We start from the raw sequence: 288,358 nt of genomic DNA, 5'->3' as shown, positions 1-288,358 counted from the left end.
TTTCCAGATAAAATAACGGCACAGCTAGGCAGTTCTGCTCGCTTTTGCAAAGCACAGTCCCTATTTATTTTAGGGCAATAGTAACACAAAGTGGACAACGGACACATATAAATACAGACACAAGTTCACTTGTTTCTCTGTGTTTACCCCCCACACTCATTTTCATTTAGTTTTTAAATCACCATATGGCTTTGTTCTATAGGCTGTTTGAACCAGAGCAAACAAGCACATATAATTTCCACCATTGGGCAAGATATTTGGACCATGCTATAGGAAGATAGGGAATCCGGTATTAATTGCCATCCCCGACTCCCCTCCCAGTCATTTAAAAAAACACAAGCTGTCTGTTACACTCCAATAATGAGATGAGTCTTTACCAAATGTTTCATGCACCAATCTAATACACCACAGTGTAATAGACTTTGACATCTTCTTGCTTCTGTGGCTTTATGAAGGCTAGATTTACACTAATTTGCAATTAAAGGAAGGCCAACTTTATGCCAAATGTACACTTTTGAAACCCAGTCATGTCAGTTCTACAGCTGTTCAAATAAAGTTAAATATCCCTAATAATTGAAAAAGTGTTTTAAAAATATTCTAATGGTGAAATGTCTTCACTGTAGGCTTGGGACTAGTTAGACTATAAATGAGTTAATTAGTAAATTCCTTGTAACAGATAAGTGAAGCTGTGCAGTGGATCACATAGATCATACACATGAAGCAAAACATAAAAAGCATCAGGACTCACGGGTTGAGTAATCCAGGGTAGAAACCGTTGCTAATGGGATACCCGGATTTTCATAACTTCAGCCAGCCCTTCACTCTTCTGGAAAACAGGGACAATAGCTTTGTGAAGGGGTACCTACGACAGAGGAATGATTTGTGTTTGTTGAATGCACGAACAAACTCTGTGTTCAAAAGCAAATGCAAATGTATATTGTACACAGTGGGGAAAAAAAGAGCCAAAGTCTTCTGCCAGTCAGACGCTATCCCTGCCTGTATTAGGGTCCAGCAGCAGTCTAGTGCTACGTCACTTGTAATACAGCTTTCACAAAAAGAAGTCCTGGAGTACTTCTGATACAAAGCCCAACTTGTGGCTAGAGGGATCGGGGTCCTGATCAGTGAGAGGGTCTTGCTCTGGAGGGAGAGCCAGCGTTTGCTGTCCCTGCTCAAACCTGCCAGAAATAAGTCAATGTTTCCTCCCATGCACAGTCCGACAGAGGTACCCAGTTTTCATGGAGTCTCGTGTTTTGGAGTACAGCTGTTCTTTGCCTGGACAGTTTTTTGGAGTATAGATGCTCAGTATTTTTCTGCAGATAACTGTGCCAGAAATCATTAAGACATGTTTTAATATCAGGCTGGACATATTGACTCTTTCAGACCAAACACTGAATTGTTAAGAAATTTTTATCTGCATGTAAACATGGAGTAATATGATGCCCTCCACCTATAAACCCACAGCTGAGGCACCTGGATGAAGGGCAGCTGCCCTTGGTAGCCAGAGGACAGAAATGAGGCTCTGAGTTATTTAGCTCCCTGAATAGCCTAGTGCCATATGGGTGTTAGATAAACATCAGCCAAAATTTGGGATGCCGTAGATGTAGAAGAGCATTGCACAAGCATGCTGGGAGGAGGAAAAAAAGATGAAAAGGGAAGGGGAAAGGGGAAAGGGGAAAGGGGAAAGGGGAAAGGAAAGGAAAGGAAAGGGGAAAGGAAAGGGGAAAGGAAAGGGGAAGGGAAAGGGAAAGGGAAAGGGGAAGGGAAAGGGAAAGGGAAAGGGGAAGGGGAAGGGGAAGGGGAAGGGGAAGGGGAAGGGGAAGGGGAAGGGGAAGGGAAAGGGGAAGGGGAAGGGAAAGGGAAAGGGAAAGGGAAAGGGAAAGGGAAAGGGAAAGGGAAAGGGAAAGGGAAAGGGAAAGGGGAAGGGGAAGGGGAAGGGGAAGGGGAAGGGGAAGGGGAAGGGGAAGGGAAAGGGGAAGGGAAAGGGGAAAGGAAAGGGGAAGGGAAAGGGGAAGGGAAAGGAAAGGAAAAAGAAAAGGAAAAGGAAAAGGAAAAGGAAAAGGAAAAGGAAAAGGAAAAGGAAAAGGAAAAGGAAAAGGAAAAGGAAAAGGAAAAGGAAAAGGAGAAAAATCCTGAGGCAGTCCACACAATGTTTCTTTCCTGATGGTTAAGTTTGTCCTTACAGGAGTTCATCTTTCTGCCAAATGTTTCTGAAAACCTAAAGACTGCTGGTCATGAGCATCTGATCATTCAGTAAGAAAGGCATGAAAACACTGCTGGCAGTGAAGAGAGGTAGGCAATGACTAAAAGAAAAGCCAGTTTGCAGGCTTTCCAATCAGTCTTTCATACTTCATCAATCATCTGCTGAGAAAGCATTTGAGAGAGAGGGAGACTTTACGTGCCTTTTGCCCTCTAATCCACTACTCAAATCCAGTATTGACATGAGCTGCTGCCAAGGTAAGTGTGCACAATAGTTCATTAAAGAAGAAATCAACCTGTATGGCTTCCTTCTGGCACCAGTCCCCTGCAAAGGAACGGCTGCAAGGCACCTTCTATGAGCTAGAAAGATGCAAATGGTAAATAATCCTGGCTTCAAGAAAATAGTAAAGAAACCTACACCATGAGCACTTTGTGACCAATTCTACCCTGTGCAGAACCTTGCATGCCAGGTGTGAGCACTGTCCCTTCCCACCAGCAACACACAGCAACAGCGGGTTGCAGTTGATATATTTGTTCTGTTAACTAAGTACATGTCTGGAGTAAGCTCTTGCTCCATCATTTATGGAAAGAAATATAATGCATCAAATTCATTTCCAGCATGACTGAACTGATACCAGCCAAGTTATACCAGGATATGCCACTCTGTGTATTCAGTTTTGCACATGAGATATCTTAGCAACTCCAATGGGACCATGTATATAAACAGAATGGGATGTAAGGGAACACAAAGAAAACGTCATTTCCAATAACGGTTCATTTGTCCTGAAGCAGAAAAGAATGGCACAGCTTTGCTTACTCTCTTAGAAGCAAGAAACAGCTTTGACAACCAGTCTGAGAGTTCATAATAATAATACGTACAGTATCTCAAACAATTTGACATTTTCTTTAGTGCCCCAAATGTGTCTATAGTTTAGGAATAAGCTATGTGTAAGCTTAAAAGCCCCCCAAAGCTAAACATAAAAGTCTAGAAAGGTAAGCTCATGTAGCCTTCCAAGACAGAATCTGAAGGTCAAGAAAAGCAAGATGCTGCTGCAACTTCTGAAAGCGACTGAGGTTCCCACATAACACAGAAATTAAATAGGGACATTTAAACAGATTAATTTAGTATTTCTAAGCCAAGTGTGTTACCGGGTCAGAATTTAGCATACTTCTTATTTTCTTCTGTTGATGGCTTTCAAATCTGTACCTCAGAAGTGTGCTAAAAAGACAGACAATATTTTTTGACACCAGGACAAAGGCCTCCATCAGCAGTCATCAAGGAAAACCCCTGACAAGGTGCATGCTGCAGGCTGTGGCATGTTTTATGCTGTGGAACGTTCCTGAAAGGTTAAATCTTCTCAGGCTCTAATGTGCACAGAGGAGCACTATCTGCAGAGGTAATTTACATCATAACACAACCTCAGGTAGATTGCTCACCCACAGAAATGTACACAGGTTCAAAAGCCTTCAAAGATCAGGACCCAGTTCAGAGGGGTTTTTTTTGTTTGATTACTCACTGAAATGCTAATGCTTGTAAAGAGAGTCTAACTCCTGTGTAACTATGCACCCTTCCCCTCCTGCTTCTCTGCCCCTCGCTCCCACCACCTTTCCACAGTTTACAGTAATTCTGATAACAGCAACAGCTAATTTTGTCACAAGTAATTAGCCCTTGCAGAACAAACAGAGAAGGCTGACCCTGAAATAATAATCACTCTTTCTAGCCTTTCTTTTTTCACTGCATGCTGTGTTCAATGTGTAAGCATAGATTTTCCCCTCACTCATTTCTTTAATGCTTTAGCCTCATAATGCTGTTTAAATGTTGATGCATGTGAAGAGTCTTCATTGCAGAACTCTTTATTGCCTTTCAGTTCAAATGAGACATTTATTTAACTATACCTATGCAGTGAAATGGTTCTTGCTCCCATTCAGTCAGTGCCACAACCCAAGACCTGGAATAGTAAGTGCAGAATAAGGCTTTATATTTTAATTTTGTCTGTAAAAGGTGCGTGAATGTCATGCCTTAGCATAACTTGAATGGCCCTAAGACACAGAGGCTATTTGTCAAACTTCTTGAAATTGTGAGGACTACAGCAAGAGAAACACTTAAAGAGGCATCAGAGGTATTTATTATAAGAGCCAAGGAGTGCTTCTATGTCCCTGAGTTTGATAGGTAAAATCTGCCTTCAAAAAAGTTCCAGAAGAGTCGTTAACCATATTTTGGGCATTGTCATTTTCTTTAAGAATAGAAGTTTTTGGAACTGACTACATCAGAGAAAAGAGATTTCATGCAATTTAGTATGAGTTTTTCAGGTTTTTCCAGCTCAAACAAGCTTATATACCTTTACCAGTAAGAAGGGAAGGAAAGTGGGAAAAGACTCTTCAGGAGCAAGATCACCACTGAGTCCTGCAGCACCACCCTGAGGTTTAGTCAGTCCCCCTCTAACTTAGGTCATCTACAAATACAACAGAAGAAACTGTTCAAGCCTCAAAGGGAGGCACCTGAGGGGTGCTTGGAGCCAGCTGGGAACCACTGAGGGCCAAAAACCGCCTCAGTGAACAACTCAGCAGGAAATGTCTCATACATAGACATGTGTTTTGCTGTGCTAACACAGCTTTGCTAGAGGAGGGAAAGGCCTCAGCACTCACCCGTCCACCCTCCCTAACCTGCCTTCTGTACTTAGAGCAGGGCTGCAGCCACCCCAGTGCAAGTGACCCCTCTTCTGCTCGACAAGATTTAGTTGATCCATTCGTGTCTTAAGAGTGAAGGCAGCTGCAGTAGTTCAAATCAAAAGTCCATATAGCCTTGTCTATATCTCCAACACTGGCCAAAAGCCATTACCTAGAGAAGACTATAGAGACTGGCCACGAGACATTCCCTGAGCGCTCTCTTATGCACCATAAGTGGTTCAGGAATTTCTTGAGCTAGACATATTTCTAGGTATTTAGATCTTCATTGTGTCTTACTGATGTCTGTGTGCCTTGTTGGCATTCCTCCCTTGTCTCAATGAAAGAAGAGGTCTCCCTGAAGGCAGGTTAGCATATCTGTGCTGACCAACTTCACTCATTCTTCAAAGGCTGAAATAAGAAAGCAGAACAAGTGCCCTGTTTATCAAATACCACTCTCGCTTTGCTCCTGTTCAAAAAACAGCTTCCAGGATGCTCTAAAATGGGGTAAAACCCCCTCCCCTACATCAAAAGAAGAACTCAAGTGAAGGGTAAACAGTTCCTAAGTGAAATGGTTTGTCTGGAAAGGCAAACGCGGTGCCACGTTGGATCAAGACAACCATCATAGGGTGGGGGTCGCAGGAAGGGAAATGCTGGTGTGAGTGGGAATGGCTGCTAGCCTTGAGGTAGCAAGCAGTTCTGGGAAGAAATAAGTTTGAAGTTCAGCTGTTCATTGCTTACCACATGAGTACTGAAAGGCTGTGCCAAAATGAGCCAGAGGAAAGGACACAGTACATGGAGTAGAGCTCTTCAGCTTGGAAATAAATTAGCTCATGGTCTTAATAAGCAGTCTGGGGAAAGTGAACAAGGGACTGTATTCAATTTCATAATATATCACAATGAAAGTTGTAGATGGAAACTGGGGAAATTATCAGGTGGTAGGTTTAAAAAGAGACATACGGAACTGCTCTTTCACACATGTATACATAAGCTGTGAAACTCACTGATCTGAGACACTTCTGATGCCAAGAATAAAACTGGGGTAAAAATAAAATGCTTAAACAAATAAAAAATAGGTTCAACAAGGGGTCTTAAACACATGACAAAAATACATGAAGTCCATGAACCACAGACTGCTAGAAGGTAGGACAAGATCAGTGAAAATATCAAACTGTGCTCCCTCACTTCTCGTAAGTTTTTCTTAAACTTCTGCCACTAGCCATTATGGAGAGAAGAGTCTGAGTAAGATGAACTTTCAGACTGACCCTGAATTGCTGTTCTCATTCCCCAAATTCAATAGAGTTTTTCAGCAACCACTTGTAAGAGCATTTGCTTCTGCTGTCACTGTTCTAATGGAGTGTGCCAAGATGTATGGAAATTAATTATCCTTTTTTATTTCTGGAATGTAGGCTGTGGGGATCTGACATTTAATGCATCAAATGCTCTGCATACGTTCTGTATCTGGTAAGTGCACTTCTCACAACTTCATCAACAAGTTATGGTTCACAGTCCTGATATGATTATAACATTAATTCCTACTGTCAGAGTGTGTTTACTGCACCAGCTTCATGAAGATGGCTCAGAGCCACTGAGTGCAGAGAAGTTCTGGTTCCTCTAATCAGTGACAAACCACAATCTAAACTCGGAGGAAAAAGTCCTACTTTTTCACTATCTCACATGTCAAGGGAAAAAATAACACATTCCTCTGAAACGACTGCGTTTAAGAAATCCTCCATCAGGATTTAATAATGGAAGATGATAATATCTTTATCTTTCTGTTGTGTTTTGGTTCCAAATCATTTGACAAATATTATCTGGCAGGCTGGCCAGATGGGGGAAAGTTGTATTTCTCTGTAGGCCAAGCTCTTTGCAATTCAAAGTGCATTCGTTCTTCTTAGGGCACATTTTTGTTCTGTCCTCATCCCCTGCCACTTCAGTGCCCCTCAGCCACTCCCCACTGTGACCCCCAGGCCCTGCATCACACATGTCCCTTTCTGCCCTGGTCCTCACCTCTTCTCTTACTATCTGCCTGTGAACATGGTCTTACCTCATCCCCCACCACCCTGCCCCTGGCTGGGTTGCGTTTCCCCCTGCCCCATGCTTGGGCCACCCCTTCCACACAAGGCCAGCAGGAGAAATGGGGCAGAGCAGAGGTCAAATGTTCAGGCCAGGAGGTTGAGGACATCATTCAGCACTAGCCTCTGATACAATGAAGTCAACTGCAGTGTGTTGCACATGGGTTTGGGTTGCAGAAAGGACCAGACACATTGCAAGACATCGCCCCCTCTGTCTCTGTCAACTATGGAAAATGCCTACCGTAACCACACCAGCCCAGTGTGTCCCCTAAGCCTGGGTTGGACACTTGAATTTGACCACATATCAGAGGTTTCGTATTGTTCCTCCTCCCTCCCTATTTCATGAGCTTTGTATACCATTGCTCTGCCTCCCCTTCCTTTCGGGACATCCTCCAATTCTCTTCCTTTCTTTGCTGATGGCTCTGTAGACCCCACTTTCTCCTAGCAGAATTATTTTTCTTTTCCCCACTGAGAGGGCTTGCTATGCATGTTATGATATATTATTCAATAGACCTTAGATGAGATGGGAGTAGTGATCCAACAGTGTTAACTGGGGTAGCTTCCCACCTCTTCTGTGTTTTTTCTAAACTCCAAAAAAACCTCAGGAGAGTCTTGAAGCAGTGTGTGTGCTAAGAGGTTTAATGTCTTTCCTTTTCTTCATTTAGTGGTTTATCACCCCCAACAGTTCTAGTTCTGTCCCTGAGCACCCAGATTGTCCCTGGAAATCCTGGGGTTAATCAGATGCAACATTTAAAGCACATCACCACCACCGTGCCTCACAGGCTGGGCCACTTCACCCTAACGAGCCCTCACTGGGGTGCTCCCAGAAGCAAGGTGCAATGAAAGTCCAATGGAATTAAGTCACTGCTCTATGGGGGCCCTCATCAAAGATGGGAACACAACCTAAAATGACTTTTCTTCCAGGGCTGTGTTCAGCTAATGCCACCTGCTCCAGCTATTTTCAAAAGCTGGGCCATTTGCTGATGAAATAGCTACAGACATTTTGTGCACATTTCATATTTATCAGCAGGTTGCTAACAATGCAGAAATGAGCAGAACAGCAATTTGTAGCTGTGCTCTGATACTGCAGCCCTCCTCTTTTTGATTTATGTTCTTTTTTTCTGTATGGATCTATCTTAATGACACTCATTTATTGACAAAGTCTGCCTTTTACAGACTTGGAATTATTTAGAGGTCAAAAGAATAATTCTTTTAATAATACAGTTTCTGCTTCCTCAGCAATAGTATTTATGAAACCATCTTTCATTTGCTAGGTTATTTCCCTATCTTTAGAATAGCCCATTTCCCTTTCGCTGTTAGGCATATTTTAGCGGAAGCAAATGGATTATTCCCTCATCACACCTGATCGTTTCACTTGACCTGATCTCTGAAAATAACAAAGTGATGAGCAAGAAGCCACTTAGAGTTTAACTGATAATCCTTGCTGGAATGTCATTTTTACCTGTTTGGGAGAGGGAATGGCTTAGGCAGTTTAGGTAAACCCTCCACAAGCCCTTGAAGACACATGGAGTGTGCCCATACTGTGGTAAATGTTCCAATCTCAGCACGGACACCTGGGCTGCCTGTCCCCAGAGCTTCGTGTTACCAAGGCTGGTTGCACCCACACTTGAAGAAAGTTCATTTCAAGCTAACTTATACCATTTTGTTCCAACATACAATACAGCTATGACCCAGAAGCATCAAGGTGAAAGCTACCACATGCATGAGAAATAGCAGAAATTTTGTATTAAAACACACCTTTTGTATTCCATAGGGAAATCCACTTTTCCTTCATTTCAATCAGTTCAAGGTTTCGTCTAGTCACTGGGCAGTCCTGGCTGTGGGGCAAGCCCCACGGGATGATAAATCCTGTGCCCAAACGGCACGGCTCAAGGTGAGTTCAGCTGCTGATGCTGACCCATTGTGCTGGCTCCAGCCGAGGGCTTCACCCGCTGGGCTGCCTCTTCCCCTCTCCTGTCTGTCCGGATCATGGACTCTTTGCATGAACACCCCATCTTCTATGTGTTCACACTTGCAGGAGCTTGAGCTAGGAGACCTTAGACCTAGATTTTATAGCAGCTAATGCCATACAAAAAATATTGTCATATAAATAATAGTATGACTGAGTAATAACAAACACTATATCACACTAAAAAGAATAGGCCTAATGCTAGCAGAATAAAGGGAGGAAGGATTCTAAGGAAAAAGAAAGTCTAAAAAAATGCCAAGAGCCTCTATAAAGTCTAATATCCCAAAAAGACAGAACTAGCCATCGTGCATACAGCAAACAAGCCACCTTTGAAAACAGCATTTTTATTCCCAACTTTGGACTAAAAAAACCTCTCTCAAGCTATAGGCTAGAATAGCTAAATTCGTAATATTTTTCTAAGATCCTCATGGTTTCTACACAAAGATTGTTATTCCACCTGGAAGAATTTAATTTATCAAATGGTAATGCCCTTTTCCATCCCTGTTTCAAGCTTATTATACCAGAAGATAAGCTTATACCAGCAGACTCCATCTTTCAATATATGAGCTGCTTAAAATTAAAGCTTTTGCAAAACGTATGCTTTAAAATAATCTGGATTCTTCTTTCGGCACATGTAGTGGGTTGTAATTTTTCAGTAAAAAATGTTTTTAGAAAAGATACAACAAAACAATAGTAGTAGTTATGCTCTCCCACTCCAGTCCCAACCCAAACCAAAAATTTGTTTTCATCAAAATTTCCCCTTCCCTTGTTTTTTTTGTTTTGTTTTTTTTTTTCCCCAAGGAAAATGAAAAAAGGAAGAATGAAGAAATAAGGAAAAGTTGTAGTTGAAGTTTCCACTTGAAAACTTATGATAAACATACTTGTGAAACAGTGATACAATAAAACTATATTTCTTTTTGAACTTGAAGAATGACTGATCGCCATTAAAAAGTTACAGCTTTTCTTTCCCCATTCTTTACTCTAACAACAATAATTTTTAACTACCAGAGAGTCCAAAAAAAGTCTGATGCAAGATCAAAACAGACTGTAACCTCTCCAGTTAGCCACACAGTTTTATGCTCATGGCACCATGGCACTATTCATACCTGATTATTTTTGCTTTTGTGTCAGGGCGCAGTGCCAGCAGGGCTGCTCAAGGAGGGGAGCTGAGCCAGGGTGACGGCATCATGGGGTGCTGCCTCCTGGGGTCAGAGCCGGGTGGGCAGAGCTGGGGGGTGACAACTTCAGTGACAGCTTCAACACAGCTGGGGCTGAACCAGGTCCAAGGTCTGGCCAGACTCCAGCTGGGAGCAGCAGGAGGTGGGGCTGGGGTTGGACCCTCCAGCAGTGTGGCCCAGTGTCCGTCCAGGAGGGAGAGCCCGAGACCAGGCTGGAGGCAAGCTGCTCACAGTGAGGGTTTAACATAGGGCAGTGCAGGATGGGGCACCCTGACCTGAGCTGAGCAGGATCCTCTGGCCCATGGTGGGAGTGGAAGAGGGGTCTCCAGTGAGGCTGCCTGGGGCCACCATGACCTAATTAGTGCCTGCAGGGTGCCAGACATCTCACCCAAGATGGTGAGATGATGTTATGATCCAGCTCATTAACATGACTCATAGTGCTTACTTTTGTTGTTTTTGCCAAAGAAAACTTGGGGAAAAAATCCAAACCACCTCCATATTTCCCACAAAATGCAAAGCTTGGGCACAGAGAAAAATGTGGACTCCCCAGGGTTTCAGGAAATTAAGACCAGGATTTAGGTTTAGGCCTATTTCTCTTTATCTGTTGACTTTTCTTGAAGAGCTGTCCTGAGTTAGGGGGAAAAAAAAAAACCACCCCAAGAAACTCTCTGAAGTTACTTAACCTTGATCTGAAATCAGATCTAGTCATGCTCTCTCTAATTTTTCTCCTCCAGTCTCTGAAAACCCCTTCCTTCCCTCTTAACATGAAACAGTCTAATAAAGGCATTGTTCGCTGATTCTTTCTTTTCCCCTGTTAAACTCCACCACTTCACACCTGCCACCTTCTGACTGAATGGCCCTTCTTAGCCTACAAGTTAGAAAAGGAATCAGGGAAAGAAAAGGACGAGAGGGGGGATGGATCGCAAGCATTGCAGTCATGCTAATGCAGCATGGAGCACAATCAGGGGCTGCCAGGGAAGGGCTGATTAATAACAAGAGGAATATAAGTCTTAATTTCACAGACACACATTATTTCTTGCACAGATTTGAAATTTAGGGCTCAGGACTGTAGGCAGCGGTTAAAGGAGCAGAACAACCTGTAAAGCAGGCAGAGGTTATAACTAGTTATTGACAGCACAATCATAATATGCCATTATAAAGCAACTGAACACAGTCATAAAAACTCATCCATCACGTACCCAAGGCCACAGACCCTGTGTTAGGATTATATTGAAGGTGAGATATGATGATGCCACAGTGTTTCCAATTTTTATTGATATCCTGGCCTTGAGGATTAAGAGGTGTCAGAACTCATCTGTGTATTCAGAGGAAGACAATGATATCCCCTGCTCTATCTCAGTTGTACTTAACAGCTTACTTGGCCTGCGGTGCAGGTGAAAATGAGAAAAGCAAAGGAATGGCACATCAGAGTATCGGCAGCCCAAATAAGACCAGGCAGTTCAGAGTCATCCTCCAGAGCACGGACCAGAACGCCAATTATTAACTACATGGCAGTACAGTATGACCTCAATTCACAGTAGTACTGCACATGGGCGTAACAAAAGCTGGCCTTGATCCGCAGAGTTTGAAATACAAATGTTAGAGGACAAACAACAGGTGAACATAAAAGAGATGGTGAAGTGCAATACAGCAGTAAGATAGCATGGACCTAAACGCTAACTAAAGCAGGATATTTGCTGCTCACGGGATTCCTGAGCATCACAAGCATCAAAACAAGTTTTAAGCAAGTTCTTAAATGGGGCTGACAAAAGCAGTTGTTCTGAAAGAAGTTACTCTGGTCTAGACAATGTATCTCTGCTACTAAACGTTACCTCCAAGTACGGCTATACTCATTTCATTTTTGGTATTCCTCACTTCTAGGTTACATCTAGTACTATCTGCAGCACTCAAAGGCTCATTCTCTGCTGTCATTCACTAGACTATACTTCCAAAAAGCCAGGGAGGTCGGAGCCCACATTTATACATTACCCATTCTCTCCAGAAACCACAACTGTTGCATGCCCTTCTCAGAGAAATCAAACCACAGGTTTAAATTACTTGCCAACAGCCATTAGCAGGACCAAGCACTGATCTATGAGTCCTGCCCACCAGCTCAGAGTTAAAATAATTTGACCACACTCAGTCTTGGAGGCTGGGGCTCAGTAATTATTTGCTGCTTGTAATAACTCCAAGCCTCGTGCTTCTTTCCACATTATCATAGTCCACGTGGGCAGAGTGAGCTGCGACACTTTTCTCAGGGCTCTCATTGCTGGATAGGCTCGGGTAACACAACTCATTAGTTTTTGTCTGATGTCAGAGCTGATGAATGCCTTTTCCTCTTGAAAAATTGTAACGAGCAGAGAAAGCACAACAACATAAATCTACAGCAGTGACAGTGACTGTGGCCAGAATCAGGAACAGCTCACGCTTAACCAAAGTCTGAATGAGCGTTTGGGATTGTTCCTCTGAAACTCACTGCCCAGTACTGGTGGAGATCTGCACACTTCCCAGCTCCCATCACCATCTTCTGGTTACCCAATGAGATTAAAAATAACCTTATTGACTCCAAAGACCTCTCAGTGTCAGCAAAAAGAAAAAAAAGCAGCAAGTTTAACTGTGCATTGGGACATTAATTTTAAAAAGACTACTTCAAAGGCATGCAAGCATATTGCATGACCCAGAGCAGTCAGTTTTCTTCTGTTCTTTGAGGAAATTGCTAACCCAATTTCAATCCTGCAGATAAAAGTATTTTATGGTTCCAAAAAGTCTCGCTTTCAAGTAGGGTTTAAGCACAATCATGGGAAAGTCTGCATCTTATGTTTGTGACCGCCAAACTCAGTCAGTGCCTGTTTCGTCTCTGAGTTTGGAACACAAAAATAAAAAAAAGCAAGCAAAATTATTTAATCTTGTCAGTAACTTTCTTGTTAATTTCAAAATGGAGGGTGAATAAAGATAATCCCCAACAAAACAAGTGGACAGAAAAGTCTAGCACAGGGACGAGGAAGGCAGTTTCTGGCTAGAAAGCTGACTGCTGAGGCAACATTTCTCTAACTTTTCTAATATGAAACAGCCTTCTCACAATAACTGTCTAGTGTGCAGTACATGAACTGCTGTGTTACGCTTTGGCAGTTTTTGAGGCCAGGTTGCTGTTGTAAGAAATCCACAGGCAGATCTGGGGAAGAGCAGAGAATATAAACTAATTTATTTCTTTTCCCCGTGAGGTTTTTGGAGTGTTGCCCAGCCCCTGAGCTGGGACAGGGTCTGCCACATCTCAGGGGCACGGGCACCCATCCTCCTCCTCGGAGCTGTTTGTTCCAGGAGGGAAGGTCAATTTTAGAGCCACAGGGACAAGCACGTTCTGGCATAGATGATTTTCCCCTCTTTTTGCGGTCTAGAGCTGGCTTTAACCTGTCAGCAAAATGGTTTGTGAGCTGGGGCATATCCTGAGAACTGTGAGAGGGCATAATTGTGGGGAAAAACCAAATGCAGAGCAACCCTAGAGGGAGCAAGGGGTCATTAAAGCCTTGGGCCATGGTCCTAGCCTAGATTATTTTGTCCTCTGCTCTTGGATAAAGTAAAGCCAAAACTATTCATCCACTTGTGAAAAAGAAGTCCCTAAGGAAAGCTTCCTGGGAAGCTGTGGAACAGAGGACAGTGCTGTATAAGCTGCTTTAGCAATCCCAGGGCTTTGCTTGTGTTTGCCACCTCCTTGGTGCAAGAAGTGTGAGGCTCCATAGCTGTCAGCCTCTTGGGAGAACCACACAGTGCCTGCCAAGTCATTAGGGATTCTCATTACTTGCATAATGTTGTGTAGGATTGTAATGTAACCTATTCACTGAGCATCCTGACAGGTGATACAGGATTATAGCAGAAATTTAAAGAGGTGAAAGCCAAGCAGCTGTCCTTGTCACCAATGCATCAGTATTTCTATGACAGGTTAGTGGAGGATTCAGAAGGAACCACTTTGCCTTTAAACCCTTTCCCTTCAAACAAGTGCCAGCTCTGTTTACAAAATTACACACCGCTGCCTAAAGCAGTCTGTACAATTCTGCCGCAATCCCTTTATTAACTGGTGTCTCTCATTAGCCACTGCTGATTCATGGCTTTGTGCTGACAAAATAAAATGATCGCAGCAATGTTGATCATCATATTCAGAGTTTTGCTGAGATGGCCACATTGGAGATATTGGCTCCCATCAATACCTCTAAATTTCAATAGCACAGACTGCAAAGGAGCTCCCTGAAAACAGACTGTTGTTACTATAGATTACTAGCTGAAATTAATACCGTTTTTGCCTGGCAGTCAGACTCGCAATGCTTCCTAGGAACTCTCACATACACATTTGTGGATCTGACAATTACACCACCCATACCATATTTCAATATTTTTCCTGAAGCTTTGTGAGCAAATCAGCTGATGCCAGCCTGAAGCCCTTCTTCCAACTTGTCTCACCTCTGAAAAGGCTGAAATACCCTTTAAAGCCAAAGAAAGTACATCCCTGGCTCCAGTCTGCCCAGAGCAAACATCTGGGATGCTCTTTTTGAATCCACACTTTAGAGCTCATCTGCACTGATGGAAGTATTTTGCTTTTCAAGTTTCCCTATTACAACAGGACGAACGTTGCCAAATGGGGAGCTTTATTTCCCATGGGGAATTCTCAGGCAAACCGTCCAGGTTTGCTTTGTTCCTTGTAAGTGACTGGGTGTCCTGGGGCTACTGGTGAGCAGCCACCACTGCTGCCATACCCAGGCAGGGCAGCCCTGGGGGGGAGCACAGGCCACCCTTCCCAGTTCCAAATGGCTCTGTGGCAGAGAGATCCAGCCTGTGCTCTGCTAGTTCTCCTTTTCTGGTGCTTTTCCTCCTTCGTGGATTCCCATTGAAAATATACCAAAACAGAGGTATCTATAGCCCTGCTTTTCGTACCATGCTTCCGGAACCACCAGCACACAATTAGAAAACTTCTAGTCCCCTTCTCCTTGGGATGATGCTGCTGTACACCACACACCTTAATCCTAGGCCAGGTCTTTTCTTTCACTCAAAACAAGCCTCTTCACCAGACTCTCCCCCTTCTGTAAAATGCACACCCCCATTTTCCCATCGCCACACCAGCATAGATAGTAGCACCTTCCCAGTGCTTGCCCTCTGCCTGGAGGCTGACATCCCAGGGTTGACTGACTGACTGCATCCTGTGCCACCCATGAATATAGCAGGGTGCTAGTGCTTGCAGGTGAGAGCAATTATTCACTTTATTCTCCCCATTTACCTCAATTCCCTCGTCTGTAAAACATAGATAACATTTCTCTAGCTCACAGGAGACGATGATCATATTATTTATAACCAGATTCACATTCAGACTACGCAGCTATAAACACCTAGCGATATTACATAAATGTCATTATTGTAACTATTCACGAGAACGTGGGAGGATTTGTGTAGGGGCACAAACAGGGACTTTCAGCGGAGGAGGAATGCATTTCTATTCTGCATGGATCTGAACAAAATATATATGGCAAAAATTAATCCTGGCATGCCTTTTTTAGTTCCCTCCTGCCAACTACTGCAAGAAATTATTCCTGTTGGAAAGTTTAACATTTGAATCTGTCTCTGATTTGAATGAGAGACAGAAACAAGGTAGTGAGGAAGGCTTCTCTGGTATTTGCCACTTCTTGTTTCTAAAGTCTGCTTTAGCTTACAATAGGCAAACAGGCAGATTCCACACCCCACCCCCACCCACCCCCACTTCAGAAATCCCCTTCAATCCCTGTAAAACAGCAGTGGTGATTGGTGAAGGTTTGAATCATGGACAGACACCTGTCCCCAGTCTCAGGGCTTTCAGAGCTGCTCAGCCAGAGCCGGGTCAGTAGACACACCAGGTTGTGCCCAATTGACTCCAAAGGTTTTCTGCAGAGATTCCAGAAAGACAGGAGTTTCTCTATTGGATCAAACCAATGGGGCATGCAGTCCAGGAGCCTGTTTCAATGGCGGACAATACCAGATGCTTCAGAGGTTAGATGCCATTCAAGCCCCAGCGACTTCTTTGTACAATAAATTTGAATGGTGTGGAATTATATTGCAACACGCTGAGAAGAAAATTGAAGATATGGAAATTGTATTTTGTGACTGAAATGCAATTCAGACCAAAGATATTACTAACTAGAGGGCCGTGAGAAATGGTCTGAAGGTCTGGAAAAGCAGAGTTGTGAAATCCTGTGCGGTAGTGTAGCCATCTAGTGATCATTTTGAGAAGTCTCTCTTTTTCTTGGGGAAATGTGATGCAGCACATTGAAAGACAGGGAAGATTATGCTGTTTGAAATGAAGAACTAACAGGGAAGATCTGAGAGTAACAAGAAGCTGTATGTGTGGGGTAACATTTACAAACCTGGAAAACAAGATTACAAGAGGTTGGTGATGCTGAAGGATCAAAAGGTTTCTCTGCAGCATGCCTGCCACCTGCAAGAATATTTGCACAGTACAAGAAATCAAAAAAACATCACTAGAGAATGGAGAGCTCACATGCCAAAAGATATTCAGAAGTGCTTGCAAATTGCAAGTGAGCATCTGAAGGGTGAGACTCGCTCAGTAGGACCAAAATTCTCCACCTGGTTGCTCACAGGATGCTTATTCAATCTCAGCTGAAGAAAAAAAAAAACCAACCAGAAACAAACACCTTTTTCCTGGATCTCAGGTGGAAGTTGTTGGGATTTTTGGATGGAAAAAAAGGAGAGATTCCCCAAGTGCAAACTCTCCCAAAGTATCAGGAGAAAGGACTGTATGTTTGACAGATGCAGCATGGGTAATCACCATATTGATGCATTTATGTCTAGGCAAAGCATGGCGTAAATCAGTAGCATGCTGCTGAAACCAAAAGCGCCGCCCCACTTTACACCACATGAGGAAGCAGAAAATGGCAAGGTGAGCTTTACTGCAAGTCCAGAACTAAGAACTGAGAACACTAAACCAGAACCAAGGTGAAATGGTCCCATGCCTTGGCTTTGGCCATGGCCTGCACGTTACCCCACCACAGCTTTCCTCTGAGCTATGTTCTGTCCCCTCCAGATCTCTGGTATCTGGACATTAGTTTAAGCCCTGAAGTGCAAGGCTTGAGAAAGCTGTCCGTCCCTCAACATTTTTAACAATGGTCGTTATGACCACCCCAGGTATTCTTGTTAGGCAGCCATAAGGATATCAGGAGAATGTAGTGCAAGCTACAGTAATTAGCATAATATAATTCAAACACACAGACTTAATAAAATATTTCAGTATCAACCTGTGGCAATCTGCTCCAGTTTAATTATAAGCAGGCAGAGAAAGAAAGTATTTTCTTTTTTCAATAGAGTTCCCCCTCCTTTGTCTTATCATTCATACTTCACGAAACAGGGAAAACAGAAGTGCTATTCTGTCTTATATCTGAGTCATTCTTTATTATATTGTACTTTTAATAAATACCTTTTTATTTACCTTCTTCCTAAGGGACATGCAGACCCTGTCCCATTTGTGGCACTTCCCCTGCACCCCAGGACAGCATAATCGTCATTTCTTCCCTTGCTCTGCACTTTAGCTAACATACAGACCAAACTTCTGTGGGGCTTAACATCACCAGTTACACTGGTGCTATACTGGGTACACTACTGCTATACCAGACGTCTCCCTTTTGAGGAAGGATCACAAGTCATCTGTAGGTTATGAGGACACTGAGGTCTAGCTGCAGCTCTGATTTTTCCTGGCTTATTCCTAAACTACTCTAGGGTCAGGCCATATATAACAAAAGCACCGAAGTGACAATAATTGTGTAGTTTCCACTGCACAGTCACAATGTTCAGAAGATAGCTACACCCATGGCGGTCTCCACAACTCAGCTGGTTGTTGCAGCCTTTCTCTTTCTGTCCTGTCTCTAGTTCTCATGATCTAGTAGAGTCTTTGTGATGGAAACCTCCTCAGCAGGTTGCGACAGGTGTTGAAACTCCTGCCAGTTTGTCAGGGGGGTTTGGACTTTTCGGCTAGTCTGTAGAAGCAGAGAAATCTGGGCCCAGACTTAGAAAAGAGGAGAAAAGTAGGTATTAGAGACAGAGTCTGGAGATAAAAAGAATAATTTTATGTACAGTCATACAGGCTTACTTAGAATTAGAGATAGGGATTGTATTTATCCACTGCCGAGCAATAAAGCTGCTAGCGATGTTAAACCGAAGATTAATTTCCATCCTCCTCCTCTGCCCAAGAGTTACATTAAATATCTGGAGCAGAAATATGAACTGACAAAAGAAAAACAATACCTGAGTATAATTCAAGGTTTAAGATGATCCTTTACTTTTCCTTTTTAAATGCCTCCTGCTTCCTCAGAATCTTCCCAGAAACGTTCCTGTTCACGAACTTACACAAACTGTCTCGCTGGTCCCACACATGGCACTAGAAATAGGGAACAGGCCTCTTAGTTTTCTCAATACATATTCAAAGGCAGTTTTCAGCAAGAAGATCTCAACAGGGGCCAGTGGGTTATCTACCGTGTGTCTTCTTCACAGTTGCTATCTCTTAGGAAGCAGCCCCTAATCCTGTAAGTGTGAGCTAAATTCTCCACTTCTGGATGAATGACCTTGAATCTGGCTGCATCAAAAAGGATTTTGCTCAGAAAAGTCTAACTTTATCAAGTAATTCAGTTCAGTCTGTAGAACTAAACTGTCATTATTATTTTTCACCTTTATGTCATCAACAAACTTTATTAGCAATGATTTTCTACATTCTTCCAAAAGACAGGGGGAAGACAAAAGGAATTGAGCAAAGAAGAGCTCCCTGGGGGACCCTTGTGGGATATGTTTCTTCTGCAAGATGATTCCCCATTTGCAATTACTGTTTGAGATTTATCAGTGAGCACTTTTAATCCATTTAAAGTGCCCTACATTTAGTTTACCCACTGCTAACCTTTAATTAGAATCTTCCATGGCACCAAGTCTGACACCTGAGAGAAGTACATCACATGAACATTTACCATCATGAAACAAATTTGTAATCCCATTAAAAAGCTGTCTAATTCCACAAGGCATTTTTTCCACAAAACAATATTGAAGGACATCAGCTGTCTTCCTGTTTCTCTTTGCTTCTAATTATGTCTCTCTGGTTTTCTTGAAACAAATTTAATGCTAGGCAAATCAGCCTTTAGGTACCTGTGGTTTCAAAGTACCTTTTTAAAAAAATGGTATAATCTTATACAACCCTGATGCCTCTCTAGTGCATGTATATGTGCACACCCGCCCTCCACTGATATGTCCTTCACAGTTTGCTCACAACAAATAGGTGCTCTTCTTGGCTAAATCTTTTCTGAATTCCTGGGTGTGAGCTTTTTGGTCATGTAAATTTTAAGATGTTCAATGGCTCTCTAGAACTTTCATTACCTGCTTTCAGAACAGAATTTCACTATCACTGTGACTTCCAAATTCATGATAAAGCACCTTTCCTTATCCGTAATGAATATTCATTTAACAGTTCAGGTTTTTTCTGCAGTAGTACCAATTGTACTAAGTAATGAACCTATGTTTTCTTAAGGGATGACTTTCATTTCAGTATCTGAATACTTATTGTCCTCAACCTCCTTGGCATATGTACATAGAAATGTTAATTACTCTGCACCAGTTTTGACTGAGGTGGCTGTATATAATCCAGACAATTCCAAAACTGAAGTAAAAATCAAAGTCAAAGTCAAAATGTACATGTTTCTTTTCAGCCCTCACAGGTTTTTTTGCATTACATTTAAAATACCTTATATTCTACTTATTTTCATGTCAAAGCACTGTATGCACTCGAGATATTTTGCTAACATCTCCACAGATATTATGCCATCCTAGCAGGAAAATTAAGTGTACCTTTGTTATTTTATGGTGAGCAGCAAATTTATTTATTTGATTTGACTCACTCATGGGAAATATTGTTCATGGAGGATATGCTCTAAGCATTAATTCTACTAAAATAACCATAAAGAACATCTAACACATGGCCCTGTAAATAGTTGGAAGTAAATATTCATAGGATCATGTCATTAGTCTAGCTAACCTGACAGCTGGGCTTGACTGTCATGCCATCCCCAGATGCCCACCCTTCCCTACCCCCTGAAATCCCAACTTTACTCCCCAGACACACCTGCCTTGGACCCAGCAACTCTCCTGAGCTGTCAGGAACAGATTTGGCCTCAGCTCTAGGTCCCACATATGCCACTTTGCACAGGATGCCTGGAACAACCTCTTGGCTGGCAGAGGCAGAGGCAGGAACTTCCCCAGCAGCAAGCCCTCTGCTCACTGTTGCCGTCTTTCTACCTTTCACACTTTTACCCCTGTGCATCTTCATTTTACTGCCCACAAAAGCAGGCAAGGCAGGCTAACCTCCAGAGGTGTCTCAGCTCATCTGATTCACAGTGACAGAGGACACTATTAAGATTGACCTTAAACACTGGCATGTATAACCCCAAGTTATAAGAGGATATGTGTGGGTATCCAACACCCCAGAGAGGAGAAGTGGAAACACAAGAAGATGCAGAAGTGCAATGCAAGATGAAGCCACTAAAACCATGATGAACCAACACGGCACAGCCACAGGGAGATCTGATGAGCAGCCCAGCATAACTGGCAATGCACTGATACTACTTTTTGGGTTAACACTTTGGCTATGGGCAGCACTTTTTCTCCTCAGAGTGCGCTAGGGTATGAAAGGCAACAGAGACCGTTATTGACAACAAAAAACTCAGAGAGAATGCTTAGATGTGGAAGGTTGGCAAATGCTAATAATAAATAACCACTTCCAGTGAGGACCACTTCTTCCACTACTTTCTGCACCCTCTAAGGGACATTTTACAGGCTGGGGAGCTGAAGGTTAAGTTTGTGTATTTCCCAACCTGCTAGCAGATCCCACTGCCTTCAAAGGTCACTCAGGGAAATTCAGGTAACAAACTCCTGGTTACCAGTTTCTCAGCTGAGCCACACTTTGCTGGTGAAAAATGATGCACTCTGGTCACCAAACTCATTTGTCAGTGGTGAGTGACTCAAGGTAAAGTTTGTCATGGGCACAACTCTCCCTTTTCATCTCCAGCTTCTAGGCAGAAGTATTAATCTCTTCTCTCTTCCCTTAAGTGCTTCAAGCCCTTTTCTCAGCTAATACCTCTGTCTTGCCAGAGTCGGACATGAAAATCCAAATGGTGCCAGACAGCACTTCTTTGATACTCCCACTACAATGACAGCTCAAAAAAACCAGTCAGATCTGTTACATTGACCAGGATCATATCAGTCACTGATTTTATCTATTTATGGTATTCCTTGTCTTGAGCTGCAATATATACAGTCCTGGGGAACCAGTATTCAAATTTTTGTTCCTGTATTGGCTACTAGAAATGGTCCTGAATGGCAAAGTCAGATATAGACCTGCCAGCTCCCCTGCAGTTGGAGGGGTTTGGTTTCCAGGTTCTGGTTTAGGCATCTGTCTACATAGGAGACTAAACCCAGCAGGTTGTTAACAGCCACTCTGCTTTCTATATAATACACAGAAACCCTCCGCATTGCCCCCGCCCCAAAGTGAGAATGAAAAAATCCATGTGATAATTTATCTACACTGCCAGAAAACTCTCTACAAACACACACCACAAATAGCCAAGTGAAGCAAAGACACAAAGAGAGAGAACTTAACAACAACAGAGAAACCCATGTGCAGCTTATTTAGTACAGTCTACATTCCTGTTTCCCTCTGCAGCTCAAACCAATGCACCAACACCTTGGTCTGCCCATATTTCCTCCTGAAGAGTGCTTGCTTTTACAAAAAAGAAACCTTTCTTCTCTCTTCTTCCTCTCTTCCATTGCATTCGTCTTTCGCTTGATTTTCTGTGCACTCATCTGCACTCACTTCTTTCCCTGATTTGCCTTTTCTAAAAAATGTCATCGTTTGAGTTTACCCATATCTCTTAATCTAACCCATCTATCAATAGTTTCTGAGCCACCTCTTCAACCTATGCAGCTGGGGATTTTAGCCAGGCTTTTATCATTTTTATGTGCACTGCTGCCACCCGCTGTCACAAGGTCACCCTTGGAAATGATACTATGCCTCAGTGGGTACTTTTTCACCTAATAAAATATACAGCACACTGTATATCAATCATAGCGTCTGGGGACCAAATACTGAACAGTCAAAGAGGGTTAAATGCTTCCCTCCGGATCAATTTTTGACTGCATAGCAAGGATAACCTCTTTGCCAATAAGAGAGACAGAAAGTCCAGCATTAGACTATGGGGAGCCTCTCCAGTCATTTTGGAAGCACAGTCTCTCTTTGCTTTCACACATTCAAAAAATCAAACTCAGTGATGTTATGAACAAGGTGTGTGACAGACCCATCAATCTGAGCAAATTTCACCACCACCACTCAGGGGCTATTTGGTCCATCAGCACCCCTTGCATAGGGGACAGGATTTGGACGGACCCCTGCAGGGTTTGGAGCAGATGCTCACTGAGCTCAGGAGGAAAAATTCATGAGACAGCCCATGCTCGGGAAGTGCTCAGCATTTTGGAGCTCCTGCTACACAACCCTGGAGTTGGCCCGTTTTTCTTAAGCAAACAAGAAACAGCTATGGGCAAACTTGCATTAGCCACTCTGTCGCTTGCAGAAACTCCCTGGACACAGAAAAGGTACATGATAGATGTACAGTCAGGTTTTCTGGTGACCTCCTCTTCCCCTAAATTAACACCTGTCTCTCCTTTTCTTTCTTTTTGGCTGTAATGCAGCTCTAAAAGCCATTAAGACAGAAAATAAAGAATGCCAGGAAGCTGTACCTCCCAATTTATATAAATCACAGTGATATAAAATCTTTTAGAGTGATAGAATTAAAACAAAAAGTCCACATCTGTGCAGCACCTTTGGTTCAAACTCAAGGCAAGGGCCACACCAGCAGGAGAAGACAAGAACGGAGCTTTTGCTGCCACCACTCATGGCATCATGTCACAGCTTACATCAGCATCAGAACCAGGCAAACCTGGTAATGCAGTGCATGGGTGCATTGGGTGAACAGGTAGAAGCCCAGCCCAGGCATCCTACAATGCTCACCCATTGCTGGGCAACACCTGTGCTAACTGAGCACACACTGGACTCAAGCCACCTTTTCAGCCTCAGCTCTGGACACGTAGCCCAAATGCTGGCCTTGGGTGGTAGGGACTGTGCTTGCCTGTATGTGCCCAGTCCTGCTCAGCACCTACCCCGACCATCCCATCCCTTCACCTACACCGCTAAGTCGAGAGCAGCTAGGAGTCCACCTACAAAACTTTATTTTCTCTCCTTAGCTGTCACCTTGCCTCCCCTATTACTTCCCTACTCCAGGAAAGTAATGAGCTCCCTGCCTCCAGAGCCAGCAGAATTCATTTACCCCTCTCCCAGCAGGACCAGTGCCTGCTAACAGCATGAGATGTTTCTCACAGGCACTGCCAGGCAGTTCCATGCTGCTTTAAATGAAACACTTCCATTAATGCTACAGGTGGGTTTCTGCTACAAAGTTAGCCTCTGGATCTGAACGTGACTCAAATCTGGGAGGCTTTAAAAAAAAATAAATCACTGCCTTAAGCTCTGTCAGTTCTGGGCAAAATTGCCATCCTTGAGGATGGCAAAATTCAATCCCGCATGTGTATATCCACTAGATCCCCTCTTCCCTGCTCAGCCCCAGCAATAGCTTGTCATGGTGCTTAGCCAAAACTTACATACCTCCAGCACTGCTGGCTAGCGGGGAGGAGAAAGGGAGGATGATCAGCCCTTCCCTGCAGCTGGCAGAAGAGGCCACACAGCAGAGCAGCAGGTGGGAGGGCAGGGGATGAGGGCTGGAGACTGATGAGCTCCTGCTTGTCACACTTCCCATCCAGCAGCCTCTGCATCCCAGGGGATGAATGGCCAGGACTGTTGTGGGGGAAAACCGAGGCCCACCTCACTTCCTGGATCTTCCTTCCACCAACAGAAGCCACAGGCAGAAAACATCCAGGGGTTGGAGATGTTGTTCTTCCTCAGGTTGCTCTTAGTCTGGATCAGAACAAGAAGGAGGTTCAAGTCCAGGAGGAAAACTGACCAAGCAGCAATTTTTTATCTCATCTGAGGTACTAATAACAAGGGTTTAAACAAGAAAAGGAATTTCAATGTGCTGAAAAGAAGTTAACGCTAGTGCTTTCTACAACTACCTGAAAGGAGGGTGTAATGAGGTGGGGGTCAGTCTCTTCTCCCAAGTAACAAGCAATAGGATGAGAGGAAATGGCCTCAAGCTCCACCAGGGGAGGTTTAGGTTGTGTATTTAGGAAATATTACTTCACTGAAAGGGTTGTCAGGCATTGGAACAGGCTGCCCAGGGAAGTGGTTGAGTCACCATCCCTGGGGGTATTTAGAAGACATGTATATAGACCATGTCACTTAGGGCCATGGTTCAGTAGTGAACTGGCAGTGTTAGGTTTACGGTTGGACTCAATGATCTTAAAGATCTTTTCCAACCTATAGGATTCTGTGGGTATTCTGTGTGTAATAACCTAACCTACTGGTCAGACACAGCAGGGGTCAGTTCCAGGAAACAGCACCATTTTGCGTGTTTCCGGCACAAAACACAAATCATGACAAAAGTAAGAAAGCAAAAAAAGTCAGATTTTTAGCCAGGCACTCAAGTAAACAAGTCAGCATAATGCTTCAAATTCACCTCATGCAGGCATAAATTCACTTTTAAGGGCAGGGTTAGATGATTCCCATCTTACCACTGTTCCCCTCCAAATAATTAATTGAGTTTATTCAGTGGATTTTCTATGAAAGACTTAGATGTATAAACTCTTCAGGGTAGGGAACACAGCTAAACTGGCAAACAGCATGTAAATCCACAGCTTTTATTAATACAAATAAGTAATTTGTCCCTCTTCCCCCCAGATCTCACAAGACACAGACTAAAGAAGTGGCACAGGACAAAGAAAGTCACCTCGCTGAAATTTTATTGGTCTGTACTGAGCACTGCTGACTGATAACTTCAGCCTCTTATGCCAGCCATCAGTCTCATTTCAGTGAGCAGCTCTCCTCTGGCACCAGCACTGTGGCTCCACATCCCCAAGCTGCAGCTCTCTTTGCTTTCTCTCCTGTGACCTGAAATTGGAGGGACTGAGACCTTAAATCAGCATCTCCCTGTTTTTCAGTCTGGCACCAAATCTTATCCTGTCTTCCTCTTCATCATGTCACTTAAAGTGACCCCAGAGATTGACTTATCCAGGCATTAACCAATGCAAAAACACAGAGGGAAAGAGGCTGGGACCAGTAGACCATGGTGAGATTTGCATTGTGTCTTTGTCTCCAAGGGCAGGAGAAACCACTGTGGACTGCATGTAGATTAAACATTTACTAGTAATAAAACTGTTTTTTAAATCTCGTCTTTCTCCTTCCCATACTGGCCCCTAGGAGCACTTATGAAGTGAAAGCAAAGATGCCTGGACAACACCGAACCTGGCTTTGGGTCTGCCAGACTAGAGGAGGGGACCTGAGCCAGGTTTCACAGCTTTTCAGGGGGGTGACATTACCAGCACAGTTCTGGGCATGCAGCGGTAAGTTTTCCTCATTTTCTCCTGCTGGAATTGATATAATTTCCATAAAGACTAAAACATTCAATGAGCCAGATCAGTTGTCATCTGGTGAGGGCACTTGGCTCAGAGGAGAAACCCTTATGTTCCAGACTTCATTCCAATAAACATTAAACTGCTTTATAGATACTGGAAAGCATTAACAGGAGAGATGGCATTTCTCCATCCCAGGATACTGCCTGATTCATGGTGTTTGCTAGGGCAGTCTCCAGGGACATGAGGGTCCAAATGACCTCCCATGGAAGATGTGGTTAAACTGGGTTCTCCAAGTCCCAGAGGTGGTAACTTCACGTTCAGTTGTATGGGCTAAGAGGCAACCATAATCCACAACACCAAGACATGTGCCTAAACCCAGCATTTGTTGCATTTGCCTAGCTTTTGCCAAAGAATAGAAATAAAATTAAGTTTTCTTCTTTTCTCCCAATGCACAACCGAGTTTTCAGTTCAACAGGAGTACAAAAAATCATTGTCATTCTGGATTGGATCAAACTGCTTTTTACTTTCTCCCCTCCCCGCCCTGAGGTAAAAGCCTCACAATTCACTCAGGAGAGGAAATGTTTCCTGCAGGTGTTTCCAGCATCCTCAACAGTTTTTCTAAAGATGCAATGTAGAATATGGTGTACTGTGGATGCTTTGCAAACCAGACAAGGTTTCTCAACAAACCAGACAGAAGAATAGCTTTTGGTGAAGATATTTTCACAGGAACATGTTAGTTCATGTTAAGTTTGACAGAGAGGAAAGAGTGGTGTGGGGGCCTTTAACTACCTCAGTTTATTTAGACAGTATTTAAATACATCATGTTGACTTCATTATGTTATTGGGTTACATTCTGCCTGCTGTCACATTTTAAAATTTTACATACCCATTTTATAAAATATTATGCTATGTAATATTTTGACATGGCCAAAAAAGAAGAAAAAAAAATGAAGCAACCTGAGATGACCAGAACTCATGAGTATTTCCAAACTGTATTTTCTTTAATTTACATTCTACAGAAACAGTTACAGCTTTCTGCTTTTCTCCCCAGTTTGAAAGAGAAGAATTTTTGAACTATTTCCCATGGGGTAGGATTGCTATACTCCATAATGATCTAATAGGAGTGTGGCACTAATGCTCTTCACCTTGCGGATTATGATATGCTTTAACTGCTGGGGCAACAGGGAATGCTCTCAGGGCAGACCAATGGCCAGGAACAACGCCTGCGGACAAGGCAGAGCAAATGTAGATCTACACCCTCTGACAAGAAGATGCGCCTCTGGACAGTCGGAAATTGTCTCCATGAATTCCTATGCTGGCTGCTGGCCCCAGGGCAAAGTGCGGCCTCATGCTCTAGCAGCTTCCTGCACCCCACGGGAGCAACACCTGCAAACAGCTCTCCCCAGTGCCCGCCCTCCCATGCAAATGGAAGCCCACACCGTTCACATGAAAGAGGAAGCCTCGCTATAAGGCATATTTTAAAATGGAGTCTTATGATGGGGCGATCTTCTGGTTCATATTTCGTTATCCCCCAATAAATGCCAAACCCCAACAAGTTTCAACAAATTCAGTGGCAGCCTTGGCTCTAGACCCTTTTACCCTTGCTGTGCAGTTATACTTTCTCCCTCCCCAAAAAGCTGGGACCCCATGCTATGGTATCACTGAATGCAGCCTAAATGCTTTTCCAGGGCTTGCTTTTTAAAGCACATTAACTTCTTGTCCAGCACTTGGCTTCCAGCAGAGGTTCCTCTTGAAGACCAGCCTGGGATCTTCTGGGTTCTGCCTTCAGGCACCAGGAGCTTCCTGACCCCATTTTCAAAAAAATTCCACTACTATGTTGACATGTGGCAGGAGCATCCCCAAATTTGACATTATTTTCAGCTAAGGCACAGGAATAGGTGCTCAGAAAACCTCCTCACCCCAAATAAGAGGCAGAATATCTGTGCAGATGAGGGAACCCTATCTCCTGGGCCATCTAATCCCCAGAGGGGTCAGATAGTTTACAGAGAAGCTCTGGAGCCTCTGTCTCCTCTCAGCCACCTGCACCCACTGCCACTCCTGCCCAGCTGCTCCTTGATTTCTAGGCAGATGTTATTTCAATATGAAATCTACCACAACTGATTTTATGTGGATTAGCAGGATGGTGGGTTGTTCCGCTTTGCTTTTTTTCCTAAGAACAGACTTAGTCTCTAAAATGACCTGCAAATGGCAATGATAATGACAATGTACATAGGGAGTAGTAACACATGTTATTTTCTATGCCCAACAATGAGACATGAACTGAGAATGCAGCTGTATTTGCCTCAAATTTATATTCTTTTCAACTTTCTTCTTGACCACTACTCTGATTATGCTTGTGAAAACACATAACCAAGCACATGAGTTGATGCCCAAAAGGCTGGGATAGAATCTGGGAAAGGTGATAGTGTGCAACTGAGAGATCTATCAGAGCAAGAAGGGGTCTAAATGGGGGTGGGTGGGGGTGATGTCAAAATTAAAAAAGGGGGGAAGGCAAAAAAGGAAATGGCTAGGAAAGAAAAGCCCCATCACTTTAAGTGGCCAGCAAACACAGCAAGGGGAAAACAATCAAACATGAGAGGGGATTCATGGAGAGTTTGAAGTTTTAAAATATTCACCGAGAAAAAAAACACTTCTAATTTTATAAGGTGAGACAGGGATTGCTTTCTACCTAAACTGGAGAAGTGGTATGCAAATGGCTTCCAGTTTCATCTAAAAATTAATTTTATGTCCCTATTTACATTTTCATTATTTATGGAGTTTTTCTGATAATCCCTCCTGGTGGGAAGATGACCACAGTCCCACATCTATTTACCTTTGTTTACAGCTGGGAACACAGCCATGGATTTGTTCTGCTTCAGTAAGAAGACAGTCTGATTTGATTATTGCTTTCTAACATACAAAAAGGTTGATGCTAAGAGTCTCACTTAGGAAAGAAATTATGGAAAGCTGGTTTTAGCAAGTTATGGGAAAGGTGGAGACAAGAATGCTAAGGGCCAAGATAGCTCTTTCATCCCATGGTCCCCAGGCTGCCATCGCTGAGCTTGGTCAGCCAAGGTGAGACCAGGGCTGGCACAGTTGCTCTGAGCAAGTCTCCAGGTCTCACCACTACAAAAAAGTTTGCCCTGATTTCAGCAGAGGCAATACCAGCACATGCCACTCAACTCTCTCTGTGGTGTCATGCTGCCTGTGGGGATGTTGTAGAAGTAGGGAGGCAGGTAAGGCTCTTCCTTGGTGTATCCAAAAAAGTTATGGGTGAGACTGTTCAGTGCAGAGAGTCTGGCATGGGCAGGTGTAGGCAACCTCTGATGGGAGGCTGTTCTGTTTGTCTTTGTCCTTAAATACAAGTCTCTTCTCTAAATTATTCAGTCACATGTCCTTGTTCGCTCAGGCCTGTTTCTGTCATCCTGATTTGTGTGGGGTGGTTTCTGCTCCTGAAGGAAGCCCAGTGGCACATCCAGGAATGACCTCAAACTGGAGCTGAGAAATTACACTGGGATTTCTTTAGCTTTAAGAAAATCATATGGTATTTCTTAAGATGTCTGAGAAGCGATGCAGCCTTTCCGGTGAAGGCTGCTTTGAATAATCAGGAGAGAGAAGAGACAAATTCTAAGCACTCCCAGTTCAGCCATCATCTGCTACACTCTTACACTGCCAGGACAAGTGATAGAGCAAAACCTGCTACTGGTTTCTGACAAACTCACAGGACTTTTCATAAAAGCTCCTGATTATGTTGAGAAGCAGAGGCACTGATCCACATCCCACAGCTAGGGTTGACAGACACTCCTCTGCTCCCCCTCCTCCTTGCCCTACCCACCTTCCACCCAGCCATGTTTTCACTGCAGACCCCTGTGGAGGTCATGCACGTAATAGCAATTTACCTGTGGATGAAACGCTGCACCAGGAAAGGACAGGTACCACCAGACCAGAGCAATTCAGAAATATCAAAGCTTGGTTCAGCTGTAATGGTAAATTTTCTGATGACCAGGTGGCTACAGCTAATTTGCTTTATTGTTGTTTATCTTTGCATGATACAAGACTAATTTTACACGGATCACAATGACACTCTTTTTATAGAAGAGTGTGATATTTACAACTCGAATGTAATGATGCACTAGAGAGGACAGAGGCTGTGAGAGGTGGAGACACAGGAGGTGGTGTAGAGGAGCGCAGGCACGGGGTGATAACGTAAGGGGCACAGGCTGGCCCTGGATATCTCCCAGTTATGAACAAATCACCATTGGCCAGTTAAAGAAATGCAGGCCTGGACGTGGATAAAACCGGTTCTAGGGGTTAGGGAAGAGAAGACACAGCATCTAAAATACGTGAAAGGCAGCATAAACAGTAAATTTTGATGTAATGTGGAGCTGCAGACAATGCAAAAAAAAACAGGGTCTAAAAGGATGTTAGAATCAAAATGACAGATTAAATGTGGGGAAAGAGAAAGAAGGAAGGAAAGAGGAGTGAGGAAGAAGAAACCATCAGCACCATGTTCCTCCCAGCAAAGGACTCCAGATGCCAATGACTGGCCCTGACACCCCACCACACCCAGGCTGAAGCTACTGACCTTGGGCCCAGAGGACAGTGGAAGATTTAGCATAACACAGAGGAAAAAAGTGTAGAAACTAAGAAGGTATGTAAACAACAACTTTAACCATATTACTCTTATTACTGAGACTTTCTCTGTATAGGACTATTCCTTCTTTTTCTGTAACCAGATCAGCACTAATAATAATTCTTGCATTAGACTGTTCAGATTTCAATTACTATAATAATAAACTCTTGGCTTTATCTACAAGGTGTGTTTGCTTTTCATCCACAAAAATTATTTGAGTGTAACAAGAGGGAGTGAGAATCACATCCTAGACTTGGTCCTCACAGGGAGGGAAGGTAGCTGAGAAAGACAGAATTGAATACATGGTGGTAATACACTATTAAAGACACAGAAAATGCAACTGGTCCTACATCACAAATGACTGGGGAGTATTTGAGGGGAAATACCACATATGCTTGTCCTTCACGATTGCCTAGTCATCCACCTGAGGCCATTGCCTGAGGTCGTCACAGGAGATGGGGCTCCTTGCACCTTTGGCCTGATGTAGGACATCCACCCTTACGTTGTATGCAACACCTTAAGCAGACTGCAAAGTATTGTTATCTCATCTCACTGAGATGAAGTGAGAGAAATAAAGCCACACAGCAAATCTGTGGTAAACTAGGATTACAGATGTCCTGTCCAGGACCCAGGTTATCCTTCCTCTCTCAATGGAGCACACAAAATGGATTTCAGGAGAGTCTCCAGAAACACACAAGCTCAGGAGGCACCAAAATCTGTAATGAGAGTGTGCCAAGCATCACTCTTGGAGCAATCCCACTGCAGTTTTTTTTGCTCGAAGGTATTTACCAGCCCCATGTTTTCACACACCAGTTGCTGCTGCTCCTTCAAGCAGTTAGTCACTTGTCTGCTCTCCAAATACCATTTAATACTGACTCATTCCCAAGGTGATTCAATTAAGAAGTCAGAGAAACAGCCACATTGCTCACAAGGCAGTAAAGAATTTCTTTTACATACAGTTTGCCATGTGTTGTTCTCTCCTGTATGTAAAGGGAATAATAGGATGCAGTAAACTGCGCTAGGCAATAAACATCTGTTACAATTATTTAAATGCCTCAGATTGGCTTCATTGTTTAATTGCCTGCAAAGAAAACCATTTAATGCCCTTATATATTCTTTCCCTGCCAGAAACACTATCCTTTAACCATAAGATAAAACATTTTAAAACACAAACATTTCTTACAATCCTGCATTATAACTGCCATGCTGTAAAATATAGCCTGGCCTCAGGTTTCCTGTATTCAGCATCACTCCCTCCTGCAGATGCACGCAACTCCGTGGCCTCAAAAAGTACAGTAGTGGGGTGGTCAGCATTGCTTTCTCATCACCTCTTACTCTCTGCAAGAGTAAAAGAGAAATCATGTATCGTTGTAATAAACCACAGCTGGACAAAGGCCATGCATACAGAGAAAACTACACAAAATAAAGAAAAAAAAACAAACACCCAATTCAAGTGGGATTAAACGGGAAAATCCACCAACAAAAAAATCAATCCTGTCAACTCAGTGCTGACTCGATAGGTTTCATGCTCAGCAAACGTGCTCCAGTGAATTCCCTGGGTATCACAGAGGCTTCAAAAACAGGGTGAGGAGAGCAGGGCTGGCAACCAAAGTGTCAGCTACAAAACTGCCAGCTGTCATTTATGCTGCAGCCTGCTCCAGGGGCTGTGCATGTCCAAAGGCAGGGGAGGGGATCCTGGTCACTGGTGTTGGATAAACCTGGGACAAACCCATGATGTCGGCCCGTGTGTGCTGTCCCTGAGAGCAGAGGTGACAACAAGAGAAATGGGGGTAGAGAGGAGATGAGTGTCAGGATGAGGTCATAATTTTGTTTATGGAGCTGTGTCTGTTTCAAAGATGTGTGTTTTTAATGTGTTGTTAAGCTTATGTTATGGAAGTTATTACCGTGCCACTACATATACAACTACATCTGAAAAGCCACCTATTAAAGCAGAAATTCAGTGACTAAGAAATATCAGAGCTAAAACCACCCACACAGCTTCCTTACTTCAGCTTCAAGTTAAAATACAGCCTTTAATTACATGATTGTAGACTATATATTTATTCAAAGCCCTTGTCTTCCTCAGTGAGTGGCTAAATATTTCTATTTATTTTTACCCTGCTACTAGAATATGCATCCCTTATCCTTATTTACTTCACATCATCCAAAGCCCACCTCAAACAAAATTGGTGTTTTCTTCCCAGCTGTTCCCACTGCAGCATCTTACACTCCACAAATACTAGAGGATTCCTTACAGTTTGTTTAGGATACCTAGGAATTACTTTCCTCTTTTTATCAACAGAGGACCAAGAGATGGGGAAACTTAAGTATAAGCCTATTAAAAGCATCTGCAATTTTTTAAATAACAAGGCCGAGACCCTCATTTTCAAGAGTACTGAGGTTCCTTATAGCTCATCATCTAGACAAAGCTCCCACCAACTGCCTCTGCAGTCAGCTCCTCTCTAAAAAAAAAATCCCCTTTGCCTTACCTTGGACACTCAGAAAATGAGAATCATGCACTTTGTGGTCAACTTCTCAGTTTAAGGGATAGAAACCAAGTTTGTGGCTGAGCAAGATACAGAACTTAGCTCTCCACAAAGGCATTGAGCCTCCCCTCTAAGACTGTTTTATGACTTTCTGCAGTATCCTGCCTCATTCGTTATGCATTTCCAGACTTCTCCAGCAAGCAAAGCCAGAGTCCTCCAGACAACAAATGCCTTCACTACACAGTCCTGCTCTGTTTCATTAGTTTCTTCTGCTGTTCTCTTGGGCACCTACTGAGGCAGCCATCTGCAGAAAAAATAACAGAACATGATATCTTAATTAAAGTCTACATTACTATGCATACAAAGGACCAAGTTACAGTTATATTATATATTATATTGCTCTGTCCTAACTCCCAGGAGTTAGTATTTGAGCCCAAAACATTTTTCCCATCCTGGTTTGTGCACAGGTAGGAGATCCTCAGGCTTTTAAAAAGACAGAAAACCATGAGCCTGCCTACACAGAAACTTACTGGCATGTACATGGCCCCTTGCCTGCATGAAGCTGCTCTGCACAGAAAGGATTTTGTACCGAAGCTGAGAGGATACCTCTGCCACTTGACAGTGAGTCTATTATGTGGTATACAACTATAAGGAAATCACCCATACACAGAATTTGGCAGTGGATTTGAGATGCATTTGCTGTCAAGCACAAGTCTAGGCAATAAATGCCTCCCATATTCAGGAAAGAAGGCATATGCTTATGTACATGTGCAAATATATGTAAATATATGCAATGCTAATTTTTAAGTGCATTAAAAAACCGCAGTGGTTGGCAGCACGGCTGCAACTTAGATTATTAGATGATTAACCACGTGGCCCTGGTGCTGCTGTGACCTTCTCCCCAGATTCAGCACTGTTGTAACTCTCGCTACTCTTCACATACATGGCTCCAATCCCTGCAGAAGATCTCTTCCTTGGCCATCAACCTGTTGACTTCCTTTGTCAGGACCACTTAATGGGAGAGGGCAGCTATCTGGAATATGTAGAGGGGAAAGCTGGTGAAAAAAAAATATCCTGATTTGCTTGACTTTTCTAACAACTTTTAACCCTGAATAAATTAACTAGAAAACAAACAAACAGAACAATTCATATTTTTTCAAAAAGAAAAAGCAATTAAGTACCCAAACTGTTTTGCAAGCAGAACTAATGAAACATTCTTTCCTGTGGATTTCTGACATTTCCCATAAACTTTCTGCTCCTCCTAGGTGCAATAACTCCTACTGCCTACTCTCATTTGCCTTTGATAGCAACAAGAAAGGGAAACATCTGTGGCAGCCAATCTGAAAACACTTGTAAGCAGGTGGGCCAGCCAACATGCACACTGAGGCACTGCCAATTGCTGACAAATTGATTCAGGAATTTCTGACACCTTCTCGTCTTTTTCTCATTGGCTCCCCCTAGACCATCAACAGGGACCTTCATTTTTGGGGACTTTTATGTCCCATTCAAATAAGACTGAAACCAGCCAGCAGAAAGGACAGTTGGTCAAGGACACGTATCACATAAACCTTGGGAGAACTGGCCAGGCAAGTTCCCAGAACCATTCCTTTGGTTCAACACTCTATGTGGGTACCCCCATGGCTTAGTTGGGGAGGTGCTGATATTGCAAATATTAATGCCACATTACATTAATAAACCTAGGTTAATTCCCTTGTCTTCTCTCCTATAAGCTTAGCTCAGTACAGCATGCTTGAAAGCGAAAACCCATAATTCTGGATTTGTGCTGTAATTGGAATGCGCATTTAAGATAACAGACCTTTTTCAGTGAGCCAGTCCTCAAATATTTTGGATGGACTTGGCACAGGCCATTTTACGGTGCCACACTTAAATATGCACAAAGGACATAGCATCACTGTCTAGTCTGACTGCCTTTGCATCTCTCCTAGGCATCAGGATTTACTTCTTTGCTTAATGGACCTCATGCTTTTTATCCCATCCCTAAGAAGTCTTGGGCTTTCAAGGGCAACAGACTAAAACAGTCTCCCTGTGCATTGCAGGACCTTGGCTGCCATGCAGGAACCATAATCAGAGCTTGTCTGCTGGTGCAATCAATACCCCAAAAGCACACATTAGAGACAGATCCAAATCAGAGGGAAAATAACTTGTCAACCAAAGCAAACTCTGTGAAAGCTACTGCTTTCGAAAACACAGAGGAACTGCTGCTGTGCTCCCCATCTGGTAGAAACAATGAATCAATAGATATTCAATTTGCCCTGAAAAAGGAAAGAGAAAGGTTTCCAGCATGAACATATCTATTATTTCATCAGCTATTCTGTTTGCACATTTCAGATGGAAACTTGGCCAGAGCAGTCTGAGTACTGTCAGTTTTGCTAGAGTGCATTTAGGCACAAAAAAAAACCAAACCAAAAACCCCAACAAAACAACAAAATAACCCACCACTGACAAAGCAGGATCCTAGTCAGCTAATTAAATCAGGTTGCCATGTTTAGAATAGCTGCAGCCCCCAAAATGAGCAAAACCTCATTCAGACAGACAGAGGCTTTAGACCAAATGTTGTTTTTCTTTCCCATCTGTTATAAATAAAACCTGCAGAATGGCATGCCAGTTTATCCAAGTCCATCCCACTGGAATATTAATCAGTGCATTGTATTTTATATTTATCTGCCTATAAACATTGCTTAATATTTTGCCTGCCTTTGTGCATTTTTGGCTGTTGGAAGAACTCTGACTCTGCACTCTCACTGCCTTCTTGCAAAAATTACCTTTGCTACTACTAAATAAACAGAATTTTGTAGCTTTTAAGCAATATAGTCTCTGTTCCTAGACGGAATACAATTGCAGTTTCATGGATGTGGTTAAACTGACCATGAAGAGAGGGAAAGAAGGGTAAAAGCAAAAGAAAGCAAGCCACATCATACTGTGAAAATAACAAAATAGCTTTGTCTAGATAGTCATGGGGAGAAAAGACGGGGAGAAAAGATGGGGAGAAAAGACGGGGAGAAAAGACGGGGAGAAAAGACGGGGAGAAAAGACGGGGAGAAAAGACGGGGAGAAAAGACGGGGAGAAAAGACGGGGAGAAAAGACAGCAGGGTGCACCCCGCTGGAAGACAAAAGAAATAGGAATTCAGGAATGATGTGGAGAAGGAAAATATGGGGCATTTAAGGAAAGGGACTTGATTACTCATAAAGCAGCAACAGAAGAAAGATGAAGAGAAAAGCTAGGGACAGCGGAGTGTCAACACACAGAGGTTGAAGTGAGCTTGAATGTTGGGTAGCAGCAGGGGTCTTTGATGGTGCCAGAGGTGGCCAAAGCATTGAGGAAAGACCAGTGTTTTGGCCAATAAATGCCAGCTAAGCAAGAAACACAGGGGCTGGATTAATACAAACTAGAACAAGTGGTGGTGTGAGCAGCACGGGAGACAGAGAGAGAGTCAGACTGCAGAAACTTGGGAGGAAAATCAAAACATCTCAGTGAGGTTCAGTGACGGGTATAGAATGAGGACCCATTTATGTTCAGCATGACTGCAATCTCAGCAATGGGAAGAGCAGTAGATTTATCAGTAGCCATGGGGAGAGATGTCAGAGAAATGTGGAGACACTGAATTATACCATGTTCAGCCTGCTCCATGAAGTACTGCTGGAGATGAAAAGAAATGGCGGGAGAGGACAAAGAAGAGAGGGATTCAGGCCAGAGAGATGGCTACAGATGAAGTATTGACAAGATGGGCTTCACACAGAATCTTCACCAGATTAGCACTAACCCACAGAAGGCTGCTTTGCTTCAAAACGCAGCACCTCCATCTGAGGAGTCCGGCTTACTTGCCAGTTTTCCCACTACATGATCACCTCCTCTAAGGTCTTTTTAATAAATGTACTAATGGTCGTATCAAGAGAGCAAACTACAGTTACAATAAGGACCAAATAGCCCATTTGCCTGCTTTGCACACCTCCAAAACCCATGCGCTAGAATTTCATATTTACACTATCGTACCATTCTGGGTCATATGCCATCCATAGAAAATTCACGAGGTAAAAGCAAACTAATAACCTTCATTGAATTTTAATGAGAGTCAGTCATCTTACCTGAGCTCTTATTTCCTCAGTCAGGCATGGGCTGTCAAACACTCAAAGCTGACCTGAAGCCTGTGTTACACCTGTAAGTCTTCAATCACAAGCATAAGATTCCCCACACTTCCTCATCATGCTCCTAAAACATTCATCATGTAGATTAAAGAGGTGGCTGGGTTAGAATTTAGATTAGAAGGAACAGAGAGACATAAAGTCAATAAAAAAAAAAAAAAAAAAAGAAGAAGAAATCACAGCCTGGCAACAGGAAAGGAAAAGGAAAGTCATGGAATCAAACTTTTGGAAATGTTTATGGTTCCTCATACATTAACAAATTTAGGAGGCCAAGTTTCATTGTAAATCCGTGGGAGCTGGTCCCTCTAGATCATGATGTCCCTCAGTGATGCCATTTACCCTGCTCAGAGAAACGGCACCCATCTGTCGAAATCCACAGCGACTGGCAAGGGGCCTCCCTTAACAGCGAGAACCTGCCAGCAGGAATGCGTGCTGTGGGCATCCATCGCCAGCCTGGCTGCTGCTGGCACATAAGCCTCCAGAGGTGACTTCTGAGAGGGGCTGTGAAAAGTACTTAAGGAAAACCAGTGGGTTTAAACAGAAGCCTGCACATCCTGTGCAAAATGTGTGGGCTCTGCAAACTGAGGAAGATGGTGAAGCACTGCTGCAGGTCAGTTTGGTGCTTTTGACCTGGCCCAGTTAGGGGTAAAGTCCTCCTGCATGACTTGGGGGGCAGAAGACCAGCATCCGAAGGATGAGCAGGGCAGCCAAGCCAGGCCCCTACGCCAAGCCTCTCCCTTTTCCACCCTTGTAGGGCAGGAGGGGAGGAAAGGAGGGCTAATCTCCACTGACAAACAACCAGGACCATGCTAGTGTCCTGCTGCCGAGGGATGACCACGTCCCTTCTGGAGCTCCCCAAGGAGGCATCGGGATACTGCCGCTGTTGGCACAGTGTGCTGCCATGCTGGAAAACCTGGACCCAGCACACTCTCCCTAGGAGGAAGATCCAGCTTTGGCCAAGAGGTACTTCCTGGGTGAGTTTGGGGTTTTTTGTATACAGATAAGTGCTGAACTAGAGCCACATGAAGGCAGACTAACTTCCCCAGGGCTCAGCAGCCACCAGTGCTGGTGGAGCTCACTGCTGACCCCACACAGCCCAGGGGTCCCCAGCTGCCTGGAGCCATGCAGGCACATGGTATTTCATATAGCAGCCTTCCTATTCCCATCAATACCAACAAGAATGTATTTTAGAAGCCCACTTCAAACAAGTATAACTTTCAAGCTTCCTATGACAAGAAACCTTTCATGAAAAAGTGTCTGTCCACGAGAGACAGGAGCAAAAGTCTGCACAGATCTCCCTCCTTCCTGTTCCTCCACCCTCCCCAGGAGGAAGGAGGGACAAAGAGCCAGGGGTTTTCATAGCCAGCTGAAAAGACATTTGGTGACCCCTGGGTTAAAGACAAAGTAACATTTGCCCAGCTCAGCCCAGACTTGTATCAGAAGCAGAGCACCAGCAGTTTTAATAAAAAGCACTAGATGGGAGTAAAACATCGAGCAAAGTCTGCTTGAGGAACAGCAGGAAGGTTTTTCCAGACAGTGCAAGTGAGCAGGTGATGCTGTGAAGATGTGCCTTACTCTGATGCAGCTCCAGAGTAGCCTAAGTTAACTTAAATGGGTCTGGAAATGCTGCAATAAAGCTCAGTGCATGGACAAATAAGCAGAACTTCCTTGACATAATGCAGAGAGTTGGCCATCTGTCCAACACAGAGTTGCTGTAATTAGAAGGAAATAGAAGGGCTACTTCACAGACAAAACATTTTCCTTTCTTAGGTAAGTGTCTAGGTGATGGTGGGTGGTGCTGGTTCCAAAATGCAGGTGGTATCTATCATTTAACTGGCAGTGGAAATTGCTGACCAGAAGTCACACACCTGGGCCAGGAGGCTATAAACTTGGCAACATGGGATTTTTGTAGGTTATACTTTAAAATAAAAATGGCATTTACAGAACAGAGAGGTGTTTACATGCTTGCAGAATATTAGCGATGCAGCCTTCTCCTCTTCCTCTGATCCCATTACCAGGAGAGAACAGTGCTTTCTCTACCTTTTAGAAATGACTGACTGAATTATTTTTTTTAATGAACCCTCTCAAATCCCACCTGCTCAGAAGAGGATGACCTCATCTCCCAGATATGTAAATGGTGTTTGCAAGACTCCCCCTCTCTTTCCCCCTTCCTTTCTGCTGGCTTTCAGGAGGAAGCTGTGTTTCCCCAGTGCACACAGCCATTCTGAGCATACGAGAGCATATCGCATACCATAGTCATCACTACATTCAAAATAATGCACCCAGGCTGAACACAACAAGTGCTGACAGGGAGACATTATTTCTGCTTTGATAATATTTTCCCCTTTAAAAAAAAATTTAAGGCTGTTGATGAGAAATACCCAGGACATGGATGCTCTTATCTAAGCACTGAAGTCAATGAGGAATGAAACCTCACAACTTGCCCAAACGCTGTGCAGTTCATGACCCATTAGGATAAGGCAAAATGTCCTCTGGGTATTTCAGCTTCCTCACCCTTTTTCCTCACCAGTTCAGCACAGAAAGTCTCTTCCCTGGGGTGCAAGGTTAAGTAGGACCATCATTAACTCTCCAGATGAACCTCCCCCAATGAAATGCTCCTAGGTCCCACCAGCACGATGTGCAGCGTTGTTCCACCACTTTGGAAACAGCCAGCCCCACCATTGCTTCCAGAGAGGAATCACAACAGCAGGGTTACAAGTTTCATTCATAACTGACCCTAGATGGGTTAGTTATAAACCATCTCAGAGGAAAAGGAAAACCGACTCTCTGGCCCATCACCCACATTTCACATCCTTGTGGGCAAAAAGCAAGGCTAACAATGGGAGGTACCTACAAAAAGTCAACAGAAAAGTAGGTTGCAGAACACTGTTGCGATCCCACCATGCACCAAGTCCCACACAGACCCAGACTAAGACCCCTTGGGGCCCACTTTCAGTCCTGCCTTAGGAAGACCCCAGCTTCAAGGGAGGTGAGGGACAATGCCCATCCATGGCCGAGTCAGGAAAAGGTTTTAGCAGGAATAAGCCAAGGCACAGGATTGGTGCTGTCACTGACAGTTTGGAACCGTTACATGGTGCGGGCAGGGTGGAAGGGGGAAGGTCTCCAGCTGGCACAATGAAATGTGTCAGATTGCACCTCAAGAAAGGGCACAACACAAAGCTGCCTCCACACGTTCATCCCCAGGTGCCTGGAGCCATGTGGGTGCCAACGTCTGTGTCCCAGGGTGATCTGTGCTGTTGGGAGTATCAAGGTCATGGAGAATTATTCCTCCTTCCCTACCTGCTATCTTTGCTGCTGCTTGCCCCTCTCTCCCCCAGCACATTCCCATCTTTTCCTCTCCTGTGCTGACATCTCTCTTCCCTGCTTGCACCTTGTCTCCTTCCCTGTTTATCCTCTATAACATCAGCCTTGGGTTGGCCTGGCAGTGCCATCATCCCTGGAGAGGGCACCACACCACACTCTAGCACAGCAGGTCAGCAAATTACTAGATCAGCGCTTGCCTCCAGCTCCACGCCTGCGGCACCAACGGCACCTCTGCTGAAACAAAAGCAAATCAAAGCTGTTTCAAGTGAAAGCCAGCAGCTGCTTAACCAACAGTTCCTATACTGTTTGATAACAGAGACCACTTCCAACACCAGCCGAAGGACAATTTTGCTGCAAAGGTTTTCCTACTCTCACAAGTAAGAAAGAGACACATCAAGTAATCTGTCATTGAGAGGCAATATTGGACTAAGGGGCATGTGGGATAGGGGGCAGGGATATAGCAATCTCTCACAGGAGACAGAATTAAAAACACCATAATTAAATAAACCTTCAACATCAAAATGACATATGTCAAACAGGGCCAGTATGTTTTTATTAGATCAGGTCCATCCTTTCCCAAAGAAATGGGCCGGTAGGTATTCCATTCTGTCTGTTTACTCAAAGTTCAATTGTCTTCTGCCAGTATTAAATATTTATTTAATTTCTCTGTGCATAAATGATATGACATACTAGCACAAAACGGTGACAGTAAAAGCTAAATCCATTAACTGATGCTTTGCGGGGAGAGGGAAAATGGTACCATGTATCTTGCATTATCATATAACATAGGAAAGAGAGAGGAAATGGCCTTCTCCAAAGCATGCAATTTGACAGTTCTTAGCAGTCTTATCTTGCGCAGAGATTAGAGCCAGGCAAATAAATTAAAAGCAGTGTAATCAATGAATGCATTCCTTTTTCCTGTTTGCGAAGAGGGGAGGGTAACACCAGGCAGTCAGGTTAATGAATGCATTCACAGGCCAGAATTACTAAATAAGTATTTGTGCACATACACATACCGAGCTATTGATTGCACATAACCCTATTTGCAAAGAAAACTCCTCTGAATAGTCTGCAGTTCTGATTAGATGTTAGACCTGTGGGGACCGCAATTAAAAATATCTGTACCAGCCTAACTTACCAATATATTGATTTAACTGCACCAGCATAAAAATCTCTTTGCTGTAGGATATTGAACCTGCATTACAGGTTAGCGCTTGCATCATTACATCAGGTCAGCTGACCACAGACATCATTGTCCTGCCTGCAATCCACCTGGATGACCCATCTTCATGGATCACTTGAGGCCCTAGCTAAAAATCACAAGAAGATTGGTCTCAGCTGCAATGTCAAATATTGCGAGCAAAAATCATTAAAAATGACAGGGAAAAGAGCTAATAGGTGGAAATAGGGGTACAACCCAGGGAAAGGTCCTGTCTGAAGAGTTGCTGGCACGTCTGTAAATGAATTATATTTTACAGCTTTAGCACAATTCTTTATTGAGGAATCCAGAGCAAGGTGAAGTATGGTTATCATGAACTTGGGTTTAGTGCAAACTTTGTCCCAAAAATAAGGTGATGGGAAGCATTTCTGGATCAGAGACTCAGGGCTGAGACCTTAAAGTTTGCACCATTCCAGGCTTTCGCAGGGGCAGGTACTAGAGTATTTTCTCATCAAGAAGCTCAGAGTAGCACACAGAGCTACCTCACCCTCTGAGCACCCTGTACGCAGGGGTGCTTAAGGGTCAGATTGCTCCAGCAGCGAAGTCAGTACCCATCCCAAAAATGCACACGTTAACCCAGATAGCTGGCAGACAGATTTATTGTCATAGCTGAACTATCTGACCAGGCTAGTCTGTGTGCCTATCCCCTGGGGAGTGCAGATTATCTCCACTTTAATCTCCTCTCCCCTTTCCCTAACCTGCAGACTGCTACCTGCAAACATATCCTGTTTGCTCTAGCCTTAAACTGTCAGCTATTCACATCAGGGCTCTACTTTTTATTTGCTCGCAAAGCCCCTGGCACATTTTGGCACCACATAAATAAATGGAGCATCCGCTCAATTTACTCCTCCTTGTAGGCTGCAGCTCCCTCCAGTTACCTCTTTGTTTGGGAATAATGGCTCTTCTCATACCTTGGATACAGTCAATCCTCTCTTAATATTTCGCGTGTATCTGCAAGTTCACTTCATCTCTGCGTCCTGGGACCCTTCCAGCTATTTTCAGTGTCTTTCTATGGGTGTTCATAGGCATGTCTTTCCTGTAGCAAGGTGCCCTGTGTAACAGAGTGGCATCTGACCCAGCTGGTACTGGAAAGAAGCAGATTTTATCATAGAATCATAGAACAGTTTTGGTTGGAAGGGACCTTTAGAGGTCATCCAGTCCAACCCCCCTGCAGTGAGCAGGGACATCTTCAACTAGATCAGGTTGCTCAGAGCCCTGTCCAGCCTGACCTTGAATGTTTCTAGGGATGAGGCATCTACCACCTCTCTGGGTAACCTGTGCCAGTGTTTCACCACACTCATTGCAAAAACTTCTTCCTTATTTCTAGTCTAAATCTGGACTCTTTTAGATTAAAACCATTATCCCTTGTCCTGTCGCAACAGGCCCTGCTAAAAAGTTAGTCCCCATCTTTCCTATAGTCCCCCTTTAAGTACTGGAAGGCCACAACAAGTTCTCCCCACAGCCTTCTCTTCTCCAGGCTGAACAACCCCAACTCTCTCAGCCTGTCCTCTTAAGGGAGATGTTCCATCCCTCGGATCATTTTTGTGGCCCTCCTCTGGACCCACTCCGACAGTTCCATGCCCTTCTTGTGCTGAGGGCTCCAGAGCTGGATGCAGCACTGCAGGTGGGGTATCACCAGAGCAGAGGGGCAGAATTGCCTCCCTCGAACTGCTGGCCACATTTCTTTTGATGCAGCCCGGGACACAGTTGGCCTTCTGGGCTGCAAGCGCACGTGTCGGTTCATGTCCAGCTTTTCACCCACCAGTACCCCCAAGTCCTCCTCCACAGGGCTGCTCTCAATCCCTTCATCCCCCAGCCTGTATTGATACTGGGGGTTGCCCCAACCCAGGTGCAGGGCCTTGCCCTTGGCCATGTTGAACCTCGTGATGTTCACATGGGTCCTCTTCTCCAGCTTGTCCAGGTCTCTTTGGATGGAATCCTGTCCCTCAGGCATGTCAGCCACACAACTCAGCTTGGTGTCATCTGCAAACTTGCTGTGGGTGCACTTGATCCCACTGTCTCTGTCATTGATGAAGATATTAAGCAGTATTAGTTCCAGTACAGACCCTTGAGGGACACCACTCGTCACCAGCCTCCATACAGATATTGAGCCATTGACCACTACCCTCTGGATGCAACCATCCAACCAGTTTCTTATCCACCGAACAGTCCACCCATCAAATCCATATCTCTCCAGTTTAGAGAGAAGGATGCTGTGGGGGACCATGCCAAAGGCCTTACAGACATCCAGAGAGATGATATCTGTAGCTCTTCCCTTGCCGACTGATGTAGTCACTCCGTCATAGAAGGCTACTAGGTTGGTCAGGCAGGACTTGCCCTTGATGAAGCCGTGCTGGCTGCCTCGAATGACCTCCCTGTCCCCCATGTGCCTTAGCATAGCTTCTAGGAGGATCTGTTCCATGGTCTTCCCAGACACAGAGGTGAGGCTGATGGGATGGTAGCTCCCAAGGTTGTTCTTTCTACCCTTTTGAAAGATGGGCATAATATTTCCCCTTTTCCAGTCCCCAGGCACTTTGCCCGACTGCCATGACTTTTCAGATATCATGGAGAGTGGCTTGGCAACTACAACAGCCAATTCCCTCAGGACTCTGCGATGCATCTCATCAGGTCCCATAGACTTGGGTATGTTCAGGTTCCTCAGGTGGTCACAATCCTGATCTTCTCTTATAGTGGGAGGGACTTTGCTCCCCCAGTCCCTGTCTTGTGGTCCCTCAACTCGAGAGGTGTGGGAAAAGAGGTTGCCCATGAAGACTGAGGCAAAGAAGTTGAGTACCTCAGCCTTCTCCTTGTCAGTTGTTACCAGTTTGCCAGTTTTCAGACTACCATAAAAGAGCAGAGGGCAGGAGGAGATATCACAACAGTAATAGAAGCCTATTTCTTTCCTTCCCAGGGCTCCACTGCACAAGATGGTGCACAAACTGCAAAAAGTTCCCCCCTCCACCCCCTGTTTGCAGGTTTACTTCTCTAAGACACCTGCTGCACCCACCATCAGCACCTCACTGCTCCCCATTGCCCGTCAGTGCAGACCACCCCCTGCTACTCCCAAATCAGGCTTCTCACCCTCCTCCACAGGTAAAACCCACAACCCCAAGCTCCCACCACCACCACACCTGGTGTTTCAACAAGAATATGAAGTAGTTGAATTAATTGCCAGGGCTGTGTGAAACTTCAGACGACAAATACAAACTCTGCTCTTTGGTTTGTAATAGCATATAACATGTTGCTAGAAGAAGCCATTACAGTAGCACTTAACACTGACCAGTTTCTGCCCCAAGCAGATATGATGCTACAAGAACAAAGCCATCAGGAACAGTTTGGTCATGCATATTTTTTTGGATTTTTTTCACTTTGCATTGCAGTTAAGCCTAGCTGAAAACTACTTTATCCTAATACAAGCTTTATCGAACATTATGGTGCCGTCAAGGATTACTTGTTATTGTTTGCCAAGCTCTCAATTGTATTGCCACACAGCCAGCTAAGAAAACGTCCCAGTGAAGGGTAATATTTGATGGTATGGTATTGTGCAACATAATGGGGAAAATACACCCCACAGTGCTTTTTCAAATGAATTCATAATGTTGTTGGTGGTTTTTTTTTTTTGGGGGGGTGGGGGTGGGAGGGGCAGAATGCAGGGATAAAGTAAAAAGGAAACAAAAAACACACCACAGCATGCAAACTCCTCCATTCAATCCACTCTGAAGCAGCAAGAACAGCTCATATTTGTATGAGTTGGAAAGCTACTGAATTCAGAATAGCATCAGCACTGTCATTTAAGTTAAACACGGAGCAGATATTTTAGTTTGATTTTTCCCCTTGCACCTCAGGTCAGCCAAAAAGCATCTGTCCCTGCAAGGAAAAGCAGCAGTGATTAGCGATATGCTAGAGAGACTGGGCAAAACTTTGGTTATCCGTTCACAGACAAAGCTGTGCTCTAGGAAGAAAAGCTTTATAATACCATTAGACCTTTACTAGAGCAGGCAGTCTTTGATTAATAAGGTCTCATCTAAACAAATGTTAACTATTAGATCCATTAATAATTGAGACCAAAGATAAAAGCACAAATACAGCTGGAGTCTGCCTCTGTGAGCTCCTTAAGTGAGGGGAAAAAAAAAAAACCAATGGAGAATTTTGTGGCTGAAGGAGATATGAGACCTGCTCAGATATAGAGGCGATATGAGACCTGCTCCCACCCAGACTCAAAAGCCAATACTCATTCTCTGTAGCAGGAATAAGAATAGGCCACAAATAATCTGCATTTCTTCATGCTTCCTTCTGAGCGGGAGAGAGGGCTGGGAGAAACACGTAGTGCCCAAAACCTTCTGCTAAGATGATGCATGAAGCTGGCTGTTAATGCTGACCTGCCCCACAGCTTTCTTTATGCAGTACTAGCTTCCCTGAATAAATTATGTCTCTGGGTCTTTCACACCTGAATTTATTCTTCAGCATGCTTTGGCTGGGCTTCTCTCTTTGGGAGCAAAGCACCCACAGTGATGGCAGCCCAAATCACCGCCCATAACCTCTCCACCCTCCCTCTGTGCTGGAGAGACATGTGGTGGGGTGCAGGGACCCCTGCCCTGCTCCCCTCTGACATGGCAGCTGGGAATTACTGCCTGGGCTCAACCAAGCAAAGTGGTGTACCAGCCTTGCTTTGAGGCTATAGAGATACACTGGCTACTACATAAACTAACACCAACACCTGAGAACAGAGCCTCACCTGGTTGTGGTCCCATGCTTCCACGTGCATTTTATGGTAACTGTGCCCCGACGCAGCCGGATGGGGGGATGGCCTTTAGAGATGATGGTTCACTGACTGGAAACAGCACCAAACACACACATAAAATCAAATACACATTCCAAGGCAGAATTAGGAGATATCAGACAGAAATCTTAAAACCTTACTATAGGACCTAATTTTCTAGAATTAGCAGCAAGAGAGTGGATTTACTATTTTTTCTTCTTTTGAAGCTGGCAAGGCCTTCCAGCTCTGTAATGAAGACATGGAGGTGGGGGAACAACTCAAGAGGACTTAGTGTTTTGTTGTTTAGATTCAACGCTCCAGGGCAGGATCTTTCTTATGCTTACTGCATATGAAGCATTATTTTAAGAAACAAGCTGGGAAATTTTTATCAAAATCACTGCAGTTTATGGATAAAAATTGGCATATTTGTTTCATCAGGCCCTTAAAAATATTTGCCTGAAGAGTTCGCTATAAAATCACGTAAACATCATGACAGATGTGTAAAAATGTTTAGACTGTTACTAATATACGATGTATATTACTAACATATAGATATTTTAGATATCAGTATTTATAGAAAAATAGTATTATATATTATATTATAATCAATATAAAATATAAGATATCTATAAAATATATCTATTTCTGACAACTCACTATTTTACTGCAGTGCCTTGAGATACCTTTTCCTCAGTATAGCCCCAGCAACTAAATCAAGCAAAACCCCTATTACCCTGGTTTTTTTAAGTTCCTGGTTGTAGCAGATCTGAGATGAGAAGGAACACCGTGAGGCTACTGAGAAATTCTGTCTAATTGAAATCAGACCCCTTTTCATAACAGGAAGTTGTTATCATCTGCTTTCACGAGAAAGGAGGATTTTTCACCTGAGTAAACCTCAAAGCAAATCTGGTCCTGGTCCTCCTCTCCTACCCAAACACACAGTGGGCTCAGTGGTCCCTGTGGTCCTTATGTTCCTACATGCAATGGGTGTTTTCTCAGTGTTTCTAGACAAAGGCTCGCACTAAATTAAAGAGATAGGGAACCTGCAGGTCATCCAAAGGGCAATACACCTGCAAGTGCTAAGGAGAACGTCAAGGGGCCCAGAGGACCTGATCCGGTGTTCTCTCTGGCTGTGAAAGGTAATGGTGAGGGAGAAGAGAGTGATGAGGTGCTTTCAGAACTTATTTCCAGAGAAGAATGGTAGGCAAGGAATTTAGAGGAAAAGAAGTGACTATTAGTAAACAAGAGTTGAAATGGTGGTCAACAGTCCTGACATTTTAAAATACATTTCAAATTTTAGAGAAAAAAAAACAACAACATTTGAACTGGAAAATCATTACCAGCAGCTGGAGAGCTCTGTGACACAGACAGTCAAGTCCACAGGTCACCAGCAAACAGCACGCAGAAGAAATTCAAGCCTACCTATGAGCCCTGTCAGGATACCAGGAGCATTTCCCCATGCTGGCATGGCTGTTACTTTCCAGGGAGAGGACCCGAGCCACTGCACTCATTTCCTCATCAGTTATTTTCTTGGAACTCAAAGTATTTCTTCCTTTTCTTTTTCCTTCCCCAACAGAAAAGCATGTGATGTTACTTAATGTGACAAGCCAGCTTTCCCATCATTTTAATTTCTTTCAGGGAGAAGCACCCCACACAGAAATACACAATGCTACACAATAGCGTGCCAAAGGGTCTAAGTGGGGAGCGGGGAACTCTTTCAGAGTGTGGCTAAGAGGGTGACATGTAATGCATTTTTTTCATAATTTTCTTTTATTTCCTCCCTCTTTGCAAGGCTTCCAGTCAAGTGACATTTTGTTAGATATTCACATCATTTCCCAATTATAGCTTTTCTAAAATTCTTATGAATAGCTGAATAATTCCTGGCGTGGCTTTGTTACAGCTCATTTCACTGCATTAACTTCCACTACCTCCCCTCTTCAGAGGCTGAACCTGGAGATATAGTCCAAACCTCCCTGTCTTGCATCCCTCCCGCTCCACTTTTTCTGTTACCAAAGCAGGTCTCTCTTATCTCAACTTCCATTTTTCAACTTTGTTATCATGACCCTGTATAACATAATTCGCCCAGCATATGATAACTAGAAGAAAGGCTAAAGCGTACCCTAGTGATACAATTGCCCCAGCAGTTCAGCACTACTTACCCGAGGCATTCCTGAGCGGGCAGGGTACTTGTGAACAAGAAGGATCAAGAGCAATAACATGACTCTCGTGTTCAAGACTCTCCAGCACACTTTCACTGTTGAAGGAGAGCAGTGAATTCGGGGTCGGATATTCAGAAGCAATAAAAAAAGGACCAATTCAATTTTTTATGCCTTTGAAAAGATGGATGCTCATTGAATCTCTCTCCTACAAATATTTGTACTCACTGGCAATTTTACAGATACAACAAAGCCCACTGAACACCACTGACAGTCCTCTCTCAGGTTACACTATTCACATGAGGATGTTTTTTTCCCCCGGGCAGAGCAATGTAGAGTTTGCTAGCCTAGAGGCCATCCTAAATGGACGTTGCGGTCCTGGCTCTGCAGACCAAGTGCTTATCAGTCTGGTTTCTCTCCCCTCCTTCCCCCCACTGTGCAAAAGCAGAGCGGAAAACAACAGGCTCATGGAGAAGCTCGTGATCGTTAGTGAGTTCGCTCACAGTTATACACACTGCTCACGGGTTTTTGTGGTAGCCAGCCACAAAGTCTGAAGGATTTTTCAAACATGAAGACCAATTTTGCATGCCATGACAGCATTGATGCTCAACAGGGCAGGAGAGGAGCTTTGTGAAATACCTGAGGTTTATTTATGATAGCTTAACACCTAGAAAGAGACTGAAGAAACAGAGATGGCTATTATCTCTACACGTAGTCCCTCCATCTTACCTCATTAAAAAGGGACACCAGGAAAGAGCCTCCCAGGATGTTGTCCCTCACGGCCTCACTTCTGCAGACCCCCTGGTCCCTGCTGACATCCAAAAAGCAGTAACACTTGTGTTAACAAGAGAAGAAACCTAGTGCAGAGCATGCACGACAGCCCCGATTTTCAGCTACCTGGTCATTAATTCACACCCCTGGATTCAAGCCTGTTCCCCAGCCCACCTGTGAAGACTACAGCAACAAAAAAATCTCACTTTTGTGAGCTGTATCCCTTTATCCCTTCTTTGTGTGGCCATGTGTACTGCTTGTGGATACAGATATTCGCTGAGAAGCAGAGCACAGGTCAGCAGCTCACTGGGGCTAAGTGAGCTAAGCGAGGCTGCCAATGCCTACACTTGAGTGGTTTTTTTCCCTTAAGATATTGCAGGTAGAGCTTATATGGTCACCTTGATCCAGTAGAAAAGGCACCAGGCTGCGGAGTTAGAAGCCTTCAACTGCTGTCTCAGCTATCCCATTGCTGCTATGCAATGATGAGCATTGGAATGATCCTGTACAAACTGGATCCTGCATCTGCAAGCTAGAGTTAACACTAGTTTTTTGAGCCTGCCCTCCCTCGCTATGCTCAGGGAAAAAGTATCTCTACTGAGAACCCGCGTCCCAGCTCACACCTGAGCAGAGAGGTTGACATGTCCTTCCTTCCCCAGCCCAAAAGCTGAGCAAAGATTATCCTGAGGTCACCTTCGCAGCAAGAAGCGTATTTCTGAGAATGTTCCTGACCACAAAGTTCCCACCATGCTTTGTTTCTGCTGCACCGATCCAAGAGCCTATAGATTTCCTGCTCTTAAAATACATTAATGTAATAAAAGTCAGAATTACACAGCCTGGTATTTGTGATTTACAGCCCCAGGCCAAACACAACAAGTAAGAAATAAGAACATCCTGTGGCAACTCAGACAATCCAAGTCTGTTATGCAGGGGATGAACTTTATATCTGCAGTAGAGGAGAAGAGCTATTGTGTCCATTACAGCCAAAACAAAAGTGACAGAGAAACATCTGCAATACTTTCTTTTGATTTTCAAGTGAATAGATCAACATTACTAATGACTGGCCTTGGCAGCTGTTCTGTCTAATTACCAGCTGCGCTCGGACATTATCATCTAATATTAATACCACTGGAAACCCTTATTACATTCAGTTTATCATGATGTCATGTCTGGCTTCTTGTCTTTCGTCTCAGAGTCTGCATGTTTAACCAAGACCAGTATCACTCCCTGCTTCCATACTGAGCTGGCATTTTCAGAGCCTCTCTGCTGAGGATGGCTTTAAGAAAAGCGTAACAGGGCAGCAAGCAATGCACTGTACACATCCAGTCTTTACTATTAGCTTTATTCTGTCCAGAGTCTCATGTTTTTCATATCTACATCAGTATTTAACCTTCATGCATAAGCACAACCCCAGTGACCAGCTAATGAAGCTGATTTTTAATTTTAGTGTGTTCTGACCCAAAGGAAAGTGCTTTTACTGGCACTGACTGAAAGACTTAGGTGAACAACCAGCAGCACTCCAGCACTGCACCTGTAGCTACCAAGAGGACTAACCCAGACACAAGACCTTCGCCTTTCAGGCCTATGTATCAATGGTAGAACCATGCTTTTTTGTTAGCTTCAACAAGCAAAAAAAAAGAATTGACTCTTTGCATTTGAATGAATTACCTTAACAATATTTCTGAAGGGAGACCGAGGAGCAGTCCAATTCAGGAGAAAACCCAGGCTAAGGATTACACTGCACTAAGTATTTGAGGTTCTGCAGTACCAAAACACCAGGAAAAGGTGCATTGGGGTGCTAACTCAGGGTCCACATACACATCTGAGGGCAACGTAGGCTTTGAAAGTCACATTGAGACCACAGAAAACCAAAATATTGGACTGATCTCTAGATTAAACACTTGGCACACAATAGGAGCTTGATTTCTCCTGCTAGCATGCTTCAGCAGTCAGATACCCAGATGAACGCACCTGCAGGGATGAGGGTGAGCCAGGTCTTACCTCTGAGGCTGAAACAGGCCTCCTGTTGGTATCAGCTTCTAGGAAATTGACCCTTTTTTTCACAAAGATGGATATAAACTGTACATTTTCCATAGGCCATTTGGCTTCTTGTCACTGGCTTCCCCCCGCTCCCCCTCAGGCGAGGCCACTGAGGAGATGGGCCTCCGCATCCCTTCAGCCTTGCCACCTTGCTCCCCCCCTTTGCTTCAGAAATCAGGTGCTTCTACCCTGGGGGTACAAAATGCATGCCCCACTCTGTATAAAAGGGCCACATTAGTCACAGAAAGTGCTTCCAGGACTGCTAATGGCAGGAAATGGACCCAGGCACTGATGCTTTGCATGTTAAATATCTTTTACTGCAAGAATCTTCCCTGCTCTTCAATTAAATCATACTCAGAGGAAGTACTGGTCACAAACCTTCTCTGCCATCATCTTAATAGTTGGTAAAACAGTTACTTTGACCCCTTGATGATGTTGCATGACCACAAAAGCAGTGGAAGAGTGGATGCTGTCATCAGGTGCAGTAAGTTGGAAATGGCTGTGCATGCAAGCTTGAAGTTTTCTCACAGACATCTGCTTTGAGGTCCTTAGCACCCACGCACCTCTCAGCTGCCCTCCCTTATGGTCATCTGCAAGAACAGCAGTTGTTATAGTGAAGAGAACCGAACTCAGGAGCCAAGATTATGGTCATGCTGCTAACATATATTAGTCTCCTCTTACTCCAGAGGAGGACAGACTCAAGTCCTGAGCCATCAAACCCAAATTTGGGCACAAGTCTAACACAAATGAAAAAATTGCCTTTTTAGCAGATCATTAGGCATAGTAGCATGCCTGAATCTGAATCAAGTTACCCCAATCTTAAAAATGAATACGTTACAAGTGAACGTTGAAGAATCCTATACCGAGGATCCTTCAAAATCACAATGGACTTACTATATGTGGGACATACCTATGCATACATACAACATGTAGCTGATCAACAACTAGAAGACCTTTTGCCAACTGTTCTCCTGCTGTAATTTTTGCTTTTTTCACTAGCATGGGAAGGGAAGGAAGAAAGAATCTGATTTTTCAGCTAAAGCATTTTTATTTGGTTTTCCTTTTTCTCTTCAGTGCTAGTGGCAAGAAGTAGGATAATTACAGTTTAATAGATTTACTTTTTTTTTTTAGGTGGATTAAGCAATATCAGAGTACACATGCCACAAGCAAGGAACGGCTGAGCACCAGGGCTAAATGAAAATCAAAGAGCGTGTATGCATCTGGATGTTCTTCCTCTAACTGTTTTTTTCCTTGCACAGTAAGTACTAGGATCTGTGTATCATATAAACAACATAGATCATTGGAGTTACTGGAAATGGGGAAGGCAAAAATTAATTGGTATTAAACGTCACATTTGAGCTTTTCTCAGAAATCATAATAATCCCCCAGAAAACAGAAGGTAAGGGATTTCATAACATTTAACTTTATTTTCAGAAGTATGGTACCTAGACAAAAAGATCACTCTCTCGTGGCAAAAGAAAACCAAAACATGAAGCAGTAGCAGCTGGGAAGTTCAACAAACCAAGTAATGATTTGAGTTGGGCAAAACTCAAATGGGCTTGAATAATGCCAAGCAGCTGGGTGCCCAGCCAGCACATGGCAGTAGGATACTCCACCATTTCCCTGCATGCGTAACAGGACACTCCTGACTAGGGCAGTCCAGTTTCTTGCCTTGATTCATTCACTTTCTCTTGTTGGTTGGTGCTCTTCCATGCATCTTTCACAGGATGTGCTTTTTAATGGTAGCACCTGTTGAAGTAGCTTCAGGAGAAAAAAGAAAATCTTTCGCTCCTTCTAAGGAGGTACAATTTTCTTTAAGTTTCTGAGTTAAGCTGTGATGCATGGTGGAGATGATTATTTCTTTTCTTGCAGAGCAAGCAAGAGTGCTAAACATCTCTGCAATTATGTCAGACCCCATCACTGATGTTCTATATTAATTTCAGTCCATCAGGCTTTTTTCAGGTGACCGTCCTATTGCTGTTGGGTGCATTTTCTCAGGACCTGCAAACCTGCACCATTGTGAGATATCTCACAAAAATGCATCACTCCTCAGCTGGATGCTTGCTCCTTTGGGATGCACATGTATGCCACATGTCAAAGCTGTTCTCAGTCCACCTGTGAAGAGGAATTGTTATCTTCTCATTTGAATGTGGAAGCGACACTACGTGAGAACAAAATATGCCAGATGGAGAGGTCAAGACAGCAGTCTCATGTACAGAACTCCAAACCACATCAGCTTTTTTGTCTCCTTTTAGCATATAAGCCCCAGCTGTGTCTCATTTACTGTGGACAGAGGATGCCAGCAGTGAAAAGGGGGAGAAAGATGCCAGGTGGGATCAGCCATTTCACCCCCTCTTCCCTGAGACTGGGTGACCTTGACCAGCAGCCCCAGCAGGTGGCAAGGTCTGAGCCTGGGGAGGGAGAGTAGATCACTCCCTTCCAATTCTGAGGCTCTTACTGACCTCCCTGCCCTGCCCTCCAAACCTGTGGGGTGAAGGAAGCAACTCTCCCCACCCCCAACATTGCAGGCATCTCTTCTGCTGCTATTCACAAAACCAGTCCCCTCTACTAGGCCACCACATGAAACACCAAATGAGATCATGAAAAGCAGCAGTGTGCGTGCAGCACAGCTAAAGGTCACTGCTGCATGTGAATTTACTTTTAAAAATAATTAATTGAGAAACAGCCTGACATTTACCCTGCAAAGGGATTTTTGAAAGTTTGCTTGCTGAAGCCTGATGTTCACAGGCTGCAATGTTTACTGCTGGGGGAGTGGAGTATCATTGTTATGCTAGAGCAAATAAAGAAAATGGATCAAATTCAACTCTGAGTAAAGGGAAAAAAAAAAAAACCACACACACAACCCAAACCCTATAGGCAAACCTTACATTGGATTACCTCAGCTTTTCTCTTTCTCTCTCCTTCGTTTCATGGGACCAGTGAATACCATTAGGGCTGAACAAACATATCCAATGTAAAAAGTAATTTCCGCTTGCACTTAATGTTTTTCCTCAGGGTTGAAGTTTCACACACCTTTTCCTACCTCAGAAATATTTTTATTAATGTTATTTGCAGGACAGAAATGAGAGTCTAAATAATGGTTAAACAGGGTTTTTTTTAGGATATAGAGGAAGAAGGAATAAAAGAAAGGAAATTGTCATATTCTCTTCCTTACAACTTTTAAACTGGCAGCTCACTTGCAAGCCTCTCATCCATCTGTTTCACAGATGGGCTGAGCTGGGTGGCGTAATCAGCATAAGCATCAGTTGTGAGGTCATAAAACCTTTCTTTTTATGCACTTGGCTTCTGCACACCCATGGGCCATCACTTTCCTTCTGACTATACGTGCCCTTTTAAGCCCTAAAAGGAACAGGCAACACACTCATCAGTGATGTTGAACACAATGGTTGCTCACCCAGAAGCCTGTTCCACACAATGTTCATTAAGCATTTTGTCTCCCAGGGAAGCTAAAATGTGAATTTTCATTGTGGGCTTGGACCAGACTCTATGCCATTTTCAAAGTATCTGATACTTGAGCAGAGTTTGTATCAGAGCACCTCATCTCTAACCAACTTCCTGTCCATTGAAAAAAAATATTAAAGAAAAAAAACCACACCCAACACTTTCCTCCGGTCCCACAGCAACTTAGTTTCTTTAGTTGATTCTGGTGTGAACCCTCACCTAATGCAGTTTGGAAATCCACATACCTCCCCCTCTTCTGGACTCTCCTTATCCACATACTTAGTGACAGCCCTGTGGGACTCCAGGAGGCTAGTCAGGTAGGGTTTCCCTTTTAAAAAGCCGTGCTGGCTGCTCCCCACAACCTGTGTTTATATCTACCTGCCCAATGCTCTTATTACTTACTATCAGCTCTATCATCTTACCGATGCTGAGAGTCAGACTCACTGCCCCGTGGTTCCCAGATGCCCTTTAAAGCCTCATTTATAAAGCGTGTTTACAATTAGGGATTTCAACTCTCCTTTAAAGAAATAAGCTCTTTATGTGCAATGATACTGATTTTAAGTTTTGGCAATGAAAATCCAAGTCTAGGGTCTGTATGTTCTTCTAGTCACAGCCAAGCCTGTGATTCTCATTATTACAGCAACTACAAACAAAAGGTTAACTCTTCTTTACATAGTACGTGTCTTGCCTAATCACCTGCTGTTTGTTAAGTAACACACAGTTTAAAGGGAATGCGATACACTAGCACATTGTAGCTCCTGGCATTAGGATGTGTACGTAAAAAAACCCCACATACATCTCCCAAGTCACAATATAAACCAAGCATTCTTCTTTAAACAGTCTACATATTCTAACATATTTGCATAATTAGATTTTGTATGATTTATCACATAAGTCACAGTTACAATCTGCTTTCTGAATACACGTCAATATACATAGCATCATACTGCAGACTGTGTGCAGTGCAGACATACCAAAGCCAGACTTTCCAGCTCTGCTATTGTATAGGTACCAGGGAAAGTAACAAAGATAGCTACTGTGTCAGGGTGGCCCCTGCAGTCACATGAGACCGACTGGATAATTTACCTGATCAGTTTACTGCTAGCTCTAAAATTAATGGTGCAGCCCTAACAGGCCAAGCTTTAGAAGCAGGTAGATAAGCAGATTTATTGCGAGTGCACTTAGGTCAATTATTTTTAAAAACCATTTTAATTTCCTAAAGGTGCTTTGTGAATCTGGGTAATCTTATGGCTGGCAGGCTAGATGTGGCCTAGGACCCCTTGTACATCTTGGCTTTGGATCCCAGCTCTTCTATCTACTGGCCAGGCTTATTTATGCTTGACCTTTGTGACAAATCCAGGTCTGGTACCCAGCCATCAGGGCCGGGGTCCTTTACAGGCCACTTGTTTCTTCAAGCACAGCTGGTGAAGACACACATGGCACATTTCTCAACATCCACTGCTAATATTTTGCAATTCCTTTATCTACACACTTCAACAGCAGAGTTCCTCCTGTTTAAAAACTCTGATCAATCAAGTCAAGGCAAGTTTACTGCTGTGTGTTTCTTACAGCAGGTTCTGCTGGTGTTGTTTTGAACACCAGCTGGCTGCTTTGACCGCATTTCAGCTCAGCAGAACAAAATACAGCGTTCCTGTTCTGGTGCTCTAAACGACTGCACAAACCTTTTCCAGGAGGGAGCCTGTAGGCTCCTTGCAGACAGCTGTGCTGACCGCTGCAGCCAGGCACCCCATGGGAAGCAGCACGTCCCTCTCTCCTTCAGCAGGGAGGATGCAGGAATGTAACCAGAGCAGGTTTCCAAATTCAATGGCTTGCAAAAGGTTGCTAAAGAAACAGAGCTCACTTGTGACTTGAAAAAAGGCTCTGGACTAAACATAGATGAAGAAATGGGAAGGAAACATCAGGCCTTAGGGGTCAGTTTTGAAAACAGTGAAAAGTCAGCAGAGAAGGCTCCCAGGAATCAGTGCTGAGACTCTTTCTACTTAGCATCTTTCTCAGAGGTGGGAGACAACAGTGAAATAGCCATGTTTTTGCATGATATTGAGCTTTTTTTTTTGTATATTAAGGGCAAAGTATTTCAGAAGTAGCTGAACAGATCTGAGTAGCAGAAAGGTGGCAGATGAGCTTCAGTATCGAAGTAAGCAAGGAAATACACCTACGCAAAAGTAGCCTACCTGTGCCTACACAATGTGAAGCTTGGAAGAGGCAGTTACAACTCAGAAAAGAGATCTTAGAGTAATCATTGACAGCTCTTGGAAATTTCTAACTTGGCATACAGGAGCAGAAAGAAAGAAAACGCCAACATATATTGGGCATCATCAGGAAGGGTAACAGGAACAGGCAGAAAGGAACACTTTGCCACCACATAAGAAGTTGACCGCCTCTGTCTTGGAAATGGTCTGTGGCTTGGATCTCCGCATCTCAAGGAGGACATATTGAAAATAAAGAAAGAGAGAAGGAAAACTAAAGTGATTAAGGGCACAGTGCAGTTGCCCAATCAAGGAGAGACGGTAAGAGTCTGGGACTCTTCAACTCGCAACAGATGAAGCCAAGGTTTATCATACTACACAATACCGATATAATGACATAATATCAAAGCTGGCAGCCACACTAAATGCCAAACTGTTGCTTACCAGATCCCCTATTGCAGGAACTAGAGGACACTCAAGAGAAAAGTCACAAGAAAACAACACCTTACATAGAAGGTAATGAACTTCTGGGACTTGCTGCCACAGGAGACCATGGATGTCAATAGTATCAGCAGGTTAAAAAAGGAATTAAATTCACAAACAGTATATAAATGAGGTCTGAACAGACTGGGCAAAGCTGTATTCTGCATAATTTTTATGACTGTGAATGTTGGAGAAGTATGAAGGACATGGACCAACAGAAATGGAAGGGCTTGCATAATCTCCTTAGACAGCACCTCCTGTTGCCATTAAAATCTATGCAAATTTTGCAATCATCTTCAAATGATGCCAATATACCACAGAACCAGCATAAGATCCCTTATATTATGAATGGGACTCACTGGTAACCCAGTGGCTAAAGGTTGTGATAGATTAAAATCTGCTTGGTAACAAGGCTCACTTTCAGGCTCAGAAACTTCAGGACTTCTACAGATTATGCAGTTCCATCACACATGGCGCAGAGTGGACTTCATCAGATCTTAAGCAACATCTGAATGCGAACATTACTACATATTGCTTACCAAAATAAAAATAAATATGTTGTTGACACTCCACAGTGCACTTCATTGTAACTGAATACTGTGGAGCTGCACATTTGTCTGTTGACATCATAAAGACAGACCATCTTGACCTTCAAATTTTAGGACACAGACAGACAAAAATTCATCATTTGGGAAAGAGCCATGAACAAACTGAGATTCCCTGAGCTGCATCAAGGTTTATCTGAGCTTTTTGTTTTCTTGATTTAGAGGATTGTTTGGGAATGTACCTTAAGGACATTCAAGATCAACGTTCACATTTATAAGCATCTGAAGAATATCCTCTAACCTCCCTGCCTTTATACCACATATTTTTAAACAGCAGAAAACCCAGACTACAATTAAAACCCCGCATATTCAGTTCTTCCAGCAAAATGCCAAATCACATTATAGCTTATTCATCTAGTTTGAGTTTAGCCTGTCACAGAATGAACAAAACTGAAGGAAGGAGTCACTTATGATGGCTTACTAAATCTCTCCTATGCCAGTTTTCAGTTGGAAGGGTAATACTAGTCACAGTAAAGAGCCTAAATCATGCCCTGTATGTCAGCTGATAACATCAAAAATAGCACACAAGAGAAACATTTGCCCTTGCAACTACTGGTGAGACAGAAGTCACAGGTTACTGATGGAAAAAGGGATGTCTGGTAGCAAGATGGCACTGAGAAACATTGCAGGTAAAACCTCCAAAAACTTCTTGGTAACCCCCTACCTAAGGGCCAGGGTACATTACACTGCTCACTAAGGCATCTCTGTCTCAGACACTTAGGTAAGCAACTCAGTCTTCTATAATTCAGGTAGGTTCACTGGAAGCTACTGCCTTTGTTTTGTTATTCCAGAGCCCGTGATCATTGCAGGAAGATTTTTAGGTCTAATTTATGTTTGCCAGTCTATAATTTGCCACCAACTTCTGTCAGTAAGTAGATCTGAGAAGAGGCTTCAAGGAATGCACATGAGCATTATATCTCAGGAATGAGAGCTAAAATTATATGCTTAGTCCACTTACAAAGCCTGTTTCCAATTGCAACACAAGTCATCACCCCCATGATTCTGCTAAATTGACTGGTGTGTCCCAGTTAATGACTTACACCACCAAGTCTGTTTAGACTCCTATAGATAAACTTTAGTTTTGAGGGACAGAAATAGTAGTAGTTACTTCTCAGCTGTCTGAAACAGTCATAGGTACCAGGTACACGCAAAATTGTATTGATATTTAGTTCCCGAAGCAGTAACCTTTTACTGAGACACAGACACCTTTTACTCCACATGAACTTGTGACTTCTGAAAAAAAAAAACAAAACACCAAACCCAAACTGTTTGCTTCATTCCAACAAATTTTTTTGCATAAGTTATGTTAATGATTGGCTAAAAACCACCTCACCCTCCTTACCACAATGATGTATTTGTGTGGGAGCAATACCATCATTCCTCTTCAAGGTTCAAATTACACAAACACGCCCTTTACTCAGCAGCCAAGATACTTTCTGAGGAATTTCATAGGAGATAAACAAACAGGTCAAAACAGGCTGCTGCCCAATGCCATTCTAGATAAACCATGGTGTACATACTTACCTAGAAACCTAGACAGAAAGGTTCTGTTTGTATCATCACGGCTTTTGGCTTTTTGATGTGGTTGTGCATTATGGCATCCTGAACACTCCCTGTTTCATAGCCTCACAAGCAGTCAGACTGAGCTGCGACTTTCTACTCTTTTGATGGAAATTTGGATCCATGGGTTTCGTTGGGGGTGACGGGTGGGGGCAAGAGAGTGTGAATTGCTAAATTAAAAAAAGAGTTACATCTGTGGTAACAGACATTTTCCATCCACACACCAAGAGTCTTTTCATCACTTCCTGAACAGATTAGCTCTGATTAACAACTGCTTTTTAGAGGCCTGTGTTTTAATATCGGCTTCTCCCAGCTTTTTGGTTATTCCTCTCCACTTCGTTTACAAAAATATGAGCTCATGCCTGGTGCTCGCTTCTGACCTCTGCTCCCTTTTTGCTCAGACAAGAGATCCCATATGCCTTCATGCCCTTGGAAGTGCCCAGATGAAGGTCAGCTCTGAGGCACATCTTCATCTACCGTGAAACTGAGCAAACTTCAGACTTCATGAAACTTTCTGCCTCTCCATCACACCATACCAGCGCAGTTAGCTGTTATATATTCTTTTAATGGAATTCTGTCCACGTGAGCTCTGTCTCTCCTTCTGATAACTGTATTTCCACAGATACAGCCTGCCCCTTCAGACACCACTTAGAAGATAGGGGCATGAATGGCGAAACATAGTGGATCAAAGGAATAGCCTCTAAGAGAGGAAGGCAGGGAGCAAGGGTGCTGCACACCCACAAGCCAACACTGCTCCTGACTTCAGGAGCTTTTTTGGTTAGGTTTGATTTTGACAACAGGTAATCAGTAGAACACAGATAATGAAAGATGCGCAACATGTCACTGCTCCTCTGATCTCCTGTGCTCTGCCACCACCCACACCCTCTGGAGAAACAGAATCCTTCCAAACCAAGATCTGAACTACTTCAACTGAAAAAAGCTGGAATGCGCTAATCCCACCCATGTATGACAATGGTCACTTTTATCTATAAACATGAGTACAGTATTGGTTGGTACAGATATCCATGTGATGTATGGATATTATATTACTTCCAGTGTGCTGCACAGTACTGGTTCAGAGGACATGAACTTTAATTCTAGTGTATTTAAACAAAACTGAACTCAAAGTATGGCACTATACCTGCTCCTGATATGTCCACCCTTTTTTCTATTCCTACAAGTACTTTTTCCCCGGTTTGTTAAGCTGCTTTTCCCCTTTTATGCATCTTGCCCTCTGAAGGACTTGCCCAAATACTTGGCAGGTTATGCCAACGTGCACTTCCAGTCAAGTGAAGGAACACCCGGGCAGAGTGAAGGATTTGAAAATTGCCGATTAAGGCCTAAGAAAAGAGGACAAAAAGAAAAATGGACAAAGAAATGCCATTTTCCCCTTAACTTCTTATTGCCAACATTCAAAGAACAAAAATAAAATTCATGGAGGCTGTTTCTGGAGGATAAAAGTAAAGAAAATGTGGGGGCTGCATATTTGCTAAACACAAATGCACATTGACAGTCACATACGTTCATACATACAGGCTGCACGAAGCAGATGATGTACATTTCAGACAACCACCTGCTTCACCCACTGACATGTACTGACATGCATATACTGCTGCTTATGGACCTTGATGGAGGCAATGTAATCCAAACTGCGTTTTAATAATACAGCTGCACTTTCAAAAAGTTATTGGTAAATTTGAGTGTTGTTACCATTCAAAACCCCTGCCATATCTGGAGACTTGCATTTAATGTGAAACCAGAGATGATTTTCAACTGAGTTCATTCTCTTCGTGTAAAGGCCAATATGCCTTATCTAGCTAAAAGAAGCTCTTCCTCCAGGAATAGAGATCTGATTTCATTAAGGCTTATGAAAATGTTTAATTGAGGATTCTTCCTCTTTCCACATTCTTGCAATCACACCATGTTGAGGACACCAGGTGATTCTTTCATTTTAATTTTGTCCCCAGTAGCTTTCAAACAACTGCTCCTTGAGGTGGAAGTCTTTCTGCTGGGCCCTGGCAGCAACACCCTAATAATCGCAACGCGACGTAGGACATGTGACCTTGTCTCCGGCACGTAACCAGAAGCAGCAACCACAGCTCCAGGGCTTTGGGACACAATAAGGAGGAAAAGGCCATCAAGGTCCAATGCCTACCTCCAGTAGGCAGCACACCTTCTGAGGTTGTGATATTGATGTAATCAGTCAGGAGAAGCAACAAATGAATTATTTTATTTCAGTTCAAACCAGTAAACATCTGTACTGAAACATGTAGACCGAAAGAACAAACACTAAGCAACTAATACCCAAACCAGCCTGATTTAATGCAAGATTTTGCTATTCTGTTTTTTTAAGGACCATTTAAAATTCTGACAAAGTTATAACACCATTCCTAACTTGGCATTGGTTCCACAGAAACAGAGGAAAGCATTACCAGGTCCAGGAAAGGCAAAGCGTTAAGGCTGCAGGCCATCCCTCTGCCTTCACTCCAGGGTGCTCTCGCCTCCTGGTTCCTTACACCCACCAGCAAATCAATTACAGGGTAGCAGACGCAAATGTCAGACCGTGGAGAAGGAGAGCAAGGGCAGGGTGAAGGGCATCAGAGCAGGGAGGCTCCTTGGGCCCTTTATTGACAGGGACTACCTAGAGAGACTTCCAGGAGATCCATATTTATCCCTTGGTAAGGCAATTAATTTACTGCAAGTTGCACATAAATGAAAATGAAGCTCAGGGAACATAAACATGACTCCAACGCTACAAATAGATCTGTTCATCTATAAAATCCTGTATTATTGCTAGACCCCAGAGGACTTGTCAACTCCCTTCACCTTTTTTTCTCCTCAATACCTCTATTTAAAATACAGGAGCAGGTTTCCTCTCCAAACAGTGATGATCTTTCAGACCTCACCACTGAAACCACACTGTCTTAGCCCAGACTTTGAGAAATGAAGTTCCTGCCTTGTATTCCTCAGGTACAATAGCTGAAAATTTATTAGTCTCTTATCTTCCCTGAAAAAAAAAAAAAAAAAAACAACTTCAATGTATCTGGACAGAAAAAAAATACTATCAAACCTGGTGGATAAATACACTGCTAGAGATAAGGGTATGTGCTGCGCAAGTTTCAGCTGCTGAAAGATATTCATTGATCCGTGAAGCCAACCCAGCCCACAAGCAGAGGGCTGGTTGCTCCCTGGCCTGGCTGCTGCAGTGGTGCCCAGCTGGACTCTGCAGCACCCAGCTGCTGGTCACAGCCAGGCCAGCTAGCCATGGAGGACAGCTGGCTCTTCAAAACGATGCACCTCACTTTGCCAAACACGTAAAATGTCACTGCTCAAATCTAAAGATGAATCAGCTACGCACAGAGCATTGATTAACAGTAAAATAGCAAAATAAATTACAAAAAGATTATGCTTGATCTGCTTGTGTGCACGTGTGGTCACTTGCACGTGTGTGGAACAGCAACCAAACATGAAAGTGCCCATTTAATTAGCACAACGTATACAAGTGGACTAATAAAGACTGCGACTAAATATGTCAAATGCGTTCGGTGAATACACAACAGTTTACCTATTTGGATATACTTCATTTTGCAGGCCATTTATCGACACTCATAACTTACAAGCATACAATTCCCATCAAGAAGTATAGACAGCGATCCCATTTTCTTTTTCTAAATGGAAAACATGGCCCAAGTGACCCTAACCTAATCCCTCCGTAAAATATGCCACCAAAAATACCATATATACACACATTAAAATATTGTTATTATTTGTATGCGTGCATACAGGCATACTTAATATGCACACTGCAGAAGCTTATAGTTAAAAAAAAAAGAACGGGTTCTCTAGCCATATGCCACCATAACTACTCATTCAGCATGCAACAACAGTTTTGGAAGATAAATAGTGTTTCTACCACATTCATAGAACAAACCAATTCCTGTCAGTAAGTAGCAGCTGATCCCCTGCACTTCTAGTGCCCAGAAGCGAAGTGTGAGTCTGCAGGCAGGTGGCTTAGCTGCTACAGGTCTGAGTTGAGGAAGGGGACCGGCAGGCAGAAACACTTTCTGGCACTCAGGTGCCCTGGGAACTGCTCACTGGGCTCTGGAGACGTGTTTCCAAGCACCTTCTGCCCCGTGCAGTTGTCAGACATCAGACCCTAAGAACAAATAATGAAAAGAGTATTGTGGGTTTACACACAGCTGGAGGAATGAAAGAGTTTAATGCCATGGTATTGAATACATAGAGTCCCTCAGAATGGTTATATTTAAGCAGCATTTCACCCTGGATGAAATCAGAATTTGCTAGTAACAATGAAGAGGACCTCATTTGGCAAAGTGATGTAGGTGGTAAGTTTAACAGCTGTCAGATGGGTCAGGCAGAGGAAGGTAATAGGAAGGGTCTGCAATGAGAAGATGAGCGGTTTTGAGTCTGTGGCTGATCCAGGGACAATCTTGACCAGCCTCTGACACCATCATGGCCTGAAAAGAAACCAGACTGCAGTGGGACCCCAAAGCAGCAGCCTGAGAGAGACTACCAGGAAACCTATACTTATCCCTGGATAACTTGACTCACTTTCTTCAGATTGAACAGAACCTAAAATGAAGCTCGGACTGCAATGCTACAGTCAGGACTGTCTGCCTCCAAAATCCTGCCAGAAGTCGTCTTGCTGAGCTTAAAATCAGTCAAGCAAGCTGTGGTGATCTCCACAGGTCAAGACAATATTACCACACAGAGAGGAAAAAAAAATATAGGTATGCAATGGATTGCCTCATTTTTGGCAAGCACGCAGTGGACAGAAATGATCTCCTCAAGCACTGCTAGCTAAGGGGAACTGACAATCTCCATAGCCTGCTGCAAAGCACTCTCAAAAGCAAAGGAGATTAACTTTTGACTGGACTCTGTTACACAGTTACAAGTCAGTTGCCAGAAACAACAGTATTAAATGGAAAAAGAAGTTCCAAGTGCTGAAAATTTGTCAGGGAGTCTGGAGTTTATTGTGAGGAGTGTCCCTGTAAGAGGAAAAAGGAAACTTGACACACTGATAAGTGAACCACCATCACTATTAATGAAGAAGAACATATTTGTAGCAGTGTTTGGAAAACTAGTACCTTTTTTTTACTGGATAAAGTATAGGAATACTTGCTCTGCAAGTACCACTGCAGCAGGGAGGTGGAATTCCAAGCGTTTAATTATATAAACCCCAAAGACTCGATTAAGCCAATGGTAAAATTGCATCTTGCAACGCTTCATCCTCCAAATCTTTCCTCTTAGGGTGACAAATCTGTTAAAAATATTGGGAAGCATAAACAGAAATGACTGGCACCTCAGGAAAGAGCCAGAGCAAACACAAGGCAAGTTTCACATACAGGAACTTTATTAAATAATGAGGCAGCAACTGGTAATGGATGTTGAGCTAAACTGTGTCTAGTACAACTAAATTTAGAGCAGATCGACAATATACCAAGGTTTCTGGTGAACAAATTGTTTTCACATTAAGAAGGGGGTGGTTGCGATGCTGAAAGCTGATATCAGAGGAGATGGATTTTTATGGAGATATGTATACGTGTGTGTGCGTCTGTAAGAGCTAGACAAAACTTCATAGAAAGTGCTCTGATTTTTGATTCTCGGTCCCCCTCCACTTTCCACAGAACAAGCCCACATCTGCTGGAGACATCAGTGATTTCAGACTGCAGTCATCACACCAGCTTGCCACTGCAGAGGAGTGTGTGTTGGTACATGAGAGGTACTGCCATCCCCAGCATTGGGGCAGAAGGATACCAAAAGATGCGGAGGTAAGAACTGCTCCCCTGGAAGGCCTCAGACAACAACCAGAGCAGATTAAACAGGCACCTCAGGTCAGGAGAGTGCTAGAATAAACAGATAAGAATCTTTCAGCTGCAAGACAAGGAAGCCATGCAAAGCAGCTCAGAACTCATATGAACACCTATAGTAAACCCAGGTGCAAGCTCAGGAGCTTGTGTTGTACTGCAGCAGTCTGGAAAGTTGGGATTAGATGAGAAGAGATGGATGCACTATGGGGAGCACCATCCCCAGAAGCCTGCCTACCCCTCTTTCAAAACCCTGAGATAACAATTTTGCTTACACCTTACCTATCTTTGTATTGTACATTTTCTTCCTTATAAGAAGACACAGGAGATAGGGCAAGGGAGGAGAAAAGGGTCAGCCAATGCATCCTGCCTATTAGGAGACAACACTGATATACTCCCCTGCCAAACCCCTCATGCAAAACCATCCGCAGTCTGATGGAAACATTGCCTGACAGAGCTCAGGAGGCTCACAGGGAGCAAACTGCTGGTATCAGCACAATGCAAACAGATGAAAGAAAAGTTCACTGTAAGTGCTGCTCATGAACAAAAGAACAATAATGCAAGTTTATTCAGTAGCTGGAGGTCAGACTTTTACTGAGAAGTTAGCTATTCTGTGAGTGGCTTTTGAGACTAAAACACTCCAAATACTCCCTCAATCCCCCTTTTCTTTTTTAAGCTGGTACTAGATGTATAATATTTGAAAAATAACAGAAACACATCCAAATAAGAACACAGCCATTGCACTCTAGATTATTTCCATATGAAGCCTTAATTTCAAACAGATGATGGTCATTATATGAAGCAAACAAGAGTAAAAAAACAAACCTGAGTAATGGACTCTGAAATCTAATTATTTTAAGCAACCTCCTTAAACAATGGCTAGCACACTAAATCCACATTTTGGCATTTCAGAAAGTGGAAGCACAAGGACCAAAGACTCATGCTTCTCTGCATGGCATCAAACATGCTGAAGGCTGGTGGCTTGGCACGTGCTCTGCTCCTTCCCCCTTGCTATTCCCCTTTGAACTCTGGTATCATCCTAATGCAGTTCAGGAACTTTCTGCAACAGAAGCCTGATCTAACAAACTCTGGTCTGATTCAGTTTCCCCCTGCTTAACTCCTTGGCACATGGTCAGACAATGACATTTATAGCCCAGAGAAACTTCTGGTAGAGCCATTCATCAGGACAGAATTTCTATTGTATCATTGTAGAAAACCAATGTTCTCTTCTGAGGGCTTTATTTAGTCTTTGCTTACAGGTTCAGAGCAGTATTATTGTGGCTAAGTTAAAAGCAGACCATGTTATTTTATTCAAATCTCCTCCTACTCTTCTCTCTCTCTTCAGTGTTCTTGGTTTACTGGAAATAATTGAGAACTTACTTGCCTTCTTCAGCTGAGCAATAAAAAAGACCAAGTCAATTCTAGGCCAGTTCTTGAGGTACAGTAAAATGTAAGCACAGAAAGGAAAACTCCCAGGAATGACCACTATTTTCATCCTGAAAAGCAGGGTGGAAATCACATGAGATTCTGCAAATTTCATATTTAATTTTAGAAAAAAATAGTCTTAGGGTTAAAGTGCAATACTTGAACACAGCCTGATCTTCAGGACTGAAGTTCAGCCCTATGTAGCTAAACAGAAAAGCAAAGAAGCAGGTAACTTTTTTAAAATCATAGGGAAGTTGCAGTGCTTGCAACCCACCATTTATCCCCACCCTTGGGAGTAAAAAAAAAAGAAAAACAAACCACCACAGATAGTTTCAATTTATTTACCCAGACAAGCACAGGAGACTACATTTATCAGCAGTGAAAATTAATAACTGGAGTGACCTCTACTCTTTAAATTAGGGTGCTTTCTGTCTGTCAAAGCAAAATCTGTAAACCAGATTGAAGTAATGGATAATTGTCTTGAGAATTTTAACCACTGTGCTCTGAACCTAAATACAGTGCCAATTACAGGTTGGTTCAACATGGCCAGCTGCGAACAGTTTCAGTGTCATTTAGAAAGTTGTTTGATATGAGCTGGAAAGATTTGCTTTCTCATTCTTTCTGTTTCGGAAAGGGACTGGAGCCGAGTACTTTGGACAGGGGTAATTCCATGCTTACCCCAGCTTTTTAAGCCAGCTATGACAAAGTTTGACAGGACAGCTGGTAATTACCTCTAACCCTACAAGATCCTAAAATTTCAGATCACAGAACTTACAACATTATTAGGCAGAGGAAAGAGGTCTTAATTTCTTTCATATGTTTTTATAGCTGCCTCTGGCCTTGCCCGGTTCTACTCCTAGCAACTGATGCTCCTGGCTTTAACAACAAAAAAGGGGATGCCAAAACTCTGTCCAATACAAACACTTAAAATCTGTTTAAAACAGTTGTTAAATGGATTTCTCTAAGATTTGATCACTTGCTGCTCTGCAAAAGATTTTGCCTGCAATGCCCAGATGTTTTCTGAAAGGTTTTCATTACATAGATTAAAACAAGGCTGCACATCTTGGGAGAAACTCACAATGCAACTCAAAAGCAAGGAAACTGCTAAAGAGACCTCGTTTTAACTGGTGCGGGTTTGCTCTTCACAGGTGCTAAGGTGGACAAAAAACATGCTGATGGGAACAGCCGCCAGCGAGATCACTAGCACCCTTCATAATACCAAACCAAGAAAGCACTTTTTTTCCCCCCACCTTTAAAACATTGTCAAAAGCCAAAATGCTTGCAGGCACTTTATACACCATCTGGAAGCAACGCTGGCATTAACCTATTTTGTCTCTGCCACTAGCTTTAAGCTGTCACTTTGTGGAGGGTTGCACCGTACAGGTAGGTGCAGCAGGAGCCATTTATGACCCAAGCAGCCAAGCGATCCGAGGCAAACGCGGGGTCCCTTGTGGGAGATGGCGAGGATGGTGGAGGCCGGGCAGCCAGCAGCAGCCACGATGCATCAGGGTGGGCGCTGCCTCTAGCTTAGCTGCATCTGCCACAGTGACTTTGTCAAAAATGTAGTCAAATGAAACCACGGATACAGATCTCCCCTCTGAACAGGGCTCTGGCTTTAGATATCGGGGACTTTTACAATGAGGAGGGAAAGCAGAGGGGAGATAATGTCAGAGAGAGATACCCAGTGTAGGGAAGGTTTTGAAATTTCATGGTGTCTTTGGTCTCTGGTTTGAGATCAGAAAGAGAAGGGTGGGTGGTTGCTCTGACTTGGTGAGTTGAAAAGCCACATGAAGCAACTGCCTGTAAACAGCGGGAGGCAGAATTGCAAGGATAATTGCAGCCAAGGAAAGTGCAAAGCAATGGAAGAGCAGCAAGACACCACACCTGCTTATCTCTTGCCCTGCCCCAAGATTAAGCCCCTGATGTAACCACAGAGCTACATTTTTGCCATTCAAGTCAGGGGGTAAGGGGTGAGGCAGGGGAAAGTGAAAACACATGTTGCAATGCCAAGAAAATGGGACCAGACCCAAAAAGAAAAGAGTGAGTTCTTTCAGCAGTCATCACCTTCCAAATACTTTGCCAATTCTTTGCAAAATGATGTGTTGTGTATTCTTCTTTAAGGGTAAACATTTCAAAATATTAACCCATGAAGTGTTCTTTTCTTTTAAAAAATTGCTTTATGTATTATTTTTTTCTTCCCATGAACTAGATACTCATGCTGATAGCCACAGAATCCTGCCTGACTAGACTTCCTGCGCAATTCAGTCGAGACACTTAAGACTAAACAGTTACTTAGATTCTCTGCTTCCCCATACCTGCACCTTCCCTTCCCACAAAAAGGGAATTTAACCGTTGTTTTTTCTTTGTTAAGCAAAGCTTCCTTTTCTTTGAAAATTAAACTGTTCTATGCATGAGAGGAAAAAGGGAGAGGAAGATGAGCATTATTTTTTCAACGAGAAGAGAAGGATGGCTTTTGTGGGCTATCCCTTCTGTAAATGAAAACTGTATCCTGGAATAAGGATTCTTCAGGACAACACTCTTAGTCATATGGTTTAGTTTCAGGTGGTCCTGCAAGGAGCAGGGAGCTGGACTCGATGATCCTTATGGGTCCTTTCCAGCTCAAGATATTCTGTGATTCTGTGAACAGGGCACAGAGCAACTATGATGGCCATTCTGACGCAACCACCACTGTTGTGCTCCAGAGAAAAGTCCCTGTTAACAGAATTCCAGCCCTCGGGCTGGTGTGTTGACCTTTAGAAAGACACACCCCCAGCCTCAGCATGCCCACCTCTTTCAGGACATCCGTAAGTCCCTCCTGTGAAGCCGACACAACAAGTGATGCCATGAGAGTGAAAGAAGTCATGATGAGCAAATCTTTGGAGGGATGTTTCTTCAGTTCACAATGTTTCGTGTTTGTTTCCAGTTGTCATCATGTTTTAATAGACCTCTGCTCTTGTCTCTCAATAACCTGCCTCTGTGCCTACCACAACACTCCGAAGCCCAGATCCCCGGGCTGCGCTCAGCAGCTGCAGCCCAAAGCAGAAGTGCCCCATGCATTTCCGCAGTGGCAACATGCGGAGCTGGCCTTTCTCACTGAGCTGGTAGTTTCTCACGGTGGTGACAGGCATTAGTTATCTGCCCTTAAGAGTCACATGTGAACTCAGTCACCTCTTTCAGAGGAAGGATGTGATGGTTTTACCCCAGTCGGCAACTAAGCACCACACAGCCACCTGCTTATCCTCCCTGTGCCCCCAGTTGGATGGGGGAGAGAATAGTGGAAAAAAAAGTAAAACCTGTGGGTTGAGATAAAGACAGTTTAACTGGACAGCAGAAGAAGATAAATCAGTAGTAATATTAATAATAATAAAAGAATATACAAAACAATTGATGCACAATGCAATTGCTCACCACCTGCTCACTGATGCCCAGCCCATCCCCAAGCCATGATCACTGACCCCTAGCCAACTCTCCCCAGTTTACATACTAAGCATGACATCATATGGTATTGAATAGCCCTTTAGCCAGCTTGGGTCAGCTGTTCCAGCTGTGCCCCTTCCCAGCTTCTTGTGCACCTGGCAGAGCTTGGGAAGCTGAGAAGTCCTTATATAAGCACCACTTAGCAACAACTAAAAATCAGCGTGTTATCAACACTAGTCTCAACCTAAATCCGAAACAGAGCACTATGCCACCTACTAGGAAGAAAAATAACTCTATCCCAGCTGAAACCAGGACAAAGGATCATAAAATAATAGGTTTAAGATTAGCTAAAACTTCTGAAGACATCTCTTTTTCCAGTAGTGATCCAGATATGTTTTTTGGCTCTCCTAAATTAAAAGAAAAATAATTTGTCTTTCCTAGGACTAAGCTATATGGATTTATTGTAAGTTACTTGAACCAACAGAATGACTCCTGGGAAAGCATAACTTGACCCTGTGCTGACCCTAAATGTTTCCCATTTAGAGTGGTTGCATATACAGCAAAAACTGGTTAAGAAAATACACTATCTTGGACTTCAAAAGAAAAAATCCTGCTTTCAGTAAGTAGAGAAGCACTAGAAATTAATCTTTGAGGAATTCAGAGAAGCAACATATTCAATTGTTCATTGAGGTTTTTTTACTATCCCCCTAACTGTGAGAAATTATTAAAACATAGTATGGCCACTAGCAGGGCTGGCTTTTTTTCACCTTTTTTTTTTTACTCCAGCAAGGAACAAGTCTGTTCCAAGTCACATTTACTCCATTACCTTTTAATCCAAACTCCATCATGTAGAATATGAGTTCCTATTCCTTCTCTCCTTGATTATATACAGCTGTATTAAATCTATTTTAGCTAGTTAACATTCCAAGTCCAGGCACATCCTAAAAAACTAAGCTGAAATTTACAGTCATCAAGCTACAGCCACAGGATGCAGGAACAATCACTTCATTAGCCTTTTGCAACAGCTTAGTTTTCAATAAGCTTCATACTCTGAATAATCAAGATAGTCAGAACTCAAGGCTCACTTAATCAGTTTAAAAAAAAATCACACACAAGCTTGCATAGAAGTCAGATTACCTCTAACTGGACTTGTCCCAAGTTGCAGTCTACTTGCACATTTGCATCTTGGTTGTACATATACCACAATTCTTTATTTCTAGTATCCATAACAGGGAAAGTAACTCTTCACTCTTCATATTTGGGGCACAGACATGTTTAGCACCATTTAAGTTCCTTTTCAGCCACTCGACTGATAGCCACAAACTCTAATGACTCTTATGGAAAGGAAAAGGAGGGAGGAAAATGAGCACACACATATGAATTAATTCCAATTGTGGGATTTTAACTATTCTATTATCAAAAGAAAGATGTATGGAGTCATGTACAGCGTTAACATGAAGTGCCCGACACATCGATACCTACTTGTCAGAGAGTTTCTTCTCACAAACAGCAACTTCACGAACACCTCACCACGTTAGCCCTAGGCACTCACATCATCTGCCTGAGAAGTTGCAGGAGGAACACTTGATACACCCCAACTGTAGTGAAGTACTTTGCAAAGGAGGAGGACACTGTGTATACACAGAGGTGGCCATTCTCCTACCTTTGTCAACTAATATTACAGGCAACCTTGGGTGAGCTCGTCTAAAGAGCCTCATACCATCGACAAAGGCAAAACTGGCTGTGGTAATACCACGAAGCACAGCTTTAGTGGTGAACAGTTTAATGAAAAACCTGAGTACCTTTATATCACAATTAAAGTGGATCTCAGAATACTACAGGCAGAAACCTAAGCTGAACTACTGTATCCCAAAAAAGCTCGGGTAAAAGGTTGGTGCAGGGTAGGGGAGTTATCTTTAAGTGCTTTTATCGTCTCTGTATTTCTGGTAGAATTTGTCCTTCTTGCAGACATCTTCACAGACAAGTTCCATCAGGGGACAGGCAGGATTCATCTAACTTCCTTATGGAGCTGTAATATGGAATGTGAACACAGCAAAGGACAGTAAAAAAAAAAAACAAAACACCACACCAAACCCCAAGCCCAAAGATCACAAAACAAAACCAAAACCCTTTACAACATGACATCTGCAAACTGAAGGACAAACCCGTCTCCTCCAGTTCCCACTGCTTTAACCAGCAATATTAAACTCTAAGAACAGCATGCTGAAAAGCATACATAGGCACACACTGTGTAATCTTTTTTGCAAGAGATTAGAATATCTTGCAAGGCAGAAGAGACATACGCTCCTAAAAGAGCTGTCTTGCACCCATGTCCATGATCAAGCACAGGAGAACTGTGAGGCACAGAGCTCTACAGTTCTCCATCAGGTCTGGGACAGCATCACTGAACAGTTTTGAGAGAGCAATAGAGACATTCCCACTATCGCTACAATCCCCACCAAACCACACTGATTATCACCACATCGCCATCATTACTATGAGTCTAGTTCTGTCATCTCTTTGAAAAATAAAAGAAACTTGTACATCAGCCTTTCTGGTCCTGCAGCCAGAATCACATCACTGACAGGATGAGAACAATTAACACGTCTTGTTGATATCCAAGTCAAACACACAATTAACAGCCAGACTCAAATGGACCCATGTCTGGAGGAAAGTCCATTACGCATTTGTCTGATATTCCCTACATGAGATATGGGAACTTGAACCAGTTCAGCCCAAGCAGCAGAATATTCAGAGTACGCAGTAAATGAGCCACAAGCAAATCTGAGGCTCAGTGCACCAACATGTCAGTTGTCAACTGCTTCTACACCAAAGCACAACATTTTGCTGTGTTATGGATACTACACCAGCTGCTTACATGGTGATGCCAGCTGCATGTAACACCCCAGCAGGTACTAATGAAACACCATGCAAAAGGTATCACTTGTCCACTGTTCAGAATAATGTGGCCTCCCCTCCCTTTATGAACCAACAAGCTGGTTCTCTTCTAAGCAAATGCCTCATACAGAAGCACCTTTAACTAGCTATCTAGGCAAAAATGGGGCAGAGGCTCCCACCTTACTGAGTATCAAATCAGTTCAAGCACCAAAAAAGAAAACATTTCAGTCAGTAGTCTGTAACCTTAAAAATGAAACCATCCATCCACCCAGGCTGTTGCAACCAGGTCTGCAATCTTCAGGCACCTGTTGTGGCAGTAAGTGAAGGGAAGGTGGACCCACCTGTCCACAATGTGTTGCACAGTGGCAGCATGGTGGCAGCAGGAGCAGAGGTGCTTGCAGGCAAGGGGCTTCCAACACCAACTACAGAGGAGACCAGGTGTGCTGGAGCATACCAGTAGCTCTAAAATGCCTACACCTGAGCATAGTTGAAGAGTCACCTCCAGTTACTGTCCTCACAAAGCCCCCAAAAAACCCCTTCATAATTCACAAAGTGCTGGAGCGGGGTTGGGGTGGTGGATTTTTGGGAACCTGAAGAAAACAATTTCTTTTTAGTGATGTCAGTGACTACTTAAGATTACCCCTAACGTTTGTCATAAATCTGACAACAGGAATCGAGTTAATGCATTATACTCAAATGGCCTCTTAAGCTTTCATGAGGCTGGAAGACCACTGATCCAACTGGACTGAAGCAACAGGGAAACAAAGCATGTCTTAGGGGACTGACCGTGACACATTCAAGACATCCAGTCTCTGCTAAGTCGTCAGCCAAAAAAAGCACCCCGGACCTTTGGGGCTTGGTTTCTACAAAACCCATGGCTCAGGAGAAGATACAATTTCCTTGAGGATGTGTTTCAGCACTGTAGCACAGAGCCCAAATGCACTTTTCAAGGCAAGAATACAACGCAGAGAAGAGGAGGTGGCGGCATGCAATGCCTCCTAGCAGTCCAGAACCATGAAAAGGAACGAGAACAATGAAGCATTTCATTGCGCCAGGGACCTGACCGAGCAGGCTTGGGATGGCACTGACTACATCTTACGCACCAAACATGACAGGCAGGGCTAAGCATGCCTATAACAGATAATACAGAAGTAAAACAGCCTCTCAAGTGACAGGGTGTACACAACTCCTGCTGTGGGGCTGAACTTCAGTTATAATTGAAGTGGTTTAATGTGCTTTGTCTAAACTACTTCACAGAAATATGCACATATGCACAATCTGTAATTAAATAATTCTTTGCTTTTTTCTTTTAGCAATTCATATTCGAGTTCACAAAAAAATCCCAGGCCAGATCAGAAGAATGATTGGCTTTGACTACAAAGGGTAATTTTTGAGAGCTACTACGTTCAAGCAAGCCATAAATATGGGTAATACAGAGTTGGTTCCTGTGGTTTTCAGCATCTGGGAATGAGAGAGAAGATTTTTGGTTTTGAGATTTGTCTCCAGTTCATTCATCATATTAGTACAGCCACATCTGAATGGAATTACATGTGCAACTTGATCTCAGTGCCTCAAGGATACATTTCTTTTTTCATTTCACGTGGGGAGAGGTTCTTTACCCTGGTAATGGAAATGTCACTTTCAACTCCCAGCACTTTCCTGACTTAAAAGACTACAGGAGAAATTGCTAGTGAAGGGTTCATGGGCATTCAACAAGCCCACACTTACAATATCACGATAATCACCTATAGTAACAGTTGTCATATCCCGAAATCCTAGAATACTTACCGCCAGAGCTGGTCATTTGAGCTGTGGCCGCCGAACCGGCGCGGATCTAAACTACCGCTTTGCTAATCTGATTAGCTACCTGAAAACGTTTTCAGACCAAAAAGATCCATTAGAGACCTGGATACCCTGATTAATCAATTCACATACATCAAAACCATGACAGAAAACAGCAGCTAGAAAATTCTTCCTGTTTTCGCTGAACTTGAAACAAGGTTTCTGCTCTGAAACAATCCAGATCCCTTCATCGTGCAGCCAAGGCAACTACAAAACTTGTTCTCAAATTCTTTGGTCTGAATATTTCCAATGCTGAAGTCGCCGCAGCAATGAAGGCTGGGCTCCTTCCCCACTTCCTGTGGACTGGACACGGACCCAAGAGTTTCTCTTGGACCACATCACAGGATAGGTGCTGCCTTTGCCAAAGTCAAGTTTGTAGGAAAGGCGTATTTCTAGAATTCAGAGGAAGCAGTGGTGAAGTCTCTTAGAACACTGGTTTAACCTCCTTCCTGCTAGTAGTTCACTTTCAGTATATAAACTATACACGGCCAACTGGTTATAGTCCCAGAAACAGGGAAGTGACACAGCAGAGTATCTGAACAGTAAAGATTTATGATCAACTTGGAAATGCACAGCAAAGAGATGAGAGGCAACAGACAAGTTGCAGGAAAGGAAATTCTGATCAGGTATTGGGGGGGCAAATCTTCACTCACCATGAGAGGTGTCAAACACAAACAGGCTGGCCAGAAGTTGCTGTCCTTCAAGATACTGAGAACTTGACTGGACAAGACTCTGAGCAACCTGATCTAACTTTCAAGTCAGGACTGTTTTTGCAGGGGGTTGGACCACGTGGCCTGCAGAGGTCCATTCCAACCCGAGAGGAAAGCAAAAGCGGGAATGTCAAACTTGTGACTGAACCAGTATCGTTAAGTACTGAGAAAGAAGACCAAGTTATTTAAGACAGTAAAATAACCAAAGCTAGGTGTTTAAACAGCATACAAGGAAAGAAAGAAAAAATTTATAAATTCAACTTAACGCAAAATGGAACAGAGAATTACTTCTACAGTCCTGTGTATTAAGCTAAATGTTCAGAAGACTAAAATGCCACTGAGGATCACCTCACAAAAACATTTACTTAATGCACTATTAGAATGCTCAATGGGTAACACAGAAATAACGCGCATCTTGAATAGCAATATATGAACTCATCCGTACCTTAAAACCTATAATCCAATCTTTGAAATAATAATAATAAAAACAAAGACTCTGAGAAAGGTGATAAAAATAAGACAGAACTCCGCAAGAGGTGAGACCAAAAAGCTTTTTTGAAGAATACTAAGCATGAATAATATCAAGGTTATTTGAGAACTCCTAAAGATATCCATCTACTGGAAGAAAGATCATGCTTTTAAAACTGAACAGAAGGAAGTTGTTCTGTGTGTCTCACTAGTTGCTTTGGAGGCAGAGGTAACAACGCCAATAATGACCACTTCAGAGGCAGGTTACTACCTATGCCCTGAACTGATGCTATGGCAATTACTTGGATTACTGTCAGAAGTAGCAGCTTGCTTTGATCTCAGTTCCGTTTTGATACGGACAAGCACCACCTGGCTGACTGGCTCAGCGTGGCGAGGATCAGTTGTCACTGCATGAAATGTACACAGAATGCTACAAATGCATTCTCCAAGATTCAAAGAAGAAAAGCAGTGAGCGGTGTAGTAAGTTATTATCTCGATGTCGTCATTTCTAGTCTCTAGATAACCTACTATTGTACCACTTCTATTTTCTACACTGAAAAAAATTTTAGTTACACAGAAAGTGTTGCTATTCTAAGCACTGGACACCACGTGCACCATCTTCACATAACATCACAACTATGTTTAGTTGATCAATTCTCAATTATCAGAGCGTTTAGGCAAAAACTTGGGAAACATTTGCTTTAAGATAATTTTAAGAAATGTTCTTATAGACCTGAGAGCAAACAGCACTCTGACCTTGTGGCAAGTTTGACGATTGTAACCTGACATACGCCTGTCTGACCCTAAATCTCTAATACTACAATTAAATTCAAATAAAATGCAAGGTGCCTAAAGCTATTAAAATCTAAACAACTATATTTCCCAGCATTTCTTTACTGTATTAACAATTCCTCCATACTTTTAAATGAAAGAAAGCTTTGAGTAGCTATTACTCAGTCAATCTTCTGAAGCATACTTGTGTGTCCTTACTTACCTTGGTGGGAAATATGGCAGAACAAATCTGCCAAGGTTTTGCTCGTCTCTCTAAATGCATTTCATTACCTGAACAAATAGAGAACTAAGAAGCAGTCTGCAGAGTAAGAACTAGAAAGATTCTTATTTTTCTGCTAACTCGTAACATATAGATTCTTTTGCTTACAGTACGTATCTCAGAATAGTTTCATTGCTGTGATATAATGAAAAGCAACTGCTAAGCCCTTTTGAATAGTACTACCATAAAAATAAATCTACTAAAATACTGCATTTCATACTAATAAAACAAACTGGCAGATCAAGACAAAAACGTTCACAGCTGTATGTACATACGGATACCCGTTTTGTAACTTTCAGTATCTAAACACATTGAAGATGACCTAATCAGAGCTGGCACAGCGCCGCTATCCAAAGTTTGTACCACAATACGTAATACACTTGAACTCCGTTAAAAGGCACTGGTGTTTCTCAATAAATGTCTTCACACAGGCAAATGAGAGAGATGGAGAACAGAATACTGTCTTCAGGGCACGCACAGGAAAGTCATGCTAAATCCACTGAATGCGGGACAGAAGGACAAAGAGTATAATGATTCTCTTCAAAATACGACTGCTGATTTTTTTCCCCCCGCTTACCCTGTTTGTATTTGCTATCAACGTCAAATAAGACAGCAGTGGTCTTTTTTTTACCTCCTACATCTGATCTGAACAAAGCAGCTGTAAATGCAGAGGCATAGAAAGCAGAGTGGGATTTCTAGAAATTATTCATATGCCCAATAACACAGGTATGTTACACAGTAAGGAAAACATTTTTTCCCCCCAGATCAGGTTAAATAAAAATAGCTACGGAGGTTCTAAAAATTCCAACCAAAGACACCAGTATGGGAAGACAGATTAGGCGGAACGGAATTAAGTATGCCTGTAACTCTGAAAGGATAGAGTCAAGTAATATTCCTATTCAGATCTGGGACATGCAGGTACTATGCCTGCAAGTGAAGGACCACCACTGGGAGATGACAGCTAAACAGGGTCACTGAGGCAGCTCACTTTCAGCAGGGAGCTCCGACAACAGCCACCACATTTGCTGGTAAGAGAATCTAGAAGAGGACTGTCTGGGCGAAGCTATTCTGTGGCCATGTTTGAAAGGTGCTTAAAACAGAGTACTCAAAACGCACATTACTAGAGGGACAGGCAATCTGTGCAGGAGCCCTGCGCTGCCCACCAAGACAGTGCAACTGCTGAGCACGTGCTGTGGCGAGACGAGCAAGCTAAGCACAGCCCACTGCTAGTCAATCACCACCAGTTACCCCACCACAGGGCTGGCTGAGCTAAAGGGGTTTTTAGCCAAACACCTAGAGGCTGCAGACACTCTCCAGTCTGCTGCTTGCCCTCCCTGTATTCAGCAGGGGAAGAGGGCTACCTTTACAGGTATAGATTGGTAAGGCGTAGGCTAGAAATCAGACTACTACTACATCTTTCTGAAAGTGACAACTTAATATGTGGATTTTCAGTTGTGTGATGCAGTTCTATTTGCCCAACATATTCAAACGACTTGTCAAATTAATAAGGGTCAAAATCATAGTAACACTGAAGCCTGCTTACACGTTTAGTTACATTACAAGCCATGGCACTTAAGTTTTGTTAACGGGATATCACAGCGGTAACCATAAGTGTTAAAAAAGTAATGTGAAAATGTATTCGGTTTTGTGTGTTCAGTGATGTGCCACATGTAATTATGAGATCTGAAACACTCAAGATATTTTAAAAACTTACAATACTTTTACACTGTACTTCTGATGCTCCTGCTTCCAATTCCACAACAGGTTACCCACCTCTGATTTAGAGCCTCTTTATTGACAACGTTTTCAAAGGAATGTATTTTGAGTTTGGGATACTGTTTCTGAACTAATTATAATGCCATTTTACCCACCCCCCACAAAACAGAAGGCTGCAAACAGTATTTCAGTGGGCTAATATACAGGATCAGACAACCACAAACTGTACTTCAGAAACAGCGTAAAAGCAGGAGGGACAACAGAGGGTCTAAGGAGCAAGAAAATGTATCAATTACAAATGATGACACGGTCATCCATCCCCATCCTCTTCACTGACTGTACCAAAGGAATAAATCTTCACTTTTTTTTTTTTTTAAAGTCATTTGGGCACACTTCAGTATCTTTCTGATAAATACACCATACCATTACTTTCATAAATCCACTCTGACCTCGTAAGATTTGCAGGGCTATCCAAAAAGAGGGGTCAATGAAATACAGTTACATATTTAGATGCTATATCTGATATTAATCCCATATCAACTCATCCTATGTATTTTTCAAGTAGCAACATAATACTGCAGTTTTGTTAACACTTCCCCTGCTTTCTGTATGAGAACTCCTGTGTACCGCTGCAGAAATAACAGAGATAACACGGACTAAAGCAACTTGGAATAGCAAATCTAAAATGGCCATAACAGCCAAACATAATTCCACACAACTTTTGCATGAGTCTAGGTTTAATTTGCTTTACAGGACAGTTGGCCAAACAATGACATTTATCATAAAAATATCCTCTCCATTAAGCAAATTTCATTTTTCTTTCCAAAAGAAAATTCAATGTATACTCTGAGCGTTCAGTGGCTTGTTTTCAAGATCAGCCCACACAGATTTTTCTTAACAAAACAAAGCAATTCAGTTTAAAAATGCAGACCAATGTAATGACATAGTCATATTGCTTTTGGCTATGTTAACTTTAAAAACCATGCCAATTTAGCTATTTTTCCTTTAGGTTTTATTAGAAAAAAAGCAGCAGATCAACATTACAATTCAGAGTCTAATCTAAATATGCACTTGACAATGAAGCACATCTGAATATGAAGTGAAAAAGGATTCCAGTAAACCTTCAGTTTTGCTGATCTCCTGCTACTCAAATCATGTATCTTTTCTTCTGGCTTTCTGATGACTGAAACCAAACAAGGAACAAAAGTTTTATTGCTATGAAAACAAAACTGTAGTACAGTAGTATGAGTCTTGGGCACTAAGCATATTCCATCAAGTTAACTTAATTTCAAAGTGTACTTAAATCTTCTGTTTGGCCATGAAAGTCCATAAGCTGACTGACCCAAGTATAAACTGAAATGGCAGGTCTGGGGAAAAAACAGAAGTTAGACAGCATGTTAACCTCCAGTTTTCAGACAGTAATAAAAAGATACAATTCCAACAGCCAAAAAATTAAAATAAAAAAGGAAAAAAGTTGATCTGACATTCAAGAGCTAAGTTTATTCTTATGCTCATTTTGTTTGCACCCAAAATAATTTTAGACCCACCAGAAAAAGAAAAATAGTATTTATGGATTATCACACAATTGAAAAAGGGAAACAATTGCTTTTTGACTTAGTTATTTTCCCCTACTGAGGTATAAAATCTACATATAAATTTGATACTTCACTATAACAAATTGTACTTTTCATAGTTCTGATTTAGTTTCCATTAAACCCTGTTTACTTTTTGTTTTTAAACCACAGAATTCTTATTTCGTGTTACTGAATCCGGTTTCCCGCTCTTTCATTTATTTCTGGATCTATATTTAGTAGTCTGGTTACCACTGCTAACCAGGAAAAAAAATTCTTGGAACTTTCTTCATTACAACAGCACTTTCAGCAGAGGTTACTGATGTGCAAGCAAACTACAACGATATGCAGCTCCTCAGAGAGACTATTTCATTGATTATGTTTCCACTGTCCAAACGTTCTCTAAATTATCTGCCGGAAGAAATTCTTTCGATCTTGTAAACATCAGTGGGCGCAGTTTCACTAGTATGTGTGGTAGTTTCACATCCTTATACAGGAAGGCTGGTTCACAGCTACTGAGAAGCTGCAGGAGTTCTAACAGCTGATGAACTGTGGATTCTGCCGAGCAGAAGTTTCTTCTGTTGCTACTTAACAGCGTAGCCAAAGTATCAGCCGAGGTAGCCCAGTCAATCCTTGCTTTTCTTTAGAACCTCTCAGAATATTTCTGGAAGGGTAACATTGCGGAGCAGCCACTGCTGGGAACGGCTGCCGTTGCAGTCTCTGATGCTGGGTACCTGGCTGTCCTCTTCGGTGGCTTTGTCCAGGCACTGGTTACTGTTCACATGCAACAGGGTTAATTTCTTGAAGACAAAATAAAAAGTTAGTTTTTAAAACAAAAAAATCACCAGGCATAAGCTAACCAAGAAGTTTCTAGTGGCCATTAAAATTCTTCCATACGTAAGTAGGACCTAGACAAGACCCTTTGGTTACTGACTGCAGATCCCAATCCTAAAGAACACTTAAATATGCTATTTGATGTTCTAGATACTAAAAACATTGCTTCCTGAAAACAAGAACTATCTGAACTTTTAAATTATGTTCTTTATCAAGCAATATCCACCATTCTTTAAATAGGACTATACAATTAGGGATCTTTGAGGAGTTTTTAAAAATGTGAGCAAATTCACACACATCTTTTCCAATACCTAATCTTACTTAAGCAATCTTCCATACTCCATCTACCTCGGCACTACTGTCATGGAAAAGAGCTCTTCAGAAGCTGCATTTCCTGCCATCATACTACGGATACTCATCAGTGCATCAACTTGTCTATGGTACTGACTGGCATTACTATTAGTGCTTCTTCTCTCACTCAGCAGCACAACCAGGACACCGGACTGACTGAAACACGGCAGAACAGGCAGGCTTTATGTGCACAACCTGCAAAGGGTAAAAAAAACCCAACCAAAAACCTGAGCACATCAATCTCCTGCACTCATACAGGAGCTGAGGAATGAAGAAGGGAGTTGGAACAGACTTAAGTAGACAAATAACTAATACAAAGTTCTCCCCCCACCTTTTTCTTCCTGGTAGATATTAATGGAAAAGGTCTTCTTACATGCCTTCTGAACAGAGGCAGAAGGAAAAAACGCTACAGAAAAATCACCCAACTATGCGTGCAGGGCTTCTTGTTGTGTATTCTCTAACTTGTTTTTGTGCTTTATTAGCCAGCTTTCAGTAAAGTTCTGAAAACTTCACCTAGATTTCCACTGACAGAATAAAGAGAAAAAACACATACAACCAAACTTATGGCTGAGGATCAGCACAGGGTAAGTCTGTTTTACAGTCTGTGGCAATCATTGCAAGACAGACTATTGCAATTAGGTGTCTAGAGATAGTGTTCTTACTGTTGATAAGGTAGAAAACAAAATAAAAAGCACTTGGTGTTTGGTGAATCAACTGGATGTATTAATGTTACTCATCTAATTTACTTAAGTCAGGTAAGCTAACTACATAAAAACCAAGAATGACTTGGGAACAAGACCCAAATTTAATCTGTACCTTAAACATACCATGATTAGAAATGTAAAATCTTCCTTGTAATTTTGGGATGATAATATTTTTAATTAGAAAAGTAAATTCTTTTAATGTTTTACAACTACAACCTGTAACCTTTTTTCCCTTGTGCAAGATAAGCCACCAGGTCACAAGAGTGTTAGCATTATCTTTTACTGGTCCAGTAATATGGACTGGAAATTACCTGGAATACTTTTCCATTGTTGATCTCATCACACAACACTACACTAGCAGCCTATCTTTCTCCAGTGGATCCAAAAGCACATTGAAAATACTCTTCCAAAAGCTCCCCCAAAACTCACCAGGTAATTAAATCAGTACAGATACCCATTGAGTGACCAGACCATGAATTAATAACAGAGGGAACATAACCCTCACTTTGTTTCCCATTTTGACTGTCAAATAGTGGTCCCACACTGGAATATGTTGCTCTGTAGGCTCATGTAAAAACCCAAGTCATCTCATTTTAATGTCACAAGTCATAAGACTTACCACTGGATCGTATTCCCAAAGCTGATTTCCTTTTAGATGGTGGCACTTGAGCATCGTTACTGGGCCATTAAGTTTGGATACATCTAAACACAAATCATCTGTTCGAATTTCTTTGTTGGCAGTATATGAGAAAACCTAGACAGAAAAAGAATGAGAGGAACTGAAAAAAAGTTCAACGGAGGCAGGTAGAAGGGGGAATGTTTGTGCATTACTTCATTAATATCCACTAAAATTTTTTTCTTTTCCCTTCATCATATATAGAAAGATTACTTTTTTTTAAGGAATAAATATAAACACTATATGAACAAGCTCTTCTGTTAAAATTGACATTTTTTTAACATTTCAGGCTGCTTTCTAAATAGAAACAGAAGGATCCCCAATACAGGCAATCTCTACGTATTGGAAAACAAATAATCAAGAACTATAAGTAGAACAAAAAACCAGATGTTAAATTCCAGAACTGACACCCAGAAAAATGAACATTAAAACAGCATTTCAGGTACAGGCATTTTTTTAAAAGTAACAATGCCCATCAGGAGGTCTAACCAGGAGACTGTTCCAGGGAACCTAACAGGAGGTGAGGTCTAGTCTATAGTGGTCTCCTCCTCCCCTCATTTCATTTTTGACTCGAAAGTTGATCTAAAAACCTATTGCAGTCAGGCCCTGAAAACCTACAGATGACAAGCCACCAGCAAATTTCATGCATTTCCTCTTATATGCATCTTCTTCAATGACAGCTTCCTAAACTTTATAACTTCAGTATATTTTGAAGATAACTACTGAAAGATTGAAGAATTGTCCCGATGACGAGCAGTGTTCCAAATAATTGACTACATTAAGATAATTTTTAATAAAAATTGTTACCTGATTGCCACCCATTCCATGGCAGTTAAAGATTCCAACTTTCTCGTTTTCTTTTCTTGCCATGTTATCCAGACATTGATTTGTCTCCACGTTTCTTATCTGGGAGTGAAAAAGAGCACAAAGGTTGTTATTTTTAGAAGGGAATTAGGTCCAGATCAAACATCACTGAAACCAGTTCTCTCTGCTATACACCACAGGTTGTGTGTACGAAGTGTAAAATATAGGAACTGTACTAAAATGAGAGACCACTGTTTGAGACTCAAACTTCGAAGCAAATGTTCAAGCTACCAGGTTACAGAATCATGTTTGTTTCTTTGCTTTCTTTTGGGGATCTTTCTGTCTTGGGGACTCCTTTTGCTCAAAGACTCAGCTACAACAGAATGGACACAATTGAGTCTCCAGCCTAAAACCTTCAGAAATTTTCAAGTACTGCCCCAGGCACGGGGGGTTTAACTCCCTTTGAAGTCATGGGTAACTCAGTTCAATTTCCTCACTTCTTGAGTTACAGCCTTAACCCCTGTATTGCTATATAGTAAGTGGCATGAGTATCGTCTCCTGATAGTCATGCAGCAGCACAAATGCCTGCTCCAGTTTGTTAAAAGCACTTATTTTAAAAACGAACAATACAAGATCACCCCACAACAGGCTCAATATTTGGCTCAACATGACTTGTAGGGTAGAGCAGGCGCCTACTTATTTAAGACAGCATCATCTGTACTACCACTGCCCAGCAAGTCTTAGGGATCACCCAAATTTGCTGGTCACTGATGAAGGTTCAGGGGCTAAAGTTCAGGGAAGCTCTTTGGCAAAGTCCTTGTTTGACCTGGTTTAGTTTCTAAGCAAAACTCTGCTCATACTCTACATAGAGAACATTATACAGAGTTATTCATAACTATACAGTTCTGAAAGAATATTTCTAAAGCCCTTCTATGTAACATTTAGTAATGTAGTAAAAAAGGGGAAACATTCAAATTACAGTACTGCATATCAAAGTTCAGTTTTCTGCCCCACTGAGAAGCCAGATGTATTATTTTACAGATGACAAGAACACAGGTGCAAGATATTTGAGCCCTGCTGGAGATAACTTTGCACTACTCAGTTCAGAATACAAACAACTTACTGCACAATGTATTTCGCATAGGGTAGATAAAATCTTACCTCTCCCAGAGAAAAGTAATGGCGTGGAATTTGGGAATCAGGATAAACATTCTCCAGGTACCATGAGAAAGGCTTGCACTGGAGCTTGCGTCTTAGACCAAGTCGCGACGATATGTCCCCATAATCAACTTTAGTAACTCCTGTAGAAACAGAAAGTCTGTTTCAGTGGCTGTTAATAAATGTTACATAATTCCCCTTAATACAAAAATCATCAGTATAATACACTGCTTGCACAGAAGACTTTCTCTTTAGGAAGTCATTTCTACGCAAATAAATTATTTTTTTTAATATAGCATTATGCTGTTCATATTCTCAGAGAGGACATCAGTCACTATCTGTGACTTCTTTTTCCAGATAATTATACAGAAGATGGAATCACTACATCTGTACTACACAGGAAAATTTCTTACCTGTGGTGTGTGCAACAATATGAATGCAGTTGCTTACTAAATTATCAGAGGAGAAAGCCTGAAACTGTTATAGTCACTAACACCATTCTATCCCCAATGGCAACTGGGGTGCATATCTATGCAGCTTAACATAGCAGTCTCCTATGGAGCAAGAAGAATTCCATTTTAATTTAATACTGTTAAAGCCAGGTATCATCTGCTGGACCCTTCATCACCTATCTAACTGCACAAAGAAACAGAAAGAAGCCTTCATACAGGGAACTAACCCTTTAATAATTCAGTATTTGTACAATGTAACTGCTGCATTTGCAGGAAGTATGTTCACCATTAGGACTGTTATCAATTTTTTTTGTGGTATTTTGCTTGCCTTTTTTCTCCTTTGCTCCTCATTTACCAAAGTGCTCATTCTTCCTGTATCTTCTCACTCCTTTAGGGTTGTTTTAATTCCTCCTGAAAATTAATTTGTACAAGTCCCATCTGCTGATGGGTTGAGGAAGGTATGCATGATCAGTAGATATTTTAGCCTCACCAGAATTAAGCACTATGGTCATTCATATTACAGTAATATTAACTAAGGGTAGGATAATTTCTAACTTTCAAATATCACGATCTTTTTCTGTTTTCCACACTACACTCTATACCACACAGGCCAAAAGTAACACACTACAAGGAACCCAAACCAAACAAAAACCCAAACCAAAAAGGAACAAAAACAAGTTTTAGCAATTTAAATTCCCCTCACAGACCACAAATATGGCTCAACTGGCCACCATACCACAGACCTCCAACGGCATGCATTTTTCAGAAATCCCTCTAACTTAGAAGACTGTGAATTACCTCTAAAATTGTTGACCTTTTGAAACAGTTTGAGACATTTTTAAGTTGGCATACTGTGTTATTAAATCGACCTGCCAGCAGATGGTGTGTTTCTACTCAATTAAGACAGATAACTGCACAGTTTCAGTTAAATGTTTGTAAATATCAATAAAAACATTAGTAATTTCAATATTCCAGAACGAAAAAACTCTTGCCATGCCTCTAGGCTTTTTTAAATTGTTATTTTAAAAAAACTCGAAAACCTAAAGACTTTTTGACAAAGATTCCAGAGAACTACATTGGTAAGGGAATGAAAGCAAAGGAAAGCTTGTTTTTTGAAGGAAACTTTGCATAGTGTGAACGAAATTTAAAAATCTCTCGGAACAGGATCCCAGAAAACTTCAGCCTGAGCTTTCCAGTCAGAAAAGAAATCCCCAAACCAAAAGACAGAAGACAAACCGAAAACCTCCGAAACACTGCCCTATCTTCACCAAAGCAAATATTTGCTCTGCACCAAAAGGAGCACTCTGATAAAAGATGATGGAGACGACAACCGTACCAACCACAGCTAAGTATGGAGTTCTTCATTTTTCAGTGATGAAAAAGCCGCTGATGGATGAAACAGTTGTCATGCCATCCTCACTACAACCTTACAATGCTCAAAACTCATTCATCAGTTTGCTATGCTGACCTTCAGAAAACAATGCTGTTAAGGCATTGTCACATCACTGAACAGCAATTAGAATTAAAGTCACAATCATACAGAATTAAATGAGAAGTAATACTAATAGCATACAAGCATGCTGTTTCTTAAAGTAGTTTTAAATGTCACCATGTAGAAAGAAAAGTGCCAGCTGGTTTTCCTTCCGTTAAAATGAAATAAGAGGTGTATATTACATTCCATTTAACCTTTTTTAGTCTGAAAGATTTAAAAAAAAAATCCTCTCTGAAGTTAGGTCTGCACAAAACCATACACTGGCACATAGACTACAGTCAGCATTAGGTCAGCGGATAGACTGAATAGCAGAACCGGTAAAGTTGCCTTAGGGGTATCCTCTAACAGGGCTGAATTACTTTGTTTCCTAGGTTTCAGGTACCTTACCTATATTCCTCAAAACTAGCTTGAGAGTTCCTATACATTTGCACTATACGGTGCAGCAGCAGCTTATGGGTAACAGTTGTTTTTGGGGGAAAAAATTGGAAGCAAAGTATAAAGCATATAAAAAAATTAAGTCATTATTTCTTCCACAGACTGGTAAAATTCATATGCACACAAGAGTGACATATACCTTCCAGTTTTTAAAGGTTCAGCAAAAAAAAAATAAAACCAAAAGACAAAACACAAGACAAGAATTTGATCTAATCTTCCTCCCAGGAGACAATTATGCCAGACTACAGGTATGTGCATCATGAGGAAAACAATCATGTCCACTAGTTGTTCTTTCAAATATTTGGGTTTAGTTAATAAAAAAAAAAAAATGTATGCCACCACCCCTTCCCCCCCAGCCCCTGAAATAGTATTTAACAGTATTTGCTACTGTTGTCTTTACTTGACCACACTATGGTGGTTTTCCCCCCAACTTCCCAACCCCAAACCTTAATTATATTAAAAGCCTGGACCTCCCTGATGATTCAAGCTGTCACACAGCTTGCTGTTTACTGTGGGACACTCACATGCTCTTTTCCACACATACGCTTAAAGATGTACTTGAAAATAAATATTGATAAGATACCCCACATCAAATCATCCAATTACACCACCGCCATTTCTTTTGAACAAATGTAAGATTCATCTCAGCACTTGCTTTTGCTGTCACTGTTCTTGAAGTTTGTTATGCAGTACCAAACTACTCTGAGTAGCAATATATAATGGCCCTTGCACCTTTACAAAGACATACATATAATGATGTCTATCAGTAGAATACTGCTTCTTCAGTTTAATTTTCTTTGCCACCTTATATTTAAGCTTCCCATCGGTTGTGTTGCAACAGCTCTGCCATCCTCAAAATTTCAAGAGCTGCAGATTTGCTTGCCAAGCTCAATGTGCGGCAATATATTTATGCTAAACTGCTTTAGGAAAAAAACAAGGAGCATGATGTTTTCATCATGATTATAAATTGCTCAATCATTTTCAAAATCACAGTATGAAACCTGTTTAATCTAAAACTAGCCTTCTGTAAAAATCATAGAACTTGTTTTTATTTAGTATTATGAAACTCAATAATCATTTAAGACCAATTTTAATAGCTACATTATTTGCACTCCCAATTAATGCTAATAGGGAATCACAGAATCACAAGACTACTAGCTGAAAACAAGAACACATGTAATTGCTCAGTACATATTTTTAACATAGCCTTAGCTACATTGTAAAATGTGGACTCAGTCCCTTCTGTCTTCCCTATCAACCATAAATAAAAACGTTATCCATTTCCAGTCTGTGCCTACTGAACCTTGACTTACCATGCTTGGCTAGAGACAAGCGCATGCAGCGATTAGAAAGTAGTCCTACTGATCCAGCTTTCAGGATAACACATCTACACCTGTGCTAGATGGCTCTTGCTCAGGTAATTCTGCACTGCTGTCTTTTCAGGCATTTTGCCTGTGCAGCACTTAGCCCCAGTGCAACTGAAGATACCTTCTGGGGCAAATTTTTGGTCAACAATAAAATTTCCATACAAGCTAGACGAGGCTTTACCCAAGCTCATTGGAGCTGCTTTTCAGGATGCCTTCAGCTCACCAGCTGGGATATGAGAAGCTGCTGAATGACAAGGATGTACACTGGACAAAGAGCAGGAGCATGCATGTCGGTGTTGGAACCCAGACTCGCAGCACAGGGAAACCACACAGTGTGAAAGTATCCATGCTTTACCTTTAGACTAAGGATACCAATAAACTCCACAATTGTCAGTTTATCATTAATTAGTAGTTAGGAGAAGGTTAGGGGGAGTTAGCTGTGGTAAGCCAGCCTGATGCTTCGCAGCTGCTGCTGCAAAAAGGGGCAGCTTTCCCTTGCTCAGCTGTGGATTCACACTGCACCTCCTGTGCTGACACAGGTGATAACCAGTAGAGAGCCAGCCCACAGGGCAAATAATCCTGACAAGTTCAGCAAGTCAAATCACTTGACACATATGAACAACCAACAAGCAAGGGGAGATGAAGCCCTATCACCTGCCATGAAAAGCAAGGCAGTCTCCTCACAGCAAGCTGTTAGACTGACATCGCCATCTCCTGAAGCCTCACCTTGGACAATCCAGTCCTAGTGTTTTAGACTGGAGAAAGTGATGAAAGGCCAGCACTAGAAGTAAAGTGGCAGAGTCCGCAGAACAGAATGACTGGAACTGGGAATTGGACTATTCACTGGCACATACTGTATCTGTTTTCTGAAAGCCTAAGACGAAATGGCCTGGGAAACAGCACCCTGCTGTAACAGATGACTGTGAGGAAAACTGTTGGCTAATGAGAAGAGACTACAGCTAGTGCCATTACTGCCATGGAGAATAGCTGTTGCATGCAATGAGATAGGTTTGATTTTGGCTGAGCAGCAGCTGCTGCAGCACTTTCCTGCCCAACCTCCATCTGTACCTAACTGCTTCCAGGCAGAGAGATGGCTTCTAAAATGCATGAAAGCTTAGAATAGGCAAGTAACAATTTCTACTGGGCTGTACTTAAAGAAAAAAGGATTACAGGCTTACTTTTCAAGAGGGAAGTTTTCCATTTAACTACATTACATCAATAGTAAAACGTCTCTTGAGTTCCTATCATTCAAGTAGTAAAGCCTTTTTTTTCCCCTCCAGACAACACAGATTATATGAAGTGGGAAAGCTACCTGAGAATCTTAGGTTTGCTTTCCTGGACCAATCCCTCTGTGATTCACTATCTTAGGGGAGCAGAAGAGAAAGGATATAAAGGAAGAAACACATTTCTTGTTAGCTATGCTCAGTGATGCCTGTCAGTATATTACCTCCTTCAAAATCCAATTTCCTCATCCATGTCAACTAATGAGAAAAAACTTCAGTGCACAGAGGTTTTCTGCCTGTTTTCCTTGCTCATATGCACCCAGGCTTGTAAACCAGCATCAGCTAAAAAATCCTCACCTCGCTCCTTGCAAGAACTCGTGACGCTGTCACAGTAATATTGAAAGTACACATCATACTAGCAAAGAGTTTCACAGGCTGCTTACTCTGCCAGAGGGTCACTACACCATCATTCTGCAAGTACTGAACATTTAAATTTTTATATTAGAAGGATGCCTTCAAAAGCAGAGTATGGCTAAATGAGCCAATGTAGCAGAGATTCACTGGATTCTTAAGACAACTGATGGCCAGAAGGACTTACTGAAATCTACACTGATGTTATTTGCTGTCAACAGGGAAAATCTGGGTTTGCAACACTCAAGTAAGATTGGAGATACCAGAATAGCAACAGTGAAGTGTTTGTGAACTTCCCAAAATAGTAATCTTTTCTCTTTAATACCTACTGGCTCTCACAACTTATATGGCTTTGCAGGGTGAGGGGCATGAGCAGCGCTAAGTACATTTATGTGTTCATTCTCTAAACAATAGGTGTTATAGCTAAGAATGAACCACAGTACTAACCATTCTCTTCACAGCCCCAGGCAACAAACCAATTTCAGAATGACCCAATTTGTTTAAGTACTATATGATGCCATTCTTGAAACACTTTGAAATTCTAGTATGAAACTTTAGGGCAGTGTCCATACGGATATGGGTACACAAATGAGATCATGTGCCAGTCAGCAGGTGCAGATGCTCTAAGATGAGCTTGGCAAGAACACATCCCTATCCACTGACCGTTCAGGCTATTAGCATACAAACTATGCAGACATGCATCTTTTGAAAGGAAAGGCATTATACAGTGCAGTTATAGATAACAGCTTAAGTTACTTTCACCTTTTCAAAAGTTTTACTGTATTCTATTTTTAATTAAATTCTTTCATTCCTTTTCTCCAACAAAGGAATGCATGCATATTCCAAAATACTGCAAAGCTATGGAAGAAAGTCCTGTCAAAACAACAATCCTACAAAATTCAAACAGTAGAACTCCTTTTGTAGCTTATGGTTACCACATGAAATGGAAGAACTATAGAGATTATATATGAAGTAATAGAGCCTTATCATGGTGTTCAGTAATTTACATTGGTTTTAATCAGGTTATTTTTATAGTTAGGTGTTCCAGCTACTTAGTATATCTTAAAATCTAGCTCGACATGGATGCGTAAGAGCAGTCTTAACCAAAAATTATTCCACCTATTCATATATAACTTTTCTGAATTATGTCTGTGCATGTCATGTTTGAATTCATAATGCTTTGTTAACAACACAAGGCGGTAACCACAAGCCATTAGCTTCTGATTTCACCTAAAAAGCTTTGAGTAGCAAAATCCTCCTTTAAAAAAATTTAAAAAAAAATCCTACAGTCTTGAGTAATGCTTTCTCTTTAAGACAAAATCTGCAGTCATTTGTTCTCTCAAGTATTCTAAAAACCTGTAATCTAAAATTTTATACTGTTCAGATGCACGCTACACTGTTACAGCTTTTAAATTTCAATACTAATGCAGGTTTAATAAGCAAGTCATAAGAAAATACTAGTTTTAAAGATACATCTTTGAAAAAGCAGATGTGGCATATAGAACTTCCACTTAGTGTTTCAAGTCAAATGTCTCTAATGTCTCAAGTATTTAGAGAGGATGTCTACAGCGACCCAAAGCTTGTCTGCTATGTTTGTTTTTTAAACAACATCAAAAATATCCTGTAGTGGAAAGTAATAATTCAGTATTTTCCAGGCTTCCTTTCTTTTCCTGATTCCACCCCCCCCCGCCCTGAATGTTTATGTTTATAGGAAATTTGCTCTCATATTTTATATCCTCTTGTTTTAAGAAACATAATAAATATCATCACAGTCAACTCCAGCACGTTGAGACATATTTGGATGGCTAGTTTTCAGCGCTATGGTTGAGCTTTTTGATGTTCCACTGAGCTTTAATTCTATTGCACAGGAGGCTCATTCTTAAGTTATGTGTGTAGAGAAGAGCAAGACGGAGGAGAAGCAGAGAAGAGCAAGACGGAGGAGAAGCAGAGAAGAGCAAGACGGAGGAGAAGCAGAGAAGAGCAAGACGGAGGAGAAGCAGAGAAGAGCAAGACGGAGGAGAAGCAGAGAAGAGCAAGACGGAGGAGAAGCAGAGAAGAGCAAGACGGAGGAGAAGCAGAGAAGAGCAAGACGGAGGAGAAGCAGAGAAGAGCAAGACGGAGGAGAAGCAGAGAAGAGCAAGACGGAGGAGAAGCAGAGAAGAGCAAGACGGAGGAGAAGCAGAGAAGAGCAAGACGGAGGAGAAGCAGAGAAGAGCAAGACGGAGGAGAAGCAGAGAAGAGCAAGACGGAGGAGAAGCAGAGAAGAGCAAGACGGAGGAGAAGCAGAGAAGAGCAAGACGGAGGAGAAGCAGAGAAGAGCAAGACGGAGGAGAAGCAGAGAAGAGCAAGACGGAGGAGAAGCAGAGAAGAGCAAGACGGAGGAGAAGCAGAGAAGAGCAAGACGGAGGAGAAGCAGAGAAGAGCAAGACGGAGGAGAAGCAGAGAAGAGCAAGACGGAGGAGAAGCAGAGAAGAGCAAGACGGAGGAGAAGCAGAGAAGAGCAAGACGGAGGAGAAGCAGAGAAGAGCAAGACGGAGGAGAAGCAGAGAAGAGCAAGACGGAGGAGAAGCAGAGAAGAGCAAGACGGAGGAGAAGCAGAGAAGAGCAAGACGGAGGAGAAGCAGAGAAGAGCAAGACGGAGGAGAAGCAGAGAAGAGCAAGACGGAGGAGAAGCAGAGAAGAGCAAGACGGAGGAGAAGCAGAGAAGAGCAAGACGGAGGAGAAGCAGAGAAGAGCAAGACGGAGGAGAAGCAGAGAAGAGCAAGACGGAGGAGAAGCAGAGAAGAGCAAGACGGAGGAGAAGCAGAGAAGAGCAAGACGGAGGAGAAGCAGAGAAGAGCAAGACGGAGGAGAAGCAGAGAAGAGCAAGACGGAGGAGAAGCAGAGAAGAGCAAGACGGAGGAGAAGCAGAGAAGAGCAAGACGGAGGAGAAGCAGAGAAGAGCAAGACGGAGGAGAAGCAGAGAAGAGCAAGACGGAGGAGAAGCAGAGAAGAGCAAGACGGAGGAGAAGCAGAGAAGAGCAAGACGGAGGAGAAGCAGAGAAGAGCAAGACGGAGGAGAAGCAGAGAAGAGCAAGACGGAGGAGAAGCAGAGAAGAGCAAGACGGAGGAGAAGCAGAGAAGAGCAAGACGGAGGAGAAGCAGAGAAGAGCAAGACGGAGGAGAAGCAGAGAAGAGCAAGACGGAGGAGAAGCAGAGAAGAGCAAGACGGAGGAGAAGCAGAGAAGAGCAAGACGGAGGAGAAGCAGAGAAGAGCAAGACGGAGGAGAAGCAGAGAAGAGCAAGACGGAGGAGAAGCAGAGAAGAGCAAGACGGAGGAGAAGCAGAGAAGAGCAAGACGGAGGAGAAGCAGAGAAGAGCAAGACGGAGGAGAAGCAGAGAAGAGCAAGACGGAGGAGAAGCAGAGAAGAGCAAGACGGAGGAGAAGCAGAGAAGAGCAAGACGGAGGAGAAGCAGAGAAGAGCAAGACGGAGGAGAAGCAGAGAAGAGCAAGACAGAGGAGAAGCAGAGAAGAGCAAGACGGAGGAGAAGCAGAGAAGAGCAAGACGGAGGAGAAGCAGAGAAGAGCAAGACGGAGGAGAAGCAGAGAAGAGCAAGACTGGTTCGTGGCACATCTCTGGCTAATAAAATTATTTTTCAATTAAGGCATTGCTTTTAGTATATCTTATGTGAATTTTGTCTTAGGAACTTCAAAGCAGTGACTTTTTAAAATAGTAATCTTCTCCAATAATAATAACATTTAAATTCTTAATAGGTATTTCTCATAACCAAAGACCAGCTTACCTGGGGAAATGATGTAAAAAAAGTTTTTGAATTCATCCATCCAGACTTCTGCAAGCCGCCTGTTGTTTTTGTTGATTATCTGCCCTGTACCTCCTGGAAAAGTGTATGGTGTTGCTTTTCTGAACACATGCCCGACATGTGAACAAGTTACAATTTCCAAAGTGCCACCACACTGCCAAATCTGAAAGTGACAGAACAATTACTGCATAGCTTCAAGTTGTTAAAAAGGTTTAAAAATGTTAGTCACTTGCTTCTGTTCAAGTTGGAAAAACAACATTAGTTGCAGTCTAGAACAAATACATACTGCATGGAAGAGAAATGTACGCCTGTTTCTTGCTCAACAGATAAAGATGCTCACAAGCCTGAGTAAGGTAGCATAGGAAAGAGCACATCAGACCTCACAGCAAATAATGCATCAGAGGAGACTACTTTGTAGAACTGGGCAAGCCAATAGCAAAGGAAGGAAAAGGCTCACATGAATCACAGGGAAGTAACAGGTGGTGATCTGTCAGAAGTCCATCATAAAATAGAATCGCCATGCGAAAAAAAAGGAAAAACAACACAAAAACACACTCCCAAACGAAAACACAGCATTCACTTCCCAAGTTTTCTGAAAATACTTTCAATTTTATTTTGGACCTCTAAAAATGGCAGATTCATAAAGCTGAACTGCTTCAGAAGTATCCACCTATATACCCTGAGCTGGTAAGTACAACAAAAGGAAATAGTGCTATTTGGTAGGAATGAAAGTGAGAACAGCGTCAGCACACATGGATGATCCACATCCAAATGAACACATGCAATCATTAAGTTAGAAAACAGCAAGAACTCTACTCCTTTTAAGACACATGGATTTGTTCTTCAGAATGACCATTCCCAATCTTTTAATCACAAGGCTCTGCCAACTATTCACCATGCCCTTTTCACTGACAGATACAGTCTTTGCATATCTCCTTTGGAGGAATTGGACTGGGAGCAAAGTGCTAACTACAACAGAAAAGGACACTGATGCAGGCAGATGTGTATTCTACAGAACTAAAGATGCACTATCCTAAGCACTATCCTGAGCACACTGAAAAGAGGAGTTTTACCTACCCTGAAAGAAATTTCTAAGTTTTCTCCACCCCAAATATCCATTCCAGCGTCGTACGTTCCAATTTCCTGAAAGTAATCTCTGTCTATTGAAAAAAGACCTCCTGCCATTGTAGGCGTCCTGGGGGCAAGGGGAGACAAAAATTAAGCATCAGTCACTATGAAAACATACCTAAATACATTTCACACTTATACTGACAAAATGGATTTTTATTTCCCAAGTTCCTAACATGTTCGTTCTCAGTAGGCTTCCATCCAAATTCAGTTACCATTGATGTACTTGCAATCCCAAAATTCTCCAGAGATAGAACCAGTTAGTGATAGTTCTCCTTACTTTCTCACTTCAAATTGGAGTCTGGATAGAGAAACAGCCCCTAGAAAGCTGCTGCCACTCCTGATAAAAGCCTTCATATACTGATAACTCATAAAAAAGAAACCAGTTTGTTACAGGAAATTTACACTTCCGGCAACTGCTGAAAAAGTTATGAGAGCCCATGAAGTGGCTTGCTCGCTTTCACTACTAGTGCTTCGTATAAGCAAATTGTACAGTCATGGTTACATCCAGATTTCCTTTACAAATTCCTTACTGGTAGAGCAAATAAAACTGCACCAGCTCCTCCTAACTTTAGCACCACCTCCCAGATTTCCATTTTTTTTAGTCAACAAATACACAATAGGTAAATTATATATTAGGCTGGCAATATGACTTTGTAATTCAAGGATACAAATTATTTACACTTTTAGCATAAATGTTTTTCTATCACTAGTCATTTTCCTGAAAAGCTTTGGGCTTTTTCTGAAAGACACGTAAAATACAAGCTAGGTCACAATCTAACTAAAAATTTATGTGGCTTTTTTCCTCCCCTTAAAAGGAAACTGGGGGCAGTGGGGTGGGGGTGGGGAGACATACAATTAGCCATATCCTGAGAAGGCCTCTGGATTTCTTAAGTGAAAAACAAAGACGACTAAAGGCCATATCTTCACTTCATGGTAAGTAAATATTGCCCACTTTTCAGAACAGTAAGGCCAGAAAATATGTTTGCAATTGTTAAAAAGTACACATTACACACAAGTTACCTGTGTTTCTCATTACTTTTGTCATTATAGCTACATGACATGGAAGTATAAATTCATCTCCCATCCATGCCATGAAGATGTTAAGTTTATGTATGTATGCACACACACAAATATATACATGGACATATATGCCAAAAATCAATGCATCTTTTAAAAATATTTTGTTCTTTGTTAGAATAAAAGATAAAAATAAGCTTCAATAAAAACCTGTGCATGAGTATAAAGATTAGTTGAAAGCTAGTAATTCTCCAGTAATTGACAAAAATTTTTCTGAAGTGACAAGCTGTTTGCTGCCTTTATTGCTACCAAAGTTACCAACAACCAATCCATGTAAAAACTTGTCTGGTTGAAGGAACAGCATAGAACAATGATGCTACAACACAATTAAGTACTTACAAGATTAACCTAGAAAGTATATAAGTCAATATCAGATGAACATTTTAACCTATTTACTAGTTTCTCGTTACCTAACAGGAAGGGTTCGATCTCCTTTCCGTCGATCCATCTCTCTCTGAGGAACAGGATACCAACGGAAATTCAACTTCCAGTTGAATCCACCGTAGGTCATGTCGGAACCTGCCATATATTCGAAGGTGTCATCACTAATTACGTCAATGATGGGACACACTACTGTTCTCCTAGAAAAAGGAAAGAACCAAAACCTATGAATTAAAATTGTCAAAAAGCTGTTTGTTGAGTTTTTAAAATTTTGTTTAACACACAGTTTAAATTTTCATAATGCCATCTCGTAACAGCAGTGCTCGATAGATTATTACCATGAAACATATTTGAATTCTGTTTTGCTAATTAGAGTTACTTCTTCTAAAGGAAAAGGTGTTTTTTCCGACAATTTGGCTCTGTTAAATAGTATTTGTGTTATTACCAATAATAAGTGTTCATCCCTCTGCAGATTGAAAACCTGATCACGGCTTTCTCAGTGCTACACAGTGATTGTACACAAAACAAGAGTCTTTCATTTCTAGTTAAGTGGTCAAGGTAACTGGCATGTTTTGAAATTAAAACTTGGTCATTAGCTCTGGGGAAGTATTCTTATACGCCCTCAGGACTAAGAAATGATAGTCACTGTTAACAAAGTATATCTACTGCATCGAAGTCGACAGAAAGAGGCTGCCTTGTCCACTGCTGTGACATTATTAAGACATATACTCAGAGAAAATGAGTCTAGTAATCTCAAAGACACTTAAATAACTGTCCTTAAGCAGGTTTCCTCTCTCGGAAAGCTCTGTAAAAAGATTCAGGGGTTGCAACTGAATTTAAGGGACTGACTTAGTTGAGCCCTTTGCACAAATTGTAACAATTTATGTATGGTAGTCTCACTTAAGAGTGTGTTAATGATAACCTGAAGGTTCGTATTATGTCTTACCACAATTCTGAACAAAGACTTTATTACCTGTAGCTTTTTTATCATGTAACACTATTTTTGTAACGTTAAGTTCTAAAATGATTTTTACCTACAACCATAAGAACAAAACAGAGATCTGTAACACCACACTTAATATCTAGTCTATTTAATATGTTGTTTACTAACAGACTAGCGTGCAACTAGAGTTACTGTTCAGAGGTGTATGAATGTTTTATAAAGCAGACCATTCTCACATTTATTGTGTCGTCCCCCCCCAATACAATTTCCATCACGATATTACAGATAAGTGTTGTACTGATTTACGATAGAAATACAAAGCTATGTTACTGCAGTGTAGATCAGTATGATTCCAGTGACTATTCTAACTTTAGGAAATACATCCCAGAAGACCAAGTCACAGCACAGAATTCCACAATACAAATACATTACAAAATAATGAAATCACAATGAGAACCTGAGAACAGTAAACCTGACAATTCTTCTCACAGTGTTGGTGTTACATGAGATCAGGGCTCCATTTCTTCCTCAAGAATATCTTCCCAAATTCATGAAGGAATGGGTCAGGCTGCAGACGGAAGACCTCTCAACTCCATTCGTGCTCAGATCTCCTGCTATTTAACAAATTATCCCATGCATCCCAATATAAGCTTCATTTTAAACCAAGTTTTACTTTTTAAAAGTTGTACTGAATTAGCTTGTTATCCTTACCCCAATGAGAATTTATCCAGCCCTTCAGAAAGCAGGTATTTGCTTGTAGGCTATATCGTAATACTTGGAACATTTCTTAATAACAAAAAAACCCAACTTGGACCAGTAGATGGATAATTACCTGTCAGCTTTGATCCTTGCCAGCAGAGGTTCAAGCCAGCCTACTGTACATTCACAATGAGCATCTAAGAAGGTGATGACCTGTCCTTTAGAAGCAGCAGCGCCCTTTAATCTGGCTCTAATCAATCCAGAACGCTGTTCCATTCGAATCACATGAACAGGTACTTTTAATTTTTTCACATAATTCTCCAGCGGTCTTTTCAAGAAGTCTGCAAAGAATGATCAAAACCATGGAAGATGTCAGTTACATAGTTCAGCTGGTTTGGTTTTTTTTTTATTAAGAGATCTGAACGAAGAGATGTTTCCTCATTTCTTTCTATCCTCTTCTTACTTTCTCAGCTAGCTTCCTCTGCTGCTTATTCTACACTTCACAATATGCCATTCCACATCTCCGTGTGTTTCTGTTGCTAGAGCAGGAAGTTCTTCCTCCTCTATTTCTTCATTATGGGAAACACAGAAATGAAGAGAGTGTAGAATGCTTACACAGAAACCACACTAGATAGGCAAGTGTTTATTATGGAGTAGATGTGACACTTACTTTCAAAAACATATGCATAAGTGTCTTGGACATAACACTTCTCTACCAAGAAAATACAGAAGATGATCTGACTAACTGAACATAATGAATTACTTCCTACAGGAATGTAACTTACAGATAATTTCTTTACAAGCAGTTTAAAACACGATCAAAACCATTTTCAATTGTGCTTTCTCTAGGTTCTTCTGGCTAATTTTTTCTATTAAATTATCACTATAGCACCCAAACCCAAAAATAAATACAAAATCAGCTATACCTAAATGAATATCTGTAACACCTACAAACCTCATCTTAGCTGAGGGACAGATTATTCAAAATAGAACAGCCATAACTGACTGCCATATGCCTAGAGACTCAGAATTACTTGCATTACAAAGAGCTGCCAAATTAACAAATTCTCCATTGCCAGGCAGAGTTTTTGTCCATCATGAAAAATTAGACTATGATGGATGATGCCAAAGGAAGAACAAAGAATTGAGGGAGAATGCAATTGACAGTCACAGAAACAGACTTCTGCAATATGTTGCAGATTTCAAATCTGTAGAAAAGGCAGAAGAGGCTTATAACACAGCTATGGGATATATTAGATTATACACTCAAAGCACATGGGAGTTGTACTACAACAGCGCAAAGCCTGTAGTAGAATTTAGCATAAGATAGTAAGTACCTCATACAAGAATTAAGCACGACACTGGAGGGGGGATGGGGGGAAGAAAAAGCACGGCATGAACTCTTAGTGGCCACTTTAAAAGCCTCAAGAGGCAGAGATGACCTGAGGGTGATTACCATTCCCTACGGCTGCTCCAGATGAATGAGTTCTAATTGCCTCCTCATTTTTTCCTGCGCACTGTCTGTCACTAAAACCCACAGAAGTTCTGACACATCTTGAAAGCTGAACTGTGCTAAAGGAGCCTAAGAGTTTGATAGATCTCAAATATTTGTCTCCAGAGAAACTCAAAGCATGTTAATTCTTACTTTGCATATTGGCAGAGACTCAAATTAATAAATGTTTATTAGTGCAAACGAAGTGTATGTGTTTGAATATTTTGCAGGCCTTTTGGGGTTGGCTGACTGACTATAGCAAATACAGTGTCATCTCTTCACAGCATAGCTTTCCAAAGCCACTCATTTAAAAGAACTCTTGTCATGGTAATGCCTGTAGTTTTAATGTTTATGGCTTCCATAATATACAGCTTCCATAATATACACAAAGAGAATAAAACAGTGAAGCACGTCTCTCTATGCTAACCATTGTCATGAACAAGTCACACAAATCAACATGTTCCTCTGCACATTTCAGGTGTAGTGTTGATAAGCTTTTAAAGTAGTTCTAACCACTTAAAACTGAATGAACTTGGGCTGTGTGACATGCGCCTCTGAATGCACAGTTACATTAACAGAATGGTTAAATTCTGTCAGTAGAAAGAGAGAAAGACTTCCATAATATAACTGCAGCCAGTCAAGAACTAGCATAGACCAGAAAGTTACATTACCGAAAGTCATGGTTAACACACTGCATATAAAAATCTTAAGTCCTACCTACATCTTCTCTGTGAAGTATTTCAAATTTCAGTTTCTTTTGAAGTATTTTTTTTTTCCTCTAAGGAACAGATTTGTGCAGCGTTTTCACTATGGAGGGAACAGGGTTAAGAACAGTCATCCTCCCATGTTTAACCATGGCCATAAAAATATTTGTATGAACTACCACCTTTCTCAAAACTTCAGAAGGGAGTATTCCCAGAAACAAAACATTGTGCCAGACATTCAGTAACTGTACCCTTAAAATATTCCTAGAATTTCAGCAAAATAAGCAAAAAGATAAAGCTTCATGTCTCATCCCTAGAAAAACACTGAAAATAACTCAGGCATCAAGATTTCTGGTGTTCCTCTGCTACCAGCAGTCAAGGTTAAATGCTCAAATCTAAGCAGTGTATTTTGCCTTCAGAGCACTGTCTCTTAGAACAATACTCATCCCTCACAAACTGCTCCCTTAGTTCAAGTAGCAAAAGTAAAGTTTCAGACTAGTCAACCTTCCAGAAACCGGTAACAGTTTATTGTAAGGTGAGACTTAAAGTCAAGAAAAAAATAATTTGAACAGTCTTTTAATGCATGCAGTACATTCTGGCCTACAAGAAGTGCCAGAATCAAGCTGTAGAGAGGATTTTCTATACAAACCCATTGGTCATATTTATACTAAATCCTATATTAAACACTCAAATGAAAAATTTTATGCATTACAGAGTCAGTTGTTTACAAATGACCCCGGATGACAGCTGAGTAAATTTTTAGCATTGCCTTATACTCTTCAGAGTGAGATTTTAATAATATTTTAAAAACAAAAAAAACCACACAAGTACTGGGAACACTAATAATACATGTCTTTTCAGAGATATAACCTGAGTTTCATTAAACTCTTTCTGCTAGATATTCCTTTCACACTTTTTCCTGTATCAAAGGGGTGCATATTTTTACCTAGGACTATGGAGAGTTTAAAGAGCATCTTCTGTGGCAGTACCAGAAATAAGAAGGCCGAAAAAGCTAATATATTCAGTTCAAGTCAAGTAAGTGCATAAGTAGAAAAATACTTCACCAATTCTGAGTCACATTTACATAAAAAATTAAGTTTCAAGCTTTTTTTAAAAAAATTAAACTACAATAAAAGATTTATCACGTATAAGCATGCAAACAGTTTTAAGAACTGTGAATACTGTTGTAAGACATTATTGGCAGGGATTTAGTTTTGGTTACATTGCTTTGATTTGTGTCGTATAACTAACTTCTGTGAGCGTATTCTATCCTGATGCAATCTGCCTACCACGCTTGGCCATTCAGTGCTGACCTAGTTTTAAGTACTAATCCTGATTTCTCCCGTTAACTTTTTTTAAATAGTTACCAGAGATCACTATTTAAAGCATGCAATTCTGATCAGTAACTAGAGAACAATGTTAGAGATATCTTTGTCCCTCCAACGCTTTTCTTTTCTGTGTAGAAGAGTGCGTGATTTTATGCAAATTCATTCTTCTAAGACCATGACACTAGCAGGTACAAAGTGTGCTTCAGGCAGACTGAATGCTTACTTTATTCCAATTAAATTGAGTCTGATGCTAGCATTCAGAATACTCAGGCTGAACATTTTATTTCTCTGGAAAAGTCTGCCGCTCTAGTTCAACACAAACAGAATGCTTAAGTAGCATATGCTAAACCCTTCAAATTTCAGGCATCATACCCTTCTGTTTTGTTTAATGTAAAACCATGCCTGCTGGAACCATAACAAGTTTTTGGGAAACAAAACAAAAAGAACCTTTCAGTAATTGTTGGAAATAACTACAAGTAAGACTCCCGAGTGATCTGAAATGAAGAGCACAGATTTCAAAACTAAATATTGTAACAGGTTCAATAACACCAGCAAAAAAAGTCTGAAATGCTGTATTTTGCAGCCTGGAATTAAGTTACCTTGCTTTTATTACCTAACCCAAACCTAGAAACAGAGAAGTTATCTATAGAAATCCATGTGCGTTTTTAACTGGACTATAATTCTACATTCTAATAAGGACATAGTTATTTCTATGTTAAAACTGATTTTTTCCAAAACAGAAATTGAAGAGGCAAAACATACGAAATATTATGTCTACATTATTTTAATATTAGAGTGCTCTTTATTTCTAGGTCATATTGAAAGCTGACCTGTCAGAATTAATCATTAGCACTGATTTGCATTAGTGCCAAAGGCTGTTTTGACAAATGAAACAAAGCACACTTGCAATAAACTTTTTCCTGGTAAGAGCCTGTGCACAAAAGCTAACTAAGACAAATGTACTATCTCTGTTCCATTAAGGAAGCATATAGCTCTACAATAACCTAGCATAGGCACTCAGAATCCAAATATCACCTGTGTTAAAAAGAGGATTGTTCCCTGGGAACAACACCAAGAGAGGTGAGCAGTTTTACATGCATTAGAACAAAAAAAAAAAATATGCAATTTTTATATAAGGGTTGAAAAAATTACAAGCGATTGTGGAGTTTTATTACAAACTCCCCACAAGTGAAGACAGTGAAAATTTCGTCTCGTGCCTTTCTAAAAGCAAAAATTAATCACACCTCTCCTCTGATCTGGAACACGTTTATGTGGTAGCCTTGACATTTGCATGCGCATTCCTCCTCTGCTGCCAAAGCGTAATTGTATTTAAGGCCTCTGTCCCTTCTTCCAAACTGCACTGAAATTGGCTGGAGCAGTTAAAGTTAGTATCAGGTAAGAAAGCAAAAGCAAATGAGGTTGCCCGAGAGAGGAAAGGAACACAGGCTGATACAAGTGCAAACACAACCTGAGCGCACGGGCTACGCTCTCCTAAGCTATGCTTAGGAAACCAGGTTGGTCAGAGCTCAGTTAGCTGATGCAATCTTTTAGTCTACTCATCAACTCCACAGCCAGCTGTACTCTAGACCTACGGAGTTTACAATAGGTGAGTTAATATACTCAGGCATCATACACACATACAACCTGAAGAAGAAACTCATACTTTCTACCACAGTAGATATGAGGTGCAAAAATCCACTCCTAAAGTTCTGCAACTACAAAATTCCTGCTAAGCGTCATAATGGTTACTAACTATCATAAAACGTCCTGTTAACCATCATAATCCATGCACCATGATGCTACTTAGACCACATGATCTGAAATGCAGGGTCTGTCTTCATACATTGATCTTGTTTGGACAACAGCCACACATCTTACTCTGAAGTTGGAATTACCATAAGCGGCAGAATATGGATTTTTGAAGCAGTGGAATCAGAAGTATCAAGCAGAGAAGTCAGCATGCTGGGTGTAAAATCCACAACTAAAGCTTGGGAATTCCTGCTGATACAGATAACAGCCTACAGTTGGTGGCTGCCAAGACTTTTCTTCTAGTGGCTGCCAAGACTTTCTAGTGGGCTACTAGCTATTAGTCCTAGTGGCAAACTTTCTATGTAGAAATAAAGGAAAAAAGGGCAATTCCATATAAAGAAACAGAAATGTTTTAGATGAAGAAACACAATACGCTCTCACCTCCATTTACAAACACAAGAAGTAAAAACATCCCTCAAGTTAAAGTATAACTTTCATACCACCAAGGAAGATTAAGCAAGGAACAAGCCAAATATCAACTATTCACCAAAATGAAATATCAAGTACTGTCTAGACTATTGTTTTTACTTCTACTATATTGTAATTTACAAAAAACATGAAAAGAGTAAAATCTAAATAAAGTTACCTTATTTGAAGAAAAAAAAAAAAACAGCTTCAAGTTTTGTCTATGAATTCCATTACACATGGGAAGATCTATTCTGTAGCATGGAGTTTTCATTTGGTGCACTAGTTATTAAGAAGTGGAATCTTTTACAGCATAAACACTGAATTTCAACTTCCCAGGAACTGAATAATCAAAACTAATCCCTCTGAGCACCAAGTTTAATGGCGGTACTGATAGTAAATTTGGACAAGTGTGAGGAAATGAGTTACCTTCGCTGTGATTCAAGTAGTAAATGCCCCCAAAATTTAGGAATGTGTTAAAATTCTAAATGCAAAACATGAAAGCTGTCATAGATAAATCCACTAGCAAACAAACTCTACATTGTCAACAGAAAAGTAAACAGACAGATAAACTTACACTAGTTTTCAGTGCAGAATAACCTACCTGTATTTCAAATTGGTCATTGCTCACTCTACCCTCCCCTGCCCCAGCTACCGTGTTTTGCAGAGGAGTGCAAAGCCTGTAGAAAGTCAGTCTCAATTTTTGAAGTATAAAGAACAGCAAGCTAAGGCATCAGTGTTATCATTACCTCTTTCACTGGCATCATCGACAAGGACTATTTCTTCCAGCATGTGTCGTGGTGACCGGTTTATCACACTATGAACAGTTCGTAGAAGTGTGCTCCAAGCCTCATTGTGAAAAACAATGACAACGCTTGTCGTGGGAAGGTTGTCCACATACACCTTCGTTTTACACCTACAAACAAAAATAAGGCATATATTTGTAAAGGTCAAGCCTTTTCAAGTTCAATTTTGCTGTTTATTTCTGAGTATCAATACTAATATTTATGAAGTATCAATTGTATAGAAAGTATGACAAAGGAGCAAACGGTGCACTGATTTATACCTAAAAACACCTGACATATGTATTCCATCCTACCACTAAAAAAAAAGAGCCTCAATTCAATAAATGATTCTAGAGATGAAAGAGACATCCATACAGCTAACACACATATGATAACAGATTATTTATTTCCACTGTCCCTGTTTTGTGAAGAGTAGCATGTCCAGATGCACTAATCCAAGCCCCTAATTTAGGCCTGCATTCCCTCAGAGGGCAAGGGGGAAACCCTAGTACTGTAATGGGGACAGAATGGAAAGGGAAAAGACAAACAGGGTAAGAAATGGCAAACTTAAACTAGGAAGTAAATACAATAAAAAGCATATATAGAACAAAACCAAATAATAACTAAGAGAGGGAAAGAATTCTGGACACAGTCAATGTTTGCAAAACGCCAAGATTACATGTATGCTACCTATAATACTGGTGAGTTTAGTATATTTCATAATTTAATGTGTTTATATTACACAGAAAGGGTTTTTTTTCCTCCTCATTGAATACATGTTGGAAGTGCCACAAAGGATCAAATTAAGAGAATTATACTCACATTCCAAAGTTAGCATAGAAGACCACAGGTTTAGCTCTCCTAACAGCATATATAGGACATTTATGCAAAGTACAACATACACTTCAAGTAACCCCACATGCAGCCAACATTTTACACTCCGCAATATTATTTTAAAACAAGTGATATTTTCAGTATATCCTAGAAAAATCAATACACTGTACATAAAGTACTTCTAACAATTCTGAAAATACAATTCTGCCCTAAAATAACCATGCGAATTTAAGTGTTCTCTGCACAGATCTGTCCTCCTGCTTATTCAAAAATCACACACAGAAATTTAAATAAGGTTTGTTGGTACTAAATCTTTTAAGAATCAAAGCTAGAGTTGTATGTAGATCTCAAACACAAGCAAAACATTGAAGCAGAAAAAGAAACATTAAATGGAGCTTCATTCCAACAGAAAAAGCTTTTACTAGATCCCACATTGAGTCAATTCACTCTAATGTAATCTGATCTAAATGCTATTAAAATATGCTAACAAGTATTCATGACTATCACATTAACAGCAGTGGCACTGTCCAAGGGTGTGAGTAGTAGTATGTAGTGCATATCTTCTACCCTAAACATACAAAAACAATACTGAAGAAACAACCTGCCAATACAGTATCATGGTGTCAGCATCCATCCCCACTCTTCCCCCCTCCCCCCCCCCTTTAGAAAAACTGGTGACACCAGGAACGTCAGCCAGAACTGGGCTCCCAGCATGAATATTTTATTTGCTGGATAACTTGGTTAGCCAGAGCTCTTCTAAGTGAGAGCAGCTCTCATAACACATAGGAGTTTCAGCTCTGAGGTGGTGACAAAAGCCCAATGTGCACCGAGATCCCAGAAAAGATCACAAAGGTCCAGGTACAACTGAAGTAACATCTGGAAGAGATTTTTTGGAATCATGTTTCATTCCTGAAAATTGAAGCAGTAGCATCAGGTGCTGTCTTCAATATTATACTTATTATACAATTATGGCCAAGTTTAATTATTCACCGCACTGAAGTGAACATCACATCATCTTCAGGGAAAGCAGCCATATATCCCTGTTTTCCAATTTAAGTCACATATAAAAAAACTTGCAAAGCATGCCAACTGATAAAGTTTTCTGTGGTATCACCTGAAAAACGACATACCTTTTAACACAAATGTCATGAATTTCAGATGAAAACTTCAGTCATAGACCAAATAATTTTCCCTCCATGTTTGTCACTTGTTCAGCCTATTTTGCTACTTTAAAAACAAAATTCTCAATGCTTTATTCCTTCTACTGCACTGCTCCCTAGACCAGAAAATAGATGTCTGATTGTAGACCTTGAGCTACAGTAGTAATACAAATCCACCCATTATTCCTCTACTTTTTGGCAGAACATGTGTAAAAAAAGTTGAAAAGCCTGCTAGCAGTTCTCTGTGAAAAGCAACAACAATGTGTTATTCACCAGGAATATCTTGCTGGGGTGGCCACAGGATCTACTATTGTAATACAAAATCTCTCATTTCCAGCCTTTGCCTTTTTAAAATTGTTTTACAGATTTTATTTTACTGAGCTCAAATCAATGAATTGGTATGATAAATGCCAGCCAAGTGATCAGGGACTACCATGTTTATAAACCATTACACTGTCCAAAGTATGAATGTATCAAAACATTTAAGATCCATCTTTGAAAGGGAACTTTTTAGCACTAAGAAGGCGGCATAAAGGCATTTTTTGGGACACCCCTCTCCCTGCAAGGCATTCCCACTGCCCTGTCCTGCAGATGGCCAACATCCTCCTTTCCATAAGGAGACTTGCCTATTCTCACGCTCCAAGATCAACCCTTTCTGGGGTAACAGTTTAAGAGCAACCTTAGACTGGCTTGTTTTCCAGTATGTAAAAGGCTGCCATGGGTAACACAAGGGTGTTTCGTAACAAAACAGGCTTGGAAATTTTTGAATGCTATTCTTGAAGTGTTTGGTGTAAAGTTATTCTGGAAAGATTCATTGATGCAGGCAGGATAAAGGAAAGAATTAATAGTATGATATCTGATTTTTAATACTCCTTTCACCTGCCTCTCTCTCTATACCTGTTAGCTATATTTGTACAAAGTTTTGTGAATACATGCAAATAAAAAGCTCTGTTTTTAATTTTGAAAATACTGACATACATTCCTTCCCCCCAGGAACATATTGCTGCAGAAGATAAGACAAAGTAGAACAGTCGACACCTGTGATTAGAGCATTAGCCTTCTATGTAAGCCTCAAGTTTTATCCTTGCTAACAAACATTTAAATTAATACTTCTTGTCTTTCATTTGAAAGAAAAAATTACCCAAGAAAGGGATTATAACTGAATTTAAAGTACAGCATTAGTTTCAACCAACACTTATGTAACATTAGTAGCAGAATATAACCATGAGGGGTATGACACACAGGGTATGAATTAAGGACAATTTGAATTTTAATTCACTACTAATACATTATGTTCCTGTTGTTGGATCATGCCTCAAACAGTTTTAAAATTGAGTGCATAATATTAGGAAGGCATACCATCTCCAGTAATTTAATGAAGACTCCAAACAGCAGCTGAGAATGTCTACTTCACATGGAATGCATCATCCTTTCCTTAATCTATGGCATTCACCATGCAAACTCTTGGCTAATGTGACTCCATATATTATTTAGATTGTGGAAAGTCCCCAAAAATGTCAGACATTTTAAATGCAAGCACAGACTTACTGCCCTATTACCTAAAGACACAGAAAAAGAATAGGCCAGATTGTTAAAATATGGTCAAGACAAAAAGCCTAATTAGTTTACATTTCTTGATATACACATTCCAATACTCAAAACAGTAATGTTCTTTATTTCATAGCAAGTCTCCCCCTCATACATTGAAATCCCCAACTTCAGCTGTATTAGCCTTGTATTCTTCCCTGATATTTCATTTCTTGCTTTCATGTAATTAGAAAGTAAAATGGCAAATTAATTAGGAAATAAAGTTATCCAAGATCTTTATTGCCCCACCAAAATCAGATTTCAGAAAAAAAAATTAAGTTTACAAGCTTTACTTCTAAGTTTTTTTAACAACGGAGCCACTGGACTATAAAAACATGACTCTGCTCCAACCTCTGTAAGACGCTCATACACATTCTTTGCAGAATTTCTCTTTTTTGCAATTTTGCACCATATATTCAAAATACTTTGGCCTGGTCCCTTATAACTACGTGATTATTCATAGGTCCATATCCCCCCAAGAGCACAAGGCAGTGTAACAGGTCCAAATCCTTCATAACTTAAATTCAAGTTTATCGCACTACATGCAAAGGAAGTAGGACATATCCTAGCATATGTGTATATGACATTGCTAAGTAAGAACAGTGACAGCAAAATAAATACAAGTAGTTGTCCCTAACATCCTGTAGCCTGATTTCAAATGTTTAAATCCACTACAAAAGTTTTTAAAATGGAAGGCCAAAGGCAACCATGAGTCATGTTAATCTTCTCCATTATCGTGACTTTTCTGTGAAGATATTAATTGAATCTTATATAGCAGCTCTGCACCTTTTAGACAGGGAGATGTTTAGAGAAAAATCTCAAGGAACATTTTATTAAATGGATTGTGTATAGCCACCTGAAAACTCCCTGATGCTACTTCAAATGCACCTGAAGAACCTCTGAACAAACTGATTTCCTCTTTTCTCTTTCAGCCCAGGGTACAAATAGTCCACAGGAGACATTACAAAAATAACCTTGAAGAAACATCAAGTAAGGCAATTCTGTCCAAATAAAATTAAGCTATTAAATTTCAGAGTTTAAATGCTGCTTCAGTACAATCTTGCAAGGAAAGATGACAACCCTTCGTCTTGCACTTCCCATGTCAGCACTGCCTACTTCACTTGTGGCAGAACTGGAAACCTCCCTTCTCTCATGCCAGCAAAGGAATGAGAGGAAACCTACTTCACCACTGCAAGGTCAGAAGAAATCTACTAGGTGATCTTACAAGATCCTTCATTTGAATTCATCAGAAGGTGAAATTCTTCTGATATTTATCTGCTCTGCTCAGTGCCCAACTCTGAGATCAACAAGGCTTACCCGCTCTAACCATCAGCACCAGAGACACAGAGGCATTTTATCAAAACTATAAAATTGTAATAATGGATCAATTTGCTTAGAAATTATTCCTAAAACCCAGAGATTGAGTGCTACTTAATCACACTCACATGTGTAGTACTGTCATATCTTGAAAGACAAGTATTTACAGTGTTAGCAGTGATCTGTTTGCATACCCTTCAAAGTAATGTTAAATCGTTTCTGAAAGTAATGTAATAAACCAGAATTTAATATCCTGATAGCTCTTACGTACTTTTGTTTCACAGGTTAAAGAATCACACCCCAAAAAAGCTACAAAGAAAGTAAGGGTCTTACAGGAAATCACTTATACACTACCATAATGTTTATGCAGTGACGCACAATGAGGAAAACCTCATTCATGGGGCAAAACAAAAAAAGTCATTTTTCTAGAGAGATAGCGTCATGTTTACATTCTGCATTAGAAATAGATGCTAAATTTCTAAATACTACAGGGCAGATCTCTGCCTCATCTGATGCTGCCAACAGGTTATTTTCCACAGGGGAGCACTGAGAGGACAACTAACATCGGACTATTTTTTTCAGAACATGAAATTTGCAAAACAAGGCCACTCATGCTTACCTAAACAAAAACAAACAAACAAAAAATCAATAGACTTAGATGATACCTTAGCCATATTTGCTACACCTGATAACAATTTTATTCCCAGATTCCACCAGCCTTTCATAGGAACAAAGCATGACCAATAATCTGCAGTGGCTCAAAAACATTAACAGCAGTAAAACATATACGTGATCCTTGTTTTCTAGCCCAGGGCACACAGCCCAGAGCACTCTGATAAAGGACAGAGACGGAACACAAGCAAAAGCGTCTCCTGTGCACCGAACAGAACAGTTGGGAAATCCTAGTGGAGCTCAGACCGGAGCTCGCGTGTGCAGTATGATAATGCAGTGTCAATGCGTTTTTGAAAGCTGTACTAGCAACATATTGGGGCAGGGGAGAACACATACTTAGTCATCTTACAAATTTAGTATCATCTTTTATCTTGCATGCTACAAAACAATTATAAATAAATGCTGCAGTTATAAATAAACCGCACCCCAGACCTTGAAGTTTGACAATGGAGTAATCTGAGTCTTGCTGAAAATTGCATTAGAGCTGAAGTTTTGAGGAAACGCTACACAGCGCAGCCCCTGTAATAAATCTGTTTACTGATGCAGTACAAACAACATACTCTTCGGTATTAAAAATCTATTGGAACCTCTGAAAGTACCTATATCCTTAGACTTGAAAATGCACGTTTATTTTCTGTTAAGGTTACCAAAATTAATGCCAGATCAACAGAGGAGAAAATCAGAAAGTCTGAACTCTTCTCATGAAACCTCAGGCTTTAACTACTGATATCTGATGAGTATCACTGCAGTGCCATAAAATGTCAGTTCTCCGTTAATACCTGTCTGTTTGCCATAAGTTGTAGCCTGCAATAAAATTAACATAACAAACCTGAGGCACAGCTATGCCCAACACAAAAACTCGTCCCTACTTAAATCATGGATTAAAACAGTTTTGAAATAAGACTCATCACACTGAAGCTGCTGAGACTGACCTACATTTCCATCAGAGGACAACGCCCTGTAACAGGGGTGGCAGAGAAAGTGTCAAAACACTACAGCAAGAACTACCAGCATTCAAGTCAAGTAGTGTTTCTGGTAAACGCTGACTTAGCCTTTCCAGGATGTGAGCAGCAGCCTCATGATATCATTATGAAGAAGGGTGTTAATAAATCTGCTTCTGACATAAAATTTAAGAATATCCCAAGCCCTCAAATTGAAGACAATTGAGTTGGATAAAGATCTAGTTTTCACACAGAAACAGCACAGCTAAAAGCAATACTGTTGAGAAAGATGGAATCGCTGACTGTTGTAACATGCCAAACCACTGTTCACTGCACAGACTTTGCATACAACCACTATTTTAACTTGTGGTCACAGAAAAAGAAAAGCAACACAGATAAGGTTGCAACATAACTTCACGCTGCCCCTGAAGCTGCTTCTTCCAATCAAACCAGATTTAGAAAGAGGTCTTCATTTCTGTAATTCATATCACAAATCCAATTAATCTTTCTGAACAGGTGATTGGAATGCAGGCAAATCCCTTATTTAAAGATTTCCATCCAGCCTGCTTAATGTCTGCCTTCAATAGTATTACATAATTTACCTGACATCAAGAGTATGAAATTTTCCTTTCTTCTGATCTCAAAGATTTGGATATAAGAAAGGTCGCATTATCTCATGAGTCAAGTAGAAATCTTCTTTAGACCCTGGAAACAAAATCCAAAATGGTCCTTAAAACCATTGTGGTTACAGAATTCAAGCAGAATTTCACAAAAATAATCAGCTGCAATTGACAGTTTTCCTTATCCTGAAAGCAATCACAGGAAAGCATCTCTGAGGACAGAATTGTTTTTGCTTCTGTCAAAAGACTGAAATTGAACCTTAAGTTCTTTAGCCAAATTATTTTCCATACTTGACCTATTAGTTTGAATGAAGTTCAGGATACGGCTGCTCATCCAAAGTGGAAGATACTCATAACTGAGAATGAGATTGCCAAGTGCGTGTGTGTATATATATGCCTATATATAAAAAAGTTTAGAGGAAGCAAGCTGATTTTTAAAGTTACTTTTTTCCCCCCTTTAGTCTTTCTCTAGGAAAAAGATTTATAGGTAATTTCTTCCAGCTTACTCTAAGTCAACATGAACAAGAACATCTCCAAATGTTGATTCTACAGTGGGCCAGTAACAAGCTACATGCGCCACAAGCGCCAGGTGAAAAAATATTCTTCCTTGAAACAATTGTAAAGTCTTTAATTCCTCACAGGCTTTCAGACTTCCAGTGTGACATTGCTGAAAGTTACATCGCTGGTCATCAGGTCAGTAGACTTTCTTTATAGATGGCAGGTTTCTAGCTTGTTGAATGAACTTCAAGGTTTCCACCACCTATGCTGACAATCTTGCTCTTTTTTTATCTTGTACATCACTATGACCCGAGCTAAATGGATACCAAAATTTTGCAAAGCATATCACAATTTACAGAGCTACTTACATCCCTATGACCTCATGAGGATTTTAATACATGCTGTCTGTAAGAAAGCTTCTCCCCACCTGATGTTCCACCTCATCTGGTGCAACTGTGGGCTGCTGCCAAAAGCAATAATCCCACTTTTCATCACTACAATTTTGCCCCATCCCCTTCTTTGCACTGCACCTTGTAGTCATACAGCTTGAGTGTGTTGCTTCAGTTTGCTGATTCAAAACAACATAGTTTTTTATTTTTGGTGTGCAATCTTTAATCCAGACAGTGAATGCAAAGGCCACACAATCATCAGATCAGTACAAACTGAAGCAGTAAGAAGAATTCCTTTGGCTGCAGTCCACATTTACACCAGATTACGTGTAGCATGCATACGACCCCCTTAGCTCTTCTCTTGAACTAAAATAATTCAAGAGAGCACACCTTCATAAGACTCACACAGAAGTAAATACTTCAAGTGCTTCCATTGAAAAAACCCATAAAATGTCACACACGAGTTCCAAGAGCATGCTCCTCCATGTGTGCCTTTACTAGTTTTACCATTAACAGGTTTACTCAAACTATCTTCCTCACCCAGGACCTGCGTAAATTTTATGAATGTGTCATCTTATGATTCAACTGTAGTATCTGAAAGTATACAGCAAATCAATTTCTTTTGAGAATTTAAAAATGCAAGTTCTGGTGTAGTCTCGTGTGTATTTCAGGCTTAAAAATCAACACTAGATTTGTAAAGCTCACATATGAATACGAGATTGCAGTCCCATAACTGAAAAGCATTATATTGTATCATATAATTAACAGTGCCTAAATCTAAATATGGTTCTTTCTAAGCAAAGAGATGACAGAATTAGTCACGTGAAGGACTCCAAAAAAATGCCCAGGATAACTGCTATAAACTCCACAACATTCATGTAAGTTAGACTTAGAAGAATGGCTTTAAACCACAGAAGAAAATTGTCTACTTCCTCCTGATTGTGAAAGTAAGCTTGGCAGCAAAAACTGAGCAAGTTTGATTAAGTAATAAAAGCCTTCAACAATAACTCAAACTGACCACATTACTGTACTAATTAAAAATTAAGGTCTTGGTTAGATACCTGCATCTAACTTTTCTATTAAGTGGCTGAAGTCATAGTTCATATTAATTTAGACCCAGTTCACTCAAATATGTAGGGCCATCTGGCTAAAAATTCTGATTATACTGTAACACTATCTATACCACCCAAAGCCCAACATACCTACTTCCTGAATATAGACAGCTTGAGAAAATGACAGTTAAAAGATCCCAAAAGTTATGTAAAACTAGCTGAAGTATAATAAGATGTCTGATAGTATAATTTTGCCAGAATTAAGGGTAAGGAACAAAACAACAGGGAAATTCTTTTATGTCAAGTTCTACAGAACCTGCAGCCTTGAAGAAAGGGTTGCTGACCTATCTCAAAGCTATCCACACTCCCTCCTTGCTGCAGGTTTCCTTGGCATATCAAGCCCTTGCCCATTACCTTTCCAAGGAATTGCAACCTGAAAAATAGGGCATCTCCTAGTGCTGTATCATAAGGTACAGTTGGGACCAGAGCTTACATGAACAACACTATACTATCCCCACTATGCCTCTGTCGTTTCCAGCGTTGACCACTTGTGCCTGGGAGAGTGTTTTAAGATGCTCTTTTCTAGTGTAAATAAGTCAGAATTAGGCTTAAACTCTCACACCAGGGAACCAAACGTCTCCTTAGATGTTTTATATATTCCACATATTATTAAATAATGCCTACAGCCTGGAAAGCTCAACCTTAGAACACAGTACTCATTCTTCATTTTACAAAGCAGCTTCCAAGTCACCTCAAACCGCACTGACAGCAAAACCAAGTCATAAAACACAATCAAATTTCATGCATCTAACTGCACCACTGTCCAGCCTGAATACCAGTCTAAGACACACAGACACAGCTGAACACCTATTTTATTCATTGCCACCTATTTTATTCATTGCCTCCCTTGTCTTCAGCAAAATCAAGGCAAGACTCTAGTGTTCCTAGTCACCCATCTTTTACTCTTTGCTGTCATGTCAAGCCCACAGCTGCATATTTTCTTGACAACTGTGAATCAACTCCCACTCTGATGACTGATTCACAAACCAGAACAAGACGTGCTTACAAGAACTATTCTATTAACAACTTAAAACCAACCTGCTATCCCCAGCTGCTCGCTCCCCAGCAACATCACTCCAGACATGGCACTGTCAGTTAGATCAGTTAGTTACACTAACATACCACAGTCCAGATTCGTGGAAGTATCCAGGCTAAAAGAAAATTTTTTCTGGTTTAGTTTTTTCTGTTAAGCAAATCATTTAGCTGGGACAGCGAGAATAATAAGCAGAATAATGTTCCTGTTTGCAGACACAAAATTACAAGCATTTCAGGCATATGTGAATGATTTTAAAGACATCTATGCGACTCAGTATTTTGTTCCAAATAATAAAAATAAACCTATTAATACAGCTGGGGCACAACTCAGCAGAACACAGTATTCAACTGCTGTAGATGTCTCATACTGAGGAGTTCCCTGAGATGGAGAAGTGCCCAGAAGTTAAAACAGCTCACATTTTTGTTCTCCAAGGAATCAAAAGTTCTTGGCCAAAACATTAACATGATGCCCTGGGTGGGTCATCCGCAGAGATTAACCTAGGAACACCTCAGGGCAGACATGTGAGAACATGTAACCCATGAAGGTATCTCACTGCCTTGAGGACCAAACACGTACACAAACATGCTTGCCTTTGCGCAGGTGACAGAGGGTTTTGGCAGAACCAGAAATTAACGTGAAGGATAATTTAGACTACTTCAAAAGCTGCTCTCCAGCTGTCAGGTTATGCCATCCCCATTAAATACATGTGCCAAATTGGTTCTGGCGTGCTTAATTCTACCAGCTTTTGAATGATTAACCATGAGGGAAAACTTCTACAGACTTCTGTACTTCAGAAGAACTGACATACCAGAGAACTATAGGACTTGAAATAGTCACATCTTCCCCCCGCACCACATTAAAGGAAGCAACCCACAAAACCTGAGAAGAAAATAATTACATGGTTGAACAGCTAAGTGTGCCTTTGAACATATCCGGCTTTTTCAAAACCTTGATTGAAAGTGCTACTGGCAGCTGTGCTGTAAGCACATAGGTGTGGTAAGGAATGATTAGAAATTACCTATTCTCCTTCTCCCCAAACTATTTCCATATTAGCAGAGATATAGATGGAACAAGTTACAACAGAAGCAATTCCACAAACGTAGCAGAAATTGTTTCTGATCATGTGAGTATTTTGACTAATCAGATAAATACTTTCATAAGACACATACAAATTCAGAGCATATTTATAGTTTTCACAATTCTGAAAATGGCTACAGTGTTCTTGGAAAGTAATATTAATCTACACACAGAATTAAGATATCCTTGCATTGTAAACACAGTACTGTTCTCAAATTCACTGGGAAAATGCTAACACACTCCCCAAATTCTTAATTAGTGTGACCTTACAGAGTACATACTGAAAAGGTGACAAGAGAGAGCTTTTCAGGGACCATTTTTTTCTCAAAATCTACTAAAGATGCACACAGCCAATAAATGTTAAAATTGTTGGCAGCAATTTACACACACAGAAAATCCAATTCTGCCCTGAGACCTTACCTAAAATTTTGTCCTAAGATTTTACTTTCCCACACACACTACAGCAACAGTTTTTAAGTCCATACAAATGGAAAAGAGAAACAAATGCAATGTTACTAAATTTATAACGCATATCTTATTGCAAAACACAGTAACTGCAATGCATGGCCAAGTGTGTAACACAAAATTCCTACACCTCAACTTGATTTTAAAATTGTGATTTCATTTGTCTGCAAAAGCTTGAGTGATGCTTAGGTAATATATTTTTTTAATAGTTTGTTAAAATTTCTCTTGCAATTTTTGGTTAATTCGAAGCCTAGACTTCAAAGCCTATGATTAAGTCAACTTTTTAGATACACAAATTTTTTTTATCTTTGTAGTTACACTATAAAAATGGTAGAATATATAAATGCAAGTTTTTCAGTATGAATGCTAGTAAACAGGTGATATTTATTCCATACTTCCAGGGTCATAATGGAAAGTTACTCGTGTTTACCTTCCAAATAACCCACAGTTGTAACTATAATTTCCCCAAAGTTTTGTTAATTGCTTCCATTTGGCTCTTCCAGGAAAAAAAAACCCCAAACAACATCTGTCAGTTTTGGAAAAAAAAATCTGTAACTTTATGATTTGCATTCTTCCACTATACTGAGAAACAGGCAAGTAGTGACCATAAAATCCGACTAATATCTGAAAATTGGTTGAAAATTTACATTAATCCAAACTTATGAAATCATATTTTGAAAAAATATATGTCTCAATTAAGAACACCAGCACTATCAGGAACTCGCACAGTACATAGAATCACAATCACTACAATAGATGAAGGTACCTACAAACCAGCTCTTTATCATTAAAAATTAAAAGCAGTCAAAGCTTCATCTCATTCTTCTAATATCTTCTGAGGTAGGAAATGAAAACAAGTTAATCCAGTAGCTAGGCCTTATGTATAGAGAAGCAACAGCAGAGCTTCTAAAGAAACGGGGTTTCTATAGCATCTGATTCGTGCAAGAGAATGCAGATAATTGAGTAGGAAAATCGTGTTTGATGAGCTTCATTTAGCTTGAGTTCCTTTCATAAACAAGAGGGGTTGGGGGTGGGGGATTCATCAGCTACTCTACCAGAGTAAACCCAGGAGAGTAAAGCAATCTTTGTTTTATTTAAAACAAGGCTACAATTTTCTTTTTAATTACTTATGACTCAAATAGCTCTGAAAGGTTCAATATTTCAGAGGCAAGATCAAAACCAAACCAGATGGATATTAAAAAATATTATAATGCAATCTAAATGAGGCTTTCCACATTTCATGAGGTAAGAAATTTTTATAGTATTTCTTTCTCATCATCAAGTCTTTTCTATTTCATATAACGCAGAATTTCAGTCTGCCTCATTACAAGCAGTACACGAATTTTTCAAATAAGTGATTTTTTCCTGCAATGACAAGTCTTAAGTTAACTTTGTTTTCCTTCAACCAAATTAATTTCTATTCCCCAAACGGGCTTCATACTTGCAATCAGATTCAAAGTTAAACACCACTGAAGAAAACTGGTTTCTGCTGTTTAATATTATTTTACAAGTACGTACAATATATACAGGAAATCCTCCTACTTTTCACTTCAACAGTAATATCTTACAGAACTGAATTCTTGTTTTGGATCACTCTGCATATTCTTTATTTAAGTAGAGTATATTTTTAATACAACTTAAAGCACTTACCCTTCTAACCTGACATCAGGTAAAGATCTGTTGAGTGCAATCATTTCACTTGCCATTAAGTTAAACTGATTTATTTTAAACATTTCTTTCATTTTTTCTTGCTCCTCTTTCGGAATGACCACAGGCTTCCCCATCTCTCCAGGTCCTTCATGTGGTTTTTGTATTGGTTCTGGAACTAAGAATAAATAAAATGTTGGTAACTATTTTTATGCTTGCTTTTGTTTGTTTATATTTTATTTTACACTGTGGGAGTGTTCCTGTTTAGAACAGTTCTAAACACACCAGGTTTAAGTGCTATTCTTCAACACCAAAATTCGTTTGAAAAAAACGGTAAGGGTTTATATCTATCCATCATCATGTCCTAATTGATTTTACTGTTAACATCTGGAACAGGTGGCATTTATAGCCCTTGTTCTTTCACACACAAGCTCTTCAAGAAAAGCTGAATTTTCCTTTACAGGGATTTTAGTAAAGATTAAAGTAAAATTCTAACTTTACATCTATTTCCATATTTTTATTTTGACAGAACAACACTGGCATTTACAGCACCAAAGCCCTCAGTAATAAGCCCAGCTTCAAACTATCTTCAGTTTGCATCTAGGATAGCACTGTGTAATTCAAGCTTATGCCAAGAGCAAATAACCATGTGAAGAATAAAAATAAAGTTTAAAAAAACCAATCCTTCCATCCCTGCTGAAACATTAAGACAAAATATATACTTACTAGTAAGTGAAACATTTTGCTAGTTTGCATTTAGCATTAATTGGTTACAAGCACAATGTGTTTCTTGAGACACTTTCATTTTCAAGTACCTGAAGCAACTGCACTAGTTGCATTAACGCAGTAACATTCATCAGAGAAAAGCCTCCCACCAGAGAGATGCTTTCTTTTTACCAAACTCCCCTGGACTGCAAGTTCACCTATATAATAATAGAAGTTGCCAGCCAGCCACTAAAAATTGATAGAATCAGTATGTCCAAGAGCATCCTGAGCAGCTTCATTTATGTGCTTGTTTTAACTGTGGGCTAAAATGAGCAAACAGTTTGCTTTGCATCTTTGCCTCCTAAAAAAGAAAAGGTTGAACCCATAGCAGAACTTGCTGATTTGCAGTTACATAACCTTTTAAATTAGAATTTGTGCCTTTTGGGAGTAATCAACATAAAATTATGGTATGCAATAAGGCAATTATTTGGGCTTAATTTTATTTATTCAGCTTGGTTTTATCACATAGGCTATCATAACTTTTTATTACGTGTGCAGCAGTTAGTATATAGGTTCACTTGGGCAGAAAATTATTAAGTGACAAGTGTTCAACATACCCAAAATGATTAAACAAAAGCTATCAGAGTAATAGTTATATGCTGAAAAATGTTTAAAAATGATTATTCACCTTCAAGAGTTAATGTCTTATTGTACCATACTTGCTATTTAGAAGAGAAAAGAATTTCCTGTTTCATTTGCGCTTCCAGTTGTTTCTTAACTTTAACTAAACCAGTTAAACCAAATAGCTAAAATAACTGAAACTCATCTTCCACATCTGCAGATACTGCTGTTAGATGCTAGTTTAGCACATCGGTGAGTTGGATCCAGGTGTACAAATTCCACAAATTCATCAGTTGAGTATATATTTGCTAATGAAACTTAAACTACTTGATTACACATTCTACCTAAATAAAGTACTCCCTTTCTCCTGCAGAAAAATCCAGCAACAGCTAACTAGACCCAGAGAAATTTTACAGAACTCACTAAGTGCAAAAACGGGCAAGCTTGGTGTGCAAGAATAGAGACGACTTTCCCATAAGTGTTAACCATCATCTCTCAGGTTTCTGCATTTACAGTAACCCGTTTTTCACAAGAGTATAGTTGTCATATCAACACAAACCAAAAACATTCTCCCAAAATGACTAATACACAAGGTTAAACATTTAGACTACAGTGCTCTTTTGTCAGTTAACTACGAAAAAATATTTCTTTTGAAGGACTGCAGAAGTATGTCATCAGTACCTGTCTAACAGACAGTAATTTAATTTACAAGTACAAGTTTCAGAGCTTAATTAATGACTTGATCATCACCTGATGCAACAGGAAATCTAGTGCTGTTTTCCCAGACATTCCTCATTTGTGTCAGTAAACCATGAGTTTCAAAGATGCCTTGATCTTCATTAAAAGTCAGGAACTCTTTATGGACTACGGACTGCAAATTCCTTTTACCAGGCAATATGCCTGATTAAATACAGATACTTCAAAATCTAAGACCATCTAAAGATAGAAAGAGAGATGGATTCCTCCCTGACATGTCTTTAGGGGCCACAACAACAGTAAACTGACCAAAACACCAAGTCAAATCGCCTTTGGAGGAACCACCACAATTACAAGCAAGCTGTTTTGCAGGAAGGAGTTCAGAGCTTTGCCTCTTACACACACCTCGGCCTTAATAGAAAAAGACTGATTTATGATGAACAGTTCCTATTTTAAAATACAAATTCTCTGGTTTATGTCTTGAATCTGCTTACTCTTCTTCTTAGGAATTCCTTATGCAGATGAGAGTATTCAGAACTGAGTCACAACTTCGATATTCCATCTTTACCAAAGAGCTCAAAATTCAGAACACAAGGCCTTGATTGGCACTTGACAAAAATGACTGGTCCTAGTTTAAATTTGTCTTTGCCCCAAGAAGAGATTGTAAATAGCAAGTAGCTGAGATCACAAGACTCTTGCAAAACCAATCCTAGTCCTGAAAGATTTTTTTTTTCAGGGTTTCTAAAATGCACCTTGAGGGAAAAGAAAGGAAAAAAATTATTTTGTAAGTGTGTTTAGAAACTGCATCGAGTGCCAAAAATGGAAGTTCCTTTGCAGTCATACCTTTAAGAAGCCTGTAACTGGGGATAAGGAAAGACTCATTCGAGCTTCATTTAAGTCAATACCTCAGAGCTGACATACAGGATTCTTACAGAAATAAGACAGAGTTACACACAAAAAAGATCTTTTAGTTAAACCACAGTACTACCCGGGAATTTCTTGTTTACAGGAATGGTCCCTTTTTGTATTGTTGGAGAACTGCTTCAACCCTTTCTTGAAGTCTAGAACTTGTTTATACTTATCAGTAAATTCTAATCCAGGCTGTGAAATCTAAGTTGTAATGCTGAATCCCTCTCTGGAAGCAACAGTGCTCAAATAAATTCCTGTGAATTTCAGGCTTGGAAAAAACTTCTACATAACATGGATGATGCTTACTGAGGTTCAGTGATTTTTCTTTCCAACTCATAACAGCCTTTAAACTTACAGTAACAGCCTTCCATCATCAGCTATTACTCTTTGTGAACTCGACTGATGAACCATCAGTAATTACAAAAAGGGAACCACCACCCAGAAGATGTGCCAATAGAAAGAATAGCCGTGATGGTTTGGGCAAGAGGTATACACCATCCAGGTCAGCTGAGAAGCTCAGAATGGGTGAGACAGCCTCAGAGCTGAGCACTGGAGGGAGCTTCCTCCTGACCTACTACCCCCTCTCTGGGGTCATCATGGTAGGGAGAAGAAAGAGCAGCAGTATCAGCCAGGACAAGCATAGGCTCCCTCCAGCCACCATGGATGGATGCTGGAATCAATGCTGCTATGTGTTTTGATCCCACTTCCCCAGGCTACCTCCTGAAGCTACTACTGTCATCTTCTGCCATGGTGGAGGGGGTGGGCAAAAGCTTAAGCCTACAGCCAAATCATCCCACACAATTAGAGTCACCAGAGGAGAAATAGTATGATCCCAAACTACCCAGACATCATGCCAGGACCCCTTTTCCCAAACACCTCCACTCCAGCTCTCTCACAGCCTGGTAAATACCTGTCCATTTTCCACCTCACTTCTTGTCCCCTCATCTCCACACCCACATCATGTCAACTACCAACCCTCAATCTCTATGCTAGCTGCCACAAAGACTTTTATCCCACTCATCTTACAGTTCCCCATAATCACATACACAGGTTTTTTCTAGATTCACATTCACACTGCCTTACTTTTTTTTATTTTGAGCAATATGTAAGAATATACAGCAGCATATGACAATCCAATATTAGACACCTAAGCTGAAGCTCATGATTTAATGTACTAGTATATTATGCTATCAGTACCAATCAGGAAGATTGCCCAAAGGCAATTTAGACCATGGTTTTAAGTCTCATTCTGAAAAAGAAACTCCCTCCATTTTCTGTACTAAAAACCTAAGGAAAACATCCTTCTAACTTCATGAAAGCCTCAGCTGTCCAAAATTATCCTCAAAATCCTTTCCTCCTGCTGAAACACCTAAAGACTAATTTTTCCAACTAGGCAAGCACAGCCTAAAATAAACTTACAAATTCGTCAGAAAAAACATACTTATATGTCAAGTAGGTTCATTAAATGCCATGGAACTCTTCCACAAATTGCAAAGATAAGCTATATACCAGAGTGACATGGACAAAGAGACTATTAAATTCAGAACACTTACATAATTTATGCTGAACCAAGAAAACAAAATCAATTATGAAAATGAATAGTGGGAAAAAGTGAAGTGAAAAAGCAGATTGGGAAAAGCTTCACAGAAAAAATACCCTCAATGTTATCTGAGGAGATTCTAGGCATTCTGAGTGAGAATAAATCCATTATGAGCTCCAAATCAGTAAACTACTGGAACAAATAAGAATATCTAAAAGCAGGCAAGCAACTAGGTTAAAAGAAAGTGTCAGTGTCAACTATGACCATGGTTTCTAGAAGACACATTTCTGCACATACCTTTACTACAAGTCAGCTATTCAAAAAAACCCAAGGAAAATGTACACAACTATACACAAAGTTTTGTTTGGTTGGTTTGTTTGTTTACAAGCCAATAGGATATTAAAAAGATATCAGGCATTTAAACACAAAGGTTAAAGAAAGGCCAGAATGAAGACTGTACTAAGCTAAGTAAAACTTAGTCATAATACTAATCTTTAAAACCAGCATTTTTCCCTCACCTGAAGGATTTCTTTCAATGACTTTGTGTCAAGTCATCTGAACTTTCAACATCATCAATATATCAAACCAAGGCTGACATATATTGACTTCAATTGCTGCTTGCCAACAGCAAAGAAATCCTGTTAGCAAGACAGCTCTAAAGAAGCCTGGCATAAGTTATCTGCTTAGCATCACGTAAAAACTTTGTGGGAATCCAAAAATGGATCAATTCCTTAACACCATAATATCAGTCATCATCTTATCCTCAAGAAAATTTCCCAACTTCTGAAGACAATAAGAAAAAAAGAGAAAAGATTGAGTTCCTGTACAAGCTGTACTTTCTACATAACCCTCATTCATTTTCTTGTCTCTTTCCTGCTTATTGGAAAAGAAACCCAAAGGATGAAATGCAAGCAACTGAAAATTTAAGTCCTTTCTGCAAAACTCAGGTGAGCTATAACTTCTCTAAAACATTTGCATGCCCTTGTGGAAACAACAGTTCAGAGGCATTAAGCACAGAAATTCTACATTCCTATACATCGTTGTTCTCTGTGGAGATTTATCAGCCTGTTTTCATCATGGGAAAAACAGAACTAACATTTCCTAAACATCTCCCCAGTGTTATTCTGTAACAGAGCAACATTGTTAAAACATTTCAGAAAAATTTCCCAGTGAGGTCAAAGTTGTCTGTGCCAGACGCCACAGGTGAAAAAGTTTGTGATGGAAACAATTAATCTTGAATACAGCTGGCTGATCAGACTTAACACTGAGCATCACTGCATAAGTTTCCTACAGCAGCAGTAAAACATATGGGCACAGCCTTTCCAGTGAGAGAGGCACCATGCAACAAAATTAGATGTTTCACGAATGAACTGATGGCAGGAGCTTCCTCAGTGCTGAGAATTCTCCCTGCACCAACCCTTTAGCCCATGTGACCAACTATGATGACCTCCCTAAAATAGAGTTGGCAACGTGAGTGGTACTGCCTTTCAAAAAACCACACTCAGCTCATGTAACTGCAACCCAAAATCTACAATGGCAGTAACAAAACTGAAAGCTTATCTGAAGAGCTTTAGTATTGAATAATACAGCTCTCAATTCAAAGAAAAAAGTTACAAACATAAGCACGTGCATATGTGTGTATATACACACACCCCCTCATATTTGTCACTTCTACATCCAAGTTTATTCTAGTTATTTTCATAAATTTATTTTCATTACAACATTCACTGTTCCCTTATTGCTATAGTCACTGGCCAAATTTTTGCTTAGGTGGGTTTCTGGTTGGTTTTGGGGGTGTTTTGGTTTGGGGTTTTTTGATGTTTGGGGGGAGGGGGGATTGGGGGAGGGGGTTTCTTTTGGGTTTTTGGCAGGGGGACAAGTAGGCTTTGTTCTTTGTTTGGTTTGTTTTACCTCCAAGTCTAGTGAAGTTAACAGTGCCTTTGCTTCCTCACTGATGGAAACCTGGAACATCCTTTCAGCTATGTTAACATAGCTTACATTCCTGACCTGCTTGCTGCATAGTTTTATTATTCTTCATATACATTTCTGCTAAAAATTCTACACCTTAAGTAAGCATTTAAGTCTGCAACATACATCTCAGGCAACATGCTTAATTCCTAGTCATTCAAAGAAACATTGAATATTCCACAACACCTAAATTCTGATGCAATGCTACATTGCTGGGGCAAAAAGAAAATCCAATGTTTAAAAGGAGTGCAATTTTAAATGAGCATAATTTGAAGATTACTCAGGCAGAAAACTTACCATCTCCAGCAGGCAGGCCTCGTTCTTTTTTCTCATCACATTTGTTGCATTCACTGAAGTACAGCAATAGAAACATGTCCAGAAGGACCCAAACCAAAGAGGTGGCAAGGACCACCTTGCAATATGCAAATTTTTTCATGGCACTTTAAGTCAAATACAAAAATAAAAAAGTATAAATAAAAATATCAACAGGTTTCTTTAATCCAGTTTGAGAGACCACGTTCTATATCTGGAACGAAAAAGAAAAAAGTCAAAAAGTTACTAAGGACAGCAGCTAAAACTAGAGATTTTAACCACATTTTAAAGGTAACAATTCAATTACCAAATGCTGTACATATCAAAATGAGTGTTCTATGCACTTCAATGAGATTAAGGGAACAGGATCAATTAAAGCAGCATTGCTCCAGTCTTTCACTATGTTAACATTCATGACCTGAAACATTAAAATGAGCGACCAAAACAGAGTGCTCTGCAGAGCCACTGGAGAACAGGGTAGGCACATCTAATGAAATTAAAAGGAACTCTGGACTCTTTGGAAATCAGAACAAGCTAAATAAATGAAGCCTAGGAACATTTCAGAAGCAAGGTATCCCTGCTCCTGCCAGGTAGTCCCTGCTGACTTTCTGGGCCCATCACTAGGAATTCTAGCCTACAAATGCCTGTATTTTACATGAAGTCCAATGACACATTACACCTTCATCACAAAGACAAATGCCTGCTTTCAGCAAACGTAAAGAAGGATCCCTTACAGTAAAGTTAAACAGTAAGCAAAGTGAAGAACATACACAAAAGCCACCATGATCACTTACTAGGCATTCAAAGCCAAAGGTACCAATTAATAATTCTGATGCTTGAAGTTATTTAATAGTTCAATGCTTGATTACAGAGCAAACTTCTATAATTTTTCAACATGTATATATTAAAATTTTGGAACGCCAACCTCTGAAATTCTCTTTTGTCCTACTCAAATTACATGCAAATTTTGTTACAAGGACTTCTTATTCCCATGACTGATGATTGGGTAGGGCAGATTCAAGAACAGCTTTGGATTTGCTCACTTATACGAAGATACGGGGGGTTAATTATTTTTTTTTAACCAAAAGGTTCCTCACCAGTGCTGAGGTGTTTCAACAAAAAGTACCCCAAAGTATTTCCCAGTGGAAATAGCTTACTAGTTAAAAAACAGGACTGCAGACACTCTTAACTTATGAAATAAACTAAGATCCTTCAAAAACACACTAGAATTTTGAAATAGACATACACACAGTTTCTCTTACATGCTTTCAGCCTAAACTGAAGAATTTATTGGAAAAGAGAATTTTAATAATAAGTCATGATTATGCAAAAACTTCACAAGAAAACCTGTATCATAAGACTACACTTCCTCTAGTATTTGTCATAATTTCATTCCTGCCTCACCGCTTCTTGAGGGAAAATACTATGACATCCCTCTTCTAAATACAGCTTATTTCTTTACATTGGCAGCAGAGACATTCATGTCTCCATGCATGCCTACACTCAAGTAGCATCAGTTTGGATGGCCTAGCAATATAGGAGCCTGTAGCCTTCCACTTGTACAAGGCTAGAAGGGCGTGTACATCTGTGCTTCCTCCATAGGTGCGCATCAAATCCAAGAAAGAGTTTTGTTTGGAATTATCTCAGTTTGCACCTATATAGTTTTGGTATACAGAGATGACTATATAAACGAAGAACTGCGAAAGTATCTGTAATTAACAACTTGATGATAAAACAGCAAATGAAATTACAATGAAACGTTAAGTGACAATGTTACAAAAAAAATCCTAGGGGTTGGTTGTTTGGGTTTTTGGGTGTGTTTTTTTTAATATACACAAGGATGGGCCTGAACTCTGGATCTCAGACTTGCACTATAAAGCGCTTTAAAACCATCAGAAACCAAACCATCACTACGCCATTACACAGTACCTGCTTTCTCAAGTGTTTTTTGAACATCTAAGTCTTGTCATTTCAAAAAGGATAAAGAAGGCTTAGAAAGGACAAGTGAGAAGGGCGAAAGGATGAAGACAAGGAATATCTTCATTATAAGATGTAAGTGAAGTGAGTAGCATTCTTCCCGACTGGAAAATATGTAACCTAAATCAAGTGGCAGGTCTATAAAATCAAAAGCTGCATGGAGATGGTAAGTAGAGAACAACTGTTGCCTGTTACTCCTACTTTTGTATTGGTACAAATCAAGTGAATTTAGCAGGGAGACACCAAAAAAACAAAAGGAAGGTATTCCCCACAATGTGTAGTTATGCAGGGGAACTGCCTGCCACAGCACGCTGCCAGTGCTGCAAGTCTATTCATCAGCTATTAAATACCAAATCCTCACCCCTATTTCAGGCAGTCCCTGACTGTGAACCTCAAGTCACTGCATGCTAGGAGAGTACAGCAAGGAAATATCATTACAATTTCCCGTTCTCTTCCCTAGATATGCGCTATCAGCCAGTAGCAGAAACAAATACTGTATACAGACAAAATCTGTCTGGCATGGTACGACTGTACTTAAACTCTCCATACAATAGGTTTCTTCTTTTGCTCTAAATCGAGACACCACAGAAATGATCTGGCAAAAAACCAAGTCATACCGCCACCCTGCTTGTACCTAAAGAAAATGAATGCTAGTAAAAAAAAACTTTTAAAAGAAAACTAAATAATTTCTTATAATCTCAGACTTGAAGTTCAGACTTACAAGATATCAGGCTATAAAAAAAAGTGTAAAACACAGGAGCACAGTGCGTAGGGGTCCTCAAATTAGCAAGACACCAGGAAGACAACTGTTATCTAGGCTCTGTCCATAGAAACACCAATTATAGCAAGTGTTTTAAAATGCATAGGCTGGCATATCTGCTTCTAATGCAAGAAATTCCTTTGAGAGTCCAGTGAAATGTCAAAGAGACTTTGTGAACCCTCTCAATCCTTTGAGGGTCAGAGAAGTGATCAAGAGGCAGCAATGCCAAGTTCAACATACACCAGGTACCATAAATAAGGCCCTTCCCTGTACCTTCAGACAAACGCTCTCACCATCTCATGAATTAAAGCCAATGGTAAAAATATGGTGTATGACAGCACTCCCACTGTCTGCTTACCAGCAAAAATCAGGCAGTACAGTAGTTAAGCAGAAGGGCCCAGGAACTCTTCTGAATTGCTCTTAGCATACCAGAGTCTTGACCCAGACAGACCTCTGGAAGAAGATTCCACCATCCAGGGCTCAGGCTGTAGAAAACACTAGGTCCTCCCTGGTGCTGCAGCAGTGGTGGTGGTCTCACTCATGGGAGGAGTGTTCTGCCTGAGGTGTTGGTTCTTCAGTGGAAGGAGCTACAGGACAAACTGGGCAGACTGGTATACCATGAGCAAGGGTGAACAGTAAGCAAACAGGTCTTCACAGAGACCTTGCAGCACCACAAGTCTGAGCCCCATGATGCAAGGAAGAAGAGACAGCTAGGCATTGCACTCAAAGGATGAGTAGATGGAGATTCCCAAGATGTGCACTGAGTGAGGGACAAATCCAGGAAATTAGTGACTTGTGGCAACAGAAGGAAAGCCTGCAGATGTACATTTCCAGAACAGTTATACTGCCTACGTTGCTGCTGAAAGACTGGTGAGTCTGCCCAATTTCAGCTCTTAGACAATCGCCCCTTGGCTGTTCATTCATGTATGTATCAATGATCCTGCCCAGTGTGAACCTGAGCACATGAGCCATGACTGCAGAGCTTGGGGTGGGTAGAGTGTAGCAGGCCGGGGACCCAGATACTGCTCTCCTCAATTGGTCGAGTGGGAGGACAACATTCAGGCAGGAGTGAACACACCCTATCAACACCTGGCTGCACGGATGGTGTCAAAGGCAGGCTTCTAAGACCACAGAACCTGCTTTGGGGAATGAGGGCTGCTGGCCAGGTTCTGTGTGAAGAAGTGAGGCAAGCAGCATCATGGAGAGGCTCTTGCACTACTGCAATAATAGAAATTGGAAGAGGAGCTACTTTGAAGGAATATAGAAACATCCCCTGAGCATGTGGGGAGGCACTCAGGGAACACTTGAGTTCAAGGTTGGAAGAAACAAGAGCAGGAACAAGAAAGGCATCTGTAAGGACACTAGCAAAAGAAAGGCTGAAAATAACGCAGGTCCACTGCTCAGTGGGGCAGCAGACCTGGTGGCAATAGGTATGGAAAAGGCTAAGATACTCAGTGTGTTTTTTGCCTCCTTTGTTACTGGATGACCCAGACCACAGTCTAGTGGCAGAGTCTGTGGGAGTGAAGCTTCACATGCAGTACAGACAGACTGAGTCAGGGATTTCTTAAGCTACTTGAACGTGTGCAATTCCATGGCACCAAGCGGGAGGCATCTGAGGGTACAGACCAATCTTACTGCAGGGTCATTCTCTATCATCTCTGAAAGGTGACGGTGGTCCAGACTATTGCCTCGGGAGTAGGAAAAAAGCTATCAAGATGGAAAAGAAAGATCTGGAGAACCATCTGCTAGTTAGTCTCCATTCAGTCCCTATAAAGATTATAGAACAAATCCTCCTGGAACCTGCATACACACACACAAAAAAACCCCAAAAGGGCAATTGCGAACAAACAGTACAGAATCATCAAGGGCATGTCATACTTGACCAACCGGGCAGCTTGCTTTAAGGAGAGGTCTGTTAAATTGCTTCTATTGCTTGTTTGCAGAGAGCTCATTACCATCAGCTCACCAGTAAATAGGTCAGTTTGAGGATAAAAAGTGTTACCTAGTTTCAATGTTATAAAAGCAAATATATAAAACCATTCACATCAGAGGGTCAATCCATCACCTGTAGAAAACAGGTGTATTCAGTGTCTTCTTCATAGAAACATAACTGCATCTGGCAAAATTTATCAGGCAAAAAAATATTCAGGAGCTCAAGGATGCCAGTACTCTGCTGTTCAGAAGTTAATATAAGAGGAATACTCTTCATTGGGCTACACTTGTTTAACAGATTTTGAAAGGTTTTAGTATTCAAAAGTCACATGTTCAGTACAATTCAGCAACAGTAAAGTTCCGAAGAAGCGATGAAAGAAAACACCATACTAGTCTGAGCAGTATGAGAACAATTCATTAAAGGCAAACCTACTCTTCAGAAAAATCTGAGAAATGTAGGTCAGTAAAATAAATTTTTATTCTTCTTTCTCTGTGTAGGAAGACTAAGCTTTGAATTCATTAGAAGTGAATTTTCAATTCTTAAGTCAATTTTTTAAAATGCCATTTGAAAAAAAACCTATTATGTTTCTAAAACTGGTAGGCCTTGGAATGAAGTAAGAAAAAACCAGAAACATAGGAGCAGCTGACAACACTTGAAAAACAAGGATGAAGTTCATACACAAAAGGCAGAAGTTATTGGCTCATAAAGGCTTTCCTACAGATAAATTAGAACGCATAAATATGTTTATAAAAGTAGAAGCTCTTGTGAGATGAAAATCCAGCTCATCACATAGAAAAGCAATGCCAGAAATGGAACAACAGGTATGTACTCCATCCACAGTTTTGTCAAATTGTTTATAACTGTATGCAACTAAGTCACTGTGCACATGAACCTCTGATTCTCCCAATTTAGAATCATAAAATAGTTTGAGTTGCAAGGGACCTTCTCATGTAAGAAGTCTTTACTTAACCTCTAAACTTCTATGATTAGTTCTAATTACTTCTACTGATATATAGTAAGGAAATGACATTTCTAAACAGAGTAGAAACATTTTTAAAAACCAAGCTGCTCTGTCAGTTACTGCAAGAATATTAAAAGACATTGCTATTTTAGTACCTATATTTTTCAGAAACATCTTAACTACAGTCATTTGACTCCTGAAAACAGTTTATAATTTTGCAAATTAGTGCTTAACAGTTTCTCAAATGAGCTTGTAAGCAGCATGTACTATCGTACTATCTTTATTAAACCTCCTCAAAATTTTCCAAGAAATCAAGGAAGCATTTGGTCAATGCTTTCAAGCAGTTCCCACTACTACACAGTCCTTCCTCATTCTCCTCCTAATCAGCACTATTCAAATAAAACTGATCATTTGCAGATTAAGAACTACCTAGCATGGCCCAAATATTAATTGTACTAGAAATATAGTTTACCTCCATTTAATAAAGATGAAATATGTGCAAATTAATTGCAACCGGGACAAGGACATGGAGACTATCAAACCCAAGAAGAAATAAAACCAACTGAGATTACCTACTCTGGTAAAACCAGGATGGCCTCTATGATCCCCTCTTGTAGGCCCCAGAAAGATCTGCAATGTGAAACTTCAAAGTATGACAGCAGAAAAGTCTGGTAATTTATGACACATACCAGCTGAAACAGACATAAACGCAAGGATATTCAGAAGGACAGCAAGTTGTCTAGACATATATGGTTAGTTTAATATAACAAAGTATATTAATACTGCATTAACATAGTATAAATTAATGCAGTAATTAACACAGTCTATAGTATATAAAAAATGCAAATGTTTCTAGAACAGACTGAGTGATTGATCAGGGATATAAATAGATCAGAAGTTGAATAAAAGCAATACAATTTTGATAAAATTAGAAAACAGCGTAAATTTCAACCTGTAACTGCCTTCAAAGTTACTGCTTTCAGCTAGTGTAAAACTCTTAAAATAACTCCCACACAGAAAACTTATTTAAGGTGAGGAAGATCAGGATTAATACAAAAAAATAATATGGATAAACAAGATGATTACAAGAAAGACTGTAAAGGCTCATAAAAATACCTTAGTAGGCTGACAAGAATGCACCTGTGATAATCTGGCAACTGTTTTCTTTAATAATCTTGGTGCTAGATCTAGATGGGCAATCTTAAAACCTATTGCCGTTAGAAAGGAACAAGTGATAAGGTAAGAAGAAATATGGTTTTGTGAACTGGAATAAGAAAATCGAGACTACATTTAACAAAATGCATTCAATAGTATGCATTGGAATATGTAACTTCGCTACCAGCTGAAGAGTTTCAATAAAGCAAAGGCACATAAGGGTGACGCTGTGGGCTGCCACTGTCACCCAGTCATGGATAAAAGGCCAATGAGATTTTTTGATGCATCATTTACGTATTCTCCTTAGATAAAAAAAACAGAAACCACTGTACGATGCACCAGTATTTTACAAGGGAAGGGCAGAGAGAGCTGTGTATTTGACAAAGATGTTGTTTCAAAGCAGAGCCCTGTGGATTTACAGGAGACCACTGCAGGGGACCGGACACAGCAATCGAAGCAGTCCTTTCTACTCCCACTCTTCCATCCTGGAATTCATAGAAGAGTAATGAATACAAGTGAAAAGACTTAAATTAATTGCTTCCAGAAGCAAACACAGATGCCAGACCTTTGTCATAAAACTCCTCCATACCAGCTCCGTGTTTAGGGTGGGATTTTTTCTTTTTCTTTCTCTTTTTTTTTGTTGATGGTTTTTTTATTCTGTTTTTAAGTTGGTCTTTCAGAAGTAAAAAAGAAAAACACAACCCAAAAAACCAAACACAACCCAAAACAAAAACAAATATCCACACTCATGGATTCCCCTAATGCCATATTCTCCCAACAGATTGTTTCTGAGAATAAAAGATTTGAGGAGTTCTGTAAATAATGAAAGTTACCTTTTCCCCCCCAGTTGTATTCAATATTTTTTAGACTGACTTTAAGAAAGCCCTATATCGCTTGCAGGAAGAAACTGCAATGAGCAAGGTTTCAAAGGACCAGATGAACAATATTTGAATCAAATAAAAGTTCAAAACCAATTTAATCCACAGATTTTGGATTTACATTCTTTTTTACAACTATTTTTGCTATACAAGAAAGAATAAATTGATCCAGGAGGGAGACAAAATATTCCCTATCAGAATATCACTGTAAATATTACAAGAGCTCAAGATGATAGCTGAAATCCAGAAACCAAGAATACAATAAAAGTACATGGACTGCTGTCATATAAACAGCTGAGATTCACTAGACTCCTGTTCTATGACTTTAAAGTAGCTTTCAAATGACTGAAGCAACAATTTCATTTTTCCATCTGCTCTCCAGGTTGAATGAACATTATTTAATGAGAGGCTTATTCAGGGATCCTTCAGACATTTCCATTTTCACAACTACTTTTAGATTTAAAATACACTTCTGTAATGCCCAGTGAACAATCAGTAGACTTTATTTAATATTGCCCATATTTATAAGAGACGCCTATGCATCTTTTTATAGTACTGCTTCAAATATTAGGAGTACATCATTAGTTCAATTTAATTACAACACAACGAAAGGAATACACAGATATATAGTGAAGCCAATAGCAGTAAGTTTTTGCATAGGCATTAAGTTATTGGCTTTCACAGTACTGGCAGGGAAGTTCAAACCCCCATTATTCACCTCTTTTCCTTCTTACATTGAACAGCAGATATTGCTTGTCCTGACAGCCACAGAATAGGCAATCCTTTTAGGAAAGTAGATTTATAAGCCAATAGACAGTTATTTCTTTTCCTGAAACAACTGTAGTCTTAAATTGGGCTACTGACACGTCAGATGCTGACAGAGGGAAAACATTCCTCTTTAAAGCCATAGCTACTTCACAGACACACTCTGGGAGAGCTACGGAGTGTGCTTGACTTAAAGTAACAGCCAGCTAGAGAATACAGGCAGTATTTTCATCAGCGAGTACCACAGGCAGCATGAAGACAATGAGCGATTCACGAATGAAAAGCTTCTGTTAACAGCAGCAAGAGAAGATTTTAATGTCAGTGTATGCAATGCACCGAGCTCATAAATCCCCAGAATACAATAATTTAATGGCTGAAGATGCATCAGTAAGACCTATTCGAGCATTCTGCTACCCTTTACAGAGGCCTAGAAGGCTGAGGTGGGATTTTCTTTGGTTTCTTTTTGGAAGATTCACAGTTGGTGACCCAGCACTTAGCTTTTTTAGTACAGCAACACTCCAGCCAATCAGCATCCCAGATCTATAAACTGACTCCAGTCCTTAATAAATCCCTGAAGAGCTGTGCTAGCTGGTCATCCAATCCCTACACCGCAGGACTGGAAGAGGAAAATCCAGGTCACATCAGCACAGATATTCTAGGTGAAGACCTCCATTTCCTCAAGAAAAAACATTGTCACATGAGCTACAGACCTTGCAAGTTCATCATTACTCAGAACAAACAGTTTTAAAATTAAATTTTAGCTTCCCTATGAGGGCTAAATGCCTGTTCCAAGGCTCTTTTAAGAAATAAAAAGCTGAACTACCCAAAATTTATATTAAAATGGGGTAGTGTCACAGTAGTAAAGATTAGGTTATTAGTATATTATGTGCTGTCTGCAACAAAAACCTGTAAACACCTCCACATATTTTAGGTACTCAGGCTTGTGACATGAGGTAACACAGCATGAAGGCTTCTAGCCAAAAGCAGCATCACTTGGCCTTACTAGGCATATGCTCACTAAGACCAAAATGCATGCAAACAGTCAAGAACTTCTGATAATCAAGAAGTCACACATTCCAAAGACTTAAATCATCTGACAGGTGCAAGATGAGCTGTAAGTAGAACAGGCTAGCTGACAGGACTTGTTTTAAAGTTAAAATTCCTGCTGAAAAAAAATTAGATTCACTATTGCAAGCAATCTTTAAGAAATCACATGCACTAGATTAGACTATGTGGAAGTATAAACACAGTAAGCTGTTACATATTCTCAATGCTCATATTTTCCATCTTCCTTTATAATGCTTCTGCATAGTCCAAAAAATCAAATTTACTTCCAACTTTTTTTTAAGTTCTACATTAAAAAGCCATGGAATCATATAATCATAGATTGGTTTGGGTTGGAAGGGACCCTTAAAGATCATCTAGTGCAACCCCCAAAATGCAAACTCAGTTTTTACCAGCTGAGACTGAGCTAAAATAAGGATAGTATTTATCAATAGATCACTCTTCATACAGATATATCAAGTACTCAGTAGAATTTTCTGCAGATGAAACTTACTTCAGTCTGCACATGTTGACAGTTATGAATGTCAGGTTGCATTTGTTTGAAATATTTTGAAGAAATAAGCAGATACTCCTTGCAAACACTGATGAACACAAAGGGGGCTAGAACTTACTCTCTGTTCTGCTATTAAGATAGAAGTTAGATGAGAAGAAAGCCAGCAACTCTAAGTATTAAAGAATCACAATTTTCAAGGAGAGACTACTTAAGGACAGATGAATCCACCATCACCAAGCTAGTTACACGTTTTTCACAGACAAAGAACTAAGCAGACTATGAACAATCAAGGGAATAATCCTTTACAACACAATCTTGAAACCTTCCTTGTATGTTAGGAGAAACTGAAATCTTGCAAGCTAAGCCTCAAATGTTCAAAAATATCCAACCTCCATAAAGCTTTGCTTATTCTTTAGATATGTATCAAAGCCAAAAGCTAGAGTGGAATAAAATTGTTCATTAATTCTTCAAACACTTTTAAAGACAGCAGAAAATTACATAGGCAAATAGTCATCATTAAGGATGAATCACTAATGGGCAAGAATTTGAATTAAAGAAAAGCAGAGTCAGCTAATTAGAAAAAGAAAAGATTATAAAGGAGATTTCTGGAAACACAGGGTAAATTGCAGTGAACAGATTCAACCATCTTTATGTAAGTAACTGCAGAAACCTCTAATGCTGAAAACATTCTATTGTAAGTTTAAAATCCAGAAGGGGAACTTGAAGAAACACCAAATTCATTCAAAAAACATTTTTTCTGTCTACAATATATGTGGAAAGTATTAAAAAAACTGTTCTAGAAAAGCTTTGAAACAGTACAGGTAGAGAAAAACTGATGTTATATGCTGGGGCCTAGGGTGTTTATCCTAGAGAAGCTGGCTGAATTCTGCCTAGAGTAACCGCAGACCTTGCTGACAAATTAAATACAGGCAGATAGCAAGCTCAAAACCACTGACTAGGACAATGCATGTGACTAAACATGAAGACTTAAAGAAATAGGAAATATAATTTGACGAAATAAGGATGACAATCATTTAACACATGGTGGGTTACATTATCTCAAAGAAAATGAGGAATTGTAAAGAATTCAAAGGTTTTGTTAACAAGCTTTACTTCCCTTCCCAACTACGCAAGGAAGAGAAGAAATCAGCATGGCTGAGTCAACACATGCTGGTCAAACTAAAGAGCAAGAGGGAACTGCACAGGCAGTGGAAACAGGGACTGGAATCCTGAGAAGACTATAGGGATGCTGCCCAGTTCTGTAGGAATGGGGTCAGGTGGGCCAAGGCACAACTGCAGCTCAGTTTCGCAAGAGATGCAAAGAATAAGAAGGGCTTCTACACGTACACCAACCAGAAAAGAGGAGTTAAAGAACGTGTACACCCCCAAAGAATAAGAATGGAGGACTAGTATCAACAGATTAGGAAAAGGCTGAGGTACTCAACAACTTTTTTGCCTCAGTCTTCATGGCAACCTCTTTTCCCACACCTCCCAAGCCAATGGACTGCAGGATGGAGACCTGAGGGGTAAAGTCCCTCCCACTATAAGAGAAGATCAGGATTGTGACCACCTAAGGAACCTGAACATACCCAAGTCTATGGGACCTGATGAGATGCATCGCAGAGTCCTGAGGGAATTGGCTGTTGTAGTTGCCAAGCCACTCTCCATGACATTTGAAAAGTCATGGCAGTCGGGCAAAGTCCCTGGGGACTGGAAAAAGGGAAATATTATGCCCATCTTTCAAAAGGGTAGAAAGAACAACCTTGGGAGCTACCATCCCATCAGCTTCACCTCTGTGTCTGGGATGACCATGGAACAGATCCTCCTAGAAGCTATGCTAAGGCACATGGGGGACAGGGAGGTCATTCGAGGCAGCCAGCACGGCTTCATCAAGGGCAAGTCCTGCCTGACCAACCTAGTAGCCTTCTATGACGGAGTGACTACATCAGTCGGCAAGGGAAGAGCTACGGATGTCATCTCTCTGGATGTCTGTAAGGCCTTTGGCATGGTCCCCCACAGCATCCTTCTCTCTAAACTGGAGAGATATAGATTTGATGGGTGGACTGTTCGGTGGATAAGAAACTGGTTGGATGGTTGCATCCAGAGGGTAGTGGTCAATGGCTCAATATCTGTATGGAGGCTGGTGATGAGTGGTGTCCCTCAAGGGTCTGTACTGGAACTAATACTGCTTAATATCTTCATCAATGACAGAGACAGTGGGATTGAGTGCACCCACAGCAAGTTTGCAGATGACACCAAGCTGAGTTGTGTGGCTGACATGCCTGAGGGACAGGATTCCATCCAAAGAGACCTGGGCAAGCTGGAGAAGAGGACCCATGTGAACATCATGAGGTCCAGCAAGGCCAAGGGCAAGGCCCTGCACCTGGGTTGGGGAAACTCCCAATACCAATACAGGCTGGGGATGAAGGGATTGAGAGCAGCCCTGTGGAGAAAGACTTGGGAGTACTGGTGGGTGAAAAGCTGGACATGAACCAACATGTGCGCTTGCTGCCCAGAAGGCCAACCGTGTCCCGGGCTGCATCAAAAGAAATGTGGCCAGCAGGTCAAGGGAGGTGATTCTGCCCCTCTGCTCTGCTCTGGTGAGACCCCACCTGCAGTGCTGCATCCAGCTCTGGAGCCCTCAGCACAAGAAGGGCATGGAACTGTCGGAGCAGGTCCAGAGGAGGGCCACAAAAATGATCCGAGGGATGGAACATCTCCCTTAAGAGGACAGGCTGAGAGAGTTGGGGTTGTTCAGCCTGGAGAAGAGAAGGCTCCGGGGAGAACTTATTGCGGCCTTCCAGTACTTAAAGGAGGACTGTACTATGGATGAAGGCACTCTCTTTAGCGAGGCCTGTTGTGACAGAACAAGGGGTAATGGTTTTAATGTAAAGGAGGGTAGGTTCAGGCTAGAGATAAGGAAGAAATTTTTTGCAATTAGGGCCGTGAAACACAGGAACAGGTTAACCAGAGGGGTGGTAGATGCCCCATCCCTAGAGACATTCAAGGTCAGGTTGGACAGGGCTCTGAGCAACCTGATCACCTGATCTAGTTGAAGATGTCCCTGCTCACTGCAGGGGGGTTGGACTGGATGACCTCTAAAGGTCCCTTCCAACCCAAACCATTCTATGATCCCTTTAACAGACAGTTTAAAATAAAAATAGCGCACACATGAAAATTATAACCAAAAGTAGCTCAGCAGTTTTGCAGGGCTAAACACTTTTTGAAATAGAGAAAACATCAGATCTCCATCCAAAAACCTAGCACCCCTCCAAAAAAAAAAAAACCACAGAACATATGTTTGTTTCTCTTTCTTTAGAAAGAAAAGCCTGATAGGATATGGAGAAAAAAGGATCTAGCATTGTGACACAAAATTGGTCATTCATTAAATTACTGCTATGTTTCTCACAAAAGCTCCTTTGGTATATCCATATGCAAATATAAATTCTACATAAAAAACAAATGTCTATTTATACAGACAGGCCATATAGCTCTTAAGCATAAATTCACACATGAAGTCTGTTTTCACATCATAAAACCCTGCTAAGCAGGTAACTTCTGCCATTTTGTATTTAATTAACACCCACCGTATTGCACTAAGGATAAGGTTCTCATCCATCTTTCACTTTCCCTTGCTTTAGGTTTAGTTTTTCTTAACTCTGTCTTCCCAGAGATCTCTGACAACTTTAAGAAATACCATGCCTTAAGGTCTTTATTGCTGTTGTCAACCCATGTGAATGTACGCATGGTATAAAAAGAACAACCATGAGATTTTTTTCAAGGACCCATAAATTTGTCCACATAAAGTCTATTTCTAATGTAGGCAATAATTGTATTTTGGGTTCTACTTTGGATGGGTAAACAAGAAAAGAACTGTCAGATAAAAAGCTACACAGGCAGACTAATAAAGCAGAGTTCTGGATATCCTTTGGAACTTGAGATCATTTCAAGACTGGACAAGAAAGAAGAAACTGAAAGGGAGAAGGTATAACAGTTTGCAAACAGCCCAATATAGCAATGGCTCTTCTTCAGGACTAGAGTCCTGTTTACTTTGTCCCCATGGCATCTTGGTCTTTAGCACTGGTACTGGTATTTCCACAGGACCAGAGCTTAAATTCTAGAACTGAGATTTCAGATGAGCGACAAAGGTTTATATGCTGAAGCACCTGTGATGACTGACAGTACAGGAGAATTTACAGAAGTATCAGTACTGTCTATTTTGACCTGTTACAAGGGCTAGTTTCACATTTTGTGACATTCTCATAACAAAAGTCTACTCTCCCTTTCCTTTTCACTGCATTATCTTCTTTATTACTCAAGCGACCAAACTATCCTTAACTGTCAGGCAGGCAGCAGCTCTGACCAATTCTGTTCCATGCAAGCAGATGCATTCTCCTTCCCTTATTGCTCTTACATCTGTATCTCCTAGGTTACCACCATACAAACAAAAATGAAGGTAACAGGTGAAGAAGAGAGAGGATGGGAAAGCGATCATCTGTTGCTTCTAGAATCAAGACTATTTAACAAAAGGAGGAGGAAGGAGGAGAAGGAGAAGTTAAGACCCCACCTAAGAAATATATAGCTGTCCGAGATTCAAAAAACCTGAAGCACACAGTATTCACCTATCCACCAAATAGGTCTTTCTAACTGCAAAAGTAGACAATTATAAATGATATAGCTAAGCATAGAAATTGTAGTTGACCATGGATATACACCAAGCTCATAAGTTATCAGTGGACAGAACTTCCATACTCGATTCAGTAGAAGGGAAAGAACTCAGTTTGACCCACCCACGTCATACGCCACTCTTAATGCAAATAAATTAAACCATTTTTACATTAGTAGTCCCTAGAAATATGAATATGTGAAAAAGCTAGACTGGTAGAAAAACAAAACAAAAAGCCCAACTGAATAGTCATGAAAGATGGGCAGAAATTTGACAGCAAACAAAAAAGACAATATATGGGCAGCCAGCAGAATAAATCACTTAACTGTCGAATACTGAGACTACATAGAAAAAACCCGAAGACTAAACAGGACAAGAAAGCCAATCTATTAATTTCATTGTTAACAACTTTGTCCTCTCTCCTCTACCCCAAACCACATATATTAGATAACCTTACAAAAAAATATTTAGAGACCAAGACTTCATTTGCCAGTATTTCCAGACAAACTAGACATTGGCTACATTAAAGACTTCTCAGACTCATCTCCAATACTACAGTAAATATTTTAAACCTCTTTACATTCACTAGAGAAGTACTTCCAAACAATTAAGAAAAAAAAATCCACTAGTTAAACTTGGTTTGCTGAAACTTAAATACAAAGCATGAACATCGAGACCAAGAGCATACTGCATTTAAATCCAGCCAAGTGTGACAAAGAACATCTTGGTTTTATAGTTTTTCGGAGTGAACTTCCTTCTGCGCTCACCATTGTAAAAAGCATACTATTATTAATGATAGAAAACACATCAAGAAAAAAGGTCTACATCAAACAGGTCAATATAAATTTGAAGAAGCTCTTGGATAGTCCTATCAAGTCACTGTAATCACAGCACTTGTGCAGGAAATTCCAGTTTGGACTTCTAAAGTTTAAACAGAACCACTGAGCACTCTTCCCAACTTTCAACTTCAAAAAATAAAAAGTTACATTCAAGTTCACATTTGATCAAAAGCTGTAGTTTAGAAACTGTAAGTTGAATTCTATACAAAACAGCAATCTTGTTTTGGTAATGGCTTCAAAAACCTGTACTACTTTGAACAAGACCAAACCTATCATGTTTTGAGCTCCTTTGTGAAGGTGCTAGAAAAATCAATAATCAATAATGTGAAAAATTAGTTTTCACTTAGATTATGGAAGGTCTTTAAACAAAGTCATTTTTCACAGCAAAATACTGTTTTCAGCATTCTGTAGTAAATGCTTTTCCAATGTTGCTGGATTTTATTTCTTAATTCTCTAGAAGAAAAATGGCAGATTCATTCACATGTTAAATTTCACTACTATACTCTTACAGCTAGTGATTCCAAAGAAGGTTTTCCTTTTGGCTTAACTTGTAAGTTTTCATCCTGATATGAAAAAGGTTTGGTAAATTCAAATAAAAGTAGCCATATGAAGATATAGGCATTGCAACAGGAAAGGAAAAATGTAAATAAAATTTAGACTTTATTTGTTGCACTGTGCAGCAGTCCAGAGAAATATGAAGAGTCTGGTATGCAATTTAAGGCAGAAAACAGTGAACTCTTCCTAGAAATAATCTTTTTCCAGTTACATATAAAATTGATGCTAACAATTTTTTGCATAGTTGCATAGAGAAAACAATCAGTATAACAATCAGTACCACAGAGATGTATTAAACTTGTCTAAATTAAAGTTTCCTCAAATACTCAGGTGCTTATTACTGTGCCAATTCTCTCCAGAAGTTGTCAGGCACTTCGAAAAGCCAGCTAATATATTTAATTTCACACATCGTTTTTGAAGGTATAAGTTGGTAGTAACATACGCTTTTATACAACATAAAATTCATACCTGACTAGAAGCCAAGAGAGAAACAGGTCACCATAGAAAAGGTTAATGTGTCAGAAAACATTAAAAAAGGGAATATGATGGAACTGTTTTGCAAATTCAGCTATACATTAATTGGAGACCACAGCACTTGAGTAATACAATCACTTTTTAAAATTAGATCAGACACTTAAAGCCTCTTTTAAAATTCTGTGCTCCAATCAGTGAAAGTTACTTTTCAGTAACTCTTCTGAAAGATTTTCAGCTTATCTGAAGATACTAGAATCTTTACAACAAGAGAGAGTAGACATGCCTGAGAAGCCATACCACATGGTTAGATCATGATTAAAGATCCACCAACACACTACTTCCTAAATAGCTGCAACTCCACCTTCTCTCTCATTCCAACAAGCCAGCCCCTGCTTTGCCAGCAAAAATTTACATAGCAATGAAGAAACTCAATCAGGGAACTGATACAACTGAAAGATAACCAAGAACAATTGTGGTTCTTTCAGCCACACCAGTCTCCCAGCTCAGACCCAGACCAAAGAATGCAGACCAAATGGGTATCCCTCCCAACAGTTCTTTCCACTCAAATCTGTGATGTCATTAAACTGACCATTAGAGAAGAGGTGGCTGGGCTACAGTGAAATAAGTATCAGTGAATCTACAACTTGAGAGTACATAAGCAGTAAAGCCAGAAACAAAAAATTTGTTCTGCCTTTTTTTTTGACCCTAAGTTTTTATTTTGAGCAGCCTTTACTATTATTTAACAGTATTAGGTAGAATTTTGTATATATTTTTCCTTTCTGCCCTGAACTGATACTTGTTCAAGCTATACTTTTTAAGCACTGACTTTAAGAGTACATGCCAGTTTAAGATCTTCTGGAGTTGAATGGAAAAGGATCCACTTAGACCTGAAACAGGCTTTTTTCCCTTTTTATCCCTCTGAACCTGAACTTCAAAGTTCACCCCAGTGAGTTCTTCAGAACTCAGTCTGTGAAAATGAACCTTCTGAAAGGTGCTAACAGGTTTGCAGGAAAAAAATCAAGGCAAAAATAAGCACAAAATGTCAATACCATGGTTATCAAGTGGAAGACAACTTTTAACACACTAAATACAACTGAACTGGTTAATCTTTTCTGCCAGACTTCTACCACAACTTTGCCCATCTGTCTCATCAAACTTCGGTTCTCCATCTTGTTTCAGTCAAGCTTGAAAAACCAGTAGCAAGTGGGAGATGCACAGTGAGAGAAGGCTTGACAAGAACTTAGTCATTAAACACTTCATTGGGCAGCCAGGGGCCACACAGTGGTAGTTTAGTAAGTCATTTCTTGTCCAATAAAGATGCTTTAAGGGAAATGTGTTTATTGAAGAAACACAGAAAATAAAACTCAGGCTTTCTTAGTTCAGCTGGATGGAAAACTGATGTGAATTCCATCTCATTGGCCTAGATCACTCTTTTCAAGATTATATCATACTGAGAGAGTAAAGGTCAGTTTAGGAGAACTAAAAATGGGGTGCTTTACCCACTTGGATATTGCACTTTCCAATAACTAGAGACAACCACAGTAACTGATACATTAGACTTTTGCTAATATCTAAAGGGATTCTTATGGACACCTGTTTAATAGCAACAGACAACTGAACTAGTCCACAAGGACCCTGTAGGAACAGAATATGGAATATTCAATGACAAAGTAGCAGCATACATGCAGTCTCTAAGTGCTCCCTTTGCTCTAAGATACATCCAAAGCAGACAGACCTGACCAAAGTGTCAAAAATTCCTGGATCATATTTTGTACTAACCTCCTCTGCAGGTTTACAGCCATCTGGATGGTCCACTAGCACTGGTGGCAAAATCCCAGTACATTGCTGTAGAGCACCTGTGGTAGGAACCATACAGCAACAGGTTGGTCTAGGCCATTCCGACATGAAAGCAGAAGCACAAGAGGTCTTCCATCCACAAGGTCTTAAGGCTGTCCTAGAAGAATAGAAATTCAGATAAGTTCCCCACTCAGCTGTGGCAGAGCTTGAGGTGGAAGGGGAGGGGAGGAAAGTTTTCCAGTGTTTAAGTCTTCAAAAGCCTGTGCAGGGGAGAAGGAGCCAAAAGACTGCTTCTAAAAAAGGCAGTGAACTGAGCCTGTGAGGAAAACAACATATGCAGGGCAGAGTAGAGAGGTGGAAGAAGTCATTAAAATTTTTTAGCCTTTCAGATGATATGATTTAAGTGGGAGGACTGCCTGTCCTCCCAAATAAGCAGTTATCTATTTTTGAGTTCTATATATGTCGCCCTCTATCCAATCATGAACACTTAGCACAACAAACTATGAATCGTTCTCGATAAGGCTAGAAAACAGGCTCCTCAATGGCACATATTCACATGAGCAGCTCCCCAGACGATCATTCTTTTAAGCTAAGTTTTCCCATACATATTCTAGGTTATAGATGTAGGGCTTTTTTACATTCTTTCATCTCTCGCCCACAAGTTAAACACTAGCATTTATAATGACAGCTTTTGTAAAAAAAAAAAAAGAAGTGTTAAACACAGACCTGATGCTTAAGAAGGAATGTTTTTTCACTTCTTAAAAAAGTGACACCTGAAAAATGATGCCTGAGCCTTTCCAAGTGTTCTGTTAAAATTTCAGCAATATTGAATGAATTCTTTCAAATCTTGCTTTACCCAGTTAATACAGCAATGTCTGAAGGGAATTCTAAGCAGCTGAAAAGTAAACAAAACACCTTAACAGAAAAGAAAGCCGACCTTTTCAATTTTTAATGCAATTGTAACTTGCTTACACTTGAGTAATATTTGCTGTGTATTACGAGCTTATGTGTTGTATTCGCCTTATTATATATGAGCCCAGTAAGTTATTCAAATCTATTGCTCTACCTGTTTATAAACTGTTAGCTTTATGCATTGCCTGCCCAGATGAAAAATTATGTACAAGGGATGAAAAAAATAAGATGCTGACACTATAATAACATGACAGTATGGAAGAAATACATGGTAAGGAAAGCTAAGATTGGCAGTGACAGAAAAGATGTTTGTCAACTGCTTATTCTGAAACAAATTATTACTCCAGTACCAAGGCAGGTAAAGTAAGTAAAATACTTGGAGGTTTCCCAGTTTTTTGCATACCGAAGTAGAAAGGGAAAGTGTCTAGACTCCTAATTTTGTTCTCCAACTGAAGATAGATTACCAAAATACTGATAAAGCATACAAATACAATAGCAATAGTAAGCGGTTTAATAACCGCGGCTTTAATAAGCGGCTTACAGTTGGAAGTTTTAAAAGAACTGGCTAAAGATCTCCCAGAAATACCACCAATATTTTACCAAACCTGAAAAAAAAATAGGGGAGTTTCAAAGGGCCAGAAAAATACAGCTTCACAAGATGACCCAAGACATACCCAGCAGGACACCTAACATAGATCACATGATTGTTATCTTTCTGAAAGTATTAAATATTGAGATCATGACATAATTCTGAAGAGACCCAATGGCCTTTATCAAAGCAAATTAGTCACAGCCTTCAAGAAGGTTAAACACGCAGACTTCTATGATATATCTGACTAGGCTTTGCACATTGCACTGTAACATGCAATGCACACAAAAAAAATCAGTGTTGCTTATGTTAAATTAGCTTTTTTTTATATCCCTTTTCTTCAGTAAAACTCAAGTGCCTTACAGAGGTGGAGAACATGATACATTTTTATAGATGGGGAAACCAGTCTGGTTAAGTGCCTGGCAAATCTGGAAGTAAGTTTTCTTCTATCTGCTCAAGAATTTTAACATAAGTATCTATCTATTCATCTATCCAGTTAGATGAAGATCCATCTTCTAATAATTTTGCTAATTTATGTATTTCTTCAAAGGATCCTAAGACGACAGGCTCTTTGTTCAGTACTGTCCAGGCACTGGACAGAAAAAGCTTTTATAAAACACACAAACAAAAGCAAATGATGAGAGCAGGACACAAAGAATGGTCCACACTGCCATTAGTAAGCAAGGCACATCTACCAAGGGCAGATGTTTGCTTTCTTGTAGTGAACTCCCCCACACTTAAAAGCTTACTATTTCCCTTGATCTTTTCTTTGGGTTACAAAAAATGCCAATTCAATCATTCTTTCTACAAATACCATCTTTTCTAAATTGCCAGTCATTGCTATTACCCTCCTGAGGCAAATTAACTGTGCCTATATCTTTATTGAAGTAAATGGCCAACACTGATACAGTACTTTAACCTTACAACACAGAACAGAGCAGAAGGTTCAACTCTACATGTCCTCCAGATTATACCACTGTTTATTCTTGCCAATACATATAGACACCTCTTCTTTCTGAGCAATGCTGCAGTGTTAACTCGCATTTTATAATCCATGGCTTGTCTTAGATCTGTGTGGGGAATGGGTGGCAGGAACAACTTAAACAGCTGTTCGCCATCTTTTATCTTCATGTTATTTTGACCAAAATATAAAGCATTTTACTTATTCATCCAAATCACATCCTTTTCTTTCAGGCCATTGTTCCATCAGTCAAGATTCTTCCAAATTGCCACCCCAGCTGCATGTACCTGCATTTATTCCCAAACACTTCTTGTCTTCAGATTCCATAACCATATGTTATTCCATTACCCAGCTCATGAACAAGAACACTAAGCTGAAACAACTACGCAAAATCCCATACAATATGCTTTCCCTTGCTGAAAGTGAACTACTGAAAAAGACGACTCCGGCTACTGTTAACCTAATGATTTTACACACATCCTAAAATAGCTTTTTTTATCTAGGCCATGTTTCCTTAGCTTGCTCTGTAGGAGTATCACATGTGGCTTTCTCCAGTCCACAAGCTTCCTGTTGTAGAGGAAGTTAGATTGGCTTGATTACGCATTTCTGATCTTCACAAAAAGGCTTCCAAATTTGCTTCCCTAAACTGCATGTTCAAGGAGACTACTGTCCTACCTGTAACTACATCTCTTAAGTATGTTTCAACTCTAGCTGGGTTTTCCATTATATCCTGTCAAGAACAAAAATTTAGGTATAGTATGCACACAGAACTGGCTGCTGATTTTCTTGTGGTTCTGACCCAAAACAAAACCCATTTTAGTCAGAAAGACAGCAAAAGAAGCCAAAGTGTAGGTGTACTGGGTGAAGATGTACTGTGCCCTTTCATTTTCTTGATGTAAATCCTAAGTAACCCAGAAAAAAGTAATAACCTGTATGCACTGCTGACGTGGACAGGCAAGTGGCTTAGGAGACCCAGACACCAATAACAGAATAAATAGGTGAACAAGAAAGCATATGCTGCAATAGCAGTTATGAGTACTTAGATTAAGGCTACCAGTAGGCATTAGCTTTCAGTGCTCCATACCATGTTACACTGCTACACCATTTAAACTGAAGACTACTACTGCTTTAAACTGCACATACAAATGGCCTGCAGAATTAAAATTAAATCATTGGAGCTGGGATTTTGGAATTTGGAATCCAAGCAGCTTCTGTTAATAAGTTTGCACATCAACTCCAAGTATTTCACAGGATGAAAGTTAGATGAGGATGATTCCAGGCAGAGATCTCCCTTGCCAATAATTTTTACTGTCCGGTTTTATACTGTTACCACCAGCTAAATGTTCTCCCATCACATGCACCAGACCCTCTGCCCAGTGGGTGCCTCAGCTTTGTAACTGGCACCTAACTATGAAGAAAGGTTTTTTGGAAAAAATTCACTTTTCAGGGAAATCCAACACTCTGAGCTTTTATTTAAACCTGAACAAATTTTAGCAAGCCACTCTGATGTGCTTACCAGATTCACAGCCACAACGTTTGTAGAGTGCAAAATATTATTGTCTCATATTCAAGTAAGTGTCTATACTGAACAGCCTCAATATTTGCATTCCCATTATGCAGAGAGCTTCCTTTTGACACATATTATGTTAATAACAGCAACAATCATGCAGAGCTGCTTATGCACAATGAAATATCTATTCCTGATTGTCACTCTTTATCCCACTTACCACTTTCACCTCTTCCTAAATATGGAGTGACTGTATGATTTTTAGTCATGCATTATCTTCCCAGCCTGTACAGTCAATTTCTGTTTATTCAGTGACATACCTCCCCACACACCCAAATTATAGAACTGCCATAAGGATGTAGCCAACTTCATTTCATCAGCTAATTCTTCTACCAGCTCAGTCCAGTGGTATGGTCCTGCACATGGTCAGAAACATCAGAGCAAGGGAGTGAACAAGACAGCATGAAAATGAGAGAAAATTATTAGCCTGCCATGAAACTCCACAGAAAACAGATTTATAACTCTAAGAAAACCACATCTTTTACCTGTTGCTCTTGAAGTGACCAGCAACACAAAAGAATATACAAAACCACCACAGTTTTATTCCATAATTCTCCATGGCTTTGTCTTATATGGAAAGACAGCAAAAGAAATAATTATTTGAATAAATCTTTCTTAATGGAGACAATCCCAAGATTTTTTCCTGCATGCAATTTGTCAAAGAATAAGATTCATAGGCATAATTTATAACACAATCAAAACCATAAACACAGATATGTGTTTAACAGGTGTAAAGTACACACTGCTATCATAGTACCTCCGCAAAACTTAAGAAATTGTCACAGTAACAGTTATTTTGATCAGGCTGGTATCTAAGGTGTATGCCTTTAGTTTTCTTGGCCTTCACCAATAGGTTGTTCACCAACCAAGCAACGATTCTGGCAAGTACAGCCATGCAAACAACGCAGCAGCACCTTCCTCTCTCAGCCTGCCTTCTTCTGTCTTCTGGGGACACTGACTCAAAGCAACGCAAGCCAACACTAGCAGTGTATGAAATGGACCAAGAGTGATTGAACCCATAGGGATTTTTTTAAGTAAATGTTATTTTTAGAAGTCAACTGTGAAATGCCCCCATGCCCAAATCAAGACTACAGCAAAGCTCATTTTCACTTTGCTTGAGAATACCACACTGCTAGAAAGCACAAGAAAAAAAAAAGAAAAACAAAAAAATACAAGATAACCTACTGCTCTCAACAGTAAAATGTCTACTATCATATTCATCATCATTACTAAATCTCTTTGGACTGTAAGAAATACCTTTTTCATAATTCAAACAGTACCTACACAGAACCACACAACTTGAAAAAGAAGAAACGCTGTCTTTCATAACCTCATGACTGCTCTCCAGAAAGGAAAAAAAAAAAAAAAATCCACAAATTATTTGCAAATCAGGAGCAGTATTACAGGTCTGTAAAGATGACAGAAGTCTTTCTTAACTATCATGATTTAAAAACATCAGTAAAGCAAAACCAGTTTGTTTTGTTAGTATTAATGTACACCTGCCTTACATATAAGCGTGGAGCATCAATTGCCTGGGCACACTTGCCTTCAGTGGGCCTTTCAACAGAGTTGTGTTGATCGCATCAAGCTGGCAGAAACTCTCTGTACCTTCTCTTCAGCCACCAGGAAACTCTACCTTTGCTGTTTCACAAGTGTGCAAGGCAACCAGCATGGATTTGTATGGAGGATGTGAATCACAATGCAAAATGTGTTAGACACCTCTCAGCTCCTTCAGTTGATGAAGCATTCACTATGAAGGAACACAGACATCAAGAAAATAAGATTTAGCGTCACCTACAAGTTTTCTGTTGGTCTTACTTATAAAGAGTGGGTAATTTAGTTTTTCAGTAATATTTTTATTGTAATGTGCCACTGAAAGCATAAAGACTGAGCTGTACTTCCCTCTCCAATTCTCCACCTTCCTATCCTACTCCACAATACTTTCAAACTCCAGCCTTGCCTTCTCTCCCCCTACTCTCAAGAGCTCAGGTCAGACCAACAGCAGGTACACATCCCTGGCATTACGGACAACACATTTCCTGTACACAAAGCACTGACTTTAGACCTCAATGACCACTCTTCACCCTAAGTCACATGAAGCTCAGGAGACACCAGATAGTTATCACTTACTGTAACAGCTCAAGTAGTTGTCTTCCTAAGAAAATGCAAGTATGGCAACAGCCTTAAACCACGCAGCAGCAACTAGGAAGAATCGCCAATCCCTGCCTGTATGCCGACTGGCATTAACCGCAGCTACCTATATAGGTGAGTGCATGTGTATATGTGCATAGTTATGTACACAAAGTGGATTTCTTAATTTAGTTGTTATAAATATGATTCGACTTCCACTTTCAGAGTACTGTTCTTTGCTAGAAAAAGTGTATGTGACATTAACAGTGGCAAACATAGGATCCCTTCAACTGAGAAAGGCAATGGTTTCTGTTTAACCTTTTCTAGTCTTCCCATTAGAAAAGAATAGAAGTTCCCAGACCTACTGAGGAAAAAATCTTATTTAATTATGAATACAAAATATATAACTACATTAAAATCAATCACAGCTGCCCTCAGAGACAATCAGTAAAATTGCATGCCCTATGATGATCATTGCTTCCTTCAACTGTGAGCAAAGAGCTTCAGGAAAGCTGCCTGCTATATTCTCAGGTATACTACTCAGTTGAATAATCTGTAACCTCTCATTTTCTAATCTGATGCAAAAACCCAAAACAGTAGGAAAGCTTACAGGGGCAGGGTGTTAGAGAACAGAGTTTAGAGGAAAAAAAAAGTACCTCAGTTCCTCCACTTCCATTGATAATTTTTTATGGAACTACAGAGACAGATAACTACAGATATTTCCCGCTACCTCAGAGATGATCAGAGGGATGCAAAATTATGGACATTTAAATAATGCTGCTTTGATAGTGCTTAAAAGATCACAACCTCAGCCTTCCATGGGCCAAGAAATCAGTTTCCAAGTGAGAACAGGCCACCGTGGGATAATAAAATTATAGCAACTCTGTCCTATATATAGAGAAAGTGAACTATGGAATTGTTCTATTTCTAACCAAAAGCTTAGCTTTTTGGAGCTCACACACACAGAATATTACAGTGTGTGCTATAGCATAGTGAGAAAAGTGGGAGGGGGAGGTATCTAAGCAAGATCCTAAGACTTGCCATTCACAACAGGCAGTACTTGAAATAAATCAACTAGTAAATCTGTAAAAGTAAATGTCAAATTTACACAATGCTTCTCAACATTTACAAAGGATCAACACGATATAATATTTCCTCATGAAGATAATACAGTGCTAAGTGGTAGAGAGTCCCCAAAGTAAAACCACTATTCCACACACCTAATTATGTCTGTTTAGACACTGAGAAATCATTTCTTCCAGAACTCTGGCCTAAGAGAGTCTACTGTCTATTCAGCTCTGTATCTTCATTGCAAAAGAAATAAATATTAGAGTCCTTACCCTAAACCAAATAATTTATGGTTGTATACAGAGCTAAAAAAGGTTGTTTATATATTTACTAACCTAGGAACTAAATGTAACCATAAAAAAACTCACAAATCACATATTCCCTTGCAAGATATAATTAGCACTTCTTAATCAAAGAGGAAAATGAGAAAATTTATTCTTGTCCACAAGCTTTTATGAACACCTATATTATCACACATTACACCATTAGTTTCCCAGTAAGTAATGCAAATATTTGAGACAGCTGTTTAAGAGGTGAACAAGCATATCATAACTCCAAAGTCCAAAATAATGCACTACTTAAGAGGACTTTAACTCAGGGAACAGTAAGCTCACAGCACATAAAAGTAAACCTTTAGAAAAAACTTAGCCTAGAGCACATAAGTAATACATAGAACTTCCCCTAAAAAAGTCTGTCCTGTGGAGTCAGTTCTTTGAAAATATTAATGCTCTATTTAAACAAAAATTTTGTGGTGAGGAAAGTAAATGGCAAAGAAGAGGGAATCGTTTCCTGCCTTCTGCCAGGTTTAAGGCATTTCAGTAAGACTGAAATCTCAGCATCACCAGGAATATATACCCTAAAACAACAAACTGCTTGAGCAAGCGTATGTCTTCACACAAACATACTAACCCTTCCACAGAAATTCTAGTTTCAGATCTCTTTATCTGCCTCCAGGCAAAGTTCTGCTGCTTGCAACAGTATGTGAAATTTGGCTGAGCTGACAAGTTACTGTAATTTCTCATTTGCACAAGTAAGAAGACCACTGTAAACAAAAACATTTCTTCCATTCTTTTAATTAGAAACAGGCAGGCAAACTTTTTCTGGCTTCAGGTGAGATAATGGTCCCTATTTCAGGAAGTTTTGTTTACCCCAAAGGAACACAGGAAGCATTACGTTATCAAGTTTCGAAAACAATGAATTCGGTCAGTAATACCGATTCCAACTTCTTTCTTGTCCCTTTCTGTAAAATCAGTAACAGGTAGTTGAAACAGAACACAGAGCTATTAACACACTCATAACAAGGATGAGAAAACTATGACAGTAAACCAATGACTTAGTGTTTCTTTAAAAAAAAACACAACCCAAACACAGTGCTGTTTTAATGCAGCCTTTGGCAACGCAGCGATCCGGCACACAGTTTCCTAAATCATGCTGCAAACCTTAAGGTTTCTTCCTAGAAATACCCTATTTTACTTAGTTTACTAGAGCCAGTCAGCTGTTTGCAGTGCCTTTCTTTTTACTCATACAAACCTAGAAGATACTTCAGTATGCAGAAAGCAAGGTATGCAGTTTACATATACGTAATCCCTAATAACAAGTCAAAAACCAAGAACACTGAAAATCAGCACTGCAGCTCAAGGGATGCATAAACAACATCACCTGTTCCCTACACGTTTGCTTCTATCCCCACACTCTTTTCTGAAAACGTCATGTTTAGGTACAGGTTAGAGCTAATTTAGCACAGAAGTATACTGCAATCCAGAAAATTTTGCAATCTATTTCACAATACATACCTAAGGAAGGGAAAGAATGGCCAGGAAGAGACTGTTTACTTCAGCAGCAGTGGCAGGCTGACATGCTTATGAAGCTAACAATCCAAATCTTAAATTTTGAGACTTGCCATGGTTGTTACACCAAATCTCAATAGGCCTGTTACATGGTAATTACGTCTTCTGTTTTCTCTAATTGTTTGTTTCTCAGTTACTCTGTACCTGTTTTCCAACTCAATTTAAACACAGCAGCTGCTGTGGACTAGGAACATTGTGAATTACATCATAACATCATAAGGGAAAGATTGTTAATCTGATACCTGGCAGACTGCTTCAGGGTCTGAGAAACTTTCACTACTGGAAATCTCCATCAACTAATCAGATATAAATTCAACCATTTCACATTTTCAGTAACTGGAAAGACATCAGTTGTATAAACTCTTGCTTCCCTAACGCACCTGTCTGGTTCAGGGTTAAGGAATAATTCTTGTTTGAATATTCTAGAAAGGAATGAAACAGGAATCTTCCGTATAGAAGCTCATCAATAACATTGAAAGTTAGGTAGCAATAACAAAACATGCAGAATGTTCATGTTTCTCACCAACCCCTAAAAACAAAGTTACTAAAGACAAAATAGTGTAACAAGTAGGAAAAGTGCTTGCTAGGTTGAAAGGAAGGTCAGGATATCCAGAGAGCTATGACTTACAGAAGAATAAATTCTGAACATTTTATTTGATAGCAGGTATGCGACACCATAAACCACTTCAAGCACCAAAATGAAGGCAGCTTTTAAGAATATGGTTAAATAAAAATAGATAAAAATATGAATGCACTACTTCTGTTCAATCTACTCTTATTTATTCTTATTCCTTTAGAAAGATGGGGAAAATCTTTGGAAGGACGACACTGTCTTAAACCACTTAACCCAAAAAGTTTAACCTGAAATCAAGAAAAGCAAGCAGGAAGCTCTCAACACTTATGCACACCTCATGATAGGCCAAAACAAAGCCTCCCAACTCATTCAGCTTTCAGCTCAACTATTTGACCAAGCCACACCCTTAGCACACCACTTCACATTGGCTCACATGGAAAGTATCAATGAACTTTTTCGTATATGTTAAGAAACATACTATGTTTTTTAAAGACTCAAATCCCCAACTCATCATTAGTAACTGAACTAGCAAAGCAGTGCCAGCTGAAAAAGCATTTCTAAGACCTTCCCCTGCAACTGAAAACTTGGGGCTTGCAACTACCTCCCTGTGAGGCTCCCACCAAAACAGAACACCATCCGTTTGTCAAAATACCTAAGCTGGATTTTCATGGTATGATACATGAGCATTTAGCTTCAAATTACTTCGATATAAAATTAATAAGAACCAACCTAAAAGTAGCAGCTCAAGTGCTTCATCAGCTTCAAAAGAATAGCAAATGTGGTGAAAAGTTATTTGCTTTGCAAGCTGAAGTGTTCTACAGACCAAGTATGCTCAAACCACTGATTTGTCAGCATTGCTCTTAGATTTGCACCAAAAAGCATTCCACACTTCCAAAAACTAAGTTCTAAATAAACTCTAAATCAAAAGACGATGACTTAAATATGATCCTTTCAGCAAAAGCCTAATCAACCTTCCTTATTCATGGAAAAATTATATACGGAATGACAAATTCAATTTTATTTTCCATACCATAACAGCCATATCCTGCTTACTCATCACAAACAAACATGGCAAAAAAGTTTTTGTGCTATCTTCAGCACATGTATGTAAAAGAAAACTACAAGAGTTTAGACAGCATGTAAATTTAACTTCTTGTCTGTCTGGTTTGGACTACCATGTAATTATTTTGCTCAGGAGACATCACATCTTATGTAAATCCATCAATAGTCTTGTCTCCCTCCTCAACAATTATTCCAACATACCCCAGGGCTGTAACTGTGTGCCCTATGCTATAAATGAAAGCAGACAGTATGCTTATTTTACATTTCACTGGGGCATAAAACCCCCTCTCATTTCTTGCAAAGATCTCACTGATATTTTCCTGCTAATCATAACTTACCCTCTTTTGCCTGAATTACATCAATGGCTTTAGCATTTAAAGCATTTTTTTCCCTTTTTATGTTTCCATTTCCAGAAAGCACAAGCAAGCACAAAAAGGACTCCAAGGCCTATGTCAAGAGTAAATTTTACTCGTCAGAGTCAAGAAGGGTGGGAAGGAAGGTGGTCAAACTGATTTTTTCCTACCTGAAATTGCCTAGAGGCTAATCACGCTAGTCAAAACTTTCACCTGCCAATAGGTAGTCTCTCCAGTTGAGACTTCTACATTCTCTTTATAGTTCTGGATTTGCAAACTCTTTTACTAATTACCTTGCTACACAACCATAACTGTCACTCTTTGACAAAAGAAATAGTGAGGTACTATTTAGCCATTTAAATATTTTTGTTACCTTCTAGAGCAAGACATTTACATTTTATTCTCTCTTGCCACCTCTTCTCTTCCCTCCTCCTGCAGGTTTTCTGTAGCCCAGTTCCTGTCTGCCTACACTTGGAGCACCCAGTGCATGGCTTTAGGCAAAGCACTGACTAGGAGACCCTCCAATGCTGTTTGTAGCTGCAATAAATTAAAAAGTTGAAAATGAGAACATCATTTTTTCCTTCACATTGCTCAGTGCAGTTGTCCAGGGAAGGTTGGAGATCACAGCTTTAGTCTCATCAACAGGATCTTGTACCAGAGTTCTTATTTCAAAGCTGTTTAGATGCTATCAAAGCCTCTAACTGTGGCCCATCCCCAGCTAATCTTAATCTTTACAAGATGCTTGGTAGCATCATTTATGCCACCCAGTCCCAATTTTCCTTGGTCTCAAACAATTGCTCTTTGAGGCAATCTACTACTTCTGAAACAGCCTTCAAAAAAAGCACTGATTATCAGGTTTTACTTTTTTTTTTAAGCTGAGGACTAGCCTCTGATCATTTACAGCTTACATACTTATTGGAATAATTACAAGCTGAAGAGCCAACAGCACAGTATTTCAATATTGTTACCTAGTGATTTACTAATAATGCTTTGAAAAGAATGTCAATGACCCATGAACATTACCAGAATGAAGGGAAGTTTGAGTGCAACAAAATGTATATTACTTGTAATCTGCAAATTTTTGTTAATATGCTAAAAAGAGAGCAATCCCCGTTAGGCAGATCAACGCATGATTACAATACACCTTAAGACAACCTACCTTTTTTCTTAGGACTTATTCATTTCAAGGCTTCAAGGAACAAACTCTTCTGAGGATTACCTTTTTTATGCCAAGAAAGTTATGTTATATATTACAGGTAGAAAAAAGCAGATAATTCAGGTAAAAGCTGGAGTGACGGTATAGGTGACAACAGTGTTAAAAATATGTCCACACTCACATTAATATTTAACTTCTTATTAACAGTCAAGCCTTTAAAATCAGAATTTAGTAGCATTTATTCAGGGAAGTAAGAGAATATTATTATAAACAGTTATACTATTATTTGTAGTATAAAAAGTTTTTCCTAATGATTTCTGTGACATTACAGTGTACAACACATCCACCAAGAACTAGGTCATAACTAAATATCCAACACCTGATTTTGAAGAAAGTCTGAGCAGACAGGTTTTTTTATTCATTTTCTCATGCCACCCTTCTGTGCAAGGAGCTGCCACAGTTAACAAATAAGTCTTGGTTTTCCCAACGCAGTAAGGTATCCAGTGTAATTTTGGTGTAGAAAATATTAGCACAAAGACAGTGAATTGAACTTTTCATTCCTTCTCCTCATGGTCTTCAGAAGGTAAACAAACTAGGCTATCACTGTCTCTAATTACATCAGCTTATGTACTTCACATGTACGAACAATATATTAATCTTATCTTCCCTGAAATCTGCTCTCCTTTTTGGTTTTTCAAGAGAGGAACAGGACACAGTATACTTACAAAATAGCCACTTTATAAGCTACTGATCTTTTTTGAGTGGATTTCAAACTATTCCCATTTTTAAAAAATACATTCAGTAAAATCAGATTGAAAAATTCCTAAGCAAACTGTGGAAACTTTGTGCCGGGGTGAAGAAACATGACCAACTACTCATTAGTGCAAGCAAAGTGGTTTAACTTTTACCGCTATGTTCTAAAAAACTACCCTGTAGCAGCAGCTGGCTACTTTTTTTATAGTTTAAAAGCTGCAGTATGAGCAGCAGCACGCTGAAAAACATCAGATGGAATGTTAATGCTTAGAAATAAGTTACAGTCTACCTGCAAGCAGCCCCTACTAAAACAAGTTATCCTGCCTTGTGCAAAGCAGAACTTGTGGCCTGATCTCCCATAGATCTCAGTGAACAGCAATAACCTCAGCACCTGGCTGCTGCTGACACCCCTTACAAACTCTCCTTTATTCCTCCACCCCCAAAACATCCATTCCCCACATGATACTATTGTATCTCCCCTATGTCTCTTGATTACCAAATCAGCAAGAGGTATCACATGCTAGGGTTTGTTCCAAGGTTTAGGTATGCCATCTGGTCAAAGACATGGCTCACTGGTAAACTGGCAGGCCAGAAAAGAACAGGCAACTGCTGAACTGTTAAGTTGTCTTTCTTCTTCCTCAGCATCAACTTTCCCCAACCTTGTGCCAATTTAATATTTTGGGGACTTTTGCCCATCGAGTATGGCTAAAAGCAGCCTACAAACTGGGGGGGAGAAGGTGCGGGGGAAGAGCAATGGAGGGCTGAAGATGAACAGAACAGAAGAGCAAACTGTCTCAAAAGGCAACTCTTCCTCTCCTGCCAAAGCGGTTTTTATTCCCTGGCTGAGGCAAGCATTCACCTAAAAACACTATTAGCTTTTACAACAAGGACTACCACAGGGCATGATGTTACCATCTTTGACATACAGTGAGAAACAGACAAACTGCAGGCAGAGAACAGAACCCCAGCCAGTGCCGGTACAGCCAGGGAAATGCCCATCCCACCAACTGCAGACTGGACATTTGATCCATACAGATGCAGCCAAAGCAAGTGCCTTCAGGTTTTTCCAAATGTCCTTCAAACTTTGTGTATTAAAGGTTTGTCTTTAACCTTCCTCTCTCCTGAAAGAGCTGTGTAAAAAAGCCTGTTTATTTATAACTCTAAGCATTCTTTCTGAAGCTAAACAGAACACAGTATTTCTTCCATAAACCTTTGTTTACAGTAGATGCAAAGATTTTCAGACATATACACAGTTCTAAGACAGAAGTCTCTTAAAATTTCCCTTGTCTATATACAGTTGATTTCATAAGATTGGAGGTCTTTCAACAATGTTACTCTGTAAGCATTAAAGCTTTTATAAATAAATACTTTTTCTTTCCTCCATCTGCAACAAATCCCTTTTAGAAAAGGAAGATAATTCTTCAACAACTGTTTGCATAAGACCAGCTAAACTTTCTCCTTCTTGTGTCTGGAAGTGAGTGCTCAGCCTGTGACGAGTTTCATGATGCCAAAGCAGTAGCAGTTCCAGTTGCCACCAAAGAGCCAAACTAATCCACTTTCCTCCAAACTGCAAGACTCAGACCTCGAAATCTTTAAACAGTGTGACACTTGGGCCGCTGTGTTCAATCCCTCTTCAATATGCCCAGCCATAAATAGATTTTAATTTACTTCAAAGATGCCAGTCACCACTTTTCTCTTAAAGAAGTATTGTCCCTCTCTCCTCACACATCCTAGTTTACCTTTTATCTGTTTAATGCATTGTTAAAACAAAGGAACTCATTAAGTTATTCAAAATACATTAAAATATCTCTAGTAAATCAAATTATGTCAAGAACTCTCATGCAAAGGAAAATACAAGACCTCTTCTGAATACTCTCCAAGCACCAGTAGAGTGAAATTAACATACTTGAGGTTCATGATTTTTTTTTTAGCGTTTTTCTGGAAAAGGTTGACCTTCACTTTCAGACAGCCATGTATCTAGGACATATCAAACTAGATATCCAAAACCCCAAATTATTAGAAATTTCTATTATTTTGAGTTCTTTCAGATATATTTCTCCACTCCCATTCCTGAACCATTATCACATCTTTCTGAATAAATATTAATGATACACCCAACTATTGATTACATACCCAAATAAATGGAAGAGATGGAGATATCACAGATTACAGAAAACTATTAAGCTGGTATGCTATATCAGTAATTGGTAAGAGCTGTTTTAAACTTACAATTAGCCAGCATTTTACAAGTGACAGATACAGAACCAAACAGTCTCTTAGAAAAACAAGAAATTGTTCATTTCTGTTCCACAGAAATAGACTGCACAGCTCACCCCTGCAGACAGAAGCAGTAGTGAATCACAATTTCATTAGCGTCCACAACAAAAGATGGTTTGATTATAAGAAAGTTGGTATCAAATATTTTTACAGCCTTGGAATTGAAAATTTAGCTATGAGGATCCCAAGATCAAACATTTGATTTGGAAATAAATGCCTGACTTGCATGCTATTTAAGTCTGGGATCTTCTGCATAGAAGTGACAACAAAGAAAGCCTGTTCATTTTAAAAACCATCCCATTGTGGCTTCTTTGTTTAAAAACGCTAGCGATCTGAACTAGTGGATTAGTGCAAACTAGTGACCACAACTCAGCGCTATTCAACTCCACTGCAAATAACATGAGGCATGCTATAAAAAAAGGCATTGTTTTGCTGGCATAAGTCAAGATGTTTTATAAAGTTTTCACCAAAGAGGAAAACATGGTTATAAAGAGTCCTTAGATGTCTTTCAAATATACATAACACATGAAATATAGAGAAACCATTGTTTCAGCTCTAAGAAGTTCTTACTGTGTTTGGAAAAGCAGAATTTTGGAGGAAAAAAGGGATAGTCATGATAGTCTAAAACCACATAAGAAAGCTCCAATATAATCCAAAGCAAGAAAATTACATATTATTGTATTTCTGTGAATCAGATCACAGCTGAGATTGAGACAATTGGTTTCCTGCACACAGCAGATTTCAAGCATTAACTGGTTGCAGAAGAGTGATTAGTTTTCCTGGACACAGTAAGACAAAATAAAAGATGAGATTTGACAACTCTGCAAAATCCAGAAAGAACTAAAAGAAAGAAACATGAAGGAGGAAAGAAAGAAAATAACTTCCAGAAACAAGGGGCTTGGGTTTCTGGTTTTTATAGGGTTTATTTTTTTAAAAGATGTAACAAATACAACATACAAGATTGCTTATTTTCTTTTGGGCATTGGCCACCCTGTATTTTTTAAAATTAACTACTGTAGATATGAAGTTTTTTTTATATAGAGCTGCAGTGCAAAATTAGATATATAGCCTGACAAGCATATTTTGATAGAGAAAAAAGTTTCGTGCTCAGTTTGCATACACAAGGTGAGCATTGCTTTGAAATGTTTTAACCACTTCTGGTTACTCACTAGACGCCTAGAATTGTTCGTGGTTTTTAAACACCCTTTTTCATTTGATGAGATGACACCATAGCAGAAAAATGCGAATATTATGAAATAGTACTTGAATTTGCAATACCAAAATAAAATATCCTTCAACTGTTAACAACTGTACCATATGCCTTTTGAATATATATCTCTTCAGATGCTTTTGTCAGAGTAACTCTGATTCTGCTCTACTGCATTTACATATCTTTTTTCCAACTACACTTTTACAAGAGTTGATAGATTGTTTGATATTTCCTGCAGGAGCCTGTGTTACTGGACACTCATGGTACCAAGTTTTGCCTCATTCTTTAACATTTTGTACAACAAAGTAGTATTTCAACTACAAACATACCATTTATTTCAGACTTGATAAAATATTAATGCAGCTCCCAGCAATTCAATTAGTCTATTCAGTGCCGAACATCAAATACAGATTTTAGAGCGTGTAAAACCTATAATGAACACTGTTTTTTTCTAAAGCTATAATACCAACACTTTTTGAGCTCTTAGCACATTAGAGTTATTCTGAAGGCCAGATTATAGACCGTTTACTTCTGGAACTCTGCACAGCTGAAGCAGTCCTTAAGGCTGATGTTGACCTGTACACCTTGAAAATATTTTAGTCCAATGTTCCTAAAACCTGTGATGCCACATGTTAAAACCTATTTGAAGCTGAACCCACCCCCCATTTTTGATGAGTATGCCATCTAACATATAAGCAGCTGTCCCATTCTGTTCTGCTTTAGCAAGGAACTTGAGCTTTTACGAAGAAGAATTCCCGTGCATCCTTCCTGTCACATTATTCTCCCTATTCACTTCAGTGCCCAAATAAGCAACAGTAGAAGTTGAAGAAAAGGGACCACTGAGCAACTTGGAGTTGTTTTCCCACAGCAATCTTAGACCCCATTTCCAAAGCGTTATCAGTCTGTTCTTTAAAGAGGCCAGATACTTAGATTAAAGCTAAGTCTCTATCAAATGCAAGTTTAACTTACTGGACTTTCCTACCCTATTTGTAGCACAAACAGCAATGGAGCAAGGAGTAAGTCACGATAAGAACCTAAAGGCTTTTCAAGGTTTGTGAGAAGGTACAAAGAGTGTATAATTTTTGATCTGCATTAAGCCTCCTGAAGGTGGTACTGTGCTTTCCTACTTCCTAAAGTTACTGAATGACTTTCTACTTTTCATGCCGTTTCTGAGACTTCCAGTTCAGGAAAATAAACCACAAAATCAAATATTTAGAAATGTCAGCCTGAAAAAGGACTTGAATTTTTAAACCTCTCCTTGCAGGCAGAGGGCCTTAAGGGGTCAGTCACATTTATTTCAAATACATATTTCAAGAAAAATTAATTTAAACTGCAGTACCTCTGCTGCACTTTAGGAAGCTTAATATTTCTAGTATGATGTGTACACATCCACACTATCTCCAGAATTTAAAAACTCAGAGCTTCTGCTCTATTCTGCTCTAAACTATTACTAGTTTAAGTACCTGTATTTCTTAAACTTCTGATCAGTGATCCCTGAAGAAAAAACTGCAGACTATATTGGAAAAGGGTTGAACAAAGTCACATATCGTTTGCAGGGGTGAGGGGTTTTTTTGCTATTCTAAGTATCTCTTTGGAATAGGACTGCTCTGGTATGCTGTCTTCAACCATTTTTCAAAGACAGCAGACATTCATTTCATTCGCATGATACTATAGACAATAGAGTTTAAAACCACAAAGTGGTCTTAAAAACCAAAAAACTTCTACGGAAATGCATCCTTAACTTCTTTACAACAGTCACTAACTCACAAACTGGACATTCAAAGCAGAATTCCAATCAGCAGAAATTGAAGTAATTTCTTACAGAAATACTGTCTGGAGACAATAGTCAAAGCTGAATTTTGCATCTAGAATTAGGATTCAGCTTCTGTGTTTGAAAAGTATATCAATCCCAATTACCCTGTGTACACAATGAACCAAAAATTAAATAAATTCATTAGTTTAATTTTAACTTAAATAAGTCCTTAAAGATACTTTTAAAGTGCCCCATCAGTGAATGTTCTCTCTTCAATGTGTTTCATGCAGAAACATCATGAACAGGATACGCACATAAGAGCCCAGGCTGTTCTTAATGCTAAATTATTCATAACGGTAACTAAACTGATGAATGTCACACAGAGTGAAAGCACAACTCTGACCAACCCTTTTTTTTCACCTACAACTAATTTTCACTTGGACCATCTGAAGATTCAGAAGCCTATAGTACCTGTGGGTTTTGTGTGGATTCGTATTTTTTTGTTGTTTGCTAGTTTGGTTGGTTTTTTTTAAAAAAAAAAAAAGCAGCACCTAGTAATGTTAAGAACTGACCACATGAAATTACACCTGCTTGTCACTCACTTTTGGCTGTAGTGAGACAAAGCTTTATGCTTGGTCTTAGTCGTTGCTCATCCTGGCCACTCCAGTTAAACTCATTTTAAAACACTGTTGTAGAGACATCTGATCAAGACGAGTGCTAGATACCTCTTAGACCTCTGTAGAGGTCCATGGTCATTTGATTGATTTGTCATTCTGCTTTTCAGTCAGCTTCTTCATTCGGATATGTAATGAGTGCTTCCAAATTTCTTTCTACACACTGACAACGGATTCTAACCCGTTACCAGTATTCCCATCTCCTGTTTTGTTCCTCACAGAACCCTCCAAAAACATCAAAATTTGTTTCCCTCTCCCTGGAAGAATTCTGGCATTATCGCTTCCCTTTTAATTTTCCATGTAATTCTGGTTATCATTCACAATTTGCATCTAAGTGTTGTTAGCATACAGAGTGCAGGCTAAAACAGCATGGAAAAAGATAAGATAACAATGACCTGTGGCTATAGAAAAGTAAACAGATTAGGATTCAAGTTCTTCAGGCTCTGTTGGCCTTTGTCCTGTCATGCCTGTAAAATGAGGCTAGTATTCCTGTCTCCTGCAGAACTACTTAATGTAAGATATTTATGCACTGTGATATTACAATTCCTGTGGCTGACGGGAAGCACCAGCTGAAGCTCTGGAGTCTATTCTGATGCACCGTAAAAAAAGTTAAAGAACATGACATACCCTCTTGCTTGCCTGTAACAAGTTTTCACAGGCAACTTGAATGTTGAATATCATCCCAATTCAATTGTTCCACATAAGTGGGATGACAAATTTTGTCATATGACTTCACTTACACATCAGGAACTCTTACATGAACAAATATTGGAACTCAACATGAAAACAGTACCATACCCCATTAGAAAGGAATACTATTTGTACAAAAAATGCTAAGAGTTTATCTACAGTAAGAAATCCCACAAAAAAATCCTAGAGATTCTACCACTTGCACAGCTTAACCAATATTAGCACTAGTGAAAGTAAAGCAGACTTTTCAAAACATTTACAATATTACACTGGCATGCAATTTACAGGACAGAGTTTGAAAAAGCAAGAGGAGCGCTATAGAACAAAAGAGCAGTTCATTCGTCCTGCCTCCAAAGGATGCTAATGCTCTTTCAGCTAGACATCAGAACACTGAACTGGCTTAGCTTTTGGGTAAGTTTTCTAACAGACTAAAGTTTCTGACAGTTGATACCAGCATGGCACAAGAAAAAAAAAAAGTATGAAAACACTTCTCTCCTTAACTAGGAATGAATTTCACAGCAGCTGTACATCAGCTGGTCCCAGTCTGAACTTCCACAGCAGCAGACTGTTGCTGCGTTATACTATTCTTCCCTAGTAGTAACTTCTCAGAGGAGGACAAACACAAACGTCTTCAGGACTGTCACATTACGCAGAATAGCACTCTACAACACAAATAGTGCTCGATATCCCTACCTGTATCTTTCTCTCAAGTGCTGGAAATTATATGATAATAAAGGAAAAATACATGAGCTGAAGCTATCAATGAGAGTCAGTGGTGACTGAACACCGATTCCAGTGAAAAGGCACCACTGCAAAGCTCTGACTACTGCGGATAAATTTTTAATTCCACAGAAATTAAGTTGACCATTCCAATATCAAAACCAAATACCTTGGTTAAAAAAAGTTTTGAAGCCACTTCACAATCAGGTTCTGTACCAGAGTTACCTACCACATAAAGGCAGAAGAGGAAGAAAAAAAGGTGGTTCTTGTTTGGTTGGGTTTTGTTTGTTTGTTTGTTTTAAATGATTGAAAATAAAGCCCTGGATCACATACGCAAGGGTGGCGATATCAAGAGACAATCTAGGGAGACCACCTCGCCAAGGATACCTTTTCTTAACTGACCAGGTCTCCAAGCACATTTGCTTTCAGTGACAACTGAGAACATCAGCTAAACACACCTTTCTACCTTGACTGAAGGGCCAATGGAACTGAGTAAAGAAAGGCACAAAAAATTAAAGTCGTATTTCCTACAAGAAACTATAAGCCACCTGCATAGTCCAGCGCTTTAGAACTCAAGTTAATTCTCTTTAGTGGATTATAACCAGACCTTTACATGAACCTGGTGGTAAGAATGCCTCAATAAGTTGGGAGTTACTACAACAGTACATGCGCAAGATATTTATGCTGTGCTCAAAGTCACAGGTGTCTAATTTAGCTGAAAGTAAATGCCCCTTAAGAACCTTTGTATTTCATAGTATAAAATCATATTTAAGCAATCAAAAAGTGAATAATAGAGCAGTTAGCCAGCTCTTTAATACATTAGCTAAAAGTATATCAATTCCATTGATTTTTATGATGGGCTGACTTCACATAATGGACTAAGCTCGCTAGAAAGACTGTAAAAGGGAAAAATGCTTTGCCAGAATTAGTGGAAGATGGTGTCAAAATGCTTTTATGACAGTTAAAACATTTTATTTGGAGATGTTAAATTTAGAATACTATTGTCAAGAATAGATTTGGTGCTAAAAGTTGAGTAAAAGCCAGGATTACAACACTGCAGATATATTTTGCAGATTTCAATTATATTTTGCTTTAAATTCTTTGTTTTATTCCTAGCTAAGAAACAGGAAGCTTGGACTGTGAATACACAGTCAAACTTCAACACGGCAAAAGGTTAACAGCAGGATGCTTCAAGGATCCATAAGGCAAACAGCACTCAAAGGCACTAATTAGTGATCTGGAAAAGAAAGTAGAAAAGTTAACAGTTATGTAGGTTAGTCAAGTACAGAAGACCAAAAATGGAACCAACTGGGGACTAATTAACCATGAGGTACGGGTAACACTGTGGCAGATAAAATTCCATGTTAATAAATGCAGAAGAAGTGTCACTGAAAGTTAAAGACAGAATTATTAGTATGGTCATCAACCTTCTATATTAAGTAGAGCTAGTATAAACAAGAGGGTTACAAGCATTCCTGCGGAAGTCAAGGAAGATCTCTGTTCACTATGACAACATACCTGTTGAAAATTAAAAGTACTGGGATTCAAAAGCAGCAGTGGCAAGCACTAGCAAAACTGTGGTATCTTCATATAAAACCAGTGCTTCATTGTTAATCATTACCTGAAAAAGGCTGCTGTTGTATTAGCTTAGGTGTCTGAAGAAACTCGTATAAAGAAAATTAGAACTTAATACAGTTAATACAAAGAATCACAAAGCAAGACGTGAAAAACACAGAAGTAGACTAAACAACATGAACAGAAGAAAAATAATTTACACCTCAAAAATTAAGATGCTGCTCAGTGAAAGCAGTAAGTATACAGTTCAATGGTATGCTTTTTTGATACAATGTGTAACTGAGTATTCAAAGTAATTTCTACTGCATCTTTACAATAAAGAGTCTGCCAACAGTCAAAGGAGGACAGAAAACTGGACTGGGATGGGGAACATCACATTTAAGGATCCAAGTCTGCTTCTGTTAGGTATTGGTGTAAGACCCATATCATAACAAGTATTCAACATCTGCCTCCTGTAACACTTCTTGTATCTGCCACAAGCAATTCATCTGGATGAACTCCAAATAAGCTCCACTGTCACAATTTCACGGCTAAAATCACTACATTGGCCCTGTGAGGGGGCCAAATAAACACACACGAAAACCACCACCTTCCAAACAAACTTTACAAATCAAGATCCTGAAGAGCAACACTAGAACGCAAAATACACGCTGTAACTTGGCCTAAAGGACAATACTACAGACTTCCAGATTTTGGTTAATAATTTAAGACAAATAAAAGAACTCCAAAACTCTTGGTGAAGTGATTGTTTTTAAGTATGAAACAGCACCATTCTCAAAAGCACCACTCCAAATGCTAAAAGGGGTTTCAATTCATCTTATAAAAAAAAAGGTCTGTTTCAATTTGTAGGCCAGTCCTTTTCCTTGTAAGCACTGAAGGTTCCCAATACAGGCCAGCTTGCTTCTAGAGATGGCTCCTGCACTTCAAGACAACACTTAAAGAAACAGACTGGGAAGGACTACAAAACCAAAGACCATACCATTTTGGTCCTGTGAATCAAATTTTTTGTGCCAGGTGGACAGTTTAAGACTTATTCTGTGCACAAAAATCACTAAAAATATAAAATGCAAAAATCTGTCAAGAATCTCTTGTCTCTTGAACTAAACATAAATTAAATTGCATTCAAATTATTTAAGTATTTGGAAGTACCCTATTTTTAGATGAGTGTCCCTGGAGCTACTTTTTGTTCTCATCCCAGAGACAAACATGACATTCTTTCTGTGACAGAAGAAAGAAAAATATTTAACAAGTTTACAACAAATATATATTTTACCAACATGTATGTAACAAAGGACAGCAGGGTACTGTTTCACTAAAGCAGCAATTTGGCACAGAAATTTCTTCTAAATTACCTCCATTTTCTCTCTGTATAGCTGATTCCTGAACTCGTTTAAACAAATCCAGTTTGAGACCATTTGGGGGGGGCGGGGGGGGCTGGAATTTTTATACAAAAGTGAAACAGTACTGCCTCACCACTAGGATACGCAGTGACCATCACATTGCATTTTTTAAATATTTCCATGACTTTCACCAGTGTCTTTGAATTGCCCTATTCCTACAGGAATAGGGTATATGAGGAATAAGGTATCCTCACTCACACAGCTTACAATTCTAAGGAGCTGGGCAGCAAGCGATAATAGTCCAAGCGTTACCGTTATCACCTCAAGGTGGCTATCATCTCAAGGGTGGCTGGTATGTGGTGCCCTTGCCAGGTACCATTTGTATAATTTTTCTGAAGATGACCATGCTGCCACAATCTCCGTATGGACAGTCATTGGAGGAACACTTGTCTGTGCTGTGCATTCATGTTTTACAGACACAGTAAGCCTGATAAAACGCAGCAAATTCAAACTGCTAGCAATATCACTTAAAAAAGGCCAATATCACAGGAGGACACGGACAAAATTCCAAGTCACAGAAAACAGTGAAGCTGGCACTAGGAAATGAAATGCTTTCTCCAATATAAGCAATCCTTTGTATTTACAAGAAAAACGAGTTCTGTCGTGTTCCAAGCATTCAGAGTAGCATGATCTTCACTGCCTTTGCAAAGGAGCGAAGTTGAGAGTAGCAGTGTATAAAAATACATGGTAGTTACATAGCTTTGGTTTTCACAGCTGTTGGCTATGTTCATTTACAGTTCACGTAGTGCCAACATCATTTATATAAACAGAAGAGGCTGGTTCACTCCTGTTTATCGCCACAGAAGTTATTTCTCTCAGCAGCTGCTGCACAAAAATCGGCTTCTATTTCACTATCTCACCCTGTAAGTTTACAAAGTGGCAGGTTCTAGAGGCTGCTAAAAACAAGCAGGACCTGAAGAAACTTGGCCGTACTTAATAATGAACGGGGGGGGGGGGGGGGGGGGGCGGGGGCGGACAACACACGACACACTTCTGCTTTCTTGGAGTGGAAGGAGGTAGCAACCCTCTGCTAACAGGGGTAAAGTCACATGAAAACTAAGTTGCTTTAGGCAACTACTTGGAACGAGAACCTTAGTTTCCCCACCACCAGCAGCCTCTTCAGCTTTATGAATTAAAAGGAAATAAAATAAGGCTGATCCGGATTTCAGCAGATAACAGAAAGCCTAAAATATTAGTCGGGTGTTACGTAATAGCCATTAACTGATCGAACCCGGTGTGACAGCGGTGCCGAGGTAGTGCCGGGGATGCTGCCCCGGTCCTCCCCCCGCGCACGCACACACACACCCCGGTGCCGGCACCCAGCAGCTCCCCGGCCCCTGCAAGGAGCAACAGGACGCCCCCAGCCCCCCCGTTCCCCGGCACGGACCAGCCCGGGAAGCCGCGGGAAGGCGGCAGCAGCCCTTGCGTGCCCTCCCCCCCGCCCCTCCCCCCGGCAGCTGCCCCCCGAGCGGGCACCGCGGCGGGGCCGCTCCGGCCGCCCGGCCCGGCGGAGAGGAAGCGGCGGTGGGCCGAGGCGGCGGCTGCCCCGCCGGCGGCCGGAGACGGGGGGAGAAGCCCGGCGCTGCCTCAACCCGGCGCTTCCCTTTCCCCGAGCGCCAGCGCGGGGCGGGGGCGGGGGGGAAGCGGAACCCGGGGCGCCCGGAGCCCGCACTCACCTCGGCCCGCTCTGTCGCTGCGGGGCGGCCGGCGGAGGGCAGGCGGCCCCCGAGGAGGGGGCGAGGGGCGCCGCCGGCCCCGCCGCTGCCGCGCCTGTCACCGGGCGCCCGGGGAGAAGAGTCCCGCAGGGTAAATCCTCCGGGCGGCGGCGAGGACGGCGTCGGGGAGGGCGACGAGCCCCGCACTGCCCGCTCGTCGCGGCGGCCGCTGCCTCCCACCAAGTTGAGGCGCGGCCGCCGTTGCCGTTGCGCAGCCGGGCTGCCGCCGGCGGCCGCTGCAGCCGCTACAGCCGCGGGGAACAGGCGCCTCCGCTCGCCGCCTCGCTCCGCGGCCGGGGAAGGAGCGCTGCGCCGCCGCCTCGCCGCGGCCCCCCTCTTCCTGCGGCTACCGGGAGCCGCGCTCCGGGCGCAGCAGCGCGGTCACACGGAGCCCCACGGAGGACCCGCCGCCGCTTCCCTCAGCGCCTCGGAGCCCACAGCTGCAGCCCCCCGCCGGCGCCCGCTCCGCATGCCCCGTCCTCCGCGCACCACCGCTGCCGGCGGCGCGCACCGACGCCCGCTCTCCCGCCCGAGCCCTCCTCAGCGACGCGGCTCCATCACCGGCGCGGGGGCGGGGGGCGGCGGCGGGGGGCGGGCGGAGGGGAAGGGGCGGCGACCGCCCCGGCGCGCGGACACGTCCTCCGCGCCCCCTGGGCGGAGCCCGCGCGCCCCGCCCCACCCCACCCCCGCCGCTAACCCGGATGTGTGGGGGGGTTGCTGTGCCTTTTCCCGCCGCCCCCAATCCCGCCCGTCCCGGGTTAGGGTAGGGGGGTGCGCTGCTCGTTTTGGCCGGGTCTAGTCACCCGTGTGGCGGCTGGGCCCCCGTCGCCCGAGGGGCGGCCCCACGTGGGGGGCGGGGGCGGCGGCTGTGCGTGGCGGGCGCTGCGGGGGCCGCAGCGAGCTGGCAGGTGTGGCGTTTCCCTGTGTCATCGCCGCCGCGCTGGCACCTGCTGCACCCGCCCGCGTACGCGCGCCTCAAAAGTAGGTCCGGTCTGCGAGGACGCGCGAGCTGCGTGACCTGCCGAGCTCTTCTTCTTGCGCCTCTGGGCTGGGGGCCGCCAGGGAGGGCAGCTCCGGGCGCCTCGCCGGGCCACCGACGGCTCTGCGTAGCTTGCGCACCGCCAGCGGCGGTTGCAGGGCCCACGGTCGGAGAGCAGTGGCTGCCTCGGGTCGTTAGGCCGTAACAAGCCTCCTCGTAGTGCCCCTGAGCAAGGCGGCGGCCGTGGGGATGGGGCCCGTGGCAGCAACCAAGCGTTGGGCATGTGTTAGGCACATGACAATGCCTGTGTACTGAGATTATTTAATACAGCTAGAAAATTACTTCCAAACCAAGGTGTATTTTGACACTTGAATCCCGGGAAGCATTTTCTCTCTTGCTACCTCTTAAATTCAGCTTTTTAAAGTTCATAGATCAAAGTTTGTATGCCCTCTTTGAAAAGTCTAGCAAAATTTCAGTGAAGAGAACACTGAGTTATATTGAAGAGTGAATCTTAAGTCTCTGAAATTATGTATAACTTTAAAGAGGTATTTGTTTACAGAACCCAAAAACCATGCTGTGCTCACTACAAATGTATTTTGCAAGCTCCTTGGCAGAAACCCTATATTCTAAAGAGAATTTAAACACATTTAAAGAAAAAAAAAATTGTGCAGAGAAAGCTAGGTGAGTGCCAAACATTTTCAGACTGATGCCACACAATTTTGTGGGGGATTTTGCTGGTGCTTCCATTTATTTCTCTCTGTAAAGATCTTTCTGTTCAGGCACTGGCTGCTTCTGGTCCTTTACTCACCGTACACTTACAGCTGCCCGGCCCTGTGGTATTTTTATTTTGTCTAACTGTAAGATTGATTTTTTTACTTTCTTTGCCACATACACAGGTGCTACTTGCTCTTGCCTCCCTCAAAAGTAACTTAGGCCTTCTTTAAAGGCAGTTGGGTTTCCCAGCCACTCATCCGGGATACTTTTTCTTCAGGCAAAACCAGTGAGTTCAGAATCCTGTGCCGCCACAGATCCGCTGATGATGAGTACTCAGTTTGCTAGGTAGAGAGCATACAGAATCCTGTCTCTCTGTGTATTTTGCTGTATGCATATTTTGACGGCCGTATACTCGCCTACTTTTGCAAGCATTACAGAAGGTATTTCAAGGCCCCCTCTTTAAGCAGGAGAGCGCAGGCAGCAGCACAGTGGCTGCACTTGGACCCCGTCTGCCTGTTCTCCCCTCACAGGCGAGAGTTGAAAGTGGACGATGGATTCCTGAGGAGAGGAGACATCTAGCCAGTGTAAGCTGAGGATTAGACTGAAAGTGGCTTTGACTAATGTTGACTGAAATAGTTTGAATAAAAACGTTTTGAAAAATGCTTAAAATTGTAGTCAGGTGACAGAGTAAACATAGGTGTAAAAACACCAAGGTAGCCAATGCATAAACAGTAGGACAAGGGGGCATTCTTCACTGAGCGCAGGACTCGCACATATGTTCACCTTCAATAAGCTGAATGTGATTCCTTGTGTGCCTGAACAACTTAAATGTTTGAGCTCTGCTGTATTGCTCAGCTGACGCATTCATCAGGGACTGCATACTACAACAGGCAGCTTCCCTGCGAGAGGTAATGCACACCACTGCAAGAACTATAGAGCTGCCTTCATTTAGCGTTTATAGGCTAGGGATTGAGCGTGTGTGTGTTTATGCACAGGCAGATGATATTAAGAAGTATCAGGCTTTCCCATGCCAAAAATGTGTGTTTTCAATTTACGCTAAAAAGTTTTAGCAAGAATGATCTATTGTATGCAAGCAGTTTACAAATGCAAGCAGCTGAACACTTGTTCCATTATGACTGATGATGCCGTAGGATGTTATCCCAAATCCCTCTGGTGGCATGTCTTTATGACACCTCGATTATCTGTTCTATTGCACTGCAGCCGAGTCCAGGAAACTCACTTAGCAAAAATGTTATCAATTTCATGAAAAGAAGTAGTCAGCATGAGACGTCTAGATACAGCCAAAGACACTTTAAGAATTGAAATGAATTCACTAAACCATGTAGATAAAAAGGTGTAATTTTGGAGTAAGTGTACATTCAGAAACGTAGTCTGTAATTTAAAGACAGTTTATGGCACTTGTACTAAGAGAAGGATATTGAGATTCAGGTTTATGGATTGTGGAGCACTACTAAGTCAACTTAGTAAAATTGTTATCAGAGGGATCTTTTAAAATATGTATACCTCCAGCTCATGAGAACAAATAAATAGATTTTTAAAAATCTTCGTGATGGTTTGTGATTATAGTCGATGCTATCCTTCTGATTTCATGAGACTCAAATTAGAACACAGACATGGCAGAACGCCAGGGGTGAGGCGATGGTGATGGGAAATAATGGCTTTTTCTCACTTTGGTTACGTGTTTGTCCCAGCTGTGCCACTCCTCTGATGTGCCCAGAAGCCCACCCATAGCAGGTCTGGGGCAGACAGCCAGCACACTGCAGAGGGGAACCTCTGGCACCATTTGTAATGTAGCAGGCACTAATGGGCACAGTTGCCTGCGCAGGTCTCCATCCTACATGTGCAGCCCACCTACAGCTGCAGAGACGTGAATTGAGCGAGACAAATGCCAAAGCTGCCAGGCTCGGGCAGGAGGAACTGAAGTTCCGGCTACCTGCAAGGTGAACAGAGGCACCAGGGGCCCGATCCCACAGACAGGGTGCGCATAGCTGTTGGTCACGTCGGCAGCATGAGGACAATAGCCAGGAGCAGCCTTGCCAAAGAATCCTCACAGAACCGGGATTAAAAACGTTCCCCAGCTGAAGCAGGTCACTGTGTCAGGCTTGGCAGTTTGCTGCATCGGAATCTGAAGCAGCATCCCATTTGAACTGCATGCAAACAAGCAGTACCTTAATGGAGGTACTCATTGGGGGCACTCATTCGGTGTTCAAATTGTGTTTTTAAAAGAAAACCTTAGAAATAAGAAGTAGATTTACATGCCAGATACAACCTGCCTTGCAAAAAAAAGAAAGAAATACGTAAATACTGTCTTTATGTCAACTTTGGCGAAGTGTTTTTCTCACTAGAGCTGATTGCCAATGAAGAAATTGGCAATTATTGTTGAGGTTGTTAGAAAGGGCATCATAAAATAACTTTATTATAACCAGTGTTGAACTGTATTTGCATTATTTCCATCACATTGTCTTTGTTTTACAAGCTGTCTGCAATAGCTGTTCTTGGAAGGTCTCCAACAAAGCATTCTCTTTGGGGCTACTAACTGCAAATAAGATTAAAACTTAATATGTCTGGTAATCAGTTTTCTTTTAAAGAGTGCAATTTGATTTCTTATGGTCAGCTGGGATGCCACGTATCCTCATCTCTTCTGTTTTTCAACTTGCTGCTCTCAATAACCCAAAAAGGCAATTTGCCAACAGATGTCCTTTCACCACTTCTCCTGAATTAGAGTGTCATCTGAGAGGTAGTCATGCACGGCTTGTACTCCAGAATCCAAGACTTCTGTCTATTAAATGCAACTTCTTTTTTCCCTCCAGCCTGGGCCAGAACAAAGTGCTTTATGTCCTCTGTTTGTTCTGGTGACAAGCAATGAATAAAGATGGGTAAAGCTCGTTTGCTCAACCCAAGCAAAGAGGAATGGGTAATCTCTGTACTCCTCACCTATACCACTGATTTGCCCCAAGAGAGCTGCAACTGTACTGGGTGAATTCTTCTCGATAACAGTAAAAATACCCTTTTGGGCAAATGCTGAGGAAGAGAGAGAGCGTTCCACAAGAACATCTTTCTTTCATGAACCCGACTCACCCCACCCCCCAGGCTGATCTGATCTTGCCTCACTTGTAAGGGTGGGAGGAGGGAACAGCTGGGATCTGTGCTGGTACCCCGGAGGGGAGGGTAGAGCACCTTCTCCTCTCCCAGGGTAGAAGGGTCCCAGCGCTCCCACTTCCCATGGATGCTCCCTGAGCCCATGAGTGCACAGCTCCTGTCTGCTCTGCTCCTTTGCTGGGGAGGACTACGAGGGAGAACACGTCTCCTTCACCCCATTCCTTCCCTTGTCAGACTGGAACTAGGACACTGTCCTGTATCTCAGGAGAAAGCTATGGACAGAAAAACAGTGCAACTGGAACAGCAAAACTGGACTGGGTAAGCCTAGCCCTACAGATACCACGCGAGTTTGACAACCTAATAATTACTGAACCATTTGGTGCCACGTGCAAGCAGAACACCAGCCACGCTGTGCTGCTGCCATCTACGCTGTATATTGTACAACAGAAGGGTCAGCAGTTGCAGGAGACTGTGAATCATTAAGGAAAGTGTTTGGTAAAAGAGAATGCTGTTGTAGACTCTTGCACTTTCATTTTTTTCCTAAATAATAATATTCCTAAAATCCATCTTGACTGATATTGTGACTTTTCCTGTTGGGCCTACTGGACCAAACCACTGGAGGCCAACATTTTCAGAGCGTTAGTTTCTCATCGGGAGCTAGTTTCTCAAATCCCAGACAGTAATGTTTACTTCTGTTAACGCTCCCATTGAAAACGAGCTTTAGGATAACATCAGAGCATATTGGTATATGCGTCAGTTTGGTTGTCAGAGGTCCAAGATGATTTAAACCAAGTTTGCCAAAGAAGGAGATTGCTTCTAGATATAAACATTTAAAGAATGTAAACACCAGTTTTCAAAACGTTGCTAAAAGGTTTTGGCAGGTATGAAAGTGCTTCCATTTCCATCTACATTAAACCTGGAGCATATTCATCATTCTTACATAGCCTCTTGTTATTCCATATGTCATCATTTGTTTTGATACTTATTTCTAAGTTCTGTTACAGGAAGAAAGAAGAGCACTGTGTTTCTAGGATATTTCTGGCACAGCAACGACATGTTTCAGTATATTACAAAACATTTAAGCCAGCGAGAATATCCACAACTACAAAATGCGGATGTTTAAACCACAAAAGAAAAATAACTATTACACTTCATTCAAATATACATGTGGCCGAAAGGGCTGAGGATTTATCACAAACAGCCCCAGCCTTTACAAAGTGAAAGTGACTGGTCCTATTCTGGAAGAAATATGAATGAGCTTTCTCTCAAGAAAAATAGAAGCGGCCTGAGGGCAACATAAATGTATAGTAAACCTCTAAAAGATGAAGACTCTAGTTTATTTTCACCAGAGTAGCTTTATGTTATGGATAAACAAAGACAAGATATAATTTTATGTAGCCATTTGAAAGTTCATAAGCCTGGTTAAAGCAACTTTTCTCAAGCAGTCTTAAAAACAACAGTAAAACTAGCAACGAATATGTTTGCCTGATATATTGTCAGGTCTACGCGATAGTAAGGCCCGTCTAACACCATTCGTTCTCCCTGCAGATGGGATCCCAGTGTTCCTATTTCAGCAGGATGTTTTTGTCACTGACTTAAAAACAATAAGTGATTAAAGCGAGAGCAGATACTAAATGTTTTCACATAAAAGCCTGTCACAGATTTCTCACCCAAATGCTTCCATCTATCCCTCACTGTTTACCCTCACTGTTAACACAGTGGGTCAGCAATACTATTTTTTGCCAAATGCGAAACAAGGCTATTTTGAAAGGGATGCCAGAGGCCACTTGGAAGCCAACTGACTGAAGGAAGAGGTACCTTCTGAAGAGAGACTGTAAAAGCAGTACCCAAGGGCTTCAACTTCGTACGCCGACGGCTTCTTCAATAATTAGGCTCTGTTTATCATATGCAGAAGAGCAAAGGAAAGGATGCAGGCTTCCCACAGGCAGGTCTGCTCCGCACATCATAGATTAACCACAGTAAAAAGGCTGAATTTATCAGCGTAGAGATACACTGCATCATCAAATTATGCCTTCAGTGACAACTGAATAGTCCATTTGCCTTCAGCAGGTTTCTAGCGGAGGCAACTTAATAAACAATTGTGTTAGAAAAGCACTATTTGTTATATACGTGCCTTGTGAAGCACAAAAGCAGCAGAAGAAAGCAGGAGCGTTTCTTTTTAGTTACAAACATCAGAAGAAATAACTGGCAGGTAAAGGAAGTGGGCTGATGTGATAAAAATACACTACTCTCTCTCAGGTACTGTCTTCACTCTTTTCAGTTAGGATAAGCCCTTAATAAGTAGTTGGTAGGTTCTCCCATTAGTCTGGTGTTCTTACCACAAAGTGTGCATTGATTAGCATTCCCACACCTTCTTTCCAGTCAAAGGACTCCACCCATAATCTAGATTCCAGTTTTATTGCTCAACTGAAGTTATAAAATGGTAACACCCACTGCAACTCAATGATTTAATTACATTTACCATTTACCTAAATGACATTGTAAATGAGTTACGCCTGCAGGAATGGTTTGCATCAAACCAAAGGTCTGTCTAGCTTCATATCCTCTCTCTGACATCCCCCAAACGAGGAACAGAGGAAAAGACTACAAGGGCCACTACAAACACGTGGCACCTCCTCAGCTTCCCGCCGAACTTGGGTTTAGTTTTAATTCTCAATACAAAGATGATTTACATTTCACTTATTTTCTATAACCCACAGAGGTCTGCAGAGGCAATAATCCTGTAGATCATCCTCAGCTAGGTCTCCCCTTAAGTGTGTGTTCAATTGGAAAGTACTGGCAATACTTAATTGCTGCAGGTGAGCTTTTTGGACATGTGGGCTGCTGGCAAAAGCAAAAGGCAGGTATCACCTCTATGTCTTAATTCGATTTCTCTCTTACGAGCTGGCCCAGACCATAGGAATTCATATACATATTCATATACTTTCCCCAGGGCTTTGGTTTCTGGAACCAGTTGACAACATGTGTGTAGGGGCAAATAACTCATCCAAAGTATAAAGAGGCTTTTCTGCAAAACCAGGGAATAATCCATGAGACTTCTTTGTTAAAAATTTTCAAGTATTATGAGATTTGTCTAACATTCTTACAGCTCTTAAAGCCTTCTACCCCACAGTCTTGAAGCCTATGGAAGTATAAAATATTTTACCCAGGATACATTTGAGTAATAACGGCATTCTAACAATTTTTCTTCTGTCTTGCTGTGTAGCAGTGATCTTTGATATTAGTACCTTCACTGCCTCCCTTCCAGGGATGCACTGCTTTTAGACAAGGTGAATAAAAATCACTCCACCTGGAACTGCTCTAACGCTTACTGCCTGATTCCTAAATCCTGCACTGGAACCGAGTACACCGTGACTGAGCACAAGCCCAGCATGGAGGGATTAGAGAAAAAAAATCCAGCACCTCAAGGTAGTACTTGGCAGCTGCTGTTTCAGCCCTAGAGCTACAGCAGCCGACACAGCCAAAGCAGCAGTGCTTGGAATGGACGAAATAAAGATCTGCCTGAACTACTTCTCCTTCCCACCTTGTGGCTTGACTGCAGTTTTTAACTCTTCATTTACGCGGTGCAAATAGTTCTACCTGGAGAGTAATCCTGTGGATCCAGGAGAAAGTCTGTTTTCATCCCTATTACACAATACAGCCACAGAAACCTCCCCTCCCTTTCCCCCAGCCCCACCCCAATATTATGTTATTAAATTAAAAATAAGCCACATTGTTTTTTGGGTATATGTTCAGAAATGCTAGCAGAGGTGGATAGTACAGAAAAATTATTTCATCACATGTAACAAACAAAGAGACTGCAAGCAGGAAGCTATACTCTTAGGAGGAGATGAGAAAAAGATGAAGCATATAATCCAGAACCAGCACAGCAGCATTAAAGTAAATGAATACATTTAATTTTATATCAATCTATTTTCATACCTTTCTTTTCCTCCAGACTTTTCTGAAACACGGTTTAACTCTCCAGAGTGACATTTCTGAGAGAGTTTCCCATAATGCAAAAGGGAAAAGTCTACAAGCTTTCCAGTGTAAGTGAGCAGCAGACGTGTGTGAGCAGGGAGCTCGGTAAGTAGGTACTTCCAGAGAGCTTAGATAAAGTGCTTAATACAATGCCCGAATACCACAAGTCCCAGTGGGATCTTGAAACCTGCTATGGAAAAGAGACGATGGAAGAAAGTCAAAGACAGCACAGGAATGTGATGTCTCCTTTTTGAACCATTCCAAAGCCTGACTACCTTTGTGTGAACCCATCAGTCTGATGAAGTCAACCACAAGACACAGTAGGTGGCAGTGGGCATGGGAGATAATACAGTGCCTTCTCGGGGTTATAGACTGCATTCCAGTTGCAGTCTAATTGTGGGGCATTTCTGCAGCTTCTTGGGTAATCCATTCCATCAAGATCAAGCAAAAGCACAATAGCATGATTTCCAAAATATTCTTTTAAAGTTGCACCTTTGCATCTGAACAAAGTCTTGCTCTTTGTCTAATTATGTGAATGTACCCAAGATCTGAGTATATTAAATATTGAGAACACTGGCACTTTGGTTAGCACAAGTCTTAGGTAAGTAAACATGCTGTACATCCACCACACTTCTTTCCTGAGGTTCTCCCAGCTTTTGCTGACGCTACCGTCTCGGTCCTGTTCATGTTACACAAATGGCTACACTTACACCAAAGCTAGAAGACACAGCATCGAATCCTAACTAGACTTCACATGACCCTGTAAAGCAAGTAAGGCTACCCCTGCCCTTGGGGAGGCAAACAGGGGTCTTGCCTGAGGTTGCAAAGCAACTCAGTGACATAGTGCCGAAAGGATTCAAGGTCTTACCTCCCCTCCCATTCGTGTGCTTCTTTATTAAAATATGCTCCTCTTCTGTTAACGTGCATCTCACTTTTCACTACAGCATATCACTGCTTAGCAGAGTTTTAACAGTAAAACTTGCTTTATGTTTTGAAATACTCTTCTTTGGATAAAGAGAAGGGTATGGAGAAAGCTGAAAGTGATTTGTTTGAAGATACACTCCTGCTTTGCAAAGTAAGTGTTAAATCTCTCTAGCTGGAAGACTATTTATGGTCTGCATAATTATTCTTTCAGCATATGACATCATCCTTAGCATATGCATAGCCCAGAACACAGTCAATTATTCTCCCTGAAAATTCCTTTCATTACCCTCAGATTGTTAAACATCACCTAGTGGCAAATTGGTAACTGATGTCTGTTGTCTGCAATTGATTTCCATGCTTATTTCTTTTGTTACGCACTTGGGTGTCTTACCTTTTGTGGCTACAATACAACTAAAGATATAATTATTTCGGGATGCAGGGAATAAATTATGCTAGTTTATTTGCTTTCTTCTAAACCTGTATTTATTTACTTTTTTCAAAATGGCTTTTTGTATTGCAAACAATACTCACTCGCACAGTTGCACATCCTCCGGTATTACCTCAGCTGTAAAATACAATTTTCTACCCAACCTTTGATGTGGGACTTCAGCCTTGCATGCAGCTAACTTCTGCCCAGAGCCACTCTCTTTGACTTTGCAAAGGAGTGACCTTCTGAAGTTAACAGTTTTATTCATTCTGTATCACTACTCCAAGGGTTGAACAGTATCAGTATGATCTGAGGCCTCTGAAAGCAAAAAGTTTAATCAGAGCCCCTCATTCACTGTTTGGGAGTATTCTTCAGAAAGACAATAGAGGCTTAAAATTGATTTTTTTCAGGACCTCTGAGAGGCTGCTGTAAAGAATAAGGAGACGGCATTGATATGAGTCCCTTGAGGAGAATCACTTTAACCTGAAGAATGCTGGAATTCCCAAAAGCTGAACGGAGATGAAAGCAATTACCTGAAAACAGAGGCAATGTTTTGATGTTTTTGCTGTTGCCTTTTCTTCCTGGCTTTTGGAATTGTTTTTCTCTTAGTTCCAGCAGTGAAGCCAGTGTCTGCAGTTTGCTGCTGTCTTCTCAGTTTAGCAAGTGGCAATTATTACACTTCTGTTATGGTGGATCAGGCCCTTAATCTGAACAGTACTGTCTGTAATTAATCAAATAACCACCAGGGCATTTCGGCATTTCTCTTTTATATGGCACAGTTATTTACTTCTACATAAAATCATGCTTTTTAGGCACAAAGTGCTGCACCACTTCTAACACCCAAACAGTGATGAACCTCTTGGTCACATACTCAAAGAGAGGAGGAAATGTCTCCCTTTCTGAATTTCTTCTAGCTATGCTGTCCATCAACCACATTTAATTTTCTATTAAATGGGCAGATTTTCCTTCCCTCATGTGTCCAATGTACTTGGGGGCGGGGTGGGGGGGGGGGCTCTCATAGTTGCACATCTTGCTACATCCCAAACAACATGTCCTGATGTTCTGAATGGTGACCTTATTAGGATTGTTGACTTCCCTCTAGAAATTTGATTGAATTTTTAGATGAATACAGATACAGAGGTGAGGAAAAGAAATGTGCAAAACTGATTATATTTCTATTTGAAAACTAGTTTTCCTGCTGTTCTAGACAGATGGAGAGGAAAAAGATGGTACTTAATGAGGTGGGACATACTGTACTTCTTGACAGCACTGCTGAGCCAGAATACCATTTTTTAACATGAAAACCAAGGCAGTAGATACTGTGCCTTTCAAACACAGCTTTAAAGTGAAAACCAATACACAAATCAACTCATCTCACCCAATTTTCTCATAGCAATGATAGACTAGTTCGGTTTTATTGCCTACATTTGTATTTATTACTGCTCCCTCTTCCTCCCATTTCCTACCTCTCTTTTTCCTCACAGGAGAAAATAAACATGCTAGCGGAGTAACCCTCAAGATAAAAATACCTAAAACACCATGCAAAATTTCCCATGAATTCTTTCAAAGCATGCTGCTAAAGGGAATATGTTCATGCACCGTAAGCTTCATACTGAGCTCTGGTCAGTGTGGGACATGGTTTTACACCACCAGAATATAAATTCTTTTTTAACTAAATCAAAAAGCTTAAAGTTTGGAAACTTAAAAAGTTTAGAAATTCTCTGCTTGCAAGGTTGAATTATGTTCTGCTCTGAAACTAAAGATTGAAACCATCAAGTAAGAAAAAAAATATTATGTGTCAATTATCTAAAATGAGCCCATGCTTTACATACAGCTTATTAATAAAGTCAGACCACATCAATTCTACTAAGCAAATCCAGCCTGCAGGAGGCTTATTTTAGGCATGTGATCTGGGAAGCATGCAGAAGAGAGGGCTCATCCAGAGCCGGTGCAGTCAGCTGGAAGAATGCTGTTGACTGGAATGGATTTCAGAGGACCCCGATGGGTAACAGTCGGATACCTTTGGCCGTCAGCATTGGAGCTAACAAAAGCTGTGGTGTTCTGCACTTACTCCCAGCTACACAGAAGCCAGAGTTACCCTGACTATCAGCATTCATCGGCAGGCTGGAGTGTTTACTTTCTGAGGTCTACAGTCCTTCCCCTCTCAAAATCCCAACAGCTGTAAGACTCTTTTCCCAATTAAGGCCAAATTAGATGACCCCTGCAGCAGCACTCAAAAGTGTTACTTCTGAAATTTCACAAAGCCAACTCAGATTCTTCAAATGTAATTTTGGAATATTTTAATTTACATGTTGTCTTTTGCCGCAGAGCTTTTGTGCCTATGCGTTCAAATTAGCAATTTCAGACCAAAACTAAAAGGCTTTTGCTGTAAGTAACAGTAGATGTTAATGTAAAAGCTAATGTAGATTGTGCTTACCACTGAATAAGGCACAAAGGAAGACAAGAGCCCCAAAGAATTTACCATCTAAGGGCTCATTAAATTCAGTGGGACTACTTCCAAGATTAAATGAACACTTCTGGGCTCCGTATTTGTGAGATCAGTTTCATTTTGCAGACATAAGATAGAAAATTGCCTCTTGAGACTGGGACAATAATTCCGCGTAACAGGAGGCGTGTACTCACTTTTACTATACTCACTAGCAAAACTTTAATGACAACGTGAGAGGCCTCTGGAGTGCTTTTTACATACACTTACTCACACACACTTCTATATATGTATATATGTTTTACCTTCATATATATGTATGCATGTCTGTGACTTCCAGTTAACATAAATACATATTAAAATCTGTCTATATTCATATATATATTAAAATCAAATCTATCGCTGCTGTATAGCATATGTTGTAATATGATAACACGCAAGCTAACAAAGCAAGAGGGCACATAGAAGACAAAGTCTTTCATACAGGTTGCAGCTTCATTCTCATAAGACATTAGAGGCCCCAATTCCAATTTTAGAGTCCCATAATCTACTTGGATGTATTCCTCTTTCCTTTCACCTTTCTTGGGTGAACTCCTCTTTCAGGAGGAATTCTAATTCCTGCTATGGTCAGTGGAGAGTTTTCCTCTGCTTCCAAGAGGAATTAGTCAGGCCTTGCTTCATACAAACAGAAATCATTCAGACAAGACTATAGTGTCCCTGCTGATGCAAGAGTTAGGTCTTGTAGTTTCATATTTTAAAGCACTGGATAATTCATAATCACCGATGAAGGAAAAACCAAAAAAAGCCCACACCCAACCAAACCTATTTCTTATACGGATCATTTCATATGTAGCAAAATTCCCTCTTTCCAACCTATAGTACTATTTTAAACAATTAGTTAGATCTTTATGGAAGTGGGAAAGTGGATATTGACCGCTGCTTTGGTATTAGGTCGGTTAACCTTCTGGCAAGAGATAAGGAATTTAACCTCAAAATTACAAGGGGTTACCATCTGCAGGAATACACCTACATCTCACCATTCAAACTTGTTTCTGGTATTAATACTGAGCTCCTACCAGGTTGGGGTTTTCATTTGTTTTAACACTGAACTGAGATTTATGCAAACATTCCTGAAATAGGATGAACTTATTATATCTTTTTAACTAGGAAATTGAAAACTGCCTACACGCCTACAAAATCATCATTGTTCCGTCAGTTAAAATTACATCCCATATTGCTCTCATTTAATCAAAAGCCAATCTTCTTAAGCTATTAAAAACAACTGGCTTCTTGAAATTAGCTAATACCAACATTAAACAAATAAACAAAAAAATTTAATAGCTCATCCAAAACTTAAGGCAAGTGTGAAAAGGAAAAAATATTTTAATAGAATTGGAGTAGACTCCTTTCTCCAAGAAATAAAAAGAAAACACTGGCAATTTTCAACAAGCATTGGCAGAGTGCCCATTAAGAAAATGACTTAAGATTTCACCATGGTAAAAGTAAGACAGCATCAATATTTTAGATTTTGTAACATCTGTTTACAGTCAAGATATTTTTTTTTGAAGTACTATAAATTGGCAATTGTTTATCTACAGTAATGGACTCAATTACTGCTTCCCCAGATTATGCAATGAGCATATTCAGTAACTGAGATAATTAAGCAATAAACATATACTTTGAGCTACAGCAAAGCCTTGCCAGCATTAATTCTGCCAAATCAGAAGACATGTACACATTGCAATGTCATTTATTTGAACTTCATTTCTCAGTACTTCACTGTTCACTTCTGTAATGCTAATGTACTATTGCTTTGAAAATAATTAAAATTATGGTCTGATCATTTACAGTTTGAGGAAATACGTGCGTGACCTTCAACACTACAGAGAAACACATACATGCCAGACAACAAGGCTATGCAGCATTAGATAAACCTCTACATGCAAACTTACACACCTCATAAATGTCAATACACTAATCAAATTTTTGAAAAGCATATTTTGATTGCAGAAAAATGTGTACACTACAGGCTTACATTACAGATACGTTTTTTTTAAAAGTCTCCCTCAAAATCTCAGTTTAAACACCCTCATTTGTCCCCAGCCTTTAAATTTGTCAGGAAAACTCTTCATTTCCATTAGGTTTTAATGCTTTTTTTGTAAGCCAAACACTTAAGTTGCTGATGGTTGCCTCTGAAGGCCTAAACCTCCTTAACTTTACTAAAGTCCTTAGAAGAATAAAAATGCTCCACACCATCAAAATTGCATTATCTGACATCTCTTAGAAGTCACTAATTGGGAGAGGCAGAATGTCACTGCAGATTAACGCACCTTCTCTCACTTTGAGCACCTGAGTTAAATCTGATCTGCACAAAAGTGACTAAAAATCAATCTAAACTGACAGTAGTAAAATTATTAGGTATAATTGTATGCATTCTCAGATCTTTAGCTGGGGAAGACAGATTCCTTGGAGTCTTTCAGGAGAGGAATTAAAATTTTATTTGTAGGTATTTTTAAAAATAAATATTTGCTTTCAGTCATAAAAGATGAAAGGTGATAAAGACAATATCTTCTGTTCATATCAGCCCTTAATATTTGTTACAGGAAACAACACACCCCCATGCCAGAAGTGTGTTGGAGGAAGGAAGGAACTGGGGGAAGGGAAAACCTTGAAAACTACTCAGAATCACCATTTTTAATTACACAAAAACATACATTACATTTTTAATGATTGGCTCCTCTGCACTGAAGGAGCAGGATCTTAGCTTGTTCATACAATGAAATAATTAGCAAAATTCCTCTTTTGCAAAGGGCTGTATATATCCATGTAATACAAGCAAGTAAACTTGTCCCTTTTGCCAAACTCAGAGCAAAGGACATGACCAAAGGAGCATAACCCTGATTTCAAGCTACCTTTTCTTCTCCCTTTCACTGAAGTCTGCTGAGCCATATTCAGCTACAAATTAGGAAATAAAAAGGCCACTACAACATGCTGACAAACTTACTTTTTGTCAATAATCTCAGCAATAATATATCAACTAAACAGTGCTGAAAAAGAATCTAGTTTGTTTAAATACTAATCATGCCTATTGAAAAGCTTCAAATACATTTGCAAATCTTTTTACTGTATAACATGACATACACAACAGCACACTGCTGACAATGTTCTTCATCAAAATCTTTCTTCAAGCAGTAAAATGCTTCCATTTATTATTCCAGTATTCCAAAAATGTAGACACAGATGATTAAATCATTGTGTTCTGAGCATTAAAGAGCACAGCAAGTCTATGCGTAAGAACTAGGAACGTAATATTGTCATTAAACAAAAAGAATAGTTTCTTATGTAAAAGAGAACCACGTTGTTTTTTATACTGTCATGTTTATGCCCATAAGCACATGGACAGTGGAGATTCAGTTGATACAATCTATCTGGATTTCCAAAAGGCTTAAGGAACCTAAGCACCAGACAAAAAAATAATGAAGGTTCTTGCACAGATAGAGAACGTGTCAAAAAATAGGATATAATTGTCTAATAGAGTTAGGGAAGTAAATAGTCCTCACAGAGCTCTGTCCTGGGACTTACGCTGTTCATTGTCTTGATAAGCAACCTAGAAAAGGGGTGTAGCAAGGTGACAAAAGTTGCTAATGCTTCTTCATTATTTAGGGTGCTGAAGGTGAGGGCTTACAATGAACTACATACAGACCTTATGTGACTTAGTAATTAGGCAATAAACCAGCACAGGAAATTCAATATAGATAAACATAAAAAGATACAGAAGAGAATAAAGCTGTCCGTATCTCAAATATACAATGAGTCGACCCGTATTACTCAGGAAGACATACCTTGAGGTCATGACAGACAGATTATGGAAATATAAGGTTAATACTTGATGGCAGTCAAAAAACCAAATTATTGGAAAAGGAACTGAGACTAGAACAGAGAACGTCTCTTTGCAAACTATGGAGTACCTGCATCTTAAATACTGTGTGCAGTTTGTTTCCTCCATCTCAAAGAATATACAGTAGAGCTGAAAACGTTCCAAACAGGGCCACAAGGAGAATCCAAGCATCATCTTCCATATAAGAGATAGCTAAGTAAGCTAGAACTCTTGAGTCTAGAAACAGAAATGTTTAAGACTGAATAAGGTAAAGTTCTATAAAGTCTTCAGTGGCAATGGAGAGGGTGAGTCTTTAATGTCTCTCCAAAAACGGGCCAAAAAGCAACAAATGAAGCTGAAAGGGAGTCAGGTTCAAAACCAAGAGAAAGAGGTGGGTCTTCACACACATGGCTCAGCTGCAGGAACTTCTGGTTGTGGCATACTGTGAACACCAACGGCTCAGACTTGTTCAAGGGGCACCGGACAAATTCATAGAACTAGAATCTACCAAGAGCTACTACATACACAGAAACCATCTACAGAACAAGCATTGTCTTGTGTAGTTGCCGTGTTCGTACAGTCTTCCCCACACATCTGCTTTTAGCTCCCACTGAGGATGGTGTACTGGGTTAAACAGTCTGACCCCGTACGGCCGGCCTCACATTCTCAATTCTCTGTGTGAAAGCACATGCCTTTTACAAATAACGATGGAATTGACAGAATCACAGAAAATAGAACTGGAAAAATTCTTGAGAGGTCATCTCATCTACTCTCCTGTCTCTTGGTAGAATCAGTTGTGTGTGATCTTTTGTGGCAGATGTCTAACCTGTTTTTCAAAACCTTCAAAAGCAAGCTATTCTAGTGCGAAGCTGGCCTTCTCTGAAAAAAAAGCTCTTTGTAACATAACCTGAATCCTCCTCACTGCAAAGATAATCCCTTTATTTCTTCAGTTACAGACACTGAGAGAGATGGGCTCTCCTCCCTTGCAGTGGCCTTTCATATCCCTGGACTTATCTACCAAAACATACAAAGAAAACCCAAGCCCTCCCAAATTGTAGTCAACTAATCATTGAAATAAAATAAAACAAAACAAACAAAACCCCCCAAACAACCCCGCCCCCCAATTCCTCTACATATTGCCCACTTGAGTGCATCACAGAAAGTAACAAAACAGATTCTTCTAGTACAGTCATTGCTAGTAAAAAAAAAAACATGTGGAGTATGGTTAGTGTATAAAGAATGGCCTGTACTGCTCAGTAAATTAAGATCATCTACAATGGGTGCAGATAATAGTTTCCTCCTCCCTTTTCCGCAGAAATCTTCTCCAGCCCCCTTCTCCTCCTTATACCATAGACATAATCCAAATTCTCAATCACTCTTCCCAGATCATGCTTCCAAGACCTTATTCTCCTCAAGAAAGATAGGTAAGATTTGGAGAGAGTCCAGAAGTGTAATGTCCAAAGCTAGACACAGCATTCAAATCAAGCGAACCAAAGCTTTGAGGAGTGAAAGGATTACAGCATGTGCCTCACAGGCTTCCTGCTTGTGTGACGTTTATGTTTCAAGGCACTGCAATACCGCTGATTCATAACCAGCTCATAATTCACCCAGGCTTGCCTTCTACTGCAACTGTTATCCACTCATTTTCACCCCAGCCTGTGATTTATGTTGTTCCAATAATTTTCATTTTTTTCTGTCTTGTAGAATACTTTTCCCCCACAGATATGATTTTTGGGGGAATTTCACAAGAATTACACTGATGCTAAGCAGTATCAATCAGCTTCTCTTGGTCACCTCACATGGTCCTTACGGATTTCCCAGGGTCAACTGACCTAACTCTTAAAGATCACTGACTGTAAAAAGGAAGTATGAATTTGTGCTTGTCTGTACCAATTTGTTTATGTTAAAAAAAAGTACCCCAAAACCCCAAACCTTTTCTCTAAATTCTAATTCTATCTTCCAGCTATAGTCTCCTCTTGGCTTGGTAACGTGCAAATGTAGTTAGGGTTGTTTTTTTTTTTGTCTGTCCCATCATCTGGTTTGCACAGTAGCAACTCAGCAGAGGCTCTCACAGACCTTGGCTAAGAGACTGGGTGCAGTCTGACTAGTTCTGCACCCACAAAAAAAAAAGTGAGACTGACGAATAACCACCAAAGTCAAGATGTTATCAAGCAGATGTCACACTGGTTGCACTTTGCATCTTCATCTTCTGTTCAGGTTTGGTTTTTTTCTTCATTGAGAAAGCAATAGTGAACAAAGCAGATAACATTCACAGGTGGCCCACTAACACTCCGAGGATACTGTTGGCAATATTTACTCACTCAAATGTCTATCCTAATTGCAGTAAAAATACCCCAGCCTTAATCTACACGCAAATGCAAAATTACTACAGGCCTAAAAGTGCTATAGCACTAGCAGATTTGTTTTAACAAGCAGAGATGCAGCAGCTAATCCCTGCGAGCAATTTATTCAGCGACTTCAACCCCTCTTCTGTTAATTAATTCAATGGGACATTTTTATTTCTGTGAATTTATTCTTTATTTAGAATCATTAATAAATGAATTATGTGACCATGCTTGGTCTCCAGATTGCTCACAAACCATTTGCCATCCCACCCAGATCTTGTTCATAAATCAGAATACTTACTCAGCTAATCCACATTTTTTTCAGTCTACAAACCTACAGCATTTTCAAGGTGGTTACTGCATTAAAGATTATGCAAATGAGTATCATGACATTTTTATCTTTCTCAGCTGAGCATTTTGGAAATCAAGAACTTGTTCACATGAATAACCGCAGAAAACATTCATCAGAATCTGAATGCAAACTAAATAGGGAAATTCTTCACCCATTTTCACTTTCAAAAAGATAAGATTAAATCTAATACGATAAATTAATTCATAAATCTTTTGAGACGGTAAATATGTTAAACACTGTGTAATAAATAGTTATGCAGGATATACAGAATACAGGGCTCCATTAACTACACAATGGCAAGTTTCTTCCTTTCAGAGTGTACGCAAACAGAATAATGTTTAAACTCAAAGTCAAGTACTATGTCATAATTTTTTTTTTTCCAGTGTAGAAGTCTATTTTACCACAGCGAAACCTGTATTTAACATAACCTTTTGGGTTAGATTTCTCTTGCCTACACAGTATTTTGGTTAAACGTGCCAGACACAGCATGCATACCATTTTTGGTCAGAAGTCTACACTTCAGGTAACACCACTGATAAATGGCAGGTGTGTGGCCAATGTAACTTTACTGAGCTAGCAGCAAAAAATCCAAATAAAGTACAACTAAAATGCAAACAGAACAGCATTTTGACTCTTCTCTTACTGCTCATTTCTGATGTGTCAAATCCATCACATATTTTAAAATAAACTTTGAGAAGGAAAGGCTAATAGGAAAATGGCACAAAAGGCATTTCTAAAGACCCTGCATCTCTTTTTGTGTTGCGAAGAATATAGAAACAGCTTTTTCAAAACTTCTAACAGGAAGAATATTGAAACTTAGATATTTGATGTGTGCAAAAAAAAAAAGGCCTTTAATATTACAAAAGTAGTCTCCTTAATCCAAAGTTCAAATACCTATTTTAAAGGCGTTCGGCATTATATTTAAACAAAGCTAGTGCAATGCCTGCAGCTGCAAATTGCAGGGAACAAATGCAAATCACAAGACTTCACACTGCAGGCTCTGAAAAGTCATCAAAGCCTCCAAGTACTTTTAAAGAATAATGTACAAAATGCCACCAGACCTCACAAGCTACCCTGCAGGAATCCATTGCTTTTTACCTGATAGAGCGGTGAAGCTAAGAACTTCAATCCTTTCTTCTTCCAGAGGCTCTATAAAAATGCAAATGATGCCCAGTAGACACATACACAACTAAAAAAAAAAGTTTTGGTTTTTTTTTAATAATATTTAAGTCTTTTTAAAGAGTTAAAAACTTAAAAATTATAGCACAAATTGCATATGTGTAATGCTGCTAAAGATGGATAAATTAAAAAAAAAAAGCTGTCTAATACTGTTGCCAGGAAATTGTAATGGTACAAATTACTATGCAACCATCACTAGGAGGTATTTCTCAACTGCCACAACTTCCTACACTGAGTTCAACCTACCATCTAGCAAAAAGTTATCCCTACTTTGTAGATACGAAAATGAATGCAGAAAGAAGTTATGTGAGAATTTTAAAACCTTTGTTTTAATTCAGAAGTACACAGAGGGATTATGTATATTGCCTCACACCATTTTATATACCTAATAGTCTTATAAACTGCAATATAGCCAATGAGCGAAGCCCCAGACAATTTCAATTTTAACCCGCCCGTTTTCCTGGTAGTGCAGAAGTAAGAACGAATGTTGAGTGCCAAACAGCCAGGTGGGGTGTAGATCAGGTACTGAGAGAGATGTCATTTCAATGCTTGGAGCAGAATAAATTCACAGTTATGGAGACCAGCCTTTTGCTTTTGGTGGAGCAGAAGATTACCAGTGCATTTCATCGGAAAGCATCCAAGGCAGTTGCTCCCACACAGGCTGAACGTGGCATCCCGGAGGCATCCCACCGCAACCAGCTGCTCTGCTGGGCCAGTTCACCCATTCTGGTGGGAAGGATGCTGTCACAACTCATGACTCGCTAAGAAGCTGCTCCTGGGGCAGGCAGCAGCTCTGGCGAAGCATATGCTGCCCCAGCTGCTTCTGCTTACAGATCTTCTCCCTCTGCTGCCCCTGCACCTCCAGATACACATTACTGACGTTCATAACGGTAGGCCATCCTCTTCCAGTTCAGGTTGGTCCTTGCTGTCCCAGGGGCTGCTGTCAAGCCTTGCAGCCCACCGCAGAGCCACCTGCATGGCAGAGCCCTCCCAGGACCCCCGCAGCTCACGGACATGGCCTACACAGGGGTAGAGCATGGCTGCCGGGAGCCTTGCTTTCTCAACTCTGCTTTATCCTAAATCATGCTGAAGATCCTTTCGCTGGTTTTCCATTTTCTTCTCTCATCACTTTCTTCCTCCATTAAGGAAAAAAACCCAATCTTAAATTAGCCTAACCATGAGGCACCCACCACCCTTCAATATGCCTCAACAGGTTCACACTGGAGTAATCCTCTCTGGATGATAAGTATTGTTAGTGGTCAATTTTTATCCAGTCAAAGGGTGAAAAAAAACAAACCCCAAACAACAAAACCAAACTCTACCTCACAAACCTGGGATAGGAGCCTGAGATCTTCTTCCCTATTTCAGGAGACTCCTGGATTTTTCCTCATGTGTTATTGAGAAAAGCACAAGGAGCTTTTCCAGTTCACTGAGGCTATTACTAACAGGCAGGTGGGTGACTGCTCCCATCAAAGAGCACGCAGGGCTATTGCTGAGCTGTATTTTATTTTCTTATTATCGAGGCAGCATATAAAAACCAGACCTTGCAGTACTAGTGAGGGAAACAGTGCTCACCTCAAGCCAGGTTTGAAGCGAGCAGCAGGAAGAGCTGCGCCACACCAAGCCAGACTAGCAATTGCAATTTGCACTTCTTCAGGCGAGCCCTCGTCCGTGTGACAAAGCAACTGCCCATTTAAGCGTGTAACAGGAACCTAGCAAGATACATATTGCACTTACTCACCAGAACACCACCTCTTAATTTTCAGCAGGGCTGGGTGCGGACAGCCCACTCAAGGAGTGGGGAGAAGGCAGCTTCGCAACTCCATAGCCCTTTTGCACATCCCTATTTCTATTACTCATCCCCTGCAGACACTCTCACTGTTTACATCGCCATTATTGCTATTTTCCAATGAGTTGTAGGCCTTCTGGGATTGTAAATCATTTGGTACCGTGTAGAACTGCATTGTATTTAATATTGCTGCAATACACATGGGCCTTGTGATTTTGCTTTTAGTAAACCCATTGATAAAAATGGGTACAGATAAGAAAACGCCTAAGCGCTATTCAAAAACTTTCATGGCACGTTAATTCTCTGCCTGATTCACATGCAGCATCTACTCTCCAGCAGCATTAAAGATGCTCCTCTCGGTAAAAACAATCCTATGATAAGGTATGCTTTCTTTTTAACTGGGCCTGCCTGGGAGCTGAGCACACAGTATGTGCATGGGAAAGAGACGGGACCCAGCCTGGGGAACGAAAAAAGGCTGACTGAGACAAGATCAACGCTTTGAGCACATGGCAAAGCAGATTTGGCTTTGTCAAGGGACACAACCCCCCTGCAATTCCCAGTGCCCCTGCTAATTTCAAACTCAGGTCACCATCTTGAGTGTGCGACAGGAGGCTGTCATCTGAAGTGAGAAGCAGCACACACTGCATAGCACACATCAGCCTAAAACAATTACTAGAGGTAAACGCAATCGTATTTACCAGCCTGCTCTGCGGTGCTGCTGGCAGCCTGCACGCTCTGACCGCAACTACAGTTTGGAAGGAGAAGATGAGTCTTGGCTGTTTGTACAAGGTCTCGCTTACACCCCTGAAAAGCAAATCTTGTCCTGCTCTTCTGCCACATACACAGGTGTCAGGAACACAGCCTGGAAGTTCAGGCTTTTGTCCTCAACACTTTTTTAGGCCACCTTCAAAGCTTTTGTTTTACACAGCAGTGCCTGGCACCCCTACTGTGACCAAGCTCAGTCCTCATTACAGCACCGTCTATAAACGTGACCTAATTTTTATGCCTGAATATCAACTTCTTGGACCTCTGCCTCTCCATAAGGCATACCCTGGGGCAGCATCTCATAACGCTGCAGCTAGAAACCTAGTAGTCAGGCATTGCATAGAGGTAGCTCAAACAAATATGGTAATAAGTTGACCAGTATGTTGAACGCAGGTGCACACAAGCATGAAGAGGCTAAAAAGAGTTTTATCAGCCACCAAGCAGCTTGAAACCCCACATTACTGCCAACCAGTTCTCTGGGGTAGGGTATCAAACAGCAGACAGTAAGAGGACTGTTGAAAACACTTTGGAGCACGGTCCAAATCACCACAAATCTATTCTGATACATTGCTCCGATGCAAAAGTACTCCAGATTCCAGTGAGAAGGAAAATTGCTGGACCGGTTCCCTAGCCACGTCAAAGCAGGGTGGAAGCAAGCAAATCTGCAACGGTATGAATTACCCAGAAAGACACTGTTATCTGTAGTCATATTCTGAAAACTTTAATTAGACAACTGTAATTACCTGCAACTTGCATTTAAAAGATGACACAGTTTAAGTGTGGACAATCACACAGAACATTTATCAGTGGCCTTCTCGGAGCTCATCATCTTAGAGCTGAAGGGAACAATTAAAACCAGCTGCATGTTTTTTTCAGGGCAACTGGAAAAAGCTGACACATTCGAAACTCACAGACCCTTCTCGTGGTCTGAAAGTATTTTGCATGAACTTAACCTCACATCGGGCATGCTTAAAGACAGTGATCGCCTGCACACGCAGCACCGTCTTGCAGTGCTCACACTGCGCGTGGGGTAGGTCCCCCACCTCCCACACTACAGCTTGTGTTCAGTCAGGTCTTACACAGCTTTTCATTTTACACTTCCCAAATGACTGCACACAGCAGGACTCAAAAGCCCCTGTGACACAAGGGGCCGGGCGGCAGCGCCCTTCCCAGCCCTGCACACCTACTACCTCCTACGGTTAACAAACCCGAGGCTCGCCACGTTGTGTCACCTCCCTGTCAACGAGGCGGCGCTAGGAGCTTCGGCCCGGCCGCCAAAGCGCCGGCCTCGCTCTCCCGCGGCGGAAACCTTTACAAGCGGGGACCCAACCGCCGTGACCGCCCACCCTTCCCCGCTAACGGCCTCCCTCACGGGGCCCCGCCGGGGGTGCGGGAGCGTGCGCCGCTGCTACTGCGCGTGCCCGCCGGCCAGCGCCCGCCCCGCCAGTGCGCCTGCGCGGGGCTGCCTCGCGCCTGCCGGCTGGGTGGGTGTGGGGGGAGGGGGGAGCGCGCTCCCTGCCGGTTCCGCCCCGCCGACGTGCTCAGCCCGGGCGCGGAGGGGTTGGGTGGGTGTGAGGGGAAATGGCGAGTCTGATCCCCGCGGCGGCCTCGTCTCCTGCCGGCGCCCCGTCCCGCAACAAGAAGCGTCCGGCGAGCCCCGGCACCGGCAGCGGCCCCGCCAAGAAAAAGAAAGCGACGGCGGCGGGCGGCTCGCAGGTAATGGGAGCCGGGCGGGCAGCGCGCATGCGCAGCGGCCCCCGCCCCGCCCCTCGCGCATGCGGGCGGGAGGCGCGCGGGGCGGGGTGTCCGTTACCTCCTGTCAGGCAGCCCGCGGGGGTTCTCACTGTCCCTCTTCCTCCTCCTTCTCCTTCTCCTCAGTCCCGCCCGTGGCTTGTCTGGAAGCCGCCCAGCTCTAGGGACCGGCTGGCCGCCGGGTGCCTGCCGCTGAGCCGCGGGGCTCCGGTGACCCTTCCGTTGCCGGTTTTTTTCCAGGCGGTTTGAACGCCGAGTTTCAGGCCTCTTCTTTCACCCCCTTGTAGTGTGGGGGTTGTGTCCCCTCCGTGTATACAGCTAAACTGGTAGTGTAGTTCTCACGCCTTCTCCAGTCGGGTGTGTAACCGAGAAGTAAAGTTTAACCGAGATCAGTTAAAGCTGTGTTTAAAATCTCTTCACTGTCGGCGTTGTGCATGTTGACAAACCTTCTTGAAGTTACTGTTTTTTCCGTGCTTGCTTTCGGTAGCTTCCTTTGTTCCCAAAGTTATGCCATACCTGAACTCTGTATGTACACCTACACGCACAAATCTCTTGATTGTGCGTGAGGATGATTTTAATTTGAGGTAGTTGATCTGTCACAGTGGAGGGATTAGCGCTTTAATGAGCACAACTTAATTGCAACTAGTTCTGTCGTGTGCAGCTCAAACACGTTTTTGAGTTATGGCCTCTCGGTTGAGCTAAGTGAAATGAAGATGTAACCTCAAAGCCTGAGTTTTTGGGGAACAGGGTCGGGGAGGCAGAAGCGCTATTAATGTGAGTTTCTCCTAACCTCCTACCCTCAGTCGCAGTGGGTAGTGCAGCCTCTGTTTCTGCATCGTGTGACACGACAGTGCAGATCCACAGACCCATCCCCAGCTGGCGACATCTACCCCTCGATCATTCAGTAGCACCTCATGCTCCAAAGCTAAGCCTGGGAAGAGGTTCAGAGTCAGCGTGTATGTGACATCTGCATAGACTTTAGGTGCAGGGTGTCTTGAATTACTTCTTTTAGAAAGATTTCAGTAGCTAAAGGGTCAAAAAAGGGTTAGAAAAACTGTTTCCCCAGAAATTATTCTCAGTAACATTTCATGAACTATAACAGTAGCATAGCTGTGGAGTGTGCACTGCTGCCAGTTAGGTTGCTTATTTTCCCATGAGCCATCAGATGAGGGGAACGTTTCTGCATTTTTCAGCAGATCTTCTCTCCAGACAATTAAAAGCCATTGTGCACCCACCAGAGCAGTCACAAACCCTTCCTCATTCTGGATGATTCTTGTAACTCTTGTTTTCACCCTGTGGCAGTTACATAGTTTCTTTTCCTTCTCTGGTGGTTTATCCCTAGGAGAGGGAGTATGAGCCATAGTGCTTAATGTAGCTTACAAACTGCACTGCAACTGTGAAAAATTACTGCCTGGCATGATTACGTTTGACAACTCATTCAAGGTCTGCTAGAGATAACAGTCTGGGTTTTCCAGCGTGGTGAGGTCTGCTCTGTGGTTGTGTGTGTTTGTGTATGCAGATATAAAACATTATATACTTTCAAATAATTGAAATACTTATAAAACCTTTTCTATTTAAAAAACTTCCCCAAACCCTTCAGCCTCTAAAACTATTTTCTGTAGTTCACACCAGACTTGAGCCTGTGGAGGGCTTCCGGTATTATGAGACAATCCATGATTTTTACTCAAACTGGGTTTTGATAGTGCATGATAAACAGATTTTGCAATTCTTCTCACAAGTGATTTCATTGGAGAAAGGAGTAATTTCTCAACATTATGTCCAAGTCAGTGTACGCATTCACTGACTTCAGCAGTGCAGATCAATCCCATAAGGAAAAGAAAAAAATGACTCTCATAAAATGTGTAACTTCAGGAATGGGGCAAGAAACAGCTCGTTGATCTTCTAGCAATCACATTCAATGTTGCTGGCTAGCTCTGGAGCGAGCCAGTTCAACAGAAATGAAATGGGGGCTTTGTATTTTTTGAGTTAGAAACATTGATTATTGGGCACTTTCTTCTGCAGTACCTTATTTAATCTTAATCTCCGGAAGTCCTTATAAAGTCCGTAGTTAATTGCTGAGTAATGTACTTTTTCTGGATAAGGAAACCTGTGACACAATGAAACAGTCAAGAATTCTAGTCTGCTGAGCTGCTCAGAATACAGCCAGTCAACAAGCACTTAATGCTCTATTTTGTAACTTACCCAGTCTTTAAGTGGCTCAGCCAATCAGGGGCTAGGTCACCCATGAACTTTAAATACTTTTTCTGAATATCTGATATACCGAGTGTCCAGTCCTTGTGGGATTTTTATGGTTTGGTGTTTTTTTAATTATTTTTTAACTCCAAACAGGTAACATTCATCTGGAAGTCTGATAAGTGCACACCTTTAATACATACCACTTTCAGCAGAGGTTTAGAAGTAGCATGTGTTGCTCCTCTGACTGCTCACTTTCATAATTAACCCCTTTGATATTTTTAACAGCCTTTTAGAGCCTATTTTCAGCTTTTCAGAAGCCAAATATATCGTGCCATAGCTCAGCACAAAATGGCTTCTATTTTAAGTATATGACATTATGAAACATATAGAGAAATAGTGAATTATTTCCTTGGTTAATTAAGTAACTGACGGTAAGAGGAACCCTACTGAGAGGTTTGTAACTACTTGCAGGGGTCAGCTTAGGATCTGGCGACTCCCTGTTAACTGGTGACTTCTGCTGAGAACCTTGTGCCTGGCCTTCCTGAATATACACTTCACATTGTGCCAGCTGTGAACTTACCCATATCTGTGATTCTGTCACTGTGAAATTAAAGAAAAAGGGGTTTTTGTAAGTTCTGCATATAACATAGTTTGTTCTTCTTTTGCATGCTTTATGTCACAAGTAGCTATTGCAGTGCTCACCGTGAAAGACGTGCTGGTCTGGTAAAACTGTAGATTTCAAAAATGTGTTTATTTTTTTGTATAACAAATTTGCTAAAGGATAGCAATGTAATCAACTACTTTGAGTAACTGTGTGTATCCTACAGGAAGGTACACTTACCACACAGCGTACACATGCGTGCAAACCCAATTTTGATTATGTTTCTTCAACAAATGAATTGCTACTTTCTCTAAGATACACTTTAGGAACATTACCAAAAAACATTATTCTTCATTTGTATGAGTTACCAACCCAAAGGTATTGAGTCATGCTTGTCTTGGAAGCACATTGCACACAGGGCTTGTCAGTCACGTCTACAGAAGGAGACACATGCTTTTTGGATATAAAGTCTGTATTTGCCAAATGTAAAATCAAAAGCGAGTTTACAGGAAAGCATGATTGCAAATTGATTACATCACTTTCATTAGCCTTACACAATTATTCCTCCCATGCAGTTGTGCTACTGAAAAATAATACCTCAGTCTTTGCTGCAGCAAAAGATTTTTAGTGCTGTTATTTGTATTAAATGGTCAACATTCATGTGTCAAACCCAGTGCTGTTTAGTGGTTTACATGGCACCATTCAGTTAGATGTCCTTGCCCCATGATTCCTGACAGCAGCTGGTTCAACTCTGTCGCTGCCTCTTGTGCAGACATGTCTCCAGGTCTCCCGTCTTTTTAACTACTGTCACTTAACCTGGGGTAGAATCTTTGACAGTGATCTTAAAATGCCACCAGCTCCTCTACCTTAATGTTCACACCATTATTTTTATAGATTATACAGCAACAGGAAGCTACTTCAGGATGTAATGGATGAAATGAAATGCTTGCCCATGACAGCTAGCAAGCTTTAAAGATAAAATTTGCAGTGAGATAAGAGAATGATTTTGAAAAAAAAAAACAAACAGTCTCTGATTTTTGATAATAAAAGAGATAAAATATGCTACATATTATGGTAATGTATATTTGCTTATGTTATTTGTGAAACAACTTCTGACATGCGTGATGAAGTATAGTAAATGCCTTACTTTGAGAATGACACCATGTTTCATCTTACATTTTGAATTGATGTAAACTGTGCTGTAAACTAGAGAAACACACAGAGAATGCTTTTTGCTTCCTTCCTCTCCATCATTGTAGCAACAGCAGGTCTTGGTACCATTTAGAAAATAAGGACTGAACTTCCTCATCTGTGATAATATATGAGTTAAATTATTAAATATATTTATTTGATCTCTAATTGCGAATATTGCAACGGTACTGCTGGCAGCCTTGATTTTATGTAACTAGCTCTCGTTTGGATACTTAACACTTTCTGTATTTCTTGTTCTATGCTTAAAAACAGAAACTATCCAACAATATTAGAAAATGAAGTCAAAACGGTTCAAAGTTACCGTCCTCTTAAATAAGCTCCTCTCATGCACAACATGAAAATAAAAGGAGCAACTCTAAGATACGCTTAGAACTCCATTTTTATTTTAAATATAACTGAACGATCATGCTTTATATCGTAAACTGAAGATCATCAGATGAGATTTCTGATAGACAGCTGTAAGTTCACCAAGAAGACTTAAATATACCACACTGACATGGTTACTGCTATGTACTCAGAAGCTGTCCAGTAAAGACAGAGGGCTTACCGTAGTACATAAGTAGCATGGAATTGGACTCTAAACCATCAGTAAATTTAATCAATTCTCCTGTTATGCTATTTTACCAAGCCTGTCGCTATTAAGTAGGAAACCATCAAATCAATTTTAAAATAACTTTGTTTTAAAAAGTCCATTTGATCTGGCTGTAATTTCCTGAAAAATGAGGTTAGGGAGAATGAGAGTAACTAGAGCACCGGTGAGTAGCACTGGCACTGCTGGGCTGAACTGCTGCTCTCACCATATTCTGGGACAAGTACCTCCTCCAGTGCGTCACAGTATAATAACTTTCTGATCTGAAATTAAAAATTACCTGCTTACGAATTCAGACCTTGTATACTCCAATCAGTATAACACTAGACTTATTCTAATTATTGTAACACTGTTCCATATAAGACTTTCTGTAACAGAAAAGCATGATTTTTCTTTGTAGTGGCAAATGAAATAAAAAAGTTGTGTTTCTCACCAACCCACCTGCCCTGAAAGAGACAGCAGGACCCTGATACAGCATGATAGTAGGGAGATGTAAGTACGTATGTACTTGCCAGTTTATTAAAAAGCTATCACGTCATTATGTTCTAGACTACACTTTTTCTTTATTAAACATCTCTCAGCCCTTAAGGTATGACAATAACTGAAAATATCTGAATTTAACCAGTGAAGCAGTGCCAATCTGAAGCTGCCGCTTGCCTGGAACAATACCTTTAAAAGATCTAATGTGCTCCCAGGGGATGTTAACTCAAACCTAATCGATTAAAATCAATTTAGATTTAACAGACACTTACACTGGATAAAGTATAGGTATCATGATAGGTGCAGTCAATTGCTAGTTACTGCTGAGGTGAGCTCTTCAAGTTCAGCCACTTGCACACTTATTCACAACCCTGCCGAAGAGTCTTGGCTCTTACAAAACTAGCAGCCTGTTTAAAGCAAATTGCCATGTCTTAACAAGAGTTTTAGCAGGTAGTGCTTGAATCGGGATAGACAGGTGATGTGCTCTGGCGTCACACTGCCTGGCACCAGACCACACAGTGCTGAAACTCCTCCAAACCTGCGGTTCTCTATATGAAGCACTCAGAGGGTCACCACTTACATGTCCTAATCCTTTCAGACACATGTGACCACAAAGATACTTTCTGCAACAAAGCAGACAGTGAACAGCTGAAATATTAAACGTCTCTTCTTCCATGAGTTTTTGTACTCTTCCTGAAAACCAGCTTATTTTCAGGCAGTCCACTAATGAGAGCCAGGATTATCCTGAGGTACCAGTTTTTGTCGCTTGAACATTTGAAGTCAAATCTGTTAAAGAGCTAGAATCCCTCCAGTCCCTGAAGGGCAAAAATGATAATTAAAAGACAATTAGCAGATTTTGTAGGGAAATCTGGCAAAAGTTATGTGTGTTTTAAGTTTAGCTCTATTTTAAAAAAGGGAATTACTTTTATAGAGCAATCTAGATTAAAAGGGAAACTGTCAAAACTGAGAGCTAAGAATTGACTTTGCTTGACATTTGTCACAAACTGAAGGCTTTAGATGATCTGTAATCATAAAAGTATGTGAATTTCCAAACCAGTCTATGCCAGTCTCAGAGAATTACCAACCCCGCAACCAAATGTGATTAGATTTTAGATTTAGAGTAAACACAGATGTGTTATGTTTTAGTAAGGCAAAAGCATATGTGTATTGACTTTTACTATGGGCGTCAGTAAGCTGGTGTCATGGTTTTTTTACCCTTCTCCCCTTATCCTAGTAGAGAACTTTAATGTTTTCCTTTAGCTAATAGAAAATGGACAGTCTCGCTATGATAATGCTTAATTTCAGGATTCATAATAAACATGAAAGAAACTTAGGAAAGATAATAAAGATGGTTCACTGCTTTTATCATGAGATAAAATAGGACAGGTTATTTTTTGAAAGTGAAAGAGCAATCTAAAATGCCGCATGTACTTTAGCATGACATTTTCTCTGCGAGGTAGTGCTCCTAAAAGGTGATCTCAGAACCCAGTTAGCACATTAAAAGGTTCAGATTAACAAAAGAAAACTTGGAATAACTTAACTGTCTAGACATGGCAGATTTGAAGAGGTGTCAGACTGTTTTTCACATTTTTGTAGAGTGTAATGCTTGTATTAGGTAATAACTTCAGTTCTTGCTTTAGCAAGGCATTAGTACTTACATAAATGTATTAATTTTGTATTAGAAAGGCTAATATTAATTTGGTAGTCTGGGAGGATTTGGAACACATTTTTAAAGTATTCCAAGAAAACAATGGAGACGTTGGCTATTTATTTAGACCTGCAGAAAGCCATAAAAGTTGTGATACCCCATGTTGTGACATGTACCTGGCCATCACAGCAGAATTCATATCCATGAACAGCACGCCCTGACTCATGGCAAAGCACACCTGCAACTTCAAGAGGCTCAATTAGGCAATCTGTAAGCCTCTCATGATCAAAAACGAGAGTCCCAGTCTCCTCGTATCTCCTTCATGCTTACCCACCTCCACAAGTCTCAGCTGCATGCTGCTGCCTGTGTCACACCTGCTTTGGTACTCACCAGACTTGCTGAGCCACTGACAGAGGTCATCAGTCAGAAGACTAACTTACCAAACCTTCCCCCTCTCCCAGGAAGCTGCGTTGTCGCCTGCTGCATTGGTGAACTGGACTGATTCACAGGGAGGTCTATCAGGTGTTCGAGGTAGCACGAGGAAGAAACAGGACCACGTGGCAAGGAAAACGACATTTCCACTACAAGCGAGCTATTTCATGAGCTTAGATACCCTTAACTGCAGGTTTCATTAGTTTACTGTAACAAACTAAATGAAAACTGGAGCGGTTCAAGATCTGATTCATTAGTAGACCCAGTGTCCCAGCCTGTGGGAAGACCTGGAGAGTAACAGCTTCAGCTGTCATACTGCTTGTCTGGCAGTCCCTAAGTACCTTAGAACTGATTCTACAAACTCCAGCAACCTCTGTGAGGTAATAGGAAATACTAAGGACTAGTCCTAATTCTACTTCTCCCTGAAGATATAGGCAACTCCTGCCACCTGGGATTCAGAACCATGAACATCTGCCTTTCTGAAAGCAGTATTAAAACCTTTCTTTCAAAAGTAGAACAGAAGTCACACTTATGGCACTGACACTTGCTTTTTATACCTTGCGTCCTTACAAGTGCTTGCTGTGTCCTCCCCTCAACATTAGTCCTGTTCCTGCCACTGCCTGAGGGGATTCAAACCCTCTTTTTCCCCATGCACACCCTAACCACCAGGCAAGAAGCCAGTCTGGTGTGGTGGGAGGGGAGCATGGAAATGTTTTCTCCTCTACAGCTGAGGGTGGAGGTTCTGTCTGTTCCAAAGAGAATGATTCTGTAGTCTGGTACTGAACACAGTTGTCAGAAAGGGCTCCTTACGTATTTTAGGTATTTATTTCTGTTACCTGTTTTGTCTAATGATAATTTTTATGCAAAATACACAGTTGTGCAAATGGGGATCAGAAATCTTTTCCTTCCAAAACTCTAGCCAAAATGCTATATCGTCATGCCACCTAATAACATGCATTTATGTTGTAATAAAAATGCATCACTGTTAATTCAAGAAACAAATTGGAAATGGCTAGAAGGAAACTAGTTTGTGAGTAATGTGTAATTAAACTGCAGAGTCCATCATTCTGGGAGGGGTGAATATCTGTAGTTACATGGTTTGTAATCATCCTGCCCCAGGGTGTAAGTGCTGGCTGACTCAGGAAAAAGAATTGTCCTTGCTGTGGGTAAAGAGCATTTTGGGGAATTAAAAGAAAAATCCTTCCGTAAAGCATTGCAGGCCATTGCTAGGATTTACCACATGAACTGAGACTCCTAGTATCGTATCTGTCCTTTTATAATTTATTAAACAGAGAAAAATAATTTGTTGTATATCATATGTCCTTAATTTTCATTAAACAGACAAAATGTCACACTTCCATGTGCTTCCGTGCACCACCTGCCTGATACGTGAATTACATGATATCTGCCATAATTTAAAAAGATACCTCTTTTTGCAAACATGCACAGGCCTAGAGGTGCAACCTTCTACACAGTTTTAAGCAAGCTAGGTTTTTTTACTTTTCTGCCCTTAAAGTGTTGGCGTGCTTGTAGCACTACTTACCCCATGTTCATAAGGATACAATGTGCTTATCACAGCAGCCTTATTTACTGCTTCCTTGGATTTATGGTTTTCTGAGTTAGTGAAAGAACAAGAAGGGCAGAAAAGGCTGAGACGCCTATGATAGTTTCTGCATAAATTAGACAAGGTTTACAGGTATGGGTAGTGTTACTTAAGTTGTACAGCTGGAAAAATCAAATAAGCTTTCAAGCATATAAGTGTATTTTCAAATCTGAAAATGAAATATCAACTTCCCAAGGTAAATACAGAAAAACTGCTTAGAGTTTGGTTAAGTACGTATCAGGTAGACTATAAAGAAAAGGTTAGTGGCATCCCAAGAGTATAGGGGATGTTAATCAAGGGAGGGAAGAGAGTGTTATGAAAATACTTATCATCTAGGAGAAAGGAGGAGGGAGTTAAAACCCTGGAGGAAACTGCTTGAAAGTGATCTGCCATAAAAACGGTGTTTCTATTGAATCAGTGGTATATTGGTGTGCAGTCCATCCAGCTTGCCTTAATTTTCCGGATAAACAGGTACATTTAATAAAAGATGGCCCCTCTGCCTAGAAACTTTGTTACATTTATGCCCTGAAACCATCAGGACTACAGCAAAATACTGCTGAAATGGAACACACAGAAATTAGGGCAGTAATTAACATGAGTTATATGACTGCTCGTGACCAAAAGAGCTTTTTGTTAATAAAGCCAGTATTTTCTATTTTATATAATATTGATTTCTAACTAGGGAGATGGAGAGTTGCCCAGAGAGCTGTGGAATCTCTGTCCTTGGAGGTGTTCAAGACCTGCTGAGACAAAGCCCTAAGCAGCTTGGTCCAAGGTCAGTTTTTACCTGCTTTGAGCAGGAGCTGGGTTAGTGACCTCCTGAGAGCGCTTCCAGCCTCAGTGATTCAGTGTTCCCGTGTCTCATTTCAGATGTCTGATTTATGTGATTAAGGTGGGTGCGCCCTCTCCTTAGCCAAGCAGTTGTATGCTCCATCCATAGGCAGGTCAGGGTACCTCAGATGGGTAATTTTCCCTATAGTGTATTAATGAAGCCCAAAATTCAATGACTACATTTAAACAGTATTAATTCTTCCTACACTGTAACAATGGTTACGTTTTAGTAGAACTGCTTTTCCCTGGGAGGAGAAGCACAATGTTCTTACAGCAAAATTAACTCTTAAAATCAAGAAGCTGGAATAGGAGAAGGCCATTTTTCCTTGACATGCACAGTGTGTTCAGGCTCCTCAAACCAAAGTAGTTAGCTGGAAAGTCCTTATTCCTTAAGTCGATTATCTTTGTTTACATAGTCTAGAACTAGCAATGCTAGCTTGAGTCTCACGTTAATAACCTTAAATCTTCTCAAGTCAGAAATTCCATTTTCTCCTTGACTTTTGTTAAACCTATTTGTTGCAGCCACATAATTGCCCATTTTATCCTCCTCCTTTCCAACTGTCCAAAAGGTATTTTTTAATTTGGTAACTATTTCGTTGTGGGAAGCTTCTTAAAATATCTTGTTAAACCCATCACAAAATATTAAATACTATGTTTCCCACTAACCTACGATCGTGAATGTAATACCAAAACTTCACTAATTTGAATGTAGTGGAAAAGTCAAGTCTTTTAATAGTTCTGTTCTGTTTCAAGTCCAGCAAAAATGTCAGTCAGGATACGAGTTTATATGCAAAACACTGAACTGTCTAGTGCTTATCAGATGTGCTGCAGTTCCTCAGCTTCAATATATAGTATCAGGGTGAAGTGTATTGCCACAGAACGTATATAGTTGAGTAAACCACTGACTTGTACAAATGTTTCTGCAGAAATATTTCAGAAATTTGCCTTGAAATTAGCATCACTATACAACTCTCTCCTCCCTTTTCCACCCAAGCAGCCTCAAAATAGTCAGATAACAGATACTTGTATTACCTCATTTTCATCTAAATTAGAATTTGCCGTATGTTTATTTTGGTTCAGTCATCAGTTTGTTTGTCATTATCCAGTTAAATGTAGGTAGCCATAGGATAATGCACCTACAATTTTGCTGAGTATGGGAGGTCTGGCGTGCTGTTCAAAGGAGGAATGGTTGGTGTTGAGTTTGCTAGGTGAAGGAAAGTGGTTGTAGTATTCAAGGCATGTACAGCCATATTTTTTTAGTCCCATAATGTGAGAGAAACAATAGAGATGATATTTGTAGTCTGAAGATTTTTAAAAACTAAGGTATAGTTTCTTTCCTTGTCATCTTTTAAAGACCTTTGGAGCACCTGATGCCATTACTGCCCTCGGATACATTATGCCTTTGATAACTTTCTGAAGGTTTGTAGAAAGGATATTTTTATTCTCCAGTGCTTAGAAGAGGAATGTTTCATACGTCACTATACCTAACATTTGCCTTTCTAACATTGTGTTTGAGTACAACAGTCTTAAGTACCTGTAGTCAGATAGAAGAACCTTCTTCTGAGTAAATTTAGACTGTAGTGCTAAGCCTTTGCAATACGACTGCCAGTATTTACTAATGCATCATGGCAGCAGTAGGTGTGGTTAGCAGTAAGGTAATAGAAACAGAATTTTTATCTACCTAAAGTGACAATTAAGACAGACAGAAGGAAGTGCTAAAATGTGCAAAAAATAGTGAAAATGCAAGAGTAAAGTTTTGTATTCTGCATTGGTTTACCAGTTAGTCCATAACATCTGAGTGTAAAATCTGACTGTTCTAACTCAGGTCTTTTTTTCCAAAGAAAAAGAGATAGAATAGGGGCTCTGGAAGACAGATCTACCCTGTCTTTACTCAAAACTAATTAATTGCCTTTCCTTGAAGAGATGGGTTTTTTTTGTTTGTTTGTGACTCAAATGTTGTTTCCTGTCAAAATGGATAATGTTTTACAGAACAAACTAGAATCAGGAAACTCAGTATTTTTTGCAGAATAGAATTGCTTTCCTGTCAGGCATAGGAGCTGATATCTTTTTGCTTTCTTTGTCCCTGGTTCAGTCACATGCAGATGAATGGACTTGGATCCTTCTCCTACCTTGGCTGAAGCCCGTTATTCGACAGGGATTTTGATAGGCTCCCTGAGCAGCATCACAATGTTAACGGCATATGAGCATATTGTAATCCTCCACTCTTTTTTCCTGAAATACTTTGACCTTAACTTTACTATATCAGATGATGTATTTTAAACTTTAAGAAGCAGTTTAACCAAAGTCCTTGACTGAACTGAATTTTTCTGGTAAAGGAATGTACTCGCAGTTTTTATAAAAATTCAATTGTGATTTACTCTAGTCTTTTTTGCTAGTATGCTTCCATCCATTTTCAGTCTTAAGGCCCATCAATTTAGAAGACTTTTTTTCTCTTGGGGAATCAAAATATTCCGTTAGCTGGGCTCAGTTATACCCTTGGTGAAAGTATGAACTAACATGTGCTTTTTCATTCCTTACATACTGAAATTTTTAGTTCCAGAGCTGCTTCAGCATGCCATTCAGCTCAGGAATTTGTCCGAGTTACAATTTTCTTAATAAAGAAAACTGTCAAACGTTATAAACAAGGAATAGTCCCAATCCACCAAATGAAATCTAAAAGTGAGAGATCCTTTGCAATTATTTAAGCCGAAGGGAGCTTTGTGGCAAATGCAAATTAAACCAAGCTTTTCTGGGATAGTGTGAAGCTATTCACAGTTGCGTCCCAATTACATTTTATTTGAGGCTTTTCCCCATAGAAAATAGTAATTTTTTCTCCTTGAAATATCTGTAAGTTATAAACTTTGTCTATCATAACACTTGAATGTTTTTAAATGGAAAAACATGTTTGGCATCTGAAATCTCTTGAGAAGAAATCAAAGCTTTTTATTGACGCTTGTTATGCTCTTTCTGTGTTTGAAAGTTTAATAATTTTGAAGAGAACAAGGTAAACTTGAGTTTTTCTGAATTTTTTTGTTAAGTGAGTAGTACCGGTAAGAAGGGAGTTCTTGTGTCATGAAATTGCAAGGTCTTTTTCCCCTAGGTTTTCAAGAAATGTTTGAGAGGAGGGGAATGTAATTAAGATCTTATTCTCCCTTTGGCTGCATTTTTAATTTGGAATTCAGGCCCTCACACATCGTAATAGAGCTTTGCTTTAGGGTGTTTTATACCTCTATCAAAGTGACTAAAGTAATTAGTATTTTATACATTTTGGTAAGTATTTTGTCACTGGAAGCACCAGTGCAGGTGAATGATAATGGTTTGAAGCTCAGGCAGTGACAGGACCCTAAATGAGAATGTCGCCTTTTAATCAAGTGCACTTGGAGTCTATGGTATTGAAATGCCCTACAGAGAACATAGAAAAGCCATCCATCACATTGTGACAGTCCAATCTTTTAGTGCATGAGTAAAATTTTATTCAGCCTTTCCAAGGCAGTTGGAATGTAAGATGTTTTAACAAAACAGCAGTGTAGAAGTTTGGAAGCATAGCATACAGGTTGCTTTCTGGACAGCATATGTGTCTTTATGTATTACCTTTATTGATTTAGAGTGCAATTGAAACATTTTCCATGCCTTGTTTCAAACACCTCCCCCTCCCTCTTATACACTCAACAGGCGCGATTATTTCTAAATTTCAGGCACGTGTTTGTTTGGAGTTAATTTGCATAGTTGATTAACTCTTGATGCTCAGCGGAAATACTCAGCAAGTTAAAGGGAAAGAACTGCTACTTTAGGAAGGGCAGATTTTTAAGTCTTGCACAGAAAAGGAGTCTTACGCATGACTCAGGAGTCCCTTGGGGAGCACTTAGAAGAAGCTGGAGTACATTTAGTGACATGTACTTGGAATTATTAACTATTATTATAATAATTCAACAATCTAATTTCAAGCTTTGTGTTGTTGTTTTTAACAACCCTCCCTTAGCTTTCTTTATAAGTGCAAGCAGCAGCAGCTTCTGAGGGCAATGTAGTAATTTAAACAAAAAATATTTTTGTTGTTGCACATTTGGGAGATTGACTTTTGAAGTTAATGGAAGTAGAAACCCGTACCAGGAACCTTGTCTTTTAAGACGATTGGCAATGATGAAACCCATTGACTTAAATGGATTTACTCCCAGTTTACACTGTATTCATGACTGTCTTGCACCCTACTAGCTGCTTGAAATCAAGGACATTGATCTGCACTGCACTTAATACCTGTTTTCAGCTGGCTACTACTCAGTTTTTTTGTTTAGTAAATTTTGTTTTTCAGTACCCTGTGGAACAAAATTTGCTGTCAATATGCAAGAGCAGGTTTTCTTTCCTTCCTGGCATTTGCACATTTTCAAGCTGAAATATTTTTTGTCCTGCCCCAAAACAATATAGGACCTTCTGTGAAGGGAGAACATTCTGCTACCATGTACCAGAGTGCTGAGAGAGAAAAGGCTGGGGAAATTGCATTGGGCTTCATTTTAGTGAGTGGAGAAGACGAGAGAAAAAGTTTTTCCTGCTGAATCCAAGAACTAGTAAAATGCAACCAGATGGCTAAGACATGTTTATATGTGTTACTGAATAAGTCTTTCTGGCAAACTTTTCTGTCACAGACATGAAGAGAGTTAATCATGTTCAAGAGAGTGCTATTTCTTCAGTCTTATATTGTTACGGAATCTTCAGTGAGTTTGCTTTCAGAAATACACCATGCTAATAACATTGGTGATGTGAAATTTTTTGCTATAATTTTAACGTGAGCTTAAGCATGTCTAATTCTGACACCTTTCTCTGTGAATTGTTCCCAGAAATGTAAAGAGCTGCATTTTTGTCTGCCAGAGTGTACGTGCTCAAGTATTAATGGCTCCTGTCATGTCATCATGCAAAGTTAAACGAGTTAAATATTCAGAATGTGCAAGAGCCTGTGCCAGGTTTGTTATACAGTGAGAGCTAATATATTAATCAAACAGCTTAATATATGTTCCAGTATGAGCAGTATTAGCTGAGACGCTGTTAAATAGCTGACATTCAAAGTCTACTCCCAATTTTAAAAAGTCTGCTCGTATCATCGCTGCTGTCATCTAGTGACATTTGTGCTCTGTTTCCACAGGGTATTCTCACTCACTGTAATTGGCTGCTAGTGAAAATACAGGTATTATCCATCTATTTTATAAATTACCAATTTCTTCCCTGGCTGCATGCCACAGCTTTGTCAGGATGTCACAGAACTTACACACAGCTAAAAGCTGAGTAAGTTGCTACAGGTTGGATATTGCTTTAGAAGTAACCTACTGCTGGAATAAATAGACATAGACCATTACTGAGGCTGACTTCAAACAACTGTGTCAATGAAATTAAGAATGTCATTGTAGTATTATTGTGATTATGAAAATCAGCTGCCAAACATAAGTAAAAATAATTTAAACTATTTATTGAATTTCACATACAAAGGTTGGAGCAAGTGGGTTCCTCAGCAAGCCAAACTGGGTGCTTGGGGCAAAGTTACCACAAGCTGTGAGGGCTTGAATTAGAACCAGACCCCACTTATTCCTTGTTTTTCAGTAGTGACATACAGCTCCCTAGTCATCACTGTAAGACAAAGCCAAAGTATCAGAAATACTGAATGCAGAAGCAAAACCAGACCAAAAAACTACATATGTAATCACTTTCATCTACAATTGCTGTACGCAATATAGTGTTAAAACTAAAGAATTAATCATTTACAGAAAACAAAAGAGACAGAGAAAATAAATGTTTACAGTATTGTTTTTGCTTCCTTAAACTAGAAACTCCCTTTCCAGTTCTTAGGGAATTTATGCATTTAAGTTTTGCTTTACCAAAACACTGTTTAGTTTACCTTCTGCTTTTAAATTCTGTTTTACCATGTAAAACTAACATCTAACAAAAAGGTCACTGATGATCATAGTGTACTTTCAGTGATGTGCAAATCCATTTTTTTCTAAGCCATGACATGCATGATCTGCAGTGATGGGATGCCAGAAATGCACAAATTTACATCTTTGACTTTTATCTTCCATATTTTTAATGTTTATTATACTTCATAAAATCCTGCTAGTTAGTCTAAAATAATGAAAAAATATTAGAGAATATAATCCAAAAGTAAATAAGGTAAGAAATGACACTTTAACATATATCAGTTATTCTGTTATGGATTTCTAATCCTTGCTGGGGGGAGGGGGGGGCAGGGGGAAGGAATGATGATTCAGACAAGCACTTTCATAATAAGCTAATTCCACATGGTATTTAGTCCCATCACAGACACCCATCCCAAACTCCACAAAGCTGATTCTACCTAGAAATAGCCAAAACAAAGAATTTAGCTTCCACGGTCTAGAAGTTTTGCTTGTCCTCTCCCTAAATAAAACCAGACAGACAGAGCAATCTTTGGAAATCATGTGAAAAGCAATACATCTGTGGTAGGGAATTTGGAACAGAATATATTGAAAAAATTAATAGATCTACCAAAACCTAGGATTGAAAAGTGGTATGCGATTAGGCAGCCTCCCAATGTGTGTTTTCTCCTAGGACAGACAGCATATACAGTAGGGTCCAAACTAGGCTCATTCCTGGGGTTTGGCTTTATTAAAAAGAAACCAGTGTTAAGGTAGCAAAGCTTAGCTCAGGTCTCTTCCCCTGACTTGGCTGCTCTTACCCACAAATCTCTTAGGACTCCCAAGTGTTTGCTGCAGGTCTTTGCTCTCTCTCAAATTGTAGCCAGCTCCTAACCAAATGAAGTCCTCAGCCAGCTTCCTCACACAGTGATTATCACCCAGTCCTGGTACGTAACAGGGAGGACAGTGTCCCACCCAGCTGGGCTGCACTGAATACTTGATAGATGGTCCCCTCATTATTGCTCCCGTCTATCCCAGGAGGGGTTGAGGTTGCCAACCTGTCACACTGTGGCTGTAGTTAAAATTCAGCTAAAGCACATAAACGCAACTTTATAGAGGGAATAAAATTGCACAAGTGGTCCAATAAGAAGCCTTTGACCTGCTGTCTACAGCTTTTAAAACATGCCATTCCAGTCGAGTTTGGTCTATGCCTGGCTACGGAGGATACTGGGAGGAGGAGGAGGACACAGGGAGGTAACATGAGAAGTGGTGGAAGCATGGACTTCTGTGGAGGTTAAGAGCCAGAGGACTTGTTGATGGGAAAGGACGAACATAGTTCATCTTTTGGTGATGATGGCTTAGCTGCAGTCTTTACTGTAGTGTTTTTATCGTTATTTGGGGTAAAACTAGTGTAAGCATGTCCAGCTGTACTGAAATCACACCTTCATTTGCCAGTGCAGATGCACCCTGTAAACGTAAAGCCACTTCAAAGTCTTTGTTGTTACAATCTTCAAACAGCCTGTGGAGGAATACAGACTGCTTAGTGACTATTCTAGCACAAATTCCCTGTAGCCCTAGTTACAGAAACCACTATTTAAAAGACACAATTTAGTCACAAAGAGCACATTAAAAGCTGCTTCACTGTCTCTCTCCTTGAAGTATATATAGAGCTTCCCATACAGGATGTTTACAAGATCAGTTAAAAAGAAGCTTTAAAGAAGCTATTGGGAGTTTCAGCCCATGGTTACACTTTCTTTCTAGCCCTACTGCAAAGCATTTGGGATTATCCTAGGACGCTGGGGGTGAGGGAGTTAGCTACGAGACTGGCTGGGTAGAGAAAATGTGCTGGGGACTGGTTGTGAATTTGGCAGGAAGGGGAAGTTACCCACACGTGACTTTGGGTTACAGCACACATTGAGGAGTACATGTTCCCTGGTGACAGGCGCTTCCTCACTGTGCTCATGAGACCGCCACTGCTTCATAGGACTACAAAGGGGATTTGAATTCATTCCTGTTTGTTTGCCCCATCACGTGATGGTGAAGAATGAACTATCTTCCAAACTAAACAATCAAGTGAACAAGCACATTTGGGAGAGATTTGTTCAACTAATGTTAAAAGTTAAAGCTCACCTTTACTGTACAGTAATTGTGCACTGAGGAATCTTCTTTCAAGCTGTAAATAATGTGTTGTGTTATCACTGTACTATTCACTTTCAGGAAACATGGGGTTTGCAGTACAAAGGTAGAGCCATATTGGTGTCTCCCCCATGCCTTTAAAAAAAAACAAACCCGAAACATTAAATGATGTTTCTTATGCTTTAAATCCCAACATTTTAAAACACAGGCTGGACAGATCAGTAGATTATTAAGACCCTTTCAGTTTGTGGCTGAAAAAGCGCTGAGGATATCAGCAGAGACTTCTGCAGGCTGCTCAGAAAGAGCATTTCAAAGCTCTGTACTTGCCGGAGTTCATTTCTCTGTGCAGGAGCACATTATTCTGGAAGCAGCGCTTCTACTCAACTCTTTAATGTATTTCCAGAAAGAAAAGCACATTAGCTGAGTATCTGTCTTCCATAGTGCTACTGCTAAAAATCAGAATTTTCATACAAGCAATGCTGAGTGAGGGAACTGGCTTGCCTCTGCAGTATGTCTTTATCTCAGTTCCCAGCATCTAACTGGGATCATAGTGCTCAGTCCTGTTTGCTTCCCAGTCTGTATCAGGGCTCTGAAATCACGGTATCAATTGCATACCACTGTGGTATGCAAGCTGCTTTACAGTCCTGCGCACCAGCCTGCACATTTGCCTTGGAGAGGAAACCACTGCTCCCAAACTGTCCATGACAGATCCAGGAGCTCCTGCTGGCATTATGCCTCAGTGGGACTGGAGGATGGCTCGAGTGTCCCCATGGCCCAGAAAAGCAGCAGCTGCTGCTCCGGATCCGGCTGCGTCTGCCACTGTGCAAGGGATGCTAGCACAAACAAAAGTAACATCTGGCCTGTAACGTGAGTTATCCCGACTCTTAGCAGCACTAATACCTGAAATCCCTTAGGGGTTGGTCCGGAAAAGAAACGACGTGTAGAATTTACATTCAGGAATTGTCCTGCCAGGAACAGTTCCTTACTTTCCTTCCCAATGTGCCAGCAAGATTAGCACTGAATCCACACAGAAAAACCCACTGAAGACAGCGAGCGTCATATGTAAATGTGCCCAGCTGCAGAAGTTAAGGACTATATGTATAAGGAAGCTTCTTCCCCTTTACTGATAAACCATTTTTATTTGCTCCACCTCAAAATACTAGATACTATTTTGAGATGTTGTTGGAGTGCTAGTGAAAACCTGTTTCATAAACAACAGAATACTTAGGAGGAGATCACTGAAGGGACAAAAGTGACCAAGTAGTTAATAAGAAGCTATAGGATTGGATTTAAAGCTGACCGAATGGTACCAAACAAGAGGTGAGAGTGCTTTGAAGAATAACTGTGAGTGATGATTTGTCCACTTACAGAATTTACACTGATAATAAGCAGTATCAGAGATAATTTATTGATCAAAAATTAGCTTGTATCTCAAGCCTTGTCTTTCTCAAGATTGACTTTAATGTTTGCTCCTGAAATCTGAAGTGCTGGAAGCGTGCATGTGGAAGAATATAGTTTGAAACCTAACAACTCATTGTATAAAGCCACTTTACTCAGGATTGCTGAAGATATTATTTTTGCTGCTCACTGCCACATAATGCACATATTTCTGCACATCCATCTGCATTTCTTCTGTTTCCGTGACACTCATTGCCTTTTAATGTTGTCCTTAGCAAGGGAAGAATCAAGTTTAAGCTACGGACTTCAGTGCTGCTTCCACTGATGTTATTATGGCAGTATTCTCTGTACTATGAGCTGACGGAGGACTGACTGTGGTTCTGAAAATAGATCATGTCTATACATATATTTTAATAAGACACTAGAAACGTAACTATTTTACTTGAATGCTTCTTTATACCATACTTTGAATATTTAAGACCTCTCTTTGCTGTTAAAAACAGGCACTGTTAATAACTGATATATTTCCGCAAAGTAGAGTTCAACTTGCCTACTTCCTAATCCTGTAATTACTTATGCATGTAGTTAAGAATACAAACACTTTCCTTGTAATCACATGGAGAAGGATATGCTGAATCATGGCCTTTGCTATATCGTCTCGGTTTCTAGTGGTACTCCCATAATTCACAAATAATAATGATCCTTTTTTCTCCTACTTAAAAGAGTATTGTATCGACACAGAAGGCTTTGCAGTGCAGGTTTTCATAGGAAAACATTTTTTTGTTCTATGTATTATCTGTCTGAAGGTGAAGTAAAGAAACATTTTAACCACCCGTTCAGTAAATATTGATTTAACTTTTAGCCAAGCTTTTTATTCCTCAAGAGAAAAGAATCAAGATATGAAATCCTATCGATTGAACCGCCAAACTGAATGGCAAAATTCTCATTTGCTTTGGTATGGATCAGGATTTCTCAAGGAACATTTATGTATGTAGTGTGGGCTAGTTCTGGTAGTGTGGAGACTTGCAGCGTGCTCACAAAATAAAAAACCAACATAGACTCAGCCATGCAGACCTATCAGAAATTGTTTAGACTGCCACACAACTTTTTTAGCTTTCTGATCACACACACCCCTTCTCCAACTGCTCTTCCTGCTAAATAAATAAACCATAAAGAAAAGCCTAGAAAACACCAACTAGTGCCATGTAGTTTTTGTGAGGCTTGTATATAAAAATAATGCATGTAGTGAAATCTTTTTTACCCCCTCAATCCACACTCAGGCATGACTGAAGCCAAATATGGAGAATAAACTGATTAATCAATTATTCTTTAGAATCTTGACAAAAAACTTCTTATAAATTTTATATGTTCCTGTTAATGCTCTAGTACCGAACATTCTGAAACAAATCCAATGTACATTTCTACTGTTCCTGGTTTCACATGCTGTCTTGCATTTTATAGAGATGGCTTTCATTAATACTGAAATAAACCCGATGCTGTTTTTACTCAGTAGGCTTTGGCCACTCTACTCCTCCCCTTTATGTGTCAGTTGTAAATGGCTTGACAAATATTCTGTTTCATGCTTCCCCACTGCTGGCATGCAACATGTTTAAAGATTCAAAAGAGAGAGAAAGGCTAAAAAGGCAACAGGTAGGTAATACAGCAGACGGCTGTCTCCAGTTAAACTTGCTCAGAGTAACAAGCAGTAAAATTGTATTTTTTCTTCAGAGTGCAAGTGGAGAGGCCATGAATGAAAACAAGTTTCTGAACACAGACTCTAGCACAGGATCAGTGGAAACAACTGTCAAGCCGTTACCATTTAAAGATCCAAACTTCATCGTAAGTATATCGTTTTAACACTTTGAAATGCTAAACTCTTCAAATAAAACATTAACTAAGATTCTATTTAACCATATTGCTATTGTAAATATTAAGAAAGTCAGCTTAACAGCCAAATAAAATGTCGGCAATTTTTAAGAAATTCGCCTCAAGTCTGTGCCCTGCCATGGTCCAAAGTGCACATTGTATTATAGCATGAAAATGGCATTGCTCCAGAGGCAGAACTATTACATTAAATTCTGGAACAGAGTCAGAAAACCTGCCAGATTAAGGTAAGTGCAGAAGTTTTATGGTGTGGTATCTCACAAACTACCACAGCTAGAGAGGAATAATTTATACCACTGTGAATGTAGGAATCCCATCTTCCAGTTCCTAGCCAAGGCAGGCTGCAAAACAATGGAACTAGAAATCAGCCAGAGAGTCATTAGCAACTGGCATTTTGCTCCTCTCCTGGTCCCTGAAACTCTAACAGACCTGTGCTGTCTGTTCTTCCAGTAATTGCTAGATTTAGAAGCAAATGCTCCGTGAGGTTTAAACTGGGGGAGAAGGTGAAGGTAGGCTACAGCTAGTAATGCTGTCAGTGCTGGGTTTGTTTTTACTCTCTTTTTATCTTGGTGTGCCAGCGCCAGCTCATTGGCACACTCTACAAATGCTTTCTAGACAAGCAAACTTCTCAGACGGCTGGTCCTAAGCCAGTACTTAGAAAGAAGGATTTTATCCCAGATTTCATTCTGTATGAATAAGGTACAATATCCCAAGCATAAAACCTGACTAGTCAGGCATCGCACAGCTCACAAAGTACAGGTTTGGCAGAGGGTGTAGAATTAATCTCTGACTTGCAAGTTGCTCTCTGTCTGCTTTGCAGACAAATTCTGTCATGAGAGGGGCATTCGAACAATTGTATGCTTTGCTCACTCTAATCCTCCAGCGAACACCAGCATCTTTGAGAACTGGGGCTTGTTGGAAAAGCTCCATTTGCGCCCAGAGGCATTCCGTGTAGCTTCCATATAGTATTTAAATAGCCATGAGGCCTTGTGCTGATCCTTCAGTTCTTAGAGGGACATCACCATTTTCAGAGAGGCAATACTAATGTCTGCATGCTTGAAATAAAAATAGATATACAGGGCCTTTGGCAACTGCTGCAGAAATAATAGGCAGTTGTAATAAAAACATGAAATTGTCCTCCCCGATACAGTAACTAATTTGAGAAGTAGTATATTGAGTTTTAACTTTTAGCTTTTTGTCAGTATGAACTGGTGGTAACAATCTGGATGACTTTTTGCATCCGTCCAGACTGATTTACCTTAAAAGGAAGAAAATAAGTCAATGTCTATCTCTTATAAACATGCCCAAATTTGAACCATTAGCTCACTGCAGAGGACAGACTTAAAAGCAGAGAAGAAGGAAGAAGCTACCTTTTTCTAATCTTCCTGAATGGAATTCGCATCCCTTAGCAATGGGGAAGGGGAAGACAACTTTCTGACAATTGTGCAAAGCAATGAATAACTCCACCTGTCCTAGCTCCAGCTTTCCCTGAACTTCACTAGTGTAGAGGCAGCTTGGTTCATTTGTGCTTGGCAGTCATGCCTTTTGTAGGTAAGTGAGGTGATACTCAGGCCCATTCCAAGGAGGCAGAAGTTCATATAAACCCAATAGCTGCTTCTGAGAAACCAGATTACCAAAATAAGAAAAACCATTATGCAATGATCTAGGGAAAAATTCATGTAATGAATTTGAATTAGGAATGTGGTAGTACATCTCTTTTCATCTCATATTCCAGCAGTCTCTATTTTATGACGCTGTCTAGATTACTAGGGTGTTACTCTCAGAGCAAACATTTGCATGCACTTTCTATATTGGATATCCAGTGCCAAAACAAGATATATCATCAGCTCATGAGCATTTTTTCTGCATGTATCTTAATGTCTACAGAAAAAAGCTTTCTCACTGAATTCTTCCTCCTATCATTCTCAGCAATTGAACAGGCTAATTTATAAACCAATCACGGCAGAAGTGTGTTTGCAGAACTTTGCTGTGTTTTGATGAGACTGATGTGGCAGGTAGTAATTATTAACAGAAGTAACAACAACTCCCCAATTGTAATAGCATTTTCTTTTCTGAAGTAAAGCTGTGAATCTGTGTCCTTTGATCGTTTAGAAGTAGTACAGTATGTTGTGCGGCTTCTGTCTCTGGAGGGACATAAATGAATTACTCTGTAGCAGTCACATTTGATAAGCGAAACTACCATTATAGTACCTGTGGCAAGTCTTCCATTAGTGTACCTTTCAAAATGCAAAATTGTCTTGGCAGCCAACATCCTATTTATTACTCTTTTTCTATTCTTCTGTCTTCTATCCTTTGAAAGAAAAATAAAATTTCCAGAAAGTTTCTCATAGTATTCATTATATTTTGCAAGATCAGTTGTGTTTTCTACAGTCATGGGTGAGTTGCAAGAGCTAGAGCTGCACCTGTAATATGCCATGAAAAGGAGAGAGAAAATTTAGCTGTGTAATCACAATTTTCAACACAACTTCACAGTAATAAGTTCTGATACGATGGGAAGTACATACAGAATCCTGTAATCTCAGGCTAAACCTAACCACATTGATTTTCTGTTTCCATGTAAAAAGCAGATTTTCATTTCCTCAGTTAATCCTAAACATAGTAGCTTTGACACAGTCCAAAAAGCTTTGTTTTTCTTGCAGCTAAGATTAGAGTGTACAGTATATTAGCCTGCTGATGAAACAAGTGAGGATAAAAAATGGTTCATGACAAGATGAGAGGTATCAGAAAGACTACGAAATAGAAGTGTCACATTCTGAAATAGTATTCTTTATTTATTTTTTTTCTCTAAACACCATATTTTTAATTCTAGCACTCCGGCATTGGTGGAGCAGCAGCTGGCAAGAAGAACAGAACTTGGAAGAACCTAAAACAAATTCTTGCTTCTGAAAGGGCGTTGCCATGGCAACTAAATGATCCTAGCTGTAAGCTGCTTAGACTCTTTGCATGTATTTATAAATAATAAAATCCACACAAATATCTTTCTTTAAAACAAACCTGAATTATTTCATCAGTGCATGCAGTACCCTGCTTGAACAGGGTCCAGTAGTACATTTAAGATTAGTCCGATCATACTCGCCAGCCCCAAGTGGAGAGTAGGGGGAAGCAAATAATTTGGAGTATTGTAAGAAAGTTCAGGTACATTTGGGGATAGAGTTTAGTAAAGGAAATTTACATCTCTGAACCAGGTCAGAAACTCCTTATTCCCATCAGGTTATTGTCACCTCTTCACTGCTGAGGAGCCTCCTCTTCTGCATACCGTCCAAATCTCTTCTGACAGGTGGCTGCTGCTTGATTAGCTATATTTGAACTATTTTCAAATAGATTCTGCTAAGCCACATACTTGCAGTAGCTTAGACCTCAGCCCAAGCTTCCTATCCAGCTCCTTATCCTAGAGTCTTGGGAGATTCAAATCCTACAGCTCCTGTTTAGTTCAGCACAGCTGAAACTACGCTATTAGCAGTCCTGAATACAGCTAGATGGTGTTCATCTACAGAAGCAGACTTACAGCAGTGGTCTGAATCTAGGTATACTTCAGGTCTGCTCGTAAAGTAAGATACTATTGAACGTAGCTGGAGACAGAATGTGAGCCTCAGATTTTACTTAAGCAAGTGGAGGCATCTCAGAATTGAGCATACACATATACTTTTTGTCAGACTTGGTGTTTTGCCCAAAGATAGCTTGCCATTTTTTAAAGTGTTTTAGATGCAACTGTTACAGAAAAATGCAGACTACTGCATAGTTCCTGGCTATTGTAACTGATAATCTGCTGATGTTGCTATTTCTATTACGATCTGTTTGCAACAGTAAATTTACAGGCTGTTTTTAAAAAGGTGGGAAAAGAAATTCAGGTGCATATTTAAAACCAGCTGTCTGTGGCATTAGTGTCTTTTGAATTTTGAGATGCTGAATTAGAAAGTTGATATGCATGGAGCATTTGAATTGATCATAGCATCTGAATGGGATGCAAGGGAGATCAGGAAGGAGGAAAGAAATGAGTCAGGTACATTATATTTTTGTAAACATCCAAAATAGGGGATTTAAGTATTTAAACATAGCATATGTATGTTAGAAATGTTTATGAATGAGAGTTGCTATCTAAAGGGCACCAAAGAACAGCAATTTCCATCATTTTATTTAAACATTCAGACAATTTTCTAGGTCATTGTCTGGGCTTAAAGTGGTACATGCTTAAAGATTTAATTGATTTAAAGTATTGCTTTGCTTTTCTGGATTATAGAATTTCAGAGCTGCAGTCTTGAGCAATGTTTTGTGGTCTCAACATACACCACGCATATGATAATGACTATTCTTTGCAAATAACGGACTGTAAAGGAATTCATTAAGACTTGGAAGAAATCAACACATTTCAAATAGCTCTCTGGCATTTTTCCTTTTGGGGAGGGCAGTCCTGCTTACTGAACTCTTTTAGAGTTTAGAGAGGTGAGCAAAATCAGGCTGTTGTTTACAGTGCTAACAGGCTAAATATTTTCAGAGTTAATTCTGCTTCATATTTCTTTGCCTTAGTGCTGCTAGTTAACAGAGACCTCAGAAAGTAAAGGCAGCATTTTAAAGAAGTATTGCTACCTATTTACATTTGGGGTTTGCGTTTTAAAATACATATAGCACACTGAATTTATTCTTTTGTTTTTCTCTAGATTTTAGTATTGATGCTCCTCCTTCCTTTAAGCCTGCCAAGAAATATTCAGACATTTCAGGACTTCCGGTAAGTATTTTGTTTTTCTCTTCAAAATTGGCATCTCACTTTCCACAATGAAATAAAGCTGGTGCATGCTTTTATAAAAGATCTACTTGCTGAGGGTCCTATTCAGCCTTGCACTTAATAGCTGTCCAGTGATTTAGGGCCAAATCCCAAATCTTGTCACTACATCATGAAATCCTTAGGTTGTTAATAGATGTCAAGACATTAAATACCTTGTCCCGCCGGGTGGCTCCTATCACACCACTCTCCCCACTGTAGAGTCTGCATTGGTCCCCATCATTTCTGATTCTTTAGATTGTTACAGTGAAAGCTGGTGGCCCACAGTCTCCACGACTCCTAACTTTGCCAAGCTTTAACCACACAGACTGAAACTTTCCATGCTGAGTGTTTGCCTGAGGCTCATTATTTATTTCATTATATCTTTCAGAGAAATTTTCAAAAAGATGGCTCGGCAATTTCCAAGAATGAGATTAGGCAAAATTGTATTGATTGGCCAAACAAATCAATAATAAAAATTTTGTTATCATTGCTCTCAAACTTTCCCTCAAGCAAATCAGCCTGAGACAGACACTTGGCATGAACTCGTGAGAATTTCAAATACCCCCATGCTTCAGAGCTGGAACTTGGAGTTTGGCAGATGTATAGCCTGTGTGTCACAGATGGGCTCTTTTACATGGTTTTGTTAAAGGAAAGAGAAAAAGAAAAGGAAAAAAAAACCCACATTTGACATAGATACAGTTTGCACATGCTCCAAAAGTCTCGGTAGTTACAATTTGGCACCTGAATTCCCCAAAGATTCTGTTGGCACAAAACAGGAGTAAAGTAATTGAATTCTGTTCAACAAAAATTTTATATCTGCTGCTGACACTGTTCCTATGTGACATGAATAATTTTACTTAAAACAAAACAGGTGTTAGTAACAGCATATCTTTTAACTTTTCACCTTCAGCCCCCAGTGATTTATTTTGCAGAAGCCTATGCGTTTATTACAATTGAAATGAATGGGAATGTTTTAGTCTGGGCTATAAAAAGGGTTAAGTAATGGTTACACTAAATAAATACAATAATGAAAACTTTGTAACGTCATATAGCCTTAGAATGTCTGGGACCCTTTCCCCAGTTCAATCTGTTTCTCATCCATAGGGCACTAGCCCACCTCACAGGGTTGATATCACCTCATAGAGATGCCTGTAAATATACACATTTGTTATATTGGTGCAGGTTAACACAGCACCTTGCATTCCGTACACTGAATTAGGTGAAAGTCCCTGTTGAGAAAAAGAAAATGGGTAAGCACTTAATTAAGGACTGCCTTACAGTGGATCACAGTGCAAAGGATCAAAGGATAGCTAAGCATCAGCTGTAATCTGGCGCATCCTAACATTTGAGTTCTTGATTTGGCAGCATATGTTGTCTTTGACTTCTTTATTTTTTAAGTAACACATTTAAATAAAGCACCTAGGAGGAGGCATGTTTCCAGCCTGTGCCTTTGAGCGTGATTTGGGAATGGAGTGGGTTGCTTGGATCGAGGCTGGTAACCCTTGGTGTTCAAGAGGGAGTGGGAAAGCAACATCTCCCTCACAGATGAGCTGGCAGACAGCAAATAGAAGAGACTGCTCACAAACCCAGAGAAAACATTTCATAGAATCATAGAATAGAATCATAGAATCATTAAGATTGGAAAAGACCTCTAGGATCATCAAGTCCAACCGTCAACCCAACACTACCATGTCTCCTAAACTGTGCCCTGAAGGGCCACGTCTACACGTCTTCTAAATACCTCCAGGGATGGTGACTGCACCACCTCCCTGGGCAACCTGTTCCAATGCCTGACCACACTTTCAGTGAAGACTTTTTTCCTAATATCCAATCTAAACCTCCCCTGACACAGCTTGAGGCCATTTCCTCTTGTTCTATCGCTAGTAATTCATCCCAGCCAGGCAGACTTACAGTCTTGTACTCGCAAGAGTATTGTCTTGATACAATAGCAACATGTTTTCAGACAAGGAGCAGGGGTCAGCTGAATAAGGAATTTTGCATAAGTACCGCTACTCTATATAAAGATACAGCAGATGGAGGAAGGGGGGATAGGTGGACATGTGAAATAATAATGAGCAGATTTCACCAAGATAGCAAAAAATCCATACTGGGTCACTGGAAACTCATCTGTTTCCTATCCTCTCCCCTTAGAGCTGCTTTGCAAGTATTAGTAGCATTCACACCAGGAGTTTTTAGTGTTGCAGCAACATCTCTGACCTGTGAGGGGTTACATGGGGCAGACGGCAGGAGGGCATGCGTCCCTTTCACTGCCCCATCTCCAAGGAACCAAATAACGTTTTCCAGTATTGGCCTTTGATGCGTCTTGAAACTAGTCAGTCATTGCACCTATAACAAGATGATGATACAGGTTATAGATGTGAGTGAAGACCATGTCCCCACCAGCTAAGGGTCAGTTTAGTCATAGGAAATAAGAGACTTTTTTTCAGTTCCTCAGTTTTTGTTTACCAGCTCCTCCTTTCCATCAGTGATTTCGGTACCTCAACTATTGTAGCTCAGTATAAATACTCTCTTTTCTATATGAATCCATTCAGTGCTGCTTTTGTTTCCTTTTTTTTTTGTCTTTCTACTTTTTTTTTCTTAATTTTCCATTGTCTAATTGCATTGTGAATCAAGTTTCCTATTTTACCTGGCTTTTCCAGACTATGATAAAAATACCATTTTATTAAGATAACTGAGACAGTGTGTCCTTTAAATTTCTAATCCAGAAATGTTTCATAAGAAGCACTAAATTTATTTTCAAGATCATTTCCTAGTAGGAAGATATGTGGGGTAATAGAATATTTTAGAAATCCAGTATAAGAAAAATGTCCCTGTATTTTCTGTGTAAAATCTGAAAACATTTGTGTAATAATATGTTTTCTATGGGAACGCTGGATTCCCCATGGAAAAAAAAAAAAAGAAAGTAAAATAAATTCCTTAGTATTACATATTTACAGAAGAATTAAAGGGTCTACAGGTACCAAAAAAGAAAAGTGTATTAAAACAATCTCATCGATTATATTAAATGCCACAATTAAATTCTACCAATCCTCTTCTCTTTCTGTGTGTAACACAAATGGAATTAAATTTACCAATGGTCTAAGCAGAGCAGCCAAGTGATATTTCTAAGCCAGCCTAAAATTCAAAAGCTATTACCTGCTGTATTGGCACTGCAAAATAAAACTTTATTTCCAAACTTGCAAGGTGAGTATTTAGGTATTTTAACATGCAAAACAGAGTGATTTATTGTGAAGCAGATAAAAAAAACCCCAAAACCTTCAAATGTTTAATTCTCTTCCTTTTCTGAAAATGGATCCTCCTTGTTACTATAGAAACAGATCGAGATAACTAATTTATTGTAGTTGGAGAGCATGTATCTGTGGCCTTTGACTTAGTTTCTAAATATGACAGAGTTTTTTCTTTGCAAAATCACCTTACTTCACTTTTCTAATCTGTTTTAATTATTGCTGAAGCAGCAAAGTGTGTTGTCAGACCGAAGTCATGGCATAAATGGCTAGTTACCATAAATTAGGCTGTGCAAACAGTACAGCCCAATACGATGAATCAGAATGGTGAAGAACTGCCATAATATTTTTAACCTAGACCGGTGCGCAACACAAATTGCAGATATTGCTTGGCTAGTTTATTACAGAATCATGGACATTTGAAAAAGAGTCTACTTGGTTAGCTTTTTCGTAGATATGTGAGGCCAGATTTAAAGTGTGAAATAAAAAGAAATATATACCTGCTGTAACCACGAAGTTTCCACCAGGGGTAATTTACTCCTAATGTCCTAACTTTGCCATTTGTTTGAAAATGAATCGGTGGTTTGACTGTTAGCTGACTACATGTAACCTTGTAGCATTTCGTTCTGCAGAAACAAGCTACAAATAACACTTAATTTTCTGCCCAGTCTTATCAGGCTGATTAACTGGATTTTTACCATGATCAACAGATCCTTTCCAACATAAAAATAGTAGAGGGCTCTCCACTTCAACAGTATGGATGGGGGAAATGCTCCAGCTCTTCCTGGCCTTTTCTTTTTTAGTAGCAATGTCTTAAGGGACCTCAACTGTCTGTGCCTTGCAGCCTGCCACCATCTCCTGTTAAAGAAAGGTACAGAAGACACTTTCAGAGCCTCGACAGGCACTTGGTAATTCAATGCTGAACGGGAGGCAATTGTCCTGGAGGCTGAAGGTGGAGAGGCAATACCCTGAAACCTGCCTTCTCCCAGGGCTGCCCCTGAGCTCATCTGAGCTCAAGGTTTCTGTAGCAACAGGGAAGGCGAGAGGATGGAAGGAAACTGGCACCACTCCCAGGCACCCAGGGTCCAAATATAGCGGTGGTTACAAGCGTAGCCCAGGGTTAGCTGGCCAGGCTGCTATCCTGAAAGCAGGCATCTGTAGCAAAGCACAACACCGAGTTCAAATTTCTTATCAGTTCAGTCACAGAACCATGAGCAGAGACACCCTCGCTTTAACAACCACTTTAAAGTAAATTAAAAGCTAAGTTGCATGCAGGAAGAGAAAATCAGTCCAAAGCTATCAGAGCACCCATAATTCAGTTTCTTTGTGGGTAATTTATTGGCAGCAGCCTGACTCTTTGGAGAGCTGCCTTGTGAGAGACTGCACGAGGCACAGAGTTGCTAGGGTGAGTTTAGAGAGTTGAGGAGTTTCTTTTGCACTGTGCTTTGTATGAAACTATTTCAGCCCTCTGTTAGGTTTAATGCATTTCTAATATGATTTTATAGGGGTCTGTTAACTTCTCATAAGTTCTGACATGAGGAAAATGTCAGAAAGGACAAACTTTTGGTCACATGGTAGAACAGCAGCAGTGCTGTTACTGGGAAAAGAAATTGACTATTTTGTGGTCTTGTAATTAGACACTTTTTTTAGTATGCTGTTTCGAGATGTTCTTTGAATAGTGTCTCTTCCATTGTTTCCTTTTCAGGCAAATTACACAGATCCCCAGAGCAAGCTGAGATTTAGTACTATTGAAGAATTTGGCTATATTCGGATGCTCCCTTCAGATGTGGTTACAGGATACCTGGCTCTCAGGAAAGCCACAAGTATTGTTTCCTGAAGAGACCAAATATGGTTGTATATTGCTTGTGAACAGTGCTAATTTTGAGAATCATGATGGAAACAGGACTGAGATTCCTTAAATCTATCCATGGATATTTACATCTGGAAGTAGTTGATGATACATGGATTTGAAGAGCATATGGGTTTAATTTTGATAAATGCTGATATTTGTTAGTTTGCCAATTTGTAAGCAATTTGGTTTGGTGATCAGAATAACTTAGACCTTAAGGATATGTATCTGCACCATAATGTCTGAATTATATTAATTTCTGTAGAGACAGGATTTCATCTCCACCCTGTACATTTTATGTACTGCTCTGGCTCAGAAGAAACAGTCATCTGAATTAAGGAAAAGGTACCAGGATATTCCAGCTTCTAACCCTGCCTTGCCAGGTACACTTGGCTATGAAGAAGTTCGTCCCATCTGTAAAATGAAGTTAAAATATCTAGCGAGTGCTGCTATTGTGATGACTGTTTATGGTACTGAGCACTGTGAAAATGAACAGCTACACACAAATACTGTCAGCATAAATAAAGTTGGACTCAATCTTGTTTTAAAAATATCCTAATGAATATACGTAACAGGATCAAATCAAATCATCAGGCAACTCTGAATCATGACACTTTGTAGTTTTTGAGTGCTTCATTTCACAACCTGACTATACCTTTCCCAAGTTAGTACAGTATTAGTACTAATTAGTACAAAAAAGTTCTAATTTCCCAGACTTTTAAAAAATTATGCTAAAACAGGAATTCTACCAGCCAGTGGTGTTCTGACACGCAGATGGTTTTCAGCAAGGCGAGACCTCCTATGTGAGGACACCAACCTTTGCGCCATGAGGTACCAGAAGAATAATCTATAGCAACTGAACATTGTCAGCCTTTGGAGGAGGGAGACTGAAGGAGAGTTTGGACTCTTGCTGGGGGGCGCTGATAAGTACATGCCAAGATCAGAATGTCCTCAATTTCCTGAAACTAAGTCTAGGGGCAAAAGGGCAGAGGGTTTTCTGCCCCTTTCTTTCTTTTTGTCCTCTTTCTTATAACAAGCTGCTGATTTGTTGTCTTCTCACTTCTGCATCTTTGTCCCAGCCTTAGACTCTTGTGAAGTTTTAATCTGGACTCCAGGTTCAGGCTCAGCCATTCCTAGCCTCCAACCATGTGGCCTTCGTGCCCATACTCCACCAACTGCCATGTGGCTGTGGCACTTACCTCCCTTAGCTCTCTGAGCCAGTGGGTGATAGCCAGAAGGGCAGCTAGGCGAGTTACCACTCACTGTGGGAATGCTCTCTTCCTGTGTGCAAAAATGCCAAGTGGAAGACTTGTCCCATAGCTTGTTAGTCCTGGATTGCCCAGGTCACTAACGAGGTGAGACACTGCTCACGGGACAGCAGTCCTGTCTCACCCCAGCTCCATCACGGACACTGGGGTCTTGTGCAAGACACGTCTTCTCTCTGAGTGCTCAAGCAGCAGGCAGTGGTGACTAGCTAATGTCTAAGCTGCATCTTGAATGCATGGTTCTATAGGCATGGTAATTATTAGAACAGATTTTTTTTTCTCATTGAAAGAGTAAATATGCAGAGTGTTATTAATGCTAGTTTCATTTCAACTCCAAAACAGGAAAAGCAATAACGGGACACATTGTTTAATGAAAGTCTGTGGGACTTATTCCTCAGTTTTTGTGATCTAATATTTACAAAACCAAAGTAATTTAAAAAGTCTTTGACATGCTTACAATAGATCCTTCAAAGCCCTGGATACCAGATAATGCTACAACTGTATCACAGAACAAAAAAGAATAGGACAGGATATCTCTCTTCATGCCAGTAAGCATCCAGATCACATTCTTTTTGCATCTGAGTTTTAGAATGGATATTTTTAACTCACTTTACATACTAAAGATGTGTTTATAAGATAAGCTTAACATTGATATGAAAAGAAAACACATAGGACTGCTGTAAGATCATTTGTGCTTTAAATAAGCAGTCAGCAGCTCAAAAAAATTGTATTTCACCAGCTTGCTCTCTCCTACAAATATTTTTAACATTCTTTGGGAATGACGGTTTAGGAACCCAGGCTCCCTCACCATCAGAAGTGTTCCACGCACTCTTGCGCTGTGTATTACGATGTTGCTTCTCAGTTAATTTCTACCACACAGTGTTTATGCATTATTCCATTTTCAAAACCTAAGTGCCCTACCGAATCAATTGTCCTTACTGAGTCAATCAATCAAAAGTAAATAAAGCTCAGATTTGGCAAAAATGTTAGTGACGCTTCTCTCAATGTTTTCTGTCCATATGATGGCTGCTAGATTCCCTTTTCTTTCCTTGTTTCTTCCTTTGTTAGCTACTGGCCCTTTTTTCTTAGTCAGTAGCACCTCCCTTTTACTCATTCGGCTGTGCCGCCGTCAAGCCGAGGGTGGTGAGTCAGCCGCCAGCACCATTCCGCCTTACATGCATCAACAACAGTTTACTATGTAGAACGATCAAAATTAATTTCTTTTAGTGGGAAGTTGAGGACAGAAAAGACCTAGCAGCCAACATTACAACGTCGTTCAGTCTGGCTAGGTTCTTTTTGGGAACAGCATGTGGACTTGCTGCTTTCATCAATGCCTTCTATGAGAGAACTGAGCAATACCTACCTTACTGTGTGTCAGAGAAAACACGGATAAGTGAAGAGCTAGTCTGTGCCACAGAGTATTTTTAAAGTATGTTTTATTGTCAGCTTTAGAAGAAGTGAAAACTGGTAAGTACATTTATATTTCAAAGTACTTATGGAACGCTATCTAGATAAATATAATTAACTTGAATTTAAACTGCAAAGAGGACAAAAGAAAGGCATTTGAAAAGAGAAGCAGCAACGAATAGCATTTCAGACTTGGAGAGAATGTATTTTGACAAAGAGTACTGCCACGTCTCTGAAGCAGAAAGGTGGCAGTCAGGGTAAGGACTAATTTGTTCAAGTACAACCTTTACTGTCTGTGAAGTATCACCTGAATGTGTTACTTAATAGAGACTGCGGATGGCTTGAGCCTCACATGCATTTGCATTAATATGTTCCCCTGTCACCCCCCTCTGTTACCCCTGTAACAGCTTGCAGCAGGCCAGTTGTTAAGCTCCCACAGAAATACTACTAACATTGACGGGAAGCGAGCTTGTCCAGCAACGTGCAAGGTACAGTCTAACTGACAAAGCTTTACCCTTAGTCTTTTTGGTGGGTGGAAAGCACATTTTCCTTGCCTCATCTGTCCTATTCCCCAGAAAGAATGAGGATGTTCACCAGAGGCCAAGCTCCTCTTTCCCTGCGGAGCTACCTGCCCCGAGCACTGCCGGTCCAGCAAACACTGGAGGTTAGGCATCGCCTCCAGGTTACTGTGGGGTTTTCTGGTTGTTGTTTTTTTAAGACTGCAATAGCTTGCATTTACCCCATGCTTTGAGTGAATCTACTTGCTCTCTAGGCCTGGGCAAAGCAGGCAACTGCCTCTGCAGCAGCTGGGCCCAGGGCAGCAAAACTGCTGTAGCTGAACTGTCTGGTATGGCCAAAGCCCTGGTGCTGGAAGGGCGCTGTGCTGCAGCTGGGGCAGGGGCTGCGTGAGGTGGGGCTGTAGGACTGCAGGGCTCCGAGGGGAGGGGTGTGCTGGGGGTGATGAGGAAGCTCTCAACAGCTGCAGCTGCTGCCTCCACCTTCCCACCCTCTCTAGTGGATGGGAGAGCAGGATGCTGGAGCTCCAGGGCTCCTGCCTTTATTACGCACCACTGGTCTGCGCAGCAGGTCTGTACCTGTGGAAACTTCCTGCTCCAGCCCTGCCCTCTGCTGCATCTGTAGTAGGAATGACCTTGCCCCATGTCCTGCGAAGCAGCAAAATTCAATTCAGAGAGGCCTTGGGCCAGCATATTTTGGAGCCCCTCCATTTCACTGTCCTGTATTTCCCAGCTTTCACCCATCATAGCATTCTGGATCCCTGTGGAGTTGTGGAGGACAGGAGTAGCAGGCACATGGAGGGACATGTGCCTTGATCTCCTTTGACAGAGGCCTGTAAGTGCCAAACCCCACCGAAGCACAAGGAAATGAAGGTAAGCAAAGGGGAGGGGGCTTTTTACTAGTGAATAATATCAAGGTAAAAATAAACTAATATGAGGTTAAAAAGGTTTTATAAGTCATCTCTGTTGAGAAAAAAAGCTCAAACCCCCTGCATGATTGCAGTCTTTCCTGAAGGGCTAAGTAATTTTTAATACATTAATATAACAATAATTTATTACTAGAAAATTACCAATGGGTTTTAAGGACTCTTACAATCTCTGACAATGTACGTGGTTTACATACTCAAGACAAAATAGCACATAGTTCTTCTTTCTGAATCACTTCAGGGAAGAAGACTTTCACAGACTTGATGTCAGGTTCTGGGAGAAAAACCCTGACTTAGTGCTCTTTTAAACAAGAAGAGTCAAGCAGTGTCTGTGTTGTTACTGAATGCTTCAGTCACACTACGATGATGATACCACAAATATTAGAATTCACAGAAATCCCTTTGTATTTTTCTCATGTTAGTATGTGTCCCCCAATTAAAAACTACTTTTCTCTGCTGGCTGGAGGGTGGATGGGTGGGTCACAATAAAATAACACATTTTAAGTTAAGAAAAATATTTTAAGTCCATTTGGTATCCGTAAGTGTTGCTGGACTTGGTTTTGTATTTTCTGAGAAGCTTAACAAATCCAGTCTTCTCAGATGATTACATTACTGTAAATCACAACCTATAGACAGCAGCAGCAGCAGCAATCTGTTGGGAGAGATAATAACAACAACTAACAAACATTGTTTATACTACTGGTAAGTAGTGCTTGTGTAATTGCACACAGTTTATGACTTATGAGATCACATATGTTAAGTACAGATCATCGCTTTCTCTGACACCGTAGCCTAAAAATCAATAACCTCTACATAAAAATCGTAGTACTAGTAGACTAGACAATAAGTTGGGTTTGGGGCTGGCTGTGGTTACTGTTGGCGAGCATGTGCTCCTCTGGGCAAGAGCTGCCATCAGTTGCTTGCATGCTGACGGCTGTGCCTCTGTTACTTGACTCTGGTACACCCAGCACAGCACCCCAGAACACTGCATCTGACTCATGGGCAATCGAAGCCTTCTCCAATGTCCCAAATCTGGGATGCAAAAATTGTTCTTCTCTCAAGTGAAGAATGTTTACAAGCTGCTAACCACACACAGCACATGTGAACAGCGTCCTTTTTCTCTGCAAGTCTTGAATCCAAAGCATGGTTTGTGTGAAAGAATCGGTGCCCCTCGTGTGGGTACTTCTGTTTCAGCACAAGTCACACACAAGCAAGCTCTCAGCATCAGGTATTGGGACTTCTGAAGACAGCTGCCTACCCATTCATGGAAGAAGGCATTTCCTGCCACATCCTATCAAAATAAATCGATATCCGGGCTCATTCAGTGCGTCCGTATAGATCTGATAAACCGATAGCAATAAACCCTTATGAGCAGAGATGCAGGCCTGATCTGCTTGGTGGGTGCTGGGCACTGAGTAAGCAAGGGTTATAGGGAAGGTCTGAATTTTGGCTGTGATCCCATTTGTATCCCAAGGGAGAGCAGTTTAACAAGACATCTTCCCTTGATTCTCTTCTCCCAGGAGGAGGAGGAGGTGTCTCTAAAAGGACACCATAAACATACACGTACATTGCCTACACACTGTGTGTCGGGTCATTAGTTTCAGGACTAATGCATCAAGACGACATAAAGGGGACAGATTTACGGATCTTTTAACATAGCTGTCTGTTGGCCCAAATCCTCTCTCACCTTCCAGCTTAGATAACCTGAGTGACGGTAACCCTTGCGTGCTCACAGAAGGGAGCGAAGAAGTGACCCCACCCGCACGGAGGAGTGCTCCTGTGGTCTGAACTCCACCCAAACAATTAGAGCGGTTAATTGTGTGAAACCTTCAGGCCATGGCTGCTTACCCAGGCAGCAGAGGGCTGGCTGGACAGTGTGTGTCTCACCTGTTCTGTGACTACAGCTGCATCCTTCCCCAGGTGGCTAAGCAGACATGGGGGGCGGGGGGGTGGGTAAATACGTGCAGGCAATCTCACGGTGGGAGCCTGCCCTCCAGCTCAGGACCAAAGTGCAGACACCCACTTTCAAATAACAGGAAAAGGCGAGCAGCCTTTAGGAGCGTGCCTGAACAGCAGTTCTTGCATGGGGGGCAACAGAGGCAGTGTGGGGTTTGATAATAACTTCAGTAAAAGAGGAAATCTCAGGAATTTCAACAAAAGCTGGACTTAGAGTAAGGTGAGAGGACTGGAACCGAAGAGAAATAATTTCTAAAACACTCCGTGGGTGATTCTTAATCCTCTAAAATAACACGTATGGCATTATGGTGGTTTTATATTTGGAATAAAGAACATAAATAGAGCATAACTCACTACTTCAAATTGTGCCTTTCTGGAAGATATGTCATAGCTGGTGATGTGGACTCAATGACTGCCATCAGTCTCATGTGCACAAGTGACAGCAGCTAATAGGCATAAGCCTTGTTCTCATATTAAATGGGCTTTTGTTACTGAAGCTGATAGCAAAGCACAATCAACCAAATATTTTTGGCCCCTAACAACCAAGAATCTGTTTCTTTGTCATGTTTCGTCTCTTGTACCAGGCTGTACAAAATCAGAGAGCTAAAAAGTAAATACCAGTGACTCCATTCCAGTGCTACGTGAGCCTTTCCCATGAGCTTTGCAAATTGAGAATTATTACCACCATTTTAGCGAAGTATGAGATGTTCCATGCCAGTACCCTGGTTTGGCCCCATGCTTCCTGAACCCTTGTGAAATGGCACGTCAAACCCTACTGTGAAACCCCATCTGCAAACGGTTTATTTCAGCAGCTCTCTCCACATTCTTATAATTTACCTAATAATGAATTGGAAGCCAAATTCTCTGTGGACCTTGAGAAGTCCTTCTGAGGGATCACACTGGGACAGAGGCTGCAAAAGCCATTCTTCCTGTACATCTCCTGTATAAAGCGCCACTGGGACATGCAGACCTCTCCAGAGCCTTTGGGCAGTGACTCTCACCCCAAGGTCTGTTTATACTTTTCATAAAAAATACACACAAGTCACATGGCAGATTTTTGGAACAAGCAGCGGAACCCCGCTCTTCCATCTTTCACACACATGCTTTGCTCACTGCACGTAACAGTGTCTCGGTTAATCCCTCCAACTCTAGGAATCATGGGATTGTACCCACTGCAAAACAGTTGTACAGCCCTGTGCTAGTTTGGGCACTCTCCAGAGAATGGGAGAGGTGCTTTGAATCTTGGGTGCAAGAGGAGACTGAGCCCATACCAAAGAGTGGGGAGGAAGCGTCCTCACCCCTGGGCGGTTCGATAAGGAGACCAGGAACTGCAGCAGCGTCTCTGTACTGCCTGTATTTCAAATGAAAGCAATAGCCTACGATAGCCTTTTTGCAGAGTGTGATCCGGAAGGACACTGCATCTGCTGCTGCAGGACAGAACGTGGGCAGGAGGCTGGCACCGAGCTGCTCAGCTCTGTTGAGGCTGACACGTCTCCAGGCACACCCAAAGGCAGAGCTTCAGATGTCTGGGTTAACCATTCGGGATCCAGTCAGCAGCTGTGTGAGGGTACAGAGGACTGCAGGTTCGGGCATAGACTGTCTAAACTCAGCCTGGATCCCTTCTGGGGATCTGATCCCCTCCTTGGGAATGAGTCTTACCAATTCCGTGGATTTTGACTCAACACCCATATCACCTGACCAGCTCACATAGCACACACTTCTTGTCACCAGAGGTACTGCTATATTCTATTCTCTGCCTCCAGCTTTTCCAAACTTATGTCACAAGGTCAAGCCAAGACACCGCACAAGGTTAAAAATCCCATCCTACAACATCCATTTCTAAGCAGTTCTCAAAAGACATAACCAGAATGCAGCACTAACAGGTGTCCTAAAAGTCCTCCTTTGCACCTCTGTACTGGGTGTAGGTGGCAAGGTTTTGGTAGGAGCAGGGCTGCAAGGGTGGCCCCCGTGGGAAGAGATTCAGGGACTGTAGAATGCCGAAGAATTACAGATGCAGTCTCCTGGCCCCCTAAAAATGAATATTTGAAGTAACAACTGGTTTTGGGGGTCATACAGAAGGAGAGGCTTTATTTTGTCCTAAATAGCACATACAAGGTTGATCCAGTAGTAATTATATCTGAGCCACTAAGAAATAATCTCCAAGGCATAATTAGTAACAGCACCTTCCCTGGGAGATGTGATTCCCTCCACCTCTCACTTCCCCTCCCTGCTCCAAAAAACCCGACAAGCAACCAACCAAAACCCCTCAAACCACTGCAGCCCTGTGATAGCTTAAAAATGAGGACTGAAAAATAAATCACCAAATTAATCAAAGGAAGGTTTTTATATAAGATCAGTCGAATTGACCTGGAGGTCTGCAGAAACTGCTTACCGAAAACAGAAAAGCAGCACTGGAAGAAGGAAAATCCCAAGTGGAAAAGCAAGAAGAAAAGCTGAAATCACAAGAGGAAAGTTAGTGGCTCATATTGCCAAAAAGGCAGCCTTCTGCAAAGGATAATCGAAACCCCAGGGTGGGACAAAACCAGAAGCATCCTTTACAGCAGTCCTTCTGTCAAAAGGGTCATTGAAGCAAGGCTTGAAATGGACCGAGTTCACCAGAAAATCGAAAATGGCTTGCCGTGGAGCCAGCCAGCTATCCTAATATACAAAGCGTTTTCCATCAGGAAGTGTATTTCTATTTCATGAACTGTACAGCTACCCAAGGCTTGCAGTCACTGCTTGAGAAACTTAAAACAACTTAAGTAAATTAAAAAGGCGCACACACGCACACACACACCCCGAGACCTTCCAGATTTTACCCAATCAGGCGTGCGGGCACTTTGGTTCTTAATACTGTCTCCTTCCTGCCAACTTCTCTAGCTGAGGGATATTTGCCACACTGTAACTTTATCTACAAACCCTGAATGTAAATACATGTACAAACCCCTAATGTAAATACATGCGTTGGAAAGATTTTACCCGGAACTTAGAGTGAGTGAGCAGTTAAAGGTTATCTCTGGGTAACGACTTCCATTTGATTCAGCTGACACAATTCGGTCAGGAAGGGCCCACATCCAGAGTGGTGCAGCAGGCAGGTACCAACCTCCACGCCTTGGCCTCAGGCTCCTGCAGGAAGCAAGACCTGTGAGCAGCGCTGGCGGTGGCATGGTGATCACCGTCACAGGAGTGCCAGCATTTACTGGGAGATTTCTTCATTTTTCTTGGCTCAGACTTTATATATATCTCTATACAGAACAACCCCCCACGTGTTTGCATTCTGAATGGTACTCCGTTATAAAAATAGCACAACTGGAAAAACTATTGTACCTGCACACACATGGGGGTGCACCTTATAAATAATTTATTGTAGTTAAGCAAAAGCTAACTGATAACCTTTAATATAGTTTGCTAAAATTGCTAATAAGCCACTAAAAGCTATTCAACAGACTGTCTATTACAGGAAATCTTGCCAGGATGCTCAAGTGGTTTATGACCATCTCGGATATCTGGGGAAGAGTGAAATGGGTCTAATGTTTTTGAAGTTTTGTGGGGCTTTGAGAAATCCAGACATCTGCGTTTTAATCTTTGGAAAATCCTGAGATCAGCAAAACTATCGTCTGCAGGATTTAACCACAAGTTGGACCCACCTCTTAGCAAGTCTAAAAGTCTCATGATTGCTGTAAAAAAACCCAACAACCCCCTTTTTTTTTATATATGTACACATAATGATGGGGTTCGTGCTGTAAAACATTTGTCTTTAAAAGGCAGAGTAAGAACATGGTAATTCATGCTTTCTGCATAACCAAGTTAACTGGATGTGTCTCAGTGACCGACTTAACAACTGCAGCTTTTCACCTGCTTCTTTGGCAGCAATATGTTTATTGCAGCTGTGTGTGTCAGCCCACTAACAACAACAACAACAAAAGGGGTAAGAGCAGCTGTGAGGCAAGACTCAAAGGCTTGCACAGCGCTCCTCCTGCCTTTTAGCCAGTCCTGTTATCCAGCTACCATCACCTCTACATTTCATGGGGAGGGATTTTTTTTTAAACACTGGCTACGCGGCTCAACCAAGAGGTGCCGTGTGTGCACATCAGCACTTTTTGCTGAGGGGCACGCTTTTTACAATTTCACTTTTCCTCTCTCATTACTTGTCCTTCCGTATTTACAAGTCAGGAAGGATCTGAATGCAGTTCTAAATCTTCGTGATATTTGAGATTTTGAGTGGGACATTGAAATAGCTCCAACACCATCAGCAGGGACCTCCAACTGAAAAGGTAGTACCACAATGACTTCCCTTTCAATGTAAAATCATTCATGTCAAGTGCTCAGATTTACACATCCCTTCATATGTACTAATCTACACCACCTTAACGGCTTTACATGTTTCTAGTATTTACTTTGGCTTCCTATGTACCGTGTTAATCAGGTGTTATTTTTCCATGACACAGGCAGCTATCCTGAACATTTCTGGAAGCTGATATGACACACTCTTCTTTGGAAAATGCAGTAAAGCATGGGTGCACACCCAATGCAATATCTACAGTAATTAGAGTCACTGCTCATTAAAAAGTGAAAATAGGTGGATTGTGTTATACAGTGCACCAGTGCTGTGGCAGCAATACTGCATTGCTCCATAAATAAGAGGGAAAAAACCCGTTAAAGTCATTTATGGCACTTGTTTCCAAAAAGGACACTATTTCCAGGTATTTGAAACAAAGAACACAGTGTATTTTACCCTTTTTTTCATCTTTCTGCTTCTAGACTGGGCAAATTAACATTGTTTTCTTACCACAAACCTCTGGAGACACCATGGTTTAAGAATGTTTTTCTGAACACTCACACTAGAAAAGCAATCAGCCAGCTACTGAGCTTTGAAAGAAGGCAGTGGCATCCCTGTTCATACACCTTGAAAACACGTTCGCCTGCGGGGAGCCAGGCTGGGTGAACATGAGGTAGGCAGAAGTACCACAAAACCTCCCTTCTACCAAAAGCCAGTATAGCTCATTAAAGCCACTATTTTGCACACGCCATAGTGGTGATCTTAGATGAAAAGACTTACACACCTCTTCAGTGTGCCTTATGTTAATCTATCAGCACCTATATACTCATTTAGAAAAGTAGAGAAGCTAGCGAATGTGACACCTCTACAAGAAGGGTCAGAAAGAGGATCCAGGGAACTACAGGCCTGTCAGCCTGGCCTCAGTGCCGGGAAAGGTCATGGAGCAGATCATCTTGAATGCCATTACACAGCACACGCGGGACAGCCAGGGGATCGGGCTCAGCCAGCATGGGTTTATGAAAGGGAGGTCCTGCCTCGCTAACCTGGTCTCCTTCTATGATAAGGTGACGCGCTTAGTGGATGAGGGGAAGGCTGTAGACATTGTCTACTTGGACTTTAGTAAGGCCTTTGACACTGTCTCCCACAGCACCCTCCTGGAGAAGCTGGCTGCTCACAGCTTGGACAAGTGCACTCTGTGCTGGGTTAAAAACTGGCTGGACGGCCAAGCCCAGTGAGTGGTGGTGAACGGAGTCAAATCCGGTTGGTGGCCAGTCACGAGTGGTGTTCCCCAGGGCTCAGTGTTGGGGCTGGTCCTGTTCAATATCTTCATTGAATATCTGGATGAGGGGATTGAGTGCACCCTCAGTCAGTTTGCAGATGACACCAAGCTGGGTGGAAGTGTCAATCTGCTGGAGGGCAGGAAGGCCCCAGAGGGACCTGGACAGGCTGGATCGTTGGGCCGGAGCTAACGGTATGAGGTTTAACAAGGCCAAGTGCCGGGTCCTGCACTTGGGTCACAACAACCCCATGCAATCCTACAGGCTTGGGGAGGAGTGGCTGGAGAGCTGCCCAGCAGAGAAGGACCTGGGGGTGCTGGTTGACAGCTGCCTGAACATGAGCCAGCAGTGTGCCCAGGTGGCCAAGAAGGCCTACAGCATCCTGGCTTGTATCAGGAACAGTGTGGCCAGCAGGAGCAGGGAAGTGATCTTGTCCCTGTACTCAGCACCGGTGAGGCCACACCTCAAGTACTGTGTGCAGTTTTGGGCCCCTCACTACAAGAAGGACATCAACGTGCTGGAGCGTGTCCAGAGAAGGGCAAAAAGTTGGCGAAGGGTCTAGAGAACAAGTCTTATGAGGAGCAGCTGAGGGAGCTGGAGTTGTTTAGTCTGGAGAGGAGGAGGCTGAGGGGAGACCTTATCGCTCTCTACAACTACCTGAAAGGAGGTTGTAGTGAGGTAGGGGTTGGTCTCTTCTCCCTAGTAACAAGGATAGGGCAAGAGGAAATGGCCTCAAGCTGCGCCAGGCGAAGTTTAGGTTGGACATTAGAAAAAACTTCTTCACCAAAAGGGTTGTCAAGCATTGGAACAGGCTGCCCAGGGAGGTGGCTGAGTCTCCATCCCTGGAGGTATTTAAAAGAAGGGTAGACGTGGTGCTTGAGGATATGGTTTAGTGGTGGACTTAGCAGTGATGAACTTGAGGGTCTTTTCCAACCTTAGTGATTCTATGATTCTATCATCCCCCTTCCCTCCCTCTCCATGCAGGGGGAAAGCAAAGCCCAGCTCCTGTCCCAGACAGCTCATCGGCTGCTGACTGTCCCCACCCAGCCCCAGCACAGGCCACCTCTGCCACACAGCACTAAAACTGCAGTGATGGGATCCCCACCACAGAGGAAATCTGTGTGCACTGCTGAACGGGAGAAATACAGAAAAAGGAAAGAAACTTGACTGTCATCCCATCTGTAACATATTTCTGTAGAGAAAAAACATTTTATTATACTAACCATTATGTTTTTATACCTTTTTAACCCATGGTGGCCAAGCTTTAGCAAAGCAAAGCTTCAGTTATTTCCTGAGAAAGGAACCAGAGGTTTGGTGCCTCAGCAGGGGCAGGGCGGGGGGAAGGGAGAAGAGCTGAGAAAATAACTTTTATAACTTTTGCAATGGGTTCACGCGGGACTATCCACCAAACCTATCCCCAGCCAAGCAGCTGGGGAGCTCAGGAGCTGAGTCGGTGGTGTAACACGTCTATCTGAACTTCACAGGACACACAGATGCTGGGCTTGATATCTGCCAGATAGATAGGTTTCCGGGGGAAAACTGCCTCCCGCCTCCCCCCTCCCTCCCGCTTCCCTGCCTCTCTCCTGCCATCAAGTACAGGAACGAGCCATCTGCTGCCATGAGCTCACGGGAGCAATGCCTACATCCGAGCCGGTCACAGTGTGTGCTCCCCACAGAACTATCCGCTTTCCGCTCCAAGCAGTGACGCACCGTGACATTCCCCTCTGGCTGGGGACTCCAGGAAGCGAGCTGTTTGAGTTGGACACGGGCACAGTGACACAGACACAGGTGGCTCCATCTATTGCGACATAAGGTCAAGCCTGCTGCAAAGGGCCCTACTTTCCCCGGTTGTTTCCCTAGGGACCAGGAAACAGGGTGAAAAGCAGGCCCCTTGCTGGTATTAAATTATACTGAAGTTCACTCCATGAGTACTTGTGCAGCTCCCTGGCATTTCTGGATAAATCAGACCAGGCCTCTACAGCAGGGAGAGGCAAAAATCTCACTATTGTACCAGATTCAGGGAAAATTACAACCTGGATTTGGAAGTAATTTTGTGGCTGATGTGCATTTCCACTGCAGAGTCAGCCAAAATCCCACTCTTGGCTGACTCCCATTGCAGGACGTTTGGGTCTGGTGCAGAGCTGGATGGGTACCTGTCCTCTGCAGTAGGACAGACAGCTTCCAAAGTAGCTGGCTGAAAGACATACTCACTAGAATGGGGGACATTTCAGGATGCGTGCAGTTTTGATTTTAAACTCCTCTTCCTCAGCTGGTATTTTAATCTCTTGTTGATTGTTGGAGAAACACCCAGTTTAATGCGTTCACTGCCATCTCTTACCTGGTGGTATTTTGCTCCAGTGGGAGAAAGAGTCAACATTTAAAATGTAGTTGAGGGAAAAGAAAAGCCAAGAGTCAAGCTCTCACTCAACAATAATGGCTCCTTCCTTTTCTGGACAGTCTGCACATGCTTCATTGCCATTAATAATTTTCTCCTGAATAAAATTAGATGGAGACCTCTATCTGCCAGGCCTGAGGCAAACAACCCACTGGCTGACTTGGCCAGCACATCAGAAGTCGCTCTTAACACTGACTCTGCAGTGTCAGTACTGTTTGATTACGACGCACAAGAGAGATACTCCAGTTAATGCCAGCGAATGCTGTATGAGAAGACCTATATCTCAGAGAGGGAAAAACAGCACAGTTCTTTGTAGCAGGGAGCAGGGGAGGCGAGTCCCCAGAGCTCAGCTTCAGTGGTCACTTCCCTCCCCTTTCTGTCTGCAGACTCCTGGGCCAACATGAGCGGTGATTCACAGCTTGGAGCTTGTGTCACCCTCACCCCCTCTCTCTTTTTCATCACTGGTCTGGCAGTGGAAAGGCTTCCCACACAATCCCCCAGCCAAATCCTGCTGGAACTGCAGTTGTCTCATGGTGCTCTCATCCCAAATAACTCAGCTGCTATGTTGGCTTCAGCAGTTAGAAGCTGCTTAAATTTTCTGCTGCCTCAATAGAATATATTTCTTGGGAGGGATAGCAAATCTGGTATTCTGAGCTAGACTGTGGAGTAAGGGGCAGAACATCCAGTATTGCACAATCGGCTTGCATCTCTCCTGAAGATTTCATTTGCAATGCTCTTTTGAAGTTCTGCTCTTTTGAAGAAGTAAATTCACTGCCAACAACAGTTACAGGGGTATTCAGTAAGAGGAATTTATTGCCCTTGATACTTGTTCTGACCACAAATAGGTAACATTTTTACAGTCTTTTCTTATAACCATGTAATGAGGAGGTCCAGTGAAAGCAATTTTTGCCTATGGGTTGCTGAACGGTACCAGTATCTCCAAGAATTTATGTTCAGGATTCAAATATGCTTTGTGACTGGTCACCCATGTTAAGCAGTATGGTTTCTATTCCCTAATCAGATTCCAAAAGAGGCCAGGACTATATGGAAAAAAACAAAGGGCATTGAAAGGGGATGTAGGGAGAGAAGCAAAGTTAGAAAATTCAGCAACCTTCTCTCTTCTTGTAAAAGAAAGTACCTCATAAAGGCTGTACACGTGTGGTTCAGAGTTTAAAATACTTGTGCTCTTTCTCCACTTGCAGATAGAACTGTCTAGATGCTATTTTACCCAGCACATCTACTCCAAGTCCTGCCTTGTGCATGGATGCTTTGAGTTTTTTATTGCAAAAGGTGTGGACAGGCCTCAGTTTGGCTCAGTGCACTACTTTCAAATCTTAATGCCAGCTGGAAGGTTGATAGAGATGTTTACTTTCACATGGCACGTACCTCATATTATTTCATATATTTACTGGTTCGATGAATGGGTCATGTCTGCCTTATATCGTGGTGTGGCTGGCCAAGTACAGCATTCCAGGTGTGTAAAGGGCACAAGATGGTCCAGGAGCCTGGGGATCTTGTCAGTTCCTGGGAAATTCAGGCCTCACATAGCTAAAAGTCCTCCTGTGTTGCCCATTTATTGCCACCACAAAGAACCACAGTGATGTTGTGCCCAGAGAGAAGTCTCCAAACTGGTGAGAAAGCCAAACAGGGGGCCCATGCCAGGCACACTGTTTTCTCCTGAGATTTCTGCCCTTGGTCTTTTGCTACCGAAGAACATGTTTAATGCACAAGAGAGAGGAGGCATACCAAGTGCTTTTAGGCAGGGGACCTGTCTTTTGCTCCTCCAGAACCACCACCTCTTATTCTGCTGTCCTATTCCCTGGTACTCGGGCTAACAAGTTTTAAAACATATTTTAAGATGTATCCGCTAGATAGCAAGATTAATGCCCAAATTCAAGCAATAGCAATGTCACAATGAGCTAAACTGTCAGCCTATCCCAAAAACCTTATCAAAACAAACTGCTTGCTGCCTGTGTCTTGAGGTCACTTTATATTTCATTTCGTAATATAAGCATTATGACTTCTCATGCTAGAGACTGCCTAGGATATTTAAACTCACAACTACCATCAATGGAAGTGTTACAGTGTTATGTCTAAATCCACCAGTCAAAAAAAAAAAACAAAAACAAGAAAAAAAAAGAAAAAAGAACCTATATTTTGAATGTTAAGGCCTGCACTCTGCTTTTATGACTGGTGAATGTGCTGTTTCTTAACTTTTTTGTAATATAATTCGCTTTCACATGATATAACACAGGTTTCAAAATATTTGAAAAGTTCTGCAGTATGTACATAAACAGCTAGCACTGCTGTACAGGGTAAAGGTTGCTTTAACTTCATGGAACAGATAAGGAGCAGTTCATTTTAATATAACTCCTAGACGCAATACTGTTGTTACTCTTCTTTAAATGGTAGTTGGCTCTTGGTGCTGACTATCTATAGTAATACTGTGTCAAGCTGAGTGAGTACAGATAATGTTTAGAAGTCTATCTATCTTCCACTGTTTTAAACGTCTGCGTTCCACTTATTTAAACTTGCATAAGCATACTTTAAAGATGCACATTGGGCTCTTATTTTAATCACTCTTATCTTTATATTTTTTATCGTAAAAACATATTTACATTTCTAATATATACGTTCCTCAAAATACACGTGCTGCTGCAGAACTTCAGCAATAAGGATGAGAGGTGCAACCCCTCAGAAAGGGAGGCAAAAAACCCAAACCAAATGACAAAACGTGCAGTGCAGAGAGTCAAGTACTGAAAAATATAAGCTTGCCAAACCTTGACTTACGTAACCAGCTATTTGAGAGTACGTCACATGTTGAAGAGAGATTGAATAACAAAAGCTGAATCCTGGCTGCCTCTGCTTTCTTATACAGGTAGTCTTCAGGGGGGGCTCAGATGACCTAAATACTGTGTTACATAAAGGCAACTGGAAGTTTAAACACCCTATGTGGGTTTCAAGCCCTCCATTACCACCTCTACAATGGTCTAAATGGTTTCTCAGATAAGTTACATGGTCATTCTAGAATATTATATCATGAGAAGCTACATATTTTAAGTGAGGATTTGGTTTAAAACCCAAACAAAATCTCTTCAGCATACCAGATAATAGATTTATTACATAAGTTAAACTCTCTAAAAATTGTGAAAGAAGAAGAAATTAATAAAAGTGCACATCATCTGTGCAACAAATTCAATGACAATACAAAGTGCAATATGAATGGAAACTATTAGCAAAATACTGGACACCAAAGCAGAAAATATGTTGTCTTTGCTGGAACCAGCCTAAATAAATATCTGTCAGAGAATAAGACAATTTACAAGGAGACCTTCCGCTGTCTAATGGGGCTATGTTTAACACTTTTTTTTCTTCATATTGGTATTTGAACTGGGTCACATACATTCCTCTTAAGACAACATTTTAGACCCTATTTATAGAAACTCATCCTGCCTGCCACATCTTGTTTCAATTAAAATTTGATCTTGAAACAAGACAGAAGGATGGAAGTGGGGGTACCCCGCAGTAACAGCTACTGCTGACCTATTAAAAGTTTATGCTTCACTTTGAATGCAAGGAAAGGCTTGCAGGAAAACACCAGCACAGACACACCGCCCCAGAAACCTGCAAAGCCTCTTTCTACAGCAGGAGAAAGAGTCCTGGACACTTCCTCCCATGCCACCGGCACGCAGTGCTTCCCACCTGTTGGGAGTCACTTCCACCTGTGAATGGCCAGCCCTGCCATTCACACACCTTTTGCCTTTTTAGGCAATGCTTCTTGCTCCATTTTTCTGGGTTTTTCAGCATGTAAGACCTCTGTCTATTTTAGATCAAGCTTTCCCATTTCAGACTTTTATTTAAGCAAAGGCCTTTGTGGATTTCTGTTTCAAATGTGCTTCTGGGACATGGGTAGGTTCTTCTGAGCATTGCAGAACTCGGGAACCCTGGCTGGTTTGGGATATTTAATCAACTTCCACATCCCTCCCTTCCGCCACAGTGACTCTAGTTCATCTCTCCCATCCCTGGTGATCTCAGCCTTCACAGTATTTCCACAGGTCTCCTGCCTACAACATGGCCTCTGGCTCCCTCCCAAGTCCCCCAGGTCACCCCCAGAGGAGGACTGAGCTCTGTTCCACATTGCTGACTGGCTGAGAGCGAATCATGTGGACATGAGCAGGGTAAGAGATGAGGGAAAATCAGGGGAGGAAAGAAGGATAAAAAGGTTGAAAGGCCTAAAGATATAATCTGTAAGTTTATAGCTGTTGTGCCCCCTTGCAAAAGAAAGCACCTTACTTCAGGCTGCACATGGTGCAGTTCAGGCTTTAAAATAGTTGCGCTTTTTTGAGAAAGGCAGTGAGATCTGCCTCAGGGCAGCTGGAAACTCCCTCTGGTCGACCTCCATTTCCACACAACTAGACAGTACCTTAATCTCTAGTGACCCCCTGCCCTCTCAAGTGAGACTGAAATCAGCCAGCTGGTTCAAAACCCACTGGAAAAATGGTGGAGAAAACTTGCACAATACCTCTGTAAAATAAAACCACCAGCACTGTAGCTGCTGGTGCCCTCGCCCAGCATTGATGGTAGGAAGTGAGACAATTCGGGAGCTTTGTCCCAGGCTGCCAGAGCACAAGCCTGGTCTTGAAACCACAGCTGCACCTCATCACAACAGCCACTCAGAGCTGCCAAAACACACAACACAAATTTCATACCAGGCCTGAAAAAGAGAGAGACTTGGGCATCTCCACCCTCACTCCTGGGACTCCTACTGCCCTAGGCTCTGCACCTCTCCTTGGCTTGCCCTACCCTCCAAGGTGACAGCAGCCCCCAGCTGTCCTCCCTGCTCCTGCATCCCCCGTTTGCATGGTGTCCCCATCCCAACCCTCCTCAGCAATTGTGCCCATCCACGGGCTGACCTGAGACCCCTGGCCTCCCCCTTCTGCCTCTTGCATCACCCCAGACTGCCGAGTTCCCTCCTGCGCGGCACACACACTCTCGCATTTCCTTCCTTCATTCTTCTCTCTCTGAAGTTAGACAATTTTCATGTTTTTATGTTAATTACTTTTGAACAACAGCCTTTCTGGAAAACAAAAGGTTTCCCAGAGCACTGGTTTCTTTGGAAACATTCCCATGGCCAGCTACAAGCTGAAATAATAACAATAATAGGAAAATTTCCACAGAAGTATACAAGACTATTTTTTCCAACAACTGGAGAGAAGGTTGTGGGGTTCTCGTCAGTTGATTGGGGTGTTTGTTTGACATTCTTGGGCCAGCTTCCCCCTCTAGCCTCCCAGTCCCTCATTCCTGCCAGGAGAAAGGCATAAAGCAGAGTCACCGCAGTCTGCTTCAAGACAGGGAGAGGCAGTGACCCTGTTTACTGAGAGCACCCTCAGTGTGTACGAGTGAGGAGCTGCATGGAAAGGCTGCCAGCCTTGGCTGCCATTCCTCTGTTGTTAAAGATCACAGGAAACGATGGACACTTCTAAACCAGAAAAATTTGCAAGCAAGCTTCAGCTAACCACAAGAAACTAAAGCACATGGCAAGAATCACAAGGTTCATAGCAAAGGGAAAAAGCTGACAACTTTTGATTCATTGACTGTTAAAGGTTATGATGCTGCCATATAATACTATGGAATTGAAACGATGGGTTTAAACACTAAGCAGGTATCTGCTTCAGCAAATAAATCCAGGTTTCACTCTTTTTCATGTATTTGTGTATAGGTGGTGGTGAAGTTGGGCTGGTCTCAAAGAGGCAGCAACACTTTGGGGTGGGGCATAGGGTTTGTGAGGGCCAACTGGCTTGCAGAGCAGTACAATCCCTCTCTCACTCTCCTGGAGCCAAGCCATTCAGAATACAAGCCTACCTTAATCTGGCTCCCATTGCCCTGATCTTCTGGAGCTTTCTGATGTCCCCTTCCACCTCTAGAAACTCAGAGTCTAACAGCAGCATACAGGCAGCGACACAGACTGAGCCAACAGCTACCTTACAGCCAGTGCGAGTGGGTGAAAGATTAACAGCCCCATAGATGCAATCCTACCTTTTTGTCTTTAGCTCTGATAGCCAGAGACTCGAAGATTTTCCTCTCTGTTGTTTCTTCTCAGCTCGTCCCGTCTTGCTCTGTTATGCTCCAGTTCCACAGGCTTCTTAAAAAAAGACAAATAATTTTAAAGGTGCTGTAAAGGAAGACATACATTACACACTATCTCATTTTAGTACAGGATTTTTCTCACAGCATGCACATAAAGTTTGTTAACTACTACAATATCACAAAAAGTACCACTACCTCATATGTTGAGTTGGCAGAAAGAGAGGAAAAGCAAATCAAAACCTAGCTTCCACCAGTGACTGGCACACTTGGGGGCTTGGCAAGGAAAGCAACTGCTGAACTCCCTTCTGCCAGAACAGAGATTTCCCCTGCGGTGGCACGGGCACAGCTGTGCCTGCAGGTGTCTGCATGCAGGGCTGCTGGCAAAGAGGGAGGAGAAGGAAGGAGATTTTGCTTGCGGGCCCACCCTCATACCAATGACCCCATGGCATGCATAGGGTAGAGGAAGATAAAGCAGAGGAACATGGCAGCTCTTGATGCTTTACAAATCTTTACCTTCTGACAGGACTAAGGGGCTTTGCAAAGGTTTCCCAGCACACTTCCCACACTGGACAGAAAGTTGTTGGAGTCCTCCACCCAACTTTTCTCATAACCAATTCTTTTAAATCACAGAGAGCACAAAAAGGGAAGAAGAAAGGAGTCCAAAGTAACCTCAAGGGGGAGAAAAGGAAAGAGGTACTTGCAAGTTGGAAGACAGAGAGCCTCAGCAAACAGCAGCTGTTGCTAAATAAGCCCCAAAAGGCTGCAGGTGCTCATTTCCTCCAGGTTTAAAGAAACAGCTTGCAGCAGGACTGCTGGAGCTTGTAGGGGTTGGGTAGGGGCTATCAGCTATTCTCAGCCTAGCCTATCAGCTTGAGCATAAAACCCAGAAGATATGTTTTCACTCCTTTCAACAACTATTTTCTGTGTTCAGTTATAGCCTTGGTCTGCCTGCAGAGTAAAATTTTCATGGCATTTGTGAAGCTGCCTATCTTTACTCCACCTGCAGTGGCAAAGCACCCTTCACTGTGAGCCAGGTGAGAATATGGTTCCTAAAAAGGGGATCTATACAAGCAGTATTTTGAGACTGAGCCAGTTATTAGAAAGGAGTTTCCATTTCTGTAGACATACAGTGCTTGCACTATGTTAAAAAGGAGGCAGCTTGCCATAAGCCCGCAGTGCTTGTTTAATACCCACTCCCTGTGTGTGCGTGCGGAGTTGAGCTGCTGAAAGGATGGTAAGACACAGAAGGATCACAGCACCTGCTGCTTGAAATTGTGTTATGTCAGTTCAGGCCCTGTTCTCTTCTAATATGTAAACCTCTGCATCCAAAAGCTGCCTCCAAAAACCCTCAGTAAATAATTCCTTGCCCAGATCCACTGATCTTTGTAGCCTCTGCTTATTCCAGCAGAGCCTTGGACACAGATGGACAGACAGAGATGCTATAGACCATGGTACTGGTATTGCCGTAGACTGTTTACATGGACATCAGGGTTCATATCCCCAAAGGTACTCGGGCATTTTGTATGTTCTGCAGTCACAGGGGTCAGCTTCCTAACTGCTGCAGGCCCCTATTCCTGTAGTGGCTTTCTCCTTTCATATCCCAGCAAACAGGGGCTGGTGTCAATGTATATCTTAATTTTATGTCTCTGAGTACCATGTAAAGGTAGATCCCCAAGGTAAGCGGCAGGTACATGAAAGTTGGAAGGAATAGTCAACTGAAAAGAAAAATATTGGGGAGCCTGAGGTTATGAGCCTACAGCTGCTGAGAAAAAAACATTTATTCCTTCAGAGATGGGAAAACAAACAGAAAAATCGATATGCCGTCCCTCTATGCTGCATGTATCCAAATGAAAATAATTAAAATGCATCTTACTACCTGTTGTGCAGATTTAACAAAGCGTAAATGCACTGTGCTCCTCTACAACTCTGGAGGCATGGAGGAGGGATGAATTAATGTCAGACACTGAAATGGGTGAAGTGGCCACTTTGGCTTTGCAAACTATCATGAAGCGGTGTGAGACAACCACCAGCCATGTGTAAGCACCGCTGTGGAGTAGAGGCAGCCTCCTGGCCAAGCCAAAGTCCAACGTCAAGAGAGCACAGAGGGACAGGGTGCTCCTGCAGATGGATCTGCACAGCAACAACGTACGCTTACTGCAAGGCAGGGAAATGTGGACAGTGGCGATCATGCCTGAAGATGTGTAGAGATCAAGAGCAGAGGGACTTCAATGCAACGATCTTCATCACTGTAGGATTTTGCTCTTAATTTCCCCCACTTGCCAAGCGAAGCAATAACCATCTCAAGTTATTTCAGTTGGGGCTGTCTAGATGCTGTCAGCAAATTGTCTGAAATTCTTGCAATTGAGAGATAAGCAGCTTTTCTGCAAAAATAAAAAGAAAAAAGCTGGCACTTCAAAATTTTTAAAAACTGAATTCAGACATCAAGCAAGGAATTCTTTAAAAGCTGCCACTGATGTAGATTTTGTGTAAAGAGCAACTGCTTTTCCCTCAAACAGCATGAAGGTAAAGAAACGGCACTCTCCCCTCCCCAGCGCGCTGACAGCAGCTATGGGCTAAACCTGTCAATTCATACTCAGTTTAAAAAAGAAACTGAACGTGAACACAAAAATACAAAAATGTGTTGCATGACATACATAAAAAAAGGTTGGCAATTCTTTCTACTAATTATTATTGTATATGGCAAATAATGAATGCACAGCTCTCTCAGACTCTGTCCCTGAATCATCTCAGTGGTTAGACCGCCTTGCTTCCTTTATGTTTTTCTTTCTATTTGTGGCCTCTTGTCATTGCACTGTACATGCAGCAGCGACCACACCTGGCAGTGCATGAGGTCTAGCCCGCTTGAGGGCCTGTGTAAACACAAAAAGGGATTGTGTTAATCCTTCATGCAGGTTATTTTGTCGGGGACAGCTCTGGACATTGACACAACAGTGTTTTATTAACTATTTGTTACAGACAGCTTGGGGTGCCGCAGCGCACATAACCCCAACCAGCTCTCCTGCACTATCTCAAATGCAGCAAGTGCGGAGTGTTGTAAGCGGTGTTCACTGTACGCAGTTACGTTACTGTAGCTAAACTAGAAATCAATCCTTTATTGATCAGAGGAAGACCCAAATCTCTTCAAGGACACATGTGACTCATGCTCCACCTTTGTGCTATATATATATACTGGTTTTTAATTTAGTGCACTTTGACTTAGTATCACCAGCATTCACATATTGCAAACAGGAAAACCGAGACAGGAAGTTTGGGAACTTCTTTTATCTCAGGGATTAAAAAAAAATACTTAACACGTCAGTTACTGTATTCTAGTATTGCATATGCTATATAGTAGAAGTTAACAATCCCTTTAGATTAAGTGCCTTTTCTCACAAAGCACACCCTGAAGGGCTCAGCAACAATATTTTTATTATCTGTCTAGGTACTTATACAGCTCCCACCACTGCTGTACCTGCTTTTATGGTAGCTGTGAAATACAGAGCCACAGAATCTAATATGGAATCAGAACAAGGAAACTTTGTTTGTCCAACTACTATATAAGCCAACAAAGGAAATGAAACAAGAATCCCAATGAGGTCCAAGCTCTTTTTATGATGCTGAATCACTCAACTTCTAATTTATCGATCACAAATTGCTATTGTTAAGATTAAGTATGAGCATCACCTGGAAGAAAGCCACCACTTCTCAAGAGACTGTGTTGTGAGCTACAGAGGAGAGAAGAGTGTGATTCCCACTCCTTCTCTTATGAAACCCTCAAAACAGAGAATATTTATTTTGCCAACACCAATCAGTTGGTATGAGTGACTCTTAACTTTGCTTCTGTAAGAAAACAGGAAAGAAGAAATGAGAAGAGCACACAAGAAAGCAAATGCACACACCCCCCATCTGTTATGACCTGCTTCTCAGAACAAAGTGGTATTATCTCCTCAGGGAAGACCCACTTCATTTTGGTCCCACAGTCATTAGCATCTTCACAAAGTAAATACAAGAGACAGCACTGGGCATTGTTCTGCACTCTCTGCAGGGGTATGACTGATAGTACAAGACAGTTTACTGTGGAAGAATCAAGACTGTGAGAATATAAAGCTTTCATATGCCTTCTTTTTCCATGAAAAATGGCTTACTTTTAGTAACGAACATGCTCAGTTGTTTTGACCTCAGACAGAAGCAGGAGCAGGGGTTTTAATTCTGAGGAAGGAACCATTCAGGTGGACAGGCTGAAGTAGCCAATGCCCGGGGCTGACGTGCAGGGCCGCCAGCAGCTGCAGTACAGCAGACAGTCACCTGCTTCCAAGAGGCGTGCACAGATCCTGAGTTGGGAGACGTAGTGCGCAACAGGACAAGCACCCTCAGAGCTGGGGACAAACTGGATGAGAGGTAAAGCAGGCTGGTGTTCAGCAGGACATCCTTTGGGAACAGGGAGGTGTAGGGAGCAGTATGTGTAAGAGGGGAGAGAGGTTGGGTGGAATATAGACATGATATAAAATCAGATCAGGAACTTATGAAGATACATTGAGACTTCCCCCCAGGAAAGGTTCCCCAGGAACCTCTACAGCAGGAAAGCTGTAGCTGGCAACCGTCTTACCAGTAGGTCTATGGAAACACAGAAAGATCCCCTTCCAGTTTCATCTCACTCAGCTACAACCAAGTCCCACAACCAACATTACTTTATCAGGGATCTGCCTTGGATTTTGTGAGGGTCTCAGACAAATTCTTAGTCTGCAAGACACAAGAAGTCTAGACAGCAAGACAGTGAAAGAGGCACCCACCAGAGAAAATGTGAGGTCTTGGCCAAGAGGTGTTTAACACGGCTGGCCAGAAACACATGTACAAGCAAACGTGGGGCTTGAGACAGAAACAGTGTGAAGTCAGTGCTGGGTTTAGGACTCTACTTCAGACAAGAAATCTCCCATATGCTGTAGTGAGCTCTAAGGCGACCAGCCTGTACATGAAATCTGCATTACTTGATTAAAATAGAGACCAGAACCTTCTTAGTTCAACCATGGAAATGTCAAGGAGCAAGCAGAAAAGGAGGTGTTTCTTCACAGAAAAGACATCTCTCTGAGGCTGCCACTTCAAAGACACAAGTGACACAGGGAAATCACCTGCGGTGGTGTCTGTTCTCTGTTTCTGAGGCAGGGGCAGAGGGGAAGAGAAACTGCTGCTAGATGCCATTCTGAAAGCAGCTTTTCTGTGTCTGGTGTTACCAGACATACAGGGCTCCAGGCCATCCTTGGATGTAGGCGATGCCCATGCTGACAGACCTTGCTGAAGGGTGAAGCCAGGGAAGGAGGCACAGGTGCTGCGGCGCCCAGGATCACCCTCAATCAAACACTTAGGGTGGGGGAGCATGCCAGAAGAAGTCCAGACCCTCCTGTGGCTGTCACAGTTCCCTCGTCTGGGGAACAAGGTCCCACCTCTGCTCCAGGGCTTCGGAGGGTTAAACACGGAAACAGTCCTGCCCAGGCAAGGTGGCAACCTACATGGTTTACACAGGCTCATAACTTCTTCACCATTAATGCTTGCTATTCCTTAGCTTGTTTTTGAGGTTGTATTGCAGCACCCCAGGCGGCTGTAGAGGTGACTTCCTCCGAACCTGTCAGACCCTGCGTGCTCGCCCTGTTCGCCCCCAGCTCTGAAAATGGCAGCTGCTGGGTGGGTGCTGCGGGGGAGGGGGTGCTGGGGGATTACATCTCTGTTGCAAGGTGACTGCATGGCGGCGAGGAGGCACCACATGGGGGTGAGGGCCATGTGGCATCAGGGGCTCTGGAGCAGGTAAGGTGTGGGTCAGCGCTTCTAGACAAAAGCCTGTTTTGGAAGCAGAGACCTGTGAACTCTCTCCTGCCCCTCACTGGGTCTCGTAGCTGTCTCAGCCACGCCAGCGAGGAACAGTCTTTTTCTGACCTCAGGTCTCAGCCTAAGTGACAGAGAGGACATCAGGCGACAGAAGTATCTGCTTCTTCCAGGGCACGGGTCAGAAGGAAGAAATTAAGTAGAAGCCCTGGGTGTCTCTCCTGCCATCTGATGCGGGCTCCTCTCTTCCCTGGAGAATTCAGGGAGGAAAAAAAAGATGAAAATTGTCTGGCTAAGCCTGTGTGTCTTTTTACCACAAACACCTTCTGTTCTGGCCTATGTAGTTGCTTTCACAGCTGGAAAGAGAATATTTTTTGCCTTAAATAAAAAGAAAAAAATGGCTGGACTCTTGTCAGTATGCTCTGGGGAGCTTCAAGAAGCCACATGAAACTAAAACGTTCTCTATCACACCTCTGGCACCTCTCCACAGCTCCCTGGGTGTCACTGTGAATTAAGTTATGTTGGCTACACATACAATTTTTTGCAGAACATAACTCATCAAAGGTAAACACATGGAAAACCTCTGGCTTTGGCAGCAATTGATGGAGATGTCTTGATGATGGAACCACATCTTCCCTCAGGGCTGGCCCTGGGCATTCTGTGTTAGTGTGCCTGTACCAGGCTCCAAAGTTTGAAGTGACCCTCAAAAGACACTTTCTACTGCCTGCCTCAAAGGGGGGATGAGAAGGTCTAAGGGGAAGCTAAAACCTATTGCACAGAGGTTCTGCCTTCACAGCAGGAGGAAGCAGGCTCGGACCCCATACAAGTACCAGGCGCAGGCAGTAGGGAACAGAAAGTGGGTGCCCATTTTCTATAAAACACTCCTCAGCTATCGAACATTTCCCATGATGTTCTCCCACCAGAGCAGCTAATCCCTCCAGCAACCTGGGTGACCAGCACCGTCCTTTCAGCCAGCTTCCCCTCACCGGCTCTTCCCATACGTAGCTTTCTTTCAGAGGCAGTGTGCAGTGGCCAGAAAAGTTTGGGTTCTGTTTTCTTTCAGTGCAGGCCTCCCTACATGGGAGCACTCGGTCTCATGCCGTAAGCCACCCCAGCCCCAGGGGCAGCCTGGGTGAGAGCATGCATGGGACCCCTTTGCAAGGACTAAACACTGCATGGATGGGCTCTGAAGAAATCATGTGGCTTATTCCTGAGGGAAGTTGAGGAGGGGAGAGATGTGGCCATGGCTGCTCTCTTCCCATGTGAGTGTGGAGATTCAAACAGAGGAGGTTTCCTTCCCCATGCAGATGTATGGGTAGGGGTGGTTAACTTGGCTTGCATTGAGGGCTGGGGGACCAAGCACCTTATCTCTTTTTTCTTCTTTTCACTCCCCCATTTTTAAGAAAGAAGTGTTTAATATACTGGGGCTGAGCCTGACCTTATACCCGTACGACTTAGACTTCATTGTCATGCATTTCTATTTATACTGGAAGAAGAAAAAACAGAATCAGCTTCTACCCATAGCAGCACTACAAAGATGAGAAGAAAAAGGACTGTGAGTGCTATAAGACTAAGTTGTCATAGCAGCATAATTACATTTGAGTCTACTTTGTACGAAAGTAGACTGCCAGAACCTCATTTTGGAGGGAGAATCACTGTCAGGAGAAAAAGGGAATGCTGCGCTGCTCTGCCTAAATTGTATTAGACGGCAAACAGCAAACTGGATCTGCATCTCCCTGCAAATGAACCTCCTTATATGAAACCAGCCAGACCATTTTCATCTATTGTGAATTCAGGAAGAGATCAATGAAACACTTCTTCACAGAGTTTGAGGAAACTATATCAAATTGTAAACTACAGCACATAAAAACCTATTAATTATACATGTGAACAGTGTTTTCCAGAGGTTACATTTTCACTGAATTAAAATTTAAACAATGATGAATTGGTTAGGTTGCCTTCCTGTTGAATAAATAATTTAAGTAATAATGTAAATAGGACTTCATCGACCACCAGCATAAAATCCCTTGTAGATGCACCGATTGTATAAAAAACCCAAACCAAATATCCAGAAAAAGACAAATCAAAACAAAATGCACCTTAATTGCTTATTCTCTGATACGCAGACAGGGTAGCTGCTCAGTTCAGTTTTTCATGGCACACCTCACAGTGATGTTTCTTGTGGATGCCAGCTCTGGCAATTTGTACACTGCTTTCCTCCTTGGCACAATATCCTAAGGAGAGAGACTCTCTCATTGTGACATGGCCATGTTCACACCACATTTACAGAGTTTCGTAGCTGTCAGGGGTCTAACTTTGCTCCACACACCTCGAATGAGCATCCCGAAACCCTCCGGCAGTGGCTGCTGGGGTGGAGGTCGCAGGCAGCGCGTCCCCTTTTCTTCTGAGAACCTCACCCCCTCCTACACTGGTGAGTAACCCTGAGTCAGCAGGGCAGGACAATGAATATTGGCTGCTGTCAAGGCAATTTCTTTCAACAACTTTACATGAGTTTATGTTTTGTATTACTAACTTGTATATTGGTTTTTATGAAGAAACATACAATAGGAAATACAAAAAATAGTGAACATGCTCCAGATGGCACAGAATTACTAACAAGAAACAGGCAGACACACAATTTCTGCAGCAACCTGGAGCAGCTACAGAACAAGGCAAAACCATACAGGTAGAGTTTTAGGTTGAAGGTCAGAGAAGTAAAATAGGGGAGACAGTGTCAGCAGGAAAACAGAGAGAATGTACTTGCTAGCAGAGCGTTTATTATAGCTAACCAAAACTTTCATCCAGAGTAAAATAGAACTCCTCAGTAAACTTTTTTTTCATCCCTTCTTTTGACACTGTTAATTCTTTTTCCAAAATATAAGGACCTTTTTTTGGTTAATGGTTTGTGTAGTCGTTATGCTTTTGCTTGTGAGGAAAATCTTTATTGTGAGGAAAAGGTGTAATTGATGTGGTGTCTGAAAACAGTACCTACCTTATGATGAAATAATATTTCTGAATCATAAGCAGCTTCATTCATCTCCAGAAGACATTCATGCTGAAGTTTCACTGTGACCATCTGAATGCATCATCATTAAATATTTTGCAGCCACTCAGTGCTCGCATTCAAGAAAGGAGAAGCTTCCTTCCAATCTTTCTTCCTAAACTGATGGCTGTAGCTGTATTTCTGAACAATGTTGTCTGTGCTATATTTTATTTTTGTGGTGTAAGTAAATACCAGATAAGAAGAAAATGGATTAGTTATCTCTTGAATTTTACCAGTCTGGGAAAATACTCTGTCATAGGCAGATTTCCTGTAAGATCCTGACATACTTTCCAGATAAACATTCACATTATAATACATCTTATGGGCTCCTACTTTGTTATTCATGTAATCGTGCAATCATTAACATTATCTACCTCTGAGTTAACCTTTCTCTTCTTCTTGGGAGTGACATTCAAAAAAACTTTAAAAGCCAAGCATTAGCTGTATCTTTGCTGTTTCATTTTTTTGTATGTGTTTTTTTTTTTTTTTTTCGTTTGTTTGTTTGCTTGGTGGTTTTTTTTACAAAACCTGGAGCTGGAGCTTCGTGATTGTTAGGTTAGATGTTGTGCTGGGGTGGAGTAGAGTGATATTAAAAGGACAACACTGGCAGCCAGCACAGCTGCCAAAAGAAGGCGAGACCCAGTTTTCAATCATTTATTTCCTTTTTCAGAAATGCTGCAAGCCCAAGCTCTTCACAAGGGCTGATAGAAACTTTGGGAGGTCCTCAGGGCACCGAGGGCGTGAGGAGAGCCCAGGGGCAGCACCCACACACCCGCTGCCCAGTGCTGCCCCACAGAGCACTAGGGGCAGAGGGGAGGCGGCGGCACCACATCAGACTTTAATGCCAGAGACAAACTCCTCTCTAGATGGAAGCATTTGCTGCCATCTGTAGCAAAGGCTGTTCCTATTCCTTCCTTATGTTTTCAAAACTTTTCTCTGATCCTGTTTTCTCTCTCCTATCTGTTTCGCAGCCTAAGAAAACACACTGAAACAAACAGCTGTGTGCCCTAGCAAGAAACAGCAGCTCCCCCTCACACCCTGAGGACAGCAGAAAAGCCACTGGCTGGCCACAGCCCGGAGCCGTGGCACGTCCTCCTCCCTCGCAGGAGTCCTAGTACGTCTAATTCCCCAAGCCCACAGCTGCGAGTCCCAGGCGTGACAAGGAGACAAGGTGGTGTTATTTAGAGATCCTAATTGAGATCACCACCTCTCTGTTCATACCCACAGCTGCTCTGAAGACCTCACATTCAAGCATGGAACTATTATTGGGTTTCCCAGTGAGATCTGTGTCTGCTCACAGAGCTGCTGAGGGAGAGACCCCTCTCGTCCAAGGATGAGCCAGAGCTGTCGCAGTGCCCTACTTTCTCCCCTAGCCTAGATCTGCTTCCAGCTCCAAGGACACAGCTCAACCTTCATGTCTTCAGATTTACTTTGTCCTCTTCTCTAATGATCTTGTTCTTGCCCCTGTGCTGCATTCTGCCTGTACCTGTATATTTTCACTGCAGCTCGGCACATCAGATTAGGGAACTTTTAGCTGGGAGTAAAATGCAGCATGGTATCCTGTTTATTTTTCAGCTGGATCAGTTTCCCAACTTGGTCCACTGGATAGCCACAGAAATACTTCTGCTAGCATTAGCACGGGGCTACTCTGGGGTCAGAAACAAGCAGCTGCAGGCCAGTGATTTGCTTTGAGACAGATCAGCTCTTTGAACCAGGTCTCAAGATGTCTGTCTCTGCAACAGTGCCTGCACCGAGGAGGAAGCAGGAATACAAGGCGGGGAAGAGGGCCTGGCCAGCAGCCTGGGCTTGGATTGGCTTAATCAAACCAACTTCAGTTACTAAGGGAAAAGAACAAAAAAGAGACTTAGTAGTTGCTGTTTCCCAAGAAAAAAAAACAAACAACCAACACTTAAAAAGACTGGGTAGCTGGACATTCTCCTATGAACATGAACTTCTAAATCTTTAGAGGTTTTTTTGCTGTTGCTTTCTCAGACCTGATATACCTCTGAAGGCTTGTCTACCTTTTCCATTTACATCACCTGATGTAACAGAAGATGCAACACTTCATACAAAGGCGGTCTCTGAGTTACTATTCACACTGATGAAGGACACAGCCAGCCCAGTTATGCCCATGGGCTGAAAGGCAGTTCCTGACTTAAGGGATTCAGGACCTAAACAGACTGGGAGAGAGGAGGTCAGGAAAATTATTTTGCATATCGAACTTCAGAGAACAACTACAGCAACTAACGTCGTAACTGAAAAATGGCCAGAGCACCATCCAAAGCTGTGATTGCTCATCTTTTGGCTAGTTAAACGGTAGAGGTTTGACAGACAGATCACAGGCAGAGAGGTGCTGCCCAGTGCACCTTTAGCTAAAGGTACTACGTCAGGGCTACCTACGGCGTGCTACTGTGACAGCGCACGACCCACGGCATGGAAATGGCAGGGAGCAAACACAGGGGCCTCCCAAACACTGATCATTAGTGGGTCTCGAACAGGGAGAAATGAACGGAGCAATGGCAATTCTCCCACAGCTTTCTTAGAGCCCCAGAGAAAACTGATTCTTATTTGTTGCAATCTGAATTGGATCTTGAAATAACTGAAATATTCTCAGTTTACCAAATGACTTCTATTAATGTAGCTAATTCTGAGTCTCATGGGTTTTTCCAAGAAACACACTCTGACATCTGCTCGCAATAAAAGCAGATGACAGTGCTTCTACACGTACAGCCCAAGCCGATTCCCTGTTAAAATTAAAGCACCCCCATGTCCATTAAACAGAGTGTAACTTTTCACTTGCTTGATATGTAGATCAGTGGATGTAACTTGGAGGGTTCGAGATCTGAAACAAAACAGACTGAAGATGATCTTTTAATAGCCTGTTATATTAAAAGTGGGGCTCTTGGCTGCTATGCCTAAGTACACAGGTGGGTATCGCTGCATGGAAAAACGCGCCCTGCTCCACAGCAGACAAACCCACACAGCGGCGAGGAAGGTTTCAAGTGCCGTGTGTTGTACAGAGCGGGGAGCATAGTTATTGCCAGCCTGCTTCAGCCTGCCTGATGACGAGTTAACATGCCATTTTCCCTGTGCTGTCAAAGCCTTTGTCACGGTAATAGCCCGTTTCCTCTTTTTGTTAATATCTCTGTCAAGAGAATGAAGCAGCAGAATTGAAAGTGCCATGGTGTGTGATAGCACTGTTCTGCTCAGGCTGTGCTGGCAGCCTGCTGTGTTTTGATTAACTGGATGTTCCTCTAAAATTTGTATGAAATTATTTTTCCATAGAAGCGCAGGGTGATGAAGGAGGAAGGAGCGGCCGGGACAGAGCCGGAGGCCGGCTGCCTGGTAGCTCGGGAGCCGGCAGGGCCACTCGGGCTGCGGCTGCTTGTACCTCCTCCTGCTGCCTTGCCTGGGCTCTGGCGAGGGAAATTGCTCTTGTCCAGGCAAGTGACTTCCAGTTTCTACTCAGCAATCCCAAGAAAAGCCTGTCAATAAATGTAAATTGTGCCCTGAGGTATGTGAAAGGTACTTTGGAATGAAACCCAGAAGCGTTAAAGTTTTACAAAGTGGCGAGCAAACTTAGCACATCAGCCTGCACGTACAGGTGCTGCCACCCCCGCACACACATAAGCCCCACAGTACGGGGGGAGGATGTGCTGACTTTCAGCCGTTCTGCAAATTTCTCCACTGACCCCAGGTCTCGCTGAGGTCGGTGCGATGCTGCTTGCATGGCATGCCTCTCTTCCACCCCTTGTACAGTAAGGCCAACAAGGGGTTTGCTAGTGGAGGGGAGGCTTCAATCTCCTTGCATGTCTGGTTGGGATGTGCATACAAACAAGAAGAGGCCACTTTGCTTTGCCTTTTCTTGATCCTCGAAACTGAATGGGACAAAGCTCATGAACAGGGAGCTCTAACTTTATTTCCTAGGGCAACTAACTTCTCTGTAAACAGGGATCCAGAATCAGGGATCCCATTTCCAAGATTAAGCACAGTTCACCGGCAAGGCACAATGAATCTAAATGTCCTGCTACAGAAACTGCTGGTGTATCACACCCTGCGTTCCTTGCTGCGGGTGTCAGAAGTGGACAGAATTGTCCAAACTGTGATATTTTTGATCTGATCTAGCACCAGTGCAAACGACACAGGATGCAAAGTAGCCAGGATTCAGTCATTCCTTTCATTATCTCTGGTTTTACTGCTTAACTGAAGTTGCAGAGGGCTTGCGTGTTACAAAATGATCTGTTTTCTGCTCAGAATTCATTAGTAAAACAGTTCTGGCAAGTGCAATGTCCATATCATTCCTGTTGACTTACACTTACAGATGTTGTAACACCATTGCTCTGCAATCAATTGCAAGCCGGTACGGGATTAACTTTCCCACCACTTACAAACTCAAGCTCATAAATGTTTTACAAAATATTTCAAAGTTTTTCTAATGAGTTGGTTTGACTTTCCAGTCTGCACACTTATTACAAATGTCTCAAAATATTTTATGTATTAATGGACAAATTTGAAATGTATTTGTGATGACACCTCCCTCCCTCTTCTTCTCCCTCCTCCCATTACATATTACACATGCTTGGTAGGCTCTATGTACTCCAGCAGCTTTATAACAGATATAAAAAGTTTGAGGCATGGGTTTTGTTTTGGTAACTCAGAGAACTATATCAACAGGTTTAAAGAAATGGAGAGGTTTGGAGAGACACCAGCAAAACCTGGTGTCTGACTACTCCAAGAAAGCGTGCCACTCCACTTAAGCAACTGCTATTCCAGTGTGGACAGTCCTCCCGCACCCTTCTCCATGCAGAGGACTCTGAACACTGAACATAGCTTAGACCTCTGCAACTCACCGTAACAGGGCAAATTATTTTATTCACCAACTCCCTTTTCATTGCCCAACTCAATTCAAAAGAAAGCACTCTTGCAAAAACTTTGTATCCTAAAGCAGACATTACAAGTTGTTGCACTGTATGAGATTTGACTACTGCTAACTTGCATTAAACTCAGTGAGAGCTGGTTTTGATTTCCTTTTGAGTGCTTTTTTTGTGTTGAGGGTTTTTGTTTTTTAATGGACAACAAATATTGGCATGGAATGGAAAAGCAGGATGCCATTTGTATGACATATTGTACTATAAGGACTTTTACCAGAGTACTGAGACATGCTGCCTAATGAAAGAACAAGCCTGGAAATCCAACAATTTCTTAGTCAGATAATACCAGGCATTTAGCTGAATCTTTACTGTAATACTTGCAAACTGCTGTTTCTTACTAAAGATCAAGTGGACAATGACAGAAGTGGGAAATGTATTGAACAAGACTGCAGGTTAAAAAAAACACAAATAGTACACGGCATCTGGAACAGACATGAGCTATGGGTATTTCAGAAATGAAATATGCCAAACAAAATGTAGGAAATGAGGATTTACAAATGTTAAATCCAACAGAGGTGCACCAGAAGAGAATAAGAAAGAAAGGTTTACAAGCAATGGGCTGGTTTTGCTTTTCAAAACACCAGATAATAGTGCTGGATAAGAGGAAACAAAAAAAAAAAAAAGAAAATATGTGGGAAAATTACAAAGGAAGTTTTGCAAGAAGAAGCTGCCTTGGCAGGGAACGTGGACAGGATAATGTGCATGTACAGAATATAATAGTTAACTGCAATAAAGCATCCACCACTCTTAGCCAAAAAGCATTAAACTATCATGGCTGGGCTAAAGTGCATGAGTATTTCAGGTCACAGCAGGAAACACCACACTCTATATTTCATTAGGCTGCTGCAGTGTTTTGCAAACATGGTGGTGGGGAGGGTGTAGATATGAAAAGGCAAGGCAGGTTGTTTCATTTGTTTATATTAAAAATAAATAGCTTTTCAAAATATGACTGAGTCAGTAAAGAGTATGAAACACAATCCTCAATTTGTTATGATTTAGCAAGTAAGAAGTGGAGAGAGGTAAAACCCATACAAGAAACGCACACAATATCTTTCAAAATCCCACTCAGTCTACAGAAGTGCTTTCAAGAGATCATGCTGGTATTGTTCTAAGCAGACTGGCTTGCTTCAAAGTCCAGCAAAAACAGGCAGGTTTTTATAAAAGAAGCAACTTCCCCTGCCCAAGACCAGACGCAGCACACACCCAGGAACAGACACTGCATAGCGTGATGCCAAAGGAATTCACTGGTAGGAAACCTCTGGCAGTGCATCATGTCACTAAATGAAAACAGAGCATGCTTAGGGACTGCAAAGCCCTGTCAGCTACCCACTCCCTGGCTTTAAACTTTGAGTTGGTTTGAGAGAATAATTCTCAAGTTATTTCTTCTGATATCACCATAGCTTTACCTAATCTCAAAGGGTTACTCTGCCTGACCTCCAAGTGGCAAGGCTGTGATAATCTCAGGATATAAACAAGGTAAAACTTATAGGGAAAGATAATATCTTTTATTAGTCTAACTGGCAGAGCTGAAGAAACCTGCCAAGTGTGGACAGAGCCTATATTCATTAGAAGCAGATACAGTGATTTCTAGCTTTGTGTGCTGCAGGAATGCTGAGACTGCAGTTTATATGGGTCACAGGCAAGCAAGCCAGCTCAAGCATCACACCCAACCTAGCTAATTCCTTGTGGAGCGTTTGCAGCCAAGGTTTGAATGGCTAGATCACCGCAAATACTAAGCTGAGTAGGTTGAGGCTAACCTGTGTGCTATGCTTTCTGTGAACAGAGGCTGGAGCGCTTTTGCCACAGAACAGCATCAACAGCCTCATGCAGTGATAGGGTCCTACCCAGCAACTCACTGGAGTTGCAGCCTGGTGGTGCTTGGGAGGTAGGGGTCCTGCCTGGCCCAGACCCGCCCTGCTCCTGCCCCACATATCAGCAGGACTGAATCAAGACTGGGGCACGGGTTCACTTTAGCAGCACTATTTCTCTGAATTCACCCAGCTACTTCATTTCTATTTGTGCACCCTTCAAAAGCTCCGTAATTGTACTCGGCTCGTTTCACAACAGCTAGCGTTTGGTAACAACCTGGGGCTTGAAGTTTAGGGTGCAGTGATCTCTTTTCCCAGAGGATGAAGGTGGTGGAGGCTCTCTAACAGCTACCTCTTAAGATAAAACCATTAAGAAATGAGAACTTGTTAGAAGGAGAAAAAGTTACATAAATTTTTTTATTAATCAAAGCCTTTGAAAAATTCCAGAGCTAGTTTTTGAGCCAAGGCTAAGAGAAATTTGCAGCATTTTTGGTTTGTTTTCTTTTATGTATTTTTGACTTTGAGATGGTGATAATGTGAATGCTCGGTGTTATGGTGTCTTTATAGTTTCATCATCTGAAATCCACAGACCTTCCTCCTTTCGGCATCCTTTGGTATAAATATGTGTGTACAAACTTACATAGATTTGTAAGTATAAAGTAAAACACATGTCAAGAACACACACATGGTATTGTACAAAGGGATGAGTCCTGAGAGGCTTACGATGCTAAAGGTTTCTCTCTGTCCTTTGAAGTACTAGTTTTAAGGCATAAATTGCCACCAATTGCCTTTTTTCTTTATCTTTAAATTAGAAAGCACAGGCCTTAGGGTATGGCTGCCTAGAACTGCCTCTGGTACTCCTAGGAAAATGACTTCTTGCAGGCACACGAATTATGTAAAGCTAAAACCATGACATAGATGAAATCTCATCTCTCATATATTAACTTGATGATAGACTCAGGCCAGGATCTTCTTACTAGGACCACATAAAAAGGGATGAAGGATTTCCCACAAAGGGCTTTTGAGCAGTGATTGTACATTTGAAAGGAGGAAATGAAATTGCTCAGTGCTACCAAGCTTCAACTTTAAAAGACTGAATCCTCTGTTTAAGCTCCATTACACCAATAAATGGCTAAATTGTCCTCAGATGATGGGAAGCAACCTGCAGCTTACAGTAGCTAAGTCTCACCAACATAACTGCAACAGAATAGAAGCAAAAGGGGGGCAGACCGCGTTCAGAATGATGTGCTTGCTTTATTTCCAGTTTATTTTATATTTATTTATAAATAATAAAATAATAAAATCTTAGCTCTACAGAGGTCAGCCTGGGGAGCAGATGTGTTCGTTATGACTCTCTTATTCTCAATACAAAACTGAGAGGGCCCCCCAGAATACGAGCTCATGAAAGAGCACGTTTGACTCTGTAAAGCCTCCTCCCAGCTCACAGAGCTTGCTCTCTATGTGTTTGGCTATTGGTTACTTTTTTCTATAATGGAGACAGGGTCAGCTGCAGTCATATAAAGAGACTTGTAGCTCTAACTTTCGGGAAATTCTGGCCTTTGGGAGATATCTGGATGAGCAAATTGTTAAATTTGTATGTCAAAATTAGAATTAAGGCCAACCCACCACAAACATACATATATATAACCCCAGCATAGACAATGCTAGCACTATTTTTTTCCTAATTGCTTACCTATCTTATTGTTAGCACAGTAACTCTAGGTGTGTTATTTTAATGAAAGTTAATACTGCAATAATAATTATAAGCCCCCCTCCTCTCTTTTAATATTCTTGTTTATACCTGTTTTTTAGATTAAATAATGCAACCTGTTTACTGGCCATAAATTATAAATCACAGGCCATGCTTAATTTTTAGCCCAAAGAACTACAGAAAGTAAAAGGTATGTTTTTAACTCCACATAAGACTGAGTTCCCTTTTTAAACATGAGAATATGATTTCAACTCCCTCACCACTCCACCACCTGGTGATGTAATAGGTGCTTGTATCAACACCTCATCCTTCAGGGAGTGACACATCACCATTTGTGTTGTTTTGCACCAAAAAAAAGAGAGAAGTTTTTCTCCTGGGCTCTTTCAACAACAAGCCTTTGCTACCTTTTAAGCGGATTGAAGGAGCAGAGCCCTGTGATTACCAGTGAGGGTCACAGAGGTCACAAATGAGGTCAATTCTTCCCTTGAAAGCTTTTTCAGAACAATGCACTAAAGAGTTTGCATCCCAACGGCTAAGCACAGCAACCATGGACCCACTTTTTCTTGTCTTTCCATCCCTCTTCTTCCTTTCTTGCCATTTTAATGAACAATCAGATGTTCCCTGACTCACAGTCTGTAGTCTCAGTGGCAGCATTCAGAAGCACCTTGTGTGTAGTTTTAAAAGCATATTTACTTTATTCATGTAAACAAGATTCATTACTCCTTGATCATTTGAATGAATTTCAGTGTCCCTACAATAGAGGTTTGGTACCATACAGAATCACAGAATGGCAGGGGTTGGAAGGGACCTCTGGAGATCATCTTGTCCAACCCCCCTGCTTGAGCAGGGACAACCCAGAGCAGGGGGCACAGGAACGCGTCCAGGCGGGTTTTGAATGCCTTCAGGGAAGGAGACTCCACAGCCTCCCTGGGCAGCCTGTGCCCCTGCTCTGGCACCCTCACAGGAAAGAATTTTTTCCTCATATTCAGGTGTAACTTCCTGTGCTCCAGCTTGTGCCCATTGCCCCTTGGCCTGTCGTTGGGCACTATTGAAAAGAGCCTAGTCCCATCATCCTGACACCCACCCTTTAGACACTTATAGGTTTTGATGAGATCCCCCCTCAGCCTTCTCTTCTCCAGGCTGAACAAACCCAAGTCTCTCAGCCTTTCCTCATAAGGGAGATGGTCCAGTCCCCTGATCATCTGGGTAGCTCTCCGCTGGACTTGCTCGAGCAGTTCCCTGTCCTTCTTAATCTGGGGGGCCCAAAACTGGACACAGTACTCCAGATGTGGTCTCACCAGGGCAGAGTAGAGGGGGAGGATAACCTCTCTCATCTGCTGGCCACACTCCTTTTAATGCATCCCTATCATCAATTGAGTTTTCTCTAAATAACATTTTTTGTTTATTTGTTTATAGGAATGGTGCATTTAAAAATCTGTAATCCATGCCAGTGTTGACCTGCCAAAACTCACACGAACACAGGCCTTTTAATGTGCAGCATGACTTTATTGCTGAACACATATGTAGCAGAAAAAGTGACCTCCAGTGAGGAGGAGGTTGTTCACAACATACCCCTGTCTGTACCATTTTATTGGGTTTATTTATTAACCAGACCCAGCTCAGAAATGGCTCATCTAGTTTCCAGGTACAAACATATACACTTGCTTCTTCCATCCACTATGTTTCTCAGCCTAAATATACTAGAAAGTCAATTCCATTACACTCTCCTCTTCAGTTACATAGATGTAAGAAGAGCATATTGAAATTAAAAAAACCCAAACCTTAAAATAAGTCATAAAATGGCTGTTAACTGATAATGCCTGTTTTTGAATTAAGTAAAAAAAAAACTTATTAAATGCCTGTTACTAGTATACCATGCTTAGAAAGAAGTCCTAGTGTTTGTGGTCACCCTCCTATAGCAGACATAGCAGCTTTATGGTTAGATGCAGCTGCTTTCATTCACCATGGTGGCATCGTAGCTGTTACTCTAAGCAGTTGCTGCAAACAGTATCTGGAATTGCCAGTTATATGGTGCCTGGAAACAGTTAAAACCCCACCCAGGACTTCCCTCCCTTGTTGCCCTTACCTGTTACCATACCTTTGCAATAGGATTCTGCAGCTGACAGAAAATTAAAGACAACTTTTCTTGCCAGCCTCCCCACTCTTTAAAATTAGTTTGTGATAGAATAACCCGTAACAACCAGATGAGCTTTCAAGTTATCAAGATGTTGTCATCCTGGCATTTGCCCTAATAAAGGCAGAATATTTATCTTCAGGAAACATGGTTAAAAACAAAGGCAACACCAATCTGTTTGGAATATAAGATTAAAAGAAAATTTCAAAAAGCTGCCAAAACCAAAGGAGTCGCAGAACAGTTTTATTTATAAAGCTCAGGCAGAAGCGGTACAAACAGTGCCAAGGTGCCAGAGGTCCCTGAAGCAGAAGCTGTGAGAACCCAGGCAGGCAGCCCATGATCTAGCTGAGCCGTGTCTGAACACTACACCCTAAGCTGAGGGCAAACAGCACTTTAATCCGTCTGTATGGTTTAGCGTTTATGCCGGTTATAGCTCCAGCTGTGCACAGACCCAACACTCTGTTCCCTTCTTCTAGCCATGGTCTGTTAGCGAGGGACCGGAGCTAACACCCAGCTTCTGCACTTGCTGTGCCTGATGAAGAGACTTTCCCTGCATGGAAGCCATCAGCACAGACTAATGCAAGAGGGACTACGTGGGGTAAAGCGACTGAGCCACGACCCTGAAAGACCAACACCCACTTTTTCAGTTTTGTATTATGGGCTTAATGCCTTACAGAAGAGCATCTGGACAATATGAATTGGGAAGGAATCAATAACTGATTAACAAATATAGAAGGGTCTTCCTGACACATTCAAAAGTGTCACGTCTTTCTCAAGTAAGGACCACAGGATAAGCAGACCAGCAGACTGAGTGAAAGTCCACAGAGGGAAGGAGTCCTGGGAGGTGAGTGTCACTACTCAGGAAGCCTTGGTGTCGCTGTGAGATAACTTTCTTGGGGAATTGTAATAAGCAAGCTTTTAAATTTTGAGGATAAAACCTACTAGGATGACTTGCCTCTAATAGCGCTAAAAGACAGACAAAGAACTCCAATGAAAGCCACCTTTACTTGACCAGACCATCCCGCCTCCCATTGCTTTCCCTTGCTTACCCCAAGTTCCCACCTTGCCCTCCATATCTATGTTCACCTGTGTCCTCCCTCTCCCACCATCGCAAAACACTTTGCTCTTCCATTTCAGTCCACTCTCTCCCTCATAAAAGGCCAGCTTTCATGACAGCTGCCCACTGCTCTCTCTCACCTTCTTGCAGTCTGCTAGCACATGGGCTACCTGGCCAGAACCTCTCTCCCCACAGCAACCCTCCTCCGTCACGCTCCTCCAAGAGGAATAACAGGAGTCATGGAAATGATTTGGCCCTCCAGAAACCCAGGAGCTTTGGTGTCTGTGATCATTACTTTCATCTCCCCTCTCAAAACAAACCAAATGAAACCAAGACGATTAGGAATAAATTAGGAAATAAGCAAGAACTCTCGCTCAGACAACTGCTGGATTCTCTCCAGCAGTAACAGCAATAGGGTTTCATAGGGTAAAAGAGCAAATCGGAACTGTTTCAAAAAATCCTATCTTGTTGAAGTTTAGCTTCATTATGGTTATAATCTTATGAAACAAGAAGCAGGCTCCAGAGGAACCCATTTGCAGCTATTGGCAGAGCTGATGCATGCTAGCTGCTCCATCAAGACAGGGTCATGCGAAGTGTCAGTCTCTGCTCTTGGGTTTCACCCCTTCCTTCTCCAAGGCCAGTTGCTAGCTCAGTGTAATACCCTTCTGGGATATGAAGGACTGGAAAAGATCAGCACGACTTTGTTGGCTGACAGCGCTGAAAATGAAATGCTTTCTTTTCAGATCCAGCACATTACACACCTGACTCCAAAGCTGTCTGACAAGCATTTATATTCTTTTCATTGGCAAAAGAAATGTCCTAATAGTGGCTTTGAAGGCTGTTAAATGTACAACTGGCATCATCATGTTCTAAATGCTGTGGGATTAGCTGTTACTGTGATCACTGACGGCAAAATACACAGACAAAAGTATCCCCTTTCGCCTATCAAAAGCACATTTTAGAGAACAGATGGAAGCAGGGAGGTCAGGAATGGTGGGGAAAAAACAGCAGTAGACCTAGTGGCCTCAGAGGGCTGCCTGTGAAGTATTTGCCCCTCATGACAAAAGGATGGGTTAGAGGAGACCCTCTCAGTAACGGTGTAGTCCACCTTACTAGTGAAAATGCCTAAGAGAAGGCTTGAAACTGCTAAGTGTGCCTGTTCTCCAGCACATGTCATGCCAGAGAGGTCAGTTAGGTTGTATAGTCACCTCCAAAAAGGAGAGAAAAACTCAAAGGAAAAATTGTGTGATCTGTTGCCTCTAACTTACCACAAAGCAAACTGTTTCCCCCCTCACCTCTTCACCCCTTTTTGGGGAAACAATTGACCCTTCAGCCCTCCCAATTCAGGAAGATGCTTTCCTAGCATGCTCCTGTCTCCTGCCTCCCTCCAACACACACCAAAAAGCTGAAAAACAGGTCACAAAGGCATCTCTTGCCAAAGGGCTTATGCAGTTTACAGGAAGAGGTGCTTAACTGTCGGCAGGTCAAAAACCTGGCTGTGGGTGGCCCAGCCCCAGTGGCAGTGCAGAGGGAATACCAAGGGCGGCCATTTTGCTCAGTAACACATTCAGGTTTGCCATTTCTTTAAAGGCAAAGAATTACATTTTTAACTGAAGTAGTCCCAATTAGTATTGCCTCATGTCACAAAGATTTTGGTATTGTAAATGTATGACCCGTGTTGCTTTTATCTCTTATAAACTGACCAGATGCAATTGTTTCTTTCCAGTAAGCTTTGTTTATGCATCCACATCTTATCATTCATACCAGCTCAGCTGGTACAATTCAAGCCAAAGTCAAACCCCACGGAACCAAGCCCTCTTCTTGAAAAGGAAATATTTTTCTCCTTTCTGCCTTTAATGAGTTTATTTTCTAAACAAGTCTTTATTGGTCCGAAACACTTTAAAACACAGCCCTCGCAGTGTTATGAATTCATACCGGGAAAAGTATGCCACTGTCCATGTTTAAACCCAAGCTTAAATACTTTTAAATAAAAGAATGGCACAGCAGTTTAATTTATTCCAGCCACATTAACAGTTGCAAAAATCTGTGGGATTTTACTAGGGAAGTAATAGGTTGTGAATAATTTATTTTTTATTCCTCACTCACAGGTGACAGGGATTAACCTAGCTATTTCAAATGAGTTTTAGATTATTTTAGAGTGCTGAATAATATCCTGTTTGAAGGCAGCTATTATATGTCAACAAGTCAATGTTTGCACAGTGGGTCATTCAGAAGTGAGAGGAAATTCTGACCACATACTCAGAGTTCAAGCGCTGGATATTTCATGAACATCGCCTGTAATACAGGGAATAAACTCAAAGTGCTTTTCTTTCTCCCAGTTCTCTCCTCCCCTAAATCTCATTTCTTCTACATCTTTAACACTCTGATGTCACTAGATGCTTCTGTCTGGAATCACAGGAATACATGTACCATCCCTGTTCTAGCCAGTGACACTGATCTTTCAACTCTGAAGCAATTAAATGAAATGAAATGAACATGAAATTAAACATTGCTGTCGCTAAATAAACTTCAGTGCCTTACGGTTACAGCTACAAAAATGCTTGCTAACGACCAGGCATGGCTGATAGCAGAAGCAGCTGTCCTTGCTCACAGAACACTGCTTCCAGGTCACAGCTGTGCCCATACCATGGAGCTGATGAAACCAGGTGTGCCTCCAAGATAGCTTCTAGCAAGGTAAGTGCATGGAACAGAACATGTCTACGAGAGTCCATCTCAGAGGTCTAAATATTCATGAAAACGATTTTCCTGCTGATTTCCACATACCTGGTTCAACATCCTGCTTAGCTCATGTTAGGAATCAACAGTTCTAAGTTTGCCTCCTTTCAAAGAGTTGCTGATTGTCAAATCAGTTATTTGAGCAGCGGTGAGTGAGACAACAGTTTCTGCAGTGCAGTCTGGCCAGAAAAATTTTGCTAGCACTAGTGGCATTGGTAATCTAAGCTGTGTCACCCGCATTTGCTAAAACAAAGAGTCTAGAAGAGTCTCTGCAGAGCTTTTGAGGTACATTTCAATGCATTAAGTTCAGCTTGCATTTGATCAAATGACCTACAGCAGCTTTGATCACCATTCAACATACTGGTGTCATTAGCATTTGGTTTGGTTTTGCTCTTACTGTGTATGTATTAAGACCGTTCAGAGACAGACTCTTCCTCTCATTAGCTAAACAGATAGGAATGAGCAAGGAACACTGTGCACACTCCACATATAGGAATCTGCTATTGAAAGAGAAAGTGATTCTCCTTACTGGGTGAAACAGGGAGAAAAGTAGCAACCCAGCCTTTCTGAGCTCTGCTGATTGGGTCCGGACAAGAACAATAACTCTACTTCACCAGAATGATTTGCTTACAAAGAGATACTGCTCAGACAGATCCAAATTCCCTTTTTGGCCACTATAAGGTGACAGCATAGTTAACCAAGTCTGCTTCCCCTAAAATTGTGTATTCCTGGGAAACCTTGAACCTCTCCTGGCTTCTCTAGTCCACACCATAAGTGAGGCAGTTCTGCCCAAGGGCCGATGCTGTTCCGCAGTGACGTTAATAGAAGTATTTGCTCCCATTTTCTGGACTTCAGGTTCATATATGAGCAGAGGCAGAAGGTAAGTCCTGTTTTCAGCCTCACCATACAGAATGACAGAGGGGACTGGTAGTGGACACAGGACTAGACTCAACATGAGCCACGTGTTGACTCAAAAAGCACCACAACGTGCACGTTCCTGAAAGGGACCCTGATGAAGCACTGCTCCCCATGAGGAACAGCCCCTGGAGCCCGGCCAGCCAGTACACCGCTGCCTGTCCACACCTGTCTTTCAGTGGCTTGATCCAGGCCATAGGTGACGAGTGCTGAGAAGAGCACGTATGTGAGTTAGAGGTAAGGTGTGGCACTGAGTGTGTTTGTGCTCATCTTGCACAGGACGGCAGCGGAAGCTGTGCTGTTTTGGACTGCACACAGTAAATTGTTACAAGAAAACCTTGTCCCTTTGCCAACTGATTTGGCATCAAGCATGACACGCAACCGCTCATTGAAACAGTGGGAGATGCAAGGCTTCCTGGCCCATATCCCACTGTTTGTGGGCCACTGTCCCCATGCCCTGAACTCTGAGAGAACTTAAAGACCCCTGGGGAGCAGTGAAATGGTAATTTCAACAATACCACCTTGTCTGCAGAAAGCTTTGTGGGTCAAAAAGCCTGTTTTTTTCCAAATGATTTACATGTTTTCAATGTCCTGAAATGAATACAGAAACACGTCTGTTTGTTTCTAGGTATTATATATATGTATACACACACATTTAACCTGTCCTTATAAATCCTGTCATGGGCATAACAGCAGTAAATCAGTTCAAAATGAACCAATTATTTTTCATAAATTACTAAATGTACTGTAAACTGTTTTGTTTTAAATAGCTAATAGACCTATTAGAGACTATTAGTAGGATGACACAATGTTTTCAAAAGGCTTTTACTCCTTGAGTGCAGATCAGACCCTGCTAAAGGCTACCAAATAGAGGAAATTAAAAACACGCTATTACCATACACAAATGAAGATCAGAAGGGGACATTTCAGCCACTGCCATTACAGAAACAAAAGACATATTTAGAACATTTCCTCATAGGCACTGACAAGCAAAACCATTAACAAAACACAAAGCAAAATGAAAATAAATGTTACACAGCAGCCCATCCCTTCAAACTTGGGATTCGGACAACCTCATCATTCCAAAGGGGAGAAGGTGATTTTGCAAACTGACACAGTCACAAGCAGTGCCAATGGCAGAGGAAAGAAGACATTTCATACTGAGGAGGGAAAGACAAACACCCCCCCTTCTCTGCCTGCCCCCTTCCCTGGCAGAGGCCCAGGTCAGCTGTGTCAGTGAACAGCAACAGCATTCCTGGTCTTCAGAAACCTCTGGAGGGAATCCAGAGCCATACGTGTATGTCTTGGCTCTCTGCCTTTTCCTGGTGTAAACCTGGTTATGTATTAACTACCTGACTGGTTTCTTGGATTTCTGCTTGTTCTTTCTCTCTTTTTTTCCTTTTTTTCCTTCTTTCCCCCTGACAGCCTGAGATCCAGAGGGAAGGGTAAAGTGGAGCAATAATGGCCCACGGACTCCCAGGGCAAATCTTAGACAAAAAACACTCATGACATTCTCATTCTTGGCAAGTGAGTTCTTGACCATGGCTGAGCATCATTCAAAAGCACCCTTGGCACCAACAAAGTAGTCAAAACAATTTACCAGCTCATTGATGTTCAGCACTCTAAAAAATCTTTCCCTGAGAACTTTGCCGTTGTCCTTCCCAAGCCCTGGAGAACCGCACCCAGAAAATGAGCTCGTTTTTCAGCTATGCTGAATGCTTCAGAGTGAATTTAAAAATAAAACAAGGATCTTAGACCAACTGCTCCACACAGACCATTCCTCATAGCCTGAAAACCAGCCTCGCATAGTCACGACGGATTACTTCAAGGCTTACATTTCTACTGGTCACATCAGGTGTTGTGGTTGCTGATGCTCTCAGTGATTACACTCAGTGGAGTAATCCATTACCTTTATCACAACGCTTTTGATCATGACAGACAGAAGTGCTCTGAACATACCACATGATTTATTTGCAGTGCTTTCTAATTTAGCTATTGAGACAAGTTAGTTACTGAGACTGAATATCAAGGATATCTTACAGGATAGGTCAGCCTAAAGAAAGCAATTTTAATTTCTAGAAGCTTTTGGGGGAAAAAAATCAGTGACAATTAAGTCCCTGTTTACTACTTTGCTGCCATTTTTCCCAGACATCAAGAGACTTCTGCTAATATACAATCACATCAGGGACTCCTGCTGCCCGGCACCACTGTGTTTTCACCTATCTAGACAGAACAATTCAGGAGCTGTTCACGTATAGTCACCTAATTTGTAACTAATGATTTGTAAGTTTGTTGTGGACTTCTTTGCCTTCCACCGTTTTTATGGGGAAACGGCACTGCTTGAGAGGCAGAAGAGACTGCATGTGTAGGTTCAGAATATACATGTCACTGATGCAAAGTATGTTCCTTCAATTCCTCCTTCACAATGTGACTCCTTCTGTCCTAAAATCCCGAAGGTAAGCTCCAACTAGTCTCTTCTTTAAACTGTGTGCCCTGGTATTTACAACATGTATTTGCCACATACATATATGTGTTTGTATACATAAGTATATACTTCATACATATATATATATATATAAAACCACGTACAGATGTTGCTGCATCTGAAAATTTTAGCCTAAATATAAGTTCTTAAAGGTGACTTCAAACTAAGGCTAAATGCCAAACAACATTTGAAGAATGACACATCACATGTTTATAAACCCCTTAAGTGCTTTCAGCAATTTTATCTGATGTCTAAAGATTTGGCTTCAGTAGAGCTTTATCAGATTTCAGCACTTATAACTTAGAGCCAGAAAAGTGCTAGTAATTGCTGCGTGTCTGTAAACATGTTTTAACTAAGCATTACATGTGTTATTACATCAGTAGTCTATTCTGCTATGAATTGTCTTAGGATTCTCCCTCAAGGAATAAAAGCCAAAAAAAAAAGGCAGCAAAAAGAGAAGAGAAGACCTATTTCTTTAAGTCTAGTGGGAATACACTGAGTAAAAGGGCAATCAGACTCCCAATAGCAAATAACATTTAAAAAACAATTTCTATACTTTTACATTTTTTTACTACATTTTAATATATAATTCAGTGTCTTGGAAAATTTTTTAACTATGAGACTGAGGTTGACCTTCGGACTCCAAAGTAACTACACCTGACTTTTGGGACTTCATTGAAAACGCTTAGCAAAGTGAGCTACATTTACTTTGGAAATCATTGCTATAAAGCATAAAATACAATTTATCTTTTCTTTTACCCCATTACATAATATAAAAAGGGCAAAGGAAGCAGCCAACATTTCAAATTGCCAACAATTTCATTTGACTTCATGTGAACTTCCATTCTCCATAAAATACTAATGTCTAACAAGGCAATACATGAAGTCGATGCAAGCACACAGACAGGCATTCTCTTCCTCAGAAATACAACAGCCTAAGATGGGTCATCAGAATTCAACCACGAAGTTGCATATTAACTCACCAGTTCAGGTCACTCTTCTGTGTAAGAAGGAGGTAACCTCTGTCCAACTAAAATTATGCCTCTCTCATTGTACAATTCCATGAAAGGTATTTTTCTTCATTTTACTTCCGAGAAGTGAAGTTTATAACCCAGAATTTGATGCCTGATATTGGCCATATAATTTGTCTGCTGTAAAACTGTTAATGGTAGCAGAATGATCTAATCCTTCAGATCTTGCAAACCTTACTTTTTATGACATGCTGTTAGCACTGAATTCTACAGAATTATTTCCTTTCATTGTTTTAAGGATAGTCAAATTACTGCTGTATGTGACTATAGCTCTCGTCTTCTGAGAACCTAAAGCAAGACTTTCTCATTGCTCTGTTTGTCTGGGTGAAGGAGGCTGAACTGCTGTCAATAACCACTTATAGATCACAGCTTCTGAAGGAAAAGGTTCTTGCTTAGATTCATTCTTATCTGTGAAAAAATTAGATTTTCCTTCCTATTGTACATGAGTCTGTATGTATACAAGTTAAATTGCACTTAGTGTTTTGTTCACTGAAGTAAGACTTTCCAGATTTTGTGTGCTTCTCTAGTTTTTCCTAACATGGATAGTGATACGTAATGACCACATAGACTTCAAATCACCAGCAAAACTGTACAAGAGCAATCCCAGCACAGATCTTTGCATGGCACTACTAGGTCACCTACATTTTGAAAAACAGCCGGTACTTAAAACATTTGATGCCTAGCCAGTATTCAATTAGGGACAAAAATTTCCCTGTCTAGCATAACATAAAGTCCCTTTTTCTTACAAACATCATCAAAACCTCCTAAAAACCTGGATGATATATGCCGGATTTTTCTTCCCAGTATTTAAAATAAGGTCTTCAAATAACCTCAAGGTTATTCCTTCCAGCTAAGGAATTTAAGCAGAAACTGTGTTGTTGGTCAGATGATGTAATTTTGCTTTTCTAAGTATATGTTTCTGTTTTGAGTACCCTGAAATGCTTCCCCTCTATGTAGGATATTGCGCATTCACCTGCAGCTCCCAAGGTCACTCTTCATTGCATTTTGGAAGTGATGCTCCCTGGTGACACTTTTACAGCAAGCAGGCAGAACTCCTATTTTAAGGGATATATTGCATGGGTTTGTCAGAAGCTTTCTGGTTTTGGAGCTGAGATCCCTCACACAGCTTGAGACGAACACCATCTGGTCCTGGCGGTTCACTAGAATTAGGATTCCCACATTATTCCGTGAATTTCTCCCCTGAGATTTCTCCTCTTCTTAACAGCATACTAAGGACTAAGGTTTCCCTTGGGTGAAATTTTGGGATGAGAATTTCAACAATGGACATATCTAGCCTAGTTTAACTGCTTCAGGCAATTAGCTTTTCTTTAGTCATGTCATCTGTCTTTAAACTTCCTTTTCCCACTGATCTTTCTGTACCTAGGGGTCCTTGGAAACAAGTGCAATCCTTCTGCCTCAGACACATGTTAGTACTTGTGTGGTAGCGGTATCTGTCTCTTTACCATAATTAACACAAATACTTTACTTATGAGCTTAGAAGTTAGAACGGCATTTTTCATCAGGCTTGGAGATAGGAGGCATTTTGCAACTGGAAAAACACATTTTGTACATCTTGTGCATCTTGTACAGATACATGAAATCTAAGAGTCTAAAAGAACCAAGAAGGGCCACTGTGGTCAGCTGATTTAACTTCCTTGCAGCACAAACGGAGCTGCTTTCTGCTGCTTGAGTTTACTTCTGAATCCATGTTTGGGTTGGGATAACGAGATCCAGAAAACTGCCCCACAGGATGCTCCCTTCTAGACCACAGACTTTGCCCTCTAGAGCAAAGGGGTGGCTTACAGAAATGTGGGTTATTATAGAAGATAAACATGCCTTACGTACATCCAGTAACACGGCAAAATGAAAATGAAAAGGACAGAAGGAAAGAGGCAGAATGTGAAGAGAGCCAGCATTGCAAAGGGAAGAACATGGCTGACCAGTGGATGCATATAAAAAAGTTCTTGGAGTTAAAGGAGACAAAAACGTTGATGGCAAGGCCAGAAGGAGGGGAACTGGAGGAGGTTAATCAAGATATGAGCAAGGGCACGTGTAGTAGTCTAGAAAGGCAGAGACACTCTTTGTCCAGGTGGGTCAGCATGCAAGATAGCCAGCAACATGCAGTAGTTAACCAGCTTCACACAAGATACACTACATCTTCTTCAAAGGTGAGGAAACCCTCATTAGGAACTACAGAGGAGGATTTTTCCTAGGAAAAGGAAATTTGGAGTACTCTGGTTTACCTTCTCCCAGAGATACAAGCACGGACAGTCATAGCTCCAGTTGGCCCTACTGGGCTCCCAAGTTTCTGAACACTGCTGTTGTGGAAGTCTGTGAGCAAGACTCGCTGGCTATCAGGGAAACTGTCGTCTTCCTTTTCTTGAAAGTCAAGTCAGGGATAAGGCCAATTTTCTTTAGTAAAAAGAAGCCTGCTGCCAAGTCCTGATGCTCCCATAAGTGACCTTGCTGAACTCAGATATGACAAAGCAGATTCTACTGGCCTCTGTCTTTGCAGACCCCATGAGCACTGCTTTCTTATTCCAGGAGCCCATGGGTTGCTGCATGTATATGTGTCCATCTGTCTCCCCTTTCATATTTAACAACTCAATTTTTCACCACACTCGCTCCTTTTCATCCTTTTCCCTTCGGTACAGTGACTCATACACAATATTCAAAATTATTTTCAAAGCTGCTGAGTTAAATGAACAGTCCACAGCTTACCAAACCCTGACAGAGAAATTAGAGGCAAGCTGATAAAATCAAAGACACATACCAAAGGTGTAATGGAAACACAGAACCCTCTGTGTGAAAGTACTTTTGAATAAAGAAGGCATTTTAGGAGAAAGATAAACTGCTCTTTCTAACAGTAGATGGTCTTTTCTAGCCTTCAGCTTTTTCTTCAATACACCTGAATTAAATCCACTTAAAGGACACACAAAGCTTGCCTCTTCTTTGAACACCAATGGTACAAAACTAAAAGCAGCTCTTAATTGCAGTTCACATATGGCACTGACAGAGCCGTGTACTTCCCAGAAAGCCCTATTAATACTTGCACAGCACACACCGCTAAAGACATGTTAATGGGCTCTAAGTAGTGGCATTTAATTCAGCCTCATAATACACTTTAAGCCCAAGATTAAGTGCCTCCTATAAAATCCGCATCACTATTTTACTCCAGATCCCCAGAACAATTTTCAGAGATGTCCAGTACTTGCAAAGTTGGGACAGGTCATTTTAGAGCTGGTGTTCTGAGACCTAAATGACCCAGAAAAAACAGGTCGTATGCTCCTGGAGGCTGGCGCTGAAATCAATGGATGCTTTGTTTTGTTTTTTCTTTTTTAACCTAGGGTGCAAAGCAAAGTAAAAGGCAGGTTCATGGAGTCCCCAGCAGAGAAAGGCAACCTTGTGCCCTTCCCTCTGAGTACTGCATAACGTGTTCTGCTTCTTACCCACACCCAGAGCCTGGGGGCCAAGGTGCTTATTTTGGTTGTGTCAGTAAAATCAGACTGTTCCAAAGTGACCTGCCAGAGGACAAAATGACAGCCTCTAGAAGCCAAGGGCAAGGATCCTCATTTCAGATTAAGCCACAAGACCATTTTTCTTTTTCTACACATGACTGTATCTCATATGAAGGACGTCTCCTTTTTCTCGGAGACACTACACTCATTCAAGGCAGCAATTTCACAGCTGAGATGGTGCTGAATGCTCTTTAAGCAATAGGATTTCAATTAAAGCAGCAACAGTTTTTGGCTCTTGGAACAGCACCACGTCAACAAGTCCAAGGACTCCAGATGTTTGTCCAAAGAAATGTTATGGCAACAGCCTCCCTGACACAGCTCCTCTGAGCTGCAGCGTGCTTTAGGGGTTGTCATCATGACCTTCATATTGTTGCCTCTCCTCTCCACTCCAGTCCCTACAGGTTTGCAGCTTTGGCTGACTTAGCCTGTTCTCAGTACTTCTGAGACTTCATCACAACTCCTCCAGTATTGCTGCTGTCCTGTTCCAGGGCTCTAGATTGTTGCAGAACAAGTTTCAAGTAACAAGCCACCTACTTGATGAATGATCTCAACACCTCACTACAAGCTTCCAGGGGACTGGATGCTTTCAGCTGGAAAGTTGGGCTGCCAAAGATTTTCATCACCTCAGAATACCCTTTGCTCACTGGACAACTGGTACTGCTCAGCTGCCACTTAGACACAAGGATGCTCCCTTGCTCTTATCTTAGTTTCTCACACCCCCTGCTACTCTTGAATAGGTCACAAAGTCCATATAGTAGAACCTACATCAACTCTCACATCAGGCTGCTCAAAGCCAAAGGGACTTGATGCCATCTGTTATACAGATGAGAGGCTGGGATAAGCAGGAAAATGTTTTCCACATCTCTTTTGAATGATCTAACAACCCAGAAATACTCATATCTAAAATTCTGGTCCATGCCCATTTCCACATAAAACTGTGTTCCTGCTAACAAGCAAAGACTAGTATAGACTAGAACAGAACAGAAGAGAATAAGAATAGAATATTTCAGTTGGAAGGGACCTACAAGGATCATCTAGTCCAACCACCTTATTGCCCAGTGAGACCTCAGAGGTACAAATATATGATTTAGAAGCGTAACTTAACGGATTGATCCTTTGAGCAAGCGTTTCGGTGAGACTTGGGAATCAAACTTGCAGCAGCTACAGTAACAGATGCCGTGTCCTTGGGCACTGTTGAGGAGGTACTGTCTTCCTTTTGCAATCTCACAATATATTCATCTTTCCAAATAAAACATTTCTGGGCAGCTTTTTACACTCGCTTTCACAGAAAGCTCCTCTGGGTCCAACTGGTATCAAACTGGGGAGGGATATGGGAAGGGAATCAAACCACTGATTATGCCTATTGTGCCTTTCTGATCTCAGACCAGATGCAGCTCTTCCCATGTAGTGAGCCTGCAACAAGACTCTTCAGGCACTGCTCTGCAGACCATTTCCAGTATCATGTGGCTGAGCACACCCAGAGGCTTAACATGCTGCTGGGGCATATTTCCTTGGGCTTCCCATAGACGGTCTGTGAAACAGCCATGCAGACAGGAGGAAAGCAAATCACTGACGCCAGGGCCTCCACACCAGCAATTATCACAGACCAAATGGGCACAATCACCTCATCTGTAAGCTCTCCCATAGCCATTTCAAGCAGGCTTTTTCAAATAACAAGGAAATTGCTTCTTCGCCACAAAGTGTCTGTTCCTCAGCAGCCCTGCTGTCAGTTTTCCATGCAGCCCCAAGGTGGTGCTGGGTACAACAGCTGGTATTAATGGGTTGACACAATGTAAGAAGTCAGTTAATGGACGAAATACATGAGATGCACAAACAGTGCATTCTAGGTAAAAAAAAGGCACAGCTTGGCTCCTAATTTGGATCAGCTTGCAGAAGAATCAGCTGATGCATGAGTATACCTGACTAGCAGAAAATTCTTTTGCTCCACAGACCCAGTTTCACTGGTGTATATAAAAACTAATATGCAGTTTTAACTTTATAACCACTTGAGTAATAACCATTGGCTAAAACTATACTTAAAGCCATGACTATACTTAAGTGATTACCTAAACATGGATCCTTAGGTATTGGAATCTTAAAATGCCCCATACCACTGATTAGCCATTGTGTGTCTTAAAGAGATTCGCTATTGTGTACCACAAAGGGAAGTGAGGCAGACAGAGGTTAAGCGATGTGTCTTAACCTTTTGTAAAATATCTAAACATCTGTTAAAATCAGCACACCTTCTCTGAAGGAAGGAGGATACCTGCTTGTCTGCTATTCCACTGGAAGGTTAAAATAACCTCTACAAAGAACATATTACAAAACCAAGAATTAAATCATCATCCAGCAAAACTGACACCTGGAGGATAAATGGCTAAAGCTGACAACCGAGGCTTGATTCTTTAGCAGTGTCAATGCCTCCAGCTCCTACCTGACTTCTTGAGGATGGTGGTGTTGCAGGTCAGAAATTAGGGGCTCAGGAAGATTGGTAGAACAGGCCAAATGCAGTGCAGAACTCCCAGGGGAGCTGGTGGGGTACCACCGGCGGGAGTAAGATGGGCTGTCAGCCTTCTGCACAAGCCAAAGAAAAGGAGTGCAAGTGTCAGAAAATAAGCTGTTTCTTCTCTTAATTGCTTTAATACACATAGTCTTTAAATCCAGGGCATCTTCTTAGGGAATAGACAGAGAGGTACCGTTAATGGCTCCAAGGACACTTCAGGTTATTTCGTTTTATAATTAGCTGCAATCTGTAAAACTGAACTAGTTAACACAAGGGGATGTGTTAAAATTTTTGGATAACTGCAGAAATATGGGATTTTTTAAAAGATGAAAGGAGTATTTAGGAAAAAGAGATTATTTGGAAAAGAGGCTAAATGATCTCATTCATTTCCCAATTGCCCTGCAAACTCTAATCTCAGCTCCTCTTAACTCACCCATCCTGCTTACCTACACAAACACAGGAGAGGCATACCAGTTCTCCATCATACTTAATAAAAAGACAATATTTTAATGTTTACTTTTAAAGAATATCTCTTTCCAGCCCACAGTTTCCTGCAAGCTAAGCTAATTCCTCCAGGCTTCTTAAAATATGTTAGCAACATCACTGTTCTATATCTTAATTACTATCTCAGTTGGAGTTACCAAGCTGCTATCTTTGATTTTGTTGTCTCTGCAAATACAAATAAAACTGTACTTCGTTGATCCTCTATGACAAACTGGGCAATACGTGCATTCTTACACAACGAAAGAAAGAATTAGCAGACACAGTATTCAGAAAGTGTTACTTTGCCAGAAATCAGAGCGGTGGGGCAGAATGACAATGATACACAGGACTGTACCTGCACTCCTGGCATTGTACAAAATTTGCTGGAATAGGAAAAACAGTTAAAGTCAGTGTGTGGAACAAGTTGACTCACTCCATATTACTGTGAATGACAGGAACATTTTAGGAAATGCTCTTTTAAAGTCATATACATTTTCAGATTTATCTCAATTTGACTTCGAGAAAACTGAAACTTGCAGAGCAAAGATAATTTTAAAAAGCTTTAACAGCTAGGTTCTTTGAGGCAGGGATTTTTTCACCTTTATGGGTAACATTCATTTCTCCCTTTGACATGAAAAAAGCTTAAAAACCACATAAGAACTTGGGACTTCTTGGAGGTGTGACTCCATTTTTCACCTTACCTAATATGTGCTATTTTTTCGCTGTGCCAAACTTTCACCTGCACTGCATAATACAGTTTTACTAGTGTTGTTCTTGTCAGTGAGTTTTATACCACTTCCCCAAAATGGATGAAAAAAGCATTTTTTTTGTTGTGATGGACACCAAAATCAATGTGCCTCATCATCTCTGGAGACCTGCTTGCAGGGAATGCTTAGTCCACAGCCCTCATGTGCTTCCCGCTAGTTTTTGTTGTCCAGTAGATCCATCCCCAGTGGTGGGAAGTTCTCCCAAGAGCATACAGATTGTTACTCATTCCTTGATGTAGCCGAGGCTTGGCTGCTTTGAAAGGCTTGGCTTCTTTCTTTCCTCTCTACCTCTTCATTCCCAAGTTTAAACTTAAAACAAACGCAGAGGGAGTGAAAGAAATTCCCCAATCCCAACATCCTAGGGTCTCCTGCTCTCAGGTGCATTAACGTGCATAACGCTACATTTTTCAGACCCAGGTTGTAACTGGTAAGTTCTTCAGGGCATGGATACTAACTAATTTCTCCAATGCCTATTCAAATCACACAAGTGCAGTCGGGATTACAGGGCCTTGTTAGCACTCCCTGCTCACAAAGCTGACAACCCACCTCCAGATAAATGGAAAATCAGAATGTTTTCTAATATTTTTTCATATTTATTTCATATATTCATTTTAAATACTTAATCAAATTTGTCAGATGGTCCTTATGTTTTTTTGTTGACTGTTCCAGAAAGCTGTGTGCACCTTTATTACCCAAGAGCCATCTCAAAACCTTTTGTATATCTGCTTTTCCTTCTGCTTTCCTGAGGAAAAATGTCTCTGCAGTCACACTGTTTGTCAGCCCCTTCTCCTAATAATTTTGTAGCCCACTGGTCAGTATCAGTCAGAACAGACAGATGAGTTTGTGAAGATGTGAAAATTCTGCAAGTTCTGTGAAATTCAGAGGTCCAACTAAAGGAAAGGGACTATCTTTAAGCCCCTAATAAGTGAAAGACTGGCAAAATTCAGCCCTATCTATTCCAAGAAGCAGCACCTTACCATACTAATCAACATACACAGATTTGTAGAGTAAAACGTGTAGGGAACATGGGAAAGAACTACCATGTGCATGTGTACCTGCGCAGAAGGTCTGCAGAAAAAGAGGTATTAAGGGGTATGATGGAAAAAAGAGGTATTGTGGAAAGGGGCATTCAGGACTCTGGAAGGGGACAAACTACAGCAGTGACAGATGGCCATGAAGCCACCAGGGTGGGCAGGGCTTTTTCTGGAGGGCAGCGTGTTATATGACACTCAGGTCACAAACCTATAGGATTTCGAGCTTTATGGAGATCCACTTCATGAGGTCACAGAAACCCTGCTCATGTCCCACAATTTATTGTTATTTCTGGCACACTCCTGTTACAAGAGCATAGCTGAGTGCCATGAAGTGACCAAACATCTGGGTTGTGCTGTCTGCAGTGTTATATCCTATGCACTGTCACAGGGCAACTACTTGGTCAGCTGGTGTCTCTGTCGTTTGAGCAGGCATCCATCCAGGACAAATTTCATGTTGTGTAACTGTCCCCTAGTGTCAGGGGGATATGTGTGAACTTCCCACTTTCTTTCCTGGTAGGATCCGAAGTAAAAGCAGTAGGGCAAATCACTGCAAGAAAAGGCTTCCTTAAGCTGAGGACTTGCAAAAATGTAAAACTGGTATGAAACAGTAAAAAAGCAGAATGGTGAGGCAGCCCACTTTGACCAAACGTCAGTGACTACAAAGGTTCTTTTCTTTTCAGGGGCCCAGGAAATGGCACTTTCCCAAGATACCTCCCTGTGGTTACCCTAGTACACAGTGTGTGCAGTTTTCAGGCCACCTAATATTCTATAAATATATCGGATCCATTTTCTCACCTATTAATAGTACTATTCTTTCTGGTCAGAGGAATTTGTGTTTTTATTTGGTAGAGAGCGAAATGTTAATAATTTTTACTACTGTGCTGTCACTGAAGTGAATTGGAATTATTACAAAAGGATGAATTAGAGGTAAAATAATTTTTTCCTTGGATAGTATTTGCCTCAAATACTCTTGCCAGGGCCAGTTTAAGGAACCCACAAATTTCAAGGGAGATTTGCCAAAATAGATTTTGTCTTTCTAAGAATTTGCTCATTGGAGCATTTCTCCCTTCAGTATTATAGGAATAATGATTATGACCTGGATTTTACAGGAGGAGGGTTTGCAAGGGGAGATAGTATCTTGCTAGACAGTGATATAACTGAAGATAGGAGATGCAATTTCAAGGATACAACCCTGATTACAACCGAATTTCACAATGCTGCTTCCGTAATCCAAGGGGCATTCTGCTGCTACAGACAGGCAGGGAGGCGGGATGGATGTGCAGGTTCTCTTGAGGAGTCAGCAGAAGTTGTAATCCCCACCATGGTGGATACTGGTGCCTGAACAAGCTTTCCTTCTTCTTACAGAGGGGAAGAGCTGGGATCCTATATGAAGTCTTGGGTCTTCCACTCAGACATGTTCTCAGTTAGCTTGTTTGTACTTCAGCTTCCTTTTCAAGGAGCTGCAAAATTACAAAAAACCCCCCACTTCTTCTAGTAGCTTGGCACAGACCTAAAAGCCAGTAGTGCTCTGTCATACCCACTTTTTTTATCCTGCCTACCCACTTACTACAGAAATCCGTGAAAGAAGATTTCCATGAGCCAGCAATGTCTGATGATCTGCATGGTGGCCTGTCTTTTTAGCCCAATGTACGCTAAACATACTGCTTTCACAGTCTGGGCCCTGTTGTTGTTGACTCAACTGTAACATCGCTGGTTCTCCCAGTCGTTAGGGTGAGGTTTCTTAATGAGTAAGTAAACAATTTTGTCACATTAACAACACTTTTACAGCATACACAGCTTGTAAAAGCACTAGCATTGAGGGAAACAGCCTTCTATCAACCCAGTGCTTTCAACAAAAACGAGGCTCTATGGGTTTACTAGGATTTGCAGTACATTATCTAAGGGTTGCTAATTGCAAACTAAGTTTGAGACACGAATCAAAACTTCAAGCTATAATTTTCACTAATGGTATAAAATGCATTAGGCTTTTCAACAAAGCTTAGCTGCTGCAGTGAGGTAGGAAATGAGATCTCCTTACCAAATTTAATTCAGGATCTTTAATTATGGGTGAATATTAACAATTCAGCTTCTGACCTTTGCTATAAATGTACGTCTGTAGCTTCAATTAGTCCAGACCTGTCCGAATCGCAAAATGAAGGTCCAGTCATGCTCCCATTTCAATCAACAGGGAAAAGTGCAGGCTTGCTTCCACATTGTTAAATTTAAGCTTTGAATTCTGTGGAAAGACAGAAAAAAAATGTAATTTCAATGGGTCGAGGGGTTTTTCATGCCTCTGTAAAACTTGAGCAATGCTCTTTTTCATAGCATAAGGAAAACCATGATCTTTTGGATAATCTGTTTTGGTCCACTGCAAGAGCTATGGTTTTTCTCCCAGCTAGTGAATTCTAAGCTAGTCAAGCCCTTTCCCATCAGGCATCTGCACACTTCCTTGCTCAGAAAGCCTCATAACTTTTTGGTTCTGTTCCCAGCTTTGTTATGGCAGATGCATTCATGATAATGACTACTCTGCTAGCCTTGCATCTTCCTAATTTTGAGACTTTGAGATGATGTGGGAAATAAAAGTAATAGTTTAAAATTCCATAATTAAAAACACCTAGATAAAGAATAATTGTTTCAATGCTTGTGGCAGATAAGGAAGTGGCAACTACAAAATCCAGTCTACCTGCTTTCCTGCAAAGATCTTTCCAACAGGTTTTAATTTTTAATAGAAAGATTGAAGCTTTTCACTCAATGCTTCTGTTCATGGCAGAAATCTGACTTACTGAACTTGATTTGCTACTGATGATGCCTGAGACTCAATTAAAACACTAAAGAAAGACCTTCATGTCGATTTGGAATGAATTTTCCTTTTCTGACTTCCCCAGGGTTGGATGTATGATTTCAGGGGAAAAAAGTCTCAGTGCCATTGAAGTTCATATTTAGACTTAGCTAAGTCTCTTTCAGACCACAGCATTTCTTTTTCTTCCATTCTAAGCCATTCCTTCCTTCTAGCTACAGCAGCTATTTATTTGTGAGTTACTTTAAATCTTTTCCATTTTATAAGGCACTTTGCTTTTGACAGCACTGGAAAAAATGCAGCTTCGCCTTCTAAATTTAGTAGAAGGAGGAAAAAACTGAGATTGTTTGCTGGTCTCTCTGCTTCTATTCTTCTGTTCCAAACTATTCTCCATAAGTTCCTGTCTATCGCCTTTTGTAAATAACATCTGCTTTTCAAACTCCCTGTCTGCTAATTAGTCTGAATCATTTGTGAGAGGAGAGTACTTATTTAGAAATGTACAAATCAAATGCTAATGGATATCAACAAGAATTTCCCACTCACTCAGCATTTACATAAATTTCCACATTAGAACTATGTAAAAAAAAAAAAACCAAAATACAAACCTAGAAAATTTGGGGGGGGGGAGCTGTTTCAGAATTATGCATTCAGGTTGACACTGCCAAATACTTTCAACCTTGAGAAAGATTTTTCCAATGCTATTAATTTATTAATTGTCCTTCTTATCTCTTTTCTAACATATCAGCTGGTTTGGGGATATCTCCCTTCTGCTGTGGAGAGTTTTACCCACATCCTCTCTTTCTCAAGGGAACATCTCAACTCCAGGCTACAAAGTAATCCCCACTCAGTTGCTTTCTTTCACCGTGACTATTTAGAAATTTCATACAAAACAATGTCATGCAGACCAGCTCCGTCAATAGAGAGTGAAGGAAGGAAGTCATGAAGTACTTATTTCCTGATTATTAAGGACTTGCTATTAAGAGATGGGAGACGTATATAAATCTGCTTTGCCTATGGCAAAATATGGCTTTGAACCAAAAATGTCTACCTTTACAAGGTAAACTTCCTGAACTTCAGGATCTCGGTGATAAACCCTAAGATCTGATAAATCCTGTCCTAATGGTCTTTCATCAGTAAGTTCCTTAGCTGAATTAAGCACACTGAAGGGCAAAACAGAAAAATTAACATGCTACTTTGATTAAAGCCTGACTCAGTAAAGTTCTAAAGAGCCAGCTGGAAACAGAACCATGAACCAGAGCCGTGTCAGAGGGGATTCTGCACAGCTTCACTCTTGGATGTATGGTTTTTTAATGTGTTTTATGAATGATCTGGAGAAACATGAGTGCTATCTGTGGAAAAAAAAAAAACAGACAACCCCCCAAAATCTGGCTGTACACCACTTGTTAACAGCCACCAAATCATCGCCAGAACAGCCAGCTACTGGATCACCATCCCTCTGAAATCTTAGGGAGACAATCCGTATTTTAGACAAAGCCTTGAAAGGTGGAACTAACCCCAATTCTGTCCCCTCAGGTGCATCGGTGTCTTTTCTGGAAGCACATTATCTTTCTGATAGTTTAATTGCTCAACAGGCACATAAGCTATTGTGCCAGACACAAACAGAAGCCAGTAATAGACAAAGGTGTTAAAGTTATTAGAAAACAACACCTCTAATGCCAGTTTTCTCACTCTGACTCTTATTCCCTTTGGAAAGAGGGAGTCCTTGAGTGAAAAAAGAAAGGTTGCTGGGTTTGGGGAGACAGGGGATTCTCATTCCTCACCTCTGGCAATCAAAAATGGCTGAAAAGCCCCAAATAGCTCATTTGCTGCCACCTTATGACTAGCCAGGCCCTCTGACAGGGAATTTCACTGTTAGGGTGATCCCTTGACACCAAAAGAATGGCTGTAAGAGTTCAGACCAAGAGTCCGCTTAACCCAGCATACTAACGCTAACACTTATGGCCATGAGAGGCCACCAAGGGAAGGAAAAGAACAGGGTAGGCGTATATGCTCCTTTTCCTTGGTGTTTTCTCAACTTTCAGCTCTTCAGGACTTCAGAAGATTTCCTGTACCTAATGTGGTTTGTCTACTTTTTAAACCCCAAAAGATTTAAAGTGGAATACTCTTCCAAGTATTCACCAAGTTCACTTGAAACCCAGGGAAACTCTGTGCATTCACAACAACCTTCATCAAGTTCTCCAGGTCTGCTATGAATCACTTCCCTGAGGCGGGAATGCAATGCAACGCAAACATGTCAGAGCCAGCTTTAAACTCACTATTGTAGGTGCTGACAGAAGTTCAGCTACAGCCTGGGCTGACCATTTCATTATTCACAGAGCTTCCTCAGCGAGTTCTGCAGCTCCTTGGAAGCTCTGCGGTGCCACAGTGACACTGCTTCCAGACAACAGCTCTGGTCTGTGGGCATTACGATACATTGATACTGACTGCAAATACGATTCTTACTCCTACCTAAAATTGGTAAAGAATCACAGATTTCCTACTGGGGCACATTCCACAGCGGTGGAAGTCCCACACTGATGTAACAAGGAGCAAGAGTGATCTGCTAACACCATTGTCCTGAAGTACAGGTGGCATATTTGAGAGCAAAGTTTGACAGTGAATTAGGAACCATCCTACTGCAGAGTAGCAGTCTACTATTTCTTACGGCTCCCATTTTGCATTTTTCTCTGTCAGTACAGCTTGAGCTCGGATCACCTCCCTGCTCACAAAAGGTTCTAGCTGAGTCACTTATCAATTTCACCTGAACCTTGCTATTTCCATCTCCATTTGTCATGTTTGTGGGAACATGTTTACTACTTAACGTTCATACAAAGCTTGGAAGTTAGAAAGCACTGTGTAGCTGCTAAATGCTGTCATTTATGCAGTTCCTAAGATCTCCGAGGCAGGAAGCACACATACACAAGGCGGCTTGCCTTGCCTGTCTTCCAGTATGCTCGACTGAGGGGCAGTTACACAGGGGCAACTGTCGTGGCTAGTTAAAATATTCAAAGGCAGGGTCACATCTCATACCGACTGCTTTTATACGGCTACGTAGGCAGTCCTTTAATGAAATCCATGCCACTGAAAGGGCTGCCCAGAGCCCCAGCGCCACGCTGCCCACAATGGCTGCAGGCAGGAAGGCAGCTCCCATTGCCTCTGCTGTGTCCTGGCAGGCTCCCGCCTCCCTGGGAGCACACCTCTGGCACCTGAGCCAGCGCCGTTTGGCACACAGAGCGTGTATTTATGATGCCATATAAATGATTCATAGGAACACATACTTTATTAGTTCAGGAAAGAATGAAGGATTTCTGTGCACTGTGGTCTATTAAGTAATAGTAATGGATCTCAATTACTTGAAAGACCTCTAATTAATTTCAATATTGGCAATGCCTGAGTTAAGAGGTCAGTCAGGAGATTAAGTCCTGTTACCTCAGTGTTGCTCAGCCTTTCAGTACCAATTTTCATAAGCCAGGCAATGCTGCAGGAATCAAAAACCTAAAGAGAAAAAAATCTAAAATAGCTATTTTCATTATCACCTCCTTCCTCCCTTACTAGTTCACAAGAGATACTGTAAGGCAGAAGACTAATGGAAAGGGGGAAAAAAAGGTTTTGCTGCATAAAAGATACTTTCCTTGCTCTGACATAATCCTCCTGATCTATCTAAATTGCTTCCCTCCTTAGTCTCCCTCTCCATTTTGGCTGCTCGTTCATTTTGAAATTCCTTCCGAACTGTTCTACTCCTCTGCTGCTGACTGAACAGTTCTAAGTCATACTCATGAGTTAGATATTTCCTGATATTCCTGTGCCTAAACCCAACTTTTCCTCTAGTTTTCTGAAAAATCTAATCTGTTGTCAGCTGCCAAGCTTGGACTACAAGGCAAGCTGTACACTGAACCTCTTGGTATGCACTTTTTGATATAGAAGTATACATCAACCCAGGGGTGACAAGTGAAGCAATTTCAACTGGCACATTTTCATTCTACATTACTGAAGTGCTTACATCCTGCTTCTAAGTATATATTACTCTATACAAGGCATGTCTATAATATACACTTACAGTGTAAGCACCAGAACTATAATTTTCAAACAGTGGTTGAAATCCTCAGTCACTGATATGGTTTTGGCAACATACTGCTTTTCATTTTTCATATCACTAACTCTGATTTAAATGTGTTCAATTTTAAAAACTATTTTCTCATGAGTTCAATAGTTAAACCTCAGGCATCTCCTGCACCAATTAAATTGAAGTATAAAATCTCATCAAGATCCAGGAAATCTGTCTCGATGCACAATGTAATAATGAGACTTAAAAACTGCTCAGCTAATAGAAGTAGATAGGCTGAAAGTTACATTAAGTTCAGACTCCCCCATTCCTAATTGAACCTTTGACTGTAGTGAAGGTCTGATACCTGCCATCACAAAATGTTCCTTAAAGGATAACACAGGAATGTGGCAACAATAAATAGCTGAACTTTCTAAACTAAGGCTACCATTAACAGGTTTCTGAGTCTGCACTGATCTCGTAAGATACAGACTAGCAACCCCACGGCTTCCAACAGATTGTTTGGTTAGAACAGTCTTCGATTTTGCAAATACCTCTTAAGAGGAGCTCAGCCTAGGCCAAAGACCCCAGGTTGTAAGCAATCTCAAGGGATACAAGCCTTGGTGGGTACAACGCACAGGCACACTTTGGTCAGCAGTTCAGGAGATGTAGCCACCTTCCCTTTCCATATCCCAGCTGCTACATTAGGATCTCCATCTTCGTCAGTCAGCTTAGCCTCACCTCCTACATCTTTGCTTCACAGAAGCAATGCACTCAAAACAAATGACCCAAAAGAGTAAGCCACTTAATAAGCTCTTGACTGGTGCATGTGAACAAGTCAATGCCGGGCATCTCCACTAGAATTCTGCACCAGACCCCATGCAGCCATTGCAGTGGAGCAAAGACACATGCTGAAGAGAATCAGTCTTGCACAGGGACCAGCCCAGCAATTCCCACAACACAAACAAGCACTTTTCAGACTAGAAGGATGGGTGCAATGGGGTAGACAACAGTTTAGGAACTCCTGACATATACAGTGGTGGATCAATTTGGTTTGGGTTTTTTTGTTTGTTAGTTTATTTTTTAAAATTTTGTAGCTGCTTTTATGAACAGCTTTATTACAAGGTGTAAATATAATCTACTTTAAAATGGTGTTGCTTCCTGGCTTAAAATGTTTGGTTTCTAATATTCCAAAGCTTTATATTTCAAGGAGAAAAAGGGATAACTTTATATCTCTTCTGGGCAAGTTTGAAGGTTGGGTCTTCTTTTAAGTCAGTACAGTACAGAGCTTGACTGTGAAGACAGGATTTAAGGAAAACAACCTCTCAAAAGTTGAATGAAGAACAAGAAAAAACTACTTCTACTCAGTTATTGTTCTTAATGGGGTGCTTGGTGAGTCAGCGTATTTAGAAGACCTTCTAGGCTACAGCAACTTGTCTACTTTTATGTTTTGATCCTACTTTGATTCAGCCTCCTTTAGATATAAATACTATAAACTTGAAAGTCAACCTGAGGTCAAGCTCTGATGACAGCAGTATATATATTATGAAAGAATAATGAAGTCATGTGTTACAATGCTGTGAGGCATAAGCTGAGGGTTTAGGTGGTCATGCTCCTGCTCCTTGTGCCTCCTTGAAGGCAAAAAAAAAAAGGGCAAGACCTCACAGAACACAAGTCACAGCTCTGAACTGGTATCTGATAAAAGCACAATGTGGAAA

General features: G+C 41.3%; 2 protein-coding genes across 6 annotated transcripts; one reads left to right on the top strand and one right to left on the bottom strand.

The window, feature by feature from the left end:
* Positions 1-79,872: 79,872 nt before the first annotated feature.
* On the bottom strand, positions 79,873-168,419 carry GALNT1 (polypeptide N-acetylgalactosaminyltransferase 1). Of its 4 annotated transcripts, none has more exons than XM_064443274.1 (13): positions 168,279-168,419; positions 143,314-143,483; positions 124,999-125,227; positions 118,266-118,440; positions 104,872-105,038; positions 98,518-98,725; positions 96,772-96,942; positions 95,231-95,348; positions 94,136-94,316; positions 84,976-85,115; positions 83,818-83,916; positions 82,954-83,088; positions 79,873-81,245 (listed from the first exon to the last, which is right to left on the bottom strand). In XM_064443274.1, exons 3-13 carry the CDS (start codon positions 125,135-125,137, stop codon positions 81,099-81,101), a joined length of 1,680 nt encoding a protein of 559 aa, XP_064299344.1. In that variant the 5' UTR covers positions 125,138-125,227; positions 143,314-143,483; positions 168,279-168,419; the 3' UTR covers positions 79,873-81,098. The 4 variants fall into 4 exon arrangements, with proteins under 4 accessions (XP_064299344.1, XP_064299343.1, XP_064299345.1 ...); XM_064443273.1 differs by having other exon boundaries at positions 143,314-143,488; positions 168,279-168,418; XM_064443275.1 differs by lacking the exon at positions 143,314-143,483 and having other exon boundaries at positions 168,279-168,366.
* Positions 168,420-192,690: 24,271 nt separating this feature from the next.
* On the top strand, positions 192,691-224,277 carry INO80C (INO80 complex subunit C). Of its 2 annotated transcripts, none has more exons than XM_064443270.1 (5): positions 192,691-192,931; positions 213,695-213,805; positions 216,681-216,792; positions 218,527-218,594; positions 223,581-224,277. In XM_064443270.1, the coding sequence occupies exons 1-5, from the start codon at positions 192,797-192,799 to the stop codon at positions 223,710-223,712; spliced, it is 558 nt and encodes a 185-aa protein (XP_064299340.1). In that variant the 5' UTR covers positions 192,691-192,796; the 3' UTR covers positions 223,713-224,277. The 2 variants fall into 2 exon arrangements, with proteins under 2 accessions (XP_064299340.1, XP_064299341.1); XM_064443271.1 differs by lacking the exon at positions 192,691-192,931 and adding an exon at positions 213,523-213,616.
* Positions 224,278-288,358: the final 64,081 nt, after the last annotated feature.

Source organism: Phalacrocorax carbo, chromosome 2, assembly GCF_963921805.1.
Source record: "Phalacrocorax carbo chromosome 2, bPhaCar2.1, whole genome shotgun sequence".
NCBI lineage: Eukaryota > Metazoa > Chordata > Aves > Suliformes > Phalacrocoracidae > Phalacrocorax > Phalacrocorax carbo.
The sequence above is the reverse complement of the archived record's forward strand: the minus strand, read 5'-3'. Positions and strand labels throughout refer to the sequence as shown.

Bases quoted from the DNA above. Each gene is read 5' to 3' on its own strand.
- INO80C (XM_064443270.1), top strand. From the start codon at position 192,797: ATGGCGAGTCTGATCCCCGCGGCGGCCTCGTCTCCTGCCGGCGCCCCG. The intron at 213,806-216,680 runs GTAAGTATATCG...TTTTAATTCTAG, and splicing joins TTAAAGATCCAAACTTCATC to CACTCCGGCATTGGTGGAGC. The intron at 218,595-223,580 runs GTAAGTATTTTG...TTTCCTTTTCAG, and splicing joins CAGACATTTCAGGACTTCCG to GCAAATTACACAGATCCCCA.
- GALNT1 (XM_064443274.1), bottom strand. From the start codon at position 125,137: ATGAAAAAATTTGCATATTGCAAGGTGGTCCTTGCCACCTCTTTGGTT. The intron at 98,726-104,871 runs GTAATGATAACA...CATTCTTTGCAG, and splicing joins CGATGATGCCAGTGAAAGAG to ACTTCTTGAAAAGACCGCTG. The intron at 94,317-95,230 runs GTAGGTAAAACT...TGTCACTTTCAG, and splicing joins ACTTAGAAATTTCTTTCAGG to ATTTGGCAGTGTGGTGGCAC.